Raw genomic sequence first — 283,195 nt, 5'->3', positions numbered from 1 at the left:
AACATTTCTTTGTGAGTTCAGGGCAGCTTGGTCTATAGTGAGACTCTGTCTCAAATAAATACCACGCACGCACGCACCCAAGCATGCACGAACGCATTTACAGTAGCATGCACAGTAGGATTACTGCAAAGCACCCAGGACTACGAAACAAATAAATCAACAACTAAATTCATTTTAAAACCTTAAGAATGGGGAGTACGGGCTGGAGAGACGGCTCAGTGGTTAAGAATGGGGAGTACATTCACAGTGAGAGGAAAGAGTAGACCTTGTTGTAAAAGGTTCTTTCTGCTTTGAGCTGGGCCTTAGGGAGACACCTTCCACTGATGTCTGGCACGCCCTGCCCTCGGATATCGTGGCTAGCGTCCTCCATGGTATCTCACTGGAGGCTGGGCATGCTCTCTGGTGCATGAGTCCCATTCCCCTGAGCCCCATCTCCCTTTCCTGCAGAGGCACAAGTTTCTGGATCATTTTATGGGTGAGAAATCAGAAGCAAAGAGACCATTAGGCAAGTGGCCTCTGACTCTATAGCTGGGACTCCGTCGTGGTGCAGGCTCCCTCGCCTGACTTCTCTGGGAGCCCCGAGGGTTCCAGCAGCGGCTGGCAGCTGAGGAAGGCCTCCTCGAGCCCTGGCAAGTCCATTTGGGTGAGGAGACCAGCTCAGCTTATTAGTCCTGTGACCCAGGCCGGTCACATGCATGGGAGCCTCACTCCAGCTGCAGGGACCTTGATAATAAAGCACTCCACCTACCTCAGGGGTGACAGGAGGGTTCCAAGAAATCAGGGACATTGCAGTGCTTGGAATCAGCTGTTATGGGGAACAGAAACAGACACGGGTGACTTCTTTAGAGAACAAGTAACAGAGTCCTATCATCTGCCCCGGCCTCCCAAGTCTGCCAGGCCTCTGGGTGTCAGAAGTCAGAACCCGGCTCTCTGGTGTCTTGTACCCATTTATCCTTCCTCTTTGGGTTCCTTTTCTTTCTCTTAAAAATGAAAGTATTCATTTCAGTGCGTGACGGTTTTGCTTGCCCGGGTGCTGTATGACACATGTGTGGCTGGTGCCTTCAGAGGTCAGGAGAGGGCCTCGGGTCCCCTGGAACTCAAGTTATAAGAAGTTGTAAGCTGCAGTGTGGGTGCTGAGAATCAAACCCAGATCTCTCTCTCTCTCTCTCTCTCTCTCTCTCTCTCTCTCTCTCTCTCTCCTCTCTCTGCCAGAGCAGCCTGTGCCCTCAGTCTCAGAACCATCTCTCCAGCAACCTCTGAACCTTTGATTTTCAATAGGAACTTGCTACGTAGCCCTGGCTACATAAGAACTAGCTAGCCGGGGCTGGAGAGGTGGCTCAGTGGTTAAGAGCACTGACTGCTCTTCCAGAGGTCCTGAGTTCAAATCCCAGCAACCACATGGTGGCTCAGGACCATCTGTAATGGAATCTGATGCCTTCTTCTGGTGTGTATACAATAAATGAATTATTAAAAAAAAAACAAAAAAAAAAAACTAGCTAGCCTCAGACTCACATGAATCCGCCTACCTCTGTCTGCAGAGTGCTAGATCAAAGGCATGCTTCACCCCTCCTGTATTTATTTATTTATTTATTTATTTATTTATTTTTTGTTTGCTTGTTTATTGTAGACAAAATGTCTTGTATCTCAGGATGGCCTTGAATTCCTGATCCTCCTGCCTCCCTCTTTCAAATTGGAGAATCGCACAGGTAACACTATCACAAACACATTCATACGAACATGCATGTGCCCGGAGCGCATGCGCATGCACACATACACACACTCCTGTTTTGGTACACAGTTATGAGAAAAGGGTTCACATCTAGCCCTTACCTACTTAGGAATTCCCAAGCAAATGTTTTAGACCCCAGTTTGAGGGGAGTGCTACCCCTGAACCTTAGCTGGGTTCCTTTGTCCTGTTTGTCATAAAACAAACAGCCTTTCAGCTACTTGGGCAGGGTTTAACTAGCGATCAGCCCTGCAGATAAGTGGATCATGCGCTCAACAAGCCCCCAGGGGAATAATTTGTACCGGAGAGCACTTTATAATTTATATTTTTGAAGCTACAGCCAGGGAGTTATCTTCCCAGTGACAAGAGACAGTCTCCCCCGAGCTCCACACCCTCCTCCTGTCCAGGCTGGAGATAATTGAGAAGCAGAAAGCACAATCAGGAGACAGAGCAGTGGGTCTGAGATCTCAGGCGCTCGTGTGAATGGTTTGCTCTATTACTGGAAAACCCAGGGCAGGACCTCTTGTGGTCCAGTCCTGTGAACCCCTCACCCTCCACTTGCAGTTTTGTGTACCCCCATTTCCTTAACGCAAAGGAAATTAGGAGGAAGACACTTCAAGGTTCCTAGGGGGTCAGAGAGAACACAGCTGTGGCCCCCTCCACAGGGCGGGCCCTCTTGTTTGGTTCTTGTTTGCGGATTCATTTGCCGTCTCCTCCCCGATCCTGTCCAAGCTTGAATCTGTCCCAGTCCCCAAAGTTGGTATTGTATTTCCAGACCCCAAATCAAGGATCGAAACTTGGGACTCAGCTGGTAGAGTGCTCTGCTAGAGGCACAGAGCCCCAAGTTCTCAGGACCCCACAAACTGGGTCTAGGGGTGCATCCCTGCCAATCTCAGGAGCATTTGAGAGTAGAGGCAGGAGGATCAGAAGCTCAAGGCTATCCCTGACTACATAGCAAGTTCACGGCCAGCCTGGGCTACGTGAGACCAAAATACGAGGGGAGAGGATAGAGGAAGGGGGGGGGAGGAGGGAGAGGGAGAGGAGAGAGAGAGAGAGAGAGAGAGAGAGAGAGAGAGAGAGAGAGAGAGAGAGAGGTGTGCCTGGACAGGGTTGGGAGTAGCTCAATGGTAAACATCTGCCCATAGGTCCAACCCTCAACCCATGAAGGGAAACAAAAAGAAATACAACCTAGAACCTCGAACTCTAATCCCAGACACCCCCCCCCAGGGTAGAGAGAGACCCAACTCTCAGAAATTGTTTTCTGACCTACACAAGTACCCATGTGCACTCGTACTCATGCACCATAATTGAATAAAAAGAAAAGAAAAGGCTTAATGGCCGTTAACTCCTGGGATCCATCAACCCCCAAGGCTTCTTGCGTTTGGGGATTTGCACTGTTCTCTTACTGAGTTTTCTCTCCAGCCAATTTGCCAGTGTACAACCTCGGGACACCCTTAGAGACATCCGAAGTCTTCAATGAATCTGCTCCGTGTGGTGGCTTCCCACCTGTAACCCCACACTTAGGAGATTGAGGCAGGAGGATTGCTATGAGTTTCAGGCAAACTCAGGCTACATGTTTGAGTTCTAGGCCAATCTGGGCTACAGTGTGAAAAATCTAAAACAAAACAAAACAAAAATGACAACCACCGAGGCAAAACAAAGTAAAAATAAAATGCGTGGTTGTGATCTCGGGCACTAGGAGGACATAGCAGGGATGTCAGGAGTTCAAGGACAGCTTTGGCTATACAATACCTGTCTCACCACCTCCCTCTCCAACACACACACACACACACACACACACACACACACACACACACACCAGAGATAAGGACTAGTTCAGTTGGTGAAGGACTTACCTGGGCTCAGTTCCAGCAACTGCATAAACCCGGTGTGGTAGAGCATCTGTGACCCTAGCACCAAGACTTGGAGCCACAGAGGTCGGAGCGCTGACTCGGCAACTAAGAGCATGGACCACTCCAGCAGAGGACCTCAGTTCCGTTCCCAGAACACCTTGTCTGCAGGGTCACAGTCACCTGTACCTCTAGCTCTAAGGCAGTCAGATGGCCTCTGATCTGTGGGCGCATGCGTGCATACACATCACTTAAAAACAATGAGAATGGGACTGGAGAGATGGCTCAGCCGTTAGAGCACTGACTGCTCTTCCAGAGGTCCTGAGTTCAATTCCCAGCAACCACATGGTGGCTCACAACCATCTGTAATGAAGTCTGATGCCCTTTTCTGCTGTGTCTGAGGACAGCTACAGTGTACTTATATAATAAATATAAATAAATCTTAAAAAATAAAAAAATAGGGCTGGAGAGATGGTTCAGCGGTTAAGAGCACCCGACTGCTCTTCCAGAGGTCCTGAGTTCAATTCCCAGCAACCACATGGTGGCTCACAACCATCTGTAAAGAGATCCGATGCCCTCTTCTAGTGTATCTGAAGACAGCTACAGTGTACTTATATATAATAAATAAATAAATCTTAAAAAAAAATAATGAAAACAAATCCTTAGACTTAGATCACTGGGTGTGGCGGTGCACAACTGTAATCCTGGTAACCTAGAGGTAGAGGTAGACGGGTCTCTGTGTTTTGAGGGACCTAGGTCAAAAACAGAACAAAACACCGAGACTAAGCCATCTTTGGATACATAGCCAATTTGAGGCTAGCCTGGGCTACAGGAGACTCTGCCTATGCAGACTTTCCAACTAATCCCCTAACCCCTTGTTGATGCCATTCTGAAAGGCACACACATTTCTCCATCTTCCTCTTCAGGCTGCTCAGAGCTCTCCCTGGCAATGAAGAAAGGTCTCTCTCTAGCTCACCCTGCCTCTCCAGAAAGGTCTATCTCTCCCAAGACCCTGCTCTCCGGCTTATCTTCAACCAGAGGGCACAGTGGGAGACACAAGAGTCCAGCTTGAAACTGCCTCAGCAGGCTAGCGGGGGCCATGACTCATGGGATGTGTAAATTTGTCCAAACTCTGCTTTCTCTCCTGCAGTCTGGGATAAGTACCCAGCTCCTATCTAAGGCAAACACCTTCCTCTCTTGTCCGCCATCCCCACCCCACCCCCACTCAGACCGCTTGCCTTCCACTTTGCAGAGTCATCGACTCTTCTGCACATAAATAAATAATTCTCAGTCTTACCCATCTTTTAAAAAAAATATGAAAAAGAAAAAAAAAAATCCTTCTCAGCTGGGTGTAGTGGCTTTTGCCCACAATCCTATCAGTTGGGAAACGGGGTAAGAGGAAATCTGGTGAGTTTTAAACCAGTATAGGCTACAGTAGACCCCGTGTCTTGGTTTATTTTAAGAGGTCTGCACAGGGGGTTGGGGATTTAGCTCAGTGGTAGAGCGCTTGCGGAAGCGCAAGGCGCTGGGTTCGGTCCCCAGCTCCGGAAAAAGAAAAAAAAAAAGATCCGGAAAAAAAAAAAAAAAAAAACCAAAATAAAAAAAAAAAAAAAAAAAAAAAAAAAAAAAAAAGTCTGTGTGTATATGTGTGAGTATGCGTAAGTGTGTGCGTGAGTGTATGTGTGAGAATGTGTGTGTGTATGTATTAGTGTATGTAAGTGTGCGCGGGTGTGTGAGAACCTGTGGGTGCTAGTGTATTCACGAGTGTATGTACGTGTGTGAATGTGTGCGTGAGTGTGTAAATGTGTCCGAATGTGTTGGTGTGAGCATGTGTGTGAATATATGCAGGGGCGTGAATGTGTGCGTGCGTGAATGTGTGCGTGAGTGTGAGGATGTGTGCATGAAGGCGTGGGAATGTGTTAGTGTATGTATGCATGAGTGTGTACGTGTGTGAATGTGTCATGTGCACGTGTGTGATTATGTACGTAAGTGTGAATATGAGTGTGTGTGTGAACGTGTAAGTGTAAGAATTTGTTTGTGTGTGTTGAGTGGGGTTGTGCTCATGAATACAGGTACCCATGGAGGCCACAAGAGTGTGTTATACTTTGGAACTAGTTACAGGTGTTTGTGAATCACTTTTTTTTTTTTTTTGGAGCTGGGGACCGAACCCAGGGCCTTGCGCCTGCTAGGCAAGCGCTCTACCACTGAGCTAAATCCCCAACCCCGTTTGTGAATCACTTAATGGAGGTGCAGGGAATCGAACTCAGGTCTTCTGGAAGGGCAGTGATGGGCCTAGGCAGCAGGTCCCCACAAAAATCACACCATGTGACAGGTCTCACGTGGGAGTTTTTTAAGGGGAGGGGCACAGAGGCAGCCTCTGTGAGAGAAAGTAAAGAAGATATTTGGGCAACGGAGCCGCGACTGTAACTAGAGCTGTGATGCTTGGGGAAGAGGACACAGGACAGGGGTCCTGTGATGAAGTGTCTTTTCTCAGGTGCCCTGGAAAGCTGGCTATAAAGATGCCTGATTGTTGCAGTCACTTTTGGCTGTCCGTGGATGTGCCTGATCACACGGCACATGCCCTTAACCACTGAGATATCCATCCCTTCAGCCCCTACATGTACTGTTTTTTTTTTTCTTTTTCTTTTTTTTTTTTTTTTTCGGGGTTGGGGACCGAACCCAGGGCCTTGCGTTTCCTTGGCAAGCCCCCTCCCCCTGGCCAAATCCCCACCCCCCCCCTTTTTTTTTTTTTTTTTAAAGATTTATTTATTATTATATATAAGTACACTGTAAGCTGTTTTCAGACACACCAGAAGAGGGCATCAGATCTCATTACAGATGGTTGTGATCCACCATGTGGTTGGTGGGAATTGAACTCAGGACCTCTGGAAGAGCAGTCAGTGCTCTTAACCTCTGAGCCATCTCTCCAGCCCCTACATGTACTGTTTTTAAATAGTAATTGATTATTTTTATGTCTATGTTTAGATTGAATGACTGTGTATCATGTGTGTGTGCCTGGTGCCTGTGGAGGTCAGATGAGGGCACTGGGTCCCCTGGAAAGGGAGTTAAAGATGGCTGTGTGCCGCTGTGGGTGCTGGGAATCGAACCTGTGTCCTCTGGAACCTGCCTCACTGCTGAGTCATCTCTCCAGCCCCAGCATCACACATTTACTTTTGGGTTGTCATATATGTACCATGGTGCATACACGTCTTTTGGGGTTAGGTCCTTCTAGCTGGAGATCAAAGTACAGAGTGGTCAGTTGGAGGCCGTGAATCCAAGGGACTTTCCTGTGACCTAGGGAGCTCTATCCTGCAGCCTCAGTATCCATCGCAATGCGTTCCTCTCCTCTCAGTCGGCCTACCTCAGCCTCCCCATCTGAGTGTTGAGGGACTGGCCACCACCCCCAGCTCAGCTTTCAAAGTTTGTTTCTGTTTTTGTCGATACTGCTTTTGAGACAGCGTTTTTTTGAATATCCCTAGATGTCCTTGAATACATACACTCTCTAGACCAGGCTGGCTTCGAACTCACCGAAATCTGCCTGCCTCTGTCTTCAGAGTGCTGTGATTTAAAGGCATGGGCCACCAAATGCCTTTTGACTTTCAAATCTTTTGTTTGTATTTTGTTTTGTTTTGTTTTGTCTTGTTCTACTTTTTGTTGTTTTAGAGACGGAATCCGCCAGTGTAGTTCAACCGGCCTCCAACTCGCCATCCCCCTGCTTCCACCTAAGTTACTTCCAGGCAGGAGCCTTCTCTCCTTTGACTTTTAGTGGGGAATTCTATTCTGACAAGGCACAATGGCTGAAGAAACTTGGAGAAAGCACAGAAGTGATAACCCCACCCGCCCCTCCCACCCCCCTAACCCCCACAACACACTTTCCCTTCCCTTCCCCCAGGATGCCAGCAGCACTTGGGGGCACCCTTCTAGGAGTGGAAAAAAGCACCTTAGTACTAGATAAGAGGCGAGCTGGAGGAGGAGTAGGCTCTCCCAGTGCCCAGGCCTCCTCCCAGCCACGCCCACTTTCTCACTTTGGCGGCAAAAGCTCGTCGGGTTCCCCCGCGGCCTCCCAGCCTCGCCCTTAATCTGACTGTCTAAATGGTGAACTCTGTTTGGCGGCTGCTTCCTTTCAGGCCCTCCACACCCTCCTCCCAGGAGCTGGGTGGTCTCTTTTGCGCTAGTCCCGGCCTTCCACTTAGCATTCCCCCAGGGGTCCAGGGCGTCCTGGGAGCGAGACATTCGCTCCCCCCAAAACAATATCCAGACACGACCAGGCCTCCCAGCCCCCTTCCAGGGCCAAAGCATCAAATAAAACCAAGGGATACTGGCACCCCTGGACAGAGCCTTTTGTCCGAGTTGGAAGCAGGCTGAATAGATGAAAGGGGCTTCCATGCCGACCCCGTCACCTCTCGTTATCTCGTGCCTGCTCCCCGAGGACTCTCAGAGGCAGTCGGCCGCATTTTCCCATGCTCGCCCGGGGTTAACAACGTCCCAGCAGCTCCTGAAGGCAGGAATGCAAGGAATGTACCTGCCCCAGAGGGGGTTGGGGGGGAAAATGCGTGGATAATGAGGTCAAAACTAAGCACCGCCTCCTTCTCAAAGAACTCTAGCAAGAGAGGCTATTAGATATAGTTCATTAGTCTGGGGTGGGGGGGTGGGCGGGCTGCGGGGTGGGCGGCTGCTTTTTTTAGACTGTGGCCTGAAAGAGACACAGAGAGGCCTTTCGCCAAGTTTGGATTCTCCTCCAGGTCACCGAACGGCTGCGCTTTTGACTCAAGGGCAAGCGAGCTACCGACGTTTCGCTGGGTTCAGGTGATAAATGACATCTGGGGGCTCCAACAGGTGCTTTCAAACTGGGTGTGGTAGCTCGCTACAGACTAAGCCCTTGGGAGACTAGAGGACTGAGAAGGGGTTGTAGGGGATCCTGTGTCAAGTGGTTCAGAGGACACTACTCCTGGGGAGGACCTGAGGCACCCACCAGTTTCCCAGCACCCACCAGTTGGGCCGCTCACAGTCTCCAGTCACTCCAGATCCAGTGCATCCCTAGACTCTGACTTCCACGGGTACCTCCCCACACCAACGCATGATATAAAACAATAAAAATAGACCAGGCGGGGTTGGGGATTTAGCTCAGTGTTAGAGCGCTTGCCTAGCAAGCGCAAGGCCCTGGGTTCAGTCTTCAGCTCCGAAAAAAAAAAAAAAAAAAAAATAGACCAGGCATACTGACGTACATCTTTAATCCCAGCACTCGAGAGGAGGCAGAGACAGGCAGATCTCTTAAATTCCAGGCCAGCCTGGGCTACACAGAGAAAGATGGTTGGGGGCCAAGGGGTGTGTGGTGTGCAGAAAGAAAAAACCAAAACAGAGTAGGAAGACCCTCTCTTTAAAAGCAGAACAAAAAACTAATAATAAATGGGCCTGGAGAATTCCCGGCACCCACATCAATCTGGTGTTTCCCAACTATCCACAACTCTACTTCTGGGGTTATCTGTCCTCTCACCTCACCCCTGTGTGCACAGACAATATGTCTTTAGAGTAATAAATCTTTTAAGAAAAGGGTTTGTGTTTAAAAGATAACATGTGGAGGTGCATGGGAATAAACTGCTTGGTTTCAGACTCAGATGAGCGGCTGTGTTGGGTATTTTCTATACCAAAGCAGACTTGGTCTCTAGGTTCTCCCAGCATCCCTCAGTCCCAGGCACTTTGGTCTCTTCCTCCCTCTTCCTCCTCCTCCTCCTCCTCCTCTTCCTCCCCCTCCTCCTCTTCCTCCCCCTCCTCCTCCTCTTCCTCCTCCTCCTCCTCTTCTTCTTCTTTTTCTTCTTCTTCTTCCTCTCTCTCTCTCTCTCTCTCTCTCTCTCTCTCTCTCTCTCTCAGAATGCTTTCTCTCTTTCTCCTCTCTCCACTCTCTGTCTCCCTCCCATAGCTTCCTTGGGTCCTTCCCTAGACTCCTTCCTTGGAACCAGTGAACTTGCCCACCCGAGAGTGGGTTCCCACATAAACCTGTGTTTCTGTTTATACTCTAATCTGGGTTGACTTGGCTCATTTCCCCAGCAGAGAAATAACTTATCACAAACTAATACCTGAAAACCAAAATTATAGGGGGAGGGAGGATGGGATTGCAAGGGGGGGGTGGTGGTGGTTCTGGAGGGGAAACTGGGAAAGGGGATAACATTTGAAATGTAAATTAAAAAGTATCCAATAAAAGAAAAACAAATAAAATTGGAAAACCAATGAGCTATAGGTAATTTTGGATTCATTGTTATTCTTTGAGACAGAGTCTGTGTAGCCCTGGCTCTCCCTTTCGAAGACCATGTTAGCCTTGAACTTAGAGATAGATCCTCCTGAGTCTGCCTTCCGAGGACTGAGACTAATTCATTATGCCTGGCAGATTTTTTTTAAAATAGAGTTTATTTATTTACTTATTTATATGGGGGTTTTGGTGGGAAAAGATCTTAGATAGCCCAAGGTGGTCTCAGATCCCAGGTGGCTGGGGTTATGGACCTGTTTTGTTTGTTTTGCTACAGGATCCAATCTGTAGTTCTGGGTGGCCTTAATTTTAGCAATCTCCCCATCTTGTCTTCTCCTCAGAGTGCTGGGGTTGAAGAAATGGCCTTTCCATGGCTCAGTGCTCAGGAGCTGAGACAAGTGGGTCCCTGTGAGTTTGAGTCTAGCCTGGTCTACATGGTGAGTTCCAGGACAGCCAGTAAGATTCTGTCTCAGAGAGAAAGGGGGGGGAGGGGAGGGAGAGGGAGAGGGGGAGGGAGAGGGAGAGAGAAATCTCAGAGCTGGGGAGATGGCCGCTCAAGGGGCCCTGGAACTGGTAGGTGTCTAGATGAACTCCTTAGTGGTTGAGGAACATACCAGATGAGGACGTTTGATTCCCACAAGCATGCACGCACACATAGACACATGAAATAAAAATTTTAGATGGCCTTTGTCCCTAAGGGCTCCTAGATGGCTACCTCCCAAGTCCCACCCTCCTAGTCACATGACCCTCTGCCCCTGGGTGGCACCTGCTCAAGAGGAATCCCAGCTCCTGGCAGGTCTCTGGATGCTAAAGACACACGGTATTAATTCTTCGCTTTCAGCTGTTGTCCCAGCTCTACCTTCTGTCACCTGCTAGCCAGCTGGCAGTGACAAGAAGGAGCAGGACTCACAGTGGTAGCCAAAAGATATTTTAGTACCCGAACTCCAGATGTGAGTCTGTAGGACCTCGTCCAAGTGCTCTGAGATGCGCACTGCCCAGCCTCTCAGCGATGACTACCGGTGGGTGGGCGCCAAGCCACTTCGGCTAACCGGGGAACTCATTGGAACACAGCCCTAACTGACCACTTTGAGATTTTGCTTGTAGTTGTGAAAGACGCAGCCATCCGGTTCTGTTTATAATAAACCTCCACTCCCAATACTTACTGTGAGACAAGGGTCAAGTTCAAGGGTATCTAATCTGTGGCCTTGGAATCGGCATGGGACTTCCTTTGTAGATCAGGCTGGCCTTGAACTCCAGATCCACCTGCCTCCAGAGTGCTGGGATCAAAGTCATATGCCTGATTTTTTTCATTTATTTTTATTTTATGTGCACTCGTATTGTATTTTGCCTACATGTATTTATGTGTGAGGATGTCAGGTCCCCTGGAAATGGAGTTACAGACAGTTGTAAAACTGCCATGGGGGTGCTGGGATTTGAACTCAGGTCCTCTGGGGGAAACAGCCAGTGCTCTTAACCACTGAGCCACCTTTCCAGCCCCCTCTCAGTTTTTTTGTTTGTTTTGTTTTGTTTTTTTTCCGGAGCTGGGGACCAAACCCAGGGCTCTACCACTGAGCTAAATCCCCAACCCTCTCAGTTTTTTTTTTTTTTTTTTTTTTTTTTTTTTTTTTTTTTTTGGAGCTGGGGACTGAACCCAGGGCCTTGCGCTTGCTAGGCAAGCGCTCTACCACTGAGCTAAATCCCCAACCCCTCAGTTTTTTTTTAAAAGTTTATTTTTATTTATTCATTTTATGCACAGGGGTATTTTGCCTGCATATATGTCTGTGCAATGCATGCTTGTCTCGTGCCCTCAGAAGGTGTGGCATCCCCAGGGTTGGAATTACAGAAGAATGTATGTAAATTGTCATGTGGGTGCTGGGAATGGAATCCAGGATCTCTGGAAGAGTGACCAATCCTCTTAACCTGAGTCATCTCCCCAGCCCTGGAACTAGCTTCTTAAATCATGAGTCAGGTTACCATGTGGGGTTTTAGAACTGAATCAAGGGAAGAGTGTTGTGTGTGTGTGTGTGTGTGTGTGTGTGTGTGTGTGTGTGTGTGTGTGTGTGTGATCAAAAAACCAGCCACAGTGAAAGGTATATGAAGGCACAGCTATCAAAACTTGGTTCAAAAGCACACTAAGGAACCCCAGGTCCTCCTGGTGCTACTCATCCATGTTTCGAAGGACCCAGAGGCAGCCTAGTTCTGAGGCTATCCCACCCACCATGACCAGCCCTGCCTGAAACCCTCAGTTCTGAATGCATCCTGTTGTGCGTGGTGTTTGAATGTGGGTGGTGTGGACAGAAAGGTTACTGCTCTAGTAGAAACGTAATGGCTTAAGTCTTTCTACACTTTCCAACTGTCAATTCTCCAGTGTAAACAAAAGAACAAATCTATTGATTAGATTGTATCGGAATCTGTTTGTTTTTTGCAAAGCACTCTCTCTGTAGCCCTGGCAGTCCCGGAACTTAACTGTGTAGACCTAACCGGCCTTAAACTTACAGAGAGCTGCTGTCTCTGCCTCCCAAATGCTGGGATCAAAGGCCACTGGATTGGGCAGAAGGCTGGAGAGAGATGGCTCAGCAGTTAAGAGAACTGACTGTTCTCGTGGAGGATCCAGGTTCAGTTTCTAGCACCCACATGGGGGCTTAGAACCGTCTGTAATTTCACTTTCAGGTGTTCCAGTGCTGTTTTATGACCCCATGAGCAGGAACCTGATGCCCAGACATAAATTAAAAAAAAAAAAAAAAAATCGGGGTTGGGGATTTGGCTCAGCGGTAGAGCGCTTGCCTAGCAACCGCAAGGCCCTGGGTTCGGTCCCCAGCTCCGAAAAAAAGAACCAAAAAAAAAAAAAAAAAAAAGTATCTTTGGATAACTTTGATCTAGTAATTGTATCCTATTTTGAAATTTTGTTTCTTCCCTGCCCCCTGGTGACCCCCAACAGGGATTCCTTTTATTTTATTTTGAGTCACACTTTGGGGAGTTCACTACGCAGCCCTAGGCTGGCCTCAAAATCTTAGCAACTCTCTTGCTTTAGTCTCTCTGGTGGTCAGATGACAGGCAAGCCCCAACGCACTAGACTTGCTCATGTAACTTCAAACCCAGGAATGGAAAGACCCACAAATAAAGACAAACAGGAGAAACTGCTAGGGGAAGCTGGTGACTCCCGGGCGCCATCCAATGGGACCCGTTCCATCTGGGCAGGCCGTCCAGGAGCTGTCAGCTCTCCGGGATAATGAAGGCCAGCCGCAGCACCTTACAAGGCCATCCAGGCAGTCAGCCTCCGGAATCCCAGGGATTACACAGCCTATGGAGGGCTTGGAACAAGCTCGGATCACCTGCTGCTGCCACAAGTGTGTGCCTAGCCTTCTGTCTTGTGACTGAGGAATTTTGAGATAGAAGCGCTGAGCTCACCAAGAAGAAAATGTCTCCTTGATGTCACACAGCTTGCTGCCAGCTCATCTGAGGTAGCTAAAGATCTGGAAGGGGAAGGGAAGGCCCTTGGTGTTGCTGCTTGCCGCTCAGTGGGCTGTCCCTCCCAGCAAGACTGGGAGGTATGAACACTTCTAGAATGGTCGCCACAGCACTGGGTCACTCCAGCGCTCTACACACACACACACACATGCACGGAGCCGTATTAGATTTGGGCCTAGCTGCTTTTTGACTGCATGGCTCAAAGTGACTAGGTTACTCTGGGCTGTTTGGCCACAGAGACTCACCCCTAAGATGACTGCATTAAGTCTTAAGATTGTTGAATGAAAGCCTCTCCCATGAATTTATGGCACAGGAAGACAACATTCAAGGGATGCCTCAGCTCCCTTAGCAGATACCTGTTACCTCCTGAATCAACACCCGGTGTCTCCACTGCCTGACCTCATCGTCACCGCCTGACCTCTTTGCCTCCTGCTATCACTACCTATATCCGCACCTCCCCCTCCCCCTCTGTGTTTCAAAGGACACTCCCCTACCTGAAAGCCTTAAAAGCTGTAACATTCACCCCAATAAACGAGACCTTGACAACAGAACCTTTGCTTGGTCTCCTTCTTCTCTTCACCCCCATTTTGGCCCACAGGTAGAAAGCCTCTTCGGGACCCTGAATAACTGGGTCCCCGCTGGCGGGGACAAGTGGCGCCCGAACACAGGGACCCCGAAGCAAGGCCGACTACAGGACGACGGAGATAAGAGAGCTGCAGCGGGAATCAAGGACTCTTCAGGCCGCATCGCTCGTGCGTCGCTGGAGAGGGAGGTAAGGACCGGTCGAATAATTGTCGTCTAATTGCCATGGGGAAGGTATTGTCTAAGGAGGCTTGTTTCATAAGAGAAATCAAGCGTTTACTCAGGGAGAGAGGAATAAGAGTTAAGAAAAAGGATTTAATCAAATTTTTTTGTTTCGTAGATGAAAAATGTCCTTGGTTAATTTTAAGTGGCCCCGATATTCAACCCCATACTTGGAATAAGGTTGGTCAGGAGATTAATAGGCTTTTGAAAGCCGGTGACCCAGTGTCCGCGGCTTTTTTCAGTTACTGGGGTATCATTAGAGACATTATAATAGATGCTGAGGAAGGAGGCGAGAGTGCCCGCCTCCTAGCTGTCGCAGAGGACTTCTTACAAGCCTCGCGGCCAGCTTCCCGTAACAATGAAAAAGAAAACGGGGTGCCGCATTCTCCCAGCCCTTCCATTGTTATTGATATGCCTGGGGATGAGGGAAATCCCTCATCCAAAGCCTTACGCTCTCTGGAAGATCCCAAGATATCCAAAAATTCAAAAACCATTTATCCTTCTCTTAAAGAATTTTCTGGGAAAAACAAATGCTCTGAGTCAGGTCTAGATCCCGCCTCCGAGGCCGAATTAGAGGAGGAAGCTGCCAGGTATGAGAAAGAGAGACATGGTCCCGAGCCACAGGAGACTGGGGTCTTCTTCACTCGGAGGTCTGGGCCTGTCTGCCTCCCACCTTATCTACCCCTATGTCGTCAGCCCCACCTGCACCTCTACCGGTCGCACTAGTGGAGGAACTGATTCAGACTAAGACTGCACTTCAAGCACAAATTACTGGGCTTAAACAGATCTTACACCTACAGCAGGAATTGGGGGATCTTACATTAGAAATCCAGAATTTACAAGAGACCATGACTAAGGGACAGTATGCCCAAAAAGGCCAGCTAAGGCCAGTAGAAAACCCCAACCAAAACTAACTTTCCCAGTTATGACTAGGGCGCGCCAGACAGGCCAGGGATGAGTCTGAGTTAAACAGTACTAGAACACTAAATAGGTTGGCCAGAGATGAACGCGAGCCAGACAGTACTAATCGTGACCATAATGAGGAGCAAGAAAGTGAAGAAGAAAATGACTATGAGGAGGGACCCTCAGATTCGGAAGAGGAAAGCCCTGATCAGGATGAGGGTGGGACCTCGTGTCCCGTATACAAGAAACTTAAACTCAAACACATAAAGGAATTACATTCAGCTGTTAAAAATTATGGTATGAATGCCCCTTTTACCTTGGCTATCCTAGAAGGACTTGCGGGGTCTGGGTATTTGACCCCTAGTGAATGGACCAAGGTAGTACAATCTGTCCTCACTAGAGGACAATATTTGACTTGGAAATCTGAATTTATTGATAAAGCGGAGAGCCTTGCTGCTAGAAACAGAAACAATCCCTTAAGTAAATCTGCTTCCTGGACGGCAGATAAGCTATGTGGGAGGGGCTCATTTGCCTCTGAGGAAAAACAGCTGGGGCTGTCTCCCGGTGTGCTCGCACAAACAGCGCAGGCGGCTTTGTCCGCTTGGAGAGCAGTCCCCGCTACAGGGGCGCTCACCACCCCCTTAACTAAAATAATCCAGGAGGCACAAGAGCCCTATGCTCAATTTGTAGGAAGACTACAAGAAGCAGCTGAAAGAATCCTAGGTCAAAATGAAAGTGAAGGGCTTCTCGTTAGACAGCTTGCTCTCGAAAATGCTAACTCAGCGTGCAGAGCCGCACTTCGAGGCAAGACCAAAGACCTTGATATCCCAGGCATGATTAAACTTTGCAAGGATGTCGACTCTTTTTCTCACCAAGTATCTAAATCTATCAGCCTGGCAATTGGAGCTGTGTTCCAAAGAGCTGGAGATTCTGGTCACCCTAGAGGCAGAACATGTTTCAAATGTGGACAACCCGGTCATTTTGCTAGAGAATGCAACACCCAAAACCTAGCCAGTCCCCCAACCCTGCTGGATGGTCCACTGCCCCGAGGGTTTGTCCCCGCTGCAGGAAAGGCCGTCACTGGGCCAGGGAATGTCAGTCTAAGACTGACATTAGTGGACAAACCCTCCCTGCGGTCCAGGGAAACGAGCGGGGGGCCCCACAACGGGGCCCCTATCCACGGGTGACCACACGCCCCCAAGTGCAGCATCAAGCTTCTGCAATGCCAACTTATCCCGGGCAACAGCAGGAAGCGCAGGAGTGGACCTGTGTTCCTCCACCACCAGGATTATAACCCCTGAGGAAGGGACTGTTATCATAGAATCTGGAAAGTTTGGGCCCCCGCCGCCTGGCATGTTTTTCCTAATAATTGGGCGAGCCTCGAGTGCTCTTCAAGGACTTGTCATCCTTCCCTCTGTAATAGATGCTGATTATTCTGGAGAGATTAAATTTCTAGCCACCGCCACGCAGGGCCCCTTAATGCTTAGAGCCGGACAACGCATTGCACAGGCCTTACCACTTCCCTTTATGGGGCAGTTCCCTCATAAAGTAAAGGGGCGTGGTTCTTCCTCCCCTGGCTCTTCAGATGTTTATTGGGTTCAAAAATTAACTGATGAAAGACCCATGATGTCTCTTTGGCTTGATGGCAAACAGTTTCAGGGCCTTTTAGATACAGGGGCGGATGCAACGGTGCTCTCCTCTAGACACTGGCCCTCAACCTGGCCCCTTAAGGCTACTGCCACACATTTAAAAGGGATAGGTCAAACACAGGATACACTCCAAAGTTCAAAGCTCCTGACCTGGAAAGATAAAGAGAATAATACAGGCACAGTTAGGCCATTTGTAGTTTCTGGACTCCCTGTTAACCTCTGGGGAAGGGATATTCTTTCGCAGATGGGAGTGATGATGTGTAGTCCCAATGAGGTCATTACTAACCAAATGTTAAGGACAGGGTTCCTCCCTGGAAAGGGATTAGGTAGAAATGAACAGGGAATCACAGAACCCTTGACTCCCACGCCCAAAACAGATAGAGGAGGTTTAGGAGCAGACCTTTTTTCATAGAGACCGCTGTTCCTCCTGCACTCCAGGCTGATAAAATATCTTGGAAGTCAAATGATCCAGTCTGGATCGATCAGTGGTCCATGCCTCAAGAAAAGGTTCAAGCGGCCCTACAGTTGGTGCAGGAACAATTATTGCAAGGGCACCTTGAACAGTCCACTTCGCCTTGGAACACCCCTATTTTTGTCATAAAAAAGAAAAATGGTTCTTGGAGATTGTTACAAGACCTTAGAGCAGTTAATAAAACTATGGTCCCTATGGGGCCCTACAACCTGGCTTGCCTTCTCCAATAGCTATTCCTAGAGACTTTTATAAAATAGTCATTGATATAAAAGATTGTTTCTTTTCTATTCCCCTCCATCCGGAGGATTGTGCCCGCTTTGCCTTTTCTATCCCTGTCATTAACCATGTGGGCCCTAATCCCCGCTTTCAGTGGCGAGTGTTACCACAGGGGATGGCTAATAGCCCCACCCTGTGTCAAAGGTATGTGGCCCAAACTATAGATCCAATAAGGCTGCGTTTCCCCTCCGCTTACATTATTCATTACATAGATGATATCTTGGTTTCCTCTGCTTGTTTACAGGAAACTCAAAAACTAGCCCAAATTATTGTTTTGGCTTTACAAAAAAGGGGTTTCACTATTGCCCCTGAAAAAATTCAGGCATAATATCCCTTTCTGTTCCTTGGATTCCAATTAGAACCTACATCCATTTATTCTCAAAAGCTAACAATTAGAAGATCGCAGCTACATACCTTAAATGATTTTCAAAAACTTTTGGGTGATATTAATTGGCTTAGACCTTACCTTAAGCTAACCACCGGTGATTTAAAACCTCTATTTGCTATTCTGAAGGGTAGCCCTGATCCTAATTCCATTAGGGCTCTGACTCCCGAGGCTGAAAAGTCCCTACTAAAGGTTGAACAGGCTATCAGCCAACAATTCATAGGTTATTTCAGCCCCTCCAAGACACTGTATCTGATCCTTTTTGCTACAAGGTTTACACCCACAGGCCTCCTATGGCAAGATAATCATCCACTAATGTGGATCCACCTGCCTGCAACTCCCCCTAAAATACTTCCTACTTATCCCTCCTTAATTTGCCAGACCATTTTCTTGGGGCTTAAGCTGGCTACTCGCCATTTTGGCCGTGATCCCGATATTATTATTTCTCCATATTCACAGGAGCAGCTTGCTTGGCTGCAGCACAGACATGATGACTGGACAGTCCTGCTGTCTATCTATCAGGGAACATTTGATACTCATTTACCAGGAGATAAATTATTACAGTTCCTCCATGTTACCCCCTTTGTCTTCCCAAAGGTTACACATCTGAAACCTATACCAAATGCCTTAACTGTTTTCATAGATGGATCTAAGAATGGAAGGGCCTCCTTTGTTGTTGAAGATCAAGCTTTTTTTGTCAATACCCCATACGCTTCTGCCCAATTAGTAGAACTTTATAGTGCTTTAGAAATATTTAAATTAATAAATCAATCATTTAACCTTTTCTCTGACAGCCATTATGTAGTCAGAGCTCTCCAAGTCTTGGAGACTGTCTCTACTATACAACCCTCAACACCTACCTTTAAACTATTTTCAGAAATACAAAAACACATAAGGGCCCGGCCAAACCCATTCTTTGTGGGCCATATCAGAGCTCACTCCAATCTGCCCGGTCCTTTAACCAAAGGTAATGATTTAGCCGACAAGGCCACTAGGCTGACAATGATTGCTTCTCTTAGTGATTCCTTACAAGAAGCACAGATGGCACATTCACTCCATCACCTTAATGCTCAAACATTGCGGCTTAAGTACAAAATTACTAGAGAACAAGCCAGACAGATTGTCAAAAATTGTAAAAACTGCCTGACCCTACTTCCTGAGCCACACATTGGGGTTAATCCCAGGGGCCTTATCCCGGGAGAAATATGGCAAATGGATGTCACCCATGTCCCATTTTTGGAAAACTAAAATTTGTACATGTTACCATTGATACCTTTAGTGGGTTCATATGTGCCTCTGCACACACAGGAGAGGCAACAAAAGATGTTATTGCTCATATGCTCTACACGTTTTCGGTTATGGGACAACCCAAAATGCTAAAAACGGATAATGGGCCTGGCTATGTTAGTCACAAATTTAAACAATTTTTGCTCCCAATTTCAAATAAAACATATTACAGGCATACCTTATAACCCTCAGGGACAAGGAATTGTGGAATGAGTCCATCAAACCCTTAAGAATACACTGTTAAAGCTTACTGCCCAAGAAACTCTTTATTCTCTTTAAAGGCAGCACAAAATTTTTATTATCCCATGCCCTTTTTGTTTTAAATTTCTTAACTTTGGATAATCAAGGGCGTTCAGCCGCCGATCGCTTATGGCACCCCTCAACCAAGATGGATCATGCTCACGTTCTCTGGAAGGACCCCCTAACTGGAGAGTGGCAGGGTCCTGACCCTGTGATAGTCTGGGGAAAAGGGTCCGCCTGTATTTATAATTCTAAAGAGGGGGGAGCCAGATGGCTCCCTGAAAGATTAATAAAGCTTTACAATAAATTTCAAACAAATTCCAAGATTGATAAAGCCTTATAACAAATTCCAGGGTGGCGCCTGAGAAAAATGCATGTTTTCTTTTTCAGAACAATGAAGCTCTACTGGATTCTACTGAAACTTCTCTTTCTAACTGTGCTGACATCCGGAACGTCAAGCCCCTATCAGATTTGGAATTATACCTGGGTAATTATAAATGAGGCCGGAGATACTGCCTTTACCACCTCCCATACTGGCCCTAACCCCACCTGGCCACAATTAACTCCAGATTTATGTAAACTAGCTGCAGGAGGAAATTCTTACTGGGGCCTCGCAGACAAATACTTACCCCTAATTGAAGCCCCTCATGGGTCTAGTTTTAATGAAAGATATGTCGGTTGTGACACTGTCCATCGACGCACCAATATTAGGGAAACTGACTTTTATGTCTGTCCTGGATCCCACAGAGACCGCTCCCTAAACTATAAGTGTGGATACAGGGATCAATTCTATTGTGCCTCCTGGGGGTGTGAAACCACAGGAGACGCATACTGGAAACCCACCTCCTCTTGGGATTATATCACAGTAAAAAAGGGGTGGCACAATTCTAACAGAAACAGTACCCTAACCCAGGAATGCCGGAACACTGAGCCTTCCAAGGGCTGGTGCAACCCTCTTACAATAACTTTTACTGATGCTGGGAAAAAGATCACCCCAGAAAACTGGCATAGGGGGTTTGAGTGGGGTCTCCGGATGTATATTGCCAATAGAGACCCCGGAGTAACCTTCAAAATTAGATTATTTAAAACCACCCCCAACTTACATAAGGCCTCCATTGGGCCTAACCCTCAATTGCATAGCCAGGGTTCCTTGCCACCCAGGGTGGTGACTCAGCCCCCCTTTAACACCTCTAGTCCTCCAACTACCCTTTTTCAGCCCACCATACCTGTTGGGCCTATGTCCCCCACGAGCCTGATTTTATCTGTTCTTAATGCCTCAGCTCTTGCCTTGGTATATCATGAACAGGAGACAAATACCTCTATTTATGAGGAATGCTGGATGTGTTTTTCAGCTAACCCTCCTTTCTATGAGGGTATAGCCACTTTTGGCAACATCACATATACTAATAACACTGGTGGTCTCTCTTGGAACACCATAGAACTCACTATCACAGAAGTCTCAGGGATAGGAAGCTGCCTCCTCGGAAAGAACATGCTCCTCCCTAAACAATTATTAGAAATATGTAATCATACCATAATCGTTGATAATCAAAATACATATTTACAAGCCCCCAAGTATACTTATCTAGCATGTTCCACTGGTCTAACCACATATGTTATAACATCTCAATTTTTACAGACTAAAGATTACTGTGTGCTGGTTCAATTATTTCCCAGACTCAGCATACATGAGCCAGAGACTTTTCTTAAATTCTGGGAAAAGGGCTGGGATATGCCTCACAAGGTAAAAAAGAGAACCAGTAACTGCCATCACTCTTGCGGTTCTCCCTAGGTCTAGGAAATGCAGGTGCAGGCACTGGCATCGCTTCCCTCGTTACTTCCCATCAATACTATAACCAGCTTAGTGAAGCCATAGATAAGGATATTGCTGAATTAAGAGATGGATTAGCTAACTTAAAAGACTCAGTTGCCTCGTTGTCTGAAGTAGTCTTACAAAATAGAAGAGGCCTAGACTTAATCTTCCTACAACAAGGAGGACTTTGCGCAGCCTTAAAAGAGGAATGCTGTGTTTATGTAGATAAGACTGGACTTGTAGAAGACAGTCTAAAAAAGGTGAGAGATAGCCTAGAAAAACGTAGGAGAGAGAGAGAACAACAAGAGTCTTGGTACCAAAACTGGTTTTCTACATCCCCATGGCTCTCTACCCTGTTGTCCTCAATTTTGGGACCCCTTGTGAGCCTACTTTTGTTGATTTCCTTTGGTCCTTGGGCCTTCCAACGACTTACACGCTTTATTAAATCACAAATAGATTCTGCTTTGCCTAGAAATTCTGTTTCAGTACATTATCATCGCTTGGAGACCGGAACAGCTGAGGAGAACCAGAGAGACAACGAACAAGATGAGGTGCCTACAACATATCGGGAGAGGCTCAATTTCCACAATCTCTTAAATTAATGTCATCTGGCCCCTACTCTTTCGCCCCTGGGCTCAAGTAAGAGGAATGAGAAGATGATCCAATGTAGCTATCCTCAGGGACGGGCAACTTCCTCTGACCCTTGACCAATCTAAGACAGGAACCTTGGGGGCGACAAGGTGATCCTATGACGGATAAGGCTGGGGCTCGAGAGGTCGATCCTAAGACAGAGGTGGCTACACCCCGTTTAAACGTACGGGCCGGTCAAATGCTTCTCTGCCCAGTTTCTCCCCCAATAAACACACACGTATAGTATAGCCCAGAACGGTGTGTTACAACATAAGTTCATTTGTAGCCATTGGGGTGCAGTCCTAACTGCAAGAGTGGCTCACCATGGCCGAGCTGGGCACTCTGTGAGGCATGTCTGATCCCTCTCAGACCACTACTTCCACCTAATGGTCTTTTATAAAAGAAAAATGGGGGAGATGCACGGAGCCGTATTAGATTTGGGCCTAGCTGCTTTTTGACTGCATGGCTCAAAGTGACTAGGTTACTCTGGGCTGTTTGGCCACAGAGACTCACCCCTAAGATGACTGCATTAAGTCTTAAGATTGTTGAATGAAAGCCTCTCCCATGAATTTATGGCACAGGAAGACAACATTCAAGGGATGCCTCAGCTCCCTTAGCAGATACCTGTTACCTCCTGAATCAACACCCGTGTCTCCACTGCCTGACCTCATCGCATCACGCCTGACCTCTTTGCCTCCTGCTATCACTACCTATATCCCACCCCCCCTCCTCTGTGTTTCACAAAGGACCTCCCTACCTGAAAGCCTTAAAAGCTGTAACATTCACCCCAATAAACGAGACCTTGACAACAGAACCTTTGCTTGGTCTCCTTCTTCTCTTCACCCCATTTTGGCCCACAGGTAGAAAGCCTCTTGGGACCCTGAATAACTGGGTCCCGCTAAGGGACACACACACACACACACACACACACAGAGAGAGAGAGAGAGAGAGAGAGAGAGAGAGAGAGACTAACCAGCAGGAATCTGAAGAACCCCCATCCCTGTCCTAACCCTTCCTACGATCACTTCAGGGGAAAACCAAATCGCAAGCAGGTTCTTTTCAAGTTTAATGAGTCCAGGCTGTGCAAACCGAAGCTTGGAATTCCACTGCCTTCAGTCAGAGCCCGCCTGGCTCTGATTGGTTTTTGTCATGTTTTTGCTTTGTTTGCTGACTGCTTTGTAACCTGGGAAGGGAAGAAAGAACACAAATGGGCGTACAGGAGGCTGATCTGGACCTCAAGGCCACCTGAGTCACGTAGGAATCGAATCCAAAGTTTATAATGTGCTCCTTCCCGGGTGCCCAATGGGAAACATTGATACAGAGAGAACCTGGGAGGTAGTGAGCGGTCTGTAAGTACCAGCTTGGAGCCCAGGGGAGTAATGGGTGCTTGGATTCTCAGCAATTAGGAGGTTGAGGCAGAAGGTTCAAGAGATGGTTTAGCAAGCAAAGGAGCTTTCGGTTCGGCCTGAGGATCGGGGTTTGATCCCTGGACCCACGGGAGCCCCATGGTGTAAGGATACAACTCCCGAGAGTTGTGCCTCTGACCGCTGTAGGTGCTGCTCGACACGAACGGAGTGCACAGTAAATGTAAATTTCTTAAAAAGTTTTTTTTTTTTTTCTCGGAGCTGGGGACCGAACCCAGGGCCTTGCGCTTCCTAGGCAAGCGCTCTACCACTGAGCTAAATCCCCAACCCCTTAAAAAGTTTTTAAAAAAGTCACTCTCCGCTACTTGGTGAGTTCTCAGCCACCCTGAGTTTCGAAGGACACCCCCCCCCCGCCCCGTCTCAAGTAAATACAAAAGTAGACGAATGATTTCGAGTGAGAGGGGTATCTGGATATTCGACATAAATAGGCCAAATACTCTAGATATCTGTCAAGCTGCCATTTGATAATGAGGTGGTGGGCCCCACCCTCCTGCATCGCATAAGAACCCTATTCCTGCCTCTTAAGGCACCAGCTCCTTAGGTGCTTGGTGTGGGCACTGCTGAGACCATGGGATGTGAGTTTTCTGCTGTCCCTTATATCGTGGGTCTCCCTAATCATTTCTCCAGGCACTACCTTCAAGTCCTTCCAACTCCAATACCTACGGGAGCCCCGCCCACGCTGTACCTTCCACAACCCCTCCCCCCAATCCCATCCCCGTCCGAGCCGAACCCTCTGTCCTGGGACGTGTTTCACAGAAATCTGCCTTACTCCCGACAGGGTCCCCAGGGTGTCGGGAGGAGTGTGTACACAGGAAGGCCTGGTCGCAGTGTTGCTGGGGCGAAAATCTGAATCACAGTCAACAAGGGCAGCCAAATTCCTGGCTTGGGAAATCAGGGCAGTCTGGAGGGTGAGGCTTCGCCGTAAACAGAATGAGTAATGAGATGAGGAGCTGTGGGGACCAGCATCATGTCTAGATGCCTGCTGTTCAAGGAAACGGAAACGGCACAGGACAGGGGCTGTGAACTGAATAACAAGGAGCTTCTAGAGACTCAATAGGCGAGGAAGCCAGTGGGAGCGAATTCTCCCTTTCCTGGGACTTCCTGAACCCACTGTGCCGTAAGGAGTGGGGTCTTTCTTGCTTCCGTGAAGATGGTCTCCCTTGTCGCCTCCCTTTACCCCGGGAGCGAGGCCTTCGTAGCAAAATGGCTGTATCATCTAGTTTGCTCGGGGTGTGCTGCGGCCGAGAGCTAAAACTCACAGGCCTAGGTCGGTGGATGCTACCGCAACCGCCCCGCACCCCCAGTCTTGAGTGCCTCATACTCAGATGAAGATAATAGCCCAGCTTTACGGCAGTCTTATATAATAGCATCGCTAGTCTGAAGAATAGCCCAGCAAATATTTGAAAAATGCTTACAACAGTGCTTGGCTCACAGCGAACGCTGTATTAAGTGTTAGGTAAATAAAAACAATCTGCCGGGCTAGTAAATAGAGCCAGTCCTCAAAGCCAATTCTAATTTTAACATTTGAATCCTCGGGCTCTTGGCCACCGGGGTCAACAGCAGGACACATTACAGACTGAGCAGCTACAGGACTCTCGAAAACTAATTTTCATTTCGACCAGGAATAGAAATCTATGGCTGAGTTATTTTACTTCTGCACACAGAAAATAGCATTCTGGTTCCCTAAGCTTCCCGGTTCTTAGGAAACCACAGAGATTCCAGAAGGACTAGTTCAGATAGGGTGTCTTTCCCTGGTTTAATGGGTCTCCTTCTTTAAAAGTCACCCTGGGGATAGGGACACACCCATAATCTCAGCACTTACTGGGAGGGGGCAGGAGGATCGGGAGTTCAAGGTCAGCCTCAATGACATAGCCACCTTGGGCTGCAATGAGAGCTAGCCTCGAAGGGGGGCGGGGTAGAGACGCAGCGGGCAGAGGGGTTTGCCCTGTAAGTCTGGACACTTGGGTATTATGCCCCTGACCCATGTAAAAAAAAGTGGAAAGAGAAAACTGACTCCAGGAAATTGTCCTCTGACCTTCAAATGCGCACCCAAAAATGCATACACGCACAGTATTAATTTTTAAAAGTAGCTTTAAGAAAATATTTACTTGGGGGCTGGAGAGATGGCTCAGCAGTTACGAGCACTGGCTGCCCTTCCAGAGGACCTGGGCTCATTCCAGCACCCACATAGCACTACCACTGTCTGTAACTCCAGGTCCAGAGGATCCAACACCCTCAGACACGCATGCAGGCAAGACACCAATGCACATGAAATAAAAACAAATTGTTTTAAAAATGTACTTTATGTGTATGAGTGTATATATGTGTGTGCACCTGTGTGTGCGCCTGGTGCTTGGGGAGGTTGGAAGAGGGTGTTATATCCCCAGGAACTGGAGTTACGGATGTTTGTAAGCAACAGTGTGGGTGCTGGGAATCGAACTCGAGTCCTCAATAGGAGCAGCAAGTGCTTTTAACCACCGAGCATCTCCAGCCCCCTAAATAGTCTTTAAAAATATAAAAGTTTGGGGTTGGGGATTTAGCTCAGTGGTAGAGCGCTTGCCTAGGAAGCATAAGGCCCTGGGTTCGGTCCCCAGCTCCAAAATAAAAAAAAGAACCAAAAAAAAAAAAAATATATATATATATATATATATATATATATATATATAGTTGGGGGCTGGAGAGATGGCCCAGTGGTTAAGAGCACTGACTGTTCTTCCAGAGGTCCTGAGTTCAAATCCCAGCAACCACATGGTGGCTCACAACCATCTGTAATAAGATCTGATGAGTGTACTCATATATAATTAATAAATAAATAAAAAAATATAAAAGTTGGGTCGTAGAGATGGCTCAGCAGTTAAGAGCACTGACTGCTCTTCCAGAGGTCCTGAGTTCAAATCCCAGCAACCACATGGTGGCTCACAACCATCTGTGATGGGATCCGATGTCCTCTTCTGGTGTGGTCTGAAGACGGCTACAGTGTACTTATATATGACAAATAAATAAATATTTTTTAAAAAATTTTTTAAAAAAGAAAAGAAATGTATATAATATACGTGCAAAGCTATGGGCAGCGGCAGGGTTGGGAGAGAGCGAGAGGAGGGGAAATGTGTGTGCACGTGCGGTGCACGTGCGGTCTGCAGCTGTAAGGGTGCGCTGTCTGCTCTGGCTGTTCGATGGCACTTCTAACAGATTGCTAGACTCCATCAAGCAGAAATGTTTATTAACCGAATCTCTCCTCCGACTGGGGGACAGCACTAATGGGTGTCTGAAAAGGATGACCCTGATACTCCGAGAAGCCTGAACATCTTTTTTGAAACAGGAGACGAAAGGAGAAAAAAAAAAAAAAAAAGATTAAAGGAAGAGCCGGCTAGTCCGTGACAGGTGCTCTTTATGATATTCTAATTTTCCCCCCAGAAAACAAGCAATATTTTTGCCCTGCGTGGTACGACGCGGTTTATATACTACCTAAATAACTTCCTGCCCGTCAGAACATCAAGACAATACATTGTCCAATTATGGAAGGAGTGAAGGCTTAATAAATTTTCCTTCCTGCACCGGGGATTGTAGCTCAGCTGGTAGAGTGCTTTGCCTTAGTAAGTGGGAAGCCCTCGGTTGGATGTGTGCGCTCTGTACCTGTCGGGCACGCGGCGAGCCACCGGGGTGTTGAGCACCTGCACTCTTAAATTACACTGGGAGGCAAGTTGATCGCGAGCTTTAGGTAATCCTTAGCTACACAGTTTGAGGGTAGCCTCGGCTACACGTAGCCCAATCTCAGAGAAATAATCCCTTTTTGTCGAGCTGCACTTTTAGAGGACAAGACGGGGACTCCAAGCCGTGCAAGTCTGAAGCCAGAAGAGGCTGCCTGAGACCTGTTACCTGGTGTCACCTTCTCGTTTCCTACATTTTATGTCAGCTCAGTTTTTCTGGTTGTTTGGTTTGGTATTTTGAGACGGGATCTTAAGCATGTCACCCTAGCTGACCTTGGATTCGTGATCTTTCTGCCTCAGGCTATGTCCTTTGCTGGGTCAGGATTTCACCCTGGGTCCCAGCTCCTCCCTTTACTGGGGAGATTGTATGTCAAACCCGTAGGAAGGATGGCATCGCAGGTTCCACACTTTTAGGGTGCTGGTGCCAGTGCTGGAGGAGTGGGGAACGAGGTGCTCTCGGAAAAAGGAGCAATGCATTTTCAAAACTCCTCATCTGTGAAGATGCCAGGCCATAGGCTAGAAGCAGGCGGTCTGGAGTCAGTGGCGCACCGTTAAGGTAGAAGAGAAACAGATCGTTCAGGGACAGGACGCCCCAGGGACACCCGAAACACAAAGCAGGCCTGGAATCCCACACCCACGCTGCAGTCTCTCCCGCCTTCCCTGTTAACTCCCCACCCCCGACCGCAACCCCCCATTCCCGCAGTTTCCCTTCTCGGCCCCTGCGTGCGTTCGCTCGCTCGCTCTCTGCATACCACAGAGGTCAGGCGCAAATACAATCCATACATGGCTACGGCTCTCGGGTCACCGGCTGTAGCTAACCACCCGGTCAGAAGAAGGCCCAAGCACCCCCTCCAGGACAGCTTGGTTTGTCAACACCAATCCCCTTAGTAAAGACCCTCAAACGGGCGTCCATAGGCCACTATCCATCACCAAGTAACCTTAAAGCAACTGCATCTTCACGGCACCCCCCAAGAGAGGAAATTCCACAGCCCTGATGTGATTTGAAACGTGATCCACACGCCCGCAGCTCTCTCTTCTCACTCTCCCCAGCCAGTACTCAAACTGGGTTTCCCGGGGCCCCTCTCAGAAGGGCTTCCCCGCCCCCCTCTCGCACCCCGTGCTTCTTTCTCTCCGCATTTTACACACTGTAACCCGAGAGGCTGGAAATCCAGCCTCCTTCATCTTCCGTTTCCCACATCCTGCAAGTTTAGAGAGAAGAAGCCCACCCAGATGACGGAATTCCAAGCATGTGCGCCTCTACCCCCCTTCTCCCCCAGTCCCATTCACAAAGGAGATTACTGAAAGAGCCCACGCTCAACCGAGGCCCCCTCCCCAACCCGCCCCACCTCCCCAGAGCTCTCTCTACACCCTCACTCCTCACCGTCGCCAAGGCCCAAGCCAAAACGAACGTTTCCCGGGGACGCTTGATTTTAAGAAAAGCATTCAAACCCTTCACTCAGAACAGGACTACTCCGTAAAGAGATTCTCCCAGCCATTCACCCCGTCTCCTCTTCAGCCCTTCCAGATAAAAGGGATCAGAGAAAATATGTGTCTTGGGGCTGGAGAGATGGCTCAGCGGTTAAGAGCACTGACTGCTCTTCCAGAGGTCCTAAGTTCAATTCCCAGCAACCACATGGTGGCTCACAACCATCTGTAATGGGATGCTCTCTTCTGAAGTGTCTGAAGAGAACTACAATGTACTAACATATAAATAAAATAAATAAATCTTAAAAAAAAAAAAAAAAAAGAAAATATGTGTCTTTGAATCTGGAGATAAGATAGTAATGTCTCACGTGAGGATTCAAAGAGACACTGTCTGTCCCTGGGAACAGATCACGGTGTTCCAACCTTGGGACACTCTTAGAGGTGTTTCCAGGCCAGATCAAACACTGGCTTAACGGCTGGAGAAGGGGCTCATTGGTTAAAAACAAAACAAAACAAAACAAAAAACAACAACAACAACAAAAAACCCAAACAAACACGAGTTGCTCTTGCAGAGGACCCAGGTTCAACTCCCAGCGCCCATATATTGTCTCACAACCATCCATGAGCCCCATTCTAGGGGACCCATCAGCAGGTACACGTGGTACAAAGGAATTCATGTAGGCAAACTGTTCATAAACATAGGGTAAAATGAATACATATATACTTTTATATATATTTTAAACCGGCTTACTGGGCCCGTGGAGATGGCTCATAGAGCAACCGCGATCGACACCTACCTTGAGGACCCACGTGGTAGGAGAGAACTGACCTCTGCCATGTTTCAATGGCAAAATTCCCAGCCCCCTGACAATGTCTTTCTTTCTTTCTTTCTTTTTTGTTTTTGTTTTATTTCGTTTTTGTTTTTTGTGGGGTTTTTTTTTTGTTGGTTTTGTTTTTCTTCTCCCCCCCCCCCCTCTATTTTTCCTTGGTAAATTTCTTGAGTTTCAGCTACCTGGACGTTGGTGATTACCGCACCCTCCCAGAGGCCAGTTCTCCTGGCTGCTGTCTGAAGTTTTGTCACAGACAGGCAAACAGAGCAGGGGGCATCCTTTGACCTCAACCCTCTAAGGTTAGGAAGTAGCCCCTCCTCCCTCCAAGAATTCCTTTTCTCCGAGGGTGATTAACTGCCTCCGCCGTCCTTCCAGGAGGGCCAGAAAGCTGTTTTGAATCTGTACCGGCTCCGAATAATCAGTTCCTGGCATTTCCGGCTTTGTGTGAAGCAGGATTTCCTGTTTCAAGGCGGGCTGGCTCCTCTGTCCCGATATTACGGAGTCTATGTAATAGATTACTAATCCATATTGTTGTGTTTTTTGTTTTGTTTTTCTATTTGGGATAATTAACTTCCTTGCTCAATCCCTCAGCAGTTGACCAAAAAAAAAAAAAACCACGATAAAAATGCAGGCCCCTGTTAGTACAGAAGGATAAGGAAATAACAAAGCCGTGGGCCAGCAAGATGGGTTAGTGAGTAAAGGTGCTTGTCGCCAAACCTGGCAACCTGTGTTCAATTCCCCAGAACCCACAAGGTAGAAGGAAACAACAGATTAACAAAATTTGAACTCAGAGCTCTACCTCTGCGGCATGGTATGTAAGCATACACTACACTACACAACACAACACACAGATAAATTTAAATAAATTTTTTTAAAGAAATGATAAGGTATGTCATCAAAGTCACATTACCAGGGTGATTTGTGTGAGCTGGAGAACTACCTGTACACGCAGATCTAACCCCCCCCCCGCCCCCACGAACATCAGGCCGCCGCTCGCAGTCTCCTAGATGCTGCAGTCTAGACCTTGTATCTGGAAGGTTCTCTGTTGTGGCGCAGAAATCCTCCGGTCTCGTCGAGTTCCAAGAAGTTTTTGTTCTCTAACAAATGTTTGTCTTCCTTTTGCCTCTTCAGAGTCTAACACTGCAAACCAGACTCAAAAATAACTCATCCATCTAGGCTAGGGGTATAGTGTGGTTGACCCAGCGCATGCCCAAAGCCCTGGGTTCAACCCCCAGCTACACACCACACACACACACACACACACACACACACACACACACACACACACACAGAGTAAGTAAATAAGTCTTTTTAAAAAAAACCAAAAACTAGCAGGGCATGAAAGGCCCAAAGACAGGAGGATCAGTGGTCCAAGGTCTTCCTAAGCTGGAGAGATTGCTCCTTGGGTAAAAACAACTCACCTTAAACTGGGTGGTAGTAACACATACCTTTAATCCTGACACTCGGAAGGCAGAAGAAGCAGGTGGATCTCTGAGTTCAAGGCCAGCCTGATCTACACAGGGAGTTCTGGGACAGCCAGGGCTACACAGAGAAACCTTGTCTCAAAAACAAAACAAAACAAAAAAAACCCCAAAAGGACTACCTTTGAAAACCTGGTGACCAGAGTTTGATCCCTGGAACCCACAGTAGAAGGAGAAAACTGGGGGGCTGGAGAGATGGCTCAGTGGTTAAGAGCACAGACTGCTCTTCCAGAGGTCCTGAGTTCAATTCCCAGCAACCATAAGGTGGCTCGCAACCATCTGTGATGGGATCCGATGCCCTCTTCTGGTGTGTCAGTAACACCACACTCATATACATTAAGTAAACAAACAAATAAACATTTAAAAAGAAAAAAAAAGAAAACTGGTCCCCAAAAGTTGTCCTCTGACCTCTAACTTACTTGATGTGACATACCTATGCCCAGACTCAATAATAATAATAATAATAATAATAATATAATGTAAAACAAATTATATTAAAATGCATCAAAGGACCTTCTTGCATGGTTTGGTGCTTCACACCCACAATCTCACCCTTGTTGAGGTTCAAAGGACAGCACATCCTAAAAAACGCTTTCAGCTCAACAGCTTCCAGATAAGCAAACTGTGAGAAAATATGAATTCTGGGCGAGGAGTCGTGACTCAGTGGAAGAGCGAGATGCCTAGAGTATCGGGGGCTCCGGGTAGGATCCCCAGTACAGGAGGACAAAATACTGCGCAAATTCACGCCTGTGATTTCTGTTCCGGTGAGGGTAATGGAGTCAGGTTAACACAGCTCACCAAACGAAACAATGAAAGAACCGCCCTCCTCCGCAACTGGTTAACAGCCCCTTCCTTCTGGGGTTGCTACACTTTATTTATTTATTTATTTATTTATTTATTTATTTATTTATTTTTCTTTTCTTTTCTTTTCTTTTTTTCGGAGCTGGGGACCGAACCCAGGGCCTTGCGCTTGCTAGGCAAGTGCTCTACCACTGAGCTAAATCCCCAACCGGCTACACATTATTTTTGAGGAAGGGTCCCATTATGTAGCCTTGACTGGCCTGGAACTCACCTTGTAGAGCAAACTGGCCTCGAACTCGCCTGAGGCCTCCTGAGAGCTGGCGTCTCAGGCATGAGGTATCGGGCTTGGCAATCAACATTTTTACAAGTGCCTGTGTGTGGAGAGAGGTAAGAAACCACATCATCACGCCGGGGAATGTGGATAATCGACTCCTGTGCTTTGTTTTACTCTTTCAACCTAGTAATAAATCCCTTTAAACGCCCGTGGTATTCGGAGCATCCCGTACGCGCCGTCCCCTCGCAGTCGTGGCTGGAATGTGAGAGCTGCCCCGGTGGACCTGAAGGCTAAAGATGTCAGTCTGAATCTCAGGCAAGGGGTGTGCTCAAAGGATCTCGAGGGGAGCCCAGCCGAGAACTCCTCTGTCTCAAAAACTCAGCACCTCAATCAAGGGATAAAGGGATAATTAGGCCTCATTATCATGCAAGGCAGCCTCGGCTAAATTGGAATGTACAGGAGAGACGAAAGGCTGGAGGCCGTGCTTGCTGTGGCTGGAGACAGGCTTTGATGTCTGTAGGCGAGGTTGTGTTTCATTCAGCCATCCAACCAACCAAAACCACGCGGGCGGGGAGGAGCAACCCGAAACCTTCCAGATCCAGGCTGAAGGCAGACCTGGGCGAGCGAGCGCTGGGCCTGAGCTCCCAGAGTTGGTGTCTGGGTTCTTCTCTGCCTTCCCCATCGCAGACGAGCGAGCGTAACCAATTCTTACGTTCAGGGAGAACCTGGCTAAGCTACGGCAGACTTTTGTTTTGTCTTTTAATCTGCTGAGGGGAGGAAGGAAGAAAAATAGGCAATGGCTTCTGTGTGTCCCCGAGAGGCCCCAACTAGCGTCGCAGATGCTGCCAGAGCCCTGGGAGGCTGCGAGCTACCGCAGCGTTGACACTCAGTGATGGAGGGGAGAGAAGAAAGTAGGTTAATCTCCCAGAGAAGAGGTGGCAGGGTTTTTTTTTTTTTTTTTTATACACCTTTCACTCTTAATTGCTTCAGATCCAGAGCTGTGGAGCACGAGGAATCCCTCTTGTCCTCATCTCACCTCTGTCTAACATGCACAGTGAACCCGTTTCTTTACCCCCTTTTATTTATTTCTTAACCTTTTTTTTTTTTTGAGGAAAGTCTCAGTAAGTAGTTCTGGCTAGCCTGGAACTGAGTACATAGACCAGGCTGGCCCCGAATCAGTTATTTGACTGCCTCTGTCTGGGGGGTTGGGGGGGCAACCTCTGCCTTGTCTTTTGTTTGTATATTTTGAGACAGAAGCTCTTGTAGCCTAGGCTAGGCAATTGAGCCACATGGCTACACCAGTTTCCTTTTCTTTTGGGTCAGCAGGTCAATACACACCAGTAAAAAAAAAAAAAAAAAAAAAAAAAAAACACTTCAAAAACAGCTGCCAAGGGAAATGGCTCAGAGGTAAAGGCCAAGCCTGACCTTAGGTTTGATCCTAGGACATACCTGTAGGAAAGAATGGACTCTCACAAGCTGTTCTGGGATCTCCAAACACACACGTGCACACACATTTACATGGATAAATACATTAAAAAGAAAAAAGAGAGAGAGAAGACAAAAGTCTGGGATATCGCCTTTAACGGACAGCCCAGCCTTTGGGAGGATCAGGAATTTAAGGACATTATCCGCTGCAGCAAAAATTCCAGGCTGCCTTGGGATATTCGAAAGTCTATCCAAGAGAAAACGATAAAGCAGTGAACCATTCAGAAATGTAAAAAACAAAAACAAAAAATAAACCGGCAGAGTATGTTGTTCATCAGGTCGACCTAAGAGAGTTAAATCTTAGATTTAAGAGGTGAAGGTGGTACGGGAGTAGCAGGGAGTTCCAGGCCAGTAGGAGCCAGCTACTTGAGGACCAGCGTTAAACAAACAAAAAGGGTCTCCCTGTTGTTGCTGCTGCTGCTGGGGGCGGCGCTGCGGCGGAGGGTGCAGCAGCCGCAGCGTCTGCCCCGGGCGAGCCTTTTAATCCCAGCAGGAAGGAGGCAGAGGCAGGCTGATCCCTGGGAGTTTCAGGCCAACCTTGTGTAAAGGCTAGTTCCAGGATAGTCAAGGCTGCACAAAGAAACCCTGTCTCAGAAACACCAAGAGGGGGAGAAAAAAGGAAAGAAAAAGAAAAGGTTCCGTTTCCGGTACACGGCTGTTTGTTTTTTCTCCCCTGCTCCCTCATTTGACTCGCTGGATCCTCAGCATCCCGCTAGCTTTGTGTTTTCTGTATGAAGTGCTACTGAAGGCTTGGGCTTTGGAGGAAAAGCCTCGGGGTAGCTCAGGTGGAAGCCTCTGTCCCTCCTTCACCTTACTCCAGGAACTGGGTGAGAAGTGCATAGGTCTTGCAGGGAATGCACACGTCCCCTGTTTTCCTTAAACGTTGCTTGGTTTTTGGAGAAACTCTGTAATCTCTTCTCTGAAATTCCCTGAAATGACTCTAATAGTGTTCCCCCAGGAATTTAGGATAAACGGATTGCGTAACATTGAAATTGCCCTTCCGATAGCTTATTCTGCAGAAGTTTTGGGGGAACGGCACATGCCGTCTATCTCTGTGTGTGGTACGTTGCTGTTGTTCCTGGCTGGTAAGACTTTAAAGTCTCACTCTGCAGCCCAGACTAACCTTGAACTAAAAGCAATCCTCCTGCCTCAGATTCCCAAGTGTCGGGATTAAGATGTGGTGCATCACAGGAGTTTTGCTTGCACTCGCTTTACAGGGTGGAGGCACGGTGTGGGGGGAGGGGAAGAGCCCCAGCAGCTGTATGGCTTTTTTTTTTTTTTTTTTTTTTTTTGAAGTAATGAAATAGCATTCTCCAGAATTTCCAGTAAAACCCGTAAGATCGAGGCAGCTCATCCCCAAAATATGTGTGGGATGCTGGGAGCTCCCTGGATTTTCCAGGCAACCCCAACCCCCTCCCTACACCCCAAGGGGTGGGGGGGAACTCCCAGGAAAAAAAAAAAGCAGATGGATTGCATCTGAGCAAATCAAACTCCCCTGGGGCCGGAGCTCTGTGCTCTAAAGGCGAGCAGAGTGAATAGCCAGAAACCTACATTTGGTAAATTATTTATCTTATCTCTGGAACTCAGCAAAGCGTGGGGGACAGCGGCATCTGAAGAAGGATGCTGTCTGTGGGTCGGGACTCCAGCTGGAATTTGGACTTTTACTAGAAAAGGGAAAAGTTCAGAGACCAGTGGGGCCCGCGAAGCAATCTTTTTTTTTTTTTTTTTTTTAAAGTGGCCAAAGCAAAGCCAAGGAAAACTGACTTCAGAGTTCCGTGGAACAGGTCTGGTTCGTGTTTTGTCTAGCTGGCTTTGTGTCCCACCCGTATTAGGAGAACGCCAAAGCACACCAAACGGATAGATAATGAAGAGCCCAGACAACTCCATGCAGAACTCTATCCATCCTTCTTTGGAACGGACAGCCCAAAGGAAGCTACGGTGGTGTGATTTCAAGACTGAACTCGGTTTCCCGCGGGATCCCTGGGTCTCGCGCTCTTCCCAATGCTGGGCCACTATTTGGTACCAGTTTCTGCGCGCTGTGGTGCCATGCGCAGAAACTCACTGGCCTAGAATGCTGACTGGGGACTGGTTTCTGTAGGATCTATGCGCTTTCCTTTAGAATATCATAGAGATTGTGGGGCTTGGGGGCTCTGCTGGGGGTGTTGACAGAGAAATTAGCTTTCATAATGATGCTTTAAAAAAAAAAAGATTTATTTTATGTATGAGTACACTGTAGCTGTCTTCAGACTCACCAGAAGAGCGCATCGGATCCCATTACAGACGGTTGTGAGCCACCATGTGGGTGCTGGGAATTGAACTGAGGGCCTCTGGAAGAGCAGTCAGTGCTCTAACCACTGAGCAATCTCTCCAGCCCCCAATAATGTTCTTGATGAGTCAATGTTTTCATGGCTAGCCTGGAACTCACTATGTAGACCAGGCTGGCCTGGAATTCACAGGGAATCCACCTGCCTATGCCTCTAAAGTCCTGAGATTAAAGGACTAATTAATTAAAGATTAATTCATCCTGTCAGGCCCCTTACTCTTACAAACTAGTTCGCACTGTTTTGTTCATTTTAGTGTGTGTGTGTGTGTGTGTGCGTGTGTGTGTGTGTGTGTGTGCGTGTGTGTGTGTGTGTTTGTTACTTGTTTCGTTTTGTGGCTTTCATAGTTTTAAGCAGAAAATCTCTTCTCTCATCCAAGCAATGGTAACCTTAGCTTAGACAGAAATTGGTACCAGGGGTGGGGTGTTGTGTGGTGACAGTCTGACCTTATTGTCTTGGGGGGAATTGTAGAAGGACTTTGGGTTTGGGGGTGAGGAATGCTATCGAGTGTTCAAAGCTTGGTGAGCTATTCTGTGGGGGCTTGAATGTTGAGAAGTGGAGAGGCCCGGAAAGTTCCAGGGAGGAGTTTGAGAGACACTTCATGAATCTATTGGGGCCATTGTATATTTTGAATTAAGAATCTCTGGTTTTGGTCAACCAGAGCTAAAGATTCAGCTATGAGCCAGGCAGTGGTGGTCCATGCCTTTGATCCTAGCACTCCAGAGGCAGAGGTAGATGGATCTCTGTGAGTTCGAAGCTAACCTGGTCTACAAAGTGAGTTCAGGACAGCCAGGGCTACTACACAGAGAAATAGAGAAATCTTGTCTCAGAAAAATCACAGAGAGACAGAGAGAGAGACAGAGAGAGAGAGAGAGAGAGAGAGAGAGAGAGAGAGAGAGAGAGAGAGAGAAACAGAGAGACAGAGAAACAGAGATAGATAGATATTGATTTTGGGAATTTATAGACTGTATGTTTATGTTGTAATGTTGATATTAATGTGTGATCTTGGGGATAAACAGGAAAGAAAGTGTTTGTTTTTTTAGTATAAAATAATGCTTATTCAGGGCATGGGGAGGGGAGTTAAGAGGGTAGTAGGGGCAGAGAAAGTGATTGACAGGGGAGGACCTAGCCCATTGTGGGTGGTGCCATTCCCTGGACTGGTGGTCCTGGGTTCTGTAATAAAGCAGACCAAGCCAGGAAATTAGCAGTAAGCAGCACCCTCCATGGCCTCTGCATCAGCTCCTGCCTCCAGGTTCCTGCCCTGTGTGAGTTCCTGTCCTGACTTTCTTTGATGAACAGGGATGTGGAAGTGTAAGCCTAATAAACCCTTTCCTCCCCACGTTTTGGTCATGGTGTTCATCCTGGCAGTTATAACCCTGTCTCCCATTCTGTCTCTGGGTTTAGTATAGCCCAGGTCGGCCTCAAACTTGTTATGTAGCTGAAGATGACCTTGAACCCCTGATCCTCCTGCCTCCACCTTCAGAGTGCTGCGTGACAGACATGTGCCACCCACCCAGCTTACGTGGTACTGCGGTTGGAATGAGGGCTTCACTGGCTTCACGCATACTAGACAGTATTCTACCAACTGACCTATATCCCCCTGCCCCAAATAATTATCGGGACAGCTTCAAGTCTTTTCTTCTCTTCTGGCCGCACTGGGGAATTCCTACCTTGATACCCCTGGAATGTGAGTTTATGCCCCTTCGCTGCTTGACTTCTCTGTTTCTTTCTTTCTTTCTTTTTTTTTTTTCCGGAGCTGGGGACCGAACCCAGGGCCTTGCGCTTGCTAGGCAAGCGCTCTACCACTGAGCTAAATCCCCAACCCCTCTCTGTTTGTGAGCCTTAAGATGCACATGCGATACCTCCAGTGCCCTTTGAAGTCCCTTATCTTCGCTTAGGACAATTAAGACTGATTGCAATTCTTTTTGCTTTAGGCTTTTCCTTTTATTAAAAAGAAAAAAATTAAAAAAACAAACAAAACCCTGTCTCAAAAAATAAAATCGGAAAGTCAGCAGGCAAGCAAGCAAGCAAAGAGCCTGGTGGTGGTGGTGCACACCTTTAAAACCAGCACTCAGGAAGCGGACAGGGGCAGGTGGATCTGTGAGTTAAAGGCCAGACTGCTAACACAAACTCGGTTTTAAATTGGTAAAGTGTCTGCAATAGACGTGTGAGGAAATGAGGGGTTTTTGTTTGTTTGATTTTGACAGAGGATACTAAGTATCCTGCACTGTCCCGGAAACTCACTATGAAGACCAGACTGGTCTGGAACTCTCAGAGGTCCGCTGCCTCTGCCTTGAGTCTTGTGATTAAAGGCGTGTACTGCCATGCCTGGACCACCATGCCTAGCTGAGTCCCTAACCCACCCCCCACCCCATCCCCCACCCCCACCCCACCCCCCACCTCCCCACCCCCGGAGCTGAGGACCAACCCAGGGCCTTGCACTTGCTAGGCAAGCGCCTACCACTGAGCTAAATCCCCAACCCCATCCCTAAAACTTTTAATGCTTTGTTTTCAGAGGTCACTTGTAATTTTAGGCAGAGGGTGTCCCCTATAAACCCCTGACCCACGAGGCTCTAGTTGGATGCCTTGTACTCACTCAAATAAATGGCGTATTCCCTGCTTCTGAGCCCTGTTGGCAAAGGGCAGACCTGCTTCCTACATCATCCTGAGGTATAGCTAACTGCAGGCCTGGGAAGTTGCCAGGTCATGTGGGACAGGCAGCTGTCTACATGGTGTCATTTGATGGGTTTGAGGAAATCCCCCTGCTTAAAAATATCTTCCCCCATTGAGGGCTTTGGCACTTGCCCTAAATGTATCTCTTGCCGTGGTTTGCAAGGTGATTCGGAAAGACAGTTGTTACCCAAGTGTAGCCAGAGAGTCACACTAACTCGTTCTCAACAATGCTTCTTGCAGCCAAAGGAACTCGCCAGACCTCACCAGACAGGTCGAAGTGCCCGGGAGACAGTTCCTTTTAATTAGGGAACTGATCCTCCAGGGTCAGAAGTCTGGGGTGACAGCCACTCAGGGGAGGGACCATGAAGAGGACTCTAAGTTACCTTTTGACTGATCACAAGACCAGTCCAGATGGAAGGAGGGGGTGAGGGGGCATATAATTTCCAAGAGGATTCGAGTCGGCCCTGGTGACCTGTGAGGTCTTTAATCTCAGCACTCGGGAGACAGAGGCAGGAGGGTTTCTGTCTCTTTAAGTCAAGGCTAGCCTGGGCTACATAGTGAGTTCCAGGGTTATAGTGAGACCCTGTCTCAAAACATACAAACAAAAATAAAATACATGTAAATAGTAAGAGAGAATACTCACCACAGTGTCCTACACATTCTGAACAGGTGTCAGCGTGACAGCCAAAACCTCACTTGAGGGTGCCACGGCGAACAGGTTAATTACCAGGCTACGTCGCCATGTCCCGGGTGCCTGTTATGTACTTGGCAATTACAGAATTGTGTCTAGGAGGGAGGGAGCTATTATTAGCCTCAAATTACAGGCAAGGAAACTGAGTCTTCAGAGATGCTCAGCTTGCTCAACCTCCAAATGGCTGAGTCAGGATGGAGGTAAAACCAGAACCCATGGGAAGCCTGGAGCAGCGACCGCTCAGGGGCCGGACAGTCAACTGTGACTTAGCCCGAGTCATCTCAAAAGGGCCTTGTCCTGTCAGATCCTTGATGGGGCCTGGATCAGAGTCAGGTTTGGGTTTTGTTTTTGTTGTGTTTTTTCCCCCCAAGGCTTTGCATATGCTTGAGCAGGTAATCTACCTTTGAGTATAGAACATTCTCCCGTTTAAAAAAAGAGAAAGGTTGGGTTGGGGATTTGGCTCAGTGGTAGAGCGCTTGCCTAGCAAACGCAAGGCCCTGGGTTCGGTCCCCAGCTCCAAAAAAAAAAAAAAAAAAAAAAAAAAAAAAAAAAAAAAAAAAAAAAAAAAGAGAGAAAGGCGTTTTCAACTGGGTGGGCCATGGTGCTACACACCTTCCATCCCAGCATCCAGAAGCAGAGGCAGGTGGATCTCTGAGTTCAAGACTAGCCTGGTCGACAGAGCGAGTTCTAAGACAGCCAGGGCTATGCAGAGAAAGCCTGTTTCGAAGACACCAAATTTAAAAAAAAAAAAAAGCAAAACTCATAATTTATTTTGAGATAGGGTCTTACTGTGTAGCCATGGCTGGCCTGTAATTCACTATGTTGTCCTTGCTGACCTTGAAATCAGGAGAGATCTCTTCCTGCTTCTGCCTCCTCAGGGCTGGGATTAACAACATTTGCTATGACGCAGATTTAAAACTTAAAAAAAAAAAAGTGTGTGTGTATGCGTGTTATTTGTTTAGGTATCCTTGGAGGCCAGAGAAGGACATTAGATTCCCCGGAATTGGAATTAACAGATGAAAGCCACCAGGTGGTTGCTGGGACTAGAACCTGGGTCCTCTGGAAGAGCGGCAAGCGCTCTTCACCACTGAGGCATCCCCCTAGCCCTTCCTCCCTCTTTTATGTGAGTCTTGAGGCAGAGTCTCAATGTGTTACCTTGAATTTGAGATGCCCCAGCCTCAGCTTGTGGAAAAGTTGTCAAGGAAACTCTTAGCTTGCCGCACACCTTTAATCCCAGGCAGGCAGGAGCTCTGTGAGTTCGAGTCCAGCCTGGTCCTCATAGTAGTGGGTTGCAGAAACAGCTAGAGATACCTAGTGAGACCCTGTCTCAACTGCACCCCACCCCGAAAGGAACAGTTTGGCACACAGGAGAGAGCTAGAGTTCGTGTGCCCAGGCACACCCAAAAGATAAATGCACTTAAGTAAATCTATTTGAAGGAGTAACACAAGCGGGTGACCCCAGTATTTAGGAGGCTGAGGCAGGACGATTGTAAACTGAATGCCAGTTTGGCTGAGTTATGTAATTCAAGCCCTGTGTCAAAAGGCAAAAACCCAAACAAATAAAATGCAAAAAAAAACCACACACACACACACACACACACAAACACACACACACACACACACAAACCAAGCAGATGGTTGACCCTCTCTCTGTCCCTCTCAGTTTCTGATCCTGTGGGTCTGGAATGGCCCCCAAATTTGCATTTCTGACAGGTTCCAGGTGGCAGGGGCTCGGGAGGACCACACACTTTCAGGACCTTCCCCTAGTGGACCCTGTGACGGGGGCGAGGCAGGCAGGTGCACAGAGCAGAGAAAGGCAATTTTCCACATCTGTGCTGAGGAGAGGACTGGAAAGTCCCCACGCACCTGAAAATTCCCCAGAAAAAAGTTTTGGTTATCATAGCGTGCCGACTTGTAAACAGGTTACCGGAAAGTGGCTACACTGCCTCCATTATTCACTTACCCCTTAGCAAATAGAGCTCGCCCTTCCTACCGGTGGCGTCTCGGTGGGCACTGAAGCAGCCCGTGCCAGCAACCAAACTGGTTACAGCATCAGGGCCATAGAACTTCGACAAGTCACCTGTGTCTCTGTGACTTGGTGCTGCCAGTCATCTACACAGCAGAATGTGTGTGTGTGATGTTTCGCACACGCACGCGCCTGGGTGTGTGCACGTGCACGTGTGTGTGTGTATGCGTGCCCATGCACGCATCCACACACATCTTCCTGAAAGCATGGGTGGGAATAGGCCACAGCATAGCTCCCAGAGCCTATCATGTGCGGGGCACAATACTGTCTTTCTGTCTGTTATCTCACTTCCTGATTCTCTTGAATGGGCCCCTTCGCTGTCGATGATCCGAATGTGCTCTCTAACAGACAGTGACACCCCAGGAATAAATGATGGCTTGCGTCTAATTCACCTGTGGTCCTTGGGCAAGTTATGTCATTTTCTAGATATGCTAGCAATTAAGAGAATTAGAGAAAAATCTGCACATACGTGCCATATGGATCTACATGAATATGTATGCGGCATATGTGCCTCGGAAAAGGATTAATTAACGCACAGCTAATATTAGATAGCAGCTGGACACGGCCGTGTGTATACCTGTAATCCAATGACAATGACAGGGGAGGGTAAGGCAGGAGGGCTGCATGCAGCCGCTGGCTTTGAGTTCAGCCTGGTTGGTCTACACAGTGACTCCCAGGCCAGCCAAGAATTAAGGGGAGCCCTGTCTCAACGGCTCACCCTCCGAAAAGTTAGGTCTTATTTGGTGTGTTTGTTTGTTGGCGTGGTAAGACAGGGTCCCGTGTCGTTCAGGCTGTGGTTGACCTCCCTGTGTAGCCAGCGACAATCGTGACTCCTGATCGTCCTACCTCCACCCGGGATCACGCTTGCCTGGCGTAAGTATTATTAGATCACATCTCACGCCTACTTCTCTAGGCCTTTGCCTTAGGAAACTGGCCATCTTTTTATCCTCGTACTCGTAGTGATTTATTTTTAGTATTGGGGAAAGAATCCAGGGCCTCCGGAACTGTTATGCAAGAGGTCTCTGCCGGGGTTGGGGATTTAGCTCAGTGGTAGAGCACTTGCCTAGGAAGCGCAAGGCCCTGGGTTCAGTCCCCAGCTCCAAAAAAAAAAAGTAAGAGGTCTCTGCCACAGAGATAAATCCCCCAGCCTGGAAATCAATCCAAACACCTCTCTCTCTCTCTCTCTCTCTCTCTCTCTCTCTCTCTCTCTCTCTCTCTCTGGTTTGTAGAGCAGGCTGCCACTGAACTCAGAGAGATCCACCTGCCTCTGCCTCCTGAGATCAAAAGGAGAGTCGCTCACTTTTGGGGCAAGTTCTTTTTTTTTTTTTTTTTTTTTTTTTTTTTTAAAGATTCATTTATTATACATAAGTACACTGTAGCTGTCTTCAGACACACCAGAAGAGGGCATCGGATCTCATTTACAGATGGTTGTGAGCCACCATGTGGTTGCTGGGAATTGAACTCAGGACCTCTGGAAGAGCAGTTGGTGCTCTTAACCATTGAGCCATCTCTCCAGCCCCGCAAGTTCCTTCTTGAAGATGACAAAATCTGCATCAAAACATTTTCGGAGGCAGGAAGTGAACTAGGCGAGATCTCTCACCCAGCCCTGAAATCTGCTTGTTTTAGTTTACTTTTTTTTTTCTTTTCTTTTTTGGTGAGAGTGTGTCAATGTGGCCGCAAATCCTTTTTCATTCTTCCAAGTACCAGGTTAGAGGCAGCCTGGCCACCTCCGCTTTGCCGTTTGTAATTTTATGAGACTGATTAGCAGCGGCGTTTTTTGCACCAACGAGGTAGGTATGGAGTCTGTGTTGTGGAAAAGCAAACAGCCATCTGTCTTTTCATTGTGATTTATCAGGACAGAGGGAGAGGCAAGGAACAACCACGTTATCTGGTGTGTGTCACCTCAGGTTGGGATTTGATTCTTTTTTAAGAGCTGGCAACATAGTTCAGCGGATAAAAGTCCCTACCACCACCCCTGGCGACCTGAGCCCAGTCCCCAGGACCTATATGGTAGAAGGGGAGAATCCACCTTCTGCAAGCTGTCCTTTGACCTTTATGCATAGACTGTAGAGCGAGGAGAGCATCTGTGCTGCCCACACGGGCCCTACATACATGAAGTCATGCCTTGGACCTGCCTCAGCCTTCCAAATAGCCGCTAATAGGTGTGTGTCACCTATAGTGATACTCCCTGTTTTTTTTTCCTATTTACTACTAATTGGTTATTCATACTTAAATACATGTGCCTATGTGTGAAACAGGTACGCACGCATGCACCTACATGTGGAGGTCAGAGGTTGATAGGAGGTATCTTCTCTCTCATTTTTTCACCTAACACACACACACACACTCACACACACCCCTCAGTGCTGGAATTATAAGCCTCTAAAGCCTGCGCCCAGCTTTTATGTGAATACTTGGGGGTACAGAACTCAGGCTCCCATTCTTGCTTCGACACCCCTTTGCCAACTGAGTCATCTCCCCCGGCCCCTATTTTTATTTTTTGAGACCTATTTTCCAGACTGGCCTCAACATCAAGATCTTCTAGGGTCAACATCCTGGGTTCTAGAATTACAGACGTGGGCATCCCATATCTGGCTTGAATAATGTGACCGTTTAAATAGCAAATGTGGGCTGGGTGGTAGGGCACACCTTTAATCCGAGTAGTTGAGAGGTAGAGGCAAGTGGAGTTTGTGAGCATGAGGCCAGCCTGGTCTACAGAGCCAGTTTCAGGACAGACAAGGCTACACAGAGAAACCGAGTTTCCATGAACAAAAGAAAAACAGTAAATGTGCCCATAGTCTCAGGCCTTTGAAGTTGATTGGCTGTTGATGATTATATTGGGAGGGTGTGTCACTGGAGGTGGGCTTTGAACTCCTGAAGATTCACAGAATCCCTCAGCTGTTCCTACCTACTGCCTGAACTCCAACATCACAGACTCTAACCCTAAGCAACCATAAGCCCGGATAAATCCTTCCTTCTGTAAATTACCATTGTCAGGGTGTCTTATCACAGCAATAGAAAAAGAACTATCAGGCTGGAGAGATGGCTCAGTGGTTAGAGCACTGACCGCTCTTCCAGAGGTCCTGAGTTCAATTCCCAGCAACCACATGATGGCTCACAACCATCTGTAATGGGATCTGATGCTCTCTTCTGGTGTGTCTGAAGACGGACTCATATAAATAAAATGAATAAATAGACCTTAAAAAAAAGAAAAGAAAAAAGAACTATCATTAACTATTATAAATAATCTTATCTTCCCCCAACCCCGGGTGCCTAGAGGTTGAACCCAGGACCCACTACATACCCACTACATATGAGACACATGCTTTTATCAGTCAGCCACATCTCCAGCCCTAATTTGATTGACTGACTGATTGGTTGATTAAGGTGCTGGGTGTGAAACCCAGAGCCGTAAGCCTGCCAGGCAAGCGCTCTGTCACGTAGCTACTGTCGCTACGCTGACTGTCCTTACAGATGGGGTGGCTCAGATGGTGTCATATGACCACTACAAATAATCGTTGCGGGTTTTAAAACAAGTGGCTGAAGTGAAAAAAAACAACAAAAAAAAAACAAAACAGAGAGGAGGAAGATCAGGTGGCCTCTTCTTGAAAGAGACAGGATGAACTCAGGACCGGCGGTTTGCCAGCTCAGCTCCCACTCAGAAGGATGATTTCAGGTGTGACTCTGACCCATATAGGTTGACCTCCTCACCTAGTGAGCGGGTGTCTCTTTCCGTCATTACTGTTTGGCTCAGGCTGCCCCACAAACCCCCTCCGTCCCCCCCCGTTCCTCCTGCTTCAGCCTCGGTGACGGCTGGGATCACAAGCATGTGTCACCTGCCACCGGGCCCCACTCAAGTGGCTCCTTCGTAAAGGGGCACCGTTGGATGCCTAGACAAGGCAAGGTGATATCAGCGTGTGGGCAGCGCAACTCGCTAAGTTCCTGGGATCAGCCAGCTTGGTATTCAGACACTTGGTCACTCTCACTTCCGGGTACCTGCCGTACATTGCTGAGGTCTGTAATCTCTGGACACTCAGCGGGCAGAGGCAGGTGGATGACACCTGAAGTCTGAAGGCTTCGAATCCCATCTCAAAAGTGGAACAAGTCCAGGACTTCGGTCTAAGTCCACGTTTAGTAACAAAAAGGAAGATTGGGGCCGGGGAGATGGCTCAGTGGTTAAGAGCACTGACTGCTCTTCCAGAGGACCCAGGTTTGATTCTCGGCGACCACACGGTGGCTCACAACTGTACTTCAGCTCCAGTCTCAGAGGACCCCATGCCCTCCTCTGGTCTCCACAGGGACCAGGCACACATGTGGTATCGAGACGTGCGTGGAGACAAAGCACGCAGACACAGAAATGAAGTTAAATGGAGCTGGACCCAGTGAAGAGATTGAAGCAGATAAGATTTCCTTTAAGGGGGGGTTGGGGATTTAGCTCAGTGGTAGAGCGCTTGCCTAGGAAGCGCAAGGCCCTGGGTTCGGGTCCCCAGCTCAAAAAAAAAAAAAAGAACCAAAAAAAAAAAAAAAAAGAAAAGAAAAGAAAAAGGGGTTGGGGATTTGGCTCAGTGGTAAAGCGCTTGCCTAGGAAGCGCAAGGTCCTGGGTTCGGTCCCAGCCCGGGGGGGGGGGGAAGATTTCTATTCCCAAGGTGGAGTGAGTTTCCAGCCACCCTGGGCTACAGTTAGATCCTGTGGAAACAAATCTAAACCAAAACCAAACCAACAGAAACAATAGCAACCAGTATAGATAGAAGAGGAAGCAAGACAGCTACAGTTGTACTTCAGAGCTTGAGCCTGGAGAACCACGAGGTCTGTATCAGCCTGAGCTATGCAGCAAGGTACCGTCTTATTGCCTTAGTTAGGGTTTTACTGCTTTGAACAGACATTAGGACCAAGGCAACTCTTACAAGGACAACATTTAGTCGGGGCTGCCTTACAGGTTCAGAGGTTCAGTCCATTATCATCAAGGTGGGAGCATGGCAGCATCCAGGCAGGCATGGTGCAGGAGGAGCTGAGAGTTCTACATCTTCATCTGAAGGCTGCTAGGAGAATACTGACTTCCAGGCAACAAGGATGAGGGTCTTAAAGCCCACCCCCACAGTGACACACCTCCTCCAACAAGGCCACACCTCCTCCAACAAGGCCACACCCACTCTGACAAGGCCACACCCACTCTGACAAGGCCACATCCCCAAATAATGCCACTCCTTGGGCTAAGCATATTCAAACCATGACACTTAAAAACAAACAAGCAAGCAAACAAACAAAAACCTCAAAAACCTGCAAGCACAGCACCACAATCCCAGTCAGAGGGTTGAGGCAGAAGGATCACAATTTCAAGTGTATCTACGGATTGAGTTCAAGGACAGCCTGGGCAGCTTCGCAAGTCCCTGTCTCCGAGAGTGAAAGAATTTCAGGAGATGCAGTTCAGCAACAAAGCAGTTGCGTAGTAAGTATGCCGGAAGGCCCAGATTCACGCAGTCCTCACTACTGTAAGGGACATCAAAACAAAGGTAAAATGCAAAATGGTTAAGAGCAGGTGAGCCGGCTCACCAGGTACGGGGCTTGCTGTCAGGTGTGGAGAACCGAGTTCTATTCCCGGACTCAGCGTGTGGAAGGAGAGAACTGATTCCTGCAAGTTGGTCTCTGGCTCCGTCACACATCGGACTCGAATCCCACGCGCTGACGTATTGTTAAAGGGTTAGCATTCGTGCACGCGGGTGACTGAGTTTATAGCCGACGTGGTGTGTGGATGAACCACCTGGGAGCCAGAAAAAGATGATTTTGGATTCCCCTAGAAGTAAGGTTACAGGTGATTTTGTGTATTGCTCACAAAAGACTTATGCCGGGTTGGGATTTAGCTCAGTGGTAGAGCGCTGCCTAGGAAGCGCAAGGCCCTGGGTTCGGGTCCCCAGCTCAAAAAAAAAAAAAAAAAAAAAAAAAAAAAAAGACGTATGCCACCACCACCTACTTAAAATTTTTTTTTCTTTAATTACCAAAAAAAGCAAAGGGGGTTGGAGAAATGGCTTAGCGGTTAAGAACACTGGCTACTCTTCCAGAGGTCCTGAGTTCAATTCCCAGCAACCACATGGTGGCTCACAACCATCTGTAATGGGATCTGATGTGACTGAAGACATTAACAATGTACTCACATACATGAAATAAATAAATCTTTAGGGGGATAAAAAAGAGCACACACTACTCTCTTCAAGAACAGAGGTTGATTCTTGGCACTCATCCAAAGGTTCACGGCCAGCAAACTCTAGCTCCAGGAAATAAAGTGCCCTCTTCTGGCCTTTGAAGGCAATTCTATTAAAGTGTACACACACACACACACACACACACACACACACACACACACACACACACACACACACACACCATATAACCCAAAGCATCTTCTGTTTTCTTCTGTTTGTCTGTTGACTTATTTGAGACAGGGTCTCTCTATATAACCCTCCATGACTGTGGCTGTCCTGGACTCATTATATGAGTGAGGCTGGCCTCGAACTCACAGACATCTGCTTGCCTCTGCCTCCTGAGTGGTGTGATTAAACGTGTGTGCTACCCTGCCTACATCCCTCCTGGTTTTAACCATTCCTTTCTACCTTTTACATATCCACAATTTAAGATCTATTTTTTTTTTTTAAATAAAAGGTGGGTGTGGTGGTGAATTTGTGGAGGTTCAAGGCCAGGCAGATCTACCCGATGAGTCCCTGTCTCAAAACAAAGCAAAAAACAAAGCCGAAATAAGATCCACATCCACGTGGCGCCTTCCTTAGACCTCTCCACTTTCTTTGAACCTTCGTAATAGAGTCCAAAGGTAAGCATAGAATGGCTTTTTGTTGTCTGTTTGTTTGGTGTTTTGAGACAGAGTTTCTCTATGTAACAACTCCCGGCTGCCCTGGAATTCGTTTTGTAGCTCACGCTGGCCTTATATTCTCCACCTTAACCTCCAAGTCCCTCTGCTGAGTCATCCTGCTGGCCCACCGCTTCCAGGTTCCGTGTACTTGGGATCAAACCCAGGTCTTGAAACCTGCTAGGGCTCTAACAACTGACCTACGGCCCCCATCCTCACCTTTCTTTTTAAGAGATTTAGTGATTTTGTTTTCTTTCATTTACTTGCTCTGGGGACCAGGACTTCCCCCTAACCAGGAATTCATAGAGATCTGCCAGCCTCTGACTCCTCAGGGCTGCTAAGCATAAAACATGTGCTACTGTGTCCTGTTAATTATGTGTATGCGAGTTCACTTACACACGTCACCTCGGAAACCAGGAGAGGGTATTGGATCCCCTAAAAATGGAGTTACAGGTAGGTACAAACTACATTGTGGGTGCTGGGAATTGAACCCAGGTCCTCTGAGAGAGGTGGAGCGTCTCTCCAGCTCCGCCCCCATCTTTTTTTTTTTTTTTTTTTGACACAGGGGCTCATGTAGTCCCAGCTGATGGTCTTGAACTCTCGATCCTCGTGCCTCCACCTTCCAAGTCCTGGGTAATTACAGACAGTGAATCATCCTGTGGCTGCCAGGAGCAAGGCATGAGCTCTCGGCAAGAGCCGCCTGTGTTTTTTTAACAGCTGAGACGTTTCTCTAAGCCCCAGAAAATTTATTTCAGTTAATTTTAGCTATTTATTCTTGAGGCATGTTCTCACTCTACCATCCTCTCTGGCATGGAACTTCCAGGCTGGCCTTGAAATCGGAGAGATGCACCTGCCTCTGCCTCCCAAGGGCTGGGATTAAAGGGGAGTGTCCCGGCAGCCAGCCTAGGATAATTACTTTGTGAGAGAGAAATAAAAGCATACAGACACTAATTGCTGTCTACTGGGTTAGTTGAAAAAATCTTCACAGGAAAAAGACAAAAGCCCAGCAGGCTGGTTCGCCTGAGCTCAGTGGTTGCTATGTAAACCTTTCCTAATCCAAGGCCCTGCATAAGATCCCCTGGCATTGCAAAACAAAAGTACTTTAAAACCAGTGGGGTACCTGGCTTCAGAGGAGGAGCAAATCTTTCTTTAGAGCATTTGGGAAGCAGAGGCAGGCAGGTCTCTGAGTTCGAGGCCAGCCTGGTCTACTGAGTGAGTTCCAGGATAGCCAACATGACACTGAGATACCCTGTCTCAGAAAGAAAAGGCATGTTTTTGGTCTGGCTATCGCTTCAGACTTCCTCCTACACCTCAGCGATTACAGGCATTGCTGGACAACCTTTGACATTTTGATCAGTGTTCAATTTAGCGATAACAGTACTCTTTACCCAGCTCTGCCGGCACATGTATGGCTTTTGTCTTCCCCAGACCATTCGTTATTTAATCATTAGGGTAATTTTCCCAACTCTTCCTTAGAGTCTTTTTCGTCCCCTCCATGCCCCCTCACCCCCAGTTGATTGTGTAGACTAGGCTGACCTGGAGCACACCGTTGGTCAACCTCAGCGCCAGAGTGCTGGGATTACACGGGAGTGTCACCACACCCAGCTAGTAGTGAGTGATTCACTATCTGTTTGGATTCCCCACACACACACACACACAGTTTTTTTAAAAATATATATATTTTATTTTAAATTATGTGTATGTGTAGGTATGCATGTCTGTATGTCTGTGCGTGCGTGAGGGTGTGTGTGTGTGTGTGTGTGTGTATGTGTACAGGTTCACGAGAGGGCAGGTGACTGAAGGGTCCAGAACAGGACATAGGATCAATCCCACGGGAGCTGGAGTTACAGGGGTTTGTGAGTCACTAGACTTGGGTTCTGGGAACTGAACTCAGGTCCACTGCAAGAGCAGTAAGGACTAGTAACAGCTTAGCCACCATCTCTTCACCCCCATTGATTGATTGATTGAGAGGAAGAGAATGAGAGAATGGGGTGGGGGAGTGAGGGAACAATCGAGAAGGAGAGAAGGAGAGAGAGAGTCGGGACCACTTGGGGATTTATGGTTCCTGGGGACCAAACTCTGCTTGGCAGCACCTTTTTGCACCTCTCAGTTTCCTTACCCAACATGTTTACCTTTGGACCCTTCCAGGTATAAGAACCTTCCAGCATCAGCTCCCGAGAACTGTCCTCTGACCTCCACACACCCACTGCGATGTGCACCCATCCCTCCCTGCCCTGCTCGAGTGGAATTGCAATAAAAGGACAGGCCAACGCTCTCTTTGCAAGGTGCTGGCCGTCATAATGGCCATCACCATGGCCACGGTTACAGTGTCATAGCTAGGAGTGGCTTTGTGCTGGGTCTGAGCTTAGGCACGCAGGCTTTGCTTCTCCCAGCGAGGAGGTAGGTGAAGCTGTCTGCACCTTAGGAAGAAAGGCTAAGTAACTTGGCCACTTTCATAGCCACCCAGTAGTTCTACGAATCGAAAGTTTCCTCAATGGGATCTCTTGGTTTAATCTTTCCTCACCTTTGACCTTATTTTTTCCCGCGCCCACATAAATACCCTGGGTTTTCTGTTTGTCTTTTGTTGGTTTGTTTTCCCTGTTGGGGGCATGAACCCCAGGGTTGCAAGATGACTACTTGATCACTGGGCCACATACATTCTCGGCCATAACACTTTTCTTTTTGAGACAGGGTCTCGGTTACGCCACCGTCTGACTTCACTACTCAGCTCAGCCCGGCAATCCTCCTGTCTTAGTACTTCCGAGTACCGGAATTACAAGTATGACCCACTCTACCAGGTTCACACGAATTGATTTTAAGCGTGATCCTTACCTTGGATCATACTCTCTCTTCCATCAGTAACTGTTGGATAGAAGCTGGTCCTGCTTGCCGTGTACGAAAGTGGGAAGGCAGGAAGCCAAGAGACCCACGAATTTGAGAACTGTCCCGTCTTTGGAATGCGCAGTGAGATTGTATATTAATTAGGAAAAGGAAAATGAAGTGGGTAGGTGGGATAAATAAATGAAGAGATAGCGTATGTACAGGTAGTCTTTTGTTGTTTGAAGACAAGATCTTTTGGGTCTCCGACTGACTTTGAAGTTTTGATCCTTCTGCCTCTGCCTCCTTTGTCCTGGGATCACGGGCACGCCCAAGGTACCATTCATGTAGTGCTGGGAATCGAACCCAGGATTTTGTCTGGCAAGCAAATACTCTACCCACTAAACAGCATCCTCTGACCAGAAAGATTTTTTTTTCCTTTGTAATAACCCCACATGACTGTCAGATGGGTGGAGGAGGGACAGTGAATGAAGACTTGGGAGTTTGTCCAGCAACAATGTGCAAATACGACGTGTTCCTCGTTCAGAACGCAAGGCTCTGGATAAGAGGAGAGAGGTCTGGCGCCTGGCGCGTAGCTCAGGGGCAGGGTGCACGTGTAGGACTCTGGATTTATTTCCCAACATCAAACACATTCCGAGAAGAGGACAGGGCCCTTTGGACAGGTGGACTTGGTTTTCAGAGTCACAAAGCCCGGAATGTGCTGGGAGATTGAAAACAAGTGGAAATAGTCTTGTTTAGACAGAGCTGAGGACCTGATGGGACTGGAGGTGCACTGGTGTTTTAAAAGTAATTTATTGGGGTTGGGGATTTAGCTCAGTGGTAGAGCGCTTGCCTAGGAAGCGCAAGGCCCTGGGTTCGATCCCCAGCTCTGAAAAAAAGAACTAAAAAAAAAAAAAAAAAAAAAAAGTAATTTATTTATAGACAGATTTTTCTCTATGTAGACAAGGCTGGCCTGGACCAGAATGCTGGATCCCATTCCAGGCATACCTGTTTTCTGATGCCCTGTTCAATGCCAGTGTCACAGGAGTTTAAAGGAAAGCTCTGAACCCTTAGGAGCAGAATTTGGGTCATTCCCCGGCCTGTCGTATGACCCTGTGTCATCCCACTTACGATTCATTTTCCTATCTGCAAAAAAGGAAGTAACTCTTGTTCCCCTGGGTTTTTCTCCTTTCGTCATCAGAAATGAATGAGCTGGGCCACAGAACAAAAACAAAAGGGAAATATGTAATGTTTTGTTACGGAGTCTCTGGGCATCTTTATAAGCACCACGGAAAACTTGTAAAGGAAGCCTTTAAACACGTTAATGACTACATCTGTAACAGGCTCTGTAACAGGCTCCACAGTCTGCTCCTTTCAAGATCTCTCGGACCCCCCCCAAAAAAAGCAAAAATAACGAAAATAGGGTGTAGCTGGCTTTCAATGACTCCCTGCCACTAGCATCTCAGTGTATGGGTTACACAGAATGAGAGTCTCCCAATTTCACACGTCGTTATCAACTCTCCCTGAAGTTTAAAAGGACAAAAGACGTGGTATTTCCACGTGCACGTGGGGCCTTTCCTTTGAGACAAGGCTCCGGTCCCGGGCCAATAATAGCTGGTATCGCCTGACTGCTAATACCAAGCTGATGAGAAAGAAGGTGACTACCGGAGCAACCTCTGATTAAACCCAGCGGCACCCTCCCACCCTCGCCCGCGATCAGGAATTTTCCTGCTCCTCCCGCCCTCTCGGAAGGGGCTGAGGCAGCATCTGGCACGAGAGAGCTAACATTTGTGTCGTGATTTTCTCTCTCCCAGGCACTCGGACACGGATCCTTTCTGAGGGGATCAGAACCTTCTGGTATCTTCTGATTTTCTTTTGCGTTTTCTAAATTGAGAATCTTTGTCACCCGCTCCTCGCAGCCCAGGTCCCCCCCTCCCCAACTCCCCTCGCAGGCCTGTGACTCCCTCGGTGTGCAAACGCCGGTGACTCACGTCTTGCACAGCCCTTCGCCCCCCGAAACACAATCGCCACCCCCGGGATCTAGCCCACAGTGCATCGTCAACCCGCCCCAGCAGCCTTGGAGGTCTCCGGGCTGAGTCACACCAGAGGACCACCCTGGTCGGCATCCACACACACGCGGTCCCCCTGCTCATGGCCTCCGCGCCGGCCACACCAACGCCCTTCCATTCCTCACAACTTGCTACGCTCCAGCTCCAACCCTCGACCCCCCTCCACACCCCAAATCTCCGGGAAACGCAGAGCCCGCGGAGCTGGCCTCGGGCGGCCTTTGATGGCTTTGTTATTGTTTGGGTTTGAATCGATACGCCCCTCCCCATCCTTCCTCCCCCGGCCGCGCGCGCCACCCAGCTCCCCGCCTCCCTGCACGCCCAGCGCCCCTCCCCCTCCGTTTTGGCGCCTTTTCCTTCCCGCCACGTCGTGGCGGCGTTAGCGACCATTCTGACCGCGAGGCGCGGGGCGGGGCCCGGAACGCCTTATGCAGATCAGGCCGCTTCTGGTTGGCTGCCGCCGCGCCCGGGGGCGGGGCCGAGGCCGAGGGGTGTAGCTGCGAGGGGCGGAGCGGAGGAGCGGCCCTGGTCCCGCGCCGCCTCCCGCCCCCTCCGCCCTCCGCCGCCGCGCCAGCCCGGCTCCCCACCTCGGCCTCCCGGAGAGGCCCCGCCCCGTCCCCGCCCGCCGCGCGCGCCCTCCCCAGCGGCGCGCTCCGCCCCTTTACTCCTGGCGGCGGGGCGAGCCGGGCGTCTGCAGCAGCGGCCGTGGCGGCGGAGGAGGCTGGAGGGGAGTCGGCAGCGCCGGCGGCGGGATCACCAGTAGCAGCAGCAGAAGCAGCAGCAGCAGCAGCAGCAGTCACAGTCAGCAGCAGCCCTGGGTCCCGCGGCGCCTCTCGCCCCGCCGCCTTCCGCACTGCCTGACCCGGCCGGCGAGCCCTCCTGCCGCCAGCCCCGCCAGCGCCCTCAGTCGTCCTCCGACTCGCCCTCGGCCTTGCGCGCCAGCCGCAGCCCGAGCCGCAACACCACCCGCAGTCTGAGTCCGGGCCGTCGGCTCAGCCCCAGCTCGCTCCGCCGCCGCTGCTGCTCGTCCCGGCACCGGCGCCGCACCGACACCCTGGAGGTGGGGATGCTCCTGTCCAAGATCAACTCCCTGGCCCACCTGCGCGCAGCGCCTTGCAACGACCTGCACGCCAACAAGCTGGCGCCGGGTGAGTGTCCCCACCCCACCCCGAGCGCGCGGGTCGTTGGGGGGGGACCCCCGCGTGGGCCGCGCGCGCTTAGTGTCCGGTGCCTCTCTCCCAGGCAAAGAGAAGGAGCCCCTGGAGTCGCAGTACCAGGTGGGCCCGCTGTTGGGCAGCGGTGGCTTCGGCTCGGTCTACTCGGGCATCCGCGTCGCCGACAACTTGCCGGTGAGTGGGCAACCCCGCCTTGGGGAGGGCGCGCGGAGGGATGCTTTGAGCTGGAGGGTCTGATGGAGACTCGGGGGGTCTGTCTCTTCCTCCAGGTGGCCATCAAGCACGTGGAGAAGGACCGGATTTCCGATTGGGGGGAACTGGTGAGTGAGCCAGAGCCCGAGACCCTCGCACGAGTGGGTGGGTGGTGACGGGCGTGCCGGAACCGGCGCGCTAACCCTCGCCCTCATTCACCCTTGCAGCCCAACGGCACCCGAGTGCCCATGGAAGTGGTCCTGCTGAAGAAGGTGAGCTCGGGCTTCTCGGGCGTCATTAGACTTCTGGACTGGTTCGAGAGGCCCGATAGTTTCGTGCTGATCCTGGAGAGGCCCGAACCCGTACAAGACCTCTTCGACTTCATCACGGAGCGAGGAGCCCTCCAGGAGGAGCTGGCCCGAAGCTTCTTCTGGCAGGTGCTGGAGGCCGTGCGGCATTGCCACAACTGCGGGGTTCTCCACCGCGACATCAAGGACGAGAACATCTTAATCGACCTGAACCGCGGCGAACTCAAACTCATCGACTTCGGGTCGGGGGCGCTGCTCAAGGACACAGTCTACACGGACTTTGACGGTGAGCCAGGCCCCGGGGAGGGAGCTCTGCCCAAGGTGCCGGCCTGGAAGCCTCCGGCGGCCTCGGCTCCGGCCCTTTGTAAAGGTCATTGGGCCGCCTGGCTCAGAGCTGGCAGGGGTGGGGCAGAGGCGAGCTTCCCGGCATAGCACAGCCGGGGATTTCAAGCTGGTTGAAAACCTGCAACAAGCATTTCTGGCGTGATTGGTTTTTTTGTTGTTGTTGTTGCTGCTGCTGCTGCTGCTGTTTGCTTGTTTTTCTTTTTAGTAGGAATTTAGTAAATTCCATGCTTTCCCCGTGAATAAGAGGTCGTGGGCAATCCGGCTGTAGCCCAGATTTCTAAAGTATGACCCACTTTTCTCGCCAGTAGGAGGTGGAGCTGGTGGTGGCGGGAGACTTTAGTGCCGGGTTCTTTTTGTTTGTTTGTAGTTTGTTTTGTTTTTGTGTGGGAGTTTTAAGGTAGTTCGTAGAACTGCCGGGTTTTGTTTTGTTTTGTTTTTGAGGGCAAAGGACTAAGAGCCGCGGTTCACTCCACTCGGGGGTATTGTGGGGTGATGAGGCCTGGGATGAATGTTGTGAAATTAGATCTGTTGCTGGTTTGAAAATTAGTTGGGTGTCTCCTCAGGGAGGCTGAAAACCTATCTATCCTAGGGAGGGGCTTGGATCGCGTTCTTTCAGAAAAGGAGGGGAGGGAATTGTAGATCAAAGCACGAGGGTGGGTCATGATCTGAGCGGCTCACCCCAACAAACTACGTCCTTTCAAAACTTGTGACTCTGGCTTGTGGTTTGAATTTCTTTGGAGGATGCTGGGCTGGGCTGCATTTTTTGTATTTAACAGTTAATGGCTGGCTGAGTCCTCCCCTGTGTTTTCCTCCCCTGGGCAAGCCTTTACTGCCCCCTGTTGGGCACCTTGAGGTTAGCGCCTTTTTTTTCTTTTTTTTTTTTTTTTACTACCCAAAGTTTGTAAACAGGAATCACGTGGTCTGAAACCAGCCCTGCAACTGTACCTTTCCAGTCTGGGGAGGAAAGAGTGTAGGTGTCCGGGGCCTAAAACCCAGAGGAGAGTTTCCAAAGCACACCCTGACTTCAGTGTTGTGTATAAGGGTCCTTAACTGGCCCGTTCTAGATGAGACTAATCTGGCAAGGTCCTTGGGGTCGTTGTAGTTCAAGGTTATCCCGCTGAGTGACTAGGGCCTCCACGCTTCAGCTTTTCGCTGGCTGTTTTTTGGGCCAGTGTGTAAAGGATTTGGGTTTAGGGTTTGGGCTCCTGGATAGTACCATATCACTTGTCTGGACCAAAGAGGCAGAGATGGAGTGTAAATAATGTGTATGATTGTTTTAAAGTTCAAAGTATGCCTTCTGAGATCTGGGATTCAAGGCATGTGCTGCCCAATCCAAGCCAGGCACTGCCTTTAAGAAGTATTTTAAAGCCTGGTAGTGGTGGTGGTTCACGCCTTTAGTCTCAGCACTGGGAGAGGTAGGCAGATCTCAAGGGCAGCCTGGCCTACAGAGTGAGTCCCAGGACAGTCAAGGCTACACAGAGAAACTCTGTCCCGAGGAAAAAAATCTTTAAAGAAGGGCTCTGGGCTCCAACCGTTTGCTTTGTTTATTTTTGCTAATGCCAGCTTCTTTCTATTCCCTCTGCTGGTAGGAACCCGAGTGTACAGTCCTCCAGAGTGGATTCGCTACCATCGCTACCACGGCAGGTCGGCTGCTGTCTGGTCCCTGGGGATCCTGCTCTATGACATGGTCTGCGGAGATATTCCATTTGAGCACGACGAAGAGATCATCAAGGGCCAAGTGTACTTCAGGCAAAGGGTCTCTTCAGGTAACTTCCCTTGCCTCCCCCCGCGGCCCCCCCCTTCCATTTAGGGTTGGTATATTTGAAAGGCTGGTTTGGGGATTACAAGAGAGAGTATGGGGGTGCTATTCCTACCCACTTCTAATTTTTATTTTCTTATGGGGAGAGTAGGGCTTTAACCTGCCTCTGAGCCCCAGACTACTGGGGTTAGAGTTATTCCTGTTGGCCTCAGAATCCCATCCGGGCCTTTTTTTTTTTTTTCCTTTCATTTTTTATTTCATCTCAAATTGGAATAAGTTTTATACACATCCGGCCCCAAACTCCCAGACCCTGTAAAGTTTTAAGTCTCTAAACGGAAGTTTAAAAAAAAAAAATCAAGGTCTATTGAAGCCTTCTCCCCTTAAGGCAACGACTCTCTAAGTACTGTGGTCCCGGTGACCTCATTCTGGGTAGTGTCAGAGTAAGTCAGTAAGCATAAGAATTGAATCGCCTCATCTTGTTCAGTGATGGCTCATCAAAACCCTTGTCATCCTTCCTATTTCTGGTGAGTGGGTGTCGTGGGAAAGGCCAGCTATTGAAGTCTGAAACCACAGGTTTAAGAGGGGAGGCACGTTTTTTTTAACTGAAAGACTGCTGGAGGCTTTCGTGTTCTTTCCCATCTGACAGCGTTAGGTATAAAAAGTACGTACCTCTTTTTAAAAAAAAAAAAACGCAGACTTGTGGGTCTCGGGGAAGAAGACCTTTGTGTTACAAAAACAAGTTGAGTCATCTTTTAACCTCCCGTCTGCTCCGACTTCTGCAGAATGTCAACATCTTATTAGATGGTGCCTGTCCCTGAGACCATCGGACCGGCCCTCCTTTGAAGAAATCCAGAACCATCCGTGGATGCAGGATGTTCTCCTGCCCCAGGCCACCGCCGAGATTCATCTGCACAGCCTGTCACCGTCACCCAGCAAATAGCAGCCATTCTGTCAGACCCTCCAGGGAGGAGAGAGCTTGTCTGCTGGCCTCCAACAGGACCCTGCTCTACGATGCAGGGACAGAAATGACAACTCATTCCAGGCTTCGGGGGTCCCTGGAGCAACCTCCCTCAAGGAGAAGAGACTACTTCACTCGTCCTGGACCCCGCTTTGCCCCTCACAGACTCAGTGGCGTCCAGTGTGGCTGGGCTACGCAGAATCCCGGGTGTTGGGGGGGAGGTGGGAGTGGGTCAGAACCCTGTCATGGAACTTTAGTCACCATGGAGACTGTGGGTCACCAAGATGGGCCAGGGTAGGGGAAAAACATTTGGGGGGTGGGATTAAAAACTAGCACCATATTTAAGTCCCTGTCACCTCTTCCAACTCCTCCGAGTGCCTTCTGTGGGGACTCTTGTCTGTGCTGGGAGAAATACTTGAACTTACCTCTTAACCTGCTGCTTCTCAAATTCTGCCTGGGTTTGCTTCCTTCTCCCTCTTCCCATCCCCCCCCACTTCCTACAAAAGGTGCCATGGGAGAGGCTACAGGGCCAACCGCTGAGCCACCTGCCCTTTTTTTTTCTGCCTCCTTTAGTAAAATTCCCAAGTGAACTGGGTCTTCCTTTTTGGTTTCAGACTTAAAAAAATACCGTTTCAAAGCCAAGACCTCACACAGAAACCCGCACAACCAATGCAACAACCAGACAAGCTGTAAATGTGTGTATAGTCCGGCATGGTAGCCTGCGAAAGGATTGTAGATAACCGTTTTAAAGGAAAAAAAAAAAGCCTTTAAGTTATTTTATGTGTTGTGAAGAGAGGGGTTGGTTTGGGTTGTTTTTTTTTTTTGTTTTTTCTTTTTTTGGTTTCTTTGTTTTGCTTGTTCCTTTTTTTTTTTTTTTTTTTTTTTTTGAAAGATGGCGCCTTCGAGCCTGGAAGTCCGATGTTTTAATGTATTTATTTATTTATTTATTTGGTTACCTTCCTGTTCCAAGCTTCCACTGACTGTTGCCCCCCGAGGGTTTTATTATCATGTTCTGTCTTTCTTTTCTTTTTCTTCTCTTCCCTCCTCCTGACTTGGGGACCTTTTTGGGGAGGGCTGCAAGGCTTGCTTGGGGTGTTGGGGCTCTGGTGGGACAGCTGCTATAGCTCCCTTCTGTGGGGAGCCCCTTGCCTACTTGCTGGAGTGGCTCTAGGCTCTGCTGACTGTGTACCTAAGACAGAAAGGCAGTTCCGGTGTGGTGTGCCTTCCGGATCCTCTCTGGGGTTGTGCTTTGAGCAGCGTGTAGCCCGCTGGTTTTTCTCTGAGAGATACTGTACAGGGGAATAAAAGAGATCTTATTATTTTTTTTTTTTATACTTGGCATTTTTTGAATAAAAAAACCTTTTGTCTTAACTTTGGAGTTTTTTTCCTCTTCATTCATACAAAAGATGTGTGCTTGGTACAGAGCCAGGTAGGCTGGGCTCTTTTCAGACCAGATCTGATTTCCTACTGGGGCACAGAAGTATGGGGCTCTCTGAGCAAACCAGGGCTGGATAGAAGAACCCAGGCCTTCCCTGCCCACTCGTAACAAGTGTGTCCCCAACTGTGTCCATCTGTCCGTCCATCCATGTGGTCCCCCCCCACACACACACACACATTATGACCAATTCCCTTCAACAAAAGTTTAGGGCTTAACCTCGAAGCAGGTGCAGCCAAATTGTAGCATCAGGAATGTGTGGACAAGACTTGGCTGGGACTAATTTTTTTCTGACCTGGCGTCCTGTCGCCAGCTGGCATTGAGTATTGTTGCCCAATGTTGGGATTGTCCAAAGGCAGTACTTTTGGAGTTTGGTTTGAGTTTCGGTATTTCAAAGCAGGATTTCTCTCTAGCCCTAGATGTAACTGCAGCTATAGGCCAGGCTGTCCTTGAACTCGAACCTGCCTGCCCTGCTCAGCGAATGCTGGGATTAGAGGCGTGTATCACCAGGAGCTAGGCGGTTGTGGTTTTTCGGTTGTGGTTTTTCGTTTGTTTTGTTTGAGGCAAGGCTTTACTGGGTAGCCTTGGAACTTGCTATGTGTAGACCAGGCTGGCCTGCCTTTGCCTCCCAAGTACTGGGATTAAAGGCTGGTGCAGCCTACCACAGCTCCACTGGAAAAGATTTGGGAGCCAGAGGCTGTAGCATTTTAGCAGAGTGGTGTCATCCTATAATCCCAGGGTTTGGGAACTGAAAGGATGAGGATCAGGAGTTCAAGGTCAGCCTGGGATACATGAGAGACCGGTCTAGTCAGCTAGAAGGACAAGCACTCTGGTAGACTGGGCCAAATGGATTCCTGTGAATTCAAGGCTAAGCCTGGGCTATCCTATCTCAATGAAAAGGGATGGGGATGGGTAGGGGAGGTGGAGAGATGGCTCAGCAGATAAGAGTTCCAGAGGACCTGGGTTCAACTTCAGCACCCACATGGTGGCTCACAACCAACTGTTAGTCCAGTTCCAGAGGGTCCAGGGCCCTCTTCTGCACCCATTAAAAAGAAAACGTTTGGGTTGGAGATTTAGCTCAGTGGTAGAGCATTTGCCTAGCAAGCACAAGGCCCTGGGTTCAGTCCCCAGCTCTGAATAAAAGGAAAAAAGAAAATATTTGGGACTGGAGAGATGGCTCAGTGGTTAAGAACACTGACTGCTCTTCCAGAGGTCCTGAGTTCAAATCCCAGCCACCACATGGTGGCTCACAATCATCTGTAATGGGATCTGATGCCCTCTTCTGGTGTGTCTGAAGACAGTGACAGTGTACTTATATAATAAATAAATACATCTTTAAAAAAAAAAAAACATTAGGGGAACGGGGGGCAGGGAATGGGATAGGGAGTTACCGGAGGGGAAACCTGGAAAGGGGGTAATATTTGAAATGTAAATAAAAAAAAAATCCAATAAAAGAAAGAAAGGAAGGAAGAAAGAAAGAAAGAAAGAAAGAAAGAAAGAAAGAAAGAAAGAAAGAAAGAGAAAGGAAAACATTTGCTGTTCTTGTGGGAGACCTAAGGTTGGTTCCCAGCACCCATAGGACAACTGTCAGGGGATCTGACAGTCGCACATAGCATGCCTACGTACACAAAAGAAACATTTAGGAAATGTGCTGAATGTATGTCACTCTGATAAATGTACTTTACTGAAGAGTTTGTCCCAGGTTCTGACTTTGTAGTCCAGGCAAGCCTTGGACTCACAGTTACCTCCTTGTCTGAGCCTTGGAGTCATAAATGTGGCCGCCATGCTGGATTAGGGCTTGGTCCAGGTCCATTCACCTTTAGGGAGCATGGATATTGACTATGTGGGAATACTTGGCATGATGTATGGTTTTCCCCCTGCAGCTTGTTGGACAGTTTACTGGGACTGAGCGAACTGTTTCCCCCAAGCATATTTAGCCCTTGGTTCTTTTTTTTTTTTCTTTTTTCCGGAGCTGGGGACCGAACCCAGGACCTTGCGCTTGCTAGGCAAGCGCTCTACCACTGAGCCAAATCCCCAACCCCCAGCCCTTGGTTTCTTTTTTTTTATTTATTTATTTATTTATTTATTTATTTATTTATTTATTTATTTTATGTGTAAGTACACTATAGCTACCTTCAGACACACCAGAAGAGGGCATCAGATCTCACTACAGATGGTTGTGAGCCACCATGTGGTTGTTGCAGCCCTTGGTTTCTTACACCAGTGTTTATTTTGTGTGTCGGGTTATACTGGAAGATGGGACGCCCCAAACAAAGTGCCTCATCTGTTTGGTCTGAGTGCGTCCTAAGAGTTGAACCCTACTGATCCATGGACTAAAAAGAAAGGTTTTTCTTTTTGGAGGCAAGGTCTCCTGTAGCCTAGGCTTGGCCTCAAACTGTTTAGATAGCCCAGGATAGCCTTGAACTCCTGATCTCCCTGTATCTAGGCTCTCAGGCTTGCCGGGAGCTGTCAACACTGCCTTCTTGTTCCTTTCTGCGCTTTGTAACAGTTCTGACTTTCTTACCTCCTGCGGGGCCATCTTGACCTCTTGCTTTTCTCTTGCCATAATCTCTTAGGAACTTGGCCTCTTGCAGCTGTGGAGGATTCAGGCCGCAGTGCCCTTCCTCCCTTCATTGAGAGATCTCTACCACCGTGTCTTGGACTAGGTCCCAAGTCCCCCAGCACAGCCTTCATGTGGCTGGGTGCAGAAAGGAAGGAAGGATTTCTCAGCTCTAGGGGGCTGATTTTTCTGAAGTTCCCCTTTTTCCTACCCCTCTGTCCCCTCCTCCTTCCTGTATACACACTGCCAGGCAGCTCTGGGTGTCTAGGCACACTTTGGAACCTTTCCAGTAAAGTTGCAAGTGAACAACTGAAAGTTACTAGAAACTTCTAATGAAATCCGGTAGATCCTTGCCCTTCTTGCCCTTGAGATGAGTTGGGGACCCTTTCCGTGGTTGTCGAAATTGCTGGGGGACAGACAGTGTGTCTGCAGAAAGTAGGTCCTCCCTAGGTAGAAGAGGCCAGAGGTTGTAGAGACACTTTCTGGTTTTGTTTGTTTTGGTTTCGTTCGTTTGTATTTTTGATTTTGAGACAAGGTCTCACTCTGTAGCAGCCCCTGGCTAGCCTGAACCTCTTTATGTAAACCAGGTTGGCCTCAAACTCAGAGATCCACCTGCCTCTGCCTCCCTGAGAGCTAGGCTTAAAGGTATATGCCCGCCACACCGTGCTTGATTTATTTTTTTTTTATTTTATATATATTTTTTGAAACAGCATCTCACACATTCTAGGATAGACTCGAACCCTGGCATGATAAGTATGTTGAGCTGCGATCAGGCATTTTTTGAGAAGGGGAAAAGTCCTAGCTGGTCTCTTGTTAGGATGGTTTAGGAACAACAGATCCACTGGGCATCAGCCTTGAGTTCAAATTCTACCATTACCTCGCATTTCCCATGACCTGGTTTTATTGTTGAGACCAACGAGGGCCAGTGTGCTCAAGAGCCTGCTCTTAAGGGGGTTGGGGATTTAGCTCAGTGGTAGAGCGCTTGCTTAGAAAGCACAAGGCCCTGGGTTCAGTCCTCAGCTCCGGAAAAAAAAAAGAAAAAAAAAAAAGAGCCTGCTCTTGGTTTGGTCATTAGAAAGAATGGTTATACGTTGTTGGGAGTTTGCACATGCAAACCCCTCCTGTGTATGGACGCAGACTTGCAAGTTAAAGACAGTACCAGGCAGGTCCCCGGCGTGGGCATGGGTGTCAGGATTGTGGTTGTCACTTCTAAGGAGTAAGAAGGGGGTTGTGATCTGGGGAGGGGGACAGGCCCAACTATCTTGACATTACTGCCCATCCAAGAGGGGGAGGCAGAGCCATTTATGTCACTGATGGTTGGTTTGCTTTTAGCGCTGCACAACGTAGTGTGACATTATGGACGGAGCTGTGCTTACTGTACAGGGGGCAGGAGATGGGGGATGGTCTCTGATGCTATGGTGCCGTGGAGAGGTCAGAGGACCACTTACCAGAGTTCGTTCTGTCCTTCCCCCATGTGGATTCCAGGAACCAAACCCAAGTTATCAAGGTAATCAGGCCTTGGCAACGAACACCTTACCCTCCGTGACATCTGACTACCCTTAAAGTATTCGACTAAACGCTAATTCTGCTCCAAGAGGGGTGGCCTCCATTTTGACATTAATTTTTTTTCCATTTTATTTTATGTGTACGGGGTGCCTTTTCTACATTTATCCGTGATTCGTGTGTGCACCTGGCGCCCGGGGCAGCTGTCAGAAGAGGACATCGGAAACCCTTGGGACTGGAGTTATAGACAGTTGTGAGCTATCGTGTGGGTTCTAGGAATTGAACTCGGGTTTTCTAGAAGAGCGGCCAGTGCTCTTAACCTTTGAGCCAACTCTCCACCCCCCTCACCCCCATTTGACATTTTCATACCTGCAGCTGATGTATTTTGGTTATGCGTACCCCACCTGTCTCTCTCATCCTCTCATTCCTGTAACAGCTCTCCCTCCCTCCCTCCCTCCCTCCCTTAGGACTGACCTTAGGGACTGGCCTCCAACACCTTACTATGTAGCAGAGGGTGACCTTGAACTCCTGATCCTCTTGCTCTAGCCTCCTGGTACTCGTGCCCCAGTGCCTGGCCCCGGGGATTTTCACACGCTCCAAAGTGTGATGAATAGTAATAGTATTTCGGAGGTTCTGAGATAGCTCAGCAATGGCGAGTTAATGGCTCTCACTGCCAAACCTGGTGATCTGAGCTGGGAGGAGAGAGCCAACTCTTGCATCTAATTTGTCCTCTGACCTCCTGATGTGTACCGTGACATTTGTGAAGTACGTGCAGGCAGGGGGATGGGAGTTCAGGGCTATCTATAGCTTATCCAGTTCAAGGCTCAAGGCCAGCCTGGGCTACCTGAGATCATCTGAGAGAGAGAGAGAGAGAGAGAGAGAGAGAGAGAGAGAGAGAGAGAGAGAGAGAGAGAGAAAGAGCAAAACAAACAAAAAAAATGACATAACAGGACATGGTTAGGTAGGAATTTTAGAACGTGGGTTCAGATTAGCCATGCCCGTTGCTTCTCTGTTAGACGGACATTTTTTTCCCTCTTGGTGGCGGGGACGGAACCCGTGTTGTATTCCGGACAACTAGGCGTCTGAGTGGTGGGTCATCTCAGGGCCCCTTTGGGCTCTGGACCATGGAGGTCAGAGCCGAGCTGGGGAAGGAACCCTGCTCTGTGGAAACAGACACCTGGAAGGGAGGAAGGGCTGGAGACCGCAAAGTGGGGGAGAAAGGGGCCAAGGGGTGTGGGTGGGGTGGGGCCGGGCGCGTTTCTCGTAAGTGTTGCTCAGCTCCTTTAACTGCTCCGCTGGTTCTTGGAAACCCTCACCACAAGGACCTATCGAGAGCAGTGTTGGAACAGATATGGCCTCGCCCTGCCCCCTCCCCTCCCCCCCAGTTCCTTTCCGCAGTGGCCTTGTGCTACTAACCCCGATTGCCAACAGCAAGGTTGCAGTGACCCCTCCGGTGGCTGTGTGAGGAAGTAGAAACGAGGCAGAATCGAGGCCGAGCTGAGAGGACCTTAGTATTTTTATTTACTGTAATAGGACGTCCGATGTGCAGAATTTTTGGTGACCTTAGGTCCTGGATTCAGTCTCATGACCGGCTGTTGTTGAACTTATCCTATTGGTTGGTGAGTCCAACACCAAGCTCAGGAGCCAAACTGGTGATGCAGCTCAGTGGGTAGAATGCTTACCAAGCATGCGCGAAGCCCTGGGTAGGGTTTGTAAACCCTGCGCTGGGAAGGTAGAAGCAGGAGGATCAATGTTCAAGGTCATCTTCAGCATGATTAAAGGCCACCCTGGACTCCAGGCAAAACAGTAACAGTCACGTCCACCTGTCTATGTGACCAGATCGTTTCCTTAGTTTCTGCCCGGAGGCCCCCAGATATGACCTGCTGTCCTGAATGCCACGTGCAGCTTTTTCTTTACCTTGAAATAAATGCTTTTACATTCCTTTACTTTGATGTTGCGGCCTTAAGGCTTATTTTCAGTTTTTAATTACTTGTGTGTCTGTGCGTGGGTGTGCCCACGGTTGGGGACAAGTGCTCGAAGAAGCCAGAAGAGGACATTGGATCCTCAGGAACTGGAGTTTCAGGCAGTTGTGGGCTGTCAGATCTGGGACCTTCTGTAAGATTAGTCTATATCTTAGCCCCTGGACTATCTCTCCTGACATCGTCCTCGACCTCGTCCTCTGAGGCAGCCTTTTTTTTTTTTTTTGGATACAAGGTTTCTCTATGTAGCCCTGGATGTCTTGGAACTCACTCTGTAGATCAGCCTGGCCTCAAATAGTGCTGTGGACAGAACCCAAGGCTCACTGTGATGCTAGGTAAGCCCTCCTGTCACCTGAGTCACGTTGCCAGCCCATCCAAGGCCATAAGGTGCGAATAAACAATTACTTCTGTATTTTCCAAACTTTTACCATTGTACATAAAATACCCCTTTAATCCAACTCCCTGGAACCTGGAGGGCCCACATAAAATCAGGGGCAGTAGCAGTGTGATGTGTAAGGGACCCTTACCTGACTTGGAGACACATTGTCACAGTTGAATTCCATGCCAACTCTGACCTTGGCAGATTTTTTTTTTTTTTTTTTTGTCAGAGCTGGGGACTGAACCCAGGGCCTTGCGCTTGCTAGGCAAGAGCTCTACCGCTGAGCTAAATCCCCAACCCCACCTTGGCAGATATTTAATGTGTGAGTTTGGGTTTTGTTTTGTTTTTTCTCATCCATGAAAGAGAAACGGTCACGAGTGTGTAAAGTCTGTGTCACGTAGTCAATGGTCATTGGTACAAACGAGGCGCAGCTTATATTGAAAGGAGAATTTAGAACGAGCTAGCTCGAACCACAGTGACAGAAAGTTACCTTGTTGGTGACCTAAAGCTAATGGAGTCAGGAGACTCCAGGAACTTCAGGGGAGGGGGCATGGACTTGTTTTTTTTTCTGAGTTTAGTAATGTTTACCCGGCCGTGAACGGCTGTCAAAAACACACCCCGCTGAGTGAACGCTTAAAATGCGTGCAGTGTAAAATGCATGCAGTGTCTTATGTGTATAAATTACCCCTGGGTGGGGGTTGGGGATTTAGCTCAGCTGTAGAGCGCTTGCCTAGCGAGCGCAAGGCCCTGGGTTCCGTCCCTAGCTCCGGAAAAAAAAAAAAAAATTACCCCTGGGTGAAATGGCTAAAAAAAAAAAAAAGTTCATTTCTTTTCCTTTTCCCCATCAATGAAAACACGTCCCTGAGCCAAATATACCACGGAAGTCTCCTTTCCGGTTAGATTATTCATGTTAGCGCGTACATTCTCCCCATGGATTGATATAAATAAATGAGAATTGGCTTAATTTGCTATCTTTCTGACTGTAGTGTAAAATTAGAGAGATGTGTGTGTCATCAGGGGGCGGAGGGGGCGACGCTGCGACCACGCTATGACGGAGATAAATTTACACGCCACGCATCCTTTCAAAGTCACAAACTAAAAGCGAGAAGTTTTTTGGGTTTATTTTGTGTGTGTGTGTGTGTATGTTTTTTTCTGTCGAAGCGTGACAAGCCTTTTACAAAGCAAACCGATGGTTGGGGGCGGTGGCGGACATGCCTGTAAGCTTTGTACCTTGGGAGGTGGAGCAGGACGTTCAGGCATACAGCCCTCGGTGAGGTCCAGGCCAGCCTGGGCTACACGAGACTTTGTTGCTAAAGGGCATAGCCAGATGGTGCTGCGCGGTGCAGGCTTAGATATCTGCGGTATCCAAGGGAACCATCACATGATCCACCTGGTCTCTCTTCCCTCACCCCTCATCTCTTTCTCCTTTGGGGGGAAATGCAGACCAAAGTTTCTTTGATAAGAACCTTTCTTTGATATTCACTAACAACACTTTTGCTTACAACTCCTTGGCTTTTTTTTTTTTTTAAGATTTATTTTTTTTTTGTTTTTGTTTTTGGTTTTTTTTTTGGTTCTTTTTTTCGGAGCTGGGGACCGAACCCAGCGCTCTATGATTTATTTGTTATATATAAATACATTGCAGCTGTCTTCACAGACACCAAAAGAGGGCATCAGATCCTATTACAGATGGTCGTGAGCCACCATATGGTTGCAGGGACTTGAACTCAGGACCTCTGGAAGAGCAGTCAGTGCTCTAAACCTCTGAGCCATCTCTCCAACCCGTCATGTTCTGTGTTCTTTATTTCAATATTATTGTTCTATTTGGGGGAGGGAGGGCTGTAGATGAGAGGAGTGGGAGCCATTTCTTTTTATCATTTTGGTCCCCAAGGATGCAATTCTTGGTGGTAAATGCCTAGTGCCTTTATTCCTTTGAGTTGTCTGGCTGGCACCTCTCTCTCTCTCTCTCTCTCTCTCTCTCTCTCTCTCTCTCTCTCTGTCTCTGTCTCTGTCTCTGTCTCTGTCTCTGTCTCTCTGAGTCAAGGTATCCCTGGTTGATGTGAAACTTGCTATGTAAACCAAGCTGGACTCAAACAGGGATCCCTTACCTTGGCATTCCCACTGATGGGATTCAAGGTTGCACAGGGCCATACCTGACTGGCTTCTGTCAACTTGACACAGCTAGAGTCTCCTGAGAAGAGGGATCCTCCACTAATGTTTCCATAAGATCAGGCTAGAGGCAAGCTTGTGGGGCATTTGCTTAATTAGTGACCGATGGGGGAGGGCCCAGCTCATTGTGGGTGGTTCTATCCTTGGGCTGGTGGTCCTAACTTCTCTAAGAAGGCCAAGCAAGCCACTGGGAGCAAGCCAGTAAGCAGTGCTCCTCCGTGGCCTCTGCATCAGCTCCTGTTTCTAGGGTTCATCCTGCTTCAGCTCCTGCCCTCACTGCCGTTGATGATGAACTGTTATATGGAACCGTGAGTGAAATAAACCCTTTTCTCCCCAAGTTGCTTTTGGTCATGGTGTTTCATTGAAGCAATAGACACCCTAAGAAAAGTTTTTACCAGGATAGTAGGATTGTTGTGACAGACCTAACCAGGTTGTTGTTTTGTGGGGTGGAAAGACTTTGGAAAGGATTGTGGAAGCCGTTGAGTGTTGAGAGCTCAGTGAACAGTTCTATAGGAGTTTGGAAGATAAGAATGTTATAAGAAGAGCAGAAGGAGAGGGCATGGCTTCTGACGTTTCAGAGGAAGCAAAGACTCCACTTTTTGTATGAAGAATCGTAGTTCTTGTTAACTAGAGTTGAAGACACAGCTGTGATTAATAAGGTACCAGAACGGCTAAAGTTAGGACTTTTGCTTTGCTGGTACCATGGATGCTGGTCGGTTTGGGGCTAAAGAATCAGCTGTGATTAAGAAGAGAAGGCATCATTGAGGTGAGATCTTCTGGGAAGTTGAGATCTTTCCTCTCTGTTGAGCCACACAGAGCTGTGTTCCAGAAATACCCAAAGATACACTTTTTTAATTAGGTATACAGTGTGTGTGCACACACGCACATACACACACACACGCACGAGAGGGTTTGTTCGTGTGTGTGTGTGTGTGTGTGTATGTGTGTTTGAGATTGAGAGCCGTGACCACAAAGACCAGGAGAGGGCATCAGATCAGAGCTGGAATTAAAGGAGATTGTTTACCAGCTCCTGTGGGTCCTGGGAATTGAACTTGGGTCTTCTGGAAGAGCAGCAAACCGTTGACCCACCTCTCCAATGCCTTCTGGTTTTCCCTTTCTTTATATTTATTTTAGGTGTCAGACTGTTTTGCCTGTGCATACGTATGTACAGCATGTCAGAAAAGAGAGTTAAGGATGGTTGTGAGCGGCCATGTGGGCACTGGGGAATGAATCCCAGGTCCTCTCAAGAGTAACAAGTGCTCTTTTTTTTTTTTTTTTTTTTTTTTTGAGCTGGGGACCGAACAGGGCCTTGCGCTTGCTAGGCAAGTGCTCTCACTGCTGAGCTAAATCCCCAACCGTAACAAGTGCTCTTAACTGTCGAGCATCCAGCTGGCTAGCCCCCTTGATTTTATTTTAGTGGCTGGGGGGTTGATTTGGGGTCAAAACTACTACCTGTTTCTTTACTTTTGTCTGAGGACCAAGCATACTGCCCAGTATGGGGCAAGGTTAAATATACATTTGTTTGGCTTGAGACAGAGTTTCACTGTAGCCAAATCTGAGCTGAAACTCACTATGTAACTCCTGGCTAGCCTTAAACTTGTAGCGATTCTCCTGCTGCAGCGCTCTCAAGCGCTAGGTTCACAGGTGTGTGCTTCCTCGAGGAGCAGAGACATTTTTGATGAGTGAATAAGAAGAAGGTGTGGGGGGTTGGGGATTTAGCTCAGTGGTAGAGCTCTTGCCTAGCAATCAATAAGGCCCTGGGTTCGTCCCCAGCTCGAAAAAAAAAAAAGAAAAAAAAAAAAAAAAAAAAAAAGAACAAGGTGTGGGTGGGGCTGGGCGATGTAGTTTTTTTGAGGAGGAGGGGACCCAGGCTGTGTATTGAAGAAGGGTAACAAATATTAACGTTAATAGTGCGGATCAGGGGCTGGAGAGATAGCTCAGTGGTTAAGAGCACCCGACTGCTCTTCAAGAGGTCATGAGTTCAATTCCCAGGAACCACATGGTGGCTCACAACCATCTGTAAAGAGATCCGATGCCCTCTTCTGGTGTGTCTGAAGACAGCTACAGTGTACTTATATATAATAAATAAATCTTAAAAAAAAAAAAAAAAAAAAAATAGTGCGGATCAGGGGCTTGGGGATTTAGCTCAGTGGTAGAGCGCTTGCCTAGCGAGCGCAAGGCCCTGGGTTCGGTCCCCAGCTCCGAAAAAAAGAAAAAAAAAAAAAATAGTGCGGATCAGACCAGAAAACAGAGACAGCCTCGGATGGGAGACTGAATGGGAAGGCTCTGGACTGAGGTCTGGGTAGCAGGTGACCGGAGGCTCAAACTCAGGACGCCCAGGAGCTGAGAGACCTTCAAAAACAGCTGTAGGGTGCTCTGATGACTGTCGCTGAGCTCTGTTTTATAGCTACTTTCAGTGTATCTGAAAGGGAGTCTTTATTTTCTTTAAAATTCCTTTTTTTTGGGGGGGCGGTCTGCAGAGATGTGCTCAGTGGTTAAAAGCACTTTTCCAGGTTGGAGATTTAGTTCAGTGGTAGAGCGCTTGCCTAGTAAGTGCAAGGCCCTGGGTTTGGTCCTCAGCTCGGGGGTTGGGGGGGGTTGGGGGGGTGGGGGGGCGCGGGGCGGGCACTTTTCCTGTTCTTCTTCCAGTTCTGCTCTTAATTCTCACATGGGGGGGCTCACCAGGCCTGGAACTCCAGAGCCAGAGAGCTGGGATCCTTAATGCCCAGGGCAAATAAATGCTGGGAGGGCATGGCTCGCCTCTGTGGGACACACCAGAAAAGACATCACAAGTGGCTGTCCCTGGGTGGGAGTGAGGCTTTAAAGGCTACTCAGAGGGTGGACACCTAAGAACCGAGGCTATGGGAAAAACAGTAGACTGCCTTCTCTCTGGGGAAGTTTGACCACTAGCTTCCTCTAGACATGCTCACTGACCCCCTCACCCCGCCCCTGCCCCCTGCAACTTCACCTCGATAGTTTCCCACCTTCCCTCCCTTTACCCCCCCCCCCCACCCCACTAACCTCCCCCCTTAGATTATTTGAAGTACAACTTTATTCTGATTCTAAACGAAAAGGGTGGGAAAGACAGTAACAAAAAAGATTTCAGGGGTTGGGGATTTAGCTCAGTGGTTAGAGCGCTTGCCTAGGAAGTGCAAGGCCTTGGTTCGGGTCCCCAGCTCGAAAAAAAAAAAAAAAAAAAAAAACCAAAAAAAAAAAAAAGATTTCACCACTGAATACTGGGATGGGACTGCAGCAGTCTTAGCTTTGAAATTCAGGAAGGAAACAACTCTGTCCCAAACAGCTAAATACGCAAGTCCAAAAGTAAAAAAATAAAAAATGAAGGCATGTTTAACTGACACCTTCACTCCGAAGCCCATCATCCTCATCCGGGAGAGCAGTCCTCTGAACACCCTCTAAATCATTAAATCATGCTCATATTGTGCTGCCAAAGCTGGGTCCGTGACCACCTCATGGGGGGCCGGAGCAGGCATGACAAGAAATTCCAAGTCAGGATCTCCAGTGAGCTTTCCGGCAAGCCAGAGGAAAGGCTTTTCACATTTTTTTCTTTTTTCGGAGCTCGGTACCGAACCCAGGGCCTTGGGCTTGCTAGGCAAGCGCTTTACCACTGAGCTAAATCCCCAACCCAGGAAAGGCTTTTCAAAGATGTAGGTACTTTTGCCAGAAATGTCATAGCACTGAAGATTCTTCTTTCGGTGGAAGGCAATAGATTTTGCCTTCACTTTCTTGTCTTTAATATCCACTTTGTTGCCACACAACACAACGGGGATGTTTCCACGCACGCATCTCTACGCCAGTTCGCTCAGTTCTTGTGAGTAACTCTAGATGTCAAACATTATAATGGCACACTGGGCTTGGACGTAGTAGCCATCGCGCAGGGCCTCGAACTTCTCCTGGCTGCCCGTGTCCCACGCGTTGAACTTGATGGGTCCTCTGTTCCTATGGAAGACAAGCGCGTGCACCTCCACGTCCAGGGTGGCTACATACTTCTTCTCAAAGTCACCTGTCAAGTGGCGCTTTACGAACGTCGTCTTCCCGGTGCCACCATGGCCCATCAGGATGAGCTTGAACTGGACCTGCCGCTCTTCCCTGCGTGGCCATCGCGGCGATCCTTCTAGAAGTCTCCGTGCCTGCCCCACTGAAGCTGGAAAGAGGGCGGAAGTGGGATTCAAGTGCCCGAGACCCCCTTGTCTTTGTTTTTGTTTTTGTTTTGTTTTTTTAAGATTTATTCATTTATTATATATAAGTCCACTGTCACTGTCCTCAGATACACCAGAAGAGGGCATCGGATCCCATCACAGATGGTTGTGAGCCACCATGTGGTTGCTGGGATTTGAACTCAGGACCTCTAGAAGAGCAGTCCGGTGCTCTTAACCGCTGAGCCATCTCTCCAGCCCTGTTTTTGTTTTTTTAACGTTAGTGATTGATGCAGGGCAAGTGCCACCACTGAGCTACACCGTCCCTACACTTAGGAGGAAGAGGTGGGGAGATCAGACGTTCGAGGCCATGTTTGCCTACTAGGGAGTTCAAGAACAGCCTGGGCTGTCCTCGATCTTGTTTTAGTAAAAAAGGAAGAAAAAAAGAGATAAATAAAAAAACAGGGCGTAGGTCCCAGGGTCTTTGACAGTTTTCAGTGTTTCCCTTCTTAAGAACATTTGTCATGGGCTGGAGAGATGGCTCAGTGGTTAGAGCACTGACTGCTCTCCCAGAGGTCCTGAGTTCAGTTCCCAGCAACCACATGGTGGCTCACAACCATCTGTGATGGGATCCGATGCCCGCTTCTGGTGCATCTGAGGACAGCAACAGTGTACTCATAAATATAAAAGAGCTGGAGGTAAGGTAGTGTCTCTCTCTAGTCTCAGTCAAACTGGAGCAAGGGGAGGACCCGGAAGTCAGGAGGGGACTAAAAAGGCTGAGATGTGATTTTTTTTTTGTGACCAGTCTTCCACTAGCAGCAACCATAGTCAGTCTTCCTCAAGGACTTCAGAAGGGGATGAGGGAAGAAAGGGGTGCCCACTTGACTTGGGTAAAACCCGAGTTTTGCCCCCATCACCTCATAAATCAGGCACCGTGGGTGGGGCAGGTGTCTAATCACAAGTTCAAGATCACCCTCAGCCGCAGCCAAGAGTTTAAGGCCAGTCCTGACTGTCTGAGATTCCAACTCAATAAAAGAGGGGGAGGGAGGGGTGTTGGGGGATGGGGATACAGAAGAGGAAGTTAGCTTCTTGCTGGGTACGCTGGCACAGACCTTTCTTCTTAATACTCAGGAGGATCTTTTTTTTTTTGATGCATTTTTTTAAAGATTTATTTATTTTGTGCATGTGAGTACATTGTAGCTGTCTTCAGACACACCAGAAGAGGACATCAGATCCCATTACAGATGGTTGTGAGCCACCATGTGGGTGCTGGGACTTGAACTCAGGACTTTTCAGTGCTCTTAACCACTGAGTCATCTCTCCAGCCCACTCAGGAGGATCTTGAGTTTGAGGCCAGCATGGGCTTCAGAAGTTCAAGGCCAGCCTGGGCTACATTTCAGGCAGCTCACGCCTTTAATCCGAGCACTCAGCAGGCAGAGGCAGGGGGATCTCCGTGAGTTTGAGACCAGCCTAGTCTTCAGAGTGAATTCCTGGACAGCCAAAGTTACACGGAGAAACCCCGTCTCGGAAAAAGAAAGACTGACTCACCAAAACAAAAAGCAAATTTAAAAAAAAAAAAACCAAACCGACACAAACAAAACAACGCTGTCCTTCCTGTCGGTTAGGGAAACAGGCCTGAACAGGCGACTTCTGTTCAGCAGAGGGTCTGTGTGTATTCACTCCACAAGTATTTATGGAGCACCTGCAATGCGCTAGGCGTTGTCCTAGGTGTCGGGGAAAACAGCCAGGAAATAAATATGGTGTTCCCGTGTCCTGGGCAGAGGACAGGGAAGTAACTATTCCTACTTAGTCCAGGACTACGTGCTTTGGGAAAAATCTGCAAGGGCTGGGGTACAGTTTAACATTTGCTGGCATGCCTAGGGTCCTGAGTTTGATCCCTGGTAACTGCCCAGGCCTGAGGGCAAGTGGGATAGGGGTGTGTGTGTGTGTATGTGTGTGTGTGTGTGTGTGTGTGTGTGTGTGTGTGTGTGTGTGTGTGTGTGTATTTCTGGACCGTGTAGGGATAGACATTGCTACTAATGACTTTCAAGAGTAATTTATAGCTGGGCGGTGGTCCTACACACCTTTAATCTCAGCACTCGGGAGGCAGAGGCAGGCGGATCTCTGTGAGTTCAAGGCCAGCCTGGTCTACAGAGTGAGTTCCAGGCCAGTCAAAGAAAACCCTGTCTTGGAAAACAATTCCCTGCCTCCCCAGGATTTAAAAATTGACTCTTCAAGATGCAGGGTATGTGTTTGAGCATGACACGGAGGGGATGTGGGGGCAAAGGACAGTTGTGGGAATCAGCTCTTTCCTGACGTTCGGGACCCTGGGGGTTCACCTCGTGGGTCCCTGGCTATCCAAGTCAGATCAGCAGGCTTGGCACAGACTCTTGGTCACCTCCTTTCTATTCACCTTCCTTCCTCCCTCGCTCCCTCCACCCTGCCTCTCTTTTTGTGAGAGAGTATCTGTCTATATATCCCTGGCTGTCCTGGGACTGTCCATGTAGACCAGGCTAGCCCAGTCTCATAGAGATCCACCGCTCTGCCTCCTGAGTGCTGGGATTAAGGGGGTATACTACCCTTGGCCTGGCTTTCCCCCACACTTTAAACGACCCTCTTTCTTTAAATGCTATTCTTTGGGGGGTTTTGTTGCATACACAGTAGAGGGTATCAGATCTCATTATAGATGATTATGCCACCGGTGGCTGGGAATTGAACCCAGGTCCTCTCGAAGAGCAGCCAGTGCTCTTAACCACTGAGCCATCTCAGGTTTTATTTTGTTTTGCTGTTTGTTTGTTTGTTTGTTTATTTTGCAACAGGGTTTCTCTGTGTAGCTCTGGCTGTCCTCTGAAACTCCCTCTGTAGACCAGGCTAGCCTCAAACTAAGAGATTTGCTTGCCTCTGCCTCTCAAGTGCTGGGATTAAAGGCATGTGCCGGGGTTGGGGATTTAGCTCAGTGGTAGAGCGCTTGTCTAGCAAGCGCAAGGCCCTGGGTTCGGTCCCCAGCTCCGGGAAAAAAAAAAAAAGACGTGTGCCACCACTGCCCAGTCATAAACACTATGACTGAGGAGGAGGGGGATTCGAAGTGGAGCCCCTTATTTTCACAGCTGGAAGCCCCTAGTATACGTGTATGTTGTGAGCATGTGTGCCTGAAGGTCAGAGGAGGAAGTCAGATGGCTTGCTGTTACCTATGACCTCATTCCCTTGAGATGGGGGTCTCTCTGAATCTCGTGCTAGTCTTTGATCAAAGAGGTCCCAGCAATCCTCCAGTCTCCACCTTTACCTTCTACACGGGGTTTACGGGTGATTTTTTTTTTTTTTTTTTTTGGTTCTTTTTTTTGGAGCTGGGGACCAAACCCAGGGCCTTGCGCTTCCTAGGCAAGCGCTCTACCACTGAGCTAAATCCCCAGCCCCACGGGTGATTTTTTTAACCTGGCTTTTTTTAAGTGAGCGCTGTGGGCTTGCACACGGGTTGTCATGCTTGTGTAACAAGCACTCTTGCACGCCAAGCCACTTCCCAGCCTGTGCACGAACTCTCTTTGGAAACTTGCTGCCTCGCTGATCGCTGCGGACAGAATGGGGCTCCATGGTTAAGAGAGCATGTTCTTTTTTTTTTCTTTTTCTCTTCTTTTTCTTTTTCTTTTTTCTTTTTTTCGGAGCTGGGGACCCAACCCACGGCCTTGCGCTTGCTAGGCAAGCGCTCTACCACTGACCTAAATCCCCACCCCCTGCACGCCTATTTCTTATAAGCTGGTTCCACTCCCAGCCTGTAGCCAACCTCTCACAAGGCCCTTCTGCCCTCCTGTTTCCAATAAGCCCAACCCACCCCAGCATCTCTGGGTTCTCTCCCAGCCTGTAGCCTTTCTCTTAATGAATTCTGTCCATCCGTGTTAGATCTGGATTCCTCACCAGCCCCCTGCCTCTACCCCAGCCCCACCCACCTCATCACTCCGGCTGGCTCTGGCTATTGAGGATGCAGGTCCTGACCGGTTCTCCCAATGCACCCTAAGCACTCCATAGACAAGCCTCTGCCAAGACACTTAAAGGGGCTTCGTTGTTTTGGGTTTTGAGACAGGGTCTTACTGTGTAGCCCTGACCGGCTGGCCTGGAACTCGCTCTGGAGACCAGGCAATGGATTCACTGAGATCTCTCTTCATCCTCGTGCTAGGATTAAAGGCATCTGACAGGCACCATGCCTGGCCTCTTGTTTGGAGACAGCGTCTCATGTGTCCCAGGGTAGCCTAAAACTTTGTTTCCCCCAAGAACCAGGTTTCTCTTGTGTAGCCCTGGCTGTCCTGGAACTCCCTCTGAAGACCAGGCTGGCCTCAAACTCGAAGAGATCCACCTGCCTCTGCCTCCCAAGTCTTGGGATTAAAGGTGGGCAGGACTACCGTTCAGCCGTCTAGACTTTATTTGTTTATTTGTTTCTAGCGTTTGGAGGATTTATGAAACAGAGTAGCAGCGGTGGTGGTTTGAGGTCTAGGGAAAGGTCTAGGGAGGGAAACCGAGGTAGCTTGTGGTCTGTACATGGTAAACCAACTTCACTGGTCTTTGTAGGAAGTGTGGGCCTTTCGCGTGCACGGAGTAAGGGTGGAGGTTTGGCTAGCCGGAGTCAAAAGGTCACCCACAGGGCACTGTCACGTGCAGCAGTCAGGGGTCAAGGGTGTCAGTCTACCTGTCTTCAAGTTCCTGAAAAAGAAAAAAAGAGAGACAGATTAGGCAACTGTCTGTCATTGTTATGACCTTGGGTTAGAGGTGATGTCACATCAGAACTAACAGGAACAGGACAGCCAGCGCTCCACTTAGCCCAGGGACCTCTGAACTCCTGGCATCAGCTCTTGGTGAGGGAGGGAATGACCCCCCTGAGGTCAGAAGTTAAGACCGTTTGTAGTTAGAATGTCCTAGTTCCTGTGAGAACCCAGGCCCTCTCACCTGAGGTCCAGTCTCTGGCCAGACTCTGGGAGGAAGTACCTCCTAGGTCCTCTCGGGTTATTGGTAGGATCCAGCTACTTGGGGGGCTGCTGTCTGGGGCATTAGTGAGTGATAAATAAATAAATAAGGAAGACATGAGTGTTCTTTTTTTTTTTTTTTTTTTTTTGGTTCTTTTTTTTGGAGCTGGGGACTGAACCCAGGGCCTTGCGCTTCCTAGGTAAGCGCTCTACCACTGAGCTAAATCCCCAGCCCCTATTTATTTTTTATATGTGAGCCACTGTCGCTGTCTTCAGACACCAGAAGAGGGCATCGGATCCCATTACAGATGGTTGTGAGCCACCGTGTGGTTGCTGGGAATTGAACTCAGGACCTCGGGAAGAGCAGTCGGGGCTCTTAACCGCTGAGCTATCTCTCCAGCCCGACATGAGTGTTCTTAGGTATGGTGGAGGAAGGAGGTTTATTAGATGTGAGGGAGAACATAACCAGGGAGAGTCCAGAGTGAACAAGACCTTGAGCCTGGCCCTGGGAGGAGGGGAGAGGGGAGAGCCAGAGAAGCAAGGGGTAGACAAAAAAAGCTAAGTATCCAAAACTGGCTGGATTATATAGGGAAGGCAGGCTGAGGAAGAGTGTATATATGTGTGTGTGTTTGTGTGTGTGTGTGTGTTTGTGTGTATAATTTTTTTAAAGACAGGGTTATACAGTCAGGGTTTGACTGCAAAGAGGCCCTGGATCTGCTTCCAGAGCCTTGGGATTAGAGGCAGGTGTCGCCACATCTAGTCAAGACTGATTGCTTGCTTGATTGATTGATTTTGGAAACAGAGTTTCTCTGTGTAGCCCTGGCTGTCCTGAAACTCGCTCTGTAGACCAGACTGGCCTCCAACTCAGAGATCTGCCTGCTTCTGCCTCCCAAGTGCTAAGATTAAAAGTGAATTAAAAATAAGTTAGGGTTGGGGATTTGGCTCAGTGGTAGAGCGCTTGCCTAGCAAGCACAAGGCCCTGGGTTTAGTCCCTAGCTCTGAAAAAAAGAAAGAAAAAAAAAAAGAAAAAAAAAACCAAAAAACCAACAACAAAAAAACAAACAAAAAAGAAAAAAGAAAAAACCTGAAAAATAAGTTGCTGTCCAGCAACTTATTTCATTTTTAAATTATGTGTATGTCCAAATGTGGGTATGTGTCCCTGAGTACAGGGGCCCTCAAAAGCCAGAAGGTAGCAGCATCAGATCCCCTGGAATGAGCAATTGTGTTTGTTTGTTTCAGGACTGGCTTTCTAAGTAGCCCTGGCTGGCCTTCCTTTTTGGCTTGAACCCTAGAATTAAAGGCCCGTGCCACTATACCCCTCCCCAACGATAAACATCTTGAATAGGCTTTATGTCAAAATTTAAAATTACGCTCATTTATTCATGCGCGCATGTACGGATGCAGGCTGTCCATCCACTGTGAGAAGGCGGAGGTCAGAGGGCAACTTGTGGGTATGGATTCTCTCCTCTGACCCTCACCTTGTAAGCAAGGCCTTATCTCTTCGCTGGGCTGTTTGCTCACAGGGCATATGGACTGACCTGCTCTGGCTGAGCTACGTGACAGGTGGGCCTAGCTTCTCAGTGGAAGCAGTTACATCAACAGACTGGATTTCAGAGAGCTCAAAACCAGAGGAGTGCGGGAGGGGGTTCATCAGTGCAGAGGGAAGCCCAGGGGAGGGTGCAAAGGAGCCAAGGGAGGAAAGGCCTTCTAGAAGGGTAGAAGCAGGAGTCTGTGAGGTGAGGCAAGAGAGACACCTGTTGGCCAGAGAGGGGTAGCCACCCGTCACAGGACGCACTGGGGTGACGCTGGAGAAGTCAGGACAAGGAGTGGCTGCCCTAACAGAAGCAGCCTCAGCGGAGGTGTAAGGACTTCCCCAGAAGATTATAGAGAGTGGAGAATAGAAAATGGGAAACATATGCCTTCAGTCCCAGACCTAGGGAGGCCCAGGCAGGTGAACGTCTGTGAGTTCGAGGCCAGCCTGGTCTACAAAGTGAGTTCCAGGATAGCCAGGGCTACACAGGGAAACCCTGTCTTTGAAAAAACAAAACAAAGAAGGCAGAAGGCAGGGGCATCTCTGAGTTTCCTACACCAAGTACCTTCTAGTGTCTCTTTAAAGAGCTAAGAATAGGTATTTATTCTTATAATTACTGTGTGTGTGTGTGTGTGTGTGTGTGTGTGTGTGTGTGTGTGTACATGACAGCAGACAGCTTTAGGATGGGGCTGTCTCCTTCCCTTTTGGTGGAGTGACCCGCTACACCAGGCCTGGCTGGTATCTCTTAGTTGAGTTTATTTCTGGTTCCCAGCCTCCTCGCTTCTGCTGTGACTGGGCTGAAGACACCAGAGTAGGGATTAGATCCTGTTGTGGGTTTCAACACTGCTTGGAGACTCGTTTTGGTGAGCAACAGTGCTAACTGGAAACTTGTCACAGACTGCCACCTAGTGGTCCTTTGAAGAACTGCCCCGGGTCCAAACGAATTGCTCGCAGCTTGTTGGAAAAAAAAGAATTGGTAGACTGTTTAGCTGTTCTGGGTTCTGTGAGTCCAGGGTAGCCAGAATGTTCAGGGTTGGGAGGAATGTGGTTCCGGGAGAATGGCTCGGTGGGTAAGAGCTGCCCAAGCATGTGAACCCATGTGATCTCAGAACCCAGCCTGGAGGGTGGTGTGCGCCTAGAATCCCGGTACTGGGGTGGGAGGATTTCTGAGGATTTTTCAGGCTAGCAGCTTAGACAGAAAATAGCAAACCCCGAGTCAGTGTAAGAGAGACCATCTTGAGTGGATAAAGAGGAATAATCTCGGACATCTGCCATGCGCGGCTGGTCCCCACGCTCCCACCCCCACCCCGACCCTCGCCTCGTGACTCCTTCACTCGAAAAAGTTTTATTTTAGTTTTCGAGACAGGGTCTTTTTTTTTTAATTTTTTATTTATTTTATGTATATGAGTACACTGTAAACTCTCTTCAGACACACCAGAAGAGGTTTTGGATCCCATTACAGATGGTTGTGAGCCACCATGTGGTTGCTGGGAATTGAACTCAGGACCTCTGGAAGAGCAGTCGGTGCTCTTAACCACTGAGCCATCTCTCCAGCCCGAGACAGGGTCTTATATGTAGACTAAAATCCTTCCTGTAGACGAGGTAGCACGGACATTGGTCTTTCTCAGCCCCCAAGTGCTGAGACAGAAAGTGAACCCTGCCGTACCTGGCTTCAAACTTCTTTTTTTCCCCCACACAGCATATGGCCTCAAGCAGCCCAGGCTAGACCGAAACATGAACTACAGATGGGTATGAGCTTGAACTCCTGATCCCCCTACCTCCAATCACCAAATGCTGTTTCCAGTCCTACACCACCACCTTGCCTGTGTGTCAGCAGAATTTAGGTAGTTTTTTTTGAGACAAGGTTTTAAAGATGCTAGGTAGGATATAAAGGCATAATTTAGGAATGGAATCCTACTCTCCCACTCTGCATTGAGGCTGCTGCATGCTAGGAGTTAAGTGTGGAAGGGTGGAGAGATGGCTCAGTGGTTAGAGCACTGACTGACTGCTCTGCACAGGTCCTGAGTTCAAATCCCAGCAACCACATGGTGGCTCACAACCATCTGTAATGGGATCCGATGCCCTCTTCTGGTGTGTCTGAAGACAGCGACAGTGCGCTCACATAGATTAAATTAATAAGTGTATGGAAGGTACTGGATAGGACATACTGCCCCTTCTTCAGGGGCTCAGCCAGTGACCGAAGTCCTGCTTTCACTATGTGACCTGGCCATGTCTGTTTCCTCTGGGGCCCGGAGAGACGGCTCAGTGGCCAAAAGCACCCGCTGTTCTTGCAGAAAACTTGAGTTTAGTTCCCTGCACCCAACTCTGGTGGTTCACAACCACCTTGGGCTCAGCTCCAGGGATTCCAACAGCCTCTTCTGGCCTTCCTGAACTCCTGGGAACCTGGACTGCTGTGCACAAACCCACACTTGCATGCACACATGGACATATGATTAAAAAAACAAAAATGGGGGGTTGGGGATTTAGCTCAGTAGTAGAGCACATGCCTAGCAAGCACAAGGCCCTGGGTTCGGTCCCCAGCTCTGGAAAAAACAAAACAAAAAAACAAAAACAAAAACAAAAAAATGGTTCGTTCAAGCAGGGTGAGGTGACACACGCCTTCAGTTCTGGCTCTCATGAGGTAGAAGTAGGTGGATCTTTGTAAGTTCCGGAGCCAGCCTGATCTACATAGTGAGTTTCAGGCTAGCTGGGACTCCACAGTGAGATCCCAGTTCAACCAATATTTGTTTATTTGTTTGTTTATAAATAGCCCTTTGGGCTAGAGGTATACTAAGTTGATGGCTTTTCAGCATGAATAAAAACCTTAAGTCTGAGCCTTGAATCCTAGCACTTGGGAGGCAGAGGCAGGCGGATCTCCATGAGTTTGAGGCCAGCCTGGTCTACAGAGACAGCCAGGGCTACACAGAGAAACTCAAACCCTGTCTCCAAGAACCAAAAGAGAGGGGTGGGGAAGAAATGAAATAAAGGAAAAAACCCTACATTTGATTCCCTGCACCTCGGGGTTGGGGATTTAGCTCAGTGGTAGAGCGCTTGCCTAGGAAGCGCAAGGCCCTGGGCTCCGTCCCAGCTCGGAAAAAAAAAAAAAAAAAAAGCGTGATTCCCTGCTCTTCATAACTGGATTTGATGTTTGTTGTGAATTTCTCTATTCCCAGCACTCCAGTGGCAGAGGCAGGAGGATCAGAAATCCTGGGTCATTCTCAGCTAATGAAGAGTGGGGGCCAACCCGATAAAAGGCGGAGACAAGGCCTGAGAAATGGCACAGAAGGTGAAGGGCTTGCCTCAAAAGCCCGAAGACCCGCGTTTGGGTCCACAGGACCCATGTGGAAGCCAGGCCCGTAGCCCGTGGCTTGCATCTGTAATAGCGGCTGTAATCCCAGCTATTTTCCAGCAAGACGGAGGTGGTGGGGCAGAGACGGGAGAATCCTGGAAGCCATAGGCCAGCTCACCCGGTGATGCAGCTGCCACAAAGAGCCCGCCTCAAACAGGTGGGAGCGGAGGACCAACCTCCACACACACGGCCCCCGTGGGTCTGCACTCGAGTGCACGAATGTGCACATCCACATAACAAACAACGTTCAAACTGAAGGGACCGAGAGGGGAGAGGGCGGGCTAGCGGTTAAGAGAACAAACTGCTCTTCCGGAGACCCAGAGACCCAGTGTTGGTTCCCAGCACCCATGTTGGGCAGTTCACAACTGTCTTAGCTCCAACTCCAGGGGATTTGAGGTCTCTGGCTTCCTGGGGATGGGAGGAAGGGACCTGTTCTTGCAGACATATACCCCAATGCAGACACAGCTGCATATACGTAAATAAAAAAAACAAGGACGATAGGGCTGGAGAGAGGGTTCAGTGGTTAAGAGCAGTGACTGAGGGGGTTGGGGATTTGGCTCAGTGGTAGAGTGCTTGCCTAGCAAGCGCAAGGCCCTGGGTTGGTCCCCAGCTCGAAAAAAAAAAAAAAAAAAAAAAAAAAAAAGAGCAGTGACTGCTCTTCTAGAGGTCCTGAGTTCAAATCCCACAACCACTTGGTGGCTCACAACCATCTGTAATGGAATCCGATGCCCTCTTCTGGTGTGAGACAGCTACAGTGTACATAAATAAATAAATACATCTTTAAAAAAAAAAGAGTTAAAAAATGGACACCAGCAAAATAGGCAACGCAAAGGTAACAGATATATCATTAGGTAACCAAGCCTATAACAGGCTGCACTGCATGTAACTCAACCCCTCCTGAAAAGACCCCCGGGTGGGCGCCATCCCAATCCTGGTTCAGTTTGTTTTGCGGTACAACGACCCCAGCCCGACAGGTGGCCACGAGTCCACGGTGCTGATGGAGGAGCGCTTGCGGCGGCCGGCTATGCTCATGATCTTGGGGTCCCTGTAGAGCGTGTAGCCGTGCTTCACCACGAAGGGCAGGGAGGCGAAGTGCAGGAGCATGCGGGAGATTTGCAAGAGCAGGTACAGTTGGCTCAGGTCCTTGAACTGCTCCTTGATGGTGCCGTGGATGAGCAGGACCATGGTGAAACTGAGCAGCTCGTAGACGGTGATCCAGACGGTGTAGACCAGCAGCCCGATGAACATGTTCTTGTCCAGGCAGAAGAGGAGGAAGCAGCTGACGGTGATGGTGGTGATGGACAGCCCCGTGCTGATATTATGCCTGTAGACCACGACCCAGGACGACACCTCGGACTCTGTGTCCAGGTAGATGCTGTACTTCTCTTCGAAGCCGATGTGCGTCATCTGGTTCAGCTCAAAGATGAAGAACTGAATGGTATTCAGGACGGAGAAGATGCCCACCATGGTGGCTATCATCCTGGAGTTCATTTCAGACCGGACTCACCAGGGTAGGTCCTGAGGGAGAAAAGCTTGGATGAGCCCGAGAAGAGGCAGAGCAGGCGCAAGGCCAAGACCCCAAGTCACGTGGAGAGGGCGTGGCCCAAGGGTCTGAGCCTCGGTCTAACCTGAGGAGCTCGAACCGCGTTGTTGAGACACAGAAATACCACTAGCCTGGGGGAGTTGAGTAGTTTCCAACTCTGTCTCAGTCCCTGCTGTCGCTGTAGGGTGATGAATGGTTCTGTGGAGACAGGAAGATCGGGAGTTCAAGGTCATTCCCAGCCTGGCTTACAAGAGACCCTGTCTTAAAACAAAACCCCCCAAATAACAGGGGCTCATCAGTTAGGAACACACGGCTTGCCAAGGAGACATGTTGGGTTCCTGGCACGCACGATCATGTGATTGTAACTTTTCTACTGCTGGGCTCAGACCCTGTGACCAAAGTCACATAACTGGGGGAGTTTCTTTGGGGTTTACGGTATTAGAGGGTGAGTCCTGGACCACCCTGTCTTTTTTTTTTTTTTTTTTTTTTTTTTTTTTTTCCGGAGCTGGGGACCGAACCCAGGGCCTTGCGCTTGCTAGGCAAGCGCTCTACCACCGAGCTAAATCCCCAACCCCGCCTGGACCACCCTGTCAGGGCGCACATCTGCCAGCGCTCACCCGCGGATCCATAAGCAGGAGGCAGAGAGAGTTAACTGGAAATGGTGTCCGTTCTTGCAACCACAGAGCCTGTTGCACTGACATGCCAGCAAGGCCATAGGTGACAGTGTCAATGAGAATGGCCCCCATAGGCTCATATGTTTGAAGAGTTGGTCTCTAGTCGGTGGAACTGTTCGGGAAGGATTAGGGGGCGTAGGCTCCGCCCCCAGCACTGCACGCACCTGGTGTGGTAGCACACACTGGTAATCGGCACCTACCAGATAGACACAGGGAGGTCATTCTGTAGGCATTCTGTAGGCAAGTTGGAGGCTGGTCTGGGATACAGGAGACCCTGTTAGTCCCTAGAAGGGAGCCTGGTATTCACTTCACTGAACAATTATTCTAGTCACAAATTTTTTATATGCATAATTTGTTTGTTTTATGTTCTTTAGTGTTTTTGACTACATGTTGGAGGGTGTCAGATCCCCTGAAACTGGAGTTGTGAGCTGCCATGTTGGTGCTGGGCAGTGTACCCTGATCTTCTAGAAGAGCCAGTCAGCCAACCATCTATTGGCCTGAATGCTCTGTCTGCGTGTACACCTGCATGCCAGGAGAGGGCATCGGCTCCCTTTATAGATGGCCACCGTGTGGTTTCTGGGAATTGAACTCAGGACCTCTGGAAGAGCAGCCAGTGCTCTTAACTGCTGAGCCATCTCTCCAGCCCCCATTTTTTTTTATTTTTGTGTGCATTATATGTGTTTTGCCTGCATGTATGTCTGTGAGGGTGCCAGATCCCCTTTAAGTGGAGTTACAGAGAGATTGAGCTGCCATGTGGGTGCTGGGAATCGAACCTGGGTCCTGTGGAAGAACAGCCAGTGCTCTTAGTCAGGGAGACATCTTTCCAGCCCCAAGTCGTTCTTTCTTATGTTGTTTATTTTTTATTATTTATAATTATGTGTATGTGTGTGTCTGCATGTGGGTGCTATGAACTCTGGTCCTCTGGAAGATCAGTTTGTGTTCTTAACCACTGAGCCATCACCTCGGTCCTCTTCCTCATTTGCCCCAACTCTGTGTCTGTCTGTCTGTCTGTCTCTCTCCTGTGTCTTTTGCCATGCACCTGTTCACTTACACATGGAGGCCAGAAGAGGGGCCATCCAGTTTCTTCCTCTGCTACTCTTTAGCTTTTCCTTTGAGACAGAACCCACATTTTCGGAGGGCAGAAAGCCCCAGGGATGCTCCTGTCTCCAACAGCCCCAGAGAGGCTAGGGCTGTTTGTGTTTGGGGGGACGCCTGGCTTGTCACGTTAGCTGCGATATAAACTCTGATCCTCATGATTGCGTGGCAAGCGTTTTGCACCACTGAGCCATCTCCCCGAGGGGACATGATACACACTGGAATGAGATGTCTCCAGTGAGCCCATGATTCTGAGCAATGACTGCATGCCAATCAAAGACAAACAACGAGAGGGAGAGAGGGAGGGAGGGAGGAAAAGAAAGGAGAGAGAGGGGTTGGGGATTTAGCTCAGTGGTAGCTTGCCTAGCGCGCAAGGCCCTGGGTTCGGTCCCCAGCTCTGAAAAAAAGAAAAAAGAAAAAAGGAAAAAAAAAAAAGAAAGAAAGGAGAGAGAGAGGGAGAGAGGGAGGGAGGGAGGAGGAAGAAGGGAGGAAGGAAAGAAAAGTGGGGGAGGGAGGAAGAAGAGGAGAGAGGGAGGGAAGGAGAGAGGAAGGAAAGGAAGTGGGGGAAGAGGGAGGGAGGGAAGAAAGGAAGGAGAGGGGGAAGAGGGAGGAGGAAGGAAGGAAGGAGGGGGAAGAGGGAGGAGGGCCTGTAGAGATTGCTAATCATTTAAGAGTGCCTGCTGCTCTTACCAAGGACTTGTTTTGAATTCAATCTTCCCATTGGATGGTTCATGACTGCAGCTCTAGGGGACTCAACGCCCCCTTCTGGTCTCTTTGGGCACTGCATAGCATATGCTCTTGAAAGAGCTAACAATATCTTTTTGTTTGTTTGTTTGTTTTGTTTTGTTTTTTCCAGACAGGGTTTCTCTGTGTAGCCTTGGCTGTCCTCGAACTGGCTCTGTAGACCAGGCTAGCCTTTAACTCTTCAGAGATCTACCTACCCCTGCCTCCCAAGTTCTGGGATTAAAGGCGTGTGCCCACCGCCACCCGGCAACAGTTGGGTTCTTAACTAAGTATGGCTTCTACTATAAGCAACTCCTTAGACAAGGAGCTATGAGATGAGCAAGAAAGACCGAGACGGAGTTAACTTCCTGCCATGGTAAAAAGCTACTGGTGTATCCTGTAGATAAAAAGTGAGGACAGGGACAGCTAACAGACACCTGCGAACTCAGTGGGCTGTGACCCTGGCCAAGTCACTGATGGCTAGCAGACCGGCAAAGTCAGTAACTAGCAAAGATGAAGCCAGATGGACTGAGGGGATCTTTCAACTACCCCTGGTTGGATTGGCAGCGTCTGAAGAGCTCCGGGTCATCTCCCTGGTTGGGTCAGGGGACACGCATACACTGTGTGAGTTTTCCCTAGGTTTGGCCCACGGTAGCCCAGAGAATTAACCAATCTCAATGGGGGACTCCTCAGTCTTCATTCAGTTTCTGATACACACACACACACACACACACACACACACACACACACAAATGCACAGGCACGCACACACACCGGAACTCACACACCATACACATGCACAGACGTGTACACATACACACATGCACAAACTCAAGCAGACTACACATGCACATGTACTCATGCATACATGCACACACAAACTACACATGCACACGTGTGTACACATATACACATGCATGTGCACACACATGCACATGTGCATACATGCACACAAACTCACGTAGACTAGACACACACACACACACACACACACACACACACACACACACACACTCTGATAAAAAAGGCACAAAAGACCTGATGTAATTGAAAACTTCCAGAGAGAATCCCATTCTCCTGGCTCAGAAGACAACATCACGAAGATGAAATTTTTACTGCGAACCCACCCAGTGAGATAAGGCTTGCCTGGTGTGTATGGGGCACTAGGTTTAATCCTTGGTGCTGCCCCACTCCCACCCCCAAATTTCCAGTCGATTCTATGGCTTGTATGTACACACATGTGTGGTGGCTGGTTTTATGTGAATTCAACACAGGCTAGAGTCACTGGAGAGGAAGGGGCCTCAGTTGAGAAAATGCCTTCTGTAAGATTGCCCTGTAGGGTGCTGGAGAGATGGCTCAGTGGTTAAGAGCATTGACTGCTCTTCCAGAGGTCCTGAGTTCAAATCCCAGCAACCACATGGTGGCCCACAGCCATCTGTAATGAGATCTGATGCCCTCTTCTGGTGTGTCTGAAGACGGCTACAGCATAGTCATATATAATAAATAAATCTTAAAAAAAGATTTTTTTTGCTGTAGGCAAACGTGTAAGGCATTTTCTTAATTAGTTATTGGTGGGGGAGGGCGCAGCCCATTGTGGGTGGTGCCATCCCCTGGGCTGGTGATCCCGGGTTCTATAAGAGAGCAGGCTGAGCAAGCTCCCCATGAGGAGCAAGGCAGCAAGCAGCACCCTCCATGGCCTCTGCATCAGCTCCAGGGTCTAGGTTTCTGCCCTGCTTGAGTTCCTGTCCTGACTTCCTTGGGTGATGAACAGGGATGTGGAAGTGTAAGCTGAATAAACCCTTTCCTCCCCAGCTTGCTTTGGTCATGGTGTTTCATCATAGAAACCCTGACCGTATTGTGCCTGCATGCTTGTCCCTTCTAAAACTCATGCTAAATTTATCATTGTGATGGTATGGAGGGTGGTTGGGGCCTTTAAGAGCCACTAGGGTCCTGAGCAGTGGTGGCACACGCCTTTAATCCCAATACCCAGAGGCGGGCGGAGGTCTGAGTTCAAGGCCAGCCTGGTCTACAGAGTGAGTTCCAGGACAGCTGGGGGCTACTTAGAGAAACCCTGTCTGAAAAAAACAAACAAAATCAAGAGTCGCTGGGAAGACTTGTGTGGGGGAATTTCCTACCTTAAGAAACAGGTCGGGGTTGGGGATTTGGCTCAGTGGTAGAGCGCTTGCCTAGCAACCGCAAGGCCCTGGGTTCGGTCCCCAGCTCCGGAAAAAAAAAAAAAGAAAGAAAGAAACAGGCCCAGGTTTACGGTCTTAACCATAGTGACTTATGACATCATGCCCGTGCAGCCAGACACGTTGTAAAAGTTTATACCTTGGCAAAGCAATGAAACGTGGGCAGGGTCACACAGGTAAACACCCCACCCAGGCCGTCCATACAGAAAAGCTTACTTCTCTTCCCAGCAGGGCGAACCCCTCTCTGGGGACATGCCTGTTGGGCCTTTTATAGCCTACTTCAATACATTCTCTGTCACTGTCCTAGAGTCTAGTAAATCCTTTTACCGCCTGTACGCTTGGCCTTGAGATGTCAACCAAAGACAACTGTCACACCTGTCTCAGATTTGTGTTTTTTAAAAAAAAATTTTTTTTCTTTTGGCTTTTGGCACAGTGTAGTGGCACACGCCTTTTATCCCAGCAGTAAGGAGGCAGAGGCAGGGGGGAATCTCTGTGAGTTGGAGGCTAACCTGGTCTACATAGGGAGTTAGTTCCAGGCCAGCCAAGGCGGCATGATGAAACCCTGTGTCCAGACAAAAATTATTTTTATCTGTGTGTTGTTGTAAAAATATAAAAAATAAAAAAAGTATTGGTGTCTTTTACCCTGCTTGGTCCGCACTGCGGTGCCCCAAGATATCTGCTAGATATCTTGGCGGAAACACATCCCAACTTCGCCACGGCAGCCCAGTGTCTCCAGCCACCGCATACTTTCCTACACTCAAACCCTCACATAAAAGAATACACACAACACAAATCTTAGATCCAATTGGTAAGATATAATTGCTCACTTAAACATGCAAAGCCCGGTACCATCCATCCCTAAAGAACATTGATAACAACCTGTAAATACACAGAGCAGAATCTTTACATCAGCCTCCATTGTCCTGCCACAGCTTTTCTTTTCTCTCCCTCTCTCTCTCTCTCTCTCTCTCTCTCTCTCTCTCTCCTTTCCTGTCTCCTCCTCTTCCTTCAAACTTCTCTCCCATCCATCCTTCCTTCTCCTCCAATGACAGGCCTCCTTCTATCCTGTACCTGCCCCTCACCTGTACCTTACAAATTCAATGGGGAGAAGTTTCTGGTGAAGTCACCTGATTCCTGAGTAGTGACTAGGCAGCTGTCCTTTGGGGCAGTGGAATTAGCATCAAAATGCAGACAACTCCAGGGCAAACCACAACATCTGTGTGCATGTGTGTCTCTGTGTGTGTATATATGCACACATGCTTGTAGCGCCCACGGGAATGAACTAGAGATGCAGGCAGTTGTGAGGTGCCCGAGGTGGGTGCTGGCGCTGAGACTCAAACTCTGGTCCTCTGAAAGAGTGGCAAGCATTGGGAACCAACAAACCATCTGTCTAGATGTCCTTCATCTTTTAACGCGTGCATGCGTGCGTGCGGGCGCATGTGCATATCTGTTGGGGGCAGAAAGTCGGAGGACAAATTGATGGGAGCCCGTTCTCTCTTTGCGCCATGTAGGGCTGGATTCAGGCCCTCCTGCTTCCTAGCAACCATTTAACTATTGAACATCCACAGTGTATAGTGTAGCAAGAGGCATAGCAACAAGTGTAACAGATTCCTTTTGATTAGTGAAATACCTTTGACACTTTTGTTTTTGTTTTTTTAAGAAACGGCGTCTCCGTGTAGCCCTGGCTATCCCTGAACTTGCTCTCTAGACCAGCTTGGTTTGAAGTCAGAGGTCTACCTGCTTCTGCCTACTGTGTGCTAGGTTAAAAGGCCACCTTCCTTCTCCCTGGGTGGACACTTTTTTTGTTTGTTTTTTTTTTTTTTTGGAGCTGGGGACCGAACCCAGGGCCTTGCGCTCGATAGGCAAGCGCTCTACCGCTGAGCTAAATCCCCAACTACACTTTTTTTTAAAAAAGATTTATTTTCCTTTTATACTGTGTGGTGGTTGAATAAGGATGGCTCATATAGTTGAAGTGTTTAGTCACCAGGAAGTGAAACTGTTTGGAAGAATTAGGAGGGTTAGGGGGCGTGGCTTTGTTGGAGGAAATGTGTCTTTGGGGGTTGACTTTGAGATTTTAAAAGCCCATGATAAGCCCAGCTTCTCTCTCTTCCTGCTGCAGGTTAGGATATAGCGCTCCCATCTGTATGCCCAATACTTCTGTACTCCCTGTTATGATGTAGATGTAAGCAAACCCCCAATTAGATGCTTTTTTTTTTTTTTTTTTGAGCATTGCTTTGGTCATGGTGTCTCTTCAGAGCAATGGAACGGTGTCTGAGGCTGAAAGCCTGTATGCATGTGTGCGTCCTATGTGTGCAGTGCCCGAGAAGTCCACAAGAGGGCACTGGATCCCCGAGACCTGGAGTCACTGTGTGGGTTCAGGGAGCAAGGGCCCATTACTGCAGAGCTCTCTCTGGCCTTTTCTAGGCCATCTCTTGACAAACTACGTATGTGGCTTGGTGGTGACACTCAAGAGAGAAACTAAGGGATGTTTTCTTTTTTTCTTTTTATTGTTTTACTTGTCAGGTCTGTAACAGCAGACATGGCTAGGTAGGGGTCGAGGCTAAAGAGGATACAGCATACCAAAGGCAATCCTCCCCCCCAAAAAAGGAAAGATGTATGTGGGGGACTAGGACTACCCCGAGAATCTCCAGGGATTGGAAATGGTCACCAATTAGTCACTGTAGTGGGGGATAAAGTTTATAATCTTTGATTTCCGCCTTGGAGTCTCTCCGATTCCCAAAGAGATACGCCTATGGTAGGTGATTATGTTGCCCTGTTTTTTGCTCTGGTAGATGATTTGGGCGTGGGTGACGACGAAATATAGCCAGAAGCAGTGTAGGGAGGCCCGGGATACCCAGCCGAACCATCGCATGGCTCTGACCAGGGCCACGCTGAACTCGTCCGTCAGGGTCTGGACAGCCAGGTTGACGGCCTCATATATGATGATCCAGACTGTGTAACTCATCAGGCCCTCGTAAATCTGGGCGTACACGGAGTACAGGAGGAAGCAGCTGACTAGCATGGTGATGAGGGACAGGGAGAGGACGATTTTGAAGCTCCAGCAGATGAAGAAGTGACTCAGTATATTGATGCCCTGAGAATGGACGTTATCCGTGCAGTTGCCGTTCCCGAGATGCTTCCTTTCAAAGATGAGGTGCATGTGGGTCGCCATGACGGAGAAGACGCCCGACAGCACTGTGCCCATCTTGGCCGTCAACCCACACCAGCTCTGGTTCTTCATGCCAACGCCTCCTGCGGAGACAAACAACCCCACGGGGATTCAGTTCCTGTCCGCGCAGGAAGTGCCAGGCTCTCCACCACCCCGGCTCCGCCCACCTCGGAAGCAGAGTGGAAAGGAGAGGGGAAATGGCAGCTTTAGCCGACCAAAGGTGTTGGACTGGGGTAGGGGTGGGGAGGAGGCCTGGGTGACTCCTCGTGGGTAAAGAGCTTGCAGAGGACCTGAGTTTAGGGCCCACTGTGAAACTCCTGCAGTGGCCTGTGCTTCTGTCACCCAGGTCATTGGTAGGGGGAATGGAGACAGATCCTGGAGTTTACTGGACTAGGAGAAACAGAGCTTTGAGTTCAGGAAGAGCACATGTTTCAAAGGAGTATGACAAAATAGGAGTCATAGAGAAAGACACCTGACATTCTCTCCTTAGGCTAAGGGCAAGCCAAGAGAGATGGGTTTGCCCAGTCTTTTTTTTTTTTTTTTTTTTTAAAGATTTATTTATTTATTATAGATGAGTTCACTGTAGCTGTCTTTGGTTCAGATGCACCAGAAGAGGGCATCAGATCCCTTTACAGATAGTTGCGAGCCACCATGTGGTTGCTGGGATTTGAACTCGGGACCTCTGAAAGAGCAGTCAGTGCTCTAACCACTGAGCCATCTCTCCAGCCTGCCCCATCTTTTCTATGCCTGGCTTCAGAAGTTCTATACTGACAATCCCAGCCTGCTCTTCAGAAGCCGGCCCCACGCAATGGGCCATAGACTGGGAAGGGCAGAAGGGGTTTCCATTCTCCTGTTGGGGGCAGGTTTTTGTCAATGTGTGGTGAAAACTTCTTAGCTGAGTGTTCAGGATCCAACCCCAAGTTTGCCGAACTGCCCAAAGAAACAAGAACCATCGCGGCAAAGTAAAACTCACAATGAATTGACCCGCCATGGCTTCCCCTGGCTTCTTCCGCCTTGCTGAGACTGAGGACTCTGTCTCTATGTCTCTATTGGTCTGTCTCTCTCTGAGTGCCTGATGTTAATAACTGACAGCCTCTGCCCCCGCCCTGCCACTGCTTTGTAGAAGGGGTTAGACCTCACACCACCGATAGAATTGCGAGGACTGCTTACAGTACTCTTAGAAAACACAATGTGACTATGTGAACAGTTAGTAAGTAGACAACGGGGGAGGAGCTGGGGACCTGGCTCATGGGTTACAGCATTTGCCTTGCACATGTGAAACCCTAGGTCTCAGCCCCTGCACCATATAAAACCATGGTACACATTTGTAAATCCAGTACTCTGGTGTGTGGAGGCAGGAGGATGAGGAACTCAAGGTCATCGTTGGCTCTGGAGTGAGCAAGTTCAAAGGCAGTTTGATAGGAAAACCTGTCTAAAAAACTAATGTAGGAGTTCTTCAGGAAAGAGTGGGCTTGGGGGGAAGCTTGGTGGGTTGAGGAGCTTGCTGCCAAGTCTGACAACCTGAGTTCAAACCCCGGACTATACATAAAGGTGGGAGGAGAGAACTGACTCCACAAAGCTGTCCTCTGATCTCCACACACGTGCCCTGGCACATGTGCCCTCACCATATACACATAATAATAATTAAAGATGTAAAGGGAGGGCTGGAGAGATGGCTCAGTGGTTAGAGCACTGACTGCTCTTCCAGAGGACCTGAGTTCAATTCCCAGTAACCACATGGTGGCTCAGGACCATCTGTAATGGGATCCGATGCCCTCTTCTGTTCTTAAATATAAAAGGAGGAAGGACTTGGTACATAGTTACATAATGCGAGTGTTACACTGTTGTCAAAATCTCATCTCTACAGAAACACACTACAGTAGGTCTGACTCTTAGTCTGATGCCTAGGACCCACAGGACAGAAGGGGAAGGAGTGACTTGGAAACTGCCCTCTGGCACTTCCTACGAGACTGCAGTGGCACGCGGTGCGCACACTCATTAGCACAAAATGAAAAGAAGAATGACCAGTGGAAAAAACCCACTAATAGAAGACCTTGCAGAGTCACCGCCAGGGTTAAATGAGCAAGTATTGGGAGACTCAGAAAGGTTGTGCACGCAGAGGGCACGGACCAGCTCAGGGCTCTTCTGTCTTTATGCCAACGGGAGACTCCCGTCTACTCTGCATGTTAACTACTGTTTGCTAGGCTCTGTGCACAGCAATACCAGTTAGAGTCTTTCCCGTGCCTATATCCCACTTTGCTAAGAGTCTGGCTGTGTTCAGGATGACCAGAGACCTGGATCCAGGGGAAACATTTGCCTTCCCGGACATTGCCTCAAAGCGAGGACGCCCATGGACATAGTTGCAGGGGATGAGACACATGCGGAAATCCACTGGGCACTCTGCCACGACCCTCTCTGCCTGACAGTGGATGCAGGAGGACATGGGCATTACAATCCTTACGTTTTACTTTTTCTCACTTTTTTCATTATTTAATGTGTGTGTATATGTGTATGTGAGAGTGTGTGTGCGTGCATATGTGTGTATGTGTACATGTGTGTATGTGAGCATGTGTACATGTGCGTATGTGTATGGGAGCATGTGTGTGTGTGCATGTGTGTGAGCGTGTATGTGTATGCATGTGCGTGTGTGTGTGTGTGTGTGTGTGTGTGTGTGTGTGCAGTACCTAAGAATTCCAGAAGAGGGCATCAGATCTCTATGCAGACTTGGCCTGCCTCTGCTTCCTGAGTGCTGGTATTAAAGAAGAGTGGCCATCACAGTTGGCCTAAAACTGCTTTATTTGTTTGATTTTTGTTTGTTTGTTTTTTCTGAGGCAGGGTCTTGTTATATAGCTCTGGCTGGCCTGGAGCTCACTGTATAGATCAGGCTGGCCTGAATCTGCTTATCTCGCCACAAGTGCTTCGATACTCAGGTCATCATGCTTACAAAGGTGCTTTGCGTGATAGGCTCATATATTTGAATGTTTGGTCCTCAGTTGGTGGAACTGTTTGGGAAGGATTAGGAGGTGTGGTCTTGTTGGAATAGGTGTGTCACTGGGGGTAGGTTTTGAGGTTTCAAAAGTTCATGCCAGGTTCATCCCCAACCCTGTCTCTCTCTGTCTCTGTCTGTCTGTCTGTCTGTCCCTTCCTCCCTCTCTCACTGCTGCTTGTGGATAAGATGTAAGCTCCCAGCTGCTACTCCAGCACCATGCCTGCTTGCCTGCTTGCCTGCTTGCCTGCTTGCCTGCTTGCCTGCCTGCAGCCATGCTTCCTGCCTTGATGGTCATTCACTCACCCTCTGAAACTGCGAGCTCCCAAGTTAAATGCTTTCTTTTATAAGTTGACTTGGTCATGGTGTCTTCTCGTTGCAATGGAACAGTCATTGAGACACAAGGCAAGGAATTTAAGCTCTGGACTATCTCCCTCAGACCTTAAAACTTCTGTTTTCTGTTTTCCTTTCGTTTGAGACTGGGCTGGCCTGGAACTCACAGAGATCTGCCTGCTTCTGTCTAGAGAGCTGGGCTCAAGGCAACTGTAACCACACAAGGCTCAAGATACGTTTTACTGGGCCCCCGCTACCCCAATGACGGCTTCATTCTGCTCTTCCTCTCCACCTCTGCCTGGCCCCTCCCACTCTGCTCCCCCCTGTCACAGCCTTATCTCTTCACTGTGACATTCATTACTCTCTTTCTTCCTCTCCCTCCTCCCTCAAGATCTCATGTCCCCCTCAGTCTATTTTCTAGTTTCATGATCCATCTCCCCGGCCCTGCCCTCCACAGGAATTAAAGTCTAGGATCCACATGTGAGGGAACGTAGGTCCTATTTGTCCTTTGAGCCTGGTTTATTCTACTTCCTACGAGGGTTTCCAGCTTCATCTGCGTCCCTGCAAATGTCGCGATTTCATATTATTTCACAGCTGAGTAGATCCCACAGTCTGTACCTTCCGTCTCTTCCCCATTCATCCATCAGCTGATGCAAATCCATGCTGGTCCCATTCCTAGGTGTCTTGGGTTTCTGAGACAGGAGGCTAGGGGTGTCTTAGCTGCCTGCTCTGCCTCAGGGCCCCTCCTAAAGTCAGAGTAAAGGTCTGGAGCGGCTGCCACCTGAACACTGTCCTTGGGGGAGGGGCCTTTTACTCATCAGCTCTCTTCTTCCGGCCCGTTTTAAGGGCTGCCTGAGTCTCCTGTGCCATAGCTGCAGGCTTTACCGAGAGTAACTGCTCGGTACCAGCAGAGAAACGGCCTTGTCTTTTTTTTTTTTCTTCTTCTTCTTTTAAATTTTATGTGGTTGAGCGCCAGGTGCATGCAGTACCCACGGCAGCCAGAAGAGGGCGCCAGTCGGATCCTGAGGAACTGGAGTTACAGGCAGTTGTGAGCAGCAAATGCTCTTACCATTGAGCCATCTCTCCAGCCCGGTGGTCTCACTTCTTATAGGTTGACTAAAGGCTGAGGCTTTGAGCTTACTTCTCAGCCAAATAGCCAGCATCCAATCCAGCAGGGTGTGTGTGTGTGTGTGTGTGTGTGTGTGTGTGTGTGTGTGTGTGTGTGTGGGCACTCTCCAGGGGCCACAACCTGCTACCTCTCCATTTTCCCAGCAGGAGAGAAGTCCCAGATACTGTAGGGAAGCCAGGGTTTTCCCTTCTTCCAGGCCAAACTCTTGCTCAAGAGATCAGATTTTCCAAAACAAAAGCCGGATCCTCTCCAACACTGAAAGAGAACCAGCCTGTCATACTTCGACAGTGAGTCAGCTGACAAGCAGGGAAAGCAGTCCCCACTGGGGATGAGCGAATGCAGACAATAAACCACAGGGCTGCGCACACAGTCCTGGACGACGACGTCAGACTCCATTCGTCGCCCCAGGGGTGGCTCTACACATTCCTTCCTGTGTGTATAATCTTTTATTTCTCAAAGGTCTTTTCTCTACTTGGCTCTTTCCTCCGGGTCTTTCAGATCTCCTGCACGGTGTCAGGGTCCCACGTTAGCTTCCTTTCTGTGGTCACCGGCTGTCTGCCAACTTGCCCCTCACCAGCGGGCCAATCAGGAGTGCCCCGGAAGCTCTCCTCTGCGCTCAATTCTTCCACAGGAAGTTAAACATCTCCGAGAGCCTTCAGCAGCCTTCCTCTAGCTGTTCAATGCTCAGAACTGGGTGCATGGGCACCTCAGGCACGGTATCACCATAACTGCCATAGACAAATATTTATGCCAGGACTAAGAACCCAGCTGCCTTATTCCACCAGCAAGGAGGTCTCTTGATGAGGAATACGGAGTTTGTTCCACTTATGACCAATTTTCCTTGAATGTGGAGGTCTGTGATGTCAGGTAGGACCTTCACTACCTTAGCGACTGCGCCTTCCACAGACACGGCAATTATGAAGCCTTATGTATCCGCACAGTCGGCCAGAATAAAGTTTACATTAAGTATCACTTGCGGCAGATGGCTATGCTACCAGAGTTTTTTGATTTTTTTTGTTGTTGTTTTTGTTTTGGTTTGGTTCTGTTTTGGTTTTCAGAGTAACAGAGGAAGGGTTTTCGAGATAGGGTTTTCTCTGTGTAGCCCTTGCTGTCCTGGAATTTACTCTGTAGATCTCTCTGGCCTCGAACTCAGAGAGTTCTGCTTGCCTCTGCTCAGATAAAAGGCGTGCGCCACTGCCCAGCTTGGAAATTGGTAGCCTGATTGCTACCAACGTTTTTTAAATGATATTTTTACTCATTTTGTGTGCATGCCAGTTTGTGGAGGTCGGAGGACAACTTTTGGGAATAGGCTTTCTCCTTCCACCTTTATGAGGGTCCTAGGAATCGAACTCAGACCTTCAGCCATCTTGCTTGGCTCATGTAGCCTGGGCTTGCCTTGAATCCATTATGACTTTGGACTCCTGATCCTCCTGCCTCTTCCTCCAGTGCTGGGGTCATAGGCGTGGAGCCAATGTGCCTGGCTTGATGCTGTCAATTTGTAAGAAAGGACCCAGAAGAGAAGAAGCCAAGGTGACCATCCATGGTTCCTCTTTGCCATCCAGTCGGCTCAGAGGCTCAGTCGGCCTGCTAGGGCCACTTGAACCGTCACAGACTCTGGCTTTACAGATAGAGCGGCAGAGAAAAGAGATGGAGACCCCTGAGGGTTTCACAGAGCAGACCCCCCACTGTTTTTAAAATTTTTAAAATATATTTTTAAAAAACACTTATATAAGTACACTGTAGCTGTCTTCAGACACCAGAAGAGGGCATCAGATCCCATTACAGATGGTTGTGAGCCACCATGTGGTTGCTGGGAATTGAACTCAGGACCTCTGGAAGAGCAGTCGGGGCTCCTAACCACTGAGCCATCTCCAGCCCTGCCCCCTGCCTTGTTTTAAGCTCCCACAGGAGAGGGTTAAATGGATTTCCTATTGCTGGAAGGATAAAGCAGCCTCGAAGGCTCTGCCTTGTAAGCATTCTAAAGTCTTCCATAGCTGGTCCTGGGGATGGCTCAGTGGGTCAGAGCATTTACAGTTCTTGCAGAGGACCCCAGCTCAGTTTCTCAGAATTCATGAAGGCAGCTCACGGCCGCTTATAAGTCCAGCTCTAGGAGACCCAGCATCGTCTTCTGGACTTGGGGGGACCTTACACACGTGCACATATCCACGCACACACATATGCATAATTAAAAAGTAAAGTAAGTCTGGCCGCTCCAGCAACGGAAGGAAGCAGGGAGTCTGAAGTTCTTCATTTCTCCTTCCTCTCTTGCAAATCTAATCCCTCAGGCTAATCCTCAGTCCTGTTGCAGACCACCTGCCCCTCCTCGCTCTCTGCCTCCCATGCCCAAAGGACTAGACAGATTCTAGTGGAACACCCTGCTTCTCTCCCTCCTGTGGACACCCACTGGCCCATCTGCATTCTTAAGTGTCAGCCATTAACACCTGGAAACACATTTTCTGGAACCCCCAGTAGGCACACCTACCGGGATACCAGAAGAATTTCCTACCAGGCAACGAACAGCCACCACACCAGAGAGGAAACAAACTGAGGAACAAAACACCGGCCCAACAAAGACAAGATGGGATATCAGCGCCAGAATCACAGTCTTCCCAAACTCAGATGTCTAGATAACAGCATGAAAACGCAGTCAGGGCAAGGTTGCCACGAGAGACTAGCAGCCCCACCACAGCAGGCTCAGCCTATGCAACTGAAACACAAGAGAAAGACCTTAAAATGGCCTTCATGAATGTGACAGAGATGTTGGAGGAGGAAGTGAATCAATCCTTTTTTTTTCTTTTTTCTTTTTTTCGGAGCTGGGGACCGAACCTAGGGCCTTGCGCTTCCTAGGCAAGCGCTCTACCACTGAGCTAAATCCCCAACCTGAATCAATCCTTTTAAGAAGTCTATGAAAACACAGCGGAAGGAAATGCATAAAACAGTTCAAGGCCTGAATGTGGAATTCGAATCAATAAAGAAACAAGCAATAAACCAAACTGAGGGAAATCTGGAAATGAAAAAAAAAATTGAGGAATTCAAACAGGAACCTCAGAGGCAAGCCTCACCCACAGAATACAAGAGATGGGAGAGAGAATCTGAGGCATTGGAGACATGACAGAAGAAATGGGCGCTTCTGCCAAAGAAAACGTTAAATCGTAAAAAAAAAAAAAAAAAAGGAAAAATTGGGCACAAAACATCTGGGAAACCTGGGAAGTGTTGACAAAACCAAGTCTAAGAATGATGGGAATGGAGGAAGGAGAAGAAACGCAGGACAAAAGCACAGAAAATATTTTCAACAAAATCATAGAAGAAAATTTCCCCATCCTACAGGAGGAGGTTGCCTTTTAAGGTAGAAGCAGCTTTCAGAACACCAAATAGGCTGGACCAAAATCAAGTCCCCTCAGCATGCAATGTACAGAACAAAGAAAATATTAAAAGCCACAAGGGAAAAATACCAAGTAGCACTGAAGGCAGACCTATAGGATTACATCCAACTTCTCTCTTTCTCTCGCTTGCTCTCTCTTTTCTTTTCGAGACAGGGTTTTTCTGTGTAATAGCCCTGACTGTCCTTGTAGACAAGGCTGGCCTCGAACTCACAGACATTCACCAGTGTCTGTCTCTGGAGTGCTGGGACTAAAGGCATGCACCCCTATCCCCAGCTCTACACCCAACCTCTCAGTGGAGACTGACTTTAAAAACGAGAAGGGTCTGCACGGATGTGCTGCAGACTCTAAGAGTCCACAGATGCCAGCCCAGACTACTATACCCAGCAGAACTTTTCATCACAATAGATGGAAAAGGGACATTTAGTGATAAAATCAAATTTAGGCAATATTTATCTACAAGTCAAGCCCTACAGAAGGGACTAGAAGGAAACCCCCAACCTGAAGAGGTCGGCTACAGCCATGAGAACACAGGATAAATCCCAGACCAGCAAATCAAAGAGGGGAAGCGCAGACAGCACAGCACACACACACACACACACACACACACACACACACACACACACACACACACACACACACATGTATATACACAAACTCATAAACACACCACACACACAAACACACACATACACCACACATACATACCACACACCACACATACACACACAAAGAGCACACACATACCACACATCACACAACATAGCACACACGCAGCACACAAACACACACTAATACCATACACACACACATGTATATACACTCACAGACATACACATGTATATACACAAACTCACTACACTCAGCACACAAATACACACAAACACACCACACATACATACCACACACCATACATACACACAGAGCACACACATACTACACACCACGCAACATAGCATATACACAGCACACACCTCACACACACCACATATACACACACACATCACCCATACACACACAAAAAGCACACACACACCAACACACACACCCACACACACACCACACACACACACATACACATACACACCACACATACACCAGCACACACACACAGCAGCACACACACACACCACACACACGCACACACACACACACACACACACCACACACACACACACACACACACACACACACACACACACATACCACCTTTATACACACACACACACACACACACACACACACACACACACACACACACATCACCACCACCACCTCCACCACATAAACAAAATATCAGGAATCTGCAAACACTGCTCACTGATGCCTGTCTGTGTGTTTTGAGTAGATGTCATCCCATAGGTTCATATGTTTGAGCACTCAGTTACTAGGCAGTGGTGATGCTTAGCTGGGAATAGGAGGTGTGTCACTGGAGTGGGCTTTGGGGTTTCAAATGCTCAAGCCAGATCCAGTGTCTCTCTCTCTCTGCTGCCTGCTTCTCCGGATATAGAGCTCTCAGCTACCTTTCCGGCACCGTGTTGGTCTCGCCATGCTTCCCACCATGATGACAATGGGCTAGACCGCTGAAGGTAAACAAGCTCCCAATTAAATTCTCTCTTTTATAAGAAATGGACATGGTGTCTTCTCACAGCAGTAGAACACTAAGATAATATCCCTCAACCCCAGAGGTCTCAATTTCCAATATACGGAAACAAAAAGGATGGAAAAAAACCCCAATAATTCAAGCAAATGGATCTAAGAAGCAAGCTGGTTAAGTCATTTTAATATCTGACAAAATTGGGCTGGAGAGATGGCTCAGCAGTTAAGAGCACTGACTGCTCTTCCAGAGGTCCTGAGTTCGATTCCCAGCAACCACATGATGGCTCACAACCATCTGTAATGAGATCTGATGCCCTCTTCTGGTGTGTCTGATGACAGCTACAGTGTACTCATAAACATAAAATAAATAAAAATCTTTAAAAGAGTTTAAACAGATAGATTGATGAAAACTGACCAGCTCTCTACTGAATGAAAAAAAATGGGCCAAGACAAATAGAGAAAGTAAAGGCTTTCTAGAATTGAATGGAAACAAACACACAACATACTCAAACTTAGGGGACACAATGAAGGTTGCTTTAGAAGGTGTCTCAGTTAGGGTTTTCCTGCTGTGAGCAGACACCATGACCAAGGCAACTCTGATAAGGACGACATTTAACTGGGGCTGGCTTACAGGTTCAGAGGTTCAGCAGGATACAAAATTAACACACACACAAAAATCAGTAGCCTTCTCACACATGAGGGACAGAGAAAAGAAATCAGGGAAACAGCGCCTTTCACGTAGCCTCAAAGATTATAAAATGCCTTGGGGTAACTCTAACCAAGCAAGCGGAAGACTTGTATGGTAAAAACTTTATGACGTCGAAGGAAGAAATCGAAGAATATATCGGCATATGGAAAGTAAAAAAAAAAAATGGACATCCTATTAAAAGCAATCTACAGAGCTAAGGCAAACCCTATCAAATTTTCAACACACTCTTTTTGTTATTTTGTCACCCCCCACGCTCCCCCCCCTCCCCGGAGCTGAGGACCGAACCCAGGGCCTTGCGCTTACTAGGCAAGCGCTCTACCACTGAGCTAAATCCCCAACCTTTACAGCTTCACATGGAAAAAAAAAAAAGGCAGGATAGGTAAATCAATGCTGAATGATAAAAGAACTTCAGGGGATGTCACCATTCCCAATTCCAACCTGTACTGTGGAGCTACAATAATATATTAGCACGAAACCAGACATGTTGATCAACAGAAGCAAAGTGAAGAATAAAACATAAAGCCACACCCCTATGGACCCCTGATAGTTTAAAAGAAAAAGCCAGAGACACTCTGGGAAACAAGACAGCGTCTTTAACAAATGGTGCTGGGCAAGCCGGACAGCCCCATGGAGAAGAATCCAAATAGACCATGCTTCTCACCGTGCACAAAACTCCAAATGGACCAAAGACCTCTGCATAAAATCAAATACACTGAACTTGATAGAAGAGAAGATTGGGAATAGCCCTGAGCTCATTGGGCCCAGGAAAAGACTTTCTGAACAGAGCACACCATTGGCACAGGCTCTAAGACCAACAATTCACAAATGGGACCTCAGGAAACTCTGAGGCCATTCACGGCCATTCAGACAAAGCAGCAGCCTACAGAATTCTAAAATATACCAACTACACGTCCAATGGAGGGCTGATATCTAGAATCTATAAAGCACTTAACAAACTGTCAAATATCAAGAAAACAACCCCATCAAAAATTTGAGGTCCGGAACTAAATAGAAAATTCTCAAAGGAGGAACCTCAAATGGCTGAGAAGCATTAGAATAAATGTTCGATGTCCTTTGCCTTCAGGGAAGTGGAAATTAAAACTTCGTTTTGAGACTTCCGTCTTTCAGCTGTCAGAGTGGCTAAGGTCAATTACACAAGTGACAGCTAGTGATGGAGAGGGGGGGTAGCAAGGGGAACTTGCTCCACTGCTGGTAGGAATGCTGGCGCCCATTGTAGAAGTCAGTGTGGTGGTTCGTCAGGAAGATGGGAATAGATCTACCCCAAGATCCACTGGGCATGTAACCAAAGGACACTCCGTCCTACCACAGAGACACGTGCTCAAACATGTTTATAGCCGCTCTCTTCATAATAGCCAGAAATTGGAAACATCCCGGATGTCCCTCGACAGAAGGATGGGTTTTTTAAAAAGTACGGTGTATGGAGTGTTATTACTGAGCTATTAAATAAATGGAATTATGAGGTTTGAAGGTAAATGGTTGACACTAGAAAGAAACATCATCCTGAGAGAGTTATCCCGGAACCAGAAAGAGAAATATGGTATGTATTTGCTTTTACGTGGATATTCGCTGTTAAACCAGGCTACCTCTCATAGAAGCACAGAGGTTAGTTGTAGAGTAAGGGACTGGGGGAGGGGGTCGGAAAGGAAGGTAGAATAGATAGTTATGGCTGGGTGGAAGGATCAAGCGGGGAGCGGTAGGGAAGGAGGAGGAAATACATGGAAAGACCGCTAAAGTTAAGGGCCATTTGAGGGGCAGTATGGAAATCTGTTGAGGTTTGGTCTGTTGCTGGATTGTGATGCTGAATTTGGGCCCCCAAGACCTGGTTGCCCTAGAGAGTCCGAGTGTAGACCCAAGTGACGCCATGGGATCTTACCCCAGGTTATCTCTGCTTGGTGAATAAAGATGCTGACAGCCGATGGCTGGGCAGAAGAGACATGGCTGGGGGTTTAGGATTCTCTGACTTGGGGGGTCAGAGGAGACGGGGAGAAGAAGAAGGGAGAGGAGAAAGCTGCCATGGGTTGGGTGAGTCATGAAATAATAACCATGCGGGCTGGCTAACTGGAGTTAAGAGCAGCCCAGATGAAACATGGCAAATTATCTAATGGGATTAATGGCTGGGAAGTAGACATAATGACATGGAGGGTAGATACCTGCCCCTGCTCTTGTGCTGATTAAGGCTTATTGTAAATATAAGGGTAGTGGGTGTCTTTTATCTGGGAACTAAATGGTTAAAGGTGGGGCAGGAACCATGGATAGGGATTAAATTTTTCTATGGCAGAAATCCAACACCACAGAGGCATCCTGGAGTATATACGGATATGAAGGCGATCTCACTGAAATCATCTAATAATGGGGGAAGACAGAGCTCCAGCTGGCCAACTCTTGTTATCTAGTCCCGAGATCGGGATACACCGAATTGAATTGTTGGCTGTGATGGTTTGCATATGCTTGGATCAGGGAATGGCACTGTTAGGAGGTGTAGCCTTGTTGGAGTAGGTGTATCCCCGTGGGCGTGGGCTTTAAGACCCTCATCCTAGCTGCCTGGAAGTCAGTCTTCTCCTAGCAGCCTTCAGATGAGGATGTAGAACTCTCAGCTCCTCCTGCACCATGCCTGCCTGGATGCTGCCCTGCTCCCCCTTGATGATAACGGACTGAACCTCTGAACCTGTAAAGCAGCCCCAACTAAATGTTGTCCTTATAAGAGTTGCCTTGGTCATAATGTCTGTTCACAGCAGTACAACCTTAACTGAGACATAATCCATTAGAAGCCTGTTTGTTTTCTAAAGAGAGACAGAAATGGAGTGGATCCCCAGACGGAGGGGAGGTGGGAAGGAACTGAGAGGAGTAGAAACCATAATCAATATATTATGTGAGAAGGGGTTGGGGATTTAGCTCAGTGGTAGAGCGCTTGCCTAGGAAGCGCAAGGCCCTGGGTTCGGTCCCCAGCTCCGAAAAAAAAGAAAAAAATATATATATATTATGTGTGAGGAAACTCTCTTTTCAATAAAAGGGAAATACATGATGCTAAAAAGACAGAAAAAAATATATTTTAAAATGGCCTAACACGGGGTTGGGGATTTAGCTCAGCGGTAGAGCGCTTGCCTAGGAAGCGCAAGGCCCTGGGTTCGGTCCCCAGCTCCGGAAAAAAAAAAGGAGAAAAAAAAAAAAATGGCCTAGCACAATGTTCTCGGATCAACGGCGAGCCTCAGCGTTTACTATCTTTCATTCATCCATCTGTGGAGATCAGCTTATCTTGAAGCTGCATGAACTGGCCTGATCCCAGCTGAACTCAACTAACGTCTGGAGTGGGTTGCGGGTTGGCCCGGAAGCTCTGTTGATTTTGGTTGAGCTCATTCAGACATCTGAGGCTCAACTGCCTCTTGGCTGACCTAGCGTGGCCCCGGCTGGGCTCCCTCGTAGGGGCGTGGCCCAGCTCCACATCCTCTTTATCGCCTAGCAGGTTAGCCTAGGCAGGCTCTCACCGCAGTGGGTGAGAGCAAGCCCAATCACACTAGCGCCTTTTTAGGTCATGTTTCGGTACTGGTCACAAAATTCCCACCGACAAAAGCAACTGTGAAGGTGATCCCGGAGCCAGAAAGAGAAGGTCTCCAACGGATGAATTGAGGCCATTGAGGCTGCCCGCGACCGAGGTGCTAGCCAATGGCGCGCCATGGGGCTGGGTCACCAAGGGCATGGCTAAGCTGAAGAGGATCATGTGACTGACTCTGTAGTTACACTGAGAGAGTCTTTTGGCACCAGATCCTTGGGGCTATCCCTCTCCTCACCGGAACAGCTTTTTTTTTTTTTTTTTTTAATTCTGTCGGCTCTGCATCCTGCTGGCTCAAAACGTGGAGCAGCAACACTTTATGGACAGGCCCTCGACACTCACCCCTGACTTGGTTCATATGGAAGAATGAAGACCGAGTGGCTGGAGCCGGCCGTGGACCTCATCTGTAAATGCTATCCCGGCACACGTGCAGGAGACTATAGCTTCAGTCTCTAGCACTGAGGAGAAAGGAGTAGCTTGTCTGTGTGGCTGCAGTAGTAGGGGTAGGCCCTCAGTTTTCAGAGCCTGGGAGAGTCTTTATGCATAGAAGGGCTTGTGCCATAGGTTGTAGTGGATTGGCCTAACGCTGCCTGTATTTAATGCCAATTTGCCCCCCCCCAAGCCAGGTTACCCCAAAGATAAGAGAGTCCGCACTTCAGACACTGAGTAATCCTGCCTCCGGTTAGTTGTGATTGGTGCATAAAAATGCCAACAGTCAGTAGTTGGGAAGAGACAGAGGTGGGGTTGAGGTTTCGCAGGCCTGGAGAGAGGACCCGCGAGGAGGGGAGGAGGAGGAAGGGGGGGACATGGAATAACAGAAGAAGGTGGGGGCTGGAGAGATGGCTCAGTGGTTAAGAGCACCGACTGCTCTTCCAAAGGTCCTGAGTTCAATTCCCAGCAACCACATGGTGGCTCACAACCATCTGTAATGAGATCTGATGCCCTCTTCTGGTGTGTCTGAAGACAGCGACAGTGTACTCATATATAATAAATAAAACATTAAAAAAAAAAAAAAAACAGAAGAAGGTGCAGGAGAGGAAGAAGGAGAAGCCACCATGGGTTAGCTGAGCCATAAAAACGTGGCCCTGGAAGCTGCCCAATAGTGATAATTCGGGGTTATGGATGGGAGAGTAGATTTTAACAGCATGGAGGGTGGGAGCTGTCCAGCTATGGGGCTCCTTAAGGCTTATTGTGAATACAAAGGCTTCCAGCCTGTCTTCCTTCCTGGAACTCAGCTACCTAAGTGGGGTAGAAACCCAGCACCGGTATTTTAATATTTAATAGTAAACTAGGTACAACAGAATAATCCTGAGTAGGGGAAGGAGGAAGAGGAGGAGGATGGCAAAGTGGGGAGAGGGAGGGGAAGGGGGAGGGGAAGGGAAGGGAGGGGGAGGGGAGGGGAGGGGAAGGGAGGGGAGAGGAGGGAAATGGGGAGTCCCTCTAGCTTTTCTATCTGCCTGTTTCTCAAGTGCTGGGATTAAAGGTGTGTGCCACCGCCTGAAATTTTTATTTTATTTTAAACAAAGAACCAGGGCTGGAGAGATGGCTCAGTGGTTAGAGCATGGACTGTTCTTCCAGAGGTCTTGAGTTCAATTCCCAGCACCCACATAGTGTGGCTCACAGCCATCTGTAATGGGATTTGATGCCCTCTTCTGGTGTGTCTGAGGACAGCGGCAGTGTACTCATATAAATAAAATAAATAAATATTTTAGGAAGGAAGGAAGGAAGGAAGGAAGAAGGCAAGTGTCTGGACAGTTGCCGCACGCACCTTTAATCCCAGCACTCGGGAGGCAGAGGCAGGTGGATCTCTGTGGGTTTGAGGCCAGCCTGGTCTACAGAGTGAGTTCTTGGTCAGCCAGAGTTACAGATAGAAACCCTGTCCCAAAGAAAGGAAGGAAGGAAGAAAAAAAAAAAAGGAAGAGGCATAAGAAAAGAACAAAACTTGCAGACCGGTGCTGCTCAAAAGAAAAACTATCGGTGATAAAGAGAGCGCACTACACATGGCCGTATGTGCCGTCTGAAGGATTGAACCCTGTGTGTTACCAGAATGTGGAGGAGAGGGAGCCAGGTGTCGCAGCATATGTACCGTGTGATGCTATTTATAAAGTTTCAAAACACAAGAAACGTGTTGTTGTTGCACACACACATATGTAGTGGTCTGCAACGTGTGTGGAGACTCTAGCTCAGGACGGAGGTCTCCTGTGTGGAAGGGAGAGCGAGGTGGGTGAGGGACGAAGGTGCCGTAGCTGGCTCTCAGTCTCTTTGTCACCGGCTGTGTCCCTATGTCCTGCCTGGGACAGGCAGCCATCTGCTGTGGGAGGAGGAATCTGCTGTGTAAGGCCAGTGAGCTGAACGTGGCTTTTACGTTTTAAAACGGGGGGGGGGGAGACCGAGAGAGTTTTTTGTGATGCGTGAGAATGTCACGACGTTCCGACTTTGGTGTTTATGATGAATAACTCTCTAATGGGGTACAGCCTTGCTATTTTACCTATGGATGGGCTAGGCAGCTTTCAGATGCAGGGCAGTCCATCAGGGGCTGGCTGGTGCATAAGCTCACCCTTTAAAAGACCTAATTACTACCAGGCCATGGTGGCGCACGCCTTTAATCCCGGCATTTGGGAGGCAGAGGCAGGCAGAGTTCCAAGACCAGCCTGGTCTACAGAGCAAGTTCCAGGATAGCCAGGGCTACACAGAGACGCCCAGTCTGGACGCCTGCCCCCAAGAGACTCATTGCTTCTTTGAGTGTGCATGTTGGGAGGTTAAAGTGCATCACTCCTTCCACTGTGTGGACCTCAGGGACTGAACTCCAGTCATCAAGAATGGTGGTAAGTGGGGCTGGAGAGATGGCTCAGTGGTGAAGAGCACTGACTGCTCTCCCAGAGGTCCTGAGTTCAAATCCCAGCAACCACATGGTGGCTCACAACCATCTGTAATGAGATCTAATGCCTTCTTCTGGTGTGTCTGAAGACAGCGACAGTGTACTTGTATATAATAAATAAATAAATCTTAAAGAACGGTGGTAAGTACCTTTATCCACTCAGCCATCTTTACCGACCCAATTTACTCCTTTAAAAGAACTAACGTAAGCCCGTGTGAGCACAGGTGGTTGGAGGCAGGAGGACAGCCTTGAGTGTCATCCTTGGAACCAGTAACCATCTGCTTTTCTTCTGTGACAGGCTCTTTCATCGACCGGGAACTCATCCGTTGGGTTAGAATGAGTCCTGGCCAGCAAGCCTCAGGCAGTGTCTTCTTTCTGCCTCTGCAAAGCTGGGAGAGCAAGTTTGCTGGCCCAGTAAGTTTACATGGGTTCTGGGGGTCGGACTCTCAAGCTGTTAAGGTAAGTGATTATGGACTTGAATAATCTTCCCAGCCCCTCTACAGCCCTTCATAGGAAAGGTTTCCAGCCCTGCCTGCTGGATCCCTGGAGCTGCAGTTGGAGAAGGCTGGCACTGTCCGGTAGCTGGTGGGTATAGGACTCAGGTCATCTCCAATGTCTTCTGGCCTCCTCAGGTGCGGACAAAACTGTCATAAAATTAAAAGAACTAATAAACTTATTTGTGTGTGTCTGCGTGAGTTTCTGTGTGTGATGTATTTGTTTCTCTCTGTGTCTCAGTGTGTGTGTGTGTCTTTGTGTGTCTCTGTGTCTGTGTGTGTCTGTATGTTTGTGTCTGTGTGTCTCTCTGTGTGTGTGTGTATGTGTGAGTCTCTATGTGTGTGTCTCTGTGTGTGTATGTGTGTCTCTATGTGTGTGCTTCTGTGTGTGTGTCTCTGTGTATGTGTGTATCTCTCTCTGTGTGTATGTGTATATCTCTGTGTGGGTATATATGTGTGTGTATGTGTATGTGTGTCTCTGTGTATGTATGTGTGTGTGTCTCTGTGTGTGTCTCTGTGTGTGTGTCTCTGTGTGTGTGTCTCTGTGTGTGTGTGTATGTGTGTGTGTGTGTGTCTCTGTGTGTGTGTGTCTCTGTGTATGTGTGTCTGTGTGTATGTGTGTCTGTGTGTGTGTCTGTGTGTGTGTCTCTGTGTATGTGTCTGTGTGTGTGTCTGTGTGTGTGTGTCTGTGTGTGCATGCACAGGACAACTTTCAGGGTTGCTTTTCTCCTTCTGCCACGTGGGCTCTAGGGCTCCAACTCATTCACCTGACTTGGCAGCAAGTGCCTTTGCCCACTGAGCCGTATTACCAGCCCCGGGTTGGTACTCTCTAATAGCATAACATAATTCAAGTTACAAGCTATGTACTATGATCCGTGTACTTGCTTTCTCAGGTTTAAATCTCACACTGTTTTTATTTCCTCCCCTTTTTGGGGGGAGGGTCATCTTATGTAGCCCAGGCTGGCCTTGAACCTCTGTGTAGCCAAACATAACCCTGAGCTCCTGACTCTTTGCTTCCTCCACCTTTCACCCACAGAGTTGCTGATGCCCTGGCTAGGCAGGGAACCACCCCTCCCCACCCCTCCCCCACCCCTCCCCCACCCACAACCCATTCATTCCGCTGAAGCTGCAAAAGGCTTTGAGGAAGGCGCTGTTTCAGCAAGATGAAGACCTTTTCAACCAAGTGGTCATGCAAGCTTCTAAATCTTTAGTATGGGAGATAACATCCCTCTGTGGGTAAGGACACAACCATTCCCAATCAACAATGTGCAAACCTGGGCCTGGAGAGACTGCCCGGCGACTGAGAGCACTTGCTGCTCTCCTGGAGGACCCAGGTTCAGTTCCCAGCATCCACATCAGAAGTTCATGACTACCTGTGACTAACTCCGGTTCCAGGGGACTCTGACACCTCTGGCCTCCATGGGCACCAGACCTGCATGTGGTGTACACATATATGGGGTCACACACACACACACACACACACACACACACACACACAAATTGCATATATATACATGGCGGCACTCACACGTACACATAACACGCTTTTTCAAATGTGCAAAACAACATGAATCTAAAGACACCAATTCTCTCACCCAGTGAGTATTGGGCGAGCACCGGAACAGTGCCCAGCTCTGAGATGTCGCACACACAGCAGGCTACAATACAACGCTTAGTGAAGTTCACATTTCCAGGGGTGGAGATGGGTCACAGACAAGTATATACCTCAGCCTGCGGAAGAGTGCGGGAGAGAAGATCACGTGGTGAAGCCGACACCTCAGATGGACAACGGTTAGGGAGGGCCAACCGGGATGAGGGAGCGTGGGGATGTCGAAAGTCACGGGGGAATCTGGGGGGAGAGAATTCCAAGCAGAGGACATAGTTACAACGGACATCCTGTCGTGGGGACATGCCTAGCGTGTTCAAGAGTCAGCAAGACCAGACTGGGCTTGGAGGAGCAGAGCTAGGCAGGGTCAGATGAGGCTGGAGAGAGAGCGAGAGGAGCCAAAACCCCCCGAGTATCTAAGAGGTGTGGATCTGGGCCTGGTGAGTTGGCTCAATAGGCTAAGGGCATTTGTCTCCAGGTATGATGGCCTGAGTTAGGTTCCCAGGACCTACATGGTGAGAGAAGAGAAACACACACACACACACACACACACACACACACACACACACATACATTCCACACATGCATACAATACACACACACCACATATGCATACAGCACACACACATAAAACACATACAAACACCACACATACATACAGTACACACGCACATACAACATATACATACATACCACACATGCATACAACACACACAATCGCACATACACTATACACCATATACAACATATAATCACATAGCCAATCCATACACACATACACAATCCACACATAGCACACAATCACACATACCACACCAGCACACAGGTAACACACAATCACACATACAGTCACACACACCACACATGCATACAACACACATCCATACAACATACGCACACACCACATCCATACACACATACCATATACACACAATCACACATACACAACACACCATAAACAACACACACAACATACAATCACAAACACAATCACACACAGCACACAACCACATGTATAGCACACAATCACACAATCACACACATAACACACAATCACAGTCATAGACACCACATATACATACAACACACACCACAGATACCACACACACACCATACAGTACATATCCACACCACATGTAAACACACACACCACAGAATCACATACAGACTACACATATGACCACACATACACAACATACAGTCAGTCACACACACAATCACATACTATACAATCGAACATACAACATACACACACCACACACAATCACACACATTCAATCACACACACATACCACATACATAATCACACATACCCAACATTCACACACACACACACACACACACACACACACACACACACACACGAGTGTCATGTATCCCAGACTGGTCTTGAACTTCTGGTCCTTTTGCCCCTATCTCTCGTACATATGTGTACAATCTTGTGGCTCCGAAGTTAGGGTTTTGTGCCAAGTGTGCTGGGAGCCCTTGCAAGGTTTGAGCAGAGGGAAAAGGCTACATTTGAAAAGGCCCCTTGGGGGGTTGGGGATTTAGCTCAGTGGTAGAGCGCTTGCCTAGCAAGCGCAAGGCCCTGGGTTCGGTCCCCAGCTCCGAAAAAAAGAAAAAAGAAAAAAGAGAGAAAAAAAAGACAAGGCCCCTTGGCTTCTGTGGGAAGAACAGAATCCTAAGGGCCTAAGATTCAGCATGGCAGAATAAAAGTCCACCACAGGGCACAAGGAGGTGCTGGGAGAGCGCCTGCCTGCTCCACGAAAGGCCCAGGATCCAGTCTTCAGTAAAACCATTGGCCAGGCATTGCAGTGCATATCTTTTATCCCGGCACTTGGGAAGCAGTGTCAGGTAGATCTCTGTGAGTCTGAGGCTAGCCTGGGCTAGATAGTGGGTCTCAGGCTGGCCAGCACTACGTAGTGGAAACTCCATCTCCAAATAAATCAGTAAGATAAAAGGGGTGCAATTGGTCCACATTAGGGTGGCTGTGGTGAAGGTGGGGAGGAGGGGGTTAATATTTTGGGCTCCCCTATCACATATGATTTAAATTATTTTTTAAATATATTTATTTATTTATTATATATAAGTACACTGTAGTTGTCCTCAGACACACCAGAAGAGAGCATCTGATCTCATTACAGATGGTTGTGAGCCACCATGTGGTTGCTGGGATTTGAACTCAGGTCCTCTGGAAGAGCAGTCAGTGCTCTTAACCACTGAGCCATCTCTCCCAGCCCATGATTTAAAATATTATCGCCAGGTGACCGGGTTTTTTTTATTTTTTGGGAAGAAACCTTGGGTAGAGAACTGCGAAGAACTGGGTGGGGAGCCCGGAGGGCTGGCGGATTCTGAGCAGAGCAATGTTAAACTCAGCCCTTGGGGAACCAGCGTCATCTAACATTTCCTACATGAGTTTTATGAAGGGATTCTCGGAGACCCTTCAGGGTACATAGATTATCTTCTCCTTCCCAGGTAGTGAAAATGTCAAGTCCACAGGGAGCATCTAAGCCCAGAGCCTGTGGTCCCAGCGCTTGGCAAGGGGGGGTGGGGTAGAAGGGTCAGGAGTTCGAGGCCTGTCTAGGATATGTGACCCCCTTCCTCAAAGCAATAATGACAAAATCAGGGAGTGTGATGATGGCTGATCCCAAACGTCAACTGGATGAGACTCAGCACCTCCTGGGCAACAGGCCTTTCCTGTGGGGAAGGGTTATCTCAGGTGGGTTAATGAAGGTCAATGCTAACAATGGGGTGGCTGAAACCATCAATCAGCAATGGGGGGGACCTGGATTGTATAAAAGGGAGGAGGTGGCCAGTGACCTCAAGCTCCCAACCTGTGATTTACCCCTCCGCGCTGACTGCAGCCTGGAACTGTGAGCCAAGCCCTCGCTCCCTTCAGCGGCTTCTGCCAAGTATTTTACTACAGCCGTGGGAAAGACGGTGAGGGCGGGGAGTGTGCCTTACTACACTTCTAAAACTGTGGAAGTAAGGCCGCAAAGCACAGGTCGGTCTTCACACAGCCACCTGCAAGGCTGACCTAGGAGAAGACGATCTTGATGCTAGCCTTAACATAGAGCATTCTGGGGGCTGGAGAGATGGCTCAGTGGTTAGGGGCACCGACTGCTCTTCCAGAGGTTCTGAGTTCAAATCCCAGCAACCACATGGTGGCTCTCAACCATCTGTGATGGGATCTGGTGCCCTCTTCTGATGTATCTGAAGACAGCTACAGTGGGGAAAAAGATACAAGTCTATAAAAGAACAATGGGCATACAACTCTATCGTGTGTGTGTGTGTGTGTGTGTGTGTGTGTGTGTGTGTGTGTTAACCACATGTATGCAATGTCCACAGAAGCCAAAGAGGGTGTCTGATCCCTTGGACCTGGAGTTACAGGCCATTGTGAGTCGCCACCTTCTGTGGTACTTGGGAACTGAACTCAGGTCCTCTGCAAGAGCAGCACATGCTTTTAACCCCCGCCAGGCTCACGGTCCTATTTTAAAATTAGCAAGCAAAAGAAGCCTGAAAACTGGGAGTAATATCTATGTAGAAAGATGTCAGCGGAGGACATATAGAAGAAGGTCTTTCTTTTAGTAGGAAAAGAAAGAGCCTTGAGAATCCTCAAATATGTTGGGCCAGCAAGATGGCTCAGGGGCTTGCTGCCAAGCCTGAGGACCTGAGTTTGATTTCTTCCGACCTAAATGGTGGGAAAACTGAAAACTGCAAGTTGTTCTCTGCTCTCCACACTTACACACACACACACACACACACACACACACACACACATGCACACGCACACGCACATGCACACGCACGCCCACACGCATGCACGCACGCACAAATAAATGTAATATTTTTTAATATTTAGAAAACAGGGTGTTAGTACAGAGATGGATTGGGGGGGCAACCTGCACACATCTACAGTTCCTTGTCTGAACAAAAATTTTTTTGGGGTGGGTAGAAAATCTCCATCTTCCCTCGAAGTGTCGTCCCAGGACACACTCCAAAAAGAGAGGTAGTCATTAACATGACACCCAAAGGAGACAACATGCTAAAACCAGATCTCATTTCGAGTCGAAATTAGATTGAAAAATGAACCTGTAGACGGAAGATTTATAACCGGTTAATAAAGGGGTTGAGGCTATTGGGGTAGATCCTTCATCTTCCTGATCGTTGCCATGGAGATGTCCAACAACCCTTAGAGAAAAAACGGTACTTGGAGGGTAAAACCGTATTTCCTAAGCACGACTTCTCAGCACCTCGATCCTCACAAGCAGAAAGAGTAAGACCCGAAGGAGGGATTACATCACGAAGTTCAGTTAGCGGAAGAGAGGGAAACTCTAATCAATCAACTGCTATTCATATAATAGTTCCCCGCCCTGGGGTCTGGCCTGAGCTATCGTCTAAGAAATTGAGATCCTAAGGGAACAAGGAGGGGGCTAACCACCCTGGGTGCCATTGAGGTCTCAAAAATGGTCTCCATAATTACATGAGACCTTACTTAAGACTAATGTATATAAATGTTATAGTTTCTCCTTCGCTCTCCCCTCCAGGAAAACCCCAGAACCTCAGCCCATCAAAGGCAACAGTCCCATCTCCTTCTTCCCATTCCCAGCAGGTCTTTTTCTTTTTTTCTTTTCTATTTTTTCTTTTTTTTTTTTTTTTACCTGGTTCTCTGCCTCCGGGGAGTAGGAACTTTCAGCCCCGCCTTCCTGCCCATCTAAGCCCCGCCTTCCCGGCCCACCTGTGTGCCCAGCCCATGACGTTGCCGCGGGGCTTCAGCGGCCCGCAGGATCCCGGATCCTTATTGGTCCATCCGCTCACCGGCCTGCACAGCCCACCAATGGCAACGGCGCTGGGCGGGGGGAGTGCCCACATCCAAGATGGCGCCCCCAGGAGCTGGGAGCGGGTGACCGGCGGCGGGGAAGCGGCCTGGGCTGGCCCTCAGATTGCGGGGTCCCGGGGGCCTGTCGCGGGGCGCCCCCGTGACCCACTGACCAGGCCTTCCCCCGGGCCAGAGCGATGGCCGCCGAGAACAGCAAGCAGTTCTGGAAGAGGAGCGCCAAGCTGCCGGGGAGGTGAGTCCAGGACGCTGAGGGGAGTGGGGATTGGACCCAAAGCCTTCCAGATCTTGATCTCTGAATCCCGCCGTCCTGGGGCGCCCCCGAGGCCGGAGGGCTGGTTTCGGAGTAGCCCAGGCTGGAGCAGCTGTCAATCAGAGGAGCCTGGCCAGCTTGGGTGTGGGGTGCAGTCTGGGGTCTGGGGGCGGGGAACCTCAGCTTGGAGGTGTCGGGGAACCCGGTGTGAGGGGCAGTGGAGTTGGGCGAGTTGACATTGTCAGTCTGGCCTTGGAGGGCCACCTGCAGACCGCTTCCGACTTTGTACAGAACTACTCAGGGGTCTCCAACAGCATGGGTGGCTGCCTGCATGAGGGTGGATGGCCCCATGGCCTTGGGTCCCAGTCCATCACCTTCCTGTTTTCTTTTTGTACTCCCCAGGGGTTCTGATGGGGCAGGCCTGCAGGTTATGAGCAAGGGAAAGTGAGGGGGAATTCTCAACTCTGACCTTACTTTGTCTTGAGTTGGTCCTTTCTCATTAGAAATTATTACAGGGTGGCCACAGGGTGGAGAGTAAGTTACTTCTGACATTTTCTTTTTTTTTTTTTTTTTTTCGGAGCTGGGGACCGAACCCAGGGCCTTTCGCTTCCTAGGCAAGAGCTCTACCACTGAGCTAAATCCCCAACCCCTCTGACATTTTCTAATCACTTGCGCAATCCCTGAGAAGTGATGTGCTTTTAGTGTAGATGCATTAAATTCTCTGAACCCTCAGTTTTGTTGGAGAGCAGGCCTCCTGAGCGACTTATTTTCTTAGTGTTTCTTTCTCTTCTTGGTGTATGTTGACATTCTGAACAATTGTCTGTCTGTCAGTCAGCCTTTGGATTACTGGCTCAGTTTGTTTTGGGTGGTGTCCTGAAAAGTGAAAAGCCCTATGTGTTTTCACTACTGGATTTAAGATTTCTGCCAGTCACAGGCTGCTTGGTGTTAGAATTTGTGTCTGATCATGGCCCTCACGTGTTATCTTTCCTTAGTGATTTGCCTGTAAGTCTTTTTGTTCAGGTGTACTCCTTTGACTTGTGACCTCGATCTCTTACCCTCCTCCTTTCTCTCCCCCCCTCCTCCCCTTCTTCCTCTTTCTCTTCTTTCTCTCCCCCTCCTCCCCTTCTTCCTCCTTCTCTTCTTTCTCCCTCTTTCCTTCTCTCCATCTCTCTCCACACTATTGAGGACGCTCTACCCCTGAGCTACACACAGCCCCCGCTCTTTAAGTGAAAGAGAACCGAGAGTCAGCCTTGGCTGTGTAACTTTTCTGAGCTGTCATTAGACACGTGGAGAAAGTTTAGTGACCAGGTTTTAGCAACTCGTATTAATATAATACCAGGGGAGGCAAGGGTAGCTTTGGTTTGAAGTGCTGTGGGGGTTAACGGTGTTCACACATTGAACAGTGACACCGTGTTTTTAGATAAGCTCCGCTTCCTGCCACTGATTTCTTTTCCTTCCTGCTTGAGCGAGCTCTCCAGTCTCGCTGACTGCTCTTCTCTGGGAGTTTGCTACAGAGGGATCATGACAGTTTGATATCCTGAGATAATAATCGGTGGGGGGAAAAACTGGTTACGTCAGGAAGCAGGGGTGAGGGCAGTGGGTGATGGATGATCTTTGTGCCTTTGGACGGCCAGATGTGGTGCACTAATGGTCTTTTGTTTCCTTTATTTCTTCTACTGGCCTATGGGAAGTCAACTTTTTAAAAAGTACTACTTTAAATAATTACATTTATTTATCTGTCTAATTAGAGTGTGTGTGTGTGTGTGTGTGTGTGTGTGTGTGTGTGTGTGTCCAAGGGTGTGCACTTGTGCATGTCACAGTGTTCAAGTGGAGGTCAGAGGAGGACAATTTACAAGAGTCAGTTCTCTCCTTCCACCATGCGATCTCAGGGATTGAACTCAGGTCATCAGGCTTAGGGGGAAGCATCTTTATCTGCTGAGCTGTCTTGATGGCCCAAAAGCATTACTTTGGCTAGAGTAGGTGGACTCTTCAGTTTCTCCAAAGCTCTGGCTTCCTCTTTTCATTTTGAAACGTGGAGCCGTGGAGGCGAGAATTTTGGAGTCCAGATCATCATGATTTATCATTGTTGTTATTATTTTATTTTTATCATCATCGTCGTTCAGATCCTCTTACCTGCAGGAGTCGCAGTCTACCTCAGCTTCAGTTTCCTATGAAGTGGGGAATAAAATCTCTTCCCTCAGAATCATCCGAAGGCTAACGGGAATGCCCTATTTGTATAGAACCCATTGTAAAGAACCCAGGACAGCGTTTATTTGCTACACAGTACTTGCTCCATAAATAGTCATTATTAATTACCCCCTCGTTATTAGAGCAAGCAAACATTTAAAAGGATGTTTCTCAGCTCCCAGGACTAGTTATTTGTCTTTTTTATTATGGAGGCATAAAAATGTTGCCATGATCCATAAACCACAATCCATACCTTGCCTGGCCAGGGGAGTGTTATCCCCTGTACACGCTCGTCAGAGAGCCCCAGAGCTCAGGGCTGTTGGGAAAAGCTGCTGTTTGTTCCCATAGCAGGCATTTTGGTTCCAGAACAGAACTTTTACATCTGAACTCTTCCCAGTCTGTGGAAGAGGCCTTTCCTCGTGATTCAGCCGATGAACTAGCTAGTGCCAGGTCCTCAGAAGTGTAGAAAGAAAGTTACTTTTCTCTCCTTTGCAGTTTGAAAGGTGAGAAAAGTGTAAATTGTAGCTGGTTACTTTCAGTTTCTTTGATCAGGATGGAGAGTAGTGACAGCCGACAGCTGGAGTAGAAATTTTGTTCGAGCCTATAGCCTACGTTCCAAAAAAAAAAAAAAAACCAAAGTGGGCCAGAGAGATGGCTCAGCTGTTAAGAGCACTGGCTGTTCTTCCAGAGGTCCTGAGTTCAAATCCCAGCAGCCAGTAGTAGTTCCGTAATGGGATCTGATGCCCTCTTCAGTCATGCAGGTGTACATGCAGATAGAGCACTCATAGACGTAAAAATACATGAATAAATAAATCTTTAAAAGAATAAAACCCCAAAGCATTCTTTAAATTTTGTTTTTTTGTCACTATATAGCCCTGGTTGTCCAGGAACTCAACTATGTAGACCAAGGCTGGCCTTGAACTCATAGAGATTGGCTTGTCTCTGCCTCCCCAGTGCTGGGATTAAAGGCATGCATCAGCACTGTCCTGCGGGGTTTGTTTGTTTGTTTGTTTGTTTTGTTTTTTTGTGTTTTTGAGATAGGGTCTCACTAAGTTCCTAGAACTCACGGTATAGACCAGGCTGGTCTCAAACTCAGAGAAATCCACCTGCTTCTGCCTCCCGTGGGCTGGGATCAAAGGTGTGCGCCCCCAGACCAGCATATTTTTATTTTAAGTGTTCAAGCGTTTTGCCTTCATGTATGTATACCACATGCACACCTGGCGTTGGTGGCAGAGGGAATCAAAGCGATTTGGATGCCCCTGGAACCGGAATCGTGAATGGTTGTGAGCTGTCACATGGGTGCTGGGAACCAAACTTTTGGGTACTCCTCAAGAGTGATGGGCATGCCTAACCGTGGAGCCATCATCATCCCCTCCCCACCAAATTTCTGTTGGTCTGCATTTATGTAAGTGGATCATGTGTGTCAGGGCCTGCAGAAGTTAGAAGAGGGCAGTGGATCCCTTGCTCGAAGATGACTGAGAGCAAACATGGCTGCTGAGAACTGAACCCAGGTCCTCTACAAGAACAGCCAGTGCCCCTAACCACTGAGCCACTTTTCCCACCCTTGATTTCAAGACGTTTCTGAAAAATATTTATTTTTTAGACAGTGTCTTATTATATGCTCTGGTTAGCCTCATTGTGTAGACCAGGATGGCCTTAAATTCACTGAGATCCAAAAAGGTGGAGTGCACTTTTAATCCCAGCCCTCGGGAGGTGGAGGCCGAGGCAGAGAGGCAGAGGCAGAGGCAGAGGCAGACAGATCTATGTGAGTTTGAGACCAGCCTTGTCTACAGAGTGAGTTTTAGGACAGCCAAGGCTACACAAAGAAACCCTATCTTAAAACAAACAAACAAACAAACAAACAAACAAAATACATAGCAAGCCATCTGTGCGAGTTTCAGGACAGCCAGAGAGAGGCACATGGAGAAACCCTGACTTGAAACACAAAACAACAATAAACATCACAGAGATCCATCTGCCTCTGCCCCTGGACGTTGGGATTAAAGGTCTATGCCAGCACACCCAGCCTAGGTCACCATACTGATGTGTAGGCAGATAGGCAGCGTGCGTCACTGTTACAAAATGGACCTATGTGCAGAATGCAGACTCAGTAACCTGACTGCCCGGGTTAAAATCCCAGTTCTGACACTCTCCAACCAGGTGACCTAAACCAAACCGAACCAAAACTAAAAAACTAAAAGGATAGTCAGGGCGTAGCTCAGTGGTAGAGCACTCATCTGAGACCTTGAGGTCAAGGGTCAGTCCCAGCACCAGGGAAATCCATTCTAGCCAACGAAGTGGTTGGTGACTTGGTCCTGTGTCTTCAGTGGCTATAGGACGTTCACACCCCACTCCCCCACAACCCTGGCTTTATCCACTTAAGTGTCAGGAAGGTGGCTAGACGCTGGGACAAATACCTTTCGCAGCTGCACCATACGCAGCCAAACCTCGAAGCGCTACCCCCAAGTTTTGCAGGGACAGGCATGGGAGGCAAGTTAGGTGGTCCCTGTATTCACAGTGAGCAAGGCAGAGAGGGCTGAGCCAGGACAGGGAGGGGGAAAGAATGGTCGAGTGCAGATCCTTGAGACTTTGCAGATCCTTGACTGTGGGGAGTAGGGAGAGGGAGGAGGGGTCACTCCCAAGGACTGATCCGTAGAGAGGCAGTGAAGTGAAGAGGCTAGTGGGCAAAGGCACCTACCACGGAGCCTGAAGACCCCAGGACCTGCACGGCAGAAGACACACACACACACACACACACACACACACACACACACACACACACACACACACAGAGAGAGAGAGAGAGAGAGAGAGAGAGAGAGAGAGAGAAGAGAAAAAAATTAACCCAGGTTTTCCAACAGAACACTGAACTCCGCCATACTTGATTTCCTTACTTATGGAGTGAGAGGCTTGGACTGAGTAGGCCTTGTGAGTAAGCATCACATGTACACGTGGGCCAGGCATGCTTGGCTCTCGGGAGCATCTCGGGAGCAGACTTGAGGGCTGGTGCAGAAGGTGGGCTCTCGTGTGCTGTCCTTTTGAAAGTAGCAAATCACTGGCCTGGGTGAGCAGCCGAGTGTGGCAAAGTTGTCGAACACTAGAACTCGAGGCTAAGACCCCTCCCTGTGGATAAGAAAAGACAGCTTTCCCGGGTCACAGAGTGAACTTTGGGACTCCTTACCCCAGTGCCCTGCCTCCCGGTGCTTCTGCAGTCTACAGAGTGTGGACACACATCACGAAGGGCGTAGGAGAGACCAGGGCAGTGTGAGCTGCTTGCCCCCCCTCACTCTTTTTTTTTTTTCCGGAGCTGGGGACCAAACCCAGGGCCTTGCAGTTGCTAGGCAAGCGCTCTACCACTGAGCTAAATACCCAACCCCCACTGTCCCCCTCACTCTTGTTTCTAGGCCTCCTGCTAGGCTTTCTCTTGTTTTGCTAGTAATTTTTTTCTGAGATGTTATTGTCTTTATTTTCTGTGTTTGGGAGTTTTGCATGCACAAGTGTCTGTGCAGCATGTGCGTGCAGTGCCTTGGAGGACAGAGAGGGCACTGGAGCCTCTGGATCTGGAGTCACAGACAGTTGTGAGCGTCTGGATGCTGGGATTTGGGTCCTGGTCCTCTGGAAGAACAGCCTGTATTCTTACGAGCAGAGCCATCTCTGCAGCCCCCAAATGCGTGCCATTAAAGTCAAGGAGGGCTGGGGATACGGCCCAGTTGGTAGAGTACTTGGGTAGTACGCACGAAGAAGCGCTGGGTCCAGTTCCCAGCACCACATAAAGCCAAGCGGGATGGCAGTGGTGCACGGTTGTAATCATGGCACTGTGAGGGCGAGGGAGGACGGTCAGAAGCTCAGGCACAGCCTTAGCCTCATGTGGAATTGGAGAGAACCCTATGCTCCAGGAGTATCACACGAACAACCAAACCAAGCCAAAGGGAGTCATGGTTAATATTAAGGTTGAGGTTATTAGTATTAAAAGAAGCTGAGATGCTGGCCCCCACTTTCTAGAATCTTAGAATTTGTGCAGGGGAGGCAGGAGGATCAGGGGTTCAAGAACAGTCTGTACACGGGACAACATGAGATGAGAATAAAACATTGTTGGTGAGACACTTGGGATGGAGCAGTCTGGCCAGCACTGGGTTCTGCCCCCTATTGGTGGGTGAGGGGGAGAAAAGAAAAAGTTGAGAAAAATGGCCGGTTCCTGAAGTACATGGTCACCCATGTACTTTTAACCAAGGTCTCTCCCTGTCCTTTGGTCGTTTGTCATAGCTTTTAGGAATTTGATGTAGACTAGTGCAGTGGCCGGTGTTTGCCTGGGCAGATCTATTATTTCCCATTCTTGACTTGGAAATGTTTTTGCTGGTAAAGTAAGTGACTACAGAAGCTACTGAATTATTGCCGAAACAGCCAACCTCGAAGCCTGGAAGACTCCACGGAGCAGCAGTGTGAATGGAGTCCCATTGCCAAGTTCTTGGCATTTAAAATGGGCCATTCTATTCTGGTGTTTGCTCAGCTTCCGTGTCTGCTGGGTCTTTCCCACCAAGGCTTCCCCAGTGTTGCAACTGGGTCAGAAACCTCTGGCAGCACTTTTTGTGGGTTTGCCTTCTCTAATGCAGCAGAGGCTAGCCCCTTGGCTGCATGCTGCCCATCCAGACAGAGCATGCGTGCTCTCTGGGCGCATGTCAGTCTGCGGCTTTCAGGTACCAGAGAGGAGACAGCTGACGCAGAGAGCAGGCCTGTGGAGCTCTCACTTTACCCACTCGGGCTGGTAAGTGCCCGCTGGCGTGTGCTGCCTGTTGACACACCACGAGGAAGCCACAGAGGCCACAGCTCCCTAGAAGCTGAAAACCTGCCCAGTGTTGGTGCTCCCCCAGCTGAGGAGAACAAACGGCTGGCTTTCCGGTTCTTCCACTGAGCATATGTCATGTTTGTGATCAGATAAAGTAGACGTGGAGCTGGGGTAAACAGCCAGGTGTGGACTGATCCTGCTGGGCTGGGCCTGGAGCTCAGTGTCAGCAGGCTTGCCTCTGGGAGCTGAAGTCCTGGGTCTCTCCAGCATCACAAGATGGGGAAGAGGGGAAGGGAGGAGGGGGAGGGCAGAAGAGGAGGAGGAGGAGGAGGAAGTGGGGGAGGAGGGGAAGAGGAGGAAGAAGGGGAGGAAGAGGAAGAGGGAGACCCATAGACATTAATTAGGGCTAGTGAGTGTGCTCAGTAGCTAAGAGACTTGCTCCCACAGCCCTGACAACCTGGATTTGATCCCTAGAACCCACGGTGGGAGGAGTGACTCCTGAAAGCTGTCCTCTGACCTCCAGCTATACGCCATGGTGTCTGCACTTACACACAGTGCACAAGAATAACAAAGAAAAGAAACGAGAGGAGTGTGGAAATGGACAGAGGGTCCCTGTACCGGCTGCTAGGGAAGGACCGTGACAGACATCAGTCAGGGTCTCCCTAATGCTTTACGTCTTCTGGGGCTGGAAATGTGGAGTGTTAGCGAGCGGGCCTGTCACCCATCACCCGTGGGTGTGTACTATCTTTTCCTTACATTTTCCTTTCTGCCTGAAGATGCTTTTACACTTCAAGCAATTAAGTAGAATCTTATACTGTAGTCTAGGCTGGCCTGGTGTACTCTACATAGCCAAGGCTAGCCTCAGCCTGCTTAGTTCTAGAATCGCAGATGTGTACCCAGCCACCGACAGGGTAGAGTGGCAACCAGCTTGTTCCAGCACTGAGTGTGTGGTTCTCAAGGGGCCTGGCTGGTACAGGCTCATAGATGAATTATTTAAAATTTTTTGAATTATTTTGTGTGCATATCTGGGGCAGAAAAGATTGTCAGGTCTTCTGGAAATGGAGTTTTGAGCTACCATGTGGGTGCTGGGAATTGTACCCTTATTTTCTAGAAGAGCAGCCAGCACCCTTAACCACTGAGCCAGCTCTCCAGGCCCTCCTAGGTGAATTGTCAAGTCAGTAAATGGGCACCTTTGCTCTCCCGCTCTGCAGTCTGTCTTCGTCAGGCCCCTGTGATAATCTTGGTTTCTCTTCCTTTTATAACTTCCCACCTGTCTTCATTGAGGTTCAGCAAACTGATTTATTATACAAAGTGTCCCTGGTTCAGATATATCATAGTCTAGTTCAAGAACACGCTAACAAATTCAATTTAGGCCCCGATGCCTCTGCTGCTGTGGACCGTCATTTATCAGAGCCTTTCTGGCTTTGCCAGCACATTAGCCAGCCTCTTTGAAAAATCGTCTCCTGGGAGCGGACGAGCCTCCTCCCTGGTAGTCGATGGCTCTGGCCCTTACGGTTTGGTATGCCTTTTCTCAGAGAGGACGTGAAGACCTTACTTTCTATCCAGTCAGCTAACCTAACCGGCCTGGTGGCATCTTCTGCCTTGTAGCGTTTATCTTAAATGAAACTTGAGATTTCAAGGCTTGAACCTGGGAGGTTCTGGAAATGTTAAAATGCAAACTGTGGCCCCTGTGTTTTAATTTTTGTTTTTGTGTAAGTTCCTTAGGTCTGTGCGCTAGGCTTTCCCTGTGCTCTGGTACCTCTTGGATTTTTCCTTTCCTTGTCCTTGGCCTAGGAAAGGAAAGGAACCCATCACTAGCCTTTTGGAGTTCGTACTTCTGTAGTGCTCTGTGGCACAAATCAGCTGTCTTCCAGAGAGGCTAGGGAGTCGATATTCCTAGAGCAGAAAAAATCCAGAACTCAGACTCACATGTGAGGAGATTCCCTCTGACCTCCAGAATGAATGTCAAACAAGTTTGAAAATGCCATCATGATCTCTAAGATCTTATATGCTTCTCTAAAAAATAAAGATGATATCCTGTGGAAATGACCGACTGGCCTAGATTCTTTTTGGGAAGCATCTTTTTTTTTTTTTTTTTTTTTCGGAGCTGGGGACCGAACCCAGGGCCTTGCGCTTCCTAGGCAAGCGCTCTACCACTGAGCTAAATCCCCAACCCCTTTGGGAAGCATCTTAAGATTTCCTCTATCATAAGAAACAAAAATGGCAGTGAGCTTGGGGGCTGGAGAGATGGCTCAGTGGTTAAGACTGCTCTTCCAGGGTTGGGGATTTAGCTCAGCGGTAGAGCGCTTGCCTAGGAAGCGCAAGGCCCTGGGTTCCGGTCCCCAGCTCCGAAAAAAAAGAACCAAAAAAAAAAAAAAAGACTGCTCTTCAGAGGACCTGAGTTCAGTTCCCAGCACCCATGAGGCGATCTGTAAGTCCAGTCCAGAGTATCTTCTGCCCTCTTCTGGCCTCTGAGGGCACTCATGTATGTGGTGGATATGTGCTCACATGGATGCAGACACACACACACACACACACACACACACACACACACACACACACACTCAATCCTATCCTGTTTTCTAAACACTGGGTGAGGATTAAACTATAAACATGGGAGGGAGGAAGCAAGTCAGGGTGTCTTGGCAGTGTGTGCTGTTTCCTTGTGTGTGACCCACCCCACAGGCTGCTCCTCACCGCCAGGAGCTGTGCTGCGCCTCCCAGCCCTTTCAGACTGTGAGTTTGTACCATATTAAGGTGCTGCTTGTAGACGCCGCTGAATCAGAGAGGGACTCGTTTGCAGGGGGAGCAAGTGCTCTCCCTGAGGCTGGGTCCACTCTGCAGCCTTTCACCAAAGCTCTCTTCCTGCCCCCCACCCCAATTATAAGATACAAACGTGAACACCTTTCACTTTTAGTACTTTTGCAAAAATATCTGATGTCATTATGCTTAAAGTTGTGCATCTGTGATGCCATTCCTGGTTGTCAACCTGACTACGTCTGGGTGAACTAAACCCCAAATGGCTGGGCACAGCTGTGAGGAACTGATAGCCCTACTGTCTCTCTCTCTCCTCCCTCCCTCCCTCCCTCCCTCCCTCCCTCCTTCCTTCCTTCCTTCCTTTCTCTTTTTTCCAGATAGAATTTTTCTGCATAGCCCTGGCTGTCCTGGAACTCACTCTGTAGACCAGGCTGGCCTCAAATTCAAACAATCCACCTGCCTCTGCCTCCTGAGCACTGGACTCCTGTGCACTGGACTCCTGTACCACCACCTTGCTGACTTTTTTTTTTCTTAATCTTTTGAAGTAGGAAGACTCACTTTTTTAAAAACTGTATTCTTCTCTTATACAATACATCCCGACTGTCGCCTCCCCTCCCTCCCCTCTTCCCACTGCTCCTCCCTCCCCTCCCCCATCCCCTGCTCCTCCATTTCCCTTCAGAGAAGAGCAGGCCTCCCAGTGATGCTAAGCGAACCCAGCATAACAAGATGCAACGAGACCAGGCACAGACCCTCGAATCAAGGCTGGATGACGTAACCCAGTGGAGGAAAAGGGTCCTAAGAGCAGGCAAGAGTCAGAGACACCCCTCCCCCACTGTTAGGAGTCCCACAAATGTCCCAAGCTAACAACCACAGTGCGAATGCAGATGACCTAGCAGAGAGAGACCCACGCAGGCTCCATGATTGTCACTTCAGTCTCTGTGAGCCCCTACGAGCCCTGCTTAGTTGATTCTGTGGCCATGTTCTTCTGGTGTCCTTGATCCTCCAGCTCCCGCAATCCTTCCCTCACCTCTTGCAAAGGGTTCCGTGCGCTCCTGCTAAGGTTTGGGCGTGAGTGTTAGCATCTGCTCCCCTCGCCTGCTGGAAGAAGCCTATCTGGGTGTGGAGTGGACGCTGATCTGGGACAGCAGAATATCACTGACTCCGTCACGGTTGGTTCTGCCATGGGTCTCTCCGCCATCCCGCTTAGTTCCTGGCCATCAGGCAGTGTCGGGCAGAGGATCCCTCCCGTGGCGTGGGCCTCATGTTGGCTACTCTCTCCAGCTCTGAGCCACCACAGCCCTAGGCCATCTTGCCGGCAGGACAGGTGTGGGAGCCTCACCAGGGAACTGAAGATCACCAGTTCAGGATCCGAATCCTCCGTTACTACGAGTCCTCACTAGGGTTCTCCTCATAGGTTCCAGGAGGTTTCCACATCACCCCCTAAATGCCCCTCTAGTCAGGCATCTCTCCCCGAGCTCTCACCCCCATCTCTCCCTCCCCACCTGATCCTTCCTATCTTACCCCAATCTACCATCAAATCTATTGTATCTCCCCTTGGGCCCCTCCTTGTCACTTAGCCTCCCTGGGTCTGGATTGTAGGGTGATTGATTATCCCTGACAGCCAATACCCACTGAGGAGTCAGTAGGCACCATGTTTGTCGTTCTGGGTCTGGTTGCCTTCCTTGGGATAATTTTTTTTTCTAGTTTCATCTGTTCACCTGCACATTTCTGAATACCATTCTTCTGTAACAGCTGCATAATAATCCACTGTGTAAATATTCCAGTGTCTTTACCCATTCGTCGGTTGAGGGACATCTGTTATTTTCAGTTTTCGGCCACTATAAATGAAGCTTCTGTGAGTGTCCTTGTGGTAGGACGCCCAAGAGAGGCGTAGCTGGGTCTTGAGGTAAATCTACTCACAGGTTTCTGAGGAGCCACCACACTGATTTCCCCATGGCTGTGCACGTTGGAACTCCCACCAGCGATGGAGGAGCGTTTCCCATCGCTCCACATCCTGGCCAGCTGTCACTTGTGTTACTGATCTTAGCCCTTATGACAGGTGGAGTCTCACGGTAGTTTTGATTTACATTTCCCTGATGACCAAGGGTGCTGAACATTTATTTCGTTAAGTGTTTCTCAGCCATTGAGATTCCTCTGTTGAGAATTAGGGAAGACCCACCTCTGCTCTGGGCCACACCTTCTGCTGGCATGGAAGCCACCTCTCTCCGGCATGTCCATTCCTTCACTGGCGTTAGAGCCTACTTCCTTGTGATTCTGGTGCCTACTGACGACCAGCCGAGACATCCAGCCTCTCGGACTGAGCCACCACTGGATTCTTGGACCTTCCATTGGTAGACAGCCATGGTGGAGCTAGCCGGACCGCGGCCTGTCAGCCATTCTAATAGACCCCTTTCTTTATACATAGATTCATTCTCTAAGTCCTGTTGCTCTAGAGAGCACTGACTAACATGGCACCTTGGACAGTTTAGCTGGCACTTATCTCATGTCCGTGGGACAGAACGGTCCCTTCCTTCAGGATGCTCGGGATTTATTTCTTTATTTAACTAGCTCCTGCTGGTAGAGATCGGTTTCTTTCCTGTTCAGTTGGTCTCTGGGTTTTTCTTCTCTCTCTCTCTCTCTCTCTCTCTCTCTCTCTCTCTCTCTCTCTCTCTCTCCTTCCTTTTTTTTTCGAGGCTATCTATGGTGGTGGCACCCACCTTTAATCCCAGCACTCAGGAGGCAGAGGCAGGAGTTTGAGGCCAGCCTGGTCTACAGAGTGAGTTCCAGGACAGCCAGGGCTACACAGAGAAACCCTGTCTCGAAAAACAAAACTAACTAAATAAAGAGTAAAAAAATTTACAATATGGACTAGACTGTGCCTACATTGTATGCAATCTGATAACTTGGAAATTTTATGTATTCTAGTGATTGTGTCTGTAACTCCTTTTGGATTATATTTATTTATTGTGTATATGTGTATATGTGGGTATGTGCATGTCATGGCACATGTGTAGATGTCAGCAAGTACCTGAGCCCCCTTGACAACCTCAGAGCATTTTTATTGTGACGTATCACACCACAGAATGTGTAATGGCTTGATGGGTAGTAAAACTGAATGTTCATTTCCCAGAAGCCCCTGTGTCTTGTTTGTTTCCACCCCTTCCCCATCACAGAGAGCCACTCCCTCTCAACCAGCCATTTCTTGTAATGGGACAGGGTCTCAGTGTGTAGCCTAGACTAGCCTTGAACTCACAATGTAGCACCGGCTGGGCTCAAGTTCACAAAGATCCACCTGCCTCTGGCTCCCAAGTACTGGACCGCCCAGACAGACAGACACAGTGTTCTCTCTGTTACTTAGGCATGATTCACGTTGTTACTCAGGCCCATTCCCCAGTGTCACTGCTAAGGCCTGTGCAGTTAACAGGTTACAGTTCGTTTCACTAGTCCTTAGAGAGGGACATTGAGGGGTTGACTTCTCCTTCGAGACTCAGAAGAACCATCCTGATCTGAGTGGTTTAGGTTTGCCTCCCGATGCACACATCCTTTGTATTTTCCTTAGGGTGGGTATTTGGGGGAGAAGGGGCTAGACAGATGGTCCAGCAGCTCCCAGCATCCACACGGCAGTTCATAACTGTCTGTGAATGAAACTCCGGAGGATCCGGTGCCCATTTCTGCTGCCTTGGGCACCAGGTACAGAAGCAGTTCATAGACAGATGCAGGCAAACACCCATGAACATAAAGAGACCTCCCTCCCCCCCTCCCTCCCTCCCTCCTCCCTCCCTCCCCTCCCTCCCTCCCTCCCTCTCTTCCCCCCCTTCCCTCCCTCCCTCCCTTCCTCTCTTCCTCTCTCCCTTCCTTCCTCTCTTCCCCCCTTCCCTCCGTCCCTCCCTTCTTCTTTTATTTATTTTTGAGACGGGGTTTCTTGGTGTAGCTCTGGCTGGCCTAGAACTCTCTATGTAGACCAGACTGACCTGGAACTCACCGAGACCCTCGAGGGCTGTCTTGAAGGGTAGGCTACTGTCTTTGGAATGATGGGGTGCCATCCCTGGAAGCAGGCTACTTCTCCGAGTCCCATAGCTCCGTGTCTCACCAGGCCCACAGCGGCCCATCAGCCCTCACTGAACCCGTGTCTCCCTGCTTTCAGCATTCAGCCCGTGTATGGAGCTCAGCACCCTCCTCTGGACCCTCGGCTCACCAAAAAGTAAGTCAAGACCTTCCCCCGCCACTCACCCGCCCTCCAGTTTGCTGCGTGACTGTCTCCTCCCTGGCCTTTCTATCTGCCTCTCTGCCCAGGTGAGCCAGGAGCAATCGTCTCACTGTGAAGATTCTCACTGTGTAGACCAGGCTGGCTTCAAACTCAGAGACCTACCTCCCTCTGCCTCCTGAGTGCTGGGATTTTAAAGACACGTATCACTCTGCCTGGCCAAAGGGGCAGTTTTTAAAAAATTGATTTTGTATGTATGTTTGTATGTATGTATGTATGTATGTATGTATGCATGTATGCATGTATGCTTGCCTGAGTAATATATATGCACTGTATGCATCATGTAGGTGCATACGAGGGCATCAGATGCCCTGGAACTGAAGTTGTAGGTAATTGTGAGCCACCATGTGGGTGCTGGGCACTAAACTCCATCCCTCTACAAAATCAAGTGTGTTTTGGTTTTTATGTTTGCTTTGTTTTTTCAAGACAGGGTTTCTCTGTGCAGCCCTGGCTGTCCTGGAATTAGCTCTGTAGACCAGGCTGGCCTCAAACTCACAGTGATCTAAGTTGCCTCTGTGATTAAAGGCATGCGCCACCATCACCAGGCCTAGCAAGTGTTCTTGACCTCTGAGTCACCTCTCCGGTCCATGAAGGAACTCTTGCTTCCTCCCTGTCTCACATGTGTAAATGTTCACAAGTGTGTGTGGGCACCCACATAGGCAGGAAGAGGGCACTGGATCCCCTGGACCTTTGACGCTATAGGCAGTGGTGATTGTTAGACATGGTGAACTGAGGTTGTCTGCAAGAGCACTGATTACTCTTAGTCAAGCCATCCATCTCTCCAGCCCCATGGGAGCTCTTTCTTAATTAGACAGACAGACGGACAGACAGACAGTAAGAATGAAATGAGTGAATTCTATATAGGAGGCGCTTTTAGCACTTTTACCTGCTTCCTTCTGAACGTGATGTGCTGTGAGATCCCTGAAGCTGTGGTGAATGACGGCGGGAGACTAGACTAGAGCGTCCACTCAGTGGCCTGACAGCAGGGTCTTATCAGGTTACGTACGCATCGCAGTCCGGTGTTGCTGTAGAAAAGCATCCCATCGCCCGGGGACAGATGCTGGAGGAGCCCGTCCGGCTAGTTCTATAATTGACCGAGAGTCATGTAGTCAACATGGAAATCCCCCGTGCACACATTCTGTGTGCAGTGGGTACACTTACGCTCAGTTCCTTCCCCTTACTGTGCCTCCATCAAGTGTCCCCTGGTTCTGTACCGAGGGCAGATCCTCAGGAGTATGGCCACGGCACAGACTGAGCAGCAAACTTCTGAATAGCTTTGTTTTAATGTTTCACGTGTTAAAGTGTAAAACCCAGGACACCTTCCCTGCTCTCTCCATAGAGTCACACCATCAGTCGGCTTCACAGATATGAATGCATTAGCTCTAATTCATGGCTTCCCCTTCTCACGTCCGCCCTGTCTTGGTATTAATGGTCTCGATTGTGGGGCAGCGTGAGTGCAGCAGCAGACCGTTTTACAATCACAGGTTGTTGCCGTAAAACATTTATCGCCCTTGTTTTACTACCTTTGTTTGGAGCTTTGATTGCTTTCTCTGCTCAGCTCCAGACCATCATTAATTACCGTGTGCTTAATCTCCATCATAGTAGAAGCTTCCACAGCTGGCCCTTAATTATCTAAACTGCAGGAGGACGCTAAGTCATCTCCTGTCCATGAATACCGACTCCAATTTGCTAAATTATTACTATTAGTGGCAGCATTGCCTGCCATGATTTTTATAGCTCAGATAAAACTCGTGTTATTGCTGGGCAGCCCCGTCAGCCACTTGCTGGCGTGGCAGACTCCTAAATGGATTGTCGTCGGAACCGAGGCTGCGTGGCAGGTCCCACCTCCGGGTTACAGCACTATCGCAGTGAAGCCTGGGCGGGGTTGGGGGAGATTCGGTTTGCTCGAATGTCTAAATTCCCTACTCGATTTACCTCAATTAACCATTGCCAGACCTTTTCTAACGTAATTCTGAGTGTTGCCCTCGATATGTACGAATCTCATGTCAAACAGAGCCAAAGCAGTTCTGGAAGCAGAGCAGCATCGAGGTGAAGCAGGGTGGTGGTGTCGGATCACACACGGCAGCTCTCCTGTTCCAAGCAGCATAACCCTCAGCCACTCCTTGTCACAGTGTCCTTCGCTGAGTCTCAGGCAAATGTGTCCCTTAGTGTGTTTCTTGAGGATTTTTACTGCCTCCTGGACTTTGTTTTTCAATCCACTTTCTGAAGATTTATTTTTCTGTGTATGAGTGTTTGCCTCCGTGAATACATGTGCTTAGTGGCTAAGGAGGCCAGAGAGGGCAACAGAGCCCTGAACTGGAGTTACAGAGGCTCGGGAGCCACTGTGTGGGTGCTGGGAACTGAACCCGGGTCCTCAAGGGCAGCCAGTGCTCTCACCACCCAGCCATCTCGCTAGACCCAAGGATGTATTATTTGTTTTTTAAATTTTGTGTGTACATGTGTGTCTGTGTGTATGCGTGTATGTGTCCGTCTGTCGGTCATATGTGGTGTTATGTGCTCATAAGTATAGGTGTCCAAGGAGGTCAGAAGTGTTGGACCCTCTGGGTAGAAGGCCTTAGAATGGGGGCTCTTTAGGCACAGCCTGCTCTGCTGCCCACGGCAGCCTTGCCTTGCTGCCAAGGAGATGAGTGGAGGAGGGTTTTAGTGATGTCTTTACCCCTTTGTGGTCCAGTTCCACGTATCGTATACTGTAGACTCTCAGGTGGCTGCTTCTCTCTGTGACGTCTGGGAGAGACTCACCAAGCTCAGACTTTTTTCTCTCGGCTGGCAGAGTTAAAAAGAGGGGGCTTTTCATTTTGAGACTCAGTGCCATGTGCACGGACAGTTAACGTTACCCAGCGCCCACAGCAGCTAACATTCTACTCCGATGGCTACTCCGGCTCCCACTGGCCTGGCAGATCAACCTTGACACCTCAGTAGTCTACGGCTAAGGCTTGGTTCTTGCTTATGTGTCCAACGTGGAGGAGGGCGGGCAAATGGAAGGCAAGCTGTGGTCCACCTAGTCGCTCAGTGACTCAGGCAGAGGGAAGCCCTGAGCCTGCAACCTCGCAGGTCACGGTGAGCAGGATGGGCCATGGGGCAGCTGTCAGCGTGGTGTGGCCCCCTCACTTCCCTTAGCTCACACTGGTCGGGTGGTTTCACCTGAGTTCAAGAGTGCCAGGAAGTAAGAGAGTGCGTGGGAGCCGATAAGCCCGGCTCTGCTCCTCTCTGCTCCCCGTGAGCAGCGGCTGGGGGTGGCGTTCTCTGAAGATGGACAGGTGTGTTGGTGGTTGTGGGTTATGATATTGTATGCCAAATGCTAACGAAGGTGGTCAGGCATGTCACCCTGCTCAGCAGTGCCGTCCCCTCTCTTGAAGCTTCATCAAAGAGCGGTCGAAAGTCAACTCAGTTCCTCTGAAGAACAAGAAGGCCTCCAGTTTCCACGAGTTTGCCCAGAATACCAGTGACGCTTGGGACATTGGCGATGATGAGGAAGAGGACCTTTCCTCACCGTCTCTCCAAACCCTGAACTCGAAAGTGGCTTTGGCCACTGCAGCCCAAGTCCTGGAAAACCACAGCAAGCTGAGGGTGAAACCGGAACGGTCGCAGTCGACAACATCGGACGTCCCTGCCAACTACAAGGTCATAAAGTCCAGCAGTGACGCCCAGCTGTCCCGAAATTCCAGTGAGTCCATCCTGCCCTTCTGTATCCTCTCAGTGGAGCTCGGCTAGAGAGAAGAGTTCCCTCCTGCCCAGATCTTCTACGGCAGGAGGACGCACAAAAACAAAAACACTCAGCCAAAGGTCTGACGCCAGCACACTGGCTGTCCCCGCCCTTCCCTATGGCCCTCGCCAACACTCTCCCCCTTGTCCCTTTCCCTGCAGTGAGTGGCAGCCACACATTTCCCATTGCTCTAGGCCTGGGCAGGTTTACAAATACCAGATGTGTTTAAAGGTGCCAGGGAATGAATTCACAAATAGTCCGCCTCCTCAGCCCTGGGGAGTGGCCGCCCACCTCAGGAGGCCCTTTTCCCATTTCTGTGATGCAAACAGTGTGTACTGAGGGACCAGGTCAGAGCCCTGACATCAGCCCTCAGGTTTTGTTTTGTTTTTCTAATTTGGGAAGCTGGCCTCAGTTCCTGCTGAGGGAGATGGTGACTTTAGATGTCTGGGCACTTTCTGTGTACATTTTTAAGGACCCACTAGTGTTGCTTTACAAATAAGCCGGCCACTCCGACCTGGGCAGGGAAGTGCCCTCCCTCATCCCAGCTACAGTTAATAAGCTCACAGGCCATGGGCATAAAGGACACAGGATGTCAGAGCCTCAGAGGATCCTACCTCAGCTTCCCTGAGTTTCTTCAACAGCCTCAGACCTCACACAAGGCCATGCAGTTTGGCCGTGGAGTCTTCACTGAGATTCCCCCCTGTGTGTCTGCTGAGACGGGCCCAGCTTGAACCCACAGTGCCAGTCTCAGACAGGCATTCAGCACCGATTGGCCAGGTGGCCTAAGCTATGGATGAGGTTCTCAACGTCAGGAAGGCCCCTGCCTCGATCCCTGCAGGCTGCCCTGTGCAGCCAGGCCCCCCACGTGTCTCCCTGTGGAGGTTCCTTCTGCACATCTGCCTGTAAACAGCCGATGCTGGAGATGCCCATCTGCCTAAGTTTACTGCATGCGTTCTGCATTTTCTCAGCCCCACTTGTCACTGTAGGCGTCCCAGTCAGGTGCCTTATGGCGGCTGTCGCAAGCTTCTGCAGTGCTGGCCTGTTCCCATTCAGTGTTTAATATATTCATTTTAGGTATTGAGGAACGTGACCCAGCCCTAGGAGGGCAGTCCCTGAAACAGTTTTCTTTGTGGCAGCTCATTCTGAAGGGCGCTGGAGTCAGACAGCCTGGAGGCCCCCCTCCACCGCCCCAGTTCCTCAGGTTCCCAGGCTGACTTTGTTCTTCTGTAAAGTCGCTAAAACTTCTTAGCAGGTGTCGTAAGGGATCATGGGAGCTCATGCTGAAATGGCGGGCACGGCCCCCTCTAGGTGGCAGGCACCAGCTGAGTTAGACCATCTACAGTAGAACGGAGTCCAGCTTCCCCTGCTTTGGTGGTAGCAGCAGAATTCAAAGCTGCTTCATTTGTGTGAGGAACATGGAGCAGAGGAGCCGGCTACTTGGCACGGGGTTGCCTGAGGCCAGAGCTTCCTACACACCTTGAAGGGCTCCTGTGGGCCAAGTGCAGGCCAAGGTTGAGCCTGGCTGTGAGGGCAGCCATGTGCCTAGCCAGAGGGTTGTACACAGGGCCACGGCCTAGCCCTCCACACTCTGCTTTAGCTCTGTGGCTACCGCACTCACCAGGTTAAGGCAGCTTAAGATCCAGGGTAGGATAGAAAGTTTCGTCTCCCTTGGTGTTACCACGTACATTCTTAGAAGTCACAGCGACATCTGGGGTCAGCTGGCCACAGTTGCCCTCTGTGGTACACGTGCAGTCCCTCTGTTTGGAAGCAGAGCCCTGCGGGCCTCATTCTCTCACTGTTTCTCAGCTCGAGCCTCAGGAGTGCCACAGGCTCAGGTCCCGCCCCGGAGAAAGCACTGCACGGTCTGCGCAGACTGGGGCGTCTGACCTGCGACCTTCCTATGTAGGTCTTTCTCCTTTTCAAATCCCTTCAGGTGACACGTGCCTGAGGAACACACTCCACAAACAACAGTCTCTCCCTCTCCGGCCCATCATCCCCCTCGTCGCCCGGATCTCAGACCAGAACGCTTCTGGGGCCCCTCCAATGACAGTCCGGGAGAAAACCCGCCTCGAAAAGTTCCGCCAGCTGCTTTCGAGCCACAACACTGACTTAGGTGCGTGCCCCAGGGCCCTGGGCAGAGTAGGCACTGGCGACTGGTTCTCAGAGGTCGGACATATCCACCGGCTCCCTTCTTTTGCTTGTCCTAGTCCGGTGCCAGAGCAGCGATGCACAGAGTTTAGTCAGAAGCCTGTTGTCGGACATTAGGGACTAGCGTGAATGGGGCCTGCAGACCGTGGGGCGCCCGTGCCAGCTCTGTCTGCTGCCTCAGGAGTTCTCACAGAAGTCCACGCCTGCATGCACCAGCGTTTACTTACTGGGCCCAGGTTACCTGCGGGGCCTCTGAGAAATGGATCTTGACCAGGTCAGGTTGGAGGGAACACAGCAAGCCTGAGCTGTAACAAGTTTATTGGGAGCAAATCAGACGGTTTTATATGTTTATCAGAACCAGAATACAGTGGTAGTCGCCAGAATACAGTGACGTTTGCCAGCTATTCAGGACACACAAGATTAATGTCTTAGACCAATTGTCCTGTCAAACTTGCGTATGCCTCGCTGACTTGTAGGGAGTGCAGAGAAACGCAGGCAGCCTGAGTGCTGCCCTGCCCGAGGGAATGCCTCGGTTTCTCAGGAACTGGAAAGCACATGGTGCCCCAGGAGCCTCGGACTCCAGCCTGAAAAACCTATGACGCATACCTCTCTAGGCAGCTAGACCAGGACAACTCTATGGTTCCCCCACATACACCCACAGCTTCTCTGAGCCAAAGGTCGCTGTATGTGCCCTGGGCACCCTGCCGCTGGAGGCTGTGGCAGGGAGCCTTTCCTGGCTTGTCTTATCAATGGTGGTGGTGGTGAGTGTATTTGGTGGTAGGAGGCACCTGGCCAAGGTTGGTTTCAGGCCCTTGCAGAAGGACCTGGTTCAGTGAGGCTGTCTGTGTTTGTAGATGAACTGAGGAGGTGGAGCTGGCCAGGCGTCCCCCGGGAAGTTCGACCAGTGACCTGGAGACTGCTGTCGGTGAGTTCCAACCGCCATGAGGAGCTGTGTGGGCCTCAGACAGCCCTCTGCCTGCCAAGGTTGCTCTGATGCCATAGACTCCTCTAGTGCTGCCTGGCACAGCTGTGGGGCTGTGTCCAAAGGACACGTCCTTGAGAGTTTGTTCCCGCACCCACAGGTGAGTGTATTCCACGGCTATGTGTGGAGAAGGCCGGGAGCTGGCTCCCATGGTCACAGTGTCACTTTCTTAACTGTGGGGAGGGATCTAGCAGGACAGGAGGGTCCCAGCACTGGCTTTGAGCAGGCATCATCAACACTCCTGACAGCGTTTGGAAATCCGTCTCCCAGCTTCATGCGAAGACTCAGTCCGTGGGCCTCTCAGAAGCTGCTCTTTCTCTCCCACACTCAGCATTATAGAGCTCCTGCTTTGGGGCGCTTCCCTCTGGGCCTCTGAGCTCTGCCCATTCACCCAGTAAGGATTTTCAGAGGCCCAGGGCTAGGTGCTGGGTGCGAACCCCAGATCAAACAGTAACCCCTCCCCACATCACCGTGCCAGTTCTCCAGCCACCCACTAAGGAGAACACTACGTAAAAGCCTTTGAGAGGAAGGGCGTGTTGTCACTGTCCCCTGGTCCTGGTCTTACAGCCATGCAGTTGGTGCCTCAGCCACTCCTAGTAAATTCAGATGCTGCTCAGAATGCATTAGGCAAGCCGAAGAGGGACAGGAGGTTTAGGAAGAAGAATGGCTGTTCAGGCTGCCAGAGTTCTGTGCCGGTCTCTCGGCTGCCAAGTCACAGACTCCCTCAGCTTGCTGAGCTCATGGCTCCCAGTGTTACACTGGGAAAAAATGTGTGATCCGCACCAGGAAGTGTCTCGGGAGTTTCCAGATCCTTGTAATTCCCTGGGAGGCTGTGACTCGGGTCCAGCTCCCTACTGCTGACTTGTATGTAGTTACTGCTCAGTGGTGTCAGCCCTGGGCGTGGGACCAAAGCAGTGTGCAGGCTGGGAGAGCTGGCTTGCTTCTTCTGCTATCCAGAAGAGGGCGAGCGCAAGGGGCGAGCGCAAGGGGCGGGGCGGGGGCTGAACCCAAGAACACCTGCTTGGTCCTCTTGGCCTTCCTGTTCTGTGCTGGGATGGTTTCCAAGTCACCGGTTCAGGCTGAAGTGAGAACTCACCCTCTGACAGGCTCTGTCGCCTTTAGGGCTATCTCCCGGCAAACACCGAGCGGCGCAAGCTGACCCTGCAGCGGAAGCGGGAGGAGTACTTTGGCTTCATTGAGCAGTATTATGACTCTCGGAATGAAGAGCACCACCAGGACACCTACAGACAGGTGTGACGTCGGGGAGCTGTGCTCCTGGAGCCTCTTGTGCAGGGAGGGGAGAGACGTCCTGTGTGTTTTGCGGCCCCTCCCTCTTCTTATCCAGTGGCTTTGACTTTGCAATTAAAAAATAGAACTTACCCTGGATGTGCGTGTGTGCAGGCGTGTGAGTGTGTGTGTGCGTGGTCAGGAGTGAGTGAGTGAGTGAATGAGTGAGTGTGCATGTGCATGCATGTGTGCAGGTGGATGTGTGTTGAGTGTGTGTGTCTGTGTGTATGTGAGAGTTCAGGCACCCAAGGGTACTGGATCCTTGGAACTGGTGTAGAGACTGTTGCGAGCTATGATGTGAGACCAAACTCAGGTCTCCAGGAGGAACAGCCTGTCCTCTTAGCTGCTGAGCCAGCTCCTGATTCATTTTATTTTCTCCCTCCTGGGACAGGGTTTTACTCTGTAGTTTAGACTGGAAGTCTCGTAGCTCAGACTGATTTGAACTCGCCTCAGTCTCCTGACTGCTGGGGTTACAGGTGCTTCCAGTATCCTTGGAAAGGTGTGGTTTTTAGCAGTAGTCAGTGGTGTTGCTTCTCATGTTTCATGTGTGCACAAATCACCCACACATACACAAGTGTACATACATGTATACACACAGATACACACAGATACAAACATAACATGTGTACATGCATGTACACACATGCACAGATATACACACATATACATACACATGTGTACAAACGTACACACTGCATGCATGCATACATATATGCACACATGTATACACATACTATACATAGTGTACACACATGTATGCATACACACACACACACACACACACACACACACACACACACACACACGCCCACCCATGCCTTGGATTACCAATAGGTGCAGGTCTTGAGGTGAGGCCCACACGTCTAACACGCTCCGTGGTAGTGTTGCTGTTTGGCCACAGGCCATCCTCTGAGGACTAAGGACCATGGGACCCCACAGGAAAGGCATGAAGTTTGTCAATGGTCGGGTCCCTCTGGACTGCAGCATCAGTGCATGCCTGTGGCTGCTTCAGGACCCATTCAGCACTCATTGCCTGCAGAAATGTCTCCTGGCCGCCTCACAGCAGGAGGAGAGTGTCCTCTGGGGAGACGCCTGTCTGGCTGACTAAGCGGCTTATTTGGGGGTGTTTCCTCTGTGAACAGTGGCTAACCTGGGCTCATACTCTTCCTGGGTGGGTCTAGCTGGGCTTTGTCCATATTCTGTCTGTCTGTCCCTCTAAAGCTAAGCTGTGTTCTAAGTGTTTCTGAGTACGCTGCCTTAGACACTGCCTTAACTCTGGGCCGTGGTTTCTGTTTTTCAGATTCACATTGACATTCCAAGGACGAACCCTCTCATTCCCTTGTTCCAGCAGCCGCTCGTCCAGGAGGTGAGTGGGTGGGTTCCTCAGTGTCCCGTCCTCCTCCTCCCTCGGCCCAGTGGCACCTGCTTGGTACCCCGTGTCCACAGGTGGCATTTTGGGACAGGGCATTTCCTCACGCCTTGTCCTCCGCCCTTTATAACAAGACTGGGTACCAAGTAGTGCTTTGCCTGAGGCTCGAGCAGAAAGAATCCTAGCGTCAAACTCCTGTCCCTGGGCTCGTTCTGCTTTTTCACAGCTGGGTGGTGACTTGTTTTTCTAATTTTGATAAAATATCGGTAGCGTGAGTTTGCCCTACTCTTCTTCCTGGTCTTATGAACAGTGGCTGCTTACTAGTTCCTGGCTGAGTGGCTTACATGCATCTGAGTGTTCTGTGAGCACCACCTCTGTTTCCAGAAACTTTTCTTTTCCCACACTTAAATTTAGTGCCCATAAATAGCAACCACCACCTCTCCGCTACCACCTCTCTACTTTTTGCCTGTGACCACTCTAAATACCTCAGATAAGGAAGCTTATACAGTATTTATCATTTGGTGTCTGACTTGATTCACAGTGTCAGAAGTCCCTTCATTAAGGTTTTTTTTTTTTTTTTAATATTTATTTCATATGACTACACTGTAGCTGTCTTCAGACACACCAGAAGAACTGGATTCCATTACAGATGGTTGTGAGCCACCATGTGGTTGCTGGGAATTGAACTCAGGACCTCTGGAAGAGCAGTCAGTGCTCTAACCGCTGAGCCATCTCTCCAGCCCCCAAGATGTTTTTATCACATTGATATATTTATTTTGTGGAGGGCATGGTATGGTGTGTGTGGTGAGAGGACCTCCAACAGGAATTGGCTTTCTCCTTCCACTGTGTGGGTCCTGGTCATCATTCTTGTCAAATAGGCACCTTTACCCGATGAGCCACCCCCTCCCCACCAACTCCCCCTCACCTTGATTTTATAAACCTTCCATTGTCATTGCTAATTCTCCACCAAATGAAAACTGTGGACAGGCGGGTTGCTTGTCCCTCTAGGCTGTGGGATTATGCTGTAGTGAGCATGGTTGTGTCTGAATACGCTGTAGACCCTGTTTTCAATCCTTTTGGAACTAAGTCCAGGAGTGACACTGGTAGTGATGTTGGAAGACCTCAAGCTAATGACACACGTGGAAGGCCCCAGTGGACCGTTAGCTTGACTTGAGAGGGGACACTCGCTCGTGAGACCAGCAGCTTCCTGAGCAGTTCTGCTGCATCTGATGTGGAATGTCAGCGCTTTCGAAAGTCTTTCAGCTCTCTCTGTAACAGAGAGGGACAGTAGGAGAATATGTCCATAGAGCCTTTACCAATACATGTCCCCTGCTGGGGTCTCTCACAACGTGTAACACCAAAAGGAAGATTGTGTTGGTGACAGCATCGGCTTCCTCCCCCTAGGAGGCAGCATGAGAAAAAGCTCGCATTCCTTTCCCTACTGCCATTCCTACAGCTTCCGCTGTCAGCCCCGCCTCCTCCTCCTCCCTCCTCCTCTGTGCTCAGCCCCTTGACTTCCTTCTCCTGCACCCTAGCCTCCCGCACCCTCCCTCCCGCACCCTCCTGTACCCCCATCAGGCATCTCTGGCTAGTGGAGCCTGGGCACAGAGATGTGACATATTTTATTCTCTTCAGTTTTGCCCACATCACCTGTGTATACTGGGCTGTTGTCGTTTTAAGCAAATGAATGCACAGAGGACTAACCCACCAGCACCCCAATACTGCAAAGCTTGCAGAGGACTAACCCACCAGCACCCCAATACTGCCAGGCTTGCAGAAGACTAACCCACCAGCACCCCAATACTGCAAAGCTTGCAGAGGACTAACCCACCACCACCCATCACTGAATGGCTTGCAGGTCTGACAAATGTGGAGCCTTGTCTGTAGTGGGGGAGTCAGGCGTGGGAAACCCATCAGGTTTATCCTGTTGTCCCCACAGGGCGGTTGTCGCAGGCTTTCCCAGTGCAGAGCCTGTGCTCTCCCTGGCAGGCAGGCTCGTCTTTATTTTGTGCATGGCTGGCACCTTTCTAGCCCGAGTGTGCGTCTGCCTCACTCATCCCTGCTGAAGAGGCACTGCCCCCTCCGCTCTCTGTGCAGCGCACGGCCAGCTTCCGTGCAGTCGGCCCCGTAAAAGGCAGTCACCGGGGCCGAGACTCTGGAGAAGTGGGTGCCCTTGTGAGTCCTCCTGAGAGACCAATCTGGAGACAGTGGTTTTGTTTTTTGAGTCACGGGATCAGCCCCAGGGCCTTGTGCATAGGCAAGTGTCTCACACCAAGTAACGAATGAGAAGCAGCAGTAGGCTTGGGAATTCTTGTGATTTTCCTCCAGAACACACTAGGTCTAGCCTCGGGCTACACTTCTGAGGAAGAAAGAGGTCATTTAGCAGGAGAGGACTCTGTTCAGTGCCTTTAGTAAAACACAGACACCACCCCTCCTCCAACCTTGAGAACCCAAGGCAGCTCTGTTGGAAGCATGGAGGCCAGCTCACTTGAGGGTGTTTCCTAGCTGTCCCTGCCAGACTTTCCGAGAGGGGCTAACAGAGGCCATCGTCCCTACCCTAGATAGCCATCTCCAAACTCTGTCTAGCATTTCCTTCCTCTCATTCTCCTTGGAGGCCCTTGTCTTCAGGGCCGGCTGGGTGGGTGTGCTGTGGAGACCATCTGATACCTTGGCTTATCTGTCGGTTTCCCTGTCATCTCTGCCCCTCTGTGTGTCACAGAGACATCGTTCTCCAGAAGTTCCACAGCTGGAGGTCATGTCCACCAGGACAGAGCCAGCGAGCATGTCTTTGGGTTGAGAGAAGATGAAGGGAGAGTTCAGAAGACCCAGTGACAGCAGAGGGACAACTGCCAAATGGGAAGGGGCAGGACTCTGTTCAGGAACCACCCAAGGCTTATTTTAATTGATATATGGAACCCTCAAAGGTTCTGTTATGGGGGCCTGGGCTGATTGATTTCTCTGTCCCAACCCTGACTGTAGAAGCGTGCAGGCCGGTGTCGTTTTACCTTGGTTTATTGCATTCATTTCTCCTGAGGGGCCATGCGCGTGCTGTGCGTGCGTGTGGAGCCCAGGACAGGTTGTCTGTCAGGACTCTTCTTGACTGTACGGGTCTGGGGATCAAGCTCAGACTGTCAGGCTTAGTGGTGAGTGTCTTTAGCTGCTGCTGTGTCTCCCCAGACTGTCCCCACGAGATGTGCAGTTGTGCCCTGATGCATGAAGGGACTTCCTACAAGAATAGATTGTCACCAATCCTAATCAGACTGAAACAGAAAATCTTGATTTTTTTTTTTTTTTGTAGATTTTTATTTTAAATGAATGAGTAGTTTCCCTGAATGCATTTATGTGCACCATGTGCCTGTCTGCTGCCCTTGGAGGTCAGAAGAGGGCGGGGGATTCCCTGGAGTTGCAGACAGTTGTAGGCCACAGTGTGGGTGCTGGGATCTCGCCACTGGGCCATCCCTCTCTAAGGCCTGTAGTGACCAAGGAAGATTTAGAAAAAGACAGAAGTGACTGAGTTCGTAATCCCCATCACCCATCTGTTTCCTGTCTTGATGTCATGGTCATTAGATAGCAAAATGATAGAGGGCAAGGACCGCTGAGCAGAGCGGCTCCTGTGTTCCGAGCTCTCTGCCTGTCTCTCTTCCTTTGTTCCACAGCACTTTCGAATTTTCCTAAAACTTTCCCCTAATCCCAAGGTAAGTGGTAAAGTGGGTAAGTGGAGGAAGAAATGTACCCCGAGATTAACACACATCCCCCTCTCCTTCTCGTCTTCCTAGATCTTTGAACGGATTCTCTTTATCTGGGCCATCCGACACCCCGCCAGTGGGTATGTCCAGGGAATTAATGACCTGGTCACTCCGTTCTTTGTCGTCTTCCTCTCGGAATATGTGGGTAAGAAGCTCTGGTGCCACACTGAGCATGCCGTCCCCTTCCTGTGCACTGTCTGCCTGTGTGTCCCTACCACGGGTGGCAGTGTCTTGCTAAAAAGAGGCAGGCAGTCCTTTTGCTCTACCCGGAACTGTCTGGGCAGCTGAGGAAGCCCGGAGTTCACCTCTCGAGATGCTCAAAGAGCTGCTTCCTAGAGCAGCCACACGAGCGCATTTCTGCTCTGCCACGGCAGAAAGCTTGATGGTTTGACTGGATTATTTTAGGATTCTCCAAACATGTCTCACTCAGGTCCAGTGCCCGTGTGTGACGCAGGCATCTGAAGGTCATACCGGCATCCGTGCAGGATCTCATGAGTAGGTGTGGGCATGCAGAGGACACCAGCAGATTGGCTGGGACCCTGGTCTGTTCCCGCTCTTCTGACCCTGCTAGGCTCTTGACATTGTTGAGAGTGACCTTTGAGAGTGGCTGGGGCTTCCCCACGGTCCAGCCTCTGCCTGCAGTACAGGCAAGCAGAGTCTTAAAGGAGCCAAGGAGTCTGGTTTTCCTTGGGGGGTTTTCTCGGTCACTGTGCTTCGAGGGCACACGATAACTTACCTGTGGCCAGTGCGGTTCCTATTGTCACGTGCACAGAGGCTTGTGTGGGAATCCAATGTGAAGAGTCAGCAGCAGGCACGTATTTACAATCCCGTATGAGGCAGGAGGATTGTTAGTTATAGCCTGAACCACATAATGAAAACCTGTCTCAAATGATGAAATACACACAAGTAAAAAACTCCCAAACCACAGAGAAGAACACTGGAAGGAGCCTAGAACCCCAGCCGCACCCGGATTAAAGCTCTTTACCAATTGTTACCTGGCTCTCAGGGCCAGCAGCTCTGTAAGGCAGATGTCTCCACCACCTCAGGCTGCACGATCCAAGGGTGAGCGGAGGCTTAAAGAGTTTTCCAACCCCGAAGGCAGGTCTGAGCGAAGTACCTTTGCTCTTCACGTGACTGGATGGTGCTGGGCTCAACTCCTGGTCCTTGGCTGTCTAAAGCGCTGGCCACAGAGTCCTCCATGTCCGAGCAGGCAGTCCAGCTCTGTGGCCTCAATTCTTCCTTTTCAAAACATTTCAAACTGACTGTGCGTGTGTGTACTGCGTGTCTGCGTGTGTACCATGTGAATACAGGTGCCCTCAAAGGCCAGAAAGAGGGCAGAGTTCCGTCTGCTCCTCAGCTGCCCGGTGTGGGTAATGACCCCGGCCCTCTGCAGAGCAGTGAGTGTTCTTAACCACGGAGCCATCCGACTGCCCAGTTGTTTATCTTCTGCTTTAAGTAGAAATCTCCCTTTTTTTCAAAAATGTCTTTAATTATTTTCTGTATATAAGCCTTTGCCTTGCCCACATGTGTGTATCTGTGTAACATGCGTGTGCCTGGTACCCGTGCAGCCCAGAACAGGGTACAGGATCTCCTGGGACTGGAGTTATAGATGGTTGTGAGCCATGATGTGGGTGCTGGGCCTCTGAAAGAACACACACGCATGCACGCACACACACACACACACACACACACACACACACACACACACACACACACACTATTAGTAGTAAGTCAGGAATTGACATTTAAAATTTCTATTCCAGGTAACGGGCAGATTATTTCAACACAACATATAAACGTCACACGTTCTTTACTTTTTCTTTAGCATGTGTGTGTGCACACGTGTGTGTATGTGTATTAGGACACTAGTGAGACTTGTTTTCTCCTACTCTGTGTCTCAGGATTTGAACTCAGGTCACCAGACTTGGTGGCAGTCACTTTTACTACTGAGCCATGTCACTGGCCCTCTCTAGCTTTCATAACCCAAGCTTGCTCCGTGTCCTGTCACATTTACTGCTCAAGAGTTGAAAACAGCAAACTCAGTAGTGGATCTTTTGGAGTTGGTAAGAAAAATGTCCACAGCCAGCCTGGGCCCAAGCTGTGTGTCTACTGAGGAAGCCAGCGGCTTCTGTGAGATGGGGTTCTTCGAAGATAAGCCAGCTGAGCCAGGCCCAGGGTACAGTCCTGGAGGGTTACCCCCGAGGCTGTGGGGTGCCCTAGACTCATTCCAGGAGCTTTTGGCCCTGCACAGTCTAACCCTGAACCGAGTGAGGACACATCAGCTCAGGGTGTGTATACAGTCACGTAGAAGCAGGTTTGAGACACATCCTACTATTTACATTTTTAATTATTTATTTTCTAAGTCTGTATGTGCAAACCACGAGAGTGTGGAGGTCAGAGGATAACTTATGGGAGTCAGTTCTCTCCTACCATCTGGGGATCGAACTTACGTTGTAGGGTCAGCAGCAAGAGCTCTCTACCTACTAAGCTACCTTGCCAGCCAACATGGCCTACCTATAGAAGCGGTTTCTTTCCAGCAAAATAAACAGTTACCCAGTAACTTCACTTCTTTTCCTCCACGTGAAGCAGGGCAGCGGGACTCCATTGGGCACTTCACTTTAGGCATGGTAACACTGCGACTCTCCAGAGTCCCTCCCAGACCCCCGACTCCTGCCCCTTCCTTCCGTGGGGCCATCACTCCCTGGATATGCAGGGATAATGAGGATTAGCCTCTCCACATGTGACAGTGCTCTGAGTAAGGCAGGGGAGCTCTGTCTCCCACAGATACGTAGTCTGTGGCTCAAAAGCTGCCGTTGTCAGACACCAGAGCTCCCAGACCGGTCTGTCTGGTGCTGCCATCCTCAGCAGGGCTCCCTTCTCAGGGACCAGGCAGACTTGGCTCACTGTATCCCCGCTCCAGCCAGCATGGTGGAGGAATGGCAGGAAGGCATGTGTCGTCTTCTCTACCATGTGTGTGAGTGTGTGTGTGTGTGGTGTGTTTGTGTGTGTGAGTGTATGTGTGTGTGTGTATGTGTGTGTTTATGTGTGTGGTGTGTTTGTGTGTGTGTGTGTGTGTGTGTGTGTGTGTGTGTGTGATGTGTTTGTGTGTGTGGTATGGGGCAGAGGACAGCATGCAGGAGGCAGTTATCTCTTTGTACCACGCTGGTTCCAAGAATCAAATTCATATTGTCGTGCTCGGTGGCAGGTACCCTTCCTGAGAGCTACCTCAGGGCTCTTGGAACCTAAAGCCCATTGTGCCCTATCTCCTATCCCCTGAGCGACTCCTTCCTGAGAAGCCTCTCTCTCGGACGCCCTCCTGAGCCCCAGGCATGCCATCTCATCATGTCCTCCTGGAACTCAGCTGTACTGTAACCGAGTCACTTTCTCCAGCAGTGACGTCACTTACCACTGTTTGCCCCTCCGTCCACCAGCTGAGGCAGAGACTATCTGGAGGGTCTCCCTTCCTCCCGTGCCTTTGTAGTGGCGTCCACACATACATGGAAGAATGAGACCCCTATCCCGCGGTTCGGGCACAGGATGCTTGGAAGCTCGTGGAGCCGTGCCAGGCATGGCCACTGGGGGGCGGTGCATCCCTCCTCTGGTGTTGTGCCCAGTGTCAGGTCATCTCTGAAGTCTGGAGATGTAAGCTGAGGGACTGGGGAGGGGACCTGGAAAAAAGCAGGCAAAACACCCTGCCTTGCACTCTCAGACATTTAAAACTCACGACCCCAACAGGACAGAACACGAACATTCACAGATAAAAGCTGGAAGCCACTTCCCCAGCCCTATAGCTATTCACACCGTGGGGCAGTACTCAGCCGTAAGCTAAGCGGAGCCGCTACTGGTGCGTGCAGCCACGTGGCAGCTGCGGGGGAAAAGTGTGCGTTGAAGATTGCGTTCACACAGAGCCCAAAGTGAGAAAGCCTGCCTGCAGCTCCGGAGGTCGGGGCCCAGACCCCTTGTGCCGTCCACCTGGGAGTAGATGAGGGAGATCTTCCGGCCCGGGAGGGGGGAGGAGGAAGTGCCCCTCCCTTCCTCACCGCCCAAGCCTTACTGCTGTTAACCACAGATGTGGGGACGCGTGTCAGAGCTGTGTGTCAGTGCAATTTGCTGTGTGGACATTTTACCTGCAGCAAAGCCCTCCTCACAGCTTTGGAAAGCCTGGCGGGTGGGCTTCTCCACCCCTCTGAAGCCCCCTCTCCTCTTGCCACATGTGGCTGCTTGTCAGACTCCACCACAAGCAGAATAGCCTCTCCTCCTCTCCCCCTTTCTCCTGGAAGTTACTGGGACTGCAGTCTGCCTCTCTTGTCTTTCTCTTAGATGCTAATAAAACTGGCCTCGGGTGAAAAACCATATGTATTTATGTATATGGTTGGGAGGAACAGATGCTAAATTGAAAGGGGTGGGAAAGTACTTATTAGTTTTTTCAGAGTGTTGGCATAGCCTGGTTTGCGTTGTGATGACAGATACTCACGGCTGGGTACGTTCAGAGTCCAGATGGCTGGGTGCTTTGTAAGTAAAGTTATTTTGATGGCTCCTGAGTCCAGACTGCGCGACACCACTGTCTCCGTGAAGACCGTGGTGGAGAGCTCGGCGAAGAGCACAGTCTGCCTTGCTACAGCGTTTCGTGGTGCCGAGGCAGAAGGGATGTGGTGGGGTGACCCTCGGGATGCGCCCCGCTTGCTCACGGAGTGCTCTCCCCGTGGAGAAGATGCACTCCGTGAGAAAAGGCCTCACCCCGTTAGTTGCCACTTCTGACAGTGCTGGGCTCCAGCCCTGAGCTATGCCTTCCAAACACAGCAAATTCTGTACTGAGAACAGATGAGAAAGAGGCTGCTCTGTGGACGGTAGGGCTTGTGCATATGTAACAAGCAGAGGACAGCTCTGTTGTCTTCCTCTGTATGCCTGGGATTGAACTCAGGCCTTTGGGTTTGGCGTCCGGCACCTTTACCTGCTGCTCTGCCATCTCACTGGCCCAAGAAGACGGTGTTGTTGTTGATGATGTTGTTGTTGTTGTTGTTGAGTTTTTAAAATCTTTTGAAACATGGTCTCACTGTGTACTTTGGCTGTCCCAGAACTCACTATGTAGACAAGGCTGGCCCGGAACTCAAAGGTCCACTTCCCTGTGCCTGACAGATGCTGAGGCTAAAGGCACCACCGTGCCTGGCAGGACGTAGGTTGTGAGTAGAGCAGGGCCCTGAAGAAGAGCATTTGTTGTGCTGGCTCCACCTCCTCCCGTGCTAGGGATGCTGCTCTCACCACCACCCCACCCTACCCTCAGTGTGGGCGATGCTCCCTCATGTGGCCAGTTCTGAGGAAGTGTGACCTCTGTTTCCTCTCTGACTCGGCCTCAGCATCCTGCCCAGCCCTGGCTGGCTGGTGTGGAGACCAGAGATGGAACTGGATGGAATAATGGCCAGCTCGGTGTTGCCTCAGGACACGATCCTGGGCTGCCTCTGTTTTTAGTGTGAGAGAGAGAGACAGAGACAGAGACAGAGAGACAGAGGCCAAATGGATAGGTCTTTTTTCTAACCCTTTACAAGTGTCTGGGGGTCAAGCTGAGCTCCCCAGGCCCACACACACGTCAAGTGCCCTTACAGGCTGAGCCGTCTCGCTGGCCCTTCTGTTTGCTTCTTTAACCTTATGTTGAGTTCTTTTACACACGTGGATGCATCCACCTGTCACTCGGGCCCACACACACCCAGCCCCACAGGAGCACTCAGAGCATCCCCAGCCCCTCAGAAGCCCTTATGACCTCTCCTTCCCTGCCTTACAAGGGGCCCCATGTACACTGAGCTATTTTTTGCTTGCTTGCTGTTTTAAAAAGCTTCATTTTTAACTTGGTCCAAGTCTTGGAAGCAGCCCAAAGGTGGTTACAAAGCTGTCGTGAAAGGTCCTGAGGCGGCTGGTACAGAGCAAAGCAGGGGACTCCTTAGAAGGCCAGGAGACAACCTAGACATGCTAAGAGGGACTTGTTAGAGGAAGTGCTGAGGTGGCTGGGGCATGCCACTGTGTGCTTGTTGGCCCGACTAGGCAGCCTGTGGACATTGGGCAGGCGGTTGCCCGTTGTGATGAGCTTCACCTCCCCATCCAGGAAGTGGTTTCTAAGAAGAGATGAGGGTTGGTTTGGACAGAGCCCAGAGAATGAAGATCTGAGAGGACCCGGTTCTTCTCCAGTGTTAAGACAGCTTCCACGGTCTCCTGGATTTTACAACACTCTTTTGAGATGGCTTCTAAACATTGTGGAAGAACGTGCAGCCCCCATTCTTGCAGCTCAAGATCGGGCTTCTCCTCAGACGTACGGAAGCAGTGTGACCCACACCCTCCTGAGCTACATCATCCCTGTCAAAATAGCTTAGAGAGGGGTGCGCAGGAGAGCTGTGGGAGCAGGCGGGCCAGGTTCACTGCTGCTTCGGGAGCTTCCGTTCAGTGGACTAATTCTGAGGGGTCTGGGAGGTCACGGCTGACCGGCCATGTGGAACTAACCGCAAAGAGACCAAAGAGACGGTGCAGGCTGGTCCTAGGAGCAGACGGTCCCAGAGTAAGGCGGCAGGGAGCTAACAGAGGGGTCCCCAGGTCTGTTCTGTCCAAACACTGCAGAGGCGACAGTGATTCACGGACCTCAAGGCCCTGCTCCACACCGATTCGTCTGCCTGAGCTCGGGCTTCTCTCTGACAAGCGCCCGCTTGGGACTGAGCTTGTCCTTTAAGTGGCAGCCTCAGGTGTGACAGGCAGGCAGGGAGCGTGTGAGGCCCCCCCATCACCCGCTGCTTAAAGACAGCTGCAGGACTGAGCTGAGTGGCACCATTTATGTGAGTGCCCCCTGGAGAGCCCACTGCAGGGTTTCCTGACACCGAGGGGGTGAGTGCCCCAGTGGCAGGTACGACTTGTCAAGTCACTGTGTAGGAGATTGATCCTCCTCCCCTGAGCGGTGAGCACCACCGTCTCTGTGGCAGATCTTTAGAAAGCCTTAGAAGGGCTGGGCAGTGGTGATGCATGCAGACGGAACTTTGAGGCCAGCCTGGGCTACAAAGCGTGTTCTAGGATAGCCAGGGCTACACAGAGAAACCTTGAAAAAACAAAACAAAACAAAACAAAAAAAAAAAAAAAAAAAAAAAAAGAAAGAAAAGGAAAGAAAAAAAAAGAAAGAAGCCTTAGGTTATGTACCCTGAATCCCATGATCAAGGGTCCTCCATCCAGTGCGCAAAGGCTGACCTCATAGTGATCTTAGCTACATAGTAGCAATAGACCCTCAGGGTAGTCGAGAAGACCTGGAGGGTTGTTGGCATTTTTAGACATATTTTTTGTGTGTGTGTGTGTGTGTGTGTGTGTGTGTGTGTGTGTGTGTGTGTGTGTGTGCGCACATGAGTGTAGTTACCTGTGGAGCCTAGAGGAGTGGATCCCTTAGGGTTGGAGCTCCAGACACTTGTGAGCTGCCCCGTGTGACCCCTGCAAGAGCAGCATGCGCTCCTACCCACTGAGTCATCTCTCCAGTGCCTCAGTATTGGTGTGTGTGTGTGTGTGTGTGTGTGTGTGTGTGTGTGTGTGTGTGTGTGTGTGTGTGTGTGTGAACTCTGGACCTCTGCAAGAGCAGCAAGTGCTCTCAACCGCTGAGCCATGTCTCCAGCCCAAGCATAGGTTTCTGAATGTAAGTGCACCAGGCTGTGTTGTCATTCCTATATGCCTAAGCTGTCCCACGCTGCTACCCCGCAGACCTCATGTGTCTTTCTGAGCTAAGAGTCAGCACTCTGATTGGCAGGCCCTGGCTTCCTGACTTAGCCATATGGTCTCTCTACCTTTTCTGTATGTGCTGAAAGGTTTGTGCCCTCATGGTCTTGTCTGTTGTCAGCAAGTTCTGGCATGAGATTGTCAGGTGACTAAGTCCAGCAGTGTTTGTATGGCCCTCCAACCACCTGGAACTGGGCCCAGGAAGCCAGCAGTGCAGAACTGTAGTCTTCATTCCTCAGAGGGCTGAGGCAGGTGGATTATTTGAGTTCAGGTCAAAACCAACTTGGGCAACATAGTGAGACTCTGTCTCAAAACAAAACAAAACTGTTTTCTTATTTAGTTCTTTAAATATATGGTTATTTGTTTTTTTCTTAGTTGTGTATAGTATTTGTACATGTGTGAATAGTATTTGTACATGTGTGTATCGTAGATGTATATGTGTGTATAGTAGTTGTACATATGTGTACAGCAGATGTACATGTATGTATAGTATTTGTACATGTGTGTATAGTATTTGTATATGTATGTATAGTAGATGTACATGTGTGTAGTAGTAGATGTACATGTGTGTAGTAGATGTGCATGTGTGTAGTAGATATACATGTATGTATAGTGTGTGTATATGTGTGTATAGTATTTGTACATGTGTGTAGTAGATGCACATGTGTGTAGTAGATGTACATGTGTATAGTAGATGTACATGTGTATAGTATATGTACATGCGTATATAGTAGATACACATGTGCGTATAGTGTATGTACATGTGTGTAGATGTGCATGTGTGTGTAGTATAGTAGATGTATATGTGTGTATAGTGTATGTACAGGTGTAATAGATATACATATGTGTATAGTAGATGTACATATGTATATAGTAGATGTACATGTGTGTAGACGTATATGTGTATAGTAGATATACATGTGTGTATAGTGTATGTACATGTGTGTATAGTAGATGTACATGTGTATAGTAGATGTACATGTGCGTATAGTGTATGTACACGTGTATATAGTAGATGTACATGTGTGTAGATGTATATGTGTATAGTAGATATACATGTGTGTATAGTGTATGTACATGTGTGTATAGTGTATGTACATGTGTGTAGTAGATGTACATGTGTATAGTAGATGTACATGTGCGTATAGTGTATGTACATGTGTGTAGTAGATGTACATGTGTGTATAGTAGATGTACATGTGTGTATAGTAGATGTACATATGTGTATAGTAGATGTACATGTGCGTATAGTGTATGTACATGAGTATGTAGTAGATGTACATGTGCGTATAGTGTATGTACATGTGTGTAGTAGGTGTACATATGTGTATAGTAGATGTACATGTATATAGTAGATGTACATGTGCGTATAGTGTATGTGCACGTGTATATAGTAGATGTACATGTGTGTAGATGTATATGTGTATAGTAGATATACATGTGTATATAGTGTATGTACATGTGTGTATAGTAGATGTACATCTGCGTATACTGTATGTACATGTGTGTAGTAGATGTACATGTGTGTATAGTAGGTGTACATATGTGTATAGTAGATGTACATGTGTGTATAGTGTATGTACATGTGTATATAGTATTTGTACATGTGTGCAGGCGTTGGTGCATATATGCATAGAGGACAGATATCAGCATTGGCTGATTCCAGTGGCTTCTGATTTCTTTGGGAGGAGGTGGGTCAGGGGTTGCTTTGAGACAGGGTCAGTTAGTGGACCTGAAGCTCAACAATTCAGCTAGGCTGGCCAACCACTGAGCTTCAGAAATTCAGTCTCCACCAGTCAGTGCCGGTGTTAGAGATGTCCACTGTCGAGGGTCTGACTTTCTTGTGTCCGCTGGGGTCCAAACTCCAGCACTCATGCTTGCACTGCGGGTGCTAAACCTTCTGCGCCAGCTCCCCAGCCCCAGGGGTACCCCTGTGACGGGAAATACTAGGCAAGGGATTCTCTTTTCTTTCCTGCATTTTTTCTTTTCTTTTCTTTTTTTTTTTTTCCTTCAGACAGGGTGTCACTCTGTAGCCTTGGCTGTTCTGGAACTTGCAGTGTAGACCACAGTGCTGGCCCCAAACTCACTGAGATTCACCTGCCTGTGATTAAAAGTGTGTGCCACCATGCTCGGCCTGTGCAGGGGATTCTTATGAGTGTGATTTCAGGGCAGAACGGGAGGGGAACGGCCATGGGAGGCTCTGGGAAGGCCTGAGGCCTCGTCACCACCGAGGGCTTGGAGTGTTGAGTCCTGTCAGATCACAGAAGCTGGGACTGCCCTGGGACCTCTCAGGGCCCCTGGGGAGCGCCTGGGCCGGTGAGCTGGTTCTCCTCAGAGCTTCCAGACTGTTCCAGGCTCCTGTTCCACTGATCGCTCTGGGGTTCTGAGCAAAGTCAGCGGCTGAGTGGAGCAGAGCCCAGTGTATTTTATCAGCTAATCAATAGCCATGTTCTCCTCGAGCCCAGAGTGGGCAATTTTGTTTTCATAAAGAGCTTTTTGGTTTCTCCCTTTTGGATGCATCGCCTCTTAAAATAGCCATAAAAACCCCTTAAACTCACTCCCAGCAGTCAGTCCTGGCAGCCACACACTCGTCATGACAACCAAAGATGAGGCCCTCGCCTGGGACAGAGGGGCTGGCGTGCTCTCCCCGTTGAGCTTCAATTATGTGTGGAGTTTCCTCAAGTGGACGGTTAATGATCCTTCTGAGCAGATTGTTTATGTGAATGAAGCCCTTCAGAGCCCGCGCCTCCCTCTCTGCTGCTTTTTGCCCGTGTGCTCAGCTCAGTTGAGGAGTGTGTGAACCCTGACCTCCCAGCAGGCAGAGGAAGAGCTATGCATGCCCCAGCCCCAGGAAGTGCAGTGAGCTATCCCACCCCCCAAACCCCAGGAGGTGCAGTGAGCTATCCCCCCGCCAGGAAGTGCAGTGAGCTATCCCATCCCCCAACCCCCAGGAAGTGCAGTGAGCTATCCCACCCCCACCCCAGGAAGTGCAGTGAGCTAGCCTGCCATCCGTGAATGCCAAAGGTCCGTGACTGATCACAGCTCCCCATCTTGAGGCTCCCAGATACGGTTCCCTTGTAGTCCCGTTGATCCTGGCTCAGCTCCTGACTCCTCATAGTTAAACGTGATTTTTCTTATTTGAACCAAGAGCTAAGGGCAGAAAACTGGCCATCAGGGCTGGAGATGGCTCTCCGTAGGTGAAGGAGCTTGCTACCAAGCATTATGACGGGAGTTCAATTCCCAGGGCCCATAGGATAGAGGGAGAGAACCAACTCCCACAAGTTGTCCTCTGACCGCCACATGAGCACTGTGACAAACACACGTGCACACACACACACACTCACACGCACACACTTACACACATACACACGTGCACTAAGATAAAATAGAACAAAAACCTTTAAAATTTGACTTTTGGGCTGGAGAGATGGCTCAGTGGTTAAGAGCACTGATTGCTCTTCCAGAGGTTCTGAGTTCAAATCCCAGCAACCACATGGTGGCTCATAACCATCTGTAATATACATTAGATAAATAAAAAAAAATTAAAAAATATTAAAAAAAATCTTTAAAATTTGACTTTTGAGGTATATACTTTGGCATGGAAGGTTTATCCCTGCAGAATCGACCTGGTTTCAAACAATAGAGAGCAAACATCGTGGCCCAAACAAGACAGGAGCATATTCACTCCTTACGTAATGTTGTAAGAGTCCCAGCCCAGAGCCACAGGGTGCGTGTTCCCCATCAGCACGGTTGCTGACGCGTCTCAGGTTGCCCGTACGTTGTCCCCTGACACTGGCCTGGTGGTGGTCACCCAGAGAGACAGAGCCAGGCACAGCCAGGAGGCAGCACAGGCTGTAGGGTCTGGAAGGACAGCTCTGCCCCACCGTCCTCAGGAGACTTTGTCTTGGTTGTCTGCTCAGTGAGTTGCCAGTCCTGCGTACAGAGTTCTGGAACGCTACGTGCCTAGGTTGAAAAAACCCCCAAGGTTTATTAGAAGGCTGGCACACATCTGTAATCCAGCTCTTGGGAGGCAGAGGCAGGAGGATTGTAGTAGGTTTGACTGAGTAGCAAAACAGTATCACAAACTAATAATAAACATAATAAAAACCATTAAACTTTAAAGAAGTATTGGCCTGCAAGATGACTGAGCAGGGTCCGCCTCCCGAGTGAGTGTGGACACTCAGACCCACATCAAAGGCCGCTAACCCCAGGTCGCCTTCTGTGGGAGGGGAAAGTAGGCAGAGTCTACCAGACGCTTGCTGGCCATCCAACCTGGGGTATGTAACAAGGCAGGACTGAGAGACCCCACCTCGGCAGGGTGGAAGGGGAGAACCTTCCCTGCCCGCCACGTGTACCTTCCCACACGTGTGCACCGCTAGAGAGGAAAACCGCCCTGCCGAGATGGCGCACGCACCGCACACACCGGCTGCTCCTTCAGACTCAGTTCTCAGGCCCCATGTGGCAGCGTACAGCCGTCTGTAGCTCCAGTCCCAGGGAATCCATGTGGTGCCTGCACAGATGCACGTGTGGGCAAAATGCCCACAGAATAAGGGTGAACGAAGGCTAGAGAGATGGCTCAGCCATGTGGAGCAGCCTTGCTTTGCATTGTCCTCTTGCAGAGGACCTGGGTTCAATTCCCAACACCCACACAGTGGCTCACGGTCCTCCGTAACTCAAGTTCTAAAGGACTCCATGCCTTTCTTCTGACTACTGTGGCCACTAGGCACACACATTGTGAACATATATACATACAAGCGAAACACTCATACATATCAAGTAAAACCTAAATAAAAAGATAAATTTAAAAATTAATAGAATAAAGGTAAAAAATTAAAAACAAAACAAAAAACTACGGAGCTCTGCGTTTCCCTCTGGGAAATGCGTGGGATTGGCGGAGGCTACTCACGAGGGATCGGTTCGGCAGGACAGTATTGGTCCATAGGACAGTATTTGCGACTGTAACTTTGAAGGCTGCCGCCCGTGCAGGACTGAGCTGGGGGTGGGCACATCAGCCTGGGAAGAGCCTAGAGATGTAACCTAAAGCAATAAGAGATCTCTGAATGGAGTCTTAGGGCCTGGCTTAGTTTAAATGATGCATATGGCCACCCCAAAAGCACTGCATGATTCCTAAGCGAGAGAAATCATTTTTTTTTTCTTTCTTTCTTTTTTTTTTTTTTCTTTTTTTCGGGGCTGGGGATTGAACCCAGGACCTTGCGCTTCCTAGGCAAGGGCTCTACCACTGAGCCAAATCCCCAGCCCCATCATATTTTTTTTAATGTGATCTCCCAATTGGATTTTTATGTGGCACCAGAGTTCTCCCTTTCCGCAAGGTTACCATTACTTCACAAAGTCCTCATTCTTCGGCGATAAAAGGCAACTGCAGTCAGTGTGCCCCACCTCCCAACAAAAAAGGGAACGCTATAAAAATTATGCCCCCTGTGACAGCTTTTAAAGGTACAGCAAACCTTAAACCCTTCATTCCCCCTTTATTAAAGGCACAGTGCGCCGGCGATGTGTGTGTTTTGTTCCCGCCCCGGTTTGTGGAGGCACTCGTGGATACTGCACGGCCACAGCATCTGCGGGAATACTCCTCCTCCTCGCTCTTTTCCCTTGAAGCTTTGGCGTGCCTTCTGCATCGTTCTAAAACCTTATCGTCCCGATAAGCCTCATCTAGAGTAATCTGTGTGCCTACTGTGCGCGAGGCGGGGAGGTTATTATTTTGTATATGTGGACCCCGGCTGTTGATCCTTTACAGCCTAGCTTTTCTGACCCAGCACTCCATGGCCTTCCACAGCCTCTGTCTCTCTGTCTCTTGTCTGTCTCTAAATAGCCCTTGACGTTCATATAAGCTAGAGCAAAACAGTTCCTGGGCAGGTGAGGCGGGCGGGTGGGTGAAGGTGCCTGCTGCCAAGTGAGACTGAGGATTCGAGTCCAAGAGGATCTACATGTTAGGAGAGAACTGGCTCCCACAAGTTATCCTCTGATCACACACATGCTATGTCAACACACACACACTCACACACACACTCACACTCACACACACTCACTTCCAAGTTCGTGTTCCTCTCTGGAAGAGGCCCTGTGCTCAAGCTTAATGGACACTTGGTAACTCCTGGTGTCCTTCTGTGTGCTGTGGATATATGTATGGCCTTACAGAGCCTCTAAGATGGTGATAGAAAAATGAGGGTGTTTCACGAGAGCATTTGTCAACACAACGGTGTGTGTGCGTGTGCGTGTGTGTGTGTGAGCATCCTCTAGAAGTAGGAAATACCAGCACGATGGAATTAAGTCCCAGAGGCACCCACGCACTTGACTCACCTTCCTCCATCCGTGCACCAAGTCTGATGCCCACGCTCAGGGAGTCCACCGTTCTGCAGAGCAGGGGGCTCTGACCCAGGTTCCTGTGAATGTGTAGACAGCTCACTGAGCGTCTATAACCAGAATTTCTCTAGGCTGTTCCTGGGTTGAGCTGGGTATATTATAGCTTATTGATCAGAAGTCCTGAGTGGTCTTTTTTAAAAAAAAATCTAATCATGAACTCCAAGGAGACTGAGGTACGCTGGGCTGGAGCGAGGAACAGCCCAGTCGGTGCCCTGAGATCCCTGGGAGTTCTGAGACACTCAAACAGCAGGGCAGGCTTGCCCCCGTGTTCCTCTCGGGCCTGAAGAACCCCACGGCAGGCGGGGGTTCCTACGCCCCTCTCTCCGTTTTTAGACCAGGCCTCTGGATTTTCCTCACCTTCTGTTTTGCAGAAGAGGATGTGGAGAACTTCGACGTGACCAACCTGTCTCAGGACATGCTGCGGAGCATTGAGGCCGACAGCTTCTGGTGCATGAGCAAGCTCCTAGATGGGATCCAGGTGAGCCGCCCACCCGCTGGCCGGGCCCGCCCGCTGGCCGGGCCCACTTACTCCCTACTGCCCTTCGTGTGAGGGGAACCCCCGCCCCACCCCCGCCAGCGCTCCCCTGCCTGTCTGTTAGCAGTCACCAGAGAGGACCCCTCCCCCCTGCTGTGTACCCAGATCCTGTGGGTCAGGCTCCTCCAGCCTTTCACCACATGCTGCCGTTCTAGGAATCCTTTGTTTCCAAACACAGTTACTGGCTGTTAGCATTGGTGAACTTTGAAAATACGTTTCTACTACACACACACACACACACACACACACACACACACACACACGTATTTTAGATATTTTACTTATTTTTATTTTATGGACATTGGTGTTTTGCCTGCATGTGTATCAGTTTATGTGAAGGTATTGAGTCCCCTGAAACCAGAGTTACAGACAGTTGTGAGCCACCATGTGGCTGCTGGGAATTGAACTCAGGTCCTCTTGGAAAAGCAGCCAGTGCCCTTAACCACTGTTAATCTCTCCAGCCCGTTTATGTTATTTTTAACCCCGTGTGTGGGTGTGTGCACATGCGTGCAGCTTTCATGGATCGCTGGGGTCTGGAGTCTCGGGTAGTTGTGAGCCGCTAGGAACCATAGGGGGTCCTCTGGAGGAGCATATGCACTCTTGACCACTGCGCCACCTCTCTAGCCCCCGGCATACTTTTAAATATGCTTCAGGGACGGTGGCGATGGCACTGAGGAGATGCCAGGGTCTTAAGAAGCAAGGTGAACTGTGTGTGAGGAATGATACCTGACATCTCCCTGGTCTGTGTAACACACACACATGCATGCACGCGCGCGCGCGCGCGCACACACACACACACACACACACACACACCAGCAGTAACGACAGAGCAGCCTAAGTCTCTCTGAGCTCTATCTAGCTGTGGCTGGTTTGGACACTGCTCACCCCAGGCTCTGTGTCCTTCGCAGGATAATTACACGTTTGCACAACCAGGGATCCAGAAGAAGGTCAAAGCACTGGAAGAGCTCGTCAGCCGGATCGATGGTAGGTCAAGAGGACAGAACTCCAGCAGTAGCCCAGTGCGGTCCCACCTCAGCTTGAAACTTGGTCCTCCCCGCTCCCTCCCCAGCCTGTCCTTGTAGTGACGCTGCCTTGGCAATGCTATCTTCACGGCTCAGCAGGAAGGCTGTGAGCTCTCCCCAGGTCTGTCTACCTCATTCCATCACCAAGCTCTCAGTTCCCCCACAGCTCTGCCCCAGTCACTCCCCTCCCCTTCCCAGTCCGCAGCCCAGGTCCAGCCATTTGCTCTCGACACCTTCCTCCCGGAAGGACTTACATTCTCTTGCTTGTTGTGCTTTCAAACCATCATCCTGTGAGGGTTTCCCAGCAGTGTTCTGGCTGTGCCCTTCTGTTCCAGAGCTCCAGTGACTTCCCCTTCATTGCCTTTTGTATCCAGTTTGTGAGTTGACCTTGCCCGTCACGTCCGATCCCTGGCTTGACACAGGCTCCCGAGCCTGGCTGACACCCTAGTGGGACTTTGAACACCCTGCTAGGACCTGGGGGGGCTCCCTGGGAGGCAGAGATCTGGGGAGAGCGGTGCTTACAGGAGTGGAGCTTCCCAGCTCTGGTCAGGCCCTAGGAAGACCTTAGAAAGCCCTAGTGACAAGGACACTGTGGCCAGAGAGACGGACAGAGGAGGTTGGGAGTTAATCTTCCCTGCAGTGTGGACCTAGCAGGGGCCCTGTGACCAGAGATCCTGTAGGCCAGTGAGCGCCTTCAAGACTGCACCAAACATTGGTGTCCTCGCCCTCTGCTGTGGGACTTCCTGCCCCATCCCTCGTCCCCTGCACAGTTGGGTCTCTCACTTTCCCAGGTTCTCTTGGTCGTGGGAACATCCTTGGTTTGTCTTGGCTCCCTCATCTTTCCACGACCTAGGACCTTGCTGCTCTCCCTCACGTGCCCCTCACAGTAGTTCTGTGCGTGGTAAATGGATTGTTCTCCCTCCGGGCCTTACCACTGCCTAGCCGCCGGCTCCATACTGGGCTGTCAGTCCCCTGAGCCTTGTATAGGGTGCATGCTGTCCTCTTGGGGAACTCAGCGGCCCCCAGGGCTGGTCATCAGGTGGATTCCAGATGGCACAGACAGTGGTTTCTTCTGCTGTCTACCTCCTTTTTCTTTTTCTGGCCTAGGTAAATAAAGGCATGAAGATTAAAAATAGTGGGGTTTTTAAAATATGTGTACACTGGGCTGTGGAGCTGATTCATTGGGCTAAAGATGCTTCCTCCCAAGCCTGCCCACCTGATCATCATGGTAGACAGACACACGGACTACTGCAAGCTGTCCTCTGACCTCCACAAGACTACACACACACACACACACACACACACACACACACACACACCCCACACACACACCCACACACACACCCACACACACACACACACACACACACACCCACCACACACACACACACACACCACACACACACACACACACACAAACCCACACACACACACACCACACACACACACCCCACACACCACACACACCCCCACACACACACACACACACGCACACCTCCACACACACACACACACCTCACACCACACACACCCCTCACACCCCTCACACACACCCCACATACACTATATAGATGTGTAGCACACTCTTGTACCTTATGCGCTTTCTTTACAAAGACCGTACAACAGCAACAACCCCACAGCTGTTCAACAGCCCCCAGGCCTTAAATTCCAGCCCCTAAGCAACCATTGCTCCTCTTGAAGCCCTGGACTGAGCAGTCAGTCACTGTTTTACAGATTGGCCTTCTCAGTTTTCCTCCCCAGAGTCCTCTGAAGTGTGAGGGGTTATCTTCAATAAAACTCGAAAGGAAAAAATTATTGGGGAGGGGTACACACACGCCACCACGTGGAATGGTGTGAGGTCCATTACCTCTTTCAGTCAGATGGGTTCCAGGGGTCAGGTCATCAGGCTTGGTGGCCTATGCTTTTACTCATTGAGCCGTCTTGCTGGCCTCTGATTGTCCCATTTTATAAATGAGAAGATGGTGATTTAAAACCATCAGCGGGGCTGGAGTGGTGGGTCGTGGGTCACAAGCCCCTTGCTGCTCTTCCAGAGGACCCACGTTCAGTTCTGAGCGCCCACATGGCGTGGCTCACAGCTGTCTGTAACTCCTGGGACTCTGATGCCTCTGACACTCTTGTGCACACGCCCACACGCAGACACACGCCTACATGTCATTCAGTACAAATGCGTCTTAAAGCATCAGGAACAGAAACCCATCGAGCCTTAGTCTCCAACCCCTCATGCAGGATAGGGGACCAGGCCAGGCCAGCTGGCTCAGGGCGCTACACAGGGCAGGAGCCAAGTGGCAGGCGGCAGCTAGTTTCAACCGAATTTGCAGAATAATCTCCTGGTGAGTCCCCTCCTACAAGAGAGAAGCCACCTCTGCTGGCCACCTGTCAGGGATGCTGAAGGGAGCTGGGCAAGGTGACCTCCAGGGTTCCTGGCCCTGCCCTGAAGAGTAATTAGGCTCTGCAGCCAAGTTTACCTCATGTCTTCATGGCCAGTGCGGCCCCCGGATGGCAGCGGGCACCTGGGAATGGCTTGGTGGATGATGGCGTGCCCTGCGCCACGCCGTGCGCCACGCCGTGCGCCACGCCGTGCACCACGTGCTGACCTCAGCCACGAGCAGGACTGAGATGTTGGGGTCCAAGGTCAGCCCACGGGGGAGGGGCTGGTAAGAAACAGAGCCCGCTCCTGGCCGTGCTCGTGGCTTCTGACCTGGTGCCACTTTCAGAGCAGGTACACAGTCACTTCAGGAGGTACGAGGTGGAGTACCTGCAGTTTGCCTTCCGGTGGATGAACAACCTGCTGATGCGGGAGCTGCCCCTGCGCTGCACCATCCGCCTGTGGGACACCTACCAGGTATGGGCGGCCCCTGCCTCTCAGCCAGCCCTGCTGGGCCCGACACCCTGTGCAGCCTCCCTGCCCACCTTCATCCTGTGTCTGCTGAGGCCTCTGGAAGTCTCTTAAGCCCATCCCTGTCACATAAGGGGTTTTAGCCAGGCTTTCCCCGGTGCAGGTAGCTGGGAAGGGAGAGGCTCACAGTGGGGGCTCGGAGGCCCGCCTGACTCTTCCTTTCTTTCTCAGTCTGAGCCCGAAGGCTTCTCGCACTTCCATCTCTACGTGTGCGCCGCCTTCTTGATCAAGTGGAGGAAGGAGATTTTGGATGAGGAAGACTTTCAGGTAAGTGGGCAGAGGTGCGGCTGCGGACGCTCGCCTGGGCCCTAGGGTCTTCCCAGTGGGAAGGGTCTTTGTGCAGGAAGGGCTGCAGAGTGGCTGCAGAGTGGCTGCAGAGTGGCTGTGCAGATCCCTCGTTCACTCACTGACAGGTGTTGATTGCAGCCTGCTCTGTGAGTCACCATGGAGGCCCAGGACATCCTGGGAAGTGAAACAGGCAGAGGGCCTTTCCCACACAGCCCCGTGCTGAGGGAAGACGGGCAGTAGACAAAGGCGCAGGGGCCTACAGAGACGCTGGGGATAAGTACACACTGCGCAAGGCCCAGCAACCTCTGTGGATCCTTAGCGGCGGGAGGGGAGGCTGCAGCTTCACCCGGAGCAGTCGGGATGAGCTCACCAAAGGCCTGAGGAGGGTCATGGAGCAGGCCACGTGGCCTCTAGGGCAGAGGGGATGGCTGGCCCAGACGCTTTAAGTCAGCCGGGCTGAGGGGTTGTGAAGCAGGCGGCAGTGGAAGAGCAGAGCCAGCTAAGGCAGAGGCAGGAAGTGGCTGTGAGCACCATGGTCGCTCCCGGCAGGCCTTAGGCATGGAGTGGATGTACTCTTAAAGACTACTCTGCTTCTCCGAGGGGCTTGGGCATGGGCAGTGATAGCAGAGGCGTGTGTGGCCATGTTTGGGGTCTTTTGTACCCACAGTCTGGGATTCTATGATGGGCTGTGACAGAGAGAGATGGACCAGAATGACCCCTGGATGGAGGCTGAGGGGCAGGTGTGTAGGGAGACCAGGGCTTTGGTGCTGAGAATTCTGAATTTGAAATGTCAGCTGGGTGTGCTATACACTGTAATCCCAGCTTTCGGGGAAGTTTGAGGGAGAGGTTAGGGGTTCAAGTATACCTTTAGCTATGTTGCAAGTTTGAGGCCAGCCTGGGCTATAGAAGAGGAAGAGCTTTATGCCCACAAACGGAGATGACTACACAGATAAATGTACAAAGGTTCTGCTGTGGTCCAGCTTCTAGGAGACAGGGTGGACTAAACACATGAACTTAGAAGCCTTGGATTAGGGGTAGGGGAGACGGCTCAGTAGTAAGACGCTGTTTGCAAAAGCAAGTGGGGCCTGGTTTGCCAGGCCTGAGCCCTGGGAATGCAGGGCATCTGAGTGGGCAGCTGGAGGCCTGGGAAACCCACTGGCTGCAAGTTCAGGTCCTAGAGGAAGCAGATAAGCAAGTGGGACTCTCGGGGAGGGATTATGCAAGAGCCGTGAGGGCCGAAATGTCCACAACGCTTATTGTAGTGCTGGGAATTAGGCCTCCCTTGTGAGGAGAGTGTACTACCCTAGGAGCTGGGTTGTGGGGAGACCTTGGGTTTATCTGAGAGGTGAATTTTTGCCCCTTCCCCACCATGTCAGCAGCCTTGGTCCTAAAGTCTGGCTCTGCGTGTCTCAGCCCTGGCCTGCACTGCTCACTCTTTGGGAATGGTAGGGGCATCAACTTTTGGTCCCAACCCAACAGGGAGTCAGACTCCACCGTTAAGCACCAAGCTCACAGCATTAAGGTGGATTTCAGTTCTCCTGAGCCAGGACTAACCCTGGAACAGTAAACAAGGCCAACCCTGCAGGCAACCATGGCTTCTGGTCCTGACCCTTTGACAGAGTGCACCATCGAGGCAGGCCATGGAGGCGGGGATTGGGGGAAGACTTCCCAAAGGTAGTTGTCAAACGGGAAGCCCTGAATTCTGTGCCCCTGGGAAACTGGCAACCCTCCTGTGGGCAGTGATGCGCCAGCTACTGGGATGGGGGAAACATCTCCAAAATCCAGAAATCCAGAAGTGTGCTAGCTTTGCCAGACCACGGCAGGCGACAGACGGCTCCCCCACCGCCTGAGCAGCTCTTAGCTCTGTCTTCACCTGCACCCAGGCAAAGGCTGGTCGCTCTGCTGCGGGAAACTCTAGGGTGCATCGGCTCAGCTGCTCTTTGCTGATCTGGAGGAGCAGGGGCATGGCGCCCGAGGCTAGGGATCACTGTCCCTTCGATGCATAAAAGAGATGAATAGGAGAGGCAGTGGGGTTTCTTTGTCTTGGGGAAGCTTTCGGTTCTGCCCTACACAAGAGTTTTGGAGATGCCCTCTACAGTGTCGCTCTTAGAGGAGAAAGAGTCAAGGCTTTGTTATCTATTTATAGATAGGGTCTCATGTAGCCCAGGCTGGCCTCGAACTGACCATGTAGCTGAGGATGACCCTGAACTTTTTTTTTTTTTTTTTTTTTTTTTTTTTTTTCGGAGCTGGGGACTGAACCCAGGGCCTTGTGCTTCCCTAGGCAAGCGCTCTAACCACTGAGCTAAATCCCCAACCCCGACCCTGAACTTTTTATCCTCCTTCCACCTCCCACCCCCAAAACTCGCAGAGTGCAGAAGTGTGGGTGTGTACCAGCAGGCTTGGGCTAAAACTGGCAGAGTGCAGAAGTGTGGGTGTGTATCGGCAGGCTTGGGCTGGTCAGAGTTCTTACAGTGAGACAGTGCAAGGCCACGAGTATCTTAGGCCTCAGCCACAGAGCGGTGCAAACAAATCCGTCCTCGCCTCAAGGATGCCATTGTGGACCGTTGCCTAAGTGCAGGTCCTATGTAGACTCTTGGTGAGGGGCCGGTTTGAACCCTGCTCTGACAGGTTAGGGAGCCCTGGGATCAGAGGATGCTCATGGGAAAGGCAGATACTCCAGGCTGTAAACGGAAGCAGCCACTAAGGGATCCGGAAGCCCCCAGGAGATCCCCAAGTGCACTGGGCAGAACCACTGGGCTCTTTGACTCAGGAAGTCACAGACCGGGTGGACATGAAAGACCACGCTTGGCCCTTGTGGGGTGGACGCTCTCATTACGACGTGCTTACCTGGTCAGAAGGACAGACAGGGTGGACATGAAAGACCACGCTTGGCCCTTGTGGGGTGGATGCTCTCATTACGACGTGCTTACCTGGTCAGAAGGTTTGCGACACAGCCGGGTCCACCTGACGTCCAGGGGCCTCCCTCATCTGTGGCGGCATTTCTCTCACCTGTGGCAGCAGTTTCCTTTCCTTGGAGATGATTGGGTTCCATCGTGCCTAAGCCTGGCCCTGTTCTGCAGCCTGGGCCCCATGGCCTTCTTCACTAAAAGGACATGGGGCTTCCCCTAGTGCTTGCCCTACAGACAGGCTCACCCTGTGTGGGTTCACCTGACTCTGAACTCTGCTTTAGGAACCGTTTTGTAGACAATCTTCAGTGTCATTCTGGCAGTGTCTCTCCGTCCCCCTGGCTAAGCACACCTGACTTGTGACCAGCACCTCTGCCCCTTGGCCATGGTCATTCCGTTTCTCCATCTTTTTTTTTTTTTTTTTTTTTTATTCATTTATTTTATGTACAGCTTTCTGTCTGCATATGTGACTGCAGACCAGAAGTGGGCACCAGATCTCATTACAGATGGTTGTGAGCCACCATGTGGTTGCTGGGAATTGAACTCATGACCTCTGGAAGAGCAGTCAGTGCTCTTAACCGCTGAGCCATCTCTCCAGCCCCCGTTTCTCCATCTTTATCTGAAGATTGGTTCCCACTTTTTGAGACAGGGAACTGGCAGGGGTGGAGAGCTGCAGTTCCAGTCTCTGCCACCAGGTGGCAGAGCGGCTCTTCACAGCCAATACTCTTTCCATGAGAGAGGAGGGAAAAGGAAGGAGTGCTAGACTAGGGATAGAATTTATTCAGAAGTGCCTGGAAAGCATGTACTAAAGCTAGAGTTAGAGGTCAGAATGGCTCCCATCGCAGAAAAAGTGTCCTACTCCCGAGCTGGGCCACTCTTGTTGGTTGGTTTTGTTTACAGGTTACACAAAAGCATAGAATCATTATAGAAATACTAGAGTTTTCCAGTAAGAAGGGGTGTGGAAGAGAGTGGGTGAGACGGCTCAGCAGGTGAAGGTGTTGCCGCCCAGCCTGACAACCTGAGTTCAAACTCCGGTGTCCACACGGTAGAAGGAGAGAACCTAGTCCTGCAGGGTGCCCTCTGACCTCCACAGTCTACGCACAAGCACACATCCCACGGAGAACAAGCAAAGCCAAAGAAGGTTACAGCGTGGTGGGTGGCTCTTCATGAAGGCCTGGAACTCCCTCTGTAGACCAGGCTGGCCTTGAACTCACAGAGATCCGCCTGGGGGTGGGAAGGGATTAAAGGCATGCACTACCGCACTTGGCTCTACTCTTTAAAAATTTATTACATTACATGTATGAGTGTTTTGCCTGCATGTCTGTCTTGTACCACGTGTGTGCCTGGAACCTGTTGGAGGCCAGGAGAGGGCGTTGTTGTATCCCAGGAACTGGAGTTGTATGGTTTTAAGCCTCTCTGTGAGTAGGGACTGGAACCCAGATCTGGGAGAATAGCAAGGGTCTCTGAGCACGTCTCCAGCTCACCTTGTCTCTTGAGGCAGGCTCTTCCACTGAGAAGGGGTTCACCATATCGGTGAGGCTGGTTGGCCAGCAAGGCCCAGGAATTATCCTGTCTCCAACTCCTGCAGTCCTGGGACTCCTGCTCCTCACCGGAGCACTTTACCAGCTGAGCTCTCCCGCTAGCCCCAGGACGAATCTTTTTGTGAATGTGAGTACACTGTAGCTGTCTTCAGACACACCAGAAGAGGTCATCGGATCCCATTACAGATGGTTGTGAGCCACCATGTGGTTGCTGGGAATTGAACTCAGGACCTCTGGAAGAGCAGTCAGTGCCCCTAACCCCTGAGTCATCTCTCCAGCCCCCAGGATGAATCTTTTTACAATTAAAAAGGTAAGAACAAATATCCCAACTCTGAATAAGTTGAATGAATGAATGAATGAATGAAAGAAATATAAGAAAACAAAACAACAAAGTACAGCTGAGAAGCAGACATAGGGACAAAATGGCAGCTGCAAGAGCGGGCCTGTGTGGCCGGAAGCAGGTGGTGACTTCCTGTCTGTACCGTCTTCACCCTCGGCTCCCAGCATGTGCAGAGGCCGAGGTAGTGTCTCAGAGGTCTCTCTGTGAGGGTTTTCAGACTTCCTGAACTGAACAAGGGGCCCGGGGCGACATGATTCTTAGGAGGCCGAAGGCTGGGCTTCGGGGCTTGCATGGTCCTGGAGGAGGTACCTCCCCAGCCACAGACTGCAGGGATGAAAGGCCTTCCTTGCCTTGCAGGGCCTCCTCATGCTGCTGCAGAACCTGCCTACGATCCACTGGGGCAACGAGGAGATCGGGCTGCTGCTGGCTGAGGCCTACAGACTCAAGTACATGTTTGCGGACGCCCCCAACCACTACCGCCGATAGGTGCTGTCTCTCCTGGGGACCCAGACTGCCCCATCTCTGATGGCAATTTCATCACTGTGGCCACCGTGCAAGTCGTGGACCCCGGCCAGGAACCACTCCTGCTGTACAAAGCTCGCCCCCCCACCGCAGCCACCACCACCACCACCCAGGTCTTAACTTCCCAGCATCCGTCACTTTGTCTCGGGATGTCTATCTGGGACCACTGTCAGTATTCTGTGCCGTGTGGATGGGCCGGGCTCTGGGAGAGGGCAGAGGGAAAGGGAGAGTTCTCTTTCCCTGGAAGACACTGGACAAAAGAAGGGGAGGCCCTGGGTCTGCCCCCCATTGTCCATACTCACCTGCCAGCTCTGCCCAGGAACCAGCTGATGATGTTTTCTTTTACTTTCTTTTTTTAAACAAGGAAAACACACATTTTCTAATATGCCCAAGGCATAGGGTGTTAGGCTCTGTGCTGTTGCTTCTGTGACTCAGATTGATCTGGTCACTGGTCAGAGACACTTTGTTTTCAGAACACTCCCTGCTCTGCCTTTTCCCCCTCACTTCTCCTCCTCCTCCTCCTGTCCCAGCTGAGCCAGTGACCCAGTGAGTGAGCCCTTCCTCCTCAGGCAGAGGAGAGCCACGTTCATCACCCTGAGGAGAGGCCTGCACTCAAGGGCTGGGAAGTACGTTTGTCCTTTCCTCAATGGTTATCTGTTCCCGTGTGTGTGTGTGTGTGTGTGTGTGTGTGTGTGTGTGTGTGTGTGTGTGTGTGTGCGTGTTTGTGCGTGTGTTTGTGTGTATGTGAGTGTGGGTATGTATATGTGTGCATGTGCGTGCGTGCGTGCACATGACTGTGAGTGTGCAAGTGTGTGTGTACAAGCCCATCAGCATTTTGTCACATGTCTGAATTTGTGTCCAGACTAACCCATCAGAACCGGTTGGGAAGGACCCCAAGGACCAAGCGTCTGACGGTCCCTCTCAAGGGACCACAGCAGGGGAGGGAGAAAGAAGGTTGTTTTGTTCCGTTTTAACCACCTCTTTGAACCATTTTTCCAGGGCGAAGCCCTCCAAGATATTATGTATAAATTGTGTCATTATGTATATGGGTAAAGGTGTACAAATCTATGTCCTCTTTGCAGCAGATATGATTTTATATTTATAGCGTGCGTTGACAAGTGAAAGCAAGCTAGGCCTTTAGCACAGGTGGCTTAAGGGAGGGGTGGGGCCAGGTAGAGTGGCTGGAGGGTGTGGCCAGCAGATGGTCATCAGTCAGTGTCTCCGCCTTCTTTCTCTTCCCTTACTCCCCACCCCTCCGCTGGCCTCTGAGGAAGACCTGCTCTGTCCTCCGTTGCCGAGCTCCGCTGGCCTCACCCCTCTCCCCACCCCAGGAAGGACGAGTCAGAGGCCTCCCTCAGGTTTTGTGGCCCCAGCCTTGATCTTCTCAACGTAGGTCAGCACTGTGGTCAGGACAGAGCTGGCTGACAAGTTGGTGCCAAGAGAAGGGGTCCCTGTATGTCCCCAAGGCCGGGAGCTCTTCCTGGAAAGTGGCATTAAGTGTCCCCTACTGCCACCATCACACCCCGCAGCTCAGGAGATGGAGGCCCCGGGCCAGTGTTTGGTGGTGGAGGATGGGGAGGATGGAAGCCAGGAGCCATTGTCCCCTGGGGTGCCAGGCAGTGTTTCCAGGGTGACACTTCCTGTGTCACTCCACCTCAGGCCACACCTCACCCCCGTGAGTTAGCTCCCGCAGCCAGGCTGTTTCTCAGGCGTTCTTCCCACCCCCCACCCGCCCCTGTGCCTCAGTCGCCTCCTCTTTCACAGGCGAGGACTCGAGACCCCCCTCCAGCAGACTGAGCAAAGACAGACTTGTGTTCCCAAGTGGTGGTTTTATTTTTTTAGTTTTATGTTTGTATGGGAAATTGTGGATAAAGTGAATGGACTGTAAATAAACGGTGTTTCCTCCTCCATCATGAGCTTCTGTTCTGAGTTCATGGAGCCTGCCGTGAAGTGGCTTTTTGTTTCCTGGTTTTGTTTTGTTGTTTGTTTGTGGGTGGGGGGATTGTCAAGGGCTAGAGAAATGGCTCAATGGTTGAGTGCCTACTGTACTTCCCAGCACCCATATTCATAGACAGACTCATGTAGCATATATTCACAGACAGACAGACTCGTTTAGCCTATATTCATAGACAGACTCACAGACTCACGTACCATATATTCATAGACAGACAGACTCATGTAACATACATTCTTAAAGAGACATGCATACATAAATAAAATCTTTAGAAAAAAATGAGTCAAGCCTTGTATAGGACAGCAGCATTCGCAGGGGACACGAACAGAGGCCGAGTCCCTACACCAGGCAGAAGACTGTGTGCGGAGTGAAGTACCCTGCTTCCTCAGCTGCTGTTCGGCAGAGCTCCTGGTCTCACATGGCCACACGGTGACAAAGGAGGTAAGAAGGTGAACTTAGACTTCTTGCTAGAGGAATGGCTCAGGCGAGTCAGGTGAGCCTATAAGCCCTACCACCTGAACCCACTGAATCCCAAAAGCTATTCAGAGTCAGACCTGGTTAGTCCCTAAAGTAAAACCTTCATCGCTCAGTTCTGAATGAAAGACAGAGTCTTCTGTAACCCAGCCTGGCCCCAGACCCACTAAGTAGCTGAGGATAGCTTGGAGCACCTGATCCTCCTCCTCCTCCTCCTCTTCTCCCTCCTCCCCCCTCCCCCCCTCCTCCCCTTCTTCCTCCTCCCTCTCCCTCTTCTCCTCCTCCCTCTCCCCTCCCCCTCCTCCCCTTCTTCCTCCTCCCTCTCCCCTCTCCCTCTTCCCCTCCTCCTCCTCCTCTTCCCCCCCCCTCCTTCTCCCTCTCCTCTTCCTCTTCCTCCTCCCCCTCCTCCTCCCCCTCCTCCTCTTCCTCAGCTTCCCAAATGCTGAAGTTACAGGCGTGCACCCATTGTTCATAAAGGAAACTAGCCCAGAGCCAAGGACAGCAGCAGGGTCAGGAACCATGCAGGCTCTTCCCCCAGTTTGCCTGGTTAGTGTCTCCAGCCACCACAGAGAGCAAAGGTGTGTGTGGAACTGACATTCCCCACACCGTTGACCACTGGCAACCTGCCTTCAGTAGGACCTTTTGGTGATTGATCATAGTTTTTAAATTTTTTTTGTAATTAAAAAAATGTTTTTTTGGGGGGTGGGGGTGGGGATTTAGCTCAGTGGTAGAGCGCTTGCTTAGCAAGCGCAAGGCCCTGGTTCGGTCCCCAGCTCTGAAAAAAAAGAAAAGAAAAAAAAATGTTTTTACTCATTTTTATGTGTGTGTCTGTGTCTGCCATACACGTAAGTGCCCTCTGAGGCCAAAAGAGGGCATCCGATCCCCTGGAGCTGACATTACTGGTACCTGGGAGCTGTCTGGTACGGGTGTTGGGAAGTGGACTTGGGTCCAGCAGAGGAGCAATGAGCCCTCTTCATCCCTGGGCCATCTCTCCAGCCCACCAGTTGTATGTCTTAAGGAAACTTCCAGAAAGCTGTCCCACACTATTACCCCCTACAGCTCAGGAGGCAGAATAGAGTCTATGATAGCTCACACCGAGTTACAGGGAGGTTGGAGGATTAGCTTTCTTGAGGCAGCCATCTGCCGAGGGTCTGCCACAGTGGAGGACAAAAAACAAACAACCCCAAGTATTAGGGTTCAATAGGAATATTTGTGCTGGACAGCAGTGGACCTCTGAGCTCCACCCGCCTGGTCTGCTGAGTTCCAGGACGGCCACAGCTATAGAGAGACACTGTCTCTGTCACAAAAACAAAACAAAAAAGGCCAAACAGAAAAAAACTCAAATACAACAACAAAAAGAATGTTTACAAAGAAGACTTTATCAGAACCACACGAAGATAATTTAACCTCAAGATCCAATTGACCTCAAAATTAAATTTAGAGCTTAACTTTTATTAAAAAACCATGGGCAGGGGTTGGGGATTTAGCTCAGTGGTAGGCGCTTGCCTAGCAAGCGCAAGGCCCTGGGTTGGTCCCCAGCTCCAAAAAAAAAAAAAAAAAAAAAAAAAAAAAAAAAAAACCATGGGCATTTTCTCTGCTTGATACAATTTAACCAAGTGATCCAGTGATTCGGAATAACAGATTTCTAAACGAGTGTGTAATCGAAAAATCTCTAGTCTTCGTTTATGGAGAGCATGAAATCTCTTCCGAATATCTTTGACTCGGACAAGAGAGTGGGGCTGGAGGGCTGGCTCAGGGGTTACGGGAGCTCCCTGACCTTACAGAAGGCCTGGATTCGGTTCCCAGCACCCACATGGGGGCTCACGATTGCTTGCAGTTTTAGCTCCAGGGGATCTGGTGCCTTTGTAGGTCTCTGAGAATCCCCTCTTATGTTATAGTCCCTGTGGGTGGGTCTCAGGCATTGGGATAGCAGCAGCCCTGGACTCTGGGACCCTTGGTCCTGAAGGCTGAAGGCTCTGGAACTCTTCTGGAACCTGCTGAGGTCTGCATGTTGTCTGCCCTGAGCCGGTACCAGCCTCTCTCCTTTCTCCCACCCTTGGGCGGGAGTTGCCAGGCCACTCTCCAGTCTCTGTCTTTCCTTGAGATAGCCATAACTCTAACTCATTCTTCCTTCCTTTCCCTCCCATCCTCTGTTCTTCCCTCCTCCTTCCCTCCCTCTTTCCCTCCCTCTCTCCTTCCCTCTTTCCCTCCCTCTCTCCTTCCCTCCCTCCCTTCCTTTCCCCCTCCCTTTTCTTTCCCTTCCTCTCCCTTCTCCCCTATTTTCTTTTCCCCTTCCTTCCTCATCTCTACCCGTCGCCCCCCCCCATCTCAGTACCAGGGATCAAACCTAAGGTTTTGCGTGTACCATATAAAAACCTTACAAGGGAGCTACACCCAAAGTGGCTTCTGCAGTCTCTAGATAGCCCCAGCTCAGGATGATCTAATCCAGCTATTAAATCATGTCATGCCTGCATTTGACATTGACACTGATAACTGTATCACCTGCGAGATAAACAGCTCCAAGCTCGCACTGAAGGGGAGGGAAACAAGGCCGCCATCACCGACTTTGGGTTCTCACTGACCCCCACCCCCACCCCATCCCTTCTTAGTAAAATCCAACGTGCAGTAAAGATTTGAACTTGAAGCTGACCCTTGACAAGCTGATGGATGTCTTGGCCAGGCACCAGCCAGAAAAGGAACGGCATAGTTATATACTGAACGGAGTTCGTTTTAAAATATCCAGCCTAATTATTGATTACAGATACCTCCAGCATGGAAGATACTTGATTCATTATGAGTCCTTACAAGATGAGCTCGGTGCAAGGAGTCAGAAATATCATACGGCTCTGTTTGCATAGAGCAGCATTGAATACACAAGTTGTCTGAAGCAGATTCCACACTCACACACGCGTGCACTCGCCCGCACACACGCCTCTGGTTTTCTAAGATATTTTCCTACCCAAGGCTCATGTAAGAGGTGCTGGGTGTTGAACCCCAGCACTGTATAAACCAGAGGGGGCCGTGCACACCTGTAACCCTAGCACTTAGAGGAGGAGGGTGGAGGGTCAGAGGTGGAAGGCTATCCTCAGCTATGTATGGAAATCGAAGGCAAGCCTGAGTTACATGAGACTCTGATCTTGGTCTGTCAGTCAGTCAGTCAGTCAATAAAACAGTTCCCTTTTGAAACCAAAGGCTTCCTTCCCTTTGCCAGAGAGGCCCTGATCCTCACCTCAGAGTAAGAGCACTGGAGACAGTGTAGACAGAGCAATTAGTTCAGTCGGTGTCTTTGCAGGGTGTCAGCACAGAGTAAGAGGTGGAGTGCTGAGAGGGGGCAGCTCACAGACTGTGGAGAGCTCCTCCTTCCTTTTCCTCTTAAGTGACAGTCACTCCTTTGTGCCGTCTCGGGGCCGGCTTTCCATCATTCTATTTGTGCTTTTCTCAACAGTAATTGTGAGTGAGTTCATCTCTGTGTTCCGCCTCCTGTTCATTTTCAAGCTCGTCGGAAACATGACCCCGTGGGCGAGCTTGGCTGTTAGAAATCTCCCACTCCAGGCTTCCAGTTTGGGTGGAATGGGAGTGTCCAGCTTAGCAGAGTTTAGGTAGAGGAATAGCGGCGCTAGCAGGCATTAGCAGGGGGTCTAGTGTTTCCTATTCGATTGCGGCTGGCCCTAGGCTGGCAGGGGGCACCACTGAAAGGAATGTCAGATGGCATTTCTCATGTTTCAGCTTGAATCTTCTATTTAGAGGCCGGGTGCAGAGGCATAGAAGATAAAGGAGGCAGATAAAAGGTAGATCCAACCAGAATGGAGAGCCCTCAGTCCTAGCTCCCTGCTCCCACCAGACACGTACAGGTTGGCTCATCCTGGGAGAGGGAGGAGGACGTCACCCTGAAGTCACCCTGCAGTTTCCACAAACCTCAGGTGTCTGCCTGCCTCCTCCCTCCCCCTAGCTCTAGGATAGGTAAATGCAGGCTTCCCTTGTAAAGCTGGCGTGTGAAGCAAGAGAAGAAGAGAAGGCAGGACTCAGACACACACATCAAGACTCCTTTTTTGCCCAGCTCGGGTCTTTCAAGAAAAAGCCTCTGTCTCGCCTCCCCTGAGCCCCATGCAGGGGAACCCGATTCACATCATTAGCGGGAGCTGCAACCCAGTGACCCAGCCCTGCTCGCAAAAGGGAACGGCTTGGTTTAGGCTTTTCAAAGACATGTCTTGCTCGGATGCGGCTTATAGATTAAAAAGTCTAAAGCTTAAGGAATGTCTTTATAATATTACCAGCTTAAAGAGAGAAAAACCTTATTTTTATGTCTCTTGTGTAACAGAGGGTAGAAATGTCATAGATGGGGCTGGAGAGATGGCTCAGCGGCTAAGAGCACTGACTGCTCTTCCAGAGGTCCTGAGTTCAAATCCCAGCAACCGCATGGTGGCTCACAACCATCTATGATGAGGTCTGATGCCCTCTTCTGGTGTGTCTGAGGACAGCTACAGTGTACTTATATATAATAAATGAATAAATCTTTTAAAAAAATGTCATAGATGAGGCCTCGGGGTGTGGCTCAGTCTTGGCTAGGATGCACAAGACTCTGGGTTCATCCTCAACTCTAATAATAATAATAATAATAATAATAATAATAATATAGAATAAATAAAAGTGAGATAGAGCATAAGGATTAGTGTTAGCTACTGCAGAATCTCAGACTACAGTGCCTTATAATGGTAGCCAACAGTGATAAGGTATTTATCAAGGACCAGCAACATCTGACAAGAATTTATCCTCCAAACAGCTCCCTAAGTGAGCATGGCTCTTTGTAGTGACAATTTTGGAGTTTCTGTTTCTTAAAAAACAAAACGGAACAGAAATATGATAAGAATATGTTTTTGTTTTAGTCCCAGGTGTGGGATATGGGGCTGCTCCAGGACGTCCACAGCAGCTGACTGTGATTTGCCTCATGCTCCATCAGGGGTGTGATTTTTTTTCCGATTGGCAGAGAGTCTCTGTGATTATGTGACATTTGGAATTCTGGGGAATTTTCAGAGGGTGGAGAGGCAGGGTGGGTTCTTGGTTGGTTGCTATTGGTCTTGGTTTATTTTTATTTTTTTTAAAATTTATTCATTTATTATATATAAGTACACTGTAGCTGTCTTCAGATACACCAGAAGAGGGCATCGGATCTCTTTACAGATGGCTGTGAACCACCATGTGGTTGCTGGGAATTGAACTCAGGACCTCTGGAAGAGTAGTCAGTGCTCTTAACTGCTGAGCCATCTCTACAGCCCCTGGTCTTGGTTTGTTAAGTAGTTGTGTGCAAAGGAGAAGGAAGGAAGGAAGGAAGGAAGGAAGGAAGGAAGGAAGGAAGGAAGGAAAGAAAAGAAAGAAGAAATCTATCCTGATGGCAAAGATCAAACTCAATGCCCCTAATCAACAGGAAGTGTCTTAACAATAGTATCGTCCCTCTTCCTTTCTGTCTCCTTCCTTTTCTCTCCTATCTGGTGTTAGGGAGTTGAATGGGTGGTGAAGGGTGGAAGAAAGAACCCACAAAGTAGCAAATGTTAGCTACAGTTTTCATCTTACAAGTTGGGAAACTAAGGCGTGGAACAGTCAAATACCTTCCTCAGCACCTATAGTAAATAGTAGGCTTGGGATTGGAACTCACGCAGCCTGGTTCTGTAGTCTGTATTGCCTCACTGTGCTACAGTAGCCTCCAGTCCACTCTCAAGTCCAGGGAGCTGGTCGCACACAAACCACCTCCATACCTCCTCAGAGATAAAAGAAAGAAAAAAAACAAAACAAAACAAAACAAAAAACCCCGGCAGGCATGAGAAATGGCACATCGATTAAGATGAGCTGCTCTTCCAGGGGACATGGGTTTGGTTCCCAGAACCCACATGATGGCTCAGGACCCCAGAACTCCAGTTCTAGGGGGATCCAACAATCTCTACTGGCTTCTTCTGCAGGCATCAGGCACCCACTTGGCTCAGAGGCATACACGCAGGCAAAACACCTATAACGCAGACATTAAACAACAACAACCAAACTCCAGGGTGGAGAGATGAGGGAGAGTATCCTCTCCCCAGCCCCATCAAGGCCATTCCCATTCATTCTCTACCCCCGGATGAGCCCCAGGTAATGTGATCCATCTCTACAGATTTGCCTAGTATAATTTTTTAAAATTCATTAACAAAATGAGGTCATGCAAAGAGAGAGAGAGAGAGAGAGAGAGAGAGAGAGAGAGAGAGAGAGAGAGAGAGGCTAAATAGTAACTAGACCAAATCAACTTTAAAATGATCAGAGTTTTATAAATCAAATAAAATGGTTATGGCCACCATCAAAATGTAGTTATGAAGCAATTCTTGCTTTGATGACACGGTCTCATATCCCAGGCTGGCCTCATAACTCATTGCATAGCGGGGGATGCCCTTGAATTCCTCGTCCTCCATCACACCCTGCCAAAGAAAAAAGGGGGTGGTGGGGTGGAAATCAGGGGTTCCAGTTCATTGATGCAGGATCTGGGGTAGTAATAGCTTTGGAGAGCTCGGGGGAGGAAGGTATTGGGAAAGTCATTGTACTCACGAACCCAAGGAAAGACAGTGCCTCTTGTTATTTACTACGATTTTATAATTTAAGTGTTCATTCGTGTGGGCACACAAACCCGCTAGGCGCGCATGTGGAGGTCAAGAGGCCAATTTGAAGAGTCAGTTTCCCCCTGTCACCGCGTAGTTGAAGCCTGAGCATCGGACTCTTGGCTCGACGCTTGGCAACAAGCAACTTTACTCGTTGAGCCATCCTCCAAGCCCTATGATTTACATTTTACGGTTTTGGGGGTTGGGAGACACAATCTCGCTCGGAGGCCCTGGCTGAGGTAGGTCAGCAGAAGACTTTAAGCTCGCCCTTTCAGACTCAATACCTGCGCTCTCCCCGCCCTCCGCCGCCGCCGCCCTCCCGCTGCGCATGCGCAATGCCTGCCTTCCCAGCCCAGGGGCGGGCCCGCGCTCGCCGCGCCACCGATCTCCGGGCGATTGCTTCTGTCTGGTGTTTAGGTATGGTGCGCGGGAGGCGCCTCGGAAGCTATCGGAGCCCAGGCTGGAGTTTGGCTGGTTACTGAAAGTTGCCCCGGTGCCGAGCGGGCTATGGGCGAGCCCGACCCCTTGGTCTCGGGGCAGCTCGCGGCCCGCCGGAGCTGGTGCTTGCGGCGGCTGGGGATGGACCGCGAGTGGCTACAGCTGGAGGCTGGGAGTGAGGTGAGAGCGAGCGGCCTGGCGGGCTACGGGAGCGGGAAGGCTGAGGAGCGGTGCTGCGCACATCTAATCCGGCCTGCCGGGAGGCGCCGAGGCCTCAGCGGGCTCCAGGCCACCTCAGGGCTTGGAAGGACCGGGCCGCGAGGCCAGGCGAGGCCGCGGCTTGAGGCCGGGGCTGGAGGGCGGCTGCGCGGGAGCGGGGCCCGTGCGGGAGCCGCTGTAACGGACGCGGGCCTGCCAGCGAGGAGAAGGATGGGGTCGAGAGCAGGCACGGTCCCGTTAAGGGTCTCTTAGAGCCTTGCGGTGACCCAGCTGAGACGGGGAAACTGAGGCAGAGGCGTCCCCACTGACTCCAAAGGATGGGGAGCCTGCCCAGGGAGTCTGAAGATGGACTGCGTAGACTCTCGGAGTTGATTTTAAGTGCGATCGCGAGTTTAAGGGTAGCTTGCCTAAAACCCTCGAACTGTAATGTAAAATATGTAAATAAAGTCTTCCACTCCATCTCCGAGGGTAATTGGCGAGGCGGGGTGGACCACGTTTGCATTCCCAGAGTCCCGAAGTGGGTCAGCCTTCTCTCCAGAAACTGCTCACAATATTTGATAATGCAAACTTTAGGGGCTGGTGCTGTGTCCCGAACCCAGGGTCTCGTACTTGGAAGGCAGGCACTCTACCAAATGTATCTTCAGCTCCATAAATGCAAAATTAAAAACAAAGGCCAAAAGGGGAGGCACAGTTTATAGGTGGGAAGGAGGTGCTGGGGCGGACTGCGTCCTTGTAATCAGTTCTGGAAAGGGAACTGGGTCAGGGCCGAGCTTGCAATGTAGAAACTCTTGAGGTGCAGTACTGAATGTTTGGTCCTGTGTGCTGACTGGTCTTATGTCAAGTTGGCACGGAAATTAGAGTCATCTGAAACGAGGGAAACTTAATTGAGAAAATGCCCCCATAAGATCCGGCTGTAAGGCATTTTCTTTTTTTTTTTTTTTTTTTTTTTTTTTTTTTTTTTTTGGTTCTTTTTTTTCGGAGCTGGGGACCGAACCCAGGGCCTTGCGCTTCCTAGGCAAGCGCTCTACCACTGAGCTAAATCCCCAACCCCCAAGGCATTTTCTTAATTAGTGATGGATAGTGGTGATGCCATCCCTGGGCTGGTGGTCCTGGGTTCTATAAGAAAGCAGGCTGAGAAAACCAGTAAGCAGCACCCTCCATGGCCTCTGCATCAGCTCCTGCCTCCAGGTTCCTGCCCTAAGTTCCTTTGATGATGTTCTTCAATTCAGAACTGTAAGCTGAATAAACCCTTTCCTCCCCAACTTGCTTTTTTGGTTATGGTGTTTCCTTGGCAAGAATGGTAACCCTAAGAGATCACCTAAGTTACATTCAGTGAATTGGTAAGGTTAGAATTTCTGATAAGCTGTATAATTCTGTTGAGAGACAAACATGGGGATTTGTGACTTGAACCAGGGAAAAAGAATTTGCACAGCGAAGGAGCCCGAGACCATCTGGGTGGGCCAGGGTCTGGGTTATTTAGGAATATTCTAGAGCAGGTCCCGCTTTAAGTTAGGCATCAGAGGGCCGCTTGTTTTTTACATCTGAGGTTTTTTTCTTTTTCTTTTCATCTTTATTACTTAATCTGATCCCTGAGCATTTACTAGTCCCTCACAACCCTGTAGGGTAACTTGATCCATTAAGTACTGACTTAGTCTCTGAGACTCCGTCCCGTGGGCTAATCCATTACTCCCGAATTACTCCTCAGACCCAGAGTAACAGGGCACAAGCACTACTGGGCGTGTCTACGCAGTGTCACCGATCTGTGTGGAATTACATCTATGGAGCAAGGCCCAGACAAACCAGGAGAAAGCTGAATCTAGGATTGATTCACCTTGGCGGCCTGTGTGTAAGGGAAGCCTGCCCAGTGACTTGCAAAGTCCGGTTGTTGGCAGCATGTGGAGCGTAGTCTGCAGAGCGTGTGGAGTCGGACTCAAAGCCTGGATGAGCTCTGACTGTGGCTCTCAGGTGCTGCTGGTACAGGTGGGTTTGCGGAAGGTTCTAAGAGGTGCGCCTGGCATCGGCCAATCCTAACAGCTAAAGCCGGTTAGTTCCTGCCTTTCCAGTTTCCCTCAGAGCTTCACTGTGCAGATAAAAATCTAAAAACACTAGGGATCTCCGTATCACACAGAAGTCAATCCTTTAGCAAATTATCTGCCTTTAAGCTTCCTGAACCAATCGGGATAGTTTTGTCTAAGTACAAATGACCGGGGGTGGGGGATGTTGATCACAGGTGAGCCCCTTGCAGGCCTGCAGGGAACATCGCTGCCTGCTGCCCGCCGCCCGCCCACCAACCGCTTGCTTCTCTTGTGTTTGGTTCCCTTGACTCTACCCTGAGTGAGCTGGAAAGGGAAAGGGGTGGGATAGCTCCTGAGAGTGTACTGGTTCTCTCAGCATCAGAGCCCTGCACAGGAGGATCGGGCTGGTGAAAGTGGTTGAGAGAACAAGGGCGTCTAAAGGGCTGGAGGTGGAGCAGCTGTCATGGGGAGCGGTGCTGACGTGGAACCAGTGTGAAGCCCAGAACAGCGAAGCGGAGGGAGGACAAGGACATTTCCCCTCTCTGGATCCTAAGTCCGTTTCAGAGCAAGGTGCTTCTCTCCCTGATGGCAGTCAGGTTGTTTCCCGTCGCATCAAATGGAATATGGAATGCTTCCTTTTTTTTTTTTTTTTTTCTTTTTTTTTTTTTTCGGAGCTGGGGACTGAACCCAGGGCCTTGCGCTTGCTAGGCAAGCGCCCTACCGCTGAGCTAAATCCCCAACCCCTATGGAATGCTTCCTATAAAACAGTTACCAGAGACGGAAATTGTTGGTGAACACGGACGGGACGGCAGATGATCCCTAGACACCCGGACCTGGGCAGTCTTCATGTGAAAAAAATGTGTATGTATGTATGTGTGTGTGTGTGTGTGCATGTATGAGGGTAGTTGTCTGCTTGCTGCAGTGTATGTGTAAGGTCAGAGGACAACCTCCAGGAGTCTGTCCGTTCTCTCCTACCGTGTGGGCCAAGATGTTGAACTCAGGCTGTCAGGCTTGGTAGCAAGTGCCTTTACCCACTGAGCTATCTCGGGGTCTGCCCCCCAGTTTCCAACTTCTGACATAAAACAACACTCAAATATCGCCCGTTTTGGAATCTGGGCCTATCCTATAGGCAGGCGAGCGTCCTCTCCCGTCCCCACTTCCTACTGCTAGGGTTCTGGGCACACCCACCATACAGGGTTCAGGCAACACCCCTGTGTTGTCAAGTATCTGCTGTGTAGTGTGTCAGAAAGCCGTGGGGATGAGATGTGCACTCTAGGAAGCAGTGAGGGCAGGATGGACAGGTAGGAGGGACTTTAGGGCTGTGCTAAGTGCATGCTGGTAACGTGAACTGCGTGAACTGCGTAAACTGCGTCTCACCACTTGTAGGTGAGTGTAATTAGTGTGAGCCCTGAGCGGGTGAGTCTGGGAAGAGGAGTTTACGGTTCTGAGGAAAGCATTTTAAGCAGAGCCCAGTGTATATGAAAAGGCCCTCGGTCGACTGGAGTGTGGATAACTTTAGGTTAAGCGGGGTTTGAAGATGAGAGGTGATCTGACCTTTTCTCTATGCCCTCTGTAGCCGCCGTGGAAAGAGAAAGACTCAGAAAGGAGCTGAAAGCCCAGGAGTAGGTGGACTGGAGGTGGCAGTGAAGTTTCCCAGGGCAGAAATGACCATAGGATAGGATTAGGTACAGTTAGGGTGTGGGCGTGAAGGACTCGAAATCAAAGGTGGCTTCTGTGTTCTCAGCTGAGGTCTAACTCGATGGTCAGGTTAGTTACAAGCAACTAGTAAACTAGGCCCGAGCTGTCGCTGGTCTATAAGGAGCTCGAAGATACGCTTCTGAACAATTTACAAAAGGAGGAATGAATGCATGTTGTAGAAAACCACAGACCGTGCACGCCTTTAATCCCAGCACTCAGGAGGCAGAGGCAGGAGGATCTCTGTGTTCCAGGCCATCATGGTCTACAGAGAGTGTTCGGAAATAGGAGAGGAGAAAACCGTAACCTTGGCTGTTTTCTGCCACAGTCACCGTAGCTCTGTCAAAAGATCACTTAAGCACAGAAAACAACTAAGAAACTAAGGCCTGGATCTCAGAAGAGCCTCATTTCCTTCCCTCACGTGGTTGTGATCGGACAAGTGCACCAGGAAGTTTGATAGGTGGGATCTGAGCTTTGTTTCTGTCTTCTACAGAAACTCAAACTGTTCTTGTGGGTAAGCGCGGGCCCAGGGCTCAAGGGATTTAGTCGTAGACTACAAACTAGACTTTGTAGAGTGTGTCCCCCATGTGTGTACAGGTGCCTGCAGGGGCCAGAAGAGGGCATTGGAGTTACGAGCTCTTACCCTCTGAGCACCTCTCCAGTCCACACTGACTTTATGTTTCGTATGTCTTGACTGAAGGTACAGCGTCAAGTGCCATGTCCGTTTCATGGGAATATAAAGCTAGAAGGAGCATTATGTCTGTGACAGGCTGAACTAACAAGATGACAGGGAATGAAGTCAGCTTCAGGTCCTGCATTTGAATGCACATCTGCCAGCTAGTCACGTACGGAAAGAGACACACCATGGTAACCTTGGAGAGGAGGATCAAGAACTGTAGTCATGGGGCAGGAGAGATGGGTGGCTCAGCGCTTAAGGGCAGTGCTCTCCAGAGACCGGGGTTGGAATCCCAGCACCCACATGGCAGCTTACAACTGTAACTCCAAGATCTGACACTCTCACATATGCACACATGTAGGCAAAACACCAATGCACATATAATAAGGGCAATAACATTTAAAAATTAAAAAAAAAAGGATAACTTGGCAGTGTACTGGAGCGCCGTGACAGCCGGTGCTGCACATGTCCGGTCATACTGCATGCTTAGAACTGGGAAACGGATCCATGACTTGGCCTCGTAGACGCAAGAGAGCGAGCAGAACACGGAGAGAGCAGTCTGGAAGGCCATCTCCAGCAGAGCATAGGCCTCCCGCTTGTAACCCACCCTTTGACTTCGAGCTGTGTCGCTGCTTTCCAACACCCCTCAGAACTTACGTTTGTTTCTCTAAGCACAACAGCTATACAGTAAACCAGGAGTCCTCTTGAGAAGACACACTCGAACTCAGACCCTGGGAGTACAGGGCGAGAACGGTGACCCGGGAGACGCTTCACAGCTGTAGAAGGGGATTGGAGAGTTCCTGGTGAACCTAGGGCAGAACCAGGGTCAACTGGAAACAGTTTACTGAGAAAACCCCAAGGCCTGGCATATGCATGAAGGCAGTGCTCAAGATGAGTCGATGGCAGTGTGTCTCCCTTGTCATTGATGGTAGAAATAAATGACCTGTCAGGGTTGTACAAGCCTGAGCGTTTATATTGGCTCTTTTTTGTTTTTATTTTTAATTATTTTATGGCTGTGATTGTTTTGGCTGCATGTGTGTTATACACACACGTGCCTGGGGTGGGGGTATGGGCAGAGGAGGGCGTCAGATCTGCTGTAGCTAGAATTACGGAAGGTTCCAAGCCACCTTGTGGCTGTTGGGAAAATAAACCTGGTCTTGGGGAAGAGCAGCCAATGCTGAGCTGTGTCACAGCCTTCCATGGTTAACTCTTCTTGTTGTTTGTGTTTGGTGTTTGAGACAGGGTTTCTCTGTGTAGCCCTGACTGTCCTGGAACTCACTCTGTAGATCAGGCTGGCCTTGAACTCACAGAGATCGCCTGCCTCTGCCTGCCTCTGCCTCCCCAGTGCTGGGACTAAAGGTGTGCCACCACTGACTGGCTTTTTTTCCTCCCCTTTTGGTTACTGTTAACTCTTTTTTTTTTTTTTTTTTTTCTTTTTTTTTTTTTTAGGAGCTGGGGCCAAGCACTCTACCACTGAGCTAAATCCCCAACCCCTACTGTTAACTCTTAAGTGTTCTCTTATCACAACGTCTTGCTTTGGTCTTTGTGGTGGCTCCCTGTGGCAGCTGAGGAGGTGGAGGAGGAGGAGAGGGAGGAGGAAGAGGGGGAGAGGACAGCAGATGAACAGTTTAGGGTCCACAGGAGTCTGGTTTCGTAAGTCAGGACTCGTGTTTGCCGCTGGTTGGTAAGACTGTAAGGAACCTCCCCTGTTAGCAGAGTGACTGAATGTCCTAAGTTGCCCTTGTCTTCCAGGTGACCATAGGACGGGGATTCAGTGTCACGTACCAGCTGATCTCAAAGGTGTGCCCTCTGATGATTTCTCGAAACCACTGTGTTCTGAAGCAGAATCCTGAGGGACAATGGACGATTATGGACAATAAGGTACAAGAGCTCACGCGAGCCTAATGGCTTCTGTTGAGTTGTGTTTATTTCTAAAAATTGTATATTATTTTACTGTATGTGTGTTTTGGGGGGAGGGGCAATGTGAGTGCATGTGCCAGCCCAGGCTACTGTTGCCCGATCCCTCTGAGGTGGAGTTGAAGTCGTGGGCCACTCTGGGTTCTGGGAACTGACAGGATGCATGTGATGCTTTTTTTTTTTTTTTTTTGGTTCTTTTTTTTCGGAGCTGGGGATCGAACCCAGGGCCTTGCGCTTGCTAGGCAAGCGCTCTACCACTGAGCTAAATCCCCAACCCTGCATGTGATGCTCTTAACCACTGAGCCATCTTCAGACCTATTATAGATTTAAAAGTTTCCAAGACAGGGTTTCTCTGTGTAGCCCTGGCTATCCTAGAACTAGCTCTGTAGACCAGGCTGGCCTCTAACTCACAGCGATCTGCTGCCTCTGCCTCTCAAGTGCTGGGGCTAAAGGCATGCACCTTTTCTCAGAAATATTTTACTGTGAATAAAAGATCTTTTTAGGGGTTGGGGATTTAGCTCAGTGGTAGAGCGCTTGCCTAGGTAAGCGCAAGGCCCTGGGTTCGGTCCCCAGCTCCGGAAAAAAAAAAAAGATCTTTTTATTGTACTATTTCTGTGTGTCTTGTATGCACATTTGTAGACAGGTGCCTGAGGCTAGAAGACAGGTTCGGTTCTCCTGAGCTGGGGTTACAGACAGTTGCGAGATGTCCCATGTGGGGGTTGGAAATTCCCAGAGGGCCCAGGGTTCTCTGGAAAGGGGGCAAGCATTGTGCCAAGAACTGCTGAGCCATCTCTTCAGTTCCCTTTAAATAGACCTCTAAGCCGCTGGTCTGGTTGGACATTTACAGCGCCCTGGAACTAGGAAGCCCCTAAAGTGCAAACGTACAAGTGCCCAGGGGATAATGGAAATGGTCATGGGATAGGGGGCTGTTTTAAAGATGGGGGTGGGGTGTCTTGTTCTGTAGACCAGGTTAGCACAGGTTGATCTGCTTGTTGGGTCTACCTCTGTGTGGTCGAGTCTGGCCCTGTGAGTTGTCAGAGGCGAAGTCTCGCTGGCTGGATAGTTCCAGCTCTGTCTGCTAGCATCGCCAGCAGCCTTGGCCCTGACTCCGATTGCTCCTTTAGCCTTTATCAGACATGCATGTTTTACATGCATGGGTGCCATACATGCAGTACATGCCGGCAGTGCCTGTGGGAGCCAGAAAAGGGAAGCAGAGTCCCATGAATTGCAATTACAGATGCTTGGGAGTCACCTTACGGGTGTTGGGACTTGAACCTGGGTCCTCTGCCAGAGCCGCAGTGTACGAACTGAGCCACCTCTCCAGCCCTGGCAGACTTCTGAAGGATTCGGATATAGGCCGAGGCCATGCTCAGGAGGTAAAGCCCCTGGCACCCAAGCACTCAGCAGGAAGAGCTGGGTTTGTCTCCCCAGGACCAGATTAAAGCCATGAGCTGTCCCCTGTGCTATCTCTGTGCTCCGACCGCAGGACGGGAGGCAGGGACGAATCCCTAGAGCAGCAGCTGTGACACCCTCCCTGTCTCATACCAGGGGCAGGGGCTTAATATTTGATATAGTATGATAAAATTAAGGATTTCTGTCCTTCAAAAGACGCCGTTAAGAAAAAGATGAGCTCAAGGTGGAAGTGACGGCTCCATATCCACATAGCTGATGACGTCAGCTCATGTGCACAGAATTCCAAGTCAGGCTTTCCCAGAAGACAAGACAGAACCCAGTTTCTAAAATGAATGAAAAGACGGGGACATCACAAAGAGCGTACCGAATTCTCACTACCCTTGAGTTGCTTAAACTGGTGCTCAGGGAAATTCAAATCAAAACCACAAGGGAATCCATCACACATTCTAAAAGGAAAGACGGGTGATGCTGAGTACTGGCTAGGATGAGGGACAGGGACACTTTCTCCTTCACAGGGAAGGTCAGTAGGCACAAGAACTGTGACTCATCTGGGGTGTGTGTGCGCACGTGTGTGTGTGTGTGTGTGTGTGTGTGTGTGTGTGTGTGTGTAGCGGTTTCTAACATCTGTGACGCCCACCCACGTAGACTGTATAAATGTTTCTGCAGGGCACCCTACTGTACTGATTATGGGGAAGTCTTAGAATCATAACATTGACTGAAGTCTCTGCAGCCGGCTAATATTTGCCTGCAGTCCCAGAGCTGGGGCTTGGGGCAGGGGAGCTGGGGAGCTGGGGAGAGATGGAGTTCCAGAACTCACTGATTCTGGGCACTCCTGAGCTCCAGCAGTGGGAGACCTTGCTCTTCATCTCAGAAGGCCTGAGTTCAGTGCCCAGCACCCCTCTCAGGCCCTTCACAACCGCCTGTAACCCCAGCGCCGAGGAACCTCTGTGGGCATTTGCACCCAAATGTGCACGCACGCACAGTTTAAATTAATAAAAAATTAGGGCTGGAGAGATGGCTCAGCGGTTAAGAGCACCCGACTACTCTTCCAGAGGTCCTGAGTTCAATTCCCAGCAACCACATGGTGGCTCACAACCATCTGTAAAGAGATCCAATGCCCTCTTCTGGTGTATCTGAAGACAGCTATAGTGTACTTATATATAATAAATGAATAAATCTTTAAAAAAATTAATAAAAAATTAATAAAATCTTTTAAAAATGAGGTAGCCAGGTGTGGTGGTACATGCTGATTCTGGCACTGGGGACGTAGAAGCAGGCAGGTCTTTGTGAATTTTGGGCTAGCCTGGTCTACAAAGCAATTTTCGGGCCAGCCAGAACTACACAGTGAGATCCTTTCTCAAAAAAAAAAAACAAAACAAACAAACAAAAAAAAAAAACAAAGCAAAACAAAACAAAGCGGGGGTTGGGGGCCTCAGAGGCAAACACCTTTAGTCCCAGGACTCAGGAAGCAGAGACAGGAAGATCTGTGAGTTTGAGTCCAGCCTTGTCTACAGAGTGAGTTCCAGAACAGCTAGGGCTACACAGAGAAACCCTGTCCTGGAAAACAAAAGCAAACAGCAAAATAAAAATAGTAAGGGGGAGTGGTGCTGCAGAGATGACTCTGGTTAAGAGCGCCTACTGCTCTTGCAGAGGACACAATTCCCAGCATGTACATGGTGGCTCACCACTGTCCACAGCTCTGGGTCTAGGGTATCTGATGCTCTCTTCTGACCTCCATGGGCACCAGGTATACATGTGGTACACAGACATACATATACACAGAACATACATACATACATACATACAAAGCAAAGAGCACCTGAGGAAAACACCCAGTGCTGCTCTGGCCTCATACACATGTGCGAGCAACTGACCACAGAAGGGGGTATGACTTATATGGTGTTTAGAACTAGGTGAAGCCATTATGCCAGCATACTAGTCTCCTTGTGAGGGAAGGAGAGACAGGTTCCTTGGATGCTGTGATGTGCATTTATTTATTTATTTATTTATTTATTTATAAAGATTTATTTATTTCCTGTATATGAGTACACTGTAACTGTCTTCAGACACACCAGAGGAGGGCATCAGATCCCATTACAGATGGTTGTGAGCCACCATATGGTTGCTGGGAATTGAACTCAGGACCTCTGGAAGAATAGTCAGCATTCTTAACCATTGAGCCATCTCTCCAGCCCGTGATGTGCTTTTTTTTTTTTTTTTTTTTTGGTTCTTTTTTCGAGCTGGGGACCGAACCCAGGGCCTTGCGCTTCCTAGGCAAGCGCTCTACCACTGAGCTAAATCCCCAACCCCCGTGATGTGCTTTTAAAGCCACATTGTAGATAGCGCTGAGGTGGTTGACTTTATGATTCTTCATCTAAATGTACATTTATGAGTTATCCATCTACATTGCATACTGTGCTTTGTTAAAGACATTTAGAATATTGACTGATACTTTTAACAGATTTCTAACCTAAAAACTACAGTGTAAGTGTCAGCCTTTGTCTCATTTCAGCAGTGAGTTTAATCTCTGGCCTCTCCTCCAAAGTTAAGAGCCCTTTGTTAGCTCTGAAGTCTATTTTAGGACTTGTCACCTCCATTTAGCTAACCCACTTCCACATGCGACCCTTTGCTATGCCATAGGATTCCATACTTAGTTGTGTCCTTGTGTTGTTGTCCCCATAAATATGCTGAAAGCTCTTTTATATCTAACTTGTCCTTGGTGTCTTTACCTGCTGTCTTACTTGGAGTTTCTATTGTATGAAGAGACACCATGACCACAGCAACTCTTATAAAAGAAAACACCTAATTAGGGCTGGCTTATAGTTTCAGGCTTGTACGTTCTTATCACGGTGGGGAGCATGGCGGCGGGCGGGCAGGCATGGTGCCGGAGGAGCCTAGAGTTCTGTCTACATCTTGATCCGCAGGTAGCAGGGAGCGTCTGTGTCACACTGAATGTAGCTTGAGTGTAAGAGAGCTCAAAGCCTGCCTCCTCAGCGACACTTCCCCCAACAAGGCTACACCTCCTAATAGTGTCACTCCCTAAGGCCGAGCATTCAAACACATGATGAGTCTATGGGGGCTATTCCTATTCAAACCACTGTACCAACCCAGAAAACAAGCAGGAAGTCTACCCGGTGTCATCGGCTCTCAGATGATAGACACATTGGAAATGCAGGCAGTCTAATGCAAGACTCCAGTGTTGGGGTTTGAGCCAGGTCTTAGTGTGCTTTTACCCCAGAGCTCAACCCCTCCTGATCCATGCTCCTAACAATGTAATTTCACTAAACAAGAAGTTCGGGGGCAAAGATTTATGGTTTTGGAGTGCTGTGCTAAGCATTGCAGTGTGGGGTAGATACCAGACTTCCTCATTTTATAGACAAAGTACACAGAGAAGAGACGTTGCTAACGTATGCGGCGAACACCCCCAAGTGTTGGCCTGAGAGCTCCAGCGGGAGCTCTGGCTCTGCTCGCCCACTATGCCTCATGTACACAGCCGCTGGTGTTCCTGAGTCCGTCCCCACCCCACCCCAGGACAGAGCATTGGCATTGTCCCCATAGCCTTTGTACCCTGAGAGGGAGGGCCCATGTGCAGAGCCTGGGTGACTCCTGCCCAAGCCTGGCTAGGGCTCGCTGTGGTAATGCTTCCCTCCTAGGAGCGCTTTCTCCAGTTTGACTCATTGCCCAGAGTTTAGGTCAATGGGAATGATTGGGTCTGAGTGTCGTTCAGTGCGCTGCTGTGCTTTAGGAGGGAGGTTTTTGCCTGTTAGACGGGCGGTTCTCTGTGGAGGTATGAATGTGACGTATAGGTAGAAAGCCAGAGCACTGTGCGCACAATGCTCTTTCCAAAGATGGTGCTTTATGAACCTTTCATCTGTCTGTCCTCCAGGGCTTTCCTTCTGAAAAGGCAGAAGGTTTTGTAGCAGCAAGAGAGAAATTCCATTAAGAGGGGGAAAATCATGAGCTTATTCTGTTTTTCTGTCTTTCTCCCCAGAGTCTGAATGGTGTTTGGCTGAACAGAGAGCGTCTGGCGCCGTTACAGGGTTACTGCATCCGTAAGGGAGACCACATCCAGCTCGGAGTGCCTCTGGAAAGCAAGGAGCATGCGGAGTACGAATACGAAGTCATCGAAGAAGACCGGGAGAGTCTGGCTCCCTGCCTTGCCCCCAAGAATGACCACACAACGGAAAAACATAAAGGCTTGAGAACTAAGAGGAAGTTGAGTTCGGATGGGGTAGAGAGTCTTCCGGCCGAGGGCCCCTCAGACCTCAGGTGCCCACTGGCTAAGGGCTCCAGTAAACCCGCTGAGCCAGAGAAGCTACACGGCAAAGGTGAAGTGGCAAGTCAGCCCTTGGGATGTTTGTGCCCTACCTTGGCGTCTCTTGAGGCGACTGAGAGGACCGCGGGGCCTCATGCTTGCTCTACTCTTCCTAAGGTCCTCGAACTCTATCCTAAGAAGCAGAAGGCCTGCAGCCCGTCAGCATCTCAGAGCAGCTTAGAACTGTTTAAGATGACCATGTCCAGGATGCTCAAGCTGAAAACCCAGATGCAAGAAAAGCAGATTGCTGTCCTGAACGTCAAGAGGCAGGCCCGGAAGGGGAGCTCGAAGAAAATCGTGAGGATGGAGAAGGAGCTGCGAGACCTACAGTCCCAGCTGTACGCAGAGCAGGCTCAGCAGCAGGCAAGGGTGGAGCAGCTGGAGAAGACGTTCCAGGAGGAGGAGCAGCACCTCCAGGTAGCACAGAGGCGGGGGCGGGGCCTCAGGGGGCGGGGCCTCGGGTGGGCGGGGCCTCAGGTGGGCAGGTGCTTAGTGGGCTCCTGGCTAGAGTTGTCTCGAGCAGGGACTCAGTGCTAATAACTAAGCACAGTACACAGAATGGGAAACGGAGATGGAGGAGGTGGGAAGGGTTGGGGTTTCAGCATACTGGTGAGGTCAGGAGCCAGGCAGGGTACCCAGATGAGCAAGGTGACGGCAGCAGCCAGCCTGGAGACAACTGGTCTCTGCTTGGAAACGGGCTTCAGTCAGGGAGAGGTTGGGTAAAGGTTAGGATGCAGCAAACCACGTCCTCAAGGCTTCTCTGCTCTTTGCTGTCCGAGCAGGTGCAGCTCAGCTAGGTGCCCTGCCTTTGTGTACACAACAGTGGGTTGTCTGTGTGATTAGCTCATTTCGGGGGTGGGGGCTGGCAGCACAGAGTGGTTTTGTTCCTGTCTTGATCAACCAGAATGCCATGGGGGGGGCACACAACTGGCGGAATGATAAGCCACTGTCCTCCACCAGAAGTTAAAAGAAGTATCCGAGAGGTACAGATGTTGGAGCAAATGTGTTCTCAACTCCAGACCATTCGCTTAGGTGACAAGCTCTTGCATAAAGCTTCAGGCAGGGGCTGATCTGTTCCTGCTTAAAATGTCAGTTCCCCAGGGCAGGAACCATGCCATTCCCACCCCAGCTGTTCAGGTAATGGCGAATGTCAAGAATTCCCTATTGTTGACTTAAAACCAAAAAGGGCCAGCCACAGCTGAAGTGCAGAGGGGGTTTTTATCTTGCTTGGGTCTCTCTGGGCAAGGAACAGCCTGTAGTGGTGTTGGCTTGTTTCTGAAGAGTTTATCCTTTTCTTTCTCACCTCTGCTATCTCCTTGAGCTGGTAGGGCTAGCAGAAGCCATGGATTACAGCGGTGCCTCAGGAGGGCGCGCATGGTGGGTGTACATAGCTTCTGCTCCCCTTGTCAAGCCCAGACGGCTGTAAGTTAGCAGAGGAGGGTTTGGGGTATCACACCTTCACTGAGCAGAATTCTCTTTAAAGGACAGTGTGTTCAGAGATGAGGGTATTCCTGTGATTAGTATCTGTGGCGATTCTGTGCTGAACAGACAGCTGCAAAGTCTTTTCTGGGGCAGAAGGTTAAAGGCAGAAGTGCCTTGTTGAGCAGCGTGCCGAAAGCTGTGTGTTAGCTGCATTGGCCCTCACGATAGCCTGGCCTGACATCGTGTTTGGAATTCTACTTGGTATTGAAATGCCCAATTTTTTAAAATCATTAAGTAATTTATCTTGTAGAAACAAGATATGCCCCTATCAACACATTGGAAGAATGGTTGGCACATTAATTACAAGTGAGTGGAAATCCCCCACCCTGTAGGTAATCCCTAAGGCAGCAAGAGCACAGACTGCAGGGAAGAAGCTGGCTGTAGTGGAGTGCCGGTCTGCTGGCTGCGGGCAGAAAGGGCAGAGAGTGCCTTGGAGAGGGAGGTCCATGCAGAGGGACAAGACAGTGAAGCATTGTGGGGCCGGCCTTGGGGATGTATTTGAGCGTAGATGTTTGTGCCTCAGTTCTCAGACTCCATCCATTTGAGTATGTGGCAATAAAAGAAATTCTGACTACTGCTCTGTGGTGTTTCAGAGCCGCTCCGTGTGCGGCCGGAAGCCCTGTCCTGAGGAGGGCGTGCAGTTTGAAGTAAACCCGGGTCATCGTGCCCGCTTCCTGCCCCTGACTGCTCCTAGGGTTTTGTTCTCTTTCCCCCTTGACTGCAAAAACCTTCCATCCATTTCGTTTTGGCTTTTCAGGGTTTGGAGAAGGAGCAAGGAGAGTGTGATCTGAAGCAACAGCTGGTGCAGGCTCTGCAGGAGGTAACGTAATCTCTCCCACTTCCCGCGGCTGTGGTAGTTGTGAGTGGGGAGCAGCCAAGCACCACATGGCCACGAGCTGCCTCTGCCTCTTAGCCTACTCCTCCGTGTTGTCTCCAGTCGGCAAACAGAACAGGTGCCAGATGCTCACACCATCCGGCTGGAGACTTGGAGCCTCACAGATACGCACCAGATCTCCGCGTGGAAGCTTATGTCTCCATCAGGCAGAAGGCGCCCTGGTGATGACAGAGCAGCCTGTAGACGATCTCTGGGATAGGGGCTCTACTTCAGAATAGCGAGGGCAGCGGCGGGCAGAGGTTAGCTACGCCTGGGCCAGGGGCCCCGTGAGAACCTTTGTACCTCATCCTTCCTACACTGTGGCATCCAGAAACCATTCAGGAGTGTTCTTGTCTAAAAACACCCGTTTAGCAAACTAGTCCTGCCTGTGGCATGAAGTCCTGCAGCAGACGGACCGCCTGGGATTTATTCCATTGAATCCTGGGGCTTCTTTACTGACTGCCTCTTAGGTGCTCCTTATACCTTTAAAACTTGCCTTTAACCTTTAACCTCCGCACTCGGGAGGCAGAGGCAGGTACATCTCGAGTTTACGGCCAGCCTGGTCTGCATCGTGAGACCCTGTCTCAAAAAACAGCAGCAAACGCTTGCTTCATCTCTGAGCTTTGAATTGTGTCAGTCAGTGAGGTGGGTACAGCCTCATCGAGCACAGTGATTGTGTCAGTCAGTGAGGTCGGTACAGTCTCACCGAGCACAGTGATTGTGTCAGTCAGTGAGGTGGGTACAGCCTCACCGAGCACAGTGATTGTGTCAGTCAGTGAGGTGGGTACAGCCTCACCGAGCACAGTGATTGTGATGATTGTGATCAGTCATCGAGGTGGGTACAGCCTCACCGAGCACAGTGATTGTGTCAGTCAGTGAGGTGGGTACAGCCTCACCGAGCACAGTGATTGTGTCAGTCAGTGAGGTGGGTACAGCCTCACCCAGCACAGTGATTGTGTCAGTCAGTGAGGTGGGTACAGCCTCACCCAGCACAGTGAGCAGCTGGCGTGCAATTTGTTCAGCGTTATTTCCGTTTGTTTATTACAAGCCTGTGCCTCAGCCTTAACCGTACTAACAGTTATGTGAGAGGGAACCTGCCTAGATTTTCTTGTGGGCAGATGTATAAATGGCTTCGGAAATAATTAGGTGAAAATTGTATTTGGATTTTATTTTTTGAGCTTATCTACTTGATAGGGTGAAAGAGTAGGCATTGTTCCCATTTGAGTGTTTAAATATATGCTTATTTTACTGTGCGCGCGCGCGTGTGTGCGTGTGTGCGTGTGTGTGTGTGTGTGTGTGTGTGTGTGTGTGTGTACACAAGCATTCACATGGGGCTGGAGCACTCAGACAGCTCACAGCCCCTTTAATTCCAGCTTCAGGAGACTGGACACCATCTTGTGCCTCCCAGGGCACGTGAACACATATGCCTCATACTCACACACACACACAGTAAATAACCATGTGTGACCATGGGCGCTTGTGGACCACAGTGTGTGTGAAGGGAGCTTTTGGGAGTGGGTTCCTTCCATGTGGACTCCAGAAGTCAAACTCAGGTCTGCAGGCTGCACAGCAAACGCCTTTCCCGGTGAGCCAGCGCACTGGCCTCCTGAGTGTTTTTAAACTAATGCGCAGAGGTTTTGAAAGTGGCCAGAGAGTCAGGCTTTGCCCCGCTGTGGGGGAGGCCTGGGGTTTTCTGCTCCCTTGTAGCCCCGTTACCGCACCTGCTCTAACACACATCGAAGGCTTAGTCATGCAGTCATGCTACCATCAGCATCAGTCTGACGTGTCGTCATGCTTGAACAGCCGTGGCTGATCCCTCGGAAGATGTTCTTGTTCAGACTGGTAGAACCTAGAGTCACAGTGACAGAGCTGGCGGCACTTGGGCGTGGCAGCCGTGGACGATGCTGGCCGGGCCGGCCCCGAAGGCCTGATAGATCTGCTCCCCTCTCTCTCCTGTCCTGACTTGTCCATCCTGGATGAGAGAAGGCTGTGTTTGAAATTGCCTTCACTGGTCCCTAAACCAAAGTCACTGAGCAGAGGGAGGAAGCGAAGGTGTGCGGCTGACAGAGTGGTTGCACTGCTTGTCCTAATGGCTTACCTGCTGTTTCTGTAGCATCGCGCTCTAATGGAAGAACTAGATCGCAGCAAGAAGGACTTTGAGAAAATCATTCAAGCCAAGAACAAAGAATTGGAGCGGACCAAGGTATGGGACGGAGGACAGAGGCTTAAACTCAGTGCGTGCGGCTCTGCTTGGCATTCTCTAGAGGGCGCGGTTGCTGTGGCAAAAACAGAAAGTTGTTCCTTACCTCAGGGAACTAATCTATAAAGTTACTCACCCCATAACATGCTCACTGTGAGGCAGCGTCCGTCTCCTTCCTTGTTGAGAAGCTAAATGCTGGGAAGGAGGCCTGGACCCTGCATGCTAGCCTTTGGGGGACTCTCCATTAGAAGCTGTCTGTCTCTGTCAGATCGGTAGAGCTCTTAAATTATAAGTTTCAACATCAGTGCCTCCCAGGGCCAGACCAGTAATCAAGGAAGGGAAGCGGCCTGAGCGTAAGAACGGTGGAGCTGTGAGGCAGGCGCTCCTGCCTCCTCCCCAGAAGGCAGCTCTTCTCGCCTCAGTCAGAAGCCGCCCAGCAGCGCAAGGCCAGTCTTAGATCCAGTTCTTTCACAGGAGGCAGAAACCCAGATGTGTAAGTGAAACGTTTTTCTTTAAGCCTGTGTAACCATAAAATACTCATGAAGAACCTTGTGATGTGTGAATATCTGCACAAGTTCAGGGGCCACGGTCAGTTTCTAACCTAAAGTGAGAGGCTTGAGGCAGACTGTCTCACCCTACTCAGGTTCAGAGCCTGAGCAGAGGACAGAAGGTTTGGTGTCCCTGTCCTTTGTTAAATGGTTCCTTTTATGTTGGAATAGGGTGTGTTTGCTAGGGATGGACCAGGGCCTTAGGCCTTCTGGGCAAGCGCTCTGTTGCCGAACTGCAGCCTCTGAGTGCATCGTGTTTGTTTTCTGAGTCAGGATTAGAACATAGAGCCCTAGCTGACCAGTAGTCGAGTAGGCTCACTGTAGCACACCACCCACGCCTCGCTCCAGCATTCATTCATTCATTCATTCATTTTTTTTTTTTTTTTTTTTTTTTTTTTTTTTTTTTTGGAGCTGGGGGCTGAACCCAGGGCCTTGCGCTTCCTAGGCAAACGCTCTCCCCCTGCTTAAATCCCCACCCCCCCCTTTTTTTTTTTTTTTTTTTTTTTTGAGGTGGGATCTCATAGTTCAGGCTGGCCTCACTCTTACTATGTAGCTAAAATGACCTTGAACTCATTTTCTCTTAAATATATTGTTTTTATTTTATATACATGGAAGTATTTTGCTTGCATTTGTATGCATATGTACATAGTACCTGAAGAGGCCAGAAGATGATGTTGGATCCCCTGGAACGAGTTACAAGTTTCTGTGTGGGTGCTAAGAATTGAACTTGGGTCCTCTGGAAGAGCAGCAGGCAGCCAGTGCCATTGGCCACTGAGCCATCTTCAGCCCAGCTCTGCCTCTGCTGCAAATTCTTCTTCTTTTTTTAAAGATTTATTTCTTTTATGTGAGTACACTGAAGCTGTCCTCAGACACAGCAGAAGATGGCATCGGATCCCATGACAGATGGTTGTGAGCCACCATGTGGTGACTGGGATTTGAACTCAGGACCTCTGGAAGAGCAGTCAGTGCTCTTAACCGCTGAGTCATCTCTCCAGCCCCATTTCAAACTCTTAATCCTGTTTCTAACTCCCAAGTTGCTATCATTTTGCTTTAACACATATTTTAAAACTGAGGACCTTAAATTTTTTATGGTGGGCTGGAGAAATGCTCAGTGGTTAAGAACACTTGTTGCGTCCCCAGCTCCGGAAAAAAAAAAAAAAAAAAAAAAAGAACAAGAACACTTGTTGCGGGTTGGGATTTAGCTCAGTGGTAGAGCGCTTGCCTAGGAAGCGCTTAAGGCCCTGGTTCGGGTCCCCAGCTCAAAAAAAAGAACAAAAAAAAAAAAAAAAAAAAAAGAACACTTGTTGCTTTCCCAGAGGCTCAAGTCCCAGCACCACACATGGTGGCTCATAGCTATCTGTAACTCTGCTTTCAGGAAATCTGGGGATCCAACCTCCACCAGTGCACGTACGTGTACACAGTCATGCTTGTAGACAAAACACCCATGTACATAAAGCAGAAGTAAATCTAAAGAAAAAAACAGCCTGAGAACATGACTGTAGTCTGGATCTTCTTCCCTACGTGACTTAAGGGTCTGCTTTGATTAGAAAAGAAGAAGACAAAATGAACCCACTGCCCAGAGTGGCTTTTCCTCCCTCTCTTGGACTCCCGTTGATTCCTTTTGGGGGTTGAGGACATAACCAATTTTCATCTTAAAAGAGCATAGCTAGGGTCCTTCCCAATAGGAAGTCCCAAGGTGCTCTGACCTCGGGGATAGACGGGAACAGAAGCAAGCCTTGGAGGGTTGGAGCCCAAGAGGACTTCTTTCCAGCCATGCCTGGGGATCACAGGATAAGTATTTATTCTTCTGTCCTCAAAGACAGCTACTAACTACTCACTCAGGCCCCTGCCTCCGGAGTGCTCTCTATCTCTTGTCCTGTGAAATTATAGTTTCGAGGGAAAGTTTTTATCACTCAGGTTGTGACTTGCTAGTTCCCCCAGCCCCAACCCTGGCCGTTTGGGAAAAGGAACAAAAATCACATAGGGAGCAGACACGGAGAAGGTGGGGTTTTACTTCACCCAGGCTGCTGCAGCTCAAGTACGATAAACCAGGTAGCTGGTGAGCCCCAGAATGTATCTTTCAAAGCTCTGCAGGCTGGGAGTCCTGAAGGTACTGGCAGATGTGGATGGAGTCTGGCAAGGACATGATTTTGGTTCATAGATGATATTTCTCACCATGTCTTCACGGGGGAAGAGAAGAAGCAGTTCATGCAGCCTTTGTCCTAGGCTGCTAGTCCTGTCTGCCCACGCTCCTAGCGCCTCAGGACTTCATCCTGACGCTGTCACACTGCTGCTGAGCTGTGAGGAGGCGGCTCTTGGGCAAGGGCGGCCCACAGGGAGAGTTTCATTCTTGCACAGGTGCCGAGACTGCCACACTCGGCTAGCCTTGCTCCCGGCCTGTCCTGCATTCTGGTGGTTTCCCGTGACAGGCGGTCTTGTGTCTTTGCAGGAAGAAAAGGACAAGGTCCAAGCGCAGAAGGAGGAAGTTCTCAGCCACATGAACGACGTGCTGGAGAACGAGCTCCAGTGCATCATCTGCTCAGAGTACTTCATCGAGTTAAGTACTTAGAAAGGCACGGTGGTGGCTCGCCCGCCCCCCCACCCCCACCCCCACCACCCCCACCCACCCCAGTGCACCAGCCTCTAGCACCGGGGGATCATTCTGAAGAGACGAGAGAACCGCTACTTATTACGTCATGCAGTCTTCACTGTGCTGTTTCCTTCTTAGATGTTTACTTGCATTAGGGTTTTGAAGTACTCGAACAGAACTGCCCACTACTGCTACTGTTCCCTTTCTCTGGACGGGCACTGTGCTCCATGTGAACTTGTAGTTTGGCTTTGAAGCAGGGTAGTGAATGCCATTGATTGGTGGTCCCTGTGGCATCGGGCGCCAGAATGAATATATTTCGTGGCTTTGAGGGTTCTTTTGAAAAGCAAACACCTGTCTCCTAGGCTACCATTTGTTACTTTGCCATATTATTACACCAGCTGTTTTAATTTTCATACACGGGGCTGGAGAGATGGCTCAGTGGTTAAGAGCACCCAACTGTTCTTCCAGAGGTCATGAGTTCAATTCCCAGCAACCACATGGTGGCTCACAACCATCTGTAAAGAGATCCGATGCCCTCTTCTGGTGTATCTGAAGACAGCTACAGTGTACTTATATATAATAAATAAATAAATCTTTAATTTTCATACATTTTCCTACCATTTGTAACCAGTTCATCTTATGCTAAAAGTGTTCTGCTTATGCAGTTGAATAGCGAGTGGGTTTGTTTGTTTACCTTTGGGAAGGGAGATGCGTGTTGGGTGTGTCGGCCTCCTGAGGGAAGACCTGCGTCTCTGACTGGAGTCACTTGGCTTTGGTCTTTGTTTCCTGCTTAGTCTCTAGTGTGATGAGTCTCCCTGTGGAGAGATTTAGCATTGCTCTTAGAGGAGGCCGGAAAGGGAGGTGGAAGTGGGTGGTGAGCCTCCCGTCCCAGAGCAGAGCGCCTTTGTGAGATGGGGTGTGGTGAGCTTCCCTGTGGGCCTTGGGGATGTGCTCTGTTCTGCTTTGAGAAAGTCATAATGTCCCTTTCACATTGCAGGCTGTCACCCTGAACTGTGCCCACAGTTTCTGCTCCTTCTGCATCAGTGAGTGGATGAAGCGGAAAGTGGAGTGTCCCATCTGTCGGAAGGACATTGAGTCCAGAACCAACTTCGCTGGTTCTGGACAACTGCATAATAAGATGGTGGAGCGCCTAAGCTCAGACGTGAAGGAAAGGAGAAGCGTCCTCATTAGGGAACGAAGAGGTGAGGAGCTTTGACAACGCCTGCTCCCTAACAGGGATGTTTGTATTTAACTACCTCAGGTATTCTTACGGGGCGAGGTTGGAGATTGGAGTTTAGTGAATAGTTGTTGAATGAAGTACAGGCAGGGGAAATGGGAGTATACAGAGTTCGGGTAGCCTGCTTAGGAAGAAGGGAATTGGGGTTGGGGATTTAGCTCAGTGGTAGAGCGCTTGCCTAGCAACCGCAAGGACCCTGGGTTCAGTCCCCAGCTCTGTAAAAAAAAGAACCAAAAAAAAAAAAAAAAAAAAAAAAAGGAAGAATGGAGGGGGAAGCTGGGACCAGAACAGTCGTTGGTTTGCTGTCTGCACACCAGGTGGTGCTGCTGCTGAAGGCAGCTAGCGATGACAGGATGAGTGCCAGGGACCTTCACCTAGGGAAGCAAATGCATTCATTGGCTGCTCTGTAAGGGACTGCTCTGTAAGGTACTTGACTAATATCAGTCCCTAGCACTATTCACACACACACACACACACACACACACACACACACACACACACACACGCACGCACGCACACTTTGTCTCTCTCTCTCTCTCTCTCTCTCTCTCTCTCTCTCTCTCTCTCTCTCTCTCTCCCCCCCCTCAGGGAACTTGAGGTAAAGACATTGGGGAAGGGATGGCGAGTGTCGCTGATCTGTCCCTCCGTAGTGAACGTCTGTTTATTTAAGTCAGTGGTTCTCAGCATCCCTAATGCTGCAACCCTTTAAAATAGTCCCTCTTGTTGTGGTGACCTCCAGCCGTAAAATTATTTTGTTACTACTTCATAACCATCTCTATGTTTGCTACTGTTATGAATCGCAATGTAAATGTGTTTCTGATGGTCTTTGAGGGTGGCGACCCACGGGCTGAGGGCCACTGGCTTAAGTGGTGATGTCACGCGTGGGGCTTGCTGTGTTCATGCTGCAGCAGAAGACTCAGCACAAAACAAGGAAGCTGCTGGGTTGGCAGTGCTGGCCTAGAGAGCCACTGCACAAAAGACAGGGTGCCCGTGGCTGTCCTGCTCTACCCTGCCTTCTGGGAATTGGTAATTAGCTCAGCTGCTGTCCATGATGCCGGCACGTGCCACAGTGTAGTGGCCTGGTTGTACTCCTGAGCTGAGAGATGCTGTCCTGTTCGTGGCTTTCTTGCCTCCCAGCCCTCCTACAGGTATCGGCTTTTCCACAGGGCCGGGTCTGTTGCTGATTCATACGCAGCCGCAATGTGAAGCGGGGCAGGCAGCAGGCTCACACAGGACCGGGTGGTGTGGGCGCGGAGCAGGCAGTGTGCTTAGCCAGTTCCCGTCCAGGAGTGTGATCTGACCCTTGAAAGGAAGTGCGTGCTTGTTACTTGGTGCTAGGTTTAGAGTCTCCGACACAAGTTTCCCCTCTGCGCTTGGGTCTGGCAGAACCCCAGTGCCCTCCATCTGCTCCTTGTACTCCCATAGGAACGTCACACAGCCCCGGGAGAGAGACGCGCATCTTGCCTCTCTCACCTCTCTCACCCCTCTCAGTGGGAGGTGCTGTGCAGCCTCAGAGGAAGGACCCTTTGCTGGTCTGGGCAGGTGGAGATGAGAGGGGATCCTGTGGAGGAAGCCATGTTTAAGCCAAGCCTATGGCTTTCTGGATTCTTGTTTTCCAAACCGAGTCACGTGGCTCGTGACTTGCAGAACAGCCAGACCTGGGAGCAACCTGCCAGTGGACGAGGGGCCTTGCTTTTGTTATCCTGAGAGCCAGATTAGACGAGGATCAGGTTATGATTTGAGCTGAAGTGTTTTGTCTGGGTCAGACGAAGACGCCTATGAGAGGCTCTTCGCCCAGCTCGTGCCGATCTTCTTCATCCATCACAGCTGATGCCTGGGGAGCCCAGGTCCCAAGTCCACCTCTGTCCTCTAATGGAGAGTCACCTACATAGACCAAGGATCCCAGTCCCCTCCCTTCTCTGCAGAGGCTGAATAGGCTACTCCAGGGCCTCTCTGGCAGGAGGAGCGGCTGTTCAGAAAACAGCTCCCTGTTGCGGACACTGCTCACAGCCGTCTGGCAGCCAGCTCTGCTCTCTGCAGCTCTCAGGGTTTCCCTCGGCGCAGGAGGCTCTGAGACTCGATTCAGGGGAGGATGTGCCAGAGCCCTCAGCGGCTTTGTGGCCTGCAGCATGGGGTTAGGAACATTTTAAATTGAAATGCCAGCGTTCTGGGTGTTCTAGTGCTGGTTGAAAGCTGATTTATTCCTTAGTGAGTGGGAATTTTAAAAAAGAACTTAGGGGGTTGGGGATTTAGCTCAGTGGTAGAGCGCTTGCCTAGCAAACTCAAGGCCCTGGGTTCAGTCCCCAGCTCCAAAAAAAAAAAAAAGAAAAAAAAAAAAAAAAAAAAAAAAAAAAAAAAAGAACTTAGGATCTGGGATTGAAGAGAGGGTTCAGTGCTCAAGAGCTCTTTCTGCTCTTCCAGAGACCCGTGTTCAATCCCCAGCACCCACAACTGCCTTTCCTCCAGTCCAAAGGGATCTGACACCTTTTGGCTGCTTCAGGCACCAAGAGTGCACATAGCGTAAAACACCCATGCACATAAATAAAACAAATGGAATAAACAAAAGACACAGGCTCTGGAAACTGGCAAGCGTTTGGTTGGTTCTCGTGCAGATAGACGTCCTGTGCTCTCCAAGAGCAGGACCTTCCTCGGCTTCCCTGATTGTTGGGTGTCTCCAGGTTTAGGTCCTACTGGGAGCAGCACCTCCTGACCGGTTAGCTTTGAGGAGAGGAGAGGGTATTAGGAAGCTGGATTAAAGAAGAATTAAAGATGGGCTGCAGAGATGGCTCAGCGGTTAAGAGCACTGACACTGCTCTTCCAAAGGTCCTGAGTTCAGTTCCAGCAGCCACATGGTGGCTCACAACTGTTGTAAAATTATAAAAAATAAAAGGCCTGTCTTTTACCTCACTAGGTCTGACACCGCAGTGCCCAAAGATAGATATCCTGCCAGAAACACACATCCCAACTCTGGTGCCCAGTGTCTCTGCCTCCACACGCTCTCTTACACTTAAATCACCACATGAGAGAACACACAACACAATAACTCTGATCCAACTGATAAGATACAATTGCCCACCTAGACACACAAAGCCCTGTACATACCCATCCCTTAAGAACATTCATAACAACCTGTACAGGTACAGCGTGGAATCTTAACATCGGCCTCCATGTTCTCTCCACAGCTTCACTTGCCGTCTCCTCCAGTCCCCCTCCTTTCCCTTCCCGTCTCCTCCTCTTCCCTCAGTCTTCTCTCCCGCCCATCCTTCCTCTCGTCCAGTGACAGGCCTCGTTCTATCCTGTGCCTGCCTCACCTGTATCATCCCACACCAACCATCTGTAGTGGGAGCCGAGGCCCTCTTCTCGTGTGTCTGAGACCACTGAGCCATCTCTCCCCACTAAACAACATAGTCACATGAGACGTTTGTACCGGGGTCATGGTGGCTGTGCAATAGTGTAGCAGCACCTTCTGAGGGAGATGGTCAGGGGAGGGCCATTCCTTCTGTCAGACCCCCACCCCCGTTTCTTCTGCCCCCCTTAAGTTAACTAGTTAGCAAGTGTGTTCACGCTGTTTTCTCAGCAGTTCCTCCGCCTCCCGTTTCCTCCTGGGTTTGTGGTGGTTGTGGGATGGGTTTGAGAATCTCGCTCTGTGGGCAGCCTGAACATCACAGCTGTCCTCCCTCTGGGCCTCCCCAGTGTTGGTATCTTAGGCTTGAGACACTGTGCTCAACTCCCCTGAGTTTGGAAACAAGAGAAGCAGGGGCTAGAGATAGCTGGAGGGCGGGGTCCTCGCCCAGCACAGGAGGTGACAGCAGAGGAAACCGAAAGATCTGGAGTTCAATTGTTTTTTCTCAGCTCTGGCAGTCCCCTTGCTGTTGTAGCACTAAATCGAAGAAACTCCTGATGGGTGTGTGTGGGGAGAAGGCATTGTGCGCCTGAGACCGTCAGCTGCCTCCATTAGCTAAGAGGAAGGTAGAGAAATGGCGGGGGCCTGCGACTCGGAACAGCTCTGTCTGCTCCCTGGAAGGCTCTGACATTGCCCACCTCCTTTCATGGAAACCAGCCTCATAAGAAGGGGTTGCCTGGAGTGTTAGTAGCTGTCAGGCGGTATCCAGGAAAGAACTCTGGAGAGAACGTTAGATGGCAGACACCCTATGACCCTCTCAGCCCTGCCCTGAGAGAGACTGTTGTTTACAGAAATCAGCGTGTAGGATTAGGACCGTGTGCCCAAGGGAAATGGCTCCGCAAGCTTGCGCTCCAGGACTGTGTAGCACCACCCTGGATTGTCTGTCTGTTGAGGTAGGGTCTGCTGTACGGACCATGCTAAGCTCAAACTCAGGAGATCCACCTGCTTCAGCCTTCCCTAGTGCCACCATGCCCAGCTGTAGGTTTTTGATTTTGTAAAAAAAATTATGCTTTGCAAAACTGTTGCTGCGTAAGGGTTAACAGACGTCACTGGACACTTTCTTCTGGTTTCCTCATTGTTGCTCCCTTCCCTTTCTGTGCTTCTTTGTTCTTTTCCTCATTGTTAAAATACGAGTTGTCCTCTGGTTTGTTTCTCTTTTCATCCTTAATCAATAACTCAAAATACATTTTGAGATAACAAGAAGGCTGGGGGATGACAAAGTGCTCACAAGTGTGAGAACCCAAGTGTGACTCCCAGAGCCATTCAAGATACTGGGCCTGGTGGCGCTTAATATCCCAGCGTTGGAGTGGTGGAGACAGGGGTGTCCTTGAGGCTTGCTGGGAGCCTCCTCAGTGGGCCTCAGGCTGGGTGAGAGAACCAGGTGGACAGCTGAGGAGAGACACCTAAGGTTGACGGCCTCCACTGTCTCCCAAGCACAGACCTGTCTCCCTGCAGACTCACCCACCCATGGGAGTGCGTGCTTCTGTCCGCAGTAAGACAGTAGCATCTCGGGAACTGTCGGAGAAAGGGCTGTCCTGTGGTGGTCGGCTCTGGGGCTCCGTGGACCGTATGAACTCATGGCCCAGAAAGCACCCACACCTCAGACTTCTTTGAGTCTGCAGCCCTTGAGATTGCAGAAGCTGCCTTCTGCACAGAGGTACAAGGGCTGTCCCTGACGTAGTGACCTCTGGTGAGAGGTCTTTGTCGTGTCAGCAGAAGCTGCCATCTGCTGAGAAGCACCCAGGAGAGCTTTCCCTGCTGAGAAGATCAGCCTCCCCAAGTGCCGTCACCCTCTTCTGTCCCTAGACAGTCAGGAGAACCAGGTGTTCAAGTAAGGGCCGTGGGATGGCCTTGAATATAGGTCAGCTCACACATAAGTGTAGACGGTGGGGGTTGGGGATTTAGCTCAGTGGTAGAGCGCTTGCCTAGCAAGCGCAAGGCCCTGGGTTCGATCCCCAGCTCTGAAAAAAAAAAAAAAAGGAGAAAAAAAAAGTGTAGACGGTGCACGGCCTAGTGCCGGGGGCTGTGACTCCTGAGCCTGCCCTGCTTGAAAGCGAAGACTTGCCTGCTGGCTCAAGTGGGATCCTCTTGCTGCTGGGGCAATACCATCAGCCCACAACCCAGCCTCCACCAGGACCAAGGTGGACGGGGATGTGAGGGGATGAAACACAGGCTCCTCCTTCACATATCTGTCTTTCTTTTTAAAGCAAAGAGACTGTTATGAAGGTCATGCTCCAAGGACATGTGAGAGACTAGGAGGATGGCAGCTTGGCGTGTTCTAGAGGATTCCCTTTTGCTGCTCTGGACATCATCGGAAGCCGTGTGCTGCAGAGACTTAGGAAGTCTGTGTCACTGGCCTTCTGTCTGCTGGCCCTGCTGCTGACACCACCGTCTACAGTGCTGCTGGGACACCCACTCGGAGTGACTGACTGCCTTACTACATGTTAAATGAGTTGAGTTCTGTGTTTCTTCATTTGTTGATTGTTTTTGATACCTCATGCACCCTATTGACATCATCTTGGACACTCGGGTGCACCCTATGGCTGCATGGAAGGTGGCCTGCATTTTGAGAGTCTGGTTTACCTTTTTATGAAAACAAGATGTCATTTCTTGAAAATAAATATATAAAACCCGCCAGTTGCTCAGCTAGGCTTCAGTGTATTTTCCTTCCTTTCCCTCCCGCTCCCTGACAGTCCCCAGGTAAACAGCGGCAGCTCTCAGCCTGCGGTCAGGAGAGTGAGTGTACCTGACAGACTGCCAGCAGGCCTCAGCGAGAGCTCAACACGGCCGCACCCGGTGGCCTCTTGGTGCCCTGTTTTCATTCTGGGGAGTTTTTCCTTTCGCCTGCCCTTGAGGATGTTTTAGCGCTCTCTTCTCCAGGTTCATGCACAAGCAATGATTTAATGGGAACCAGACACATCCCTTCTCTTTATTTAAAAGCTATTTTTTTGCCTGCCATCTTGTCCCACACGTTGTGATGTAGCTGGCTCTTTGCAAGTCTCTACCACACCATTTCATGTAGCCCAGGCTGATCCCCAACTGTGTAACTGAGGGAGACCTTGCCCTTTGTGTCCTCCCACCTCTCCCTCCTGGGTGCTGGGGTCACAACTGTGCCATTTTGGGTGTCACCAGTGTTAACTGTAGTGAGAGCAAGGGGCACCCTGTTCATGTAGTGGTGACACAAAACTGTGACATCACACAGCAGCCTGGACCCCTCTGCTCAGAGCTCACGCATGGGAACAGTGTTAAGGGGTCAACCTAAGTTTTTCCAGTTGCCCACCTTGTTCTGTTTTTTGATTTGTTTGAGACAAGGTTTCTCCGCATAACACTGGCTGTCCTGGAAACAACTATGTAGCCCTGGCTAGCCTTGAATTCACAGAGATTAAAGGGGTGGCCCACTCCTACCTCCCCTTCCCCTCCCCAACCTCCACACTGCTTTTTGAGATAGGGTCTCATTAGCCTGGAGCTTCCTAAGTAGGCCTGGCTGCCAGTGAGTCCCAGAGGTCTTCCCGTCTCTGCCTCCCAAGTGCTAGGACTTCAGCTATGCACCAACGTGCAAGAAAGGGATTGATTTCTAGGGATAGGACTTAGGCCTTCAAGCCTGCATGGCAACCATTTGGTGGACCGAGCTCTGATTGCAACCCTTCTCTTTGTAGTGCGTGCGTGCGTGTGTGTGTGTGCGCATGCGCGCCCACAGAAGCCTGTGGATCCTCTAAAACTGGAGTTACAGACGATTGTGAGCTGCCACGTGGCTCCTGGGACCTGAAGCCAGGTCTTCTGCAAGAGCAGCAGTGCTCTAACCACTGAGCAATCAGCCTCTGCAGTTTGCCTCTTAAAAGTTCGCACATGGGTTGGGGATTTAGCTCAGTGGTAGAGTGCTTGCCTAGCAAGCGCAAGGCCCTGGGTTTGGTCCCCAGCTCCGAAAAAGAAAAAAAAAAAAAAAAAAGTTCGCACATGGTAATTCTCTTTCAAGAACACAGATGTATTTTATGAGGTATACCACCAGACCTAGCTCCTCTCTGTGACTGATAGAAATCCAGGTTGCCTCAGACTTTTTTTCAAAGTATTTTGTGGGTGTATGCATGTGCCTGAGTGTGCATATGTAGCCATGTACATGCAGGACCCCACAGAAGCCAAAAGAGGGTGTCAGATGCCCTGGAACTGGAGTTTATGGGCGGTCATGAGCTGCCATGTGTGATTATAATGACCAGGTCGTGAAGGAACAGAGAGTGCTGTGAACCACTGAGCCCTCTCTCCAGCCCCAAATTTCCCTCTCTCAAACCAGTCAACACCTTTGCGTGTATCCTCAGAGGCAAGATGCTTCAACACCTTGGCTGTGTAACCACAAACTTGTCTACCTGCACCCCAGTTCCTAAATAACGATTCGAAGGCCATACACTGGGCTGGTTCCCTAACTCTCAACTTTCCCATTTCTCCTGAGTTCAGGCACATGCCTGGTTTCTTCTCAGTTTCAGACGTCCCACTTCCTCAGTCCAGATGGCGAATCCTCCTGGTCCATCCACGTGGCCTCTCCTCTCCTCTCTGCTTTCTTTCTCAGCCCCCCCAAGACTAGGGTTGAAAGTCCTGCCTTATTCTCATCTCCTGCTCAGTTACTGTCTGATCAGCCCTTTATTAACCAGTCAGAGGTGATGGAAAACCAATTTTCACGTAACATTGAGACCAGAGATGCATAAGCATGCCAATGTCGAGCCTGCCAGCTTCTACACTGCCAACGGAGGCGTGGGCATAGAAATCAACATCTGAATACAGTGTACAAAACTATCCGCCAACAGGCTGGAGCTGGAATCCCATCTACAGAGGCCACCAACCAGTCTCATAGATTGGCCATTCACCGCTATGCTTCGTCTGAACACCACATCCCTGGAGCGTGCCCCAGTTGGAGAAGAGAACCATTGTGAGCAGAGGAAGCCCAGAGGGCATGTGTGCCGTGGATAGGAGCACGGCCCTGTCAGGGACCCCAAAATCCTGAGGTTCATGGGAATGGCAGTGTTTCCCCCTGGCAAGCTTGGGAAATGGCAGCTGAGACTGAGGCCTTCTGCTAACCTCCCATTGGAGACCAGCTGACCAAACTAGCTAAGCACTGTTCATAATAATCTGTTAAGTTTCTGGGTTCACAGCAGGCGAAACCTCCCTCAGAAAGAGCCCAGCCAGCCTGATCCATGTGTGTGTGCACACGGTTTGGTTTGGTTGGCTTGTTGTATTTTGGTTTATTTCTTGAAATCGGGTCTCCGTGTGTAGCCCTGGCTGTCCTGGAACTCACCACGTAGACCAGGCTAACCTTGAACTCACAGGAGATCCTCCTGCCGCTGCCTCCCGAGTGCTGTGATCAAAGGCGTGCGCACTATGCACAGCAGAATGTTCCGTTTTTAAAAGACGCAAAGATTAACCCTGACTTCCATGTGTTTCCCTCTGAGCTTCGAGATGCCAAACATCTCTCTTCTCTACAAAGAGACGGGCTAGCTCTTCCACCCCATAGCACGAACCTGGGGCAGCAGAGCCAGCTGCCGTTCAGTCTTCCTCAAGTTAAACCACACCAGGGGAGGCGCTCAGAATCCCAGTGAAGTTAGCAGAGGAATGCAGCCAGCTCTCTCTGAGGGGCTTTGCAGTGAGTGGCAGCCCTAGCCACCTGGTTACAGGAGTCTCAAAAAGGCTCACCCTACCCTTGCCTCATCTCGCAGATTGTTGCGGCATGAGACATTTCCCTCCCTGGGCTGGATGCTGGAAGTCTATCATCTGTGTTTCTGATTGGAAGGCCCCATTATGGAGCGTCTCTCTGCACCCTTTTCTCTATGAGTGACCATCAATCACTTAAGTGCAGTCCCCAAGACTCGGGAGTCATGGTAACCACGGGAGTGCTTAGACTGGGCAGGTCGAGCCAACTGCCCATTTGCTTTCATAACCTTACTGTGCAAGGAGACCGTCCATCCCCCGTCAGCCAGAGGACAGGGAGCCCCAGCTGTGCTTAGATGATATCCATTCTAGAAGGCCTCTGATGGATGCCAAGATTAGCATTTGATACAGAAACTAGGAGGGTCGCTGACTTCCACTGTGGTCTTCATCTGAGAAGAATCCAGGAAGAAGAGAAGACCCTGGGACTCCCTCACGTCTATTATTCGTGTTAGAGGAGATGTGGGGCTCGATCTGAGTGGGATGTTGCCATTGACAACAGCAGGCCAAGCAAGGCCTTGTTCTGAACACTGTTAAGCTTCATTCAGAGAAAAAAAAAACCTGATGCGGCTGAGTTTTCTTTTTATTTATTTTGCAAGTGGGAGTTGCAGTAGGAGTGGGTGGCTTCTCTGAGGAAGGGATGGCCTTGGGGGATGAGAAATAATGAACCGTCTTATTCGGGCCATTAACTGTAGTGTAGCAACAGGCCGGGCTTCTGGTAGACGCTCAGCAAACGCTCAGATGTTGTAGTTTCACTGTTGACAGTACCTGCAGGCCATCCCCTCCATGATGGGCTAACCTGAGCTTAAGGAGTCTCCACAAAGCAGCCCAGTTTCCACCCAAAACTGGTCTTTTGTTTGCTGTTGTTTTTATACAATGGCCTTCCGATAAGTCCAATCCTGTCACAGTTAAACTGTGCACACATGACAAGTTTATATATACCACTTACTTGCAGGAGCCCAAGAAGGTCAGAAGAGGGTCCGATCCACTGGAACTGGAGTTACGGGCGGTGGTTAACTGCCATGTGGGTGCTGGGACTGAGTTTAGATCTTGTGTAAGAGCAGTAAGCTGGGGTTGGGGATTTAGCTCAGCGGTAGCGCTTGCCTAGCAAGCGCAAGGTCCTGGGTTCGGTCCCCAGCTCAAAAAAAAAAAAAAAAAAAAAAAAAAAAGTTGGCTTTGAAAAAAGAGCAGTAAGCCACTCCTCCATAGTTACTGGATTCTTTATTTGGTTTTTCCAGTCCAGAGTTCCTCTGTAGACCAGGCTGACCTCAAACTCACATGAGATCCACCTGCCTCTACCTCCTGAGTGCTGGGATTAAAGGCGCTAATTACTGAATTCCTAAAAACTCCAGGGTGCACAAACCCTTCAATTTGTTATGGTAATGGCAGGATGACAAGGCATTCTAACACAGGGTTCATAGATCAAAGGCAAGTCTCAGAGGTCTGATCATCCCACAGGCTTCCTACAGAACTAACTTACAGCGTAGACTATTTCTTTACATTTCTCAGAATCCAGGCGGATGAGGCCTGCAGGCCACACTGCATCCACCCCTTACTCACAGGTAGTCTCTCACACTTGGCCAAGAGGTGTAGGAACCACCACCTTAGCATTCACTGGCCTTTTCCCAGCTCTATGGCTGGGATGAGTGTGGGCTCTCTACATGAAGACAAGGTCCAGAAACTATCCAACATGTTTTTGTTCTTTCTGGAAATCCTAAACATTTTATGTTTGTCTCGTCCTCTATGGAGCAAAGACTACCTTCATCCCACAACACTAAGAAGGGGGTACTTCCCCAGCAGGTCTCACAGCTAGAGCGGTATACCTGATAATGATCTTTTATCTAGTCTCCCTCAAGCTATGCAGTAGAAACTTGTGATACACAGAAGCCAGGGCCAGCTGTTGTGTGACAGTTCCTGGGAGGCTGTGGAGGGCTGGAGGGGGTGTGTGTGAACAAATGCCTACTTAAGAGACCAAAATCCAATTTGGTGAATCAATGATTGTATCAGGACTAATTACAGAAATGTGGGTAAGAGGTTACTTACAGGAGCAGAAATTACTCAAAGCCCACCCTAGCATGGTGACAAATCACGAAAGCTGGAAACCTGGAGCAAACTTCGTAACTTAGAGGCAGATCAACAGGTTAGAGACTGTACTTTCCAGGTATCTTAGTTGGTCTGAGCCTCTTGGGCAGTTGGTCTTGTCCACGAATATGTAATGGTTGGGGGAAAGGCCAGGTGGAGCTATTGAATCTACTCAGTTTCAGGGACTTCCTGAGGCCTTTGAGTCAACTTCCTGTGTTTAAGGAGCTTCCTTAAGGATGGACTGTCAACTGGCCAGTATTATGTAGGAGGAAATTGGTACACACCACCACCAGGCTCAGGGTTAGGTGAGGATAAGGGCTGATTGTCTAGTTTCTAGAGACATCCATAATCATCATATTCATGGCATTGCCCACGGTCAAGGATGTTTGCCATTCAAACTTTGATGCAGGTGCCCTGGTGCCAGAGGTGGTGACTTCAGATCTAGTCTATTTGGTTTGCAGGATTATTCCTGCCTGCAATAGCTGCTGAGCCCTTTCTCTTTTTTCTTTGTCTTTTCCTTTCTCCCGCCTCCCCTCCTCTTCCCCTTCTCTCTCCTCTACATCATTTTAATCCTTTGGATGATAGACTCTCTCTTTACTTAATATACTTAGGATTCATTTCTAGTACATACAGTCTGGTCCAGTCTTGTCTCATTTCTTTGCTCTAGGCTATCCTGTGCAGCCATTTTCTTTTAGTTCTAGTTTTAGTTTTTTTGTTTTTTTTTTTTTAAAGATTTATTCATTTATTATATATAAGTACACTGTAGCTGTCTTCAGATACACCAGAGGAGGGCATCAGATCTCTTTACAGATGGTTGTGAGCCACCATGTGGTTGCTGGGAATTGAACTCAGGACCTCTGGAAGAGTAGTCGGGTGCTCTTAACCGCTGAGCCATCTCTCCAGCCCTCTAGTTTTAGTTTTAAGACCTATTTGTATTAGGTATCACATGTGGATTGGTCCCAGGACTGGAGGAAAGAGATTATTTTCTTCAAAGGACATTATGAGACAACTGGTAAGGCATAAATAAGGTTTATGGATTACTGGGTCATATTAATAATGTTAACTTGCTTTATTTTGATAATCAAGGGTAAGTAACAGACTATCCTTATTTTTTTTTTTTTTCCGGTGGTGGGGCCCAAACCCAGGGCCTTGCGCTTGCTAGGCAAGTGCTTTACCACTGAGCTAAATCCCCAACCCCAACTATCCTTATTTTATGATATAAAACTAGTGTTTTTGGCATAAAGGCATTTTGCCCACAATCTCAAATTATTTATAAAAATAACATATATGCTCACATAGAAAAAGGAACATATAATAATACAGAAAACAATAAGAGATTAGTATGACTGTGTGTAGAAAGAAAAGGGTAACCAGGCATGGTGGCACATCCCTTTAAGCCCAGCACTTGGGAAGCAGAAGCAGGTAAATCTCTGTGAGTTCAAGGCCAGCCTGATGGACAGAGTGAGTTCTAGGCCACCAGGCCCACATAGTGAAACCCTGTTAAACAAAACAAAACAATAACAATGAAATGGTATGTTTGTGGCAATAATTTGTATTATTCTTAACCTTTTCTCTTAACTGAAATAATTTCAAAATGGAAAACAATTTTTAAAGGATTTATTTACTTATTTATTTTATGTATATGAGTACACTGTCGCTGTCTTCAGACACACCAGAAGAGGGCATCAGATCCCCATTACAGATGGTTGTGAGCCACCATGTGGTTGCTGGGAGTTGAACTCAGGACCTCTGGAAGAGCAGCCAGTGTTCCTAACTACTGAGTATCTAACCAGCCCTTGTTTTGCTTTTTTGAGACAACGTCTCAAGCCCCGAGCTTGAACTCTATGTAGATCAGGCTGTCCTCAAACTCACAGAGATCCACCTTCCTCTGTCTCCTGAATCCTAGGATTTAAGGCTTAGTTTTGTTTTTGGTTTTGTTTTGTTTTTTGTTGTTTTTTTTTTTTTTGGTGGACTATATTCATTCTTATTATGGTTTTCTCTCCCCTTACTCCACCCAGTTCCCCCCTTCCTCCCCCCCCAACCAGAACCACAACCTTTTTTTCTCATTAAAAAAAAAAAAAACAAAAAAAGAAAAAAAAAAAAAAAAAGAAAAGAAGAATGATAAAAATCATGCTTTATACTGTTTCATTTTTAGTTTTGACTTGAGAGAAAAGCTTCCCAGCCAGATTTAGTGAAACCTGAAGCCATTTATCCCAGCACTCTGGAGGCAGAGGTGGGCAGATTTCTGTGTTTGAGACCAACCTGGTCTACATAGCAGATTTCAGGGCAGAGAGCCAGAGAGCTACAGAGAGAAAGAGAGAGAGAGAGAGAGAGAGAGAGAGAGAGAGAGAAAGAGAGAGAGAGAGAGAGAGAGAGAGGAAAGAGAGAGGGGAGGGGGGGGTGGGGAGTGGGCAGAGGTGTGTGTGTGTGTGTGTGTGTGTGTGTGTGTGTGTGTATGTGTTTGTGTGTGCGTGTGCGCTCACACACACAAATTAATTTTAATTGAAGTGTGATACCAGCCAAACTGAATGTGCATGTCACTTCGCCCCAACTTGAAAGGATATCTCAGTAAGCCGTGCATCCAACAGACGTCTCTTCATGTAGTTAGCTCTCTCCTTTCTTGTGTGCACACTGAAGCCATCAAAGAATTCCTGTGTTATGCATCCTTTTGCAAACTACGAAGGCTTTGAACAGTTTGGAAAGAGTAAAAAGGAATTTTTCCCCCCTCTGCCAAATAAATTTTGGAGATGAACCCTTGCCACTGTGCACAGAGGGGATGGCCAGTGTGCCTGGCAATGTATCCAGCCAGGCTGACTTAATGAAAGCCGCCTACACGTTGGCATTATTATCTTTATATATAAAATTTATTCACATATATGATATATATATATTTCTTCATGGACGTGCACCACAAAGGTTCTTCTTACAAGCCTGTAAAGGAAGTTTTGTCAACAGCCTTAAATGTCACGAGCAAAGCAGGTTCCTGAGTCAAGCAAACACATTTAAACAGTTTTTTGAAAGATGCTAGACGAAAACACGAATTGCTTTTATACCTCGCAGAAGTCTGCAGCTGCCCGTCATGAAAATATGTCTTGAAGTGCTTTTCTGAGCTGAAGGCAGAAATATTTACTTTAACTGAAATAAAAAAGAATGGGGGGGGAAAAAAAGAAAACTCACTCCACAGACATTATTAAAAAGGAATTTTATTGATGTAGTGGCTTGCCTGGAAGATTCTTTTAACCACGAGAATGAGTCTAACCTTTCAATTTGGGGTTAGGAAGTCAGGATTATAGATGCTACTAAAAAAATATTAGAACATTCTCGGCCAAGTGGTCGATACGGAAGAAGCTGGAGGACATGCCTTTTTAATGTACAATTCTGGCATTTTCTTTGAAAAGAAAATTCTGGAATACTTCAGAATTCTTTCAAAGCTGTTTCCACATTGAATTTTCATTGAATGGGCTTCTAAGTTGAGTCATAGTTACACAATCCATTTCTTTCTTACATTACATAAAGTGATTCAAAATTCTTAAAGATATTGACTGAAGGGATGGTGAATTCTTAATCTTCAGAGAAAAGAAATACAACTGACCTACAGAAAATCCTGGAGAACTATTGTATTTCTTCAGAGCGGATTATTCTTGCTTTGATTTAAACAAAGAAAAACCTGGAAGTTTACATTTCTAATTTTTAGCCTTAGCCATGAAAATCTCCCCATTTGTGACCACTGAAACAAATTAAAAATTAAATGTCAGGCTTAGAGAGGTGGCCCAGTAGTTAAGGACACTTGCCACTCTTAGAGCACTAAAGTTTGGTCCTCTGCCACCCGTGTTGGGCTGCTCACAACTGCCTGTGACTTCACCTTCCGTGGGCCTGACATTTCCTTCTGGCCATTGTGATCACCTGTGCTCACATGTGGCCAGACTTAGACACACATGCACACATATGCACACACACACACACACACACACACATGCACACACACAAACATAAATAAATATAATAAATATAGGACATCTAAAAAATTAAATACATTACTGGGTAGTGGTAGTACACACCTTTGATCCTAGCACTCGAAAGGCAGAGGCAGGTGGATCTCTAAGTTCAAGGTCAGCCTGGTCTACAGAGTGAGTTCTAGGACAGCCAAAGCTACATAGTGAGACCCTGTCTCAAAATAAAATAAAATAATTAATAAATAAATGGGCTGAAAAGCTGGCACCATAATAGTGGCTGCTTTTGCAGATCCCGTGCATTCTTCTGGTCTCCATGGATACCACTCAAGCACAAGGTACACAGACATGCATTCAGTCAAAAACACCCATAACATAATCTTTAAAAAAAATATTGAAGTCCACAAAACAAGCATGCCAAAAATAACCTTACAATTAAAATTTCTTATTTTCTGTGCACATGCACACAAGTCACCGTTCACATGTGGAGGCCAGAGGACAACTTGGAGAAGTCCGTTCTGCCTTTCCGTCCCCTGGGTTCCTGGGAGTCGAACTCGGGGTTGCAAGACTGAGCCCTCTCACCAGTCGGTCCCAGCCACAGCCTGCTCACTGTTTTCACTCACGTACCTGTTAACTTTGCTTTGCTGAGGTAAAGTTACAGGAGTAGAATCACCAGTCTTCAGGGAATAACAGCTGAGTGACTTTTGACTGTGAATCTACTTCCACCATCACCGCATCAATCAATATAGAACATGTTCCCAGTTTCCGGGTCTGCTCAAGCTTGTGGTCAGTACATTTTTCTTTGCTTCAGAACCAACCACTGCCCTGGCATCAAGAGTCCCTTGGGTTGCTCTTGAGCGTTATGTAAACTATGCATAGGACTTTGAGGGATTGTCTTGATTGTTCATTGATGTGGGAAGACCCAGCCCACTGTGGGTGGCACCATGCTCTAGGCTGGTGGTCCTGGGCTGTTAAGTGTGCAGGGCAAGCTGAGCATTACAAGTATGCTTGCCTGGATACATTTCTCTCTGCTCCTGACAATGGGTGTGATGTGGTCAGCTGTTCCTGATGCCTTGACTTCCTTTTGATGAAGGATTGCAACCATTGTAGCTAAAGTGAGCCCTTTCTCCCCTAAGTTTTTTTGTTGCTAGGTTGTTTTATCTCAGCCACAGAAATGAAACTAAAGCATCATTTGGACTTCAAGCTTTTAAAGGCTGCTTAAGAAGAAAACCACTATGAATGCAATTTTTTTTTTCTTTTTCTTTTTTCTTTTTTCCCGGAGCTGGGGACTAAACCCAGGGCCTTGTGCTTGCTAGGCAAGCACTCTACCACTGAGCTAAATCCCCAACCCCCGAATGCAATTTCTTTAGTAGATATAGGACTAGTCACTTCTCTATTTTGTCTTTGGTAAATTCCAGGAATTTGTAGCTGTTAAGGAATTGGCCCAAATCAGTTGGTGCATAGAGGCTCGCAGAATGTCTTTATGAAAGTCTTAACTGAGGTTGGGGATTTAACTCAGTGGTAGGGTGCTTGCCTAGCATGCGCAAGGCTCTGGGTTCGGTCCCCAGCTCCAAAAAAAAGGCCATAAAACTTTGGGGGTTGGGGATTTGGCTCAGTGGTGGAGTGCTTGCCTAGCAACCGCAAGGCCCTGGGTTCGGTCCCCAGCTCCGAAAAAAAGAAAAAAGAAAAAAAAAAAAAAAAAAAAGAAAGTCTTAACATTTGTGTTACTATTTAACATCTGTAAGATGCCCCCTGTTTCATCCTGTTATTGGTAACTTGTAACCTTTTGTTGCTGTCTGATAATCTGGAAAGAAATGTAGCAAATTTACTGATCTTGTCAAAGAACCAGCTTTTTGTTCAGCAGGGTTTCAGGTAGCGTAGGGTGGTCTGAAATTTGCTGATGGGACTTGTTTGAAATCTCCATCCTTCTTCTTCTGCCTCGCAAGTATGTGGATTACAGCTGTGTGCTCAGATGACTAAACATTTCTTTTTAAATAAAAAAATATTTAAAGAATTATTTATTTATTTTATGTATATGAGTACACTGTCGCTGTCTTCATGAGCATGAGAAGGCATCTATTGGATCCCACTACAGATGGTTGTGAGCCACCATGAATGTAAGAAAAACAACCCACAGTATGGTTACCTAGTTGGGGTATTTATGGTTTAAAATGATGATTAATTATTAAATTATTATCAATAATTATTAAATAATATAACAAAATAGTAAATAACATAACATATTTGATAAATATAATGAATATAATAAAATTATTAAATGATATAATAAAATTTATTATTGTTATTATTATTATTATTATAGTCTCATAATGTAACTCACCTTGAATTTAAGATGTTGACCAGACTGGCCTTGAATTCACAGATTCTTTCGCCTCTGCCCTCAGAGTTCTGGGATTAAGGGCGTGTGCCACTCCTCTCTCTTTAGGCAGATTTTCATTTTGTAGCCCAGGCTAGCCTGGAACTTAATATGTCAATGTGTAGCTATCTTGGTCAGGGTTCTCTAGAGTCACAGAACTTATGGGTAGTCTCTATATAGTAAGGGAATTGGTTGATGACTTACAATCTGTAGTCCAATTCCCCAACAATGGTCAGCAGCAGCTGTGCATGGAAGTCCAAGGATCTAGCAGTGGCTCAGTCCCACAAGGCAGGCAGGCAGGCAGGCAGGCAGGCAGGCAGCAGAGAAGGGAGAATCTTCCTTCTCCCAATGTCCTTATGTAAATCTCCAGCAGCAGCTGTGAATGGAAGTCGGTGGCTCAGTCCCAAGAGGCAGTCAAAGGGGGGGGGGGGAGAGAGAGAGAGAGACTCTTCCTTCTTCCAATGTCCTTATGTAAATCTCCAGCAGAGTCCCAGATTAAAGGTTTGTACCACCCAACCTGGGTCTGGGTCTTGCTTTGTCCCAGGTGACCTTGAACTCAGACCTCTCCTTGCCTTAAGCTCACGGGATTCATAGCCACTTTGCCTCAAGATCTCCATATGAAGATCCAGGTCAGAAACTTTTATCTCCCAGCCTCAAGATCAGGATCAAAGGTGAGCCTTCCAATTCTGGATTATCATTCATTCCATTTATAGTCAAAATGACAGCCAGGAATAGCCACTACAGTAGCACAGCACTACCTTAGACTTGCAGCAACCCAAGGCTACAAGACCCTGAGTTAAAAATATTTTTTTTCTGCATCAATTTTTTTTTTCTTTCTCTTTTTCTTCTGTGACTCTGATTCGGAATGTTAAATCTTCTGGTTTTGTTTTCTGAGACTCTAGCCCACCCCCACCCCCTCGTGATTGAACTTGGATACCATTAAACTTAATCAAATTGACCCTCAACTTGACTTTGTATTTGGGTCATCATATCTGGCCTAGGTCTGCTCTGTGCATATTGAATTGTAACCTATCTTGATGTGTAAAGAAATGTAATGAAACCTGCCAAAACAACCAAGAAACTGAATCTCAGCCAATCACAGCCTGGAGGCTTCAAAACAAGCCAGTGTAAAGTTTGGATACAGGACGAATGATGAATCTAGCCTTCCAGTTCTTGACTGTCAGGTGACTGGTACAGCTCTCCTGCTGTTGGTGGAAACATCTTCAGCCTGGAATGCTGTCTCACTATAGAACCTCCTCTCTCTCTCTCTCTCTCTCTCTCTCTCTCTCTCTCTCTCTCTCTCTGCCTCTGTCTCTTAGTCACTCTGTGTCTGTCTTTCTCTGTCTTTGTGTGTGTGTGTCTGTCTCTGTCTCTCTGTCTCTGTCTCTCATGGTTTTTCAGACAGGGGTTCTCAGTGTACCCCAGGTTGACCGTGAGAGGTCTGCCTAGAGCTGGGATTAGAGGTGTAAGCCACCACCTCCCAGCTAGAGACTTTTATTGCCCAGACTTTGTTAAATTTAATTCCTCACAGGTATTTTCTAAACGTTACTCTTCTAGAGTCTTCAAGTTTTGTGACTACCATTAGCTATTGAGCCCATCTTGTGAAATAGTCTTTGATCCTGCCTCCCCCACTTCCTCTCTCACTCCCCGCTTCCTCCCTTCCTTCCCCTCTTGGTTTTTGAGACAGGGTATTCCTGGTTGGCTTGGAATTCAACTGTAGAACAGGCTAGACTCAAACTCAGAGATCCGCCACTGCCCCACCCAGCAGTTATACTGTGTTTTCCAATTGATTAATTTCTCAGTCACTTATTTTTTACATTTTCTGTCTCTCCGCTGACAGTGACTTTCTATAGTTTAAAATTCTTCAGGGGCTTAGAATCTAAAGGTCTTGCCGCCACCCTCATAACCTGAGATTCTTTTTACATGGGTGCGGTGGGAGGCGGGAGGCGGTGCCTGCCAGTTTTCCTAACCGGGGGTGATGGTAATTACTCTTGTGAGCTCCCGAAAGGTTTCCAAAGGAGGGAGTGGCAAGCTCAGTGTTTCAAATGAGAATGTAAGGACGTGGAATAGATACACATATAAAACAAGAGTTCTATTTTACTATGCAGAGGGTCATCACACAAGGTTTACGCTCTAAATTCCTAACTATGGTTCCAAGATTATCTCCTCAAGGCTGCTCACCTGTTGAACATGTCCTTGCTGAGGGTCAGATCTAGTCTGTAATGGAAGTCTCTGATTTGAGGGTGAGAATCCTGGGGGAGACTCTTCAGCCACGGGGCAGATCATGGTGGTGTCTCCAAACGTGCAGAGCAGAGCACTGCTCTTAGTGGCTGCTTCATACCGTGTCCATCAGTCATGGGGTTCTAGGACTGTCTCGTTATCTTAAGTGAGTGATGTCACTGGGTTCTGGTTGTCTGGGGCAGCCTTGGGTATAGCGGGGATCCCGACTAAGCTATTTTCACATGTCTAAAATGCAGATTTTAATACCACCACTACACTCAAACCTGAGCAGTAAACAGACATTAGCATCATCCGGGGAAAGGATGGACCATTGAGAGAAAGCAGGGAGAGGAATCCTTCGGGACACTGTATTTGAGCAAGACGGGACCAGGAGAGTGAGAAGTGAGGGGCTGGTAGGACAAGGCTGGAGGTCTTTGAGACCTCCTAAAGGACATCGCTGTCATCCTAAGAGCAGTGGGAAGTCAATGGCAGGTTCCAATCACTGATGGGTTGCTAGAGGATCACCCATGATAATACAAACAAAACAACAATAAAAAACCCACAACACTTTAGTTCCAAACAGAGGTGCCCGGAGACAGGCATCATGATTTGGATATTACTGCAAAAGCCTTGGTGGGAGGGAGGGAAAGAGCGAGGAGGGAGAGGGAGAGGGAGAAGTGTGATAGGGTAGGGGATGTTTACCAGACAAGTAGAAGGTGAACTTGAACTCAAGTCTCAAGTGAATAGTTGGCTTCAGGGAAATGAAGAAAAGGTAAACTCATCAGATCTCCAGACTTGAATAAACAGACTAAATCATACAGTGCCAGTCACCTGGGAAAGGGCTGGAGAGGTGGTTCAGGGGTTAAGAGCACTTAACGCTCTTCCAGACCTGGGTTCAGTACAGCACCCACGACTATCTTTAATTCCAGTTCCAGGGGAACTGATGCTGTCTTCTGTCTCACACGGGTACCATGCATGTGGCACACATGCATATGTGCACGCAGGACACGCATACACATAAAAAATAAAATCCTTTTTTAAAAAGCAGCATTGTGGGAGAACATATGTTGACATTTGAATTCTTGGGGTTTTAAGAGACAGACGCAGCTGAGAATGTCCAGCAAAGTTATATTCGTCTGGAAGTGCGAAGAGGAATTAGTCCATGCGGTCAAATGCCACAGATGGCGTTACTTCTTTTTGTCCGAGGCATTGGGAATCGAACCTAGGACCTGGTGTGTACCGGGCAAACCGTCTTGACACTGAGCCATGCCTAGTCCACTGTCCTTGTTAAATGTGTCCTATGGAGCAGGAACAGACCTTGGCCAGCTTACTTGTGTCTCTGACTGTGTTCTTAAATCTATATTGTAGGGGTTGGGATTTAGCTCAGTGGTAGGCGCTTGCCTAGCAAGTGCAAGGCCCTGGTTGGTCCCCAGCTCTGAAAAAAAAAAAGAAAAAAAAAAAATCTATATTATAACAATGAGACTGTAGTGAGCTACTGAACTACAGTTATTTTTTTTTTTTTTTTTTTTTTTTTTTTTTTCGGAGCTGGGGACCGAACCCAGGGCCTTGCGCTTCCTAGGTAAGCGCTCTACCACTGAGCTAAATCCCCAGCCCCTGAACTACAGTTATACCATGCTGTGAAATCCTTCCTAGAAATACTGGTTGTTTTTTTTTTTTTTTGTTTTTTGTTTCCAAGTCAGAGTCTCACGATATAGCCCTGGCTGCCCTGGAACTAGCCATGTAGACCAGGCTGGCCTCGAACTCACAGAGATCTGCCTGTCTCTGCTTTCTGAGTGCTGGCATTAAAGGCGAACGCTGCCGCCGCCGCCGCCGCCGCCGCCGCCGCCGCCGCCGCCTCCACCACCACCACCAACGTCACCACCACTCAGCTCCTAAGAACACTTAAATTGCTAAAACTATCTTGGGAAAAAACTGGTCTCTGGTCACTTATACCAGCCATAAATTCCTATAGCATGTGATTGTGATTCTGAGGCTAAAGGTTAACTGCCTGACCATTTCATTGCGGTCTCTCTGTTTCTTTTTTTTTTTTTTTTTTTTTTTTTTTTTTTTTTTTTTTTTTTTCATAGCTGGGGACCAGAACCCAGGGCCTTGTGCTTGTTAGGCAAGCGCTCTACCACTGAGCTAAATCCCCAACCCGGTCTCTCTGTTTCTTAAAAAAAAAAAAAAAAAAACAATGCTTGTTTGCTGCACATGTCTGGAACTGTCTTTCTGTATACATCACAGTTGTGGTCCTTGTCTTTAAAATATCGAACAAACTGGAGGTCCGAGGGTGCTTCCCGCTACTCTTGCCTGAGACAGTCCAGCTGGTGGTAATAAATAATAAAGACTCCATATGATTTATTGAGACATCTTGGGAGTTTTTCCTCTTCAGGTACGCCATAACAAGATGAATAAACTGAAGTGGAGTATTGATTTCTCCTCCTTGGAGCGGGAGTAGACACGGGTTACTTTCCGAATGGCTCCCCCGCCCCATCCCCCGCCGCACCCCCCATTCTTTCGAGGTCGCCCTTCCGCGCAGGCGCCTCGAGTCCTGAGCGCTGTGTGACCTGGGCAGTTCCCAGGGGCCGAGCTTGAACCCAGAGGGGGCGGGGCTGACGGCTCGTGACGTTATCAAGCGGCGCCGCCCGCAGGGCGGGATCCGAGCGCGACCGCGTAGCCAGCCGGCCCTGCGAGGAAACGAAAGTGAGTGAGGAGGAGGTTACAAGGCCAGCGGCGACACTGGACAGTGGCGGCCTGATCCCTCGTTTCCGCTCGCCGGCAGTTCGCCCCATGCTCTCAGTGTGAGTGCTGGCGCGCGGCCCGGGGGGTGCGAGCGGGCGGGCGCGCGGGCACAGCATCCTTCCCCGGTGGCGGCCACTCTGCCCGCCTTCTGGTAGCTACTCTCCGCTCCTGCCCCCCTCTCCTCTCCCCAACAACCTCTCCGAGCCGAGGTTGCCGCTGCTGCTGGTCGCCGCTCACACAGTCTCAACACCTGAGGTTTCCAAAGGAGAAGCTCAGCCGGGGAGATGGCGTTTCCTTCTTTCCCCTCTGCATACGGGTAGCCGCGCTTGGAAGTGCCTGGTCACAGCGCGTCTGCCATTGTAGGTCACTCGATAGCCCTTTGGCCTTCCCCTTGCCGAGGAAATGAGAGGATTGGCTTGGATTCCCTGCGAGGCCCCAATCGAAGGCGCTGTGGTGGAGGGGGACGTTCGTATCTGCCGCCTTGCCCTCTACAAAGCTGTTTCCTGTACTCGCACCTGCCCCATCTTAGACCATACTGAGTTCCCAGTGATTCCCCTCCACCCCACCCCTAACACACACCCATCTTAGACCATTCTGAGTTCCCGTGATCCCCCTACACACACACCCACACCTCGGGACGACTTAAGAGTTAAAGGAGATCCTTTTAACGTGCTGTGGCCAGGCGAAGCCTCTACGGTGAGCTTATCAGGCTCGCCTGGGGGCCTTTTCGGGAGATCTATGATATCAAGTGAAAATGAGGCTCCGTGGAGCCTTGCTTTCTCTTGGATCAGTCCCCTGGCCTTCCTGTTTTCCTCTGACAGGCGCTGCCAGTGTCACTTAAGAAATTGGGATGATTGTACATTGGGTCCACCGGTTCATCCTTGGGCTGTTAGTACAGAAACGTGATCCAGCATTTTGCTAGATTTCTGGGGGAGGGATCGCTATTACCCCTTCAGGTTCTATTACTTTCTTGCCTCGACTGCTGATGCTTATTCTCCCCCCTCCAAGTTATTTTGAAACAAGTTGAACTGTCTCTGATTTTCATATGACAGTATTGAGTAGTCAATTCACGGTGAAAACATGGTCTTAAAACCCCACCATATGTCTGACTCAAGCGCCAGGGAAGTCCATTCTTGTATCCCTATGTCCCTATTCCCCAAAGATATCAGCGTACCTCCAAACTTTTCTCTTTCCTTTTTCTCCGAATATACTGTTTTTCCTGAAGATTTTGTAATTACTTCATCCCATCCACTTATAAATATTTTGAAAAAAAAAAAAAAGGATGCCCCATATCATTACAAAGTAAAATTCAGATGTTTTTCTCCTATGAAAAGTATTTTGACTATTTTGAGTAGGCATGCAGGTTCCTGCATAGGCTGGAGGTGTCTGTTTTCCTGGAACTAGAGTTATAGGCAATTGTGGGTTGTCCAGTGTGGGTGCTGGAAATTGAATTTCAGACATATACACGTCTCCAGCTCCCCATCCTTTCTGTTTTGTTTCTCAGAAACCAGCTCCTGGCCATCATGGGAAGCTTGCTCCCCATTCTTCCATTTTTTTCCCTGTGCAGAGCTGGGCTGGAACCCAGGATCTTGCACGTACAGGGCAGGGCTCCCTGAGAGATCCACTCCTCAAGCCCTTGGTATTTTGCTTCAGGTTCTCTACAGATTTCCTCAGACTCCCGAGTGTTAAGACAGAGGCAGATGCCAAACATACTCAGCGCTCCACTCCTTACTGTATTTGTATTCTTAAAAATTGATGTCAAAGAATATTTTTAAAGGGGAAAAAAAAGCCGTTGTATCTCACTACTACAGCTGTCCATTGATTCTTTCACCCCTCTTGGTTGCCACTCAACTAGTACTTCCGTGTCTTACACTGTTCTTTCTTATTTCAAGACAGGAAACAAGCCAGATCCCATCATTTTTGTCATATATAATAATATCTTAATTGTTCTGGCAAGAAAATGATGGGAAACAATCCTTCTCTGATGGTCCTTGGAAATACTGGTAGCTGTCACTTAGTAGGGTTCATAATTTGCTTTCAGTATACATTATTATGAATAACCAGTACTGTCTCAAAAGTTATAGAGTAACAAGTACTCACTCCCCCATGCCCCTCCACCCCCGTGTCTTCCTGAGTTAATGTAACATTTGATATCTGATACCAATAGCACCAAGGTCTCTGATTCTGAGATCGACTTGTTTCCTAGGGAAACTAACTATTGTTACTGAAAAACAGAGCTTGGCTAGCCTCCTTCCTGGGCCTCTCTGGGAGGAAGAGCCCGCTCAAGTGTTAGCACTCGGAGATGCGTGCAGTGGTCACTTGGGATCCTTGCCTCATTCCCAGTAGTTCTAACCCAAGAGCTGACTGACGGGATTTATGGTTGCAGTAACAATGAAGAGGAGAACTGACCCAGAGTGCACTGCCCCCCTCAAGAAACAGAAGCGAATTGGGGAGCTTGCCCGGCACCTCAGCTCCACATCTGATGATGAACCTCTCTCCTCTGTCAGTCATGCGGCAAAAGGTACACTGGCCTGTCTGATCTGAGGCTACTGGCCATCAGGTTGTTTGGATTGAGCGGAATGTAGTTCACTGCCCCTTGGGCAAAATTAGAAAATTGTGACAGGAAGATGGAAGCTATCTAGACTCTTCCATTCTGCTGCTGTTCTCCCACTAAGAGTAGGGAAACTTGTTTTAAATTTTAAAAGGTGGGGTGGATCCAGAAGTGCCTTTGATCTGTTCCTGGTCCTTCAGCAGGTGACCCTCTCACCGCCTTAAATCAGGTAGAAGTGTTGAGCATTGAATGCTGTGTTTTTAACAGCTATTAATAATTGGGAGCGTCTCTGGAGAGGTGGGTTGCAGCTGCCTGGTCTGACTCAGGTCCTTGCATACGGTTTTCTCAGTTCCTTCAGCGGTTGTAATCAGAAATACCCAGCTATGGTGGAGTGTCTGTGCTGCTTGCTGTTTATCTCCAGCTCAAAGATTCGGTGGAAAGAAGCTTCGCTTTGCCTGTTTGACCATTGTGGACATTCACAGTTTCTGAATTCACCCTATATACCAGACAGTTAGGAGTACTCCGTTCACATTAACTCTGACAAGCCAGCTCTATTCCTCCCTCCCTCCTTCCTTCCTCCCTCCCTCCTTCCTTCTATCCATCCTTTTTCCCTCCCTCCCTTCTTTCTTTCTTTCCTTCCTTCCTACTTTCCTCCCTCCCTCCCTCCTTCCTCCCTCCCTCCTTCCTTCTATCCATCCTTCCTTTTTCCTTCCTTCCTTCCTTCCTTCCTTCTTCCCTCCCTCCCTCCCTCCCTTCTATCATCCTTCCTTTTTCCTTCCTTCCTTCTTTCTTTCGTTCGTTGTTTGTTTTGGGATGCTCTCACTATGTGTCTTTGGTTGTCCTGGAACTCACAGAGATCCACGTGCTTTGGCCTCCTGAGTGCTGGCATTAAACGTGTACACCACTATACTCGGTTTCCATTCATTTCTGAGAGCTGCTCTATGGAACGAGCTCTGGCATCCTGCGCTGTGTACAGTAGAACACTATTCTCTCACACATCTGGAGACTAGTGCTCTCAGCCAGGTTGTGAGCAGGGCTGCATGCTCTCTGTGCAGGCTCTTGGGAAGGACTCCCTTCCCCTCTTACTTCTGTAATGTCTGATGGCTCGATGACTGCATGCCTCTGGTTTGCTTCTGGTTTCTGCTGCTGCTTTTCCTGTATCTGTGATAACATTTTCCTATTAGGATGTCAGTCATTGGATTAGGACTTATGCCTCTTTAGTGTTATCATGTTTGAACTTGATTATATCTGCAAAGACTCTGTTTCCAAATAAAATTCTTCCCTGGTTTATAGTGACAGGAATTTGGAGGAGGATGCTGTTTTCAACTCTGTACACTAGCTCACTAGCACTTTGCATGCCCTGGAGGTCAGTAGTAAACTGGAATGAAACTTTGTAACAGGTTGTTGACTAAAAGGATGGGGTGCTTCCTTTGTGGGTATTAGGAAGTGAAGTTCACTTACTAGTGGTAGGCTCACCGGAGGACAAGTTACACGTTAGCTGATCCAGTGAGGATGGGTGGAGAAAAGCCTGGCAGGCAGTTTTGGTGGAGCTGTGGTCTAGGATGGACAGAGACGGTGACCTTGTGTAGAGGTATGGCTGCCTTTAAGTTCTCAGTGGTGTTGAGCACCGTCATGTATGCCTGGTTCCTGACTGGGTGGGAGGTTGATGACGCAGAGATCACTTGAGCTTGAGACAAGCCTGAACTGGTAGTGGGACCTGTCCAAAAACAATTGTAAAAAACTCTGGGGGTTGGGGATTTAGCTCAGTGGTAGAGCGCTTGCCTAGGAAGCGGAAGGCCCTGGGTTCGACCCCCACCCCCAAAAAAAAAAAAAAAAAAAAAACCAAAAAAAAAAAAAAAAACTCTGACTGGATTTCAGGGTAGAAGAAGTCTGTACGTGACCAGGGTCACTAAATGGAAAGGGAAAGGAAAACCATGCTGGTACGTAGGTCCTCTTGGTCGTGGAGAGGCCTGTGAGGGGCAAGAGTGAGCGTGTCTAGGGAGTAAGTGCCTAGTGCTATGTGGATCTTTGGACATATCCTGCCGGTGACATTTTTGAAAAGACGAGAGAATAGGTCCCGGGTGAGGATGGTAAGGCTCCTTTTAGGAAACTAGTCTGTTTGACATTTTAAACTTCTCGTTTGTTTTTTGTTTTTTTTTTTCTTTTTTCAAAACAGGGTTTCTCTGTGTAGCCTAGGCTGGCCTTGAACTTGCAGAGATCCGCTTCCTCTACCTTGCAAATGCTGGTAAAGGTGTTGTACCCAGCTGACAGTTTAAACTTAAAACTGTGACTGTGGGGGTTGGGGATTTAGCTCAGTGGTAGAGCGCTTGCCTAGCAACCGCAAGGCCCTGGGTTCAGTCCCCAGCTCCGAAAAAAAGAAAAGAAAAGAAAACAAAACAAAACTGTGACTGTGAAGTGGGATTACCGTCCTAGCACAATCCCTTAATTTTACAAAATAGCTTTAGCCTTTTCTGGAAGTAGCTTCATGACTCAGTTAGGATTGGCTGTGGCTGTTGTGTGTAAGGAGTGGAGATTTGGAGCTGGCCAGTTCCTCATGTGTCTGACAATAGAACAGGTGGTTTCTTTCAGTTGCAGAAATGAATCAGAGGCAGAGGCAAACCCTTAGAGGTACATATTTGCAGGTTAATTTACCACAGGAAGAAGGCAGCCTCACAGGGACATGAAAACAGGACAAGAGTCGGCCTGACTACTCCGTGGCCCTGCTCACTCTTCCGTGACTGCAGTGGAGAAAATGCTTACTATGTAATTATTGGACTGGATTGAGAAAAGGTCACAGTGTCAGCCTCCTAAGAATCTTAAAATGCTTCATGTCTTTACTTTGCCCATCCCTCCTCCATCTTGTCGTCTGCGTTCCTCTTAGGTGTGTCCTGTGTGTGACAGTGTGCTCAGACAAGTTTTGCCATCTTGTCAGAAGCTCAGTCTCCCGCGCGGCACGTGCAGCTTTCTTCTTCACGCTGTTGAACTGCAGCAGAGTTTCCACTTGCCCGGCTGCCCTACCTCACACACTGTTCAGCTAGATGACTGAGAGATGCCCTCTGGAGACAACCAGGAAATAGAGAGTAGTAGTGACTTCCGGTCTGGCCCTGTGTCTTCCCCCTGTGGCCGGTTGAGGTGATGGTTCGTTGGCAGAAGCGTCCCATCAGTTTGTTTGTTTTATGTCATTCACACGGTAGATGCATTGCCGGTCAGCAGCTTGGCATTCATCCAGGGAAAAGGAGAAAGATGTTAATCGTGGGCACCTTGGCATCATGCTCTTCCAGGGGTTCTCGGGGGAGTTTTAAAGCATTTTCACGTAGAAATAAACTCGCAGGAGCTTGTAGTCAAATAGTCTTTTTGAAGTAAAAAGAGGTAGCTGAGGGCGTTTTACTCTCATTAGTTGTTTCTTACAGGAAAACTAGTCTAGGTCCTAGGACAATTTCCCTTTCTTTGTAGCTGTGTGTTGCAGTGTGGGCTCACGATCCTCTTGTAGCAGGTTGGTTCAGAATCTGCAAAGCTCCCTCACCAGGTCTAATTCTTCCCTAAATAGGCTTTTGCCCTGAGACACCATCGCTTTCCTGTCAGTCCAGATTCATGACCTTAATCAAAAACTCCCTTCGGTATCTGTTTCAATTGCTCTAATGAGTTACTGTTTGTTTGGCTTGAAAGAGAAATGACATCTTTAAGCAAGAATGAGTGTATTCCCCAGCAGTTGTTAGGTACGATGTGATGTTTTATTAAAATTCATAATTTATTCTGGATGTGCGTGCTGCTCACCTGGCCAGGATTGGTGGGAGCGCTGTCCTGCGGTATCACTTTAATTTTTAACTTTGGCAGGCACTCCTACTGTTCTACAGCATGTACATGATTTTGCCAATAGCTGGGAACCTATTATAAAGTCAGCCTTTAAAATGACTTAGGAATGCTTTCTATCAGGTAAGGCAGAAATCCTAGATGAAAATCCTAAGTAATGCTTGGGGCTTTCTCGTAGATCTCAGAAGGCACGCTCCTTGGGATGTAAAAAGGTTTGTCACCCAGCTTTGGCAAGTTCTTAATGAAACTAGTGGTTTTAATAGACTGGCCTTATTAGCCCTGCTAATGTAGAGCCTCATTACTAAATTCTCTCGGTGTTCACTACAGTCTTGCTGGTCTTAGGAAACAAAGCCTGCCCTTCAGTTCTCCTGCAGCCGTGACAGTTCTCTGACTCCTCTGAAAAGAGTAGCCCCGGAGGCCAGGGGATCACAGTTTAAGTAGTAGCTGCTGCAATCTTTGGACATTCATCCCCCTAAGTCATGTCAGGCGAGGAGCTGGCTTTATGTACATGAGTAAGGGGACATGAGGCTTATCACCCTTTTCAGATCCTTGTCTCACAAGGAATTACAGGACTCTCAGCTGCCAGTGTCCTCTCTGAGTCTGACGTGATGTCCGTGCCATAGTTAGAGCACGGCAGGAGGTGTGCAGTGCAAAGATCTCTGGGCCAGTCTCATGCAGGAGCTCTGTGCCTAGTCCAGCACTGATTTGCCTAGTAAGTTTCCCACTCAAATTTGACTTTTCCCATCATTATTTTGCCCAAAAATGTTATGAAAGGAAAAGAAAACACGACTTTGCCTTCGTGAACTAAGGGTGGCTAGGGCCTGCCCATCTGGCAGTGTGTGTGCCACAACACTGTCGCCGTTAGGTCCTCAGGAAGCTAATAGCTGGAGGCCTCACTTGAGCTGGACAGAGGACACAGGATTCTATCTAGGCTTCTAAAGTTTTCAGCATAGGCCTGAGCATGTCCACAAGGCTAGTAAAAGGATTAAGAGCCGCGTCAACATTGCGGATTCTAATGCTCCGTAGCAGGCGACTTCGCAGTAGTGCCACGGGGCACGTTCCCCAGCCAGCTGTCGGTAGCGAGCAGTGCCCGGTAGAGGAGGGCAGGCAGCTGGGAGGAGAACTTGCCGGTTGCTGCAGCAGCACTCCTGAGCATTGGGTGCTCTGCCGTGGAGCTCCCTCATCCATACGGCGGCGGTGATGGATTGCAGCCCAGGGAGCCTAGAACCTCTCAGGAGGCCTTGCTCTCTCTCGGAGCTGCCTCATGATGAGTCCTCTGGAAAGGAACCAATCTCTTCTCAGAGCTCAGCATGGTAATCCTTAGAGTCCTGTGGGCTTTTTTCACCCTAATTTTTGCAGGACAGTATAAAATGGAAAATAAATATCACCTCACCTCTCTGTTTCCATGGTTACTTATTGTTAATGTTCTGGCGCTCTCTCCTTCTGAGTAGCACTCTCTGCCACTGTGACTTGTGCTACATTGGTAGATATAAGCGAGACACTTCCTTATTAAGAAAATTAGGCAGCCATCTTAATAGGAAAGGGCAGATTTCATGACTCTTACACCAGAATTTCTCCTTATTATGGGGTTGGTATAGAAACACAGTTTTGAGTATATTATATTTTGAATGTACTTTCAATGTTGTGGGTTTTTTTTATTTTTTTGGTTCATGAATTTACTGGCCTTTTCTTTCCTTTTTTAAAGATTTTGTTTGTTTGCTTTATGTTTGTCACGGTCTTCAGATACAGCAGAAGAGGACATCGGACCCCATCACAGATGGTTGTGAGCCATCATGTGGTTGCTGGGAATTGAACTCAGGACCTCTGGAAGGGCAGTCAGTGCTCTTAACCTCTGAACCATTTCTCCATCTCTGGCCTTTTCTTTCTTTTGCAAAATGTTAATATTCTTTAGATCTCTCATAGAACAGGTTCTGAAACAAAAGCGTTGTCTGATCTAAGTAAGCAATATTTTGTTTTTAAGTAAGCACTAAGGATCCAATTGAGGCCCTTGTACGTAGTGAGCAGCATGATAACACCGTGCTGTATTAGCAGCCCCAGTTGTCTGATACAGTGAACAAGATCAGCATTGTGAATTCTAATGTCTCTCATTTCCTCTAGGGTTCCCCTTCTTGAGACAGGGTTTCTGTGTGTAGTCCGGCTGTCCTGGAACTTGATCTGTAGACCAGGCTGGCCTCGAACTCAAGAGACTCACCTACCTCTGCCTCCTGAGTGCTGGGATTAAAGACATGGACCCCTACCCGGTGGCCTAGTTTTTAAATTAAATTTCTTCATAATTACCTTTTACAATTATTTGTTTTTTGTTGTGTGGTGGTGTGTCAGTTGGAGGCTTGGCTAAATGGCATGCGGAGGGCAAAAGACAGTTAGTGGACGACGATCCTCTCCTCCTGCTAGGGCCGTAGTGTTAGAACTTGTGCCCTCAGGCTCCATGGCAAACACCTCACTTGCTGAGCCGTCTTATGGGCCTCTGATGTATCTGTCTTATTTTAGACTTGTGGTGGTGAAATTGGGGTTAGATGTGGCTGGAGGAAGGCCATGTTCTTGTACAGTGTATCCTGTCCTTGTCTTTTGAATTTGAACACCTGAGACTTCTTGTACCAGGAAATAACTTGAGGCATATTGTCTTAGGGTGTCACTGCTGTGCACAGGCACCGTAGCCAAGGCAACTCTCTGAGGACAACAGTTAATTGGGGCTGGCTTACAGGTTCAGGGTTCAGTCTGTTATCATCAAGGGGGAGCATGGCAGCATCCAGGCAGGCATGGTGCAGGGGGAGCTGAGAGTTCTACATCTTCATCTGAAGGCTGCTAGAAGACTGACTTCCAGGTGGCTAGGATGAGGGTTTTTTTTTTTTTGGGTTCTTTTTTTCGGAGCTGGGGACCGAACCCAGGGCATTGCACTTCCTAGGCAAGCGCTCTACCACTGAGCTAAATCCCCAACCCCTTAGGATGAGGGTCTTAAAGCCCACACCCACAGTGACACACCTACTTCAACAAGGCCACACCTCCTAATAGTGCCACATCTGGGCCAAGCATATACAAACCATCACACATATATACTTAGTAGGGCCTCAGAAAAGACAGCAGCCGGCTGATTTAAGTCATTTCTACTAAATGAAGCCTCACCCTGAGTGTTGGGAATACAGCGTTGGCTGTGGCAGAGTTCCTGCTCTGTATGAGTAATCCTGACCCTTGTATAGCATGTGGCAAGTAAGTAAGTGGCTTTAACTCCCATAGTGGATGCTGTGCTGATGGTGGGGTGACTTAGTACTGGACTCAGTGGACAGGAGAGCCAGGAAGGCATAGTGGGGAAGATGCAGGTATGAGTCTCAGCCGCAGACGGGGGACATTGGTAAGCTTGAGAATCATGATTAAGTAAGCTTCAGTAGTAGCCTGAGCAGTGACCCCCTTGGTTCAGTACAGAGCTGTGTAATGGGGCGTTTGTCTCCGGACTTCCCACAGCACCAGTCTCCCCTCCCCCAGCCTCCCAGGGAGACAGGCTCTCCTTATGCAGCTTGGGCTCAGCCTTAGCCTCCAGGATATCGGGATCACGGCACATGCCACCGTATCAGCTTTGGCCCAGCAACCTTCATTTTTCCTAAAGGCAGTTATGCCACATTGCTAGGCTAATTTAAACCTGACTTGTGTTTTGATAAGTAGTAATGTATCTGTGTGGTTCTTCTACTTTGAAAGATATGAGAAGCTGAGGGCAGGAGACATTGCTCAGGCTCGCACCTCCTTTGTCCTCCGAGAGCCCTGCGCTCGTATGGGCACGTGTGCTCACACGTGCAGTGCGTTTCGTTTTTTCTTTCAAGAAAGGGTTTCTCTGTAGCCCTGGCTGGCCTCAAACTCAGAGATCTGCTTTTGGTGACTGTATCACGGCAGCAGAAAAGCAAACTGGACCAGAACTTGGTACCGGGATCTCCGGGTGTTGCTGTAACTGACCTGACTATGTTGTCTTGGGGGAGGGAACATCGGGCAGGAAACGCTACTGCGTGTTGAGAGCTCACTGAGCTGTTGTGAGAACTTGGAGGATGATGCTGAGAGCAGTGCCGATGCTGGAGGCCTGGCCCCAGAAGCTCCAGAGAGAAGATGGAGATTTCCTTAGAAACTCTGAGGAATTGGATAGTTTATGGAATTTGAATTAAGAGTCTGTGGTTGTGTCAGATGTGACTGATAATCAGCTATGAAGAAGAAGGGGTGAGCCCCACTAGAGCCAAAGTGCTTTACTTGGGACAGTTGACGCTGAGTAGCTGGAGCTGAGAACCAGCTGGGATTAGCAGGAGACCAGCATCACCGAGGGGAAATCTTCTGGGAGTTATTTGCTCAGGGTGAGCACACAGAGGCTGTGGCTGAGGCTACAGTTCATCTTGGCTTTGATAATGTGTAAGTTTCTCCCATGTGGTCCTGTTTTGTTTTTATTGTTGTTTTTCCATTTTATGTGCATTGCTATTTTGCCTGCAAGCTGCCATGTGGTTGCTGGGATTTGAACCTGGGTCCTCTGGAAGAGCAGTCAATGCCCTTGACCACTGAGCCATCTCTCCAGCCCCTGGTCCTTGGTTTTAAAGGCACGAAAGGGTCATAGAGAGCAGCAGAGGCTTGGCACTGTGAGAGGCCAGGAGAGGCCACTGGATACACCAGTATGATGGAATGACCACCAAGGTCGGCAGCAGCTCTGCTCCCGGGCCTCTGAGACATGCTGTGTGTGCTGTGAATGACAGCTGGAGAGATAGAGCCGTCTAGACCTTTGGAACCCAGAGGATCATGAGCGGGTCCCAGGCAGTATAGGTGGAGGGGTTTTTTGGGGGGACAGGTTTTCTCTGTGTAGCTGGCCTCAGACTCACAGAGATCTGCCTGCCTCTGCTTCCTGAGTGCTGGGATCAGAGGTGTGTGCCACCGTGCTGGGCCTGAATTGAAATTATTTATTTTTATTTATTTAGAGTGAGTACACTGTCCCTGTCTTTAGGCACACAAGGAGAGGACATCAGATCCCATTACAGATGGTTGTGAGCCACCATGTGGTTGCTGGGAATTGAACTCAGGACCTCTGGAAGAGCAGTCAGTGCTCTTAACCACTGAGCCATCTCTCCAGCCCCAAGACTGAATGTTTAAAATGTTAAAATTTTTTAAGACTTTGAAAGTTTTAAAGTTGTATTATGTTTTCTATTGTGATATTAATATTAACACTACATTCTAGGGACAATGAGAAAACAAAGACGAGTTGAGTAGTGATATGTCGTGTGTCCAAACTGACAAGTGCTCAGTTGTGCTAGCTAAGTTGTGACGAGCTAGGGTGATGTGGAGAAAGACCCCAGCTGAGAAAGCGCCTCCGTCACATTGGCCTGGGTCTCTTTCTTGACTAATGGTTAATGCAGGAGGACTCAGCCCAGCTGGGTGTGCCATCCTAGGCAGGTAGTCTTGGCCATAGTGTCTGTCACAGTAGAACTCCTGGCTAGAAACTGCTTTGGATGGAGTAGCCCTCAGGTAAATAGGGTTATCAGGCACATGACAGAGGGTATGTGCGCACCCAAGGGGGCGCCCGATCTGGAGAGCATCGAGAGGAAGCGTTCCCTGTCTCCCCTGCTGTCTGCGCAGCCAGGGTCCTGTGGGAGTCACCTTCATCCCTAGCCCGTCTTCCCACTTCTTCCAAAACTGCCTCTCTACATGTCTCCTCATCCCTTTCTCTTTCCTCTTTTTCTCTTCTGTAGTCAGCTTCAGAGAAGACTCTTGTCTAAGTTTGAGGGACTGAATGCAGAGAGAACTAACTAGGAGGTTAAGCCATCAGGTTTGAGAAATTGGGGCTGGAAAAGATGACTCAGCAGGAAAGGCGCTTCTGCCAAGTCTGACGACTTGAGTGCACTCTCTGACCTGCTCAGTGGAGAGAGAGAGCCGGCTTGCTCAGGCTTCCTCTGACTCTACACAGCCACTCTCCAGGAACTTTCCCAGACAGACAGATGGAGAAGTGGGATAAAAGCAAAAAGATAGTCTTTAAAAGAAATAGATGTTGGAATGGGGAGATGGCTCAGTGGTTAAGAGCCCTGGCTTTTCTACCAGAGGCCCTGAGTTCAAATCCCAGCAACCACATGGTGGCTCACAACCATCTGTAATGGGATCCGATGCCCTCTTCTGGTGTGTCTGATGACAGTGACAGTGTACTCATATAGAATAAATAAATCTTTAAAAAAAGAGAAAAAGAAGTAGATGTTAATTACTGGAAAACACCAGCACCGTCCCTGTATACATTACAGTGATTGCGTGCTTTCTTCCGTGTCGTTTAGTTTTTAAGCAGCCTCTTGAGGCTGGTTTTATCATCTCAGTTTGATAATAGCTAGGACTGGAAGTGAGGTAAGGAAATGGTCATGTGTGCATTCCTGCTCTGGGGCCTGGTTCATGCCATTAGGCACATTGGTGACCTCTGAGTATACAGCCGGCCAGAGTAGGGACATCACTGTGTGACCTCCATTGAGTGCAGGACCCATGCTAGACATAGGCAGAGTGAGTGGAGTGTGGGTGTATGAGGCAGTCCTGTGATCCAGACCTGTCTAATGCTTGCCCTTTTCGTTCCCAGCATCTACTACAAGCCTCAGCGGATCTGACAGTGAGACAGAGGGGAAGCAGCCCTGCTCTGATGGTTTCAAAGATGCCTTCAAAGCAGACTCCCTTGTGGAGGGAACATCTTCTCGCTATTCCATGTATAACAGTGTTTCCCAGAAGCTTATGGTAGGTCATTACTTAGAATGGATTTCTAGACCTGCCCAGAGGAGGGAGAGAAAGAGGGCCAGGGTGTACTTGTGTTGGGGTTTAGGGTGGGGCACAAGTTGGCCCAAGCTAGGTTGTGAATATTTTTTCTCTTTCTGGCTGTTTGTTTATCTATTTTGATTTTTCAAGACAAGGTTTCTCTGTGTAGCCCTGGCTGTCCTGGAACTAGCTCACTCTTTAGTCCAGGCTGGCCTCAAACTCACAAAGATCTGCCTGCCTCTATCTCCTAAATGCTGGGATTGAAGGTGTGTACCACCACCACCCAGTGTTTGACTGTTGAAATTTAGTAGAGAAAGAGCAGCCTCCTTCAATAACATGTCTGTCTGTCATGTTGGAATCATCCCATGAAAAGTACCAGTATGTGCTGTCCTGCAGAACTGGACCGCAGTTCAATGCCCTCACTACTCCATGACCATCCTAAGGATGTGTAAATATGCTTCCCCAGACGTGGGTGTGTGGCAGCACTGGGGAGGCTTCATGCTGCCTTTGCTCTAGTGAATTCTCTCAAAGGAAAGGGCTTGATGCCTTTTGATTCTGAGGTGCTGAAAAGCAGGCAGCCCGGTCTCTTTCCATGTAAGGCCCAACTCTCTTTCTCAGCTCTCGTACCCACTCACTTTCCTCCATAAAATGCATTGTCGCAGAGTTTAGAGACGTCCACGTTCACTCTGTCCAGCTTCACTAGTGTCATGGTTGGCTCCTATAATTTTGTTGGATCAGATTAAGAACGAGGCAGGCTCTGCTGAAGTCATAGGTCAGGGTTCTAACCTGAAGCCTGTAAGCTTTGGGTAGGTAGAATATGGGAAAGCTTGTGACAGATCCTGGAAAAGGGTTGTGACTGCTACAGAGTCTGCCCATTCCTGCCTAAGCTTCAATGGCAGCTTTCAAACAGAATGGAGACCCCTCCCCCAGGAGGGGTTAGTGCTCAGCATTGGAGTTCCTCAGTTGGGTAAGACTCAAGGGATTTGGGTCCCTGGTCATTGAGGTCTTACCTTTGTCTAGTGTGTACATATGTATGCCTTTAAAATGCCATTAAAAAGGCATTTCTGTGCCAGGACCTTAACGTGTCATCACTCTGTTTTCTTTTTTTTTTTTTTTTTTCCGGAGCTGGGGACCGAACCCAGGGCCTTGCGCTTCCTAGGCAAGCGCTCTACCACTGAGCTAAATCCCCAACACCATCACTCTGTTTTATATGAAGCGAACTTTCAAGATACTCTCCTAACTGACTAGATTCCTCCGAGCCTGCACTGTCCTAGCCTGAGTGCCACAGGCCTGGGCAAAGGGTAGGAGAGAAGCTACTGCTTGACGCTGCTGTGTGCTAAGTTAGGCTCTCTGTGAGCTCTGCTCAGGATCTCCTGTTGACTTAATCAGACAAAATGGCTGCAAACGTCCAGTGAGATTCATTAAGTATTCTTGGTGCTTTTAAATAACAGCACTACAGTGATTTATCTAACCCCGGGGTTGCCCCAGACTCTGACCTGCAGAACAGACACTGGCCCACAATGAGTTAGGTATGTTTCTTACCCTCCTTAGGCTAACAGGTAGGCAGACCCTAGGCCTCAGTCATCGATATATCTCAGGGTTTATCACCATGTGTGGCCTGTGACGGAGACTGAATTAATTCTGCTTTGTTCTTTTTTTTCAGGCCAAGATGGGCTTCAGGGAAGGCGAGGGGTTGGGTAAGTACAGCCAGGGTCGGAAGGACATCGTGGAGACCTCCAGTCAGAAAGGTCGACGTGGTTTGGGCCTGACGCTGCAGGGCTTCGATCAGGAGCTGAATGTGGACTGGCGAGATGAGCCAGAGGTAAGTGGTGAGGGTGGGGACAGGAAAGATGCTGGTCTTCTGGAATGGGTGGCTCTCTGAGACCATAGTTTAACAAGTTCGAGCCCTTGGGAGGCAGGTTGAGTAGGGTCTTTATGTCAACACCAGATAGAGTCATTTGAAAGAGAGAACTCAATTGAGAAAATGTCCCCAGCAGCTTGGGCAAATCTCTGGTGCATCATGTGACAGATGGGAGAGGACCCAGCTCACTGTGGGGGATGCCATCCCTGGGCTGCTGGTCCTGGGTGCTGTAGAACACAGGCTGTGCCCAGGCAGTAACTGATGGTGGTTGCACACCGTTGAGAAGGAGAGGCAGGCACTCTATGTCCGTGGTCTGCCCAGTCTACAGTGTGAGTTGCAGGATGTCCAGGGCCACACAGAGAAATCCTGTCTCAAAAAACAAACAGAAAAAGAAAGCAGACTGAAGAAGCAGCGCCCTCCATGGCCTCTGCGTCAGCTCTGCCTTAGCTCTGCCTCAGGCTCCTGTCCCGTGTGAGTCCTGCCCTGGCTTGCTTTAGTGGTGGTATGGAAGTGTAGGCCGAGTCAACCCTTTCTTTCCTTCCCAAATTGCATGTTGGTCATGGATTTTCATCACCGCAGTAGAAACCCTAACTGAGACAGAGAAAAGAACCCTTGAGGCAGCACGCAGAGGCAGCAGTGTGTTCTGCTTTCTAGGACTAAGGCTGGAGGACAGAATGGTAGAAGGAGACGTTTCCAGGCTAAGTGGGACGTTCCTTGTAGCCTCAGGCTAGGGAGCTCTCTCTGGGATGAGCACCCCCGCCCCTCGTGTGGGAATCACAGCTTGGCTTGTCAGCCAGGCCCCCAGCAGGTTGTGCTGTGCGCTGCTCTCCCGTGCAGGCGGCTCACTCGCTTATTACTTGATTGTATTTGTTGTGAGACAGAGAAACTTGCGCAGAGTTGAGAATCAAACTTCAGATCTTACACGGTCCAGGAAAGCACTTATCCCCAAGCCATGCCTCTGGGTGAAGAGAGGCTTTTTCTTTGTTATGCACAGATAGTGTTGAAGTTTTACCCGTTTTTCCCTTGTTCCTCAAGGGTTGAAATGTCAGGGCATGGTGAAAGCATCTGAAAACAGCAGTCATCTGAGCGCTACAGAGTTGAGGTTGGAACAGCAGCACAGCGTAGTGGCTGTAGTTAGCAGCAGTGGCTCTGAATGCGGCAGAATGCCGCGGTGCTTGCCGCTATGACATTTCAGAGGAAGGAGGCCGGCGAGATGTACTGAGATTTTCTCCGATTCTGACGGGCCCTGACCTAACAGCTTCATGGTGGGCCTGCTCTGTTTCCTCATAGCTGTGGATGCGACAGTGTGGAACTGCGTAAAGATTTATAGTTGCGGCTCTATGCAGCCTGCGGCCTTAGAAAGGCCGGCTGTTCTCCTCATCTTCACTTGTGTGGAAATAAGTTGGTAGTGGCTCTGATCCTTTCAGTGGAGCAGAATATGAATACAGTTTGTTAAATTTGAAGTATGAAAGTCGATTGTAAAAATCGCTTTTTAAGGAGATAGGCTATTAAAAAATTCCTTTTTTGTGGTGAAGCCACTGCAGTTGCCATTGACCATAATTCATTTTTCTCAGACAGAAGCTGCGGTAAAGACAGAGGTCTGTGGCCGAATAGTCAGTCGGTAGCCACTTAGGCAAATGAGGCTGGGTGGGCCACAGCACGGAGAGTCGGTGACTCCTGAGCCCACGGGTTCAAGGTTCGCCATCTCAGGCAAACCCACCCCTGAGTGGTCTGGATGCACAGGCTTCAGTGGGGAGATTGGCTCTGGTTTTACTCAACAGTGGAGCGTCCACTGTGTTTGGATTTCTTGTCATGTACAGTGTATAGTTTGCATTTGTGCTTAAAGGTATGGATTTAAATGGGCGAAGAAACCACACTTCACTCCCAGATCCGTGCATAAAGGCTGTGGTGATTTTCCTTTTTAACTTTTCTGTCTTGATAGTGGTTGCCTTGCCCCGAGACCTTGCATTGTGATAGCATTTTATGCCTCTCAGAGCATGTAATGTTACCTGTAATCTCATTGCCTGGATTTGCAATGGTAACTCTTGCTTGTGAAGCAGGCTGCCCAGCTGCCTCTCAGGTTAGCCCGTGGGTTAGGATCCACGGTGTTCTAGTCCTGGACTCACTGACAGTTATTCCGAGACGGAGACATATTCAGTCCCCACCTCCGACCAACCTCAACCATGGGTGAACAACATCGCTCTTGAAAAGCTCTGCAAGGAGCGTCAGTGTGAGAGCCCTGCTCAGGTCCGTGCAGGAAAGCACCTGAAGCTCAGAGGAAGCAGCCGTTAGAGACGGCCTGCTCTCTTAGAACCGGTGCTGGGAGACGGTGTGCTGCTCTCTTAGAATCGGTGCTGGGAGACGGTGTGCTGCTCCCTTAGAACCGGTGCTGGGAGACGGTGTGCTGCTCTCTTAGAACCGGTGCTGGGAGACGGTGTGCTGCTCCCTTAGAACCGGTGCTGGGAGACGGTGTGCTGCTCCCTTAGAACCGGTGCTGGGAGACGGTGTGCTGCTCCCTTAGAACCGGTGCTGGGAGACGGTGTGCTGCTCCCTTAGAACCGGTGCTGGGAGACGGTGTGCTGCTCCCTTAGAACCGGTGCTGGGAGACGGTGTGCTGCTCCCTTAGAACCGGTGCTGGGAGACGGTGTGCTGCTCCCTTAGAACCGGTGCTGGGAGACGGTGTGCTGCTCTCTTAGAATCGGTGCTGGGAGATGGTGTGCAGGTTTCTGGGTAATTTTGAACATAGTGGAGAGGCTTCAGGACAGCTGTATTTATGTGACACTGCCTAGTATTTCTCTGTCCTCATTCTCTTATTAAATGCCTTAAGCCCAGGACTCACCGTACTGCATCTGCAGTTGAGTGTACACACAACAGACAGTCACCAAGTAACCCTGAGACAGATGAGAGAAACCCTGATGATCCAGAAACTTTCTAAAGGGTTCGAAGTAGAGTTTGAGCTGTGCTTCAGTCAGAATTCGAGCCTCGACTTCTCATGTCTGACCACTTGCATTTCGCATCACCAACCTATGTCCTTCTCAGCCTGAGTCCCTCTGCATTGTTTTGGGGAAACCCTGGTGAGTTGAGCAGAATCCTAAAGGCCTATCTCATCTGACTTGTCTGTTCATTTTTGGTTTTAGCCCAATGCCTGTGAGCAGGTATCATGGTTTCCAGAATGCACCACTGAAATCCCTGACTCTCGGGAAATGAGTGACTGGATGGTCGTGGGAAAGGTAGGCTCTCTTGACAACCGCCCATCTCTGCCATTGCCTTTCTTTCCCTGGCGTCTGGTGCATGCTGCTGCAGTTAGAGATGTGGAAGCGGGTCACGTGAGCTCCAGGAGGTGTGGCATGAACCTGAAAAGCAGAAACAGTTACCCCGCCTCCCTTCCGTGGGTGCAGCCCCTGCTCACTGCTAGGCCCTGTTCAGGGAGGAAAGGACAGCATTCTGTCCTCAAGTGACAAGGGCATTGTCAGCAAAGGCACTTGTTTACTGTCACTCTAAAGATTTATTTATTTTATGTATGTGAGTACACTGAAGCTGTCCTCAGACACACCAGAAGAGGGCGTCAGATCTCATTACAGATGGTTGTGAGCCACCATGTGGTTGCTGGGAATTGAACTCATGACCTCTGGAAGAGCAGTCTGTGCTCTTAACCTCTGAGCCATCTCTCCAGCCCCAATACTGTCACTCTAGAACACTGAAAGTGAGGTGAGTGGTCACTACTTAGTGTGGTCTCCAGGAGTCAGTGACCTCAGGGTCACAGCTGCCTTCACAATCCGTGTGTCTAATGGGGTTTCCCAGAGGTCAGTGCCTGCCTGCAATAGCTGATTAAGTTGCAAAACCAAGGCAGGGGACCAGCCCCCCTTTTTTCCAAACCACACCCTGAAGAGATGTCCAGGAATAAACTTTGTTTTGAAACTAAGGTTATTTTAAACAAAACGATTTAGCACATTACTTTTTTGAAGTAATGAACATTTAAGAATCTCAGTTTTGATTTCTTTTAATAAACTACTATCTAATTCATATACACAATAGCTCTAGGGAGGCTGTTTGTTTGTTTTTAGTGTTAGGGATTGAACTTGTGTATACCAGACACAAGTATTCTCTCCTGAACTATATATACCCTCAGCTCCCTCAGTGACTTTGAGAGGTATGAACCTTGACGCTGGGCCAGCGAGCTGGCTCAGTGGGTAAGGCCCTTGTGTGCAGGCCTGATAACACGAGTCTGATTCCTGGATCCCACATGATTGGCTGTGAGAACCAACTCGTGAGCTTATTCTCTTGATTACCACATAGGCACACATGTGATTACCTTCACATGCACACGTACACACACATGGATGTGCCTTCACAAGCACACGTATACCTCCCCATGTCCCCTGAACACCGCAAGCATGCCATGGCACAGATGTGCCTTCACACGCACACGAGCGTACACACACACCCATGTCCCCTGAACTCCACAAGCATGACATGCTACGATGTGTCTTCACATGCACATGCACACACCCCATGGGGGCGACCTTTGGGACCCCAAGTTCTGGATGCCGTCTTGGAGGTAGTGATGCTTAGATGGGCTGGGCTAGACCTGACATCCCACAGGTGCTAGTTGGGTCCTTGTCCTCTGTAAAGCTCACAAGTCAGTGCCTAGTGTCCAGCTTTTCTGCTCATCTCAGAGCGGAGCGAGTGGCTCACTGATGAAGCACAGTGTGGGGAGCCCCGCCCCTGCCTTTGCTCTAGGGGCAGACAGCTTGTGTATCTCCTTCCTGTGTGCTCTTTCCAACCTCAGCATTTGGGCGTGCTGTGACCATATGGTGTTCCACCCAGAGCTCCCAACAGACGGCTTCATCTCACAGCCATCTGGAGCACAGCCAGAGGGACTGGGGATTGTCTCTTCTGCCCCTCAAGGATTGCTGATTCTTGGCAGGGACTTGAGTCCCCTCTTGCTCTGAGCACACAGAGCCCTTCCTCCCCACTCTCCAGGAAATAGTTAGACTTGGGCAGCACTCACGGCTCTCTTCTCCCGTAGAGAAAGATGGTTATTGAGGATGAAACGGAGTTCTGTGGGGAGGAGCTGCTTCACAGCATGCTCAAGTGTAAGGTAGGCCGGGCCGGTGGGGAGGGCAGGGGCTCTTTCGTTTGTTGGGTTTTTGGTTTGGTTTGGTTTGGTTTTTTGGCAAGAGTGCGGTGTTTTAAGTTTTTTTTTCTTCTTTTCTTTTCTTTTTTCTTTTTTTCGGAGCTGGGGACCGAACCCAGGGCCTTGCGCTTGCTAGGCAAGCGCTCTACCACTGAGCTAAATCCCCAACCCCCTTTTTTTTTAATTGAGATGGGAATGGAAGCTTATGTGATGCATATGTCCAGGGTAGTATTTTTCTGGTAACTCTATGGCCTCAGTGTGTCAGAGCCTGGTAATACCCGAGGGGTCTGGTGAAGGGAAAGTTTGGACTCATTTTGTAGTATCAGATCAGTATTTAAACCTCATTTCCATAGTGTCATTGCTGTGTGACCTTGAGCTAGTAGCTTGGGCATCTCTGAGTGTCTTCTCTATTAAACTGGAGAAGTACTTCTGTGTGGTTGTGAGTGTTAGATGGGGTTGGAGGGTGTAGCCAGGCCTGGGTGTTAGTGTCAGGAAGCACACACCTGGGTCACCGAGCAGGAAGTGGGTCAGAGAAGAATGAAGGCGACCTCACAAAGCCTTTCTTTGGGCAGATGGGGTTGGGGATATATCCTTAGGTGACCATATCTCAGGTGGAAGGAGGATGTCTGTTTCCAGAGAGGAAGTTGGAGAGGAGAGTTAGAAGGCAGGAGTGCGTGTGTGTGTGTGTGTGTGTGTGTGTGTGTGTGTGTGTGTGTGTGTGTGTGTGTGTATGTGAGTGCTTGGACACAGGAGACCCTGGTCTTGATTTGGTTTTAAGTTGATTTGCTTGCTTGTTTGTTTTGGCTTTTTGAGACAGGGTTTCTCTGTGTAGCCCTGGCTGTCTCAGAACCTACTCTGTAGACCAGGCTGGCTTTGAACTCAGATCTGCCTGCCTCTGCCTTCGGGGTGCTGGGTGTTTTTTAAGTTTTGAGTTGCAGTCTGTGGAGCCGAATGCTGGAACTTCAGTTCCTTGGTAGGTTGAGGCGTCCTGGGGAAACAATTTGCTGTGAGGATTAGCTGGGCGGAGTTGGCTTTCTGTGTAGCAAGGTGCTTTTAACCACGTCATGTAAGCCAGCACCCGCTTCCCTGGGCTCTTAGCACAGGTAAGTGAGTGTCAGAGAGACCGAGCTCTTCCAGAGCTGTGGTACAGTAGGAACCCAGTTCCTCGGAGGGCCTGGCCCGGTACCTGCTCCAGAGCCTCTTCTCTCTGGCAGAGCGTGTTTGACATCCTGGATGGGGAGGAGATGCGGCGAGCGCGCACCAGAGCCAATCCCTATGAGATGATCCGAGGCGTCTTCTTCCTTAACAGGTTGGCTGATTCCCCCGCTTCCCGTTTGCACAGCTCTGCCTTTCGTTTGACCCTTGGTTTTCCGTATCCTGACCCGTGCTTTTCCTTCTTTCTCTGTTACAGGGCAGCAATGAAGATGGCTAACATGGATTTTGTGTTTGATCGTATGTTCACAAATCCCCTGGACTCTTCTGGGGTGAGATTTTGTGGTGTCGAGTCATTTAGCATGGGAAGCCTGAGCTCACACTTGTTCAGTGCGAGCGAGTGTGTGTGCCTACTATGCGATAGTCCTGAGAAGTGCGAGCAAGTGTGCGCCTACTATACGATAGCCCTGAGCTCACACTTGTTCAGTACGAGTGTGTGTGTGCCTACTATGCGATAGTCCTGAGAAGTGCGAGCAAGTGTGCGCCTACTATACGATAGCTGAGCTCACACTTGTTCAGTGCGAGCGAGTGTGTGTGCCTACTATGCGATAGTCCTGAGCTCACACTTGTTCCTGCTATGTGACGGCCCCGTGCTTTGCTGCCATTACCTAGACAGAGTCCTTCAGTCTTCTTGCTCCCAGGAGTGGCCAGTGTGCCAGGCCTAAAGCTCTGTGATTTCAGCAGGGTCGTTTTCTCTCTGCTACTCTGAACAAGCTCTGTGTGGAATCGTAATTATGAGGCTTGGCCTTTCTCTGGATGCCGCAGAGCAAAATGATTTTCTGCTCTGCTACATCTCATTTCTCTGAACGTCAGCCCTCCATAGTGATAGAGAAAGCAAAAAGGGAAATTTCATTCTAGAATTTTCTTTGGGGTCAACACATTTTTACCCACTCCTAGAAAGTTGGTTTCCTTTGCAGTGACAGGGCCAGGAGCCAGCTGTCCCCAAACCCCTTTCTGCTTCACAAACCCTCATTCTACTAGACCCCACCCCTTCCCCGCCCACCAGCTGGAGGGGCTTATTCCCAAGTTCTTTGATGGTTCAGCTCTAACTGCCTAACTGCTGTTCCATGCTGGTAAGAGCTGGCACACAGACCCTCCGGCCTTTCCTTATTTGCTTTCCCTGGGCTCCCTCTCTGTCTTCCAGGGCCAGCAGGCAGCACAAAGGCTCTTGGAATTAGCATCTCGAGAAAATTAGGTTGATACAGTGTTGATTTAATTTTCTGAGCTCCCGGTGATTTCCTTTAAAGCCCCTGCCTAGCAGAGGAGCTCCGTTAAGCTGCCGAGAAGCCACACATCATCTGGGCTTTGGAACTGTGTGCCCTCAGCAGCTGGAGGCTGGTTGTTGTCTTTGGCTGTCATGAGAAGGAAGTGTAGGCACCAGGACTGTACCATTCAGGTCCGAGTGGATGCTCGTTACATAGGGAAATGCCACATGTTTGGACAGCTTCAGGCAGCTTCTTGACCTGAATTGATTCTTAGTAGCCAGGGAGAATTACCCTGTCAGAGGTGTGTCTTTGCACTCTCAACATGAAAAGTGGTTCCTCTCTAGTGCCTGGTATATGATTCTTGATCTCCATTTTCCCTGAGAACCTGAGTAAAAGCCGAGCCTAGTGTGTTCCCAGGGAGTGGCTGCCAGCAGACGTGGGAGTGGCCGGAAGCACAGGCACTCTGGGCCCTGGTGCTTTAGGTCAGACAAATTATTGACTAAGCATTGAAAAACTGGAAGCTTGGGGTATAGAGAAGGAAAGAGGAGGGTTTTGTGCTGAGGGTTTTATCTAAGAGAAGCCTGTATGACGTGTGTTGGAAGACAGTGAATGTGGGTGTTCCCTTTCGGCCTTGTGAGTAGCCATGGAGGCATCAACAGGGCCCACTTTATGAGTAATACTGCACTTGGCAGAGAGAGAAGGAAGGGAAATGACTGGAGTTTCGACGCTAAGGAAGCCGATCTAGTTGAATAGAGTGCCACTTTGTATTTGTGGATAGTTTATAGTGTAGGAAGACTTTTGCCACTGGTGGCATTAATTATCTAATCCTACAGTAGCCTAGAGAAATACCTACAGTCATCCCAATTTATAGTTGAACAGTTGAGCTGAGTAGCTTCAGATAGTGCTTGACCTTGACTGCACAGTGAGGGAATGGCAGAGCTAAGAACTAGCTATTCCTTCTTTTTTTTTTTTTTTTTCCCGGAGCTGGGGATCGAACCCAGGGCCTTGCGCTTGCTAGGCAAGCGCTCTACCACTGAGCTAAATCCCCAACCCCTAGCTATTCCTTCTTGAGCCGACTTCTGGACAGGCCCCTTGTCTCATTATTGCAAGGTCTTGCTATGTAACCCAGACTATCCTTGAATTCACAATAATCCTCCTGCTTCAGCCTCCCAAGTGTTGGATGGTATATGTACAATATAATGCACCTACAAGCCACTGGTTTCGAAATCACAGCATGGTATCATATTTAGGCCCCTTGTGGAGAATCTTTGTGTCCTTGAGCTTCTTGCCTTCCCTTTGGCCAAAGAGGTTGGAGCCTGGGGCTAAGGCTCCTGTGCTGAGAAACATGGATTTCCTTCTATGCAGTGTTTACAGTGCTTAGACGTAGGATTCCTGCCTCTACCCACTCTGCTGACTGCAAAGTGCTACATGATGTTCTTGGCAAATGCCACTGGGTCTCTTGGGTGTGTGTATAAGTGACTATAATCCCAGTATACGAGTGGCAAATGGGTTTTCAGAATCCACTCCAGAATCCTGGGGTACAGTAGTGAGTAGGCTGGGAAAGAGCTGACAGGTTCCAGTGTTCCTGGGAGGGCTTGTTACAGGTCAGTGAGGCTTACTTTGCTAAAGTCACCCTCTCTAGAGATGTGCTCACTGGATAGCCATGACACCCAAGAGTGATAGGGTTGCAAGTGCAGATGTGTGGTTTTCCTAGAACTCTAAGCTTTCTGTTCTTTATTAGTGCACAATCCTGGGCAGTCTGCCAGCTTTGCCCAGACTGTAGAAAAGGGAGACCGAGGTCGTCCCCAGGCAGGAAGCACTCACAGATCCAGACTAGCTGTGGGCTTCTGTGGCCACCCACTCTGACAGTTCATTGTTTTAGTGTCATCTCTGCAGATGACCTGTGTCTCTAGTATAGATAGTTGGGTTACTGTGCTGGCCCAGGGCGGCCTTTGTTAGGCTGAAGCACCTGCTGCTGACCAGGGCTCGGGTCCGTGTCAGTCCCCAGTTAAAGCTGAAGTGACCTGAGGTGAACAAATACTGTCACTAGCCAGGCTGCTGCTGCTGGAGCACGTCCCTAACCTTAGCACATGGGAGGCAGAGGCAGGCGGGTCTCTGATTCTGAGGCCAGCCTGGTGTATAGAGCAAGTTCCTGGACAGCCGGGGCTACACAGAGAAACCCTGTCTCAAACTGCGTCTGACCTAACCACCACCCCCACATAAAGAAGGAGAAAGAAAAAAAATACTATCAGTAAAAAGTCAGGTGATTTTCTTTTTGTTGTTGTTGTCTCATCAGTCCTAACATGGTGTGGGGGCTCAGAGGGTCCCCAGAGACCACTGCTATTAGACTAGCATCTCCTCTCCCTGCCTCAGCAGCTCCCAGCATGCACTGGACAAAGGCCCAAGGATAAAGGAGGATAGAATGAGGAAATGTGTGTGTGGTGTGCTTGAACAGCAAAGGTGCCAGTGAAGTCTGAAGCCTGGAGTTTGCTTTACTAGTACTGTGCTAATCCTGGTTCTTAGTTCTGACAGCCCCACCGCAGTTGTGCAAACTGTCAATAAAACTGGCAGCTACGCGAAAAGCACAGGAACTGCACTCTGATGCTAACTCTTATCTGAGAGTAAACTTACCACAGAGTGAAGGCAGGTGAGGGACACCAGGGGAGAAGGAGCCAGGAAGACTGAGGCTGCCCTGTAGGAAGGCAGGCCCTTGAAGCTGGGCGGTGGGTCATGCTGCAGCCACCAGACTGGGGCTGCTCAGGGAGAGCAGACGTCCAGTGCTCGGGCCTCCTAGACTCTGACCCAGCTGCTGCGCACTGTGGCTGTGTGTCTCGGTGTTCCCTCCTGTCTGCAGTGTTGCGCTCTCCAGGATACAAGCAAAGCACATTGTGGTGAGGGAACAGCCCTGAGACGTGCAGACCCCACTTAGATAGCCACAGAGGTGCTTGTCTGAGGAGCCGTGAGGTGGCCTGGTTGTGGAAAAGGTGCTGAGGATATTTCGGGTGAGGGAGCTCCAGTGGGCAGTGGTGATGGAGGGAAATGTCCTGTGTGCTGTGACTGGGAGGGAGGGAGTGCTGATCATGCTTGCTGATAAAGTGCTTCCATTCTCCTCTTCCTGGAGTTCTCCTTCCTTTCCTCACTGAGCCACCTGATCCCTGTCTCCTTTCTCCCACCTCTCTCTGCAGAAGCCACTGCTGAAGGAGTCGGACATTGACCTTCTGTACTTTGCTGATGTGTGTGCAGGCCCAGGTGGCTTCTCTGAGTATGTGCTGTGGAGGAAGAAGTGGCACGCAAAAGGCTTTGGGATGACGCTGAAGGGCCCCAATGACTTCAAGCTGGAGGACTTCTACTCCGCCTCCAGTGAGCTCTTCGAGCCCTACTACGGTAGGACACCGAACAGGGAGGGGACTAGGGACTGTGACTGTAGCTTCTGTGCCCTTCCTAGTCTGTGAGCCAGGGTTCACAGAGCCTGGCACGAGGGTCCTGGATCCCTCTCAAGTATCTTTTTTTTTAGCCCACAGCCTGCACTCCCTAGGTAACCTCACCAAAGCCGTATTAATTCCTCCTTGCAGGATGGTGGTTCTTATGTGGTGATGGGGCTAACGAAACTGCCTGATTCCTAGCTGAAAACTGGCAGCCATTAGCAAACAGCTCATGAGCGCAGCTGCAGCCCTGTGCGTTGGTATGACCTGCACTCACTGGCAGACAGCTCACATGGTAGCTGTGACAGTCCCTCAGCCCTGACACATGACACTCAGACTGACATGCCAGCAAGTCCTAGATTCTTCCTAGCAGTTCTTACGGAGGTGGTGGTTGTTTTCTTTTGTCGTGGTTTGGTTTTACTCTGTTTGCCTGTTTTCTTGTTTTGACAAAGGGTCTTTCTGTGTTACCCTGGCTAGCCTGGAACTCAGCCGTGTAGATCAGGTTGGCCTCAACTCAGATATCCTCCACCTGCCTCAGCCTCCCAAGTGCTAGGATTTGATGTTTTGAGTCAGGGTCTCACTTTGTATTCTAGGCCAACGTAAAACTCCCTGTGTAGCCCAGGCTGGCCTTAAGTTTATGGGCAGTGTCCCTGCTTCAGCCGAATGAATACCTGTAGACCTGAGCCCCCTGCCTGGCTAACACTGGTTTTTAAACATACGTGCTTTGAAAAGCAAGATCCTTTGCTTCAGTTGACAACTTTAGACTGGTCAGTTCCCTTTGAACTGTGGCTTCTGAGAGCAGGGTGTGCTCTCGCCGGCCCAGCTGCCGGAAGCAGATAACTCACAGGGTTCTTGTGTCCCATCAGGTGAGGGTGGGGTCGATGGAGATGGCGACATCACCCGCCCAGAGAACATCAACGCGTTTCGGAATTTTGTCCTGGACAACACAGATCGCAAGGGCGTCCACTTTGTGATGGCAGATGGGGTAGGTGACTGCCCCTCTGAAGGTGCTTTATGGGTGTTGTGTGTGAATTTAGGTGCTTTATGGATGTCGTGTGTGAATTTAGGTGCTTTATGGATGTTGTGTGTGAGTTTAGCTTGGTTTGGTTGCTGTGCTGGGAGTCGGTCCTTAGCCTTGGGCTTCCTTAGTGCGTGCTCTGCTGCGGAGCCCCCAGTGCCCGCCACCGTTGAAAAACGCTTTAGTGGGTTGGGGATTTAGCTCAGGGGTAGGGCGCTTGCCTAGCAAGCGAAAGGCCCTGGGTTCGGTCCCCAGCTCCGAAAAAAAAAGAAAAAAAAAAAAAGGAAAAAGAAAACGCTTTAGTTTTGCTCTGCAGCTGACCCAGTAAATGTGAGCTCGACGTCATGTAGTGGGATGTGCGGTGTATTTACTTTATATGTTTCCCTACAATTCTTGTAAGGATTCTCCTGTTGTGACCACGTTTGCTTGAGCCCACTTTGCTAACAAAAAGGCCTCTAGTTGCTGAGGGCTGATGAAGCGTGGACCCCGCTGTGGTCAGCGAGGCAGAACTGAGTGGGAGGCTCACTGCCGTCACTGTCGTCCGGGCTGCTGCTGTTGGAGCTGTCTACAGGTGGCCTCCGAGCCTCGCATGCACTGCCGGATTCTTAAGCAGCAGCAGCAGCAGCAGCAGCAGCAGCAGCAGCAGCAGCAGCAGCAGCAGCACAGAAGCCATGGGGGCCCCTGGCTAGCTAGCTGCAGTGAGTTTTCAGGGGTCTCCCTGAGCAGCCACTTGGGATGCAGAGAGAACCTCCCACCACATTGTTCAGCAGAGGCCCTCTCTCTCATCCAGTGATGTCCTACTCCAGGTGAGCCCTGTCATGCGAGCCACTTTGGGAGAAAGGACAGACAGGATGGCGTTTGCTGCAGGATACATAGCTGGAGTTGACAAGAGCCTTTGGAGTTCTTTGTTGTGGAAGAAGGCAGCGTGTTAGAGGGACCTGAGGATGTCCTGACTCCCTGAAGCCTGTACACAGTAGGACAGCAGATGGACAGGGTTGGCGCAGGCTAAGAGGAGGGGCTGTGCCCGTTGAGCAGACGTGTGGGACCGAGTCTGTCTTTTCTGCCTTCGTTGCAGCAGACAGCAGGGCTGCACGCTCATGGGTTTTTTGCTTTGGTGGCAGGAGGGCTGGCTGGCCTGGCCTTTTGATTTATTTCTGTTACTTATTTCAAATGTTCATCGTGTATGGTAATGTGTTACACAGGATATTTTCATACCAGTTTATATATATTGTACATTGAATATATTCCCGCCCACCCCACCCACCTCTGTCTTTTCCTTTCTCTTACTTTACAATTTCTTTTTTCAGTCGGTGTCTCAAAATAGCTCAGGCTGGCCTCAGACTCTCTCTAAGATAAAGTTGGCCTTGACTCCTGATCCTCCGGCCTCTACCTTCCAAGTGTTAGAATCGTAAGCATGTGCCACCATGCCTGGCTCTGCTTTTGAATTCCTAATTAGCTCTAAAACAAACATGGACTTTGAGAAACATCTTTAAGTCTGGAAGACAGTGGTTAACATTCCTTTAATAGGACTGCATCGGTGAGATCTGGCCTATGGGGGCAGCTGAACAAAAGCTAGCGTTCTTGCTCTCCGCTGTACAGTTATAACATGGTCTGTCCTAAGTTGAGTAGTTTGTCTATTCAGCCTGTTGTGTAACTGATTTCCAGAACTTATCATTTTGTAACTGATCCATGCCCACTAAGACCAGTCCTTTCTTCCACTGCCTGCCTCCTTTCCTTGGCGTATGTGTGGCTCATGCCTGGCAGCGCTTTGCTGAAGGGAGAGGCTCTGGGATCCCAGCATGCATTGGAGCAAACCCTGGCTGAGAGTGTGCCAGCTGGAAGGAAGGGCCCACAGCCAAGGCAGAGTGGTGGTTATTGTAAGGAAATCCTTGGTCGAATCTTTGTCAGGCCTGGGAACTTCAGAGGTCAGGACCGTGGCAGAGCCCAGCAGAGTAGTTACCTGATGTTTACTCCGGCCTTCTTAGGACTTACACATCCTTTTCTGTCTCTTGGTTGACCAATGATAAAGCCAGTACTTGGCCTCTCTTCTGCCTTAGCTGTCCCTGGATTCCCATGTGGAATTCGAAGTTTTCTGGACCATTTCTTTGGAAAAGCAGACTTAGTCCTGTGGTTTAGGAATGATAGAGCAGGAATGTGATCCAAGTTAAGCAGTAACTGACCACGCTACTCTGGCAGAAATTGAAGTGCCAATCAGTTGGATGGCGGCTCCTGAGGAAGCCGAGGAGGGCTGTGCTTCTCAGTGCTCACGGTTTCTCTCTCCGGGATTGCCTTCTCATTTCAGGGCTTTTCTGTGGAGGGGCAGGAGAACCTGCAGGAGATCCTCAGCAAGCAGCTCCTGCTGTGCCAGTTCCTCATGGCCCTGTCTGTTGTCCGCACAGGTGATGTGTCCGCAGCTCCCTCCTCACCAGGGACCCACTGAGGCGCGCCTGTATTAGACAGGAGCACATACATGGGATGGCTAAGACGTTTTAAAAGGAGAGAAAAATAGACAGAAACCTTGTATCAGGTGGCTGGTGACCAGAGGAGGAACACAGGGAGGGAAAGGCAGGTGGACCCCCCAAAGCACTGTCTACATCTGGCTGTCTCAGAAATTACCTTGGGCTTGTTGTCTTTACTGCCTGAGGTGATCTCCCCCACATCCTACAATAGCCACTCATTGCCCTGGGCATTTTGTCTCCATTCCAGGGGGCCACTTCGTCTGCAAAACCTTTGACCTCTTCACACCGTTCAGTGTGGGCCTCATTTATCTGCTCTACTGCTGCTTTGAACGAGTGTGTCTCTTCAAGCCTGTCACCAGCAGGCCTGCCAACTCGGAGCGGTAAGGCTTCCTCTCTCTTAGCCAGCCGGCCAGTCAGCCGTCAGCCGCAAAGCCTGTGCTGCTGTCTGGCATGAACTCTCCCACTGTTAATTAAAAACCTTGACTTTAGGGGCTGGAGAGATGGCTCAAAGGTTAGAGCACTGACTGCTCTTCCAGAGGTCCTGAGTTCAAATCCCAGCAACCACATGGTGGCTCACAACCATCTGTAATGGGATACGATGCCCTCTTCTGGTGCGTCTGAAGACAGCGACAATGTATTCATATTAAAAAAAAAAAAAAAACCTTGACTTTAGAGGTGTCAGTCTCCGATAGAAGCCGGGGTCCTTGGTCTGAGTGGTCATCGTCAGGCCGTTCAGACTGCCACCTCCACAGCTGTGTTTACCGTGCTTCAGTCTGGGATTCTCATGTTGGTCCAGGAAGAGGGAGACATTAAAAGGGGATAGGCTAGGACTGGGCAAGGGGGTTGCCATACAGAGGTGTGCAGGCGTCCAGGTGCCCACGGACAGAGAAAAGTGCAGACTTCAGTGGAGACTTTGATCCTTTATGTCCATAAAGCCTCTCCAAATCATGTCTGTTGGTGCAGGACAGTTGGGAACACCTCACAGATGGACATAGTGTCACATACAAGGGAAAGAGTTGATGTATTTTATTTTGAGATAGGGTTTTACAGTGTTCTTGGCTGGTCTGGAACTTGCTACATAGACCAGGCTGGCCTTGACCATCAGATATCTGATTGCCTGTGCCTCCCGAGTGGAATTTAAAGCATATGCCACCAGTTACTGTGAAAAGGACTTGAGGTAACATTTTTTAAGGCACAGTGTGTGTTGCCCTTTGAACTTAGGCTTAAGGCTGAATAGAAAGCCTGTTTATCTTTGTGACTGCAGCGTTGGGGTGAAGGGGTGTGTGGGAGAAGGCTCTTGCTCCTTGGAATGACAGGGTGTGTCCTGCAGGTATGTGGTGTGCAAAGGTCTGAAGGTGGGCATAGATGATGTCCGGGAGTACCTCTTCTCCGTGAACATTCAACTCAACCAGCTTCGCAACACCGACTCCGATGTCAACCTGGTCGTTCCCTTGTCAGTGATCAAAGGCGACCATGAATTTAATGACTACATGATACGGTCTAATGAGAGGTAAGCACCTGGTGTCTGCTGCTACTGCTGGGGTGTTCCGGACGCCAGAGAATAGAATGAAGGACCCACTGTGTCTTGGAACGCTGTGTCACCTGGGCTTACTCTGCTGGCTCTGACATTCTAGGACTTTGAGCTGCTTTTTGGCTACTCTGTTCTGTTACAAGGAGGCAGTGGACCCCTGGCTCCACAGCCGTGCCCACAGGGACCTGGGACTAAGGGTGAAAAGAGAGCCCGTGGACTGGAGGCAGGGTGATCCCTTAATCAGTAGAATCTGAAAAAGGTCGTGGCTGGTGCTTTGTGAAGACCTTTGCCTAAGGCGGGAGGTGAGCGGAAAGTAAGTGCAGAGCGCGATCTGTAGGAGCCCAGCCCTGTCAGCTCAGGGGTTCTGTGGTGGGCGGTGGTTGACACAGCCCATCCTCCACCCTCCCCCAGGGCTGGAGTCACAGGCAGGTGCGAGCCACCCCACATGGGTGCTGGGAGCTGAACCTGAGTTCTCTGCATGAACACTGTGTTTTTTGGTTTTTCAAGGCAAGGTTTTTCTTTGTAGCCCCGGCTATCCTAGAACTTGTTCTGTAGACCAGGTTGGCCTTGAACTCAGAGTTTTACCTGCTTCTGCCTCCCAAGTACTAGGATTAAAGGTGTGTGCCACCTCACCTGACCACTGCTGTGTACATTCTTAACTGGTAAGCCGTCTCTCTGGTCATTTCTCCTCTTCAGACTTTTTTAAGTGTTAGTTTTGATTTTGTTTTTATAATACTGAGTTAAAGGGCTATCCATGTATTTTGGGCATTAATCTCTTACTAGACTGGAATGTGAAATACTGTTTCCTGGTCTGCATTTTTTTTCGCTGTGTCATGTCCTTGGCACAGAAGTTTGTAACATCAGTGTGGCCTGGCTTACTCATTTTCTCATTATTGTACTTCTACTGTGAGGCTTCTCTCTGTATCTTCTTGTAAATTTTATAAGTTTAGCTCATGTGTTGAGATATTTATTTTTAATTATTTTTTGGATATAGCATTAATTAATGTTTTTCAGATCTTCCAGACTGTCCTTTCTCTATTAAATGGCCTTGGCGCACTTTCCCAATTCATTAGCAATGCTGATAAGCAGTAGTGAGGATTTATCTCCAGGCTTTCCATCGTGATCCAGTGGCATGTCATCTGTGAAGTGAGACAATTTTATTCCCTTTCCAGGTTAACTATCTCAAACTTTACAATTTTGATAATGAAATCCAATTAGGCTTTTTTTTTCTTTTTTTTGGTAAATGATTCATTTCTCTTCAAAAAGTCTTAGTTTGCATGCTCTGTGTAGCTTTAGCTGGTTAGAATTTGCTATCCTCCTGCCTCAGTGATCCTCCTGAGTGCTGGGGTCACAGTGTCTTATCTGTCCTTGGTGTTGCCTGACACACTTACTCTTTCAAATGGTCTTGCTTCCCTCCTGAAGCACCACGTTCCTATTGCAGTCATTCCATTTCAGCCTTCAGGGTTTATTTTAGAGACAATCTCCTCGGCTTTCATTTATTTAAAAAGGCATTTCTTAGGCATCGCCATGTGCACCAATAATCGCACCACTCAGAAGGCAGAGGCAGGAGGATCTGTGTCCTTCCCAGTCAGAGCTCCACAGTGAGACCTTATCTCAAGAAACAACGGAGCAGCTTTCCTTCCGCAGCCGTGAGTACGCTCGGCTACAGAAGAGGGTCGGTCGCCTCTAGTATACTCCGCTGTGGTAAAAAAGGTCTGTCTGGTTGGACCCCAGTGAGACCAACGAAATCACCAATGCCAACTCCTGTGCGTCAGCAGATGAGGAAGCTGATCAAAGATGAACTGTCATCGGAAGCCTGTGACTGTCCAATCCCGGGCTCGCTGCCGAAGAACGCCTCGGCCTGACAGAAGGGCAGGCATATGGGCATAGGGAAGAGGAAGGGTACTGCCAACGCTTGATGCCCAAGAAGGTGACCTGGGTGAGAAGGCTTCTCAGGAGACACAGGGAACCTAAGAAAACTGACCACCTTATGTATCACAGCCTGGACCTGAAGGTCAAAGGGAATGTGTTCAATGGAGCAGATCCACAAGCTGAAGGCAGATGAGGCCCGCAGAAGCTCCTGGCTGACCAGGCTGAGGCTCGCAGGTCTAAGACCAAGGAAGCACAGAAGCGCTGGGAGGATCAGCCTCCAGGCTGAGAAGGAGGAGATCATCAAGACTCTGTCCAAGGAGGAAGAGACCAGGACATGAAGCTTCCCTCACGTCTGTATACAGTGGCCTGGCTGTGGCCTCACATGAGCAGCCATGAAAATAAAATAAGCCGGAAGGAAGGAAGGAAGGAAGGAATGAAAGAAAGGAAGAAAGAAAACAAGAAAGCATGTCTTTTATTTTTGAGGACCATTTTAATTGGAGATGGAATTTTTCTTTTATCTCTTTAAAGATACACCATTCCACATTTCTTGCCTTTCTTCTGATGGGAAGCTCACTCTTCGGTATTTAAACTATTTATATTCTTTCCTTTTGTTTTTATGTGTCTGTGCACCTTGAATGCATTGGACCCCACCCCACCCACCCCACCCCTGACGAGCTGTGGTTCCCGGTGGGTGTGAGCCGTTTGATGTGGGTGCTCGCAACCACTGAGCCACTCTAGCTCCCGCCGTCGGCTTTGTCATTCTTTTCTTGTGCACGGTGTGTCGTTTCCTCTGGTTGTTTTCCAGAGGCCTTCACCTTAGGTATTGAGGGAGGGTCTCTCACTTGACTCTAGAGTTCACCACGCTCACCTAGTCTAGCTAGCCCGCTTGCTCCCGGAATCCTGTCTCCACCCCGGTGCTAGGTTACAGGTGAGTTGCCAGTGCTTAACCAGCATTTATTCCGGAACTGGGGATGGGCTTTGTTGCGTGGTCAGTTCTTTAGGGGTGGGATAAAAACCTTTTTTTTTCAGCAGGACTTGTACTCCCGAGTGTCTCCCGAGTTCAGCTCAGCTCTGTTCTGCAGTCTTGGGGTACCGTGTACCTGCTGGGTGGGCCCACTTAGCTCACGTGACTCCTCACACAGGCGGCCCCGCTCTGGCTGTGCAGCTGTGCTGACGCCGGTGTTCTTCTGCTCTTTCACAGCTACTGCAGTCTACAGATCAAAGCGCTGGCCAAGATCCATGCGTTTGTACAGGACACGTGAGTGCTACATAGTCACCAGTCTCAACGGAAGCTCTGGCTTTCCTCTTCCCACCAGCTCGCTTTTCTTTCTCCTTTTTTGGGTTTTGTTTGGTTTGTTTGGTTTTGTTTTTTTGAGACAGATTTTCTCTGTGTCCCTGGCTGTCCTCATACTCAGAGATCATCTGCCTGCCTCTGCTGCCTGAGCACTGGCATTAAAAACTGTCACCACTGCTCTGTGACAGTCAACTGTTTAACAGTGATTTAAAAGCCACTTTGGTGGGTTCATTTTGCCTGGTGGGATATCAGCTTAGGGACATTTTTGAGAACAAAGGAGAGATGAGAATGTGCTGGTGGGTGGAGGGAAGGGTGTGTGTAGGGGATGCTGGTGGGGAAGGGCAGTGATTTCAGTGCATGAATTCCGAGCTGTCTGTGGAGGCCGGCCCTGCTGCACTCTGGTGCTCACTGTTGTGCTCCCTTAGGTCATCTAAGGCCCCTAGAACTTTAATCTCCTCTGCTTTTCTTGCCCAGGACCCTGAGTGAGCCCAGGCAGGCAGAGATCCGGAAAGAATGCCTCCAGCTGTGGGAGGTAAGCAGCCCATTGTCACTCTAGGCCAGGAACAGGATTGTCACCTTAACTCCTCACCCCCAACCTACAGGGTGCCCAGCTCCCTGGCATGTTGCAAGTCACCTCTTTGGCTCTCGACAGCTTGGCCAGCACTAAGTCAGAAGTGCACAGGTGTGGGTGGGCTGCATGCTATCCTGAGGGCCCCAGACAGTGGTACCTGGAGAGGGAAGGATTGGCTTGGGTTGTGTTGACAGTGTTACACCTCCAGCTTCCTGCTATGCAGACTTGCTTGCATGCAGCCTCTTCTTCCCCTGCCTAAATCCATCTCCTCACACAGTGTGTCCACAAGGTACTTAAAAACCAAAGCCAGAGCTGGAGAGGTGGCTCAGCAGCTAAGAGCACTAGCTGCTCTTCCAGAGGCCCCAAGCTCATTTTGCAGCACCCCCGTGGTAGCTCTGAACTGCCTGCTACTCCAGGTCCAGGAGCTCTGATGCCCTCCTGTGGCCTCGGCAGGCACCAGGCACACACATGTCAGGAACACAGACACAGGCAGGTACCACACCCACATACTTACAAAGTCCTTTGCTATCTCCTTCCAGATCCCAGACCGGGCTCGAGTTGCTCCTTCCCCTTCAGACCCAAAATTCAAGTTTTTTGAACTAATCAAGGTAAATCTGGTTCATATGGCAACACATAAGAGGCCTTTTTTCTAGAGTGGACAGTGTCACCCTGGCTTCTGTAAGGACTGAGAAGGTGTCAGCCTTGGCCCTAAAAGGGTGGTCTAGTGTCCCCAGTGAGCTGTAGTGTGTAGGGTTTCCCAAGAGCTCCTCAGGTGACAGCATTCTGCTACCAAAGGGTGTGCTGGCCACCAGGGTCCAGCCTCAGCCATTGACAGGGTGGTCCAAGAGGAGAGATAAGGAATCTCGAGGAAGGAGTGAGTCAGGTGGTGTGGTCAGCGGAATCTCGCAGCACTGACTGACTAGCAGTTAGGGTGTTTGTTTATACGGGTTTTTCGGAGCAAAAGCAGACTAATGGTTCTCCAAGAAGTACAGATTATAACATTTTGTATATGGACATGGGTTACAAGTTCAGTCACAATTAGAAAGTATAAATAGAAGAGATTCTATTCTTTTTTTTTTTTTTTTTTTTTTTTGGAGCTGGGGACTGAACCTAGGGCCTTGCGCTTTTGCTAGGCAAGCGCTCTACCACTGAGCTAAATCCCCAACCCCGAGATTCTATTCTTATTATCACCCCTATAACTCCCAATTCCGAGAATCTTCCAAACAAACATGTTCATATAGGACAGCTTGATTGTAGGCTAGCAGTAACTTTAGTTTCCAAGTGGCCAGACAAACAGAAAATATCTTAACCCCTAACTCCTTTTATTTCTATCCTTTCATCATCATCTATAAAGGAGGAGGAGGTTATTTTAGTCTGCCTGTCTTTTACTAAGGTCTGTATGACCCCGTATCTCTAAACTACATCTTCAGCGAGCTCTAAGCGTATTAAAACCTGTTCTCCTGGCTAGTTTGTCAACCATCTCTAAGTTCACCCTGTACCATTTAGACTGTTTGAGTTTGCTTTGGCTGATAAAGATATTCCTAGCATCTCAGTCCTTACCCGTGGTTATCACGGTCTCCAGCACATAAGGAACACTACCCAATAGGGACAGATAGTTCCTAAAAGCAGAAGGGACAGCAAGTTTAGGGCTTTCCTAAAGAGACTCAGACATAGTTTTCTTGGGAAAAGACAAATCATAATGCAGAAGTCCCCCAGAATGCAACATGCAGCGCCCCAAACCTGAAAGTGAGAGACAGAATGACAGTGATCACAGTGCTCCACTCAGCCTGCTGTTGGACAGCTCTGCTGGCTTCATGACTTCTGCTGTTGCCAGTGGATATATGGCTGTGTCAGCTGGCCATAACACTCTTTAAAATGTAGGGATTTGTCTGCAGGGGAGATTGTGGGGTGATCTGAGGCAGCAGCCACATTGGCTCTGGCCTGAAGCACCTTCTCCATCCTGTTGTTGGTGAGCTAGTCTTGAGGTTTTCTGCCATCACCCTCCAGCCTTGTCCAGGGCATCACTTCAGGCTGGCCTAGTTGTGGTAATTGTGTTGGTATTGTGAGGGTCAAAGACTAAAGAATGAGGTTCGAGATTTTTTTGAATGAGGTAGAGAGAGAGCTTCTCTGCTCTCAGACCAACTGCTGGAGAATCCTTGCTTCCAGTGCCACTGAATGTATGGCATCCTGGTGACATTCCCTTAGCTCTGGTAAATTCATTTGTACTTTGGATTCTGTGTTCTTTCTTCCTTTCTCCTAATAGTCCTAAAGATTGGCTGGGTAGAGAAGAGGGAGCAGGAGAGCCTGCTTCGGAGAGCGGATGGCTCCTGCCCCTCACCTCTGCCAGCCTGCCCCAGCAGTGTTTTCTCTGATCCGTGGCATAGGACACTGACATCAACATCTTCAGCTACAAGCCCACGCTGCTCACTGCTAAAACCCTGGAGAAGATCCGGCCTGTGTTGGAGTATCGTTGCATGGTGTCTGGCAGCGAGCAGAAATTCCTCCTGGGCTTGGGGGTAAGTCGGCAGCTGGCCTCTCGCTGGCTTGGGGTGATGGCAGTGCTCTCTGTCTATAGATGTAGACAGCTTCTGGCAACACGGTATGTGCTCATTCTGTTGGCATCAAAGAGAAGGTCTTCTGGAAACCTTATTTTCTTTCTTGTCCAGAGCTTACCAAGAGTGAGTCACTCTTGCTTTTGTTTGTGTATTTGTTTCTTTCCCACTGCCTAACTTTGCCTGACTGAAAGGAAAGGTGTTGCTTTTCTTGAGACACAGAGCTGTTAGGGCATCTGGCTGTCCTGGCCAGGTCTCGACAGTCCTTCTTGCCATTCACAAGACACCCCTTTTCCTCCTCTGGGCCATTGGGGGCTAATGCAGGGAGGGAGGACGGGCCTGTCAGCTTCCCCTCTTCCTTTTGTGCTCTTCGACCTTGCATCCTGCCAAGTAGTTGACTTTTCCCAAGTCACGTCTTTGTGTCCACACTGTCTTCTCCTTTTGCTTTCTCTTCCTGTAATACTAACCTCCACGTGTATATCAAACTAGATGAAGGTCTTTTTCGGGGTGGAGGTAGAGAAGTATCACAGAATTCATCTCCCGTAGACATTTGCCATGACATTAGCCAGCCTTTGTCTCTTGTAGCTGCCAACCCAGAAAAGCTTTGAGGCTGAGCCTCTTCCTTCCCTAGTCTCCATGTCTTCCCTTCTCTCTGCCTGCAGAAGTCCCAAATCTACACTTGGGATGGCCGCCAATCAGACCGTTGGGTGAAGCTGGACCTGAAGACAGAGCTGCCCCGGGACACACTACTCTGTGTGGAAATTGTGCATGAGCTAAAAGGAGAGGTCAGAAGGGTTTTTGTTCACAGATGGCTCTGAGGCAGGAGGACTAGCATTTCACCTTAGTTTAGTTTCATGGTGTGGGAGAACAGCCCCTCCCATAGTGAGTTGCCTTGTGCTGTAGGAGGTACTGGGAAGGGCAGACTCAGAAACCTTTCTTCAGTCCTTTGATCCTACTAGGCGTTTTTAGCCAGTTTAGTTCATAACCAGGAATCCCTTAGGAAAGAGAACTGACATTTTGGAAACTTTGAGGATGACATTCAGAACACTCCATATGAACAGGCCACAGTGAGAAGCTAGCTCTGGCCGAGCAAGCATGGCAGCAGCCTCACTGGATTTGAGGCTCACACCCTAAAGCCTGCTCTCACCTAATCTAGCCTTTGCTCAGGACCAGATGCAGCCTTTCCCCTGCTTAGACATAGGCACTTGGAGACCAGCAGGGCACACACGGCAGGCAGAGCAGGCTGGCCTGCCCAGCGGACAGCATGCTTGTCATTGTAGGGGAAGGCCCAGCGGAAGATCAGCGCGATCCACATCCTCGATGTCCTGGTGCTGAATGGCAGCGATGTCCGAGAGCAGCACTTCAACCAGCGGTGGGCCTGGGCCCCGGGGCAGGGAGGGCAGGGCGGCTCATGCCTACAAGGAAAGAACTTGGCCTTGCGGTTTGCTGAGACGTGGGCCTCAGCTGCCAGATCCCAGCAATTGCGCCATCCACAGCTGCTTAGATTGTTGAGGTCACTTTTGTGTAAAGATTGAACAAGGGTAATCCTGTTTGAAGAGGGAGGGTTTCTTCTAAAAATCATGGCCAGAGTTTGGGTAGTCTCAGTTTAGCATACCTGGGCTAGAGTGACAGAGCATGTGTGTGCTGTAACACTCAGTCCTCATGGAGAGGGCGGAACACAGGGGAAGCACATTTTAGGAAAACCAGAGGTTAGGCAGATTGGGCTCTGGGAGACACGAATGCTGCCACTTGGATGGTTTGTGTAGTTCAGGTCCTCATCTGTCTGGTGGAAATGCCTTAGCACGGGTGAGGTCCTCAGCTTACCTCTAAGGATTCTGTCTGGATTGTAGAATTCAGCTTGCTGAGAAATTTGTGAAAGCAGTTTCTAAGCCCAGCCGACCGGACATGAATCCTATCAGGTGAGTGAGCCACTCTTCCCAGAACCCCTGGGGCTGTAGCTTTCTGCTGCTTACTTTTCCTGCCTTAGGCGGCATAACAGGGTTCGAGGTAGGATGGGTCAAGGTTTCCCAGTCTGAGATGCATGTGTTTGCCCTATGGGATGGGGCTTGAGGAGAAGGAGAGCCCTGTCAACTGTAAGCATTAGGGGGGAAATTCCAGGCAGGCGGAAAGAGAGGAGATGGAGCAGACCACCTTCTCCAGGTCAGAGGCTGTTAGAGCATCGGAGGGTACAGGCTTACTCCTGTATTAGCAGAGTCCTGGTAATGCTCATCAGATAAACTTAGAATTGAATCCAATGCAGGACAGTCTGAAGTGAGCTTCACTTGTGCTGTCTGATGTCCTACCTGCTGGTTTCAACAGGCAGCTTACCCAAGGCAGGTTTGGTGTCCCCAGATGTGGAGGGCTGGGCCTCAAACTAGGGCCCTATACCCTGCAAGAAGAATAGGACTAGTGGGGCCATTTAGAATTACCAAGCTATGGGAAGGTCTAACATCCATGTAGACAGGACCCGTGGCCCGCAGTGCCAGCAAAGGTCACTTGAGGGTAAGGTGTTGTTAAAGAAATAAATGTGCCTGCATAGTTTTCCTCTTTTAACCTCCTGTCTTCAGGACCTACTACTGAATCCCGGCTCCTGACACAGGCACCTACGTGGTAGCTCTGAGACCTAGGCAAGGCTGCAGGACAGCAGTGCCACAGGCTCAGCAGCCTCATTTTTGTGGGCTGCTGGTTGCAGGGAGGGTCTGAGGACAAGGGCAGGTCTAGGAAGCTCTGTCACCTACTCTGCTTACAGGGTGAAGGAGGTGTACCGCCTAGAAGAGATGGAGAAGATTTTTGTCAGGTGAGTGACTCATCCATGTGCTTTAGGTTGCTAGTGGGAGGTACAGCTGAGTCAAGACCCACTTTATCTGCACGGTGGGTTACTGAGTCCCAGCTGTGAGCTAGCACCCATCAGCAAGGAAGCGGGGCGACTCTGTGTCAGGCAGAGAGAGGTATGGGCAGAATTAATACTGGAATAGTGGAATAGTTAAGATTGATAATCCGGGTTGGGGATTTGGCTCAGTGGTAGAGCGCTTGCCTAGGAAGCGCAAGGCCTGGGTTGGGGTCCCCAGCTCAAAAAAAAGAACCAAAAAAAAAAAAAAAAAGATTGATAATCCAAGCTGCTTGAAACCCTAAATCCCAACTCACAGATTGAGCCCCATACCTTCTATGCCTACCACACTCAGCAAGTGAGTCCGACCGTGAGAGCTCTAAAGCAGTCATCTGAAGACCAAGTGGCACTCCCGGTTTCTAACTGCCCCTGGTTGGTGTCAGTGAGAGCGGTGCCTGCTGCCTGACTGGGAGTGCAGAGCTCTCCCTAGTGTGACTTGCAGCAGTATGCTTAAGGGTCTGTGCTTGGGTTTCTTCTGTCAAGCCAGGCTAGAACAGTGGGGTTAGCGTCACCTTGACTTCCCCAGAGACTAACACTAGCATGTCCAACTCTGCCCCCTGCATGTGCTTCCCGATGCTCGTCCATTTGGGAAACCAGATTAGAAATGAAGCTCATCAAAGGCTCTGGCGGCACTCCAAAGCTCAGCTACACGGGACGGGATGACCGGCACTTTGTGCCCACAGGTGTCTACATTGTCAGGACTGTGACTGGTAGGTACTGAGTGACTATTCCCTGCCCCTTAGCCAGCAAGGCCGACTCACTCAGATTTCCTTGTTGAGGTGGACGGCAGTCCGCTGGCAATTTCTGAGGTACCTGTTAGAAACACCCCCAAACTGGGCTTGTTTGGGCCTTTGGCTGGGGGCAGGGAGAGATGAAATTTTAGCTGCCCATATGGTGTTCTCAGCTGGTAAGCACGGGTCTCACTACGTACCCCCATAGCTGGAGATGTCACCCTTGTAGTGGTGAGGACCAGGATAGGCCTTAGGGAAGTTATAATCTGCCATCCTCTTTGGCCATTGGAAGCTGGAGGGATCAAGCAGGAGGAAGGACGGGTATCCTTGGCCAGACACAGACCCATCTCCATTGGTACTGTCCTGAGTGCCTGCCCTCTCCCCTCAGAGCCGTGGACCATGGCATTCAGCAAGGGCTGGAAGAAGAAGTTCTTCTACAACAAGAAAACCGGCGAGTCCTTCTTTACACTCCCCACAGAATCCATTGCCCCATTCCAGTAAGTACCGCCCTCCACTGGCTTGAACCCATCACTGCCACGCAGAGAAGCTGCTAGTACGGACCTGATTCACCCAGAGCCTAGGTAGAGCTGACGGGCTGGGTGGTAGAGTGGAGCCTGTGAAAGAGTGTGGAGGAAGCTGTTGCAGCCTCACCCCTGAGGACTCAAGGTCCCAGGTATTCCTCTTCAGACATGTTGGTCAGATTGCTCTTGGACATAGGACTACAGAGCCCAACAGGGCCTCAAATTAGCCACCAGCCCTTGTTTCTATAAGCAGAACAGGTGAGCTAGAACACCAGTGGTCTAGCTGGTGTTGTGACAGTAAAAGTTCTTGGAGCATGGGAGGAGCTGGGGCCTACTGGGTGGAACCTTCTAGATGCCAGAGGGGCATTGACAACCCAGTGTAAAAGCACCCAGCCAGAGACAGGCCACCTCGGTACAGCACTCTGACCGCCCCTCCCTGCCCTTTATAGTACCTGCTACTACACCCGGCTCTTCTGGGAGTGGGGAGATGGCTTCCATATGCGCGATTCCCAGAAGCCCCAGGATCCAGACAAGCTGTCCAAGGAGGACGTCCTTTCCTTCATCCAGAGTCACAATCCTCTAGGCCCTTAGATTTCCACCTGATGAATGTCCTGTCATTCTTAAGGCAGGGCCCAGTGACTGGGTTCCTTCTGCCTCTTAGAAAGGCACTGGGACTGTTCTCCCTGGTCACAGGGAGATGGGCTCCTCTCCATTCCCAAGGAGCTCAATTGGGACCTTAGAGGACGCATCCTTGTGGAACTCTGCTGCCTGAGAGCTGACACCAGCAGCAGGCAGCCTTACAAGCAGCTGCTCGGGGGCAGGTCAGTGCTTAGCACTTGCCAGAGTGGCAGGCTTTGGGCCCAGCCATTCCCATTGTAATATGTGGACTCGGCAGTGTTCTGAGTTCCATTTCCTGTCCCCAAGAGCAGTCAGCTCCTTGTTCTGCCCAACGTCTACTAGGCCAGCCAAATGTGGAGGCCCTCCATCACGGGCTGGCCAGGAGCACCTGTCGTACCCATCAAAGTTGTTTCTTGTGGTCTTTTCCCCACCCCAATCCTGGAGTTTGTCCTGGCAGGTCAGGAAGGAGTGTGGGCCCAGTGCCCTTCAAACATCAGAGCTTTGGGTACTGGATGTAACTGCTCCTTGAGTTCCCACCTCTTGTGTTCTAAACACTGGGCAGCTCTGGGGAAGGAGCAGCCTAAAAACTTGCCCTTTTCTCTTCCTCTCAGCAGTAACAGAAGGTAGGGGTAACACCAGCCCTCCCTCTAGCAGTCCAGGCAGAGTTCTGAGCTCGTGGTGGCTCCAGCTTCCCCCTCCCCTTCACTAGGAGGTACTTACTGATTTGTTTCTATTCCGTCACTCCATTTCCTGTCTCTGTAAGAGGGAGGAATGGCGACAGCTTTGGGTTGGGAAGGACACCTATGGTTGTTTCCAATGGGAAATCTATCTCAAGAGATGTTCATGCAGGCTCCTTAGGGCCCCATGCCAGTGCCAGACTGGTTTCCATGGAGATAGGGCACTGAGGCACCTGTGAGGTTGGAATTGACCACCATGGGAGGTCCCTTCCGCCAGCCCTCAACCCTTAAGCCAGCAGCAAATGCTAGGATGCCGTATTCACCCAATTCTGGGTCTATCAGTGTGTCTTTCAGAATCTTGGATCATTAAACAGATTTTTACTGCTTGTGTGGCTCTGTGCTAAGCTGCTGTTGTCCACAGTGCTGTGTGGTTGAGGAAGGGGAGGGTTTGTGGAATCCAAGCCTCCTGAGACTGCTGCCTTATAGACAGGGAGCCCAATAGACATCAAGGTGCAGCTCCTGTTTACAGCAGGGATTGGGGGATGGAGGAGCCTTCCAGCTTAGAAGGTGGGGAGTTATTTTTCTTCTCTTGCATAAACCACATAGCTCACTCCGTGGTAGCACTGTGACAGTCCAGGATCAGTCTGTGTGACTAACATAGCGAAGACTTCAGACCAATTACTGTCGCTAGACCAGGGACAGGAGAAAGGAGCTTCTGCTGACTCTGGCTAGCCTCCCTCCACAAGAGGCCATGTTCTGCTCTGAGGAGAGGCCGAGTCTCCATGAGCTCCAGGGAGAATTCTTTCCCCTGACCATCACATACTGTGCTGGGCTGCCTCCAGCTGGTTCTGTCTTCCTGTTTCACAGCCTGTTACTTGGCGGGCTCCTGAGTGTCCAAGGCTGCACCGTGTGTATTTGCTGCATTCTTCCTTCCTCAGGACCCTCTTCTGAGAGTAGAGGTAGGGTAGAACCTGGCGGCTGCTCCTGACTGGCCTCCTCCTTGTCAGTCCCATCCTATTCACTGGCTGTTGTCACCACACGTCAGTCTGGTCATTGCCATAGCTCTTGCTGGCACTAGTACCTGCAGGCCTCCCTGGCCCTGCCTGCCTGTCTCTCTGGAAGAGGAGATCATTCCACATGACCCTGAACCTCCGCTTCAAGCCCACATCACCTATCCCGTGCTGCATTTTCTTCAGTGGGAATCACAGGCCCAGGGCACGGGGCTGGAGCTGCAGGTGGCTCGGCTCCTGCCCTCCTGAATTGTACACAAAAATTTTGGAACATCCCTTCATCTTTGAGACAAGAGTGCCTCCCTTGCTAACCCTCGCCTAGTCAGCAGGAAGTATTTATTTACTCAGTAGACAGCAGCGCCGTGGGCTCTTTATTGCCCTTCTCTCTCTCTCTCTCTCTCTCTCCTAAGCAGTAAGGAGGAGTGCCGTGCCCCTCTGCCACAGCTGCTGGGAACCACGGGGAAGGCCTCCAGCTCTGTCATGAGCTTGAAAGGCTGCTCCGTCCCTGGGTAGGGAGTAGAAGGGAGCCTGCTTGGCTGAGGATGGTTGACTCACATAGTCCAGTAAGCATAGAGCAGGGCGAAGACTATGAAGATGGCCACCGAGAGTAGCATGTTCTTCCGGTTCTCTTGTCGAAGCAGCTTTAGCTCCTTCTCTGGGAGGAAAAAGATGGAACACTGAGCCCACCTAACTGCTTCTCCCCTCAGCCACTGTCACCCCAAAACCTGGCTCTGTCCTTGACCTGCCCAGACCTGTAATCCTTTAGCTAGACTTAGACCTGAGAGCAGGCCTGACTTGCTCAACCATGTCTCTGTGAGTGCAGAGCACAGAATGGTCTGTGAGAGGCCGCCCCGGAAGCCATGGCTGGTAACCTCTGAAGATAACTAGACGGCATCTGCTATTCCTTAGTGCATTCATACCCAGCCACCACTGTGTACAGCTTCTACCTTGCAAAGGCTAGACTGACGTCCTGGCCAACGCCTCTACCTGTGCAATGGACTGAGAGGAGAACGCCAGCTGGCTTTGGGCTAAGCAGAGATGGGATAGACACATCTGAGGAGCTCTCTGCAGACCACAGTCCTAGCCTCAGGGCAAGGGGTACTGGGCTCTGCTTCCAGCACCCAGAAGGTGGCAGCATTGCTCCACCCACAATGCCTTTCCTGCCCCAAGTAAGGACTGTCCCCACCACTCCCAGTCTAGGTTGTTCTGGTGGGGTGGGCATGAGATGCAGAATCCAGTGTCTGGATGTGGGCCTTTCTTCTGGAGAGGGCCCAGAGACACCCCAAAGAATACGGCCCCCTTGCTACTGCTTCCTTTGGACAAAAAAATGAACCATTTTCTTGACAGGTGGCAGGACCAGGCTGGCCAGAGGGGGGAACTTTCTTACCATATTTCGAGGCTTTGTTCATGAGGGTGTTTTTCTCCTTCTCCAGAGACCTCCTGTAGGGAAGGAGTTGACATCTCAGACCCTTTTTTCCTGTCTTACCCAGAGAGGCAGTAATTCTTGTCTGTTTGAATAAGGGGGTCAGTAACTAGGATCTTAGGGCACAGGAGTTGGAGCTCCAAAGTTAGGGACCATTCTGCCCTGGCTTAGAGGGTTGTGACTGGACAGAGTATTACCTGTCCTCAGGACTCAGCTCTGCCCTGTAGAGCTGGGAGGTCACGGCCTCCAGGTCCTTCCGACACTGAGACAACTTTTCCTCCAGCCCGTCAATCTGAAAGAGAAAGGCACAGAGTTGAGGGACTCACCTCGAGGTCTCCCACCCACCCATGCACCCCATGTCTGTCCAACAGCAGGGCCCAGCTTTGCTGCTGACAGAGTGCTTTAGGCTGAGCTGCGTCCCAGGAAACAAGAAGTGGCCATGCCTGCTTCCCACCCTCTGAACCAGCACAGGCTAAGGGTGAAGCAGAACGCTAGGGTAGCGATGGCTCACAAGAACCAGTTGTTTCCCCAGAGCCTGGCACCCTATAGCACTTGCTCTACTGTGTACTTGAGGAGAAAAGCACTGCAGAGCCAGCACCAGGTCCCAAGCGCTCCACGCGGGGTGAGAAGGGGTTAAATGTCAAGGGTGCTTCCTTGTAGACATCCTAACAGTCCAGTCAGTCTGTGTTGTCATGAGAGACATTTCCTGAGACTCAATAAAAATCGGCGAAACAATGCAACTTAAAACCACTTCTGGGGCTGGAGAGATGGCTCAGCGGTTAAGAGCACTGACTGCTCTTCCAGAGGTCCTGAGTTCAATTCCCAGCAACCACATGGTGGCTCACAATCATCTGTAAGGAGATCCGATGCCCTCTTCTGGTGTATCTGAGGACAGCTACAGTGTACTTATATATAATAAATGAATAAATCTTAAAAAAAAAAAAAAAAAACCACTTCTGTTTCTCTCTGGGGTGGCTCTTGGGCAGGAGTGCTGCCTGTCACCAAGGCCAGCAAAACTCACCGCACAGGAGCTAAGCTCCTGAGAGCCCGAGAGCTGCCAGACATAGCCTCTCCCTTTGCCACTTCAGAGATGTGATCTCAGAGCAAATACCCACGCTGTGGGAAATGCTTTGTAAAACGCAGGCAGGACTGTCCACACCGCGTGCCAGGTATCTAAAGCGGTCACCTCTCTGCCTGGGTCTAGGCTGGCTGTGTGGAAGGCTCCGCAGGTCCCTGTAACACTTTTTCCATGTCTGGTTTCACCCAGCCTAACCAAACCCCCCAGGAGAGACAGCAATGGAGGGAGTGTTCCCTAGATGGAATCTTTTCTGAGGAGTCACCGGCACCCTTCTGTCCGTCTCAGCCCCACCCACTCCTGACAGGAGCTACCCCTGGAGAATCTTCCCTCCTAAGCAGGCTGCTGAGTCTGGATGTCACAGGCCACTAGTCTGGGGCTTCGAATCAGGAAAGCTAAGTCTCTGGCCAACAACAGCCACCTCAGACAATCCTGGGTCAACTACATTGGTGAGTCCAAAAAAAAGGGCAACTTCTTTCCTGCAGCTGAGTCAGGAGGGCTCCATGGGAGGGAATAACCTGCAGAGTGTAGGTTACTGCGTGTGACTGGACCACTTCTCTGCTGATGAATACCCCCTCAGTCAGCAGCCTGGGTGGCCCTCAGAGAAGCCACAAGCCTTTGAATGGCACTGTAGGGAGGAGAGCCAGGCTTAGGGACAAGAGTTGATCCAGGTACTTCTGGCTGCCGTGACCACCGGGCCTCGAGAATGCCCGACTCTGCAGCTTCTTAGGCCGCCTGCCACCTCTGTGCCCAAGAGGCCTGGTCTGTAGTCTTCCTATTGGTGGCTGCAGTGAGTGGCATCTCAGTGTGGATGGACTGAAGGGCTGGGGATGGGAACAAACTGTTAGGGGTTTATACCACTGACTTCTGAAAACCTTGGGCTCGCTAAAACCCGAAAGCAGCTGTTCTTGCACACAGCTAATGGAGCCTGCTCCAGATGTCCAATCCTGTCCAGTTCTCCCTGCTGTCCTCTGGGCAGGGCCGGGGGAGGAAAGGTTACACACTGCCATCCCTGAATGCCTCTGGAAGGTGCCCAGGTGCCCAAACAAGTGGTAATTGCCCCAGAGCAAGGCCAAGCGCTCTCGCTGAGTGAGCTCTCACAGCTGAGGCCGTGGCCAAGCCGCTCGGACAGGGCCTGCGGGGCTGGCAGTCAGGGGCCTTTATCTGAACAAGCCCAATTTATTTGCAGTTACAACTGAATCTCCCCACTTTCATTTGCCACTTTTTAATGAGGCTTAAATGGGCGAACACAAATCAAGGTTTTAGGGACTCAGTTCTGACCTCCCTCTATGAATATTTATGTCCTGCTGACAGTTCTGATTCCCTTCTAAATAGTAAGTTCTCTTTACAACTGCCTGTAGACTCTGGGGTTGGGGGGGGGGGATCCAGGGGACTGGGTGCTGAGCCTGAAGAGGCTTTTCAGCAAGCAGCAGATTCATCCTTAGAAGGGGACCAGACAACAGCAGCAGAGGGCAACATCGGAAACTGTAGTAATGGGGCAGAGTCCAGGAAGCAGGCTGTGCTGACAGGCAGGGATGGTCCTAAGGCTGGTTTTAGATGTGACTGGGGGCCACAGTGGTGGCTGCACAACAGACTTAACCCAAAAGACAGGTCAAAAAGGCAAGAACAGACCAGAAAAGGGACCTTACAGAAAGTCCCCAGTTGGAGTGTCTGCTCTCATGAGCATGGGTTATGAACACAACAGCTGCCGACTGTTGTCAGGTCACTCCCTCCCTGCCCTCAGGCCAAAGGAAGCCAGGCCCAGCAGCTATGAGCTTTAGAATCAGAATAAGGAGACAGATCTCAGGAAGATTCTAGAAGAGTAGGGTCAGGGCTGGGTGAGTGGTTGGACTGAAAGCTGGAAGCTTAAACATGGGATATCATGGGAAGTGCAGCACAGGGCTCCAGCCATAACTGGTCACTTGTCACATGAATGGCAGGCAGGCTCAAGCCTGCCTGTGCCTCAGGTGATGGACATCTCAGAGTTGAGAGGGTGATACAGGTGGGGTTTCCTACCAGCTGCTGTTTAAAGACTGCTACTCGCTGGCTCTGTGGAAGACCGTGAGGGCAGTGGGGTCAAGGGTGCTGGGGAAGCCCTGCTGCTGTGGGCAGGCAGCAGTGGGAGGGAGGGATCCTCTTTGGCAGGAGCTGGCTGGTCCTTTGTCTCCAGAAGGGCTGTGGGGACAGTGGGGTTTCTGCCCTCAGTCAGCCCACCGCTGGCCCAGAAGATGGCACATTGGCAAGTTATATAATCTTTTGGGGGGGGGGATGATGCTGGGACAGGTTCAAGTGGCAGAGGCCAAGCGTGAGGGAACCCCTAGGGTGAGATAGTGAGACCAACGGAGCCCCAGGCAGAACTCAACTGAGGCCCAGGGAAGCAGCAGTCCTCTGAGGAAATGCAGGTAGCACAGGGGACCTGGCAGCCAAAGGGTACGGGTAGAATGGGTATCCTGGGGAGAGTGTGGCAGGATGAGGTTCAAACAAAGATGGAGCTATTCCAGTTGTCAGGGAGGCCATGGGGCCACCCGGAGCACCTGCCTGGCAGAAGAGCGGCTGCTGGCCACTCAGGTGCTGAGACCAGCCTGGAACTAAAGGGGGCAGCATGGCCCTGGCCATGGGTGTCCCTGGTAGATTAAGAAACATCCATGTACTGTGTTTACACCCAGAAACAAGGTGGCATCAAAGGGGAGAGAAACCAGTGGCTAAGCAGCTGGCAGCCTTCTAGAAGGAGCAGAGACCCTGAGACACAAGGGTGGAGCTGGAGTTTCTGAGCTAGCAAACTTCTGGCATTGAGAAGCTTGGAGGCACCATGTAAGCCCTGTGGAGCAGTCTGGTCTTGTAGAGACTACCTGAACCCAGCAGTGACTGGACAGTAGCTAAACCTGGCTGTGGAGGCAGGGGAGAGGCAGGCACAACCCACAGGGCTGACGGACGGTTACTGCATGTGAAGCCTGAACTGTAGTCTGGGTAAGAACAGAGGCCATTGGATATCTGCATCTGAGTAGGACTCAAGCCAGCGGTGCAGCTTAGTGTGCTGGGAGGGCAGGAGAACCGCTGAGCGGCAGTCAGCACCTCCTCGGGCTTCCCTCCCCAGCCCTCAGCAGTGAGCACTTCTGGCTGCTCCAGGTGAGGGCTGTAGAGCCCAGCCCTGGCCAAACTCAGGCCCTCCCTGACTCAGGAATATAGCCTTACTCCCAGAGCTTTAGGCAAGTCTCCCAGGGGTCCTGTGCACTGTAAAACCACTGTGTTAAGAGAAACTGTAAAATTCATCTGAAATCCCCAGGAGGCATCTCCTCAGAGGAGGGAGCCTCCAGGAATCAAAGCCCGGAACAGGCTCCTCAGAGACGGAACTCACGCCACTCGCACAGACAGCTGCCCCTGCACAGGTCAGGTCAGGCCCCACAGGGTGCCAGCCGGAGGGGAGCGTGGGCAGCTTCTATTCCTCTGACAAGCAAGAGTCAGCAGGAGCCAGGCTCTTCAGCAGGAACTGAGTACCACACTCAACAGATCCCCTGGACAGCAGGGAGGCAAGGCCTGGCCCACGGCCTTGGCCACCGCAGCTACCGAAGGCCAGGCTCTCGACTGGGAAAGGGCAGGGGTTCCCCCTGCAGCTTGATTCAAGGCCACACCGCCCACTCTGTCTTCTAGGTTGGGAAGAAATTCCTGCCTCTCCTGGCTCCTGAGAGCTTCTGGCCAGCCAGTGACAGGATGCTGGGAAAGGGCTTGCCTGGGGGTCAGGCAGTGGTCACAGGGTCATGCCACACACATCTGGCTGGGTACTGAGGACTTAGATTGTGTCATGAGTCTGGATGAGGACATAAGAGCCCACAAGGTGGATACAACACCTGGAACACATCTGCAGCACTGCCCAGGTGCCAGGCTCTGTTCTAGATGTGCCACACAGAGGAGGAGGGAGACAACAGAGTCCACATCGTACAGACAGGCAGACTTCCGTAAGGAAGCAGCTTACCCAGGCGTGGTCCCTAACCCCATCACCCCACAGTAAAAGCTGAAACTCTGAGCCTAGGCATTAACTCCCGCCCCCATGCCCTAGGGTAGGCAGCTGCAGGCTTTCAGTCTGACTCTGCATCCACCTTGCAAAGGAGCAGTCACTCCTGTGCAGAGCCAACTCCCAGCAGAGATGCTTAGCAGCCTGGCAGAGGTCACACGGCTGCAAGGTAGTGGGACTAGGTCCCGGTCCCGTCTTCTCCAGCGCCCACCCTCCATGAAAACATCCACAACCAACAAGGACTAGTGACGTTCAGAAACAGAGTCAAGCACGGCCCCTGAGCCTGTGGAAGTCAGTTGCTCGGGCTTCAACAGATCCTCCACTCAATGACCTTGTGCCTGGCTATGCTGGGTCTCTTTTCACACAACAGATGCGCTGCCTGGAACCCAGTGCTGGGAGGTAGAGGTGCCAGGAGCCTGGCGTCTGTCTTCATACTAAGCTGACTGTCCCTTCACAAACACCCTCCCCCACACGGCCACGCTGTCAGAGTACCCTCCCCAAAGCACACAAAACACCATCGAGTTTGGAGAAGGAAATGTGTGGGCTAGCAGTGCCTGGTAAACGCCATCCCCAAAGGGCATCAAAGCGTCCTCCTCTTCTAATTCACTGCCTGGGAAGCCGCTCCAAGAAATGCACTCATTGTCACATCAGGAGCCCTGGGATGTTTACTGCAGTGGGTAAAGGCGCTAGACCGCCTACCCAGATGGTCCCTGGCAGTACCACCGGGCTTTCCATCTGTGGCCTCCAAGCCACACAGCCATGTCACAGGGGACAATGTACCTTATCTCCGAGGTAACCAGCTTCAAACCTAAATGGCTGGTCCCCACGACACTGGTTAAATGATAATTTGCCATCGTGGAGGCGCTCAGGACTGTGGGTATGGAAAGCAAACCACCAGAGCCTCCCAGGTCACCAGGCATGGTGGGAAGTTTTTCCTCCAGGCAGAGCAGTGGAGAAAGAGAGCCAGTATCTCATAGGTGACCAGCCAAGGGGACCGCCCACCTGAACACTAACCCCACCCCAGCTCATGAGGACTGCTGGGGTCCAGGAGAGCTGCCAAGGTCAGCACAGGGAGGAGCTATGCAGCTTTGGAAGTCACTCTGCAGGCCAGACCTCGCCCTAAGCCTTCAGCTGCTCTAGGCCAAAATGGAATCTGGGGTCTGGTTTCTTTTCTTTCTCCCCAGATCTATTTTTTGATAAACTGGCAAAGGCTTCTCCATCGCTGAAAGGCTCAAAGCACTTCTCAAGAGCTGGCATCCGCCCCGTGCCTTATGAATTCATTAATTAAGACGCTGGCAAACAGCCACTCCACACATGCTGACATCCAGCAGTGTTAGGTAATGAGGTTTTAGTCTCCTGACCCCCGTTAAGTGGAGCGGTGCCAGATGCAGGCTGCCGAGAGAATCACCTGCCCAATGGCGACCTGTCGCTTCCACCTGAGCAGGTGAGGCTCATTTAATAATGGTCAGCAGGCCCTGAAGGGCCCACATCCAGACTCTCCCAGCAAAGCAGCCCCACGTCAGTGCCCGACCCCCAACTCCACACCCACCTGGAGTCAACACCGCCTCCTGCCACGTAGGCCAATTGGGTCAGTACTTCCAGCCAAGACACTGCCTCTCGCCTGTCGCAGGAGACTGGGGGCTTTCCCACAGCTCCTGCACAACTGGTCCCAGGGCTCCAAGACTAACAGTGGTTCATGCAGGCTAAACCACTTCTTTCTCAAAGCCCCCAGCTGTCCTTAGCCGCCTCATTCTGTCTGCTGAGAAGCAGAGGATGCTTACTGCGTCCCATGTGCTTTCCTGCCTCATTGGGTGTTAGCTGGCCAACACCCAGCCCTTCCGCTCAGCTCACGGCCACCGCAGGTGTCGGAGAAAAGTCTGTTGACAGCCAGGGTCACACACAACTCAGCTTTGGGCAATGAGATGCTGCAGATGTCACCGGGAGACCCTGGGAGTTGATGCTTGGCTAGTTAAGAGTCTTGATTTACGGGTGACTGATGGCCGAGCTATAGAGCAGCTGTCTTGTGACTATGGATAGTTAAGGGTGTGCAGAAATGCTGGCCCTGCTATTAAGTACTAACTACTGAACAGAGCTGAGCTTCCGCAGCAAGGCAGGAGCATACCCTTGTTCCCTATGGGGAGAACAGCATTCCTACAGGCATAAAGACACACACTCCAGTCTTCCCGAGAAACTTTGCAAATGGACAGATTTGTGTACTAGGGGCCAAAGCTAGCCAAGTTATCTCCTTCAAGATGTCGGCCGGGGACACAGCCCAGCAGCAGAGCACCTTCCAAGCATGCAGAGGGAACTGGGTTCAAACACACAAAAGGGCGGAGGCAGCCGAGACTCCTACTTAGTAACTTAAGGCCAAGTGGCCAAAGGCTGCAGGACAACTACAAAAGAAACGAGTCCAGCTACCACCACAGTTCAGAATGAAAGCAAGTGTCCTATCAGGCCGAACTCCCCTGTCCATTTGGGGGGGCGGGGGGTGGCTTCTCGTCACTCAGAACCTAACACAGTCAGTTGCTTCCAACTCAAGACTCTTCCTTCCTCTGAAGGAAGCAGAGTTGGAGAGTTAAAAGGGCGCCTGGCTACACCAGAGGTGGCCGCCTGGCACAGCTGGCCCACGGCCACCCTCGGGTGAGGGCCACCTGCTTGGTAATTGTTTCATTACAACGAGTAAGCGAGGGCCGTTTGCAGGTGCTGAGATCTCACTTGTGGGCTTTTATTGCACTCGTCAGATTAACAAACATTTTTGATTAAATCACCACTTCACTAGCTCAGAGCGCGCAACTTTTAATAAGAGGACAATATCTACGGCTGTGAGAGCATCAGTACACATCCAATACTCAAGACCCGCTGGGGGCAACAGAAGAGGGAGCGGAGAAAGAGCCAGATGCCAGGTCTCTGCGAAGGCCCGGGGTTACAGGTTTCGAAACCTTGAACATCTCAGCAAAAAGTCACCTTAGAGACAAGACCGAAGAAACCTACGCTCGCACGTTTGTATACACCTGTACATTTGGCAATGTTTAAAACATCCATGTGGACATCTTTAAGAGTGGAGTGTTACTGAGAGAGTCAAACGTACTCAGGTTATAGCTCAGTGCTAGAGGGCTTGCCTACTGCGCTGGTCTCTCTCCTGCTAAATCACAGCTGATTCTCCAGTCACAGCTGACTAGAGCCACCCCATTCTCGATACAAAGCAGCTCACAACTGGTCCCGATCCAGTTTTGTACTTGCCCTGAAACGTGCCCTTGGTTTCCGGGCTCCCACCTACAGCTCCCTAAGCTTTGATCATGAATGGTATTTCCAGCCCAAGGGGACGTCCCCAGTGCTGCCACAGTCCTCCCTAAATACAATACGGTCAGGTCTGCCACCTTAGTGACCCATGCTTTTGGTACCAAGTTCTACTCTGGTTTACTGTTGCTGTGATAAACGACATGACCAAAAGCAACTTGGGGAGGAAAGGATTCATTTCAACCTAAGGCTTATAGTCCATCTTGAAGGGAACTCCAGGCAGGAACCTGGAGGCAGGAGCTGATGCAGAGGTCATGGAGGGTGTTGCTTTAGGGCTTGCGACCCATGGCTTGCTCAGCTTGCTTCCTTATACAACCTTGAACCACCCGACCAGGGCTAGCACTGCTCACAGTGGGCAGGGCCCTCCACCTCAAATCGTTCCTCAAGAATATGCCCCACAGATCTGCCCACAGGCCAATGTGATGGAGGCAATTTCTTGAAGGTCCTTCTTCTTAGACGACCCTAGTTTGTGTCAACTTGACAAAAACCTTGCCAGCACCCTACCATGTATAAGGCTGCAGATATGGGAAATCTGCTCACATATGAAGCACTAAGAGAATACACGCTGTGTCAAACTCAAACACTTCAAAAGCTGACGGTGTAGCTCAATGGTAGATCACTTGCCTAGCAGGCAGGCAGCCCTGGGCTCTAACCCAAGTGCAGGTAGGTAGGTAGATAAATGGATGATTGATCGATCTGGGTTGGCCTGACAGAAGACAGACATTCCTGCAATCGGAAGCAGGAAGGAGGAGATAGAGTTAGATGATGGAGAGGAAGGAGCCGCTGTCTGTCCTCGGCCACCTCTGCCAGGCACGCTCTGGGCACCTGACAGCCTCATGGTGAGAAAAGGTGTGATCTGCTCTATGCCAGCCCCTTCCCCCTGGTTCTCAGGCTGCAGCTGAGTATGTTGTCTCTCAACTGACGAGCCCAGCCCTTTCCCCAGCTGCTCTGGCAGGCAGCGGGGAGTGTACCTTGGTTTGTAGAAATAGAGTGGGTCCTTCACGTGGTGGGCACTCCCTCTATTCTCCCCTTGACGAAGAACATACCAGTAGGGTAGCCCTGCTCTTGCTGATAACATGGCAGAACCCTGGCAAGCGAAGGGCTGTGGACCGAACATATGCGGCTTCCTCTTCTTATGAAGAATGGGGTTTTGGGTTTTGAGATCTCTCTCGCTATTGTCGTCTACGCTGAGATTGAACTCATGAGCTTCCTATCCCAGCCTCCTAAGCGAACGATTAGTTTTAAATAAGGTCTTACGGGAGCTGCTACACTCGTACCGTCCATGCTGCTTTCCTAGTAGGACAGACTGATTATATGGCCGCTGTATTTTTTGTTTGTGTAGTATCTGAGTCAGGATCACATGAGTTGGGCTAGGATGGTCTTGAACCCCTGATCTTCCCCTCTGTTTCCCAAGTGCTGGGTTTTACAGGCACAACATCACATGACACCATAACTAGCCAAGACGGTTTCGCTTATATGTTTGCACACCACATACATGTCTGGCGTCCAGAGAGGCCAAAGAAGGCATCAGATCCCCTTGAACTGGAGGGAAAGAGAGATTCTGAGCTGTCATGGGGATGATGGGAACCAACCCGGGTCACTGCAAGAACAGCCAGTGCTCTTAACCACTGAACCATCTCTCTAATCCCGGTACTTATATTCTTTAAAACTGAGCAAACACAGGGGTTGGGGATTTAGCTCAGTGGTAGAGCGCTTGCCTAGCAAGCACAAGGCCGTGGGTTCGGTCCCCAGCTCCGAAAAAAAAAAAAAAAAAACTGAGCAAACACTGAAGCGGGCTGGGCTTCCTCCCATAAAGCCGTGGTCAACATTTTCATCAACTAATCCACACACGATGTTCTCTGATGTGTGTTTCTGTTAAAGAGATCTCACTTAATAAGTGGACGGTTCTCATTAGCGTTGAACCCACTGCCCCAAAAGGACCACGTGGTGCCGAGTCGTCTCATGCCTGGAGAACGGCTTATTTGACTAACCGATTGTCCCTCCAAGCCCCGTCACAGTCCTGAAACACTAGACAGCACTTCAGCGCCATGCTTACAGTCTCTTGAAGCGGCAAAATCACCAATAAAGAGCACAAAAATGCAAAAAATCACAGCACTAGAAAGCCCATAAAAAGGACATCTGTTACGATACGACAGCTCAGATGGGGCAGAGCTGCACTCGCTCAGCCTCAGCTGGAAATGTGGCTCTCAGGTGACTTCAGCGCACGGTCCCTTTCTTTTTCCAAACATGCAGGCGCTGATGTCAGGGCCACAGATACGCCACAGCCAGGAGGCAAATTTGGAGTCTGAATAAGACTGGAGAGAGTTGCGACTAGAGGCAACCGAGAGGCACAATGTCTAAACTAGGTACTGTCTAGCTCTTTCTACAAGGTCTACCGTCGTCTGCACCAGGGCTTGTCCATTCTTGAAGCTTCTGGGCTTGGGGTTTCTATTACAGCAGCTCACTGTGCTCTCATACGGGCTATCAGGTCTATGCCCCTACTGCCAGCCATTTCACCATGCACGCACGCAGGCACACACACGCACGCTTTAATTTTTTTAGAAGACCATTCACGGTTCCAACAACTTTTTTTTAAAACCTACCAAGCAGGCCAATACCTAGGCAGGAAGACAGCGCTAATGCAATCATCTCTTGTTGCTAAAATTCCTTCCAGGAGAGAGACAATGGCTACCCCTCCTCCAAAGGTCCCAATGATGAACTGAGGTACAAGTCTAAGTTCACCCTAGTGAGTTTATTGGGCTTCTTTAGAGAAGGGGTGAGGAGCTACCTACAGGGGAGTCTGCGCTCCTCCCGCAACAGCCCACACTTGGAAGACCTTTCTTTACCCAACAGGGATGAGGGCTTCTCCACAGCCAATGAAATGGAGCCTCCTCCTGTAGCCTGCCCTGGGCCATGCACAGTTAAATCAGAGGTGCATACAACAGGTGGTATAGGGAGAGGCTGGGCACTTCCTGTGAGAATCTGTGACCATTCCCAACCCTCCAAAGGTAAACTGTCAACAGGAACAGCTGAACCTTCTTAGATGTAGGTGGCTGGGCTCTGAGGACAGCCACACACAACACCTTTGTTAGCAGGGACGTGTACAGCTTATCTAAAACACACACTCAGGTCCTACTGGGATGGGAGAAGTGGTCAGGGCTGGAGAGATGGCTCAGCGGTTAAGAGCACCGACTGCTCGTCCAGAGGTCCTGAGTTCAATTCCCAGCAACCACATGGTGGCTCACAACCATCTGTAAAGAGATCTGATGCCCTCTTCTGTACAGCTACAGTGTACTTTTATGTAATAAATGAATAAATCTTAAAAAAAAAAAAAAAGAAGTGGTCAAACCTCCACTTCTGCAAGCTCTACGATGAGTCTTTGGGAATCGTTGAGCAGATAGGGAGCCTCTGAGAGGATGCCCCTAGGGGTGTCCAATAATTTTGACACTGAAGCCTGATCCTGTCTGTCATCTACAAACTCGTTGTGTCACATTCCTAGATGTACTGGAACACCTGTGGCCTAAGGGCCCAAGGCTGAACACACACGCCTTCCTTGTAACTGAGAGAAAAATGAGTCTCCACTTCCTGGAAGCCCACCTGAGCATCATTCCCTGTTCAATCAGCTTCACCACTTTTAAGTCGGCTTCCACCTTTTCATTCCCTTTCCCTCCTTGGGGCAAGGTGTTGCCCTGTATCATCCCAGCTGGCCTTGAACAATTTTACAGCCTTTGATCTCTGAGTCTATAAGCATGCACTACCATTTTCAACCCCTGACTCCACGTAGACCCCGAGTCCCCTTGTCTATACAACTCGACAAACATGCATCAGATGGCTTTCTTTCCATGCAGGGCAAACTATTTTAACCACTGAGCCATCTCTCCAGCCCCCCCAGGCAAACTATTTTAAAGGCCTTCCCTAACACCAACTTTAGAAATCTTTGCAGATTTCCAAAGATCCCTAAAGTAATATCCAAGCTACCAGTTTGATACCCCACAGGAAAAACTTCCCATCACCTGGAGACGTTTAAGCCACTAGCAATATACCGGATAATAAGTAATAAGCGCTCATCCTTGAATCTTAGCTCCATGACGGTCCCCTCACCTACAGGTCCCTAACATCTTTGGTACCCACTTGTCCCTTTTGGCTAAAGTCTCCTCTCAGCTTCCGCTCCCCTTAGAATACCCACTACAGTCTGTCTTCTTTGGGGGCTCCCCCTGATCTCTGGGTTCTCAGCTCCTGCGCTCTCTAATTACTGCCTTCCTCATCGTGACCCCTCACCTCTGGGTCATGCCCCCTCACCTCAGGATGTACTCAGGGCCCTCTCCCTGTACGGCCTCTCCTAAAGCCACGTCGCCCTCGCTTCTTCCCTCTGGTCCTCGACCTCGCAGCTGCCGGGCCGATCGATGCCCCTGTGTCGGAACACAGCGACTAACCACGTGATCCCGAACCCAATTTCTCCCCTCACCTCCCGAGCGACGCCAAGATTCTCCCGCTTCTTTTTAGTCATATTGCTTGCTGTGTCTCCGTGCTGGACCAGCCCACTGAGTCGCACTGCGCAGACGTATGTTCTCGTGCTCCTTTTTCATTGGCCGGTGCGGCAGAAAGAGGCGGGGCTACTGAAGGCGCCATCTTGTTGAGGGGCGCGCCCAGCCTGCAGCGGCCATGTTTGTGAGGGGCAGCCTCTGGGGATAAGATGTGCAGGGAAGCAGTTTCTGCTCTGCCTCTTGGTGGAGACCTCTTTACATACTTGAGAACTTTTTTTTTTCTTTCTTTCTTCCCTTCTTTCTTTTTAAACATCCTCTTTCTTCTTGTATCCGTCAGGGCATCCCTGCACAGGTTTTTAGGCTAACGTCACTCAAATTTTGTCGCTCCTGTGGGGCTCAGCCTGCAAGTCGTGTTTCTTAAGTCCTAACTTGAACCGCTCTGCCCTTTAGGATTTAATGCGGCCTTGCACTGTTGATCCTTTCTGTCTTGTGTTCTTACTCATTATCTTGTTCTCTGGTGAGACAGGAACAGCCTGCAGACATCACAGAAAACATGAAGAGGGCAAGCTGCATGCATGTTCAGCCTGAGTATAATTTATAGTGTTTAGACCTGTCGTCTTTCAGATGTTTTGACTATAACCCTACCACAGAACAACTGCAACCAAAGTTTTACAAGTCAGTGCCTTAGCATCTGTTTTTGGTTTTGTTTTTTGTTTTTCCTTTTCTGTAGTCTATTTGATTTAAAAAAAAAAAAAAAAGTTAGCCTAGCATGGTGGAACATACGTGTAGTCTCAGTTATTTACGATGGTGAGGTGAGAGCATTATTTAGAGCCCACAGTTTTGAAATCAGCCTGGACAACAGTGAAATCAACCTCAACAATTAAAAAAAAATTCTGGGGGTTGGGGATTTAGCTCAGTGGTAGAGCGCTTGCCTAGCAAGCGCAAGGTCCTGGGTTCGGTCCCCAGCTCTGAAAAAAAAAAAAAAGAAAGAAAAAGAAATTCTGGTGTGGCAAAAACCCTAAAAATAGATAGATGTGGTCTGCAAGAGTAGGGGGCAGGAGGGTTGGGGATTTAGCTCAGTGGTAGCAGAGCACTTGCCTAGAGCACAAGGCCCTGGGTTGGGTCCCCAACCCCAAAAAAAAAAAAGAAAAAAAAAAAAAAAAAAAGGAGAGGGCATGGTTCAAAAAAACTGGCCTTAGGGGTTGGGGATTTGGCTCAGTGGTAGAGCACTTGCCTAGGTAAGGTCCTGGGTCTGGTCCCAGCTCAAAAAAAAAAAAAAAAAAAGAAACTTCCAAAAAACTGCCTTAGATAATAACACCAGGTAAATACATCCCATTCTTTTTTTTTTTTTTTTGGTTCTTTTTTTTTCGAGCTGGGGATCGAACAGGGCCTTTCGCTTCCTAAGTTTACCACTGAGCTAAATCCCCTAACCCAATACATCCTATTCTTGTGCTGGATATTATCTCACAGGACAGGGTCTCCCTGTGCCCAGGGAACAGAGCAAACACCTCTGCACACACAGCTCTGTCCTTCCATGTCTCTTTCTAAAGATAAATTTGCCCCGGTGGGATTACTAGGTCACAGATGACGAGACCAGAATCAAATCTCCTTGTTTCTCAGTCAGTTATCTCTGCTCTCTCTGTGAATAATAACCCCACCTCAGTGTTTGGAGGGAAAAAGTGTCTTCAGATCTGTGTTTTCTTCTTGATAGAGCCCTTGAGTGATGGAGCTGGAAGGGACCTGTGATACCATCTCGCTTGGCCGCCTGACTGCGTGCGACCCACAGAGGGAACAGATAGTAAATTCTACCTGAACAGGGCGCAGGCTGTCGAAGTTGTTTAGTATGGTTCTCAGCTTAACAGCCGGCACAGGGAAAATCTCACTCAAGAACATTGTCTATCAGCTGTCAATCAGCAGCCCTTATTGTCAGAGCACCCTTCCAGCATTGGTTCTGTCCCAGAAAAAAACAGACTCTGCTTCCCAATTATCACAGGCACTGGCCCAGGGGAGGTGAGAAGAGGAGGAGAAGCACTGTGTTCTTTTAGAAGTGGCTCCTTCTGTGTTTCTCTGGCACCAAGAAAAAGCCACAGAGCTCTGGGTGTGCCTCATGCCTGTCTCTTCTCTTCCCAGCTCCCGGCCAAGTCAGCACCCGGCCAACTCAGCAAAGAACTCATGTTTTTTCAACAGACTTCCTCTCCTGGGTCAGATAATGGAATAAAATACTCAAGATGGAGGGCCGGAGAGAGGGCACCACAGTTAGCCCCTGCCTGGGACCTCAGTTCCATTCCCGGCATCTACACGGTGTTCAATGACAGCCTATGTATAACTCCAGTTTGATAGCATCTCTGATGCCCTCTTCCGGGGTCCTTGAACTCTGCATGCACATGGCGGACAGACGAAACATGCAGGCAAAAGTCCCAAGCATGTAAATGAAGTAAATAAATCTAAAAAAAAAAAAAAAAAAAAAGCCAGGTGTTGGTGGCCTATGGCTTTCACCTTGGGAGGCAGAGGCAGGTGGATCTTTTGAGTTCTAGACCAGCCCAGTCTACAGACCAGGACAGCCAGAGCTACACACAGAGAATCCTCGTCTTGAAGGAAAGATAAAGACAATGGACTGGAACCGAAGTCTCCGAGGGTTATAGCGAAAGGGGGCCCTTTAACGGTGAAGCCATCCTGGACCCCAACCACACCCGTGTCATCTTGCAACTGTACAAAGTAGCAGTGAGAAGCAAGGTACTTCCATTTTCCAGGCCTCCGTTCTCACATCCCCTAAGTGTCATCGCGCCAGGGGAGGGCAGGTCTCTGTGAGAGCCCCTAAGTAAATTTGCAGCTGCAGAGTGAGTGCCCAGGAAAGTCCCCACGACATTTGTTGTCTTGTCTTGAGCCCGGTTTCTGTGAGCCTTCCCGTTCCTATAACACATTTGTTTCTTCAGAGTTTGAAGCAAGTACCCGGGGTGTGGAGTGGGGTGTGGAGTTCACTGCAGCCGGCAACCCCAGCAAGCACAGCATCCCCTGAGGATTCTGCCCTCTCTCTCTCACCATTTGTCCTTGAGCTGGGACCATCAGTCACAGTTTGATGTGTCAGGGTGACACAAACTATGCTGGCGGTGTGCTGTGGGTAAAAGCTGCAGGCACCCAGGTAATCCACTCAGTACTTAACTCACCCCACCCCACCCTGGCATGTTCGGGGACCTGGCTGCTATTCCCACGAGGGCTTGTCCCTGAGCTTTACTGACCTGGCAGTCCCCACCCAGAAGCAGATGGCATCCTGGCGGATGGCAGTCTACATATGAGTCTTTGTTCCTCAGGGAGCTGTGGGCCTGAGCTGCCCTTTTGAGTGTTTCTGAGTGGCTGAGGCAAATAGAGCATGTGCATTGGCAAACAGGAGACCCGGGTCACTTCTGGAAAGTTCTCATGGCACAACCTTGGGCAGGTCAAGCCTCCCCTTTGGCTGTGAATTTTCTTTCTCTGCAAAACAGAGTAGAGCGAGCTTGTCAGCTTCGACAACCCACCATTCTGCTTCTGTGACCTTGTTGTTTGAAGGGTGCCCGGACATAAGGCGCCATGATTAACTGGAAGGTAGACATATGCCGTAAGAACAAACTCATCATTATCCTCACAATATCTTTAATCCAGTTAGAGAGACAAACTGACAGCTCGAAGTAGCGAATGCCAGGCGTGGTAGAATAAAATGCCAGCTGCCTGGTACTTACTGTTGCTGCATTAGTGGCTCCAACAGAAGCAATAGAAGAATGCCGTGGGCATCTGGGGTGGCTTGGCAGAGGCTCTAGGTCAGAGGGCACAGATGAGACTGCACTGGGCAGTGATGAGAGGGGATCCCAGTTGGCACGGATTGCCAGAAAGAGCCGTCTCCAACTTTGGGTAACAGCACTACAGAAGCTGGCCTCAGCCCAAGCTCCAGATGGTTCCTTCCGTCCTTCTCCTCTTTCTGGACTTGCCTGAACCGTGAGACCCGGGCTCCCATCCCCAGCAGTGCCCAGAAGGAACCTTTTCAGAGCAGGAGAGCCGCGCCGTTCACTGTCAGAAGCACCTCAGGCAGGAAATGAAGAGTTTCCTAGGTGGTTGAAAAACACAGTGGGAGCTGATTTATGCTTAAACTTTATTCCAGGGCAGCAGATCACAGCCCAAAGTTCCGAGGCAAAGGCAGCGGTGTCTTTGTGGGCCGCTCGGATGGGTTTCATATCTCTGTGGTTTTTATATGTTTCAGCTAAGTCAAGATGCTGAAACTTTTTTTTTTTCTTTTGCCCGCTGTACTTCGCTGGGGGAGCCTTGTATAAACCATGGCTTAGATCCAGCTTCATTTCGACTCTGTTATAAAAAACTAGATTTTTTTTTTTTTGCTCATTTCTTTCTTTTTTTTTTTTTAAGATTTTATTTATTTATTATATATAAGTACATTGTAGCTGTCTTCAGACACACCAGAAGAGGGCATCAGATCTCTTTACAGATGGTTGTGAGCCACCATGTGGTTGCTGGGAATTGAACTCAGGACCTCTGGAAGAGCAGTCAGTCGGTGCTCTAACCGCTGAGCCATCTCTCCAGCCCCTTTTTTGCTCATTTCTTATGTGGTGTCCAGTTCTTCATCAAGTTAAATCAAATAATGACTAGAGAACCTAGAGATGTTGAAAACAGGGGTTGGGGATTTAGCTCAGTGGTAGAGTGTAGGGAGCGGCGCGGCGAAGTAAAGATGGCGCCAACAATCAGCCCCGTCTGAATGTGAATAACTTACCGCACATGCACAGGCTTGTCCCCTGTCAGGGCAGCTGTATGCTAATGAGGTGAATCTGGCGCCATCCTGTGGTGAACAGCAGTACTGCGCATGCGTGGGGTTTTGTACCTGTCAGTCTGGCTGGGGCAGTACTATGCTAATGGAAGTTCATGCCGCACCAATCTCTGGAGGACAAGTAGCTGGGATGACAGTGGGGTGACTCATGTCCCACCAATCCCTGAAAGAATATTAGCATTGCCGCTCGAGGTGGGTGCGACAGTAAAGCGCTTGCCTAGCAAGCGCAAGGCCCTGAGTTCGGTCCCCAGCTCCGAAGGAAAAAAAGAAAAAAAAAAAAAAAAAGGGAAAAAAGAAAACAGAAGAATGGGGGGATGGTTGAAGGCACAGATTCTTTGATCCCTCTGTTATCCGTGCTCGAAGTTTTCGAAGACACAGTCTCATGTAGCCCAGGATGGCCCTGAACTTACTAGGTAGCTGAGGATGACCCTGAGCTCATGATCTTCCTGCCTCTACGTCCCAAGTGCTGGGATTGCAGGCATGTGGCATCAGGCTCAATTTTATGCATCAAACCCAGGACTTCACGCCCACTAGGCAAGCATTCCACCTCCTGAGCTAAACCTCCATCCCCTCACTGGCCTCTTGAGAATATCAGCCCTGTGCTCTGGTCTTGGGGCTCCCGTGCCTTCTGCGACTGACGGAGCTTCCCATTCTCCTCAGACCCAAACCTGTCTTGGGATCTTGAGTTTCCACATTGTAGGCTTTCTCTGGCTTTGCTCACGTTCCCGTTGACTTCCCTTAGCTCCGTCACAGTATTTGTTTTCTCTCAACTTAAAAAAATGTGTATTTTTATCTGACGTGTGCAGGGTTTTGCCTGCATGGACGACTGTGCACCTGGTGCTCTGGGAGGCCAGCAGAGAGCCTTGGATCCCTCGGGACTTTGTGAGCTGCGGTGTGGGTGCTGGGAACTAGATCCTGGTCCTCTGAAAGAGCAGCCAGTGCTCTTTCCTGCTGAGCTATCTCTGCAGTGCCACAGTATCTATTTTTAGCTCACACTATGGTGAGCATTTCACTAAGATACCTGGAATCCTTTTTTGGGGGGGAGGGGAACACAGAGGAACGTGAATAGATCAATAAACGCATCCCGTGTTTGTAATTGTGACACTTCATTCTTCCTAAAGCGGTTTCTGTGCCCATTAGCTCTGTGGGTAAGGAAAGGAGAGATGGCTTAGACACCCCCATTTTGCAGAAAAAGGAATGGGGTCCATCTGGTGGCCCCGCGGAAGAGGGCAGAGACGCTCCTCCTGCGTAGAGGACCAAATGGCTTCCTGTGAAGAAGACAAGAGGATGAAGCTAGCAGCTAATTAGATGGCTTTAAAAACATCC

General features: G+C 49.5%; 6 protein-coding genes and 1 pseudogene across 6 annotated transcripts; 4 read left to right on the top strand and 3 right to left on the bottom strand.

Annotated features, from left to right (window-relative positions):
* Positions 1-53,385: 53,385 nt before the first annotated feature.
* Positions 53,386-58,730, top strand: Pim1 (Pim-1 proto-oncogene, serine/threonine kinase). Its single transcript, XM_032888913.1, has 6 exons — positions 53,386-53,770; positions 53,865-53,971; positions 54,067-54,117; positions 54,217-54,583; positions 56,232-56,408; positions 57,184-58,730. The coding sequence occupies exons 1-6, from the start codon at positions 53,689-53,691 to the stop codon at positions 57,339-57,341; spliced, it is 942 nt and encodes a 313-aa protein (XP_032744804.1). The 5' UTR covers positions 53,386-53,688; the 3' UTR covers positions 57,342-58,730.
* Positions 58,731-70,729: 11,999 nt separating this feature from the next.
* LOC116887571 lies at positions 70,730-82,831 on the bottom strand (annotated as a pseudogene).
* A 7,264-nt stretch (positions 82,832-90,095) lies between these two features.
* Positions 90,096-90,835, bottom strand: LOC116887364 (transmembrane protein 217-like). The gene has a single exon (XM_032888960.1). The coding sequence runs from the start codon at positions 90,830-90,832 to the stop codon at positions 90,263-90,265; it is 570 nt and encodes a 189-aa protein (XP_032744851.1). The 5' UTR covers positions 90,833-90,835; the 3' UTR covers positions 90,096-90,262.
* Positions 90,836-114,302: 23,467 nt separating this feature from the next.
* Positions 114,303-166,736, top strand: Tbc1d22b (TBC1 domain family member 22B). The gene is made up of 13 exons (XM_032888534.1): positions 114,303-114,514; positions 128,404-128,460; positions 131,901-132,208; positions 134,181-134,360; positions 135,250-135,320; positions 136,500-136,628; positions 137,965-138,030; positions 141,810-141,924; positions 156,260-156,366; positions 157,332-157,407; positions 160,181-160,308; positions 160,534-160,629; positions 165,795-166,736. Exons 1-13 carry the CDS (start codon positions 114,459-114,461, stop codon positions 165,921-165,923), a joined length of 1,518 nt encoding a protein of 505 aa, XP_032744425.1. The 5' UTR covers positions 114,303-114,458; the 3' UTR covers positions 165,924-166,736.
* An 8,639-nt stretch (positions 166,737-175,375) lies between these two features.
* Positions 175,376-202,671, top strand: Rnf8 (ring finger protein 8). The gene is made up of 8 exons (XM_032889176.1): positions 175,376-175,622; positions 181,800-181,928; positions 187,369-188,109; positions 189,932-189,994; positions 192,162-192,251; positions 195,246-195,353; positions 196,384-196,588; positions 202,234-202,671. Exons 1-8 carry the CDS (start codon positions 175,512-175,514, stop codon positions 202,248-202,250), a joined length of 1,464 nt encoding a protein of 487 aa, XP_032745067.1. The 5' UTR covers positions 175,376-175,511; the 3' UTR covers positions 202,251-202,671.
* A 16,329-nt stretch (positions 202,672-219,000) lies between these two features.
* On the top strand, positions 219,001-262,154 carry Cmtr1 (cap methyltransferase 1). The gene is made up of 24 exons (XM_032889174.1): positions 219,001-219,144; positions 221,472-221,606; positions 232,030-232,181; positions 233,863-234,021; positions 237,198-237,290; positions 239,090-239,161; positions 240,412-240,506; positions 240,609-240,681; positions 244,800-244,998; positions 245,903-246,021; positions 248,357-248,453; positions 248,761-248,893; positions 249,844-250,023; positions 253,118-253,174; positions 253,685-253,742; positions 254,321-254,389; positions 256,166-256,297; positions 256,996-257,118; positions 257,614-257,705; positions 258,184-258,252; positions 259,083-259,130; positions 259,818-259,930; positions 260,340-260,448; positions 260,922-262,154. Exons 2-24 carry the CDS (start codon positions 221,477-221,479, stop codon positions 261,061-261,063), a joined length of 2,514 nt encoding a protein of 837 aa, XP_032745065.1. The 5' UTR covers positions 219,001-219,144; positions 221,472-221,476; the 3' UTR covers positions 261,064-262,154.
* A 906-nt stretch (positions 262,155-263,060) lies between these two features.
* Ccdc167 (coiled-coil domain containing 167) lies at positions 263,061-279,845 on the bottom strand. Its single transcript, XM_032889190.1, has 5 exons — positions 279,803-279,845; positions 277,047-277,132; positions 264,398-264,492; positions 264,165-264,217; positions 263,061-263,432 (listed from the first exon to the last, which is right to left on the bottom strand). The coding sequence occupies exons 1-5, from the start codon at positions 279,843-279,845 to the stop codon at positions 263,329-263,331; spliced, it is 381 nt and encodes a 126-aa protein (XP_032745081.1). The 3' UTR covers positions 263,061-263,328.
* Positions 279,846-283,195: the final 3,350 nt, after the last annotated feature.

The sequence above is a fragment of the Rattus rattus genome, chromosome 18 (genome assembly GCF_011064425.1).
Source record: "Rattus rattus isolate New Zealand chromosome 18, Rrattus_CSIRO_v1, whole genome shotgun sequence".
Taxonomy (NCBI): domain Eukaryota; kingdom Metazoa; phylum Chordata; class Mammalia; order Rodentia; family Muridae; genus Rattus; species Rattus rattus.
Note: the sequence above shows the minus strand (reverse complement) of the source record. Positions and strands in the feature narration are given on the sequence as shown.

What these genes read in the sequence shown, in the direction of transcription:
- Ccdc167 (XM_032889190.1), bottom strand. Translation starts at nt 279,845, where the DNA reads ATGACACTTAGGGGATGTGAGAACGGAGGCCTGGAAAATGGAA. An exon ending in CGGAGGCCTGGAAAATGGAA is followed by an intron (nt 277,133 to 279,802) that starts GTACCTTGCTTC and finishes ACGTCTGCGCAG; the next exon opens with TGCGACTCAGTGGGCTGGTC. An exon ending in GAACAAAGCCTCGAAATATG is followed by an intron (nt 263,433 to 264,164) that starts GTAAGAAAGTTC and finishes TTTTCCTCCCAG; the next exon opens with AGAAGGAGCTAAAGCTGCTT.
- Cmtr1 (XM_032889174.1), top strand. Translation starts at nt 221,477, where the DNA reads ATGAAGAGGAGAACTGACCCAGAGTGCACTGCCCCCCTCAAGAAACAG. An exon ending in AGGCCTGCCAACTCGGAGCG is followed by an intron (nt 248,894 to 249,843) that starts GTAAGGCTTCCT and finishes TGTGTCCTGCAG; the next exon opens with GTATGTGGTGTGCAAAGGTC. An exon ending in AATGCCTCCAGCTGTGGGAG is followed by an intron (nt 253,743 to 254,320) that starts GTAAGCAGCCCA and finishes ATCTCCTTCCAG; the next exon opens with ATCCCAGACCGGGCTCGAGT.
- Pim1 (XM_032888913.1), top strand. Translation starts at nt 53,689, where the DNA reads ATGCTCCTGTCCAAGATCAACTCCCTGGCCCACCTGCGCGCAGCGCCT. An exon ending in GCGTCGCCGACAACTTGCCG is followed by an intron (nt 53,972 to 54,066) that starts GTGAGTGGGCAA and finishes CTCTTCCTCCAG; the next exon opens with GTGGCCATCAAGCACGTGGA. An exon ending in CAGGCAAAGGGTCTCTTCAG is followed by an intron (nt 56,409 to 57,183) that starts GTAACTTCCCTT and finishes CGACTTCTGCAG; the next exon opens with AATGTCAACATCTTATTAGA.
- Rnf8 (XM_032889176.1), top strand. Translation starts at nt 175,512, where the DNA reads ATGGGCGAGCCCGACCCCTTGGTCTCGGGGCAGCTCGCGGCCCGCCGG. An exon ending in GGACGATTATGGACAATAAG is followed by an intron (nt 181,929 to 187,368) that starts GTACAAGAGCTC and finishes CTTTCTCCCCAG; the next exon opens with AGTCTGAATGGTGTTTGGCT. An exon ending in TGGTGCAGGCTCTGCAGGAG is followed by an intron (nt 189,995 to 192,161) that starts GTAACGTAATCT and finishes CTGTTTCTGTAG; the next exon opens with CATCGCGCTCTAATGGAAGA.
- Tbc1d22b (XM_032888534.1), top strand. Translation starts at nt 114,459, where the DNA reads ATGGCCGCCGAGAACAGCAAGCAGTTCTGGAAGAGGAGCGCCAAGCTG. An exon ending in AGCAGCCGCTCGTCCAGGAG is followed by an intron (nt 138,031 to 141,809) that starts GTGAGTGGGTGG and finishes TCGTCTTCCTAG; the next exon opens with ATCTTTGAACGGATTCTCTT. An exon ending in GCTCGTCAGCCGGATCGATG is followed by an intron (nt 157,408 to 160,180) that starts GTAGGTCAAGAG and finishes TGCCACTTTCAG; the next exon opens with AGCAGGTACACAGTCACTTC.
- LOC116887364 (XM_032888960.1), bottom strand. Translation starts at nt 90,832, where the DNA reads ATGAAGAACCAGAGCTGGTGTGGGTTGACGGCCAAGATGGGCACAGTG.